Source organism: Symsagittifera roscoffensis, chromosome 7 (assembly GCF_963678635.1).
Source record: "Symsagittifera roscoffensis chromosome 7, txSymRosc1.1, whole genome shotgun sequence".
NCBI lineage: Eukaryota > Metazoa > Xenacoelomorpha > Acoela > Convolutidae > Symsagittifera > Symsagittifera roscoffensis.
The window spans coordinates 42,699,842-42,935,120 of NC_087068.1; the positions used below are offsets into that span (position 1 = coordinate 42,699,842).

The 235,279-nt window shown below is 37.8% G+C and overlaps 6 protein-coding genes across 8 annotated transcripts; 2 read left to right on the forward strand and 4 right to left on the reverse strand.

Moving 5' to 3' along the window:
* Positions 1-4,752: 4,752 nt before the first annotated feature.
* LOC134851262 (protein shuttle craft-like) lies at positions 4,753-22,098 on the reverse strand. Of its 2 annotated transcripts, none has more exons than XM_063867264.1 (17): positions 21,914-22,098; positions 21,457-21,561; positions 20,979-21,251; positions 20,480-20,733; positions 19,971-20,157; positions 19,064-19,234; positions 15,239-15,403; positions 14,820-15,033; positions 14,178-14,300; positions 12,329-12,529; positions 11,716-12,020; positions 9,900-10,105; positions 9,010-9,207; positions 8,280-8,498; positions 7,816-7,982; positions 5,279-5,723; positions 4,753-5,072 (listed from the first exon to the last, which is right to left on the reverse strand). In XM_063867264.1, exons 1-17 carry the CDS (start codon positions 22,082-22,084, stop codon positions 4,943-4,945), a joined length of 3,534 nt encoding a protein of 1,177 aa, XP_063723334.1. In that variant the 5' UTR covers positions 22,085-22,098; the 3' UTR covers positions 4,753-4,942. The 2 variants fall into 2 exon arrangements, with proteins under 2 accessions (XP_063723334.1, XP_063723333.1); XM_063867263.1 differs by having other exon boundaries at positions 21,457-21,564.
* Positions 22,099-30,692: 8,594 nt separating this feature from the next.
* LOC134851605 (uncharacterized) lies at positions 30,693-32,117 on the reverse strand. Its single transcript, XM_063867753.1, has 2 exons — positions 31,982-32,117; positions 30,693-31,702 (listed from the first exon to the last, which is right to left on the reverse strand). The coding sequence occupies exons 1-2, from the start codon at positions 32,104-32,106 to the stop codon at positions 31,045-31,047; spliced, it is 783 nt and encodes a 260-aa protein (XP_063723823.1). The 5' UTR covers positions 32,107-32,117; the 3' UTR covers positions 30,693-31,044.
* Positions 32,118-36,195: 4,078 nt separating this feature from the next.
* On the reverse strand, positions 36,196-38,334 carry LOC134851212 (DDB1- and CUL4-associated factor 13-like). The gene is made up of 3 exons (XM_063867196.1): positions 38,001-38,334; positions 37,394-37,621; positions 36,196-37,110 (listed from the first exon to the last, which is right to left on the reverse strand). Exons 1-3 carry the CDS (start codon positions 38,316-38,318, stop codon positions 36,268-36,270), a joined length of 1,389 nt encoding a protein of 462 aa, XP_063723266.1. The 5' UTR covers positions 38,319-38,334; the 3' UTR covers positions 36,196-36,267.
* An 8,902-nt stretch (positions 38,335-47,236) lies between these two features.
* On the reverse strand, positions 47,237-69,640 carry LOC134851379 (hornerin-like). The gene is made up of 6 exons (XM_063867436.1): positions 68,793-69,640; positions 51,786-58,844; positions 51,185-51,353; positions 50,596-50,799; positions 48,418-48,542; positions 47,237-48,069 (listed from the first exon to the last, which is right to left on the reverse strand). The coding sequence occupies exons 1-6, from the start codon at positions 69,568-69,570 to the stop codon at positions 47,294-47,296; spliced, it is 9,111 nt and encodes a 3,036-aa protein (XP_063723506.1). The 5' UTR covers positions 69,571-69,640; the 3' UTR covers positions 47,237-47,293.
* Positions 64,633-226,815, forward strand: LOC134851382 (histone deacetylase complex subunit SAP18-like). The gene is made up of 4 exons (XM_063867439.1): positions 64,633-64,645; positions 222,658-222,834; positions 226,035-226,208; positions 226,471-226,815. Exons 2-4 carry the CDS (start codon positions 222,675-222,677, stop codon positions 226,650-226,652), a joined length of 516 nt encoding a protein of 171 aa, XP_063723509.1. The 5' UTR covers positions 64,633-64,645; positions 222,658-222,674; the 3' UTR covers positions 226,653-226,815.
* On the forward strand, positions 202,082-222,154 carry LOC134851380 (uncharacterized). Of its 2 annotated transcripts, XM_063867437.1 has the most exons (8): positions 202,082-202,245; positions 202,472-202,486; positions 205,689-205,852; positions 212,344-213,820; positions 214,599-214,929; positions 215,358-215,819; positions 218,660-219,667; positions 221,723-222,154. In XM_063867437.1, the coding sequence occupies exons 1-8, from the start codon at positions 202,210-202,212 to the stop codon at positions 221,836-221,838; spliced, it is 3,609 nt and encodes a 1,202-aa protein (XP_063723507.1). In that variant the 5' UTR covers positions 202,082-202,209; the 3' UTR covers positions 221,839-222,154. The 2 variants fall into 2 exon arrangements, with proteins under 2 accessions (XP_063723507.1, XP_063723508.1); XM_063867438.1 differs by lacking the exon at positions 202,472-202,486.
* Positions 226,816-235,279: the final 8,464 nt, after the last annotated feature.

Here is a 235,279-nt window from a genome sequence, read left to right on the forward strand (position 1 = left end):
AAGCTAATAACAAATAATTTAAAAGATCAAATTGGAAACAAAAACATTTTTGGTCCTGAAATATTTGATATTATTTTTTCTCATGGTTTAATTTCTGGCAAAAAATCCAAGCGGAAAGGCAATTGAAAAGCATACGTTAACCTTTTTCTCCATTGACTGATAGTCCAGAAAACGAAAAATTATATGAATATAATCTGTATAAAATAAGTACACAAAATTGTTAAAAATCAATTTCTATCAATTTTTTGTTAGTAAAGTCCGTAGGAAATTGAAACCAAAAAAATTTACAAAAAAGGAATTAAAATCAATTTAGAATAAATTGAAATTGATTTTTAAGCTACATTTTTGTAGCAATCTAAATTGATTTTAAGTCTACTCAAATCATTTTTGTAGGTCTCTGCTATGTTATCTGTATAAGATCGATCGCAATCTATTTCTTGTCTGCACAGGAGGCCATTTTTTGAACCATTTCTCCATCTCTGATTTTATAGTAGAATGTGACTTTATCGAAACCACAGCGGAATGTTCGTGCTTAGGCCGTTTTTTTCAGTTAATTTTTGCTAAGCTTTTTAACATCTAAAAGATATTTGTCCGAAGCTCAAAAATAAAAAATATTTGACCTAAATTGTGGTATTTATTAACGCGCAAATTATATTGACCTAATAAAGCGTATATGGTTAAACAAATCATTCCAAATTTAATAGAGCCAAATAATTTGATCTTACTACTACGCTAATAGATGCAAACAAAACGCTAATACATACTAAGCTCATAAATTTTACGTTAATAGATGCTCGTATATCAGAACGAAGCCGTGAATGATCCAAAAGCACAGTTCAATTTGAAACTTATCCAGCCGCCACTTACGATTGTTATAAAAACGCAGCACATCACGCTTTAGTTCTCCTAAAATGGCCAGTCTTTATTGTAGGCCACTCTTTGGGCTGCAGAAAACAATGTTTTTAGATATCATAAAAAAAAACAATTTCAAAACGTTAAGTTAAAAAGTCGAAAATTAATGAATAAAAGAAATATGTCCGAACAACAAGACTACTCGTACATCAGAGCAAAGCATTTCAACGCCAATTCAAAAATTTTTTTTTAAAACACTGATAGAATTGCCAAAAAAAAAATTTAAAAATCCCTGCAAGCTATGTAAGTAGAAAGGGATGTTTTCAGCGCTTGACAATCTCAAAATATATACCAACTAACTGCCTTAATTCAATTTGGAACGATTAATCCGCCGTTTGCGCGTTTCACATCAACGCAAAATATCGCGCAAAAACTATTCGAAATTGCCCAAAACAGCCATTTTCGAACCCTTATAAGCTTAAAACAAATCTCACAGATAACTGTATTCGTATATGTAAACAATGACATTTTTTAGATGTATTAAAAAGGTTAAAAACGGTCGCGTAAAAAACCAAAAACTGACGGATTAAAAAACTCAAGCATAAAAATTCCTTTTTGCTCACTTTCCCTTTTTTCAGAACATCACTTTGTGCCTTATATATGTCGTCTGTGATGTCGTATTTTTGATCAAAGCCGTTTTTAGCTGCTCCTCCGTTTAGAAATCCTGTTCCTGTGCTAGAAATTGTTTTGAACTATTCGTGATAAACGGAAATAACCATTTGTTCGAATGTAGTGTTTATTCTTTTTTATTCTGCACCAAACTAGATACCACAACAAACAACAGATATGGTCAAATGATTACGTATAGTGTAAGTGTGTTGCTTAGTTTAACATTTCAATAAGCATGATTTGGTTTATTATGTTTCATTTGGCATCAATTACCATTTTTTTTACTATAATTTAGAATTATTTAGCATAAACCTCAATAAACCGATTAATTAGGCATTTTATAAACCTTTATTTGCAATTCAATTGATTATTTGAAACTGAAACAGTTCTGAAGAATTCGATAGAATCTTTCAATTTTTTACTTTTTAAATTGAAAATAGCATTTCAGGTGATTGAGAACCCTTAGAACCAAGAACGTGAAATTGAAATTTTTTAAACAAAACCTTTACCTCTCGACAGCATGCACTTACAGTTTTTAGTTTTCAAGTCAAACAAATCGGGATAAAACTATTAAAACTTGAAACTTGAAACGAATTGTTCTCAATTTGGGTTGGATTCAGACAAATGTTGGAGATTTTGTCTTGGGGGGTTTTTCAAAAAAAAAAATCGAAAACTTTTAATCTTTAAATTTTAGGTCAACTAAATTGATTTTCTTAGCTCTCCCAAATCAATATCAAGACCATATTTTGACCAAATTTTCTGCGCCCACTTCCACAAACTTAGTATGTTTTGATTTTTAGATATTTTTAGGGTCAGTCAGTTCAGATATCTTAGAATAATTTAAAGAGAGACCCACTGGGTCAGCAGGGGTCAAATCACTGAGAAAGAGCGTGCAACCCTCCCCCCCCCCCCTAAATCCGCTCCTGCTAAGAACAACCATAAAATTATTAAAATACTTTTTATTTTGGGAATTTCATGAACAAAATCTTACCCTAAAAACAATCAATTCTGTCCTTTTAAGATCAATCAAAAATTATACCAAACTACTGCACCGATTTAAGTCAAAAACACATCAAAAAGATCCACTTATGTAGCCGAACAAATTTTAGGAACACTATAATCGTCTAAGACTTGCAGAAATAAATTTATTTTAGTTTAATAGCAAAAAGAGTCCTTTTTATTATACGAGATACCATTTTGTAAAAACTAGCGCCAATTTCTGGAGAATGTAGCAATCTCATTTTGTTTGGCTCTATAAGAGTCTCATTTGGATACACTTTATCAGAAATTGATGCCCTAGTTTAGGTGTAAATTTTAATAGACTAAAAAGGACAAGAGTGATTGTTTTTGAGGTACACTTTTGGAACAGATTTTTGCGAAAAAATGCACCAAAATATTTCTGCTGTAATTCTGAGCAATTTTTCTCCTATTAAATGATATCTTTAACAACCAAATTTGAGAAAAACGTGTTTCAAATTTCAAAATTCATTAGTTTTTCGTTTTGTACGGATAATTTAAATCAGCATTATCAACTACTTTTTTTGATATTTTTTCTTTTTTCCAGCTGCACAAAACAATCAATTGCGACTGTAAAAAGTTTTTCTGTCTTGGAAAATTTCTCTTGTTTACACAAATTTTGCTGAGCTAACAAAGCTAAAACATGTATCAGTTGGTTATTTTTAGTTTCGACTGGTCTAAGCAAAAAACAAGAAGCAAATGATTCGATTAAATTATAACTTCATTTTCTGCAAACGGTTTAATTTTAGAGAAAAAAGAATTCAACATTTTGTTCGAAAAATGCCAGAGAAATTTCGATTGTTTTTCTTTGCAAAACTCGGCCTAAATCAACCTCAAAACTTGGTCAATTCGTTAGCCTTAATTTTACACAAAAACTACTCGACAATTCGTCTCTAAATTGAGCGCTTGCTTACCCAAACCAAGTCATGGTGGCTATAAAGCCTAAAACTCGTTTTTGAACTAAACGTCGCTCTTTTTCACAAATTTGAAATGAAGCAAAAATATTCAGTAAACGAGTTGACCCGAAACGACCCGTTTTAAGCTGACAATTTTGGTCCAACTTTGCAGAGTCGATTACCCGATAATTGCGGAGGCCCAAGTCTAAGCAAGCTTTATACTTATCCAGTTAGTTGTTTTTAGTTATGAAGGTATGTTTTATGAAACTCAGATTCAAATTTAATAATAGTAGACACCTTTAGCGCTATTTGTTTAAATTTAAAACAAAATTAAAAAAAAAACGTTTTCGAAACTTCCTAACCGTTCGTTTTATTCGAATAGTTCAAATCAACACTGCATATTGATTGCGGGTATGAAAATGTGAAATCAGAATTGTATATAGAGCGCTAATATGAACATACGGGTTGACAATTTTCAGATGTAATTTTTGAACAGAATCGAAGCTGCACTTCGCAGACACAAGCGAGAAAACGATGATAAGTAGCTCTAATCAGTGTTATGAGAAAAAGTATAAAAAGATAATATAGCTTTTGCTAAGTGTTGGATTCGATCATGCGATCTCGAAATTAAAAGTTTGACGCATCTGCGCTACTGTTCCTCCCTTGAAACTTCGTTAACACTAGCCAGCAATAAAGCAGCTACAAATTCTAATAATTTGCACTATGCAGCTAAAATTTCACAAATATAAACGAAACTACTTCTAAGTGAGGAACTGAACCTCCGACCAGTATATTAGGAATCTCACATCCTTGCCTCAGTGCCACGGTTGCTTGATAAACTACAAACACTAGCCAACAACAAAGCAGCGAACAGATTTCATGAAAATTCCAATAGAACAGTTCGTGATTGCAGCAAGCATGAAAACAAGGAGAGTCACACTAATACACTACGTTGGCAAATACTAGACACCGAAACAGACCTTTTGCACTACAGCACTACGACTGAGATCTGCTGATTTAAGAAATGTGTCAAAATTGTAACGAAGAAAAAATTAGCAAACATTTGAGTCATTTATAGTAAAGAAACGTATGCATTTTCCTGGTTTAAACTATTTCCTACTGTTTCTTTAAAAACTCAAGTATTAGACTTTAATTCTTGATTCAATGCATAAAAACCTCAAGAATACAGCTAATGTACAGTTGGAAAAGTGTTAATGAACTCAGGAAAACCGAAAAATTTAAATCGATTTGATTTCTAATTAATTGAAATGATATACCATAAAATACAAATTTGAACGAACGAACAAATCTGGGGAAAAAACATGACTTGAATGAGTTTAATTTAATACGTCCATTAACACTCAATTAAGTCGAACAAGTGAAAAATCAACAATATAATATAGCCAACTGACTGTGGACATTTTCTCACTTGAATATTTAAGTTACTCGCTTCGGAAAGCAATGTAATACAGATCAACTGCAGTCATTGAGTTTCAATCGAAGTCACATTAGTCTTCGAAATGATCACTCATTAAATTGTTCACGTGCTGGTTGTTCGCAGGAACTCTGCTGGATCTGGGCTGTGACCTCACTGTTCCCAGACTGACCAGACCTGGTTGGATTAACTCTTGGCTACTTCTAAAACCACACTAAATTCGAAGATTCCTTAGTGATCATAGGAGCCGCATTATCTCCACAGCTAAAATCGGACCACTATGATTTTGAAACTCACCTGAAAATAATGAAAAAAATTGTCGTCTTCTTTTTAAAAATTAAATAAAAAAACTTGGAATTGCCTTATTTGACAACTAAATACATCCTCGGGGAATTTTAAACATACAAACCTTGAGTCCATTTGTAGGTTTCCAAAGTCGAACGAGCTCGAAGGCGACATGGAAAAACTATTCACTGTTGCCGCCATACTCGACGGCTGTTGCCACGCAGGTTGTGGAGGTGCCACATTCTGAAAGCTAATTTGACCTCCATAATGGATATTTGGGTTCCACTGGTTCATATTTTGCTGTTGTTGCAAATTTGTGGCGTTCGAGAAGGACATACCAACTGCAGCGCTGTATTGCGAATACGGATTATTGGCCTGGTTAGCTTTTGAATCGTTTTGGTTCATTAGTGGAAAGTTAGAAGCCCAATTAGCATTTCCAAGGGATGTTGACTGCATCTGTGGGTTATTTGTATTTTGCTGAGTGCTTTGCTGTTGTTGACTACCAGGTGCTCGAATCATGCTCTGATGTTGTGCGCTTCCGACTACCGTCCAACCATCCGCATCAGGACCTGAAACAGCAGAAAATTGAAAAATGCTTTAACATAGCCAACAGACAGTTGGAAGTCTGAATGCACACAGGAAACAGGAAAAACAACAGACTATTACTTTTAAATGAATCATGGCCCACATTTGGAAGAAAAAAATGGCTCTTTGAATTTCAGAAAATTTTCTATGATTGACAATTATTTCATGAAAATATTGAATTAGAGAACACTGGGTCAATAGCTAATTTTTATTCCATTGAGAATTCTGAAAATTTTAAGTCCATTTTGGAAACTTTAATCAATTCTCATTTTTTGTGCCTTTTGCACATAACTGAAGAAATTATTTTTGCTTTTTCTTTTAGAGCAAATGAATTTGCATAAACCGTGAAAGGAAATCAAAAGTCGATCTAAATTGAGCATTAACAACTTTTAAAATAGTTCCATGAAAAAAATCAAGACCTAAAAAATAGATAAACCAAATCGTTGATTAACACTTCAACATGGCCAACCGACAGTCGGCAAAGTGTCAATGATCCCAAGGAAACCAAAAAAGGGAATTGAATTTTTGCTGAAAATACTCGTTATATGTTAACAGATCGCATAAGAACAAGGACAGCCTATTCCTGGCAATAAGACAGAGTATTCCGACTTAGACATTTATGTTCAAAAATTCAATGGAACGCAAACAATCAAAATCGAAACCTGTTCAAAAATTTCCTATTTTTTTAAATTCAAAGGGTCGATTGAATTAAGTAGGAGCTACAAGAAGAAGAAAAGACATTTATTCTAGCTAAATTAACCATAAGTAATGCAGTAGAATTAAATTGAGAGTTCAGTTGTATGTTATAAAATTTCAGCGGAAAATTCAGACCGATTTTTCTTAACGCTGACATCTTTTTCGATTTCTTTTGGACTGAAAATCACGACCAAAACTATTTCAATATGAAACCACAATTGAGATCTACAAGCATTCCTAGCCGTTTAGAGTTAAGAATTATTGCTTCGAGGTGCGGATTGAATTTTAAAGGTTTTTTAAAGACCGTGATCAACATTGGATATTTTTCGAAAAAAAACGACGTGGCCTAAATTTCACTTGAAAATTTTCTTCATAAATACTGAAAATCTTTTTTCTTATGCGGTGTCTTTTAAATATTGAACGACAAGGTTTCAATTTATATGAACTTTCATAATTCTCAAACTTCTAAAACCAGAACTATGAATCCGGATGTACAATAATACACAGAGTCGAAGCTGAGCTTCGCACCACTTGCGATACAAGAACTGTAGCATGAAGCACGATGACGGAATAATTGGAAAACAGAGTTTCTAGCGATGTCACAATTGAAGAAGGAAGTGGAAAAATTTTTAATTTTCGAAAAGGTCCTAGTGAGGTTGACTTTGAGCATACAAATATTGGTGCCAGAGTTTTTTCGATCTCAAAAAAGTACAACCGGTTCTTTTGAGGAAAAAAATTGGTTAAAAAAAGTCGACAGAATTAAACCCGATAGTCAATAAGCTGAACCTCAGTCGAACATTTTCGTCAAAAAAATTATTTTATACAAAATTACATGTAACTCCCACAAAGGATCCACGATAGCTATTTACAGAGTGTATGCAAAGTGGACTACAGAATTTGGAACCAAACCGACAGAATTTAAGTCAACAACCATGAAGGCGAAAAAATCATCAGCAAAACATTAATATCGAAACTCAATAATTTTACACGCAATGGTTGGCGTTCTAGAAATAGCATGTACCAGTAGCAACTGGTACACAGTAAATTTGAGATTTCATGAAATTCAGCATGTCAGCAGCATAGCAGCAAGTAATTCAACTAATTTTTTTAACTAGTTGTTAACCCGAAAAAAGTCTTTATTCCGATTTGATAGCCCTTGATTTGATCGCAAATAAAAATTAATCATCGTTTCCAAGTGAAATCATTACGCAAACAGAGTTGTACAAATGAAGAATTCTTTTACAAAAACATCATTTGTTACAAAAACATCACAAGACTAAATTAAGCTGGTTTTCAGGTGCCTCAGAATAGATACAGTAATGAACAAGAACTCTATCGAATGCAAAAATAAGTCCAGACAAAAAGTCATGAAACACTTACCTTGAAATTGGTTTCCTGGTAGTTCGGAAGGAGCTGGAAAACTGGTGACATTCGAAGCTTGTCGCGTGTTTAAAACTCCTGGCTGAGACTGTGCGTTAAAGGAAGCTTGTTTGAGACGCTTTGAAATTACAGAAGTTAAGCTGGTGTCCGGGATTTTCACCCGATTTCTGAAACAGCAAATTCTCCGGGTTGTAATTGTCTTCTGAATGAAATTAATTTGATTAAACCCGAGCATCTGAATTTCTTCAAAATACTAAATTTTCCCGTTTTCGCAAGACATAGACGGCGATTTAGATATCCCTTTTTATCGGTCCATGAACTTATAATAATTTTTACCTGTAATCAATTTAGCCACGGATTCATTTGTATCAAATGTTTCAGAATATTTTTTGTAAAATCTGAATGAAGTTTCTGAAAAAGCATGATTATTAAAAAGAGCATAAAAATAATTCGTATCTATGCACCTGTATCCGAACACGACTACATGTTTCATGGGTTCCTCGTCATACGACTGCGAGTCTAGTCCGTAGAAGTCTGCCAATTCATGCACTATACGTCTCTTGGTTGCATTCATGGGTTTGAAAGCGTACTGCTGTTTCATGCCTGTATCAACACAACTCTGCACTAGATGGAAGAAAGTCTTCTCTAGTTCGTAGATGAATTCACCATAGCCAGCAGTCGTTCTAAAAAAAATAAAACAAAATTTCAACAATTCCCCGTAAGTGGTATACTTTTAAGCACTTTCTAGCATGGCTCGGAAGAAATTGTATTATTGCATAAAAACATGTTTTGTCTTGTTTTAAAAATTCCCTATCACGTTTTTCGGTGTGACTCAACGAAAAATACGTTAAGCAACAGATTTCTCCCAATAACTGCTCAATAATGCTAGTTCTATATCTAAGAGAATTGGCTTTGCTGAAAATCTTCTCTAGGTAGTTGCCATTCTCAAACGAAAATGGTAACTACCTAAGATTAGTGATTGATCAAGGATTTTCCCGAGGGGCGGATCTTCACAAAAAAAATTGTCAAAGGTTGTCAAAAAAAATTGTTCGAAAGACTTTTTCGAAGGCACTTTTGAAATTATTTGACCTTCCTCAAACGCTCTTCCCACTTAAGTATACGATCAGGAAATGCGAACACATTATGTTATTCAAAAAGACGCCATGAATGGCGTGTCTTGTGGTAGTAACTGACCCCGTCTGGATGAGATTGTCCGTATAGGGGACCACCATGTTGTTCTCAATGGGTCCGAAAGCGTCGTCCAATTTGCGAAGCCACGCATCTCTCTTGCAGCTATCTTTGCACGGCAGTTGGTAGCAAATAGTAGAAGAGCTTGCGCGGTTTCCCTCTGAACTCACAGAGAGACCACTCATTGCACTTTGGAGCAGGTATCTGAAACATACAGCACCAGTATCAGTTCCGACCCCGGTTATATTTGAACAGAAAACAAGGCCAACTAAGGTCGAAAAAGTGTAAACTAACTTTAAAAAAAAACAAAAAAGGACTGCCTTTCAAAGAATAATTTCAGCAATTCAGTTAATTAAATACATCATGTTCATACTCTTTGAATATCCAGAAAAATTTAATGTTTCACAATTGAAACTAACCCAATTAGAGAAAACGGGTTCAATAGTAAGGTTTTCATTCTGCTGAGAAATCTAAAATTTAAGATCCACTTTTGAAGCCAAAAGTCATTCACATTTTTTCGCGTCATTTAAACTTTTGCCACTGTAAAAATAAGTTGTCTTCCTTTTAGCCTGTAGCGTGGCGAGATTCCAAAAAATAATAATTTTAAAATCCCTCAGTTTCGAAAAACCTAATCTGGATATTTCCGCTTTTAGGACTAAATTAGCGAGAGTGTACGTTTTTTAATTCTTTATCAATTTTTGTGATTAGAATAAATTACACTGAACGAATTCTACGACATTACATCTTCTACGACAAAGAATAAACTTAAAGCATGTAAACAAAGCATATTGAAAATAACCATAACTCATCACAGAAAATTTTTTTTAAACAGGTCCTAAGTTGGTATAACTTGATTATTCTTCGCTTTATGGCCCGAAGAAAGCAATACTACGTACCCTTGGCATCTCTGCTCATACTCGTGACAGGGCAACTGTCCCTTCACTCTACCACAAACACAGCTCACGGGCACCAGCTGTTTACAGGGCGTGTCTGGACAATCGCCCTGACCATAGTGACATCTCTCGTTGCATGCGTGACCACACCCAAATCTACGCATCTGACATTTCTGCTGACACGACTGACCATCTGACAAACAGGTTCCCTAGAACAGAAAAAACCATAGCAGTTTTTTATTGCCCCGGTCCTACTCAATGTAGTAGCAAGTGGGGGAGGCGTAGCCGGTCCCACCTTGAGGAGGCGGATGACACGGGGACTCCTCCAACCGTGGCCGGTGTGGGATTCGAACGCAATAATCTCATGTTAAGAGACACTTGCCTTAACCCACTCGGCCACGGCTGCTCGTTGCCGCTGATTGTCCTTTCTTTATTGTTACTCGAGGTTGTGCTCTTCCTGCTGCGGAATTATCGGAATCTATTAAGTTTCTTGGCTCTTCAGTTTTTCAGGCTCTTCACCGTAAGCTCGAATTGTTCCTAACTTTTACTAATAGTATGGGAAATCTCTGCTTCAAGAGGAGCTAGATTTTGATGGTTTGCGGTTCATTTATTATTCCGATGAACTTGACATAAACTGTAATTTCCTTTCGATTTGTTCGCATGGCAATCAGCAGTTATTTACACTCCAAAAAACATGAACGGAAGTGCCATGAACAGAAGTAACTATAAAAAAGACTAGTTTTTTGAAAAAAAAACTTCAACTTTCGAAAATTCAAAAAATATATATACGACCTCAAAGCTCTTTGAACTTCAAGAACAATTTATGATTGACACTTTTTTGAGTAAAAAAAACCCTATTTGGGTAAAATTTTTATTTTACTGGAAATCTAATAATTTCCGTGATAGTTTTTCGTGACCTTTACACATTATCTGTTGTTAAATAGTGGACATTGCCTTCCTTTTAACAAACAAATGAACTGAACTTAAAAAGAAATCAAAAGTCAAACTGCGAAGAATCAAAATTGGGTGCGAACAAAGACTTTTTCCTAAAAAACAACAAAAATCACCAAGACCTATATAAGAGTACTCACTACGTTCATGACTCTTAAAAGGCCAAAAACAATTACCAAAATGCAAACACTAGCAAGAACACGACAAAAAGCTGCTCTATAAAGTGCAATAAGAATAAGTAGAATAAGCCTCGAATTAGTAAAAACTCAGCTAGTCTCGGATTCGAACCTACACCCTCCTGCTTTTTAGATATTATGAGACTCGCGCACAAACAACTCAGCCATGGACGCTTATTCGAAGCCAAACACCTTAAGCAGAGAATAGAATAGACGCTATGCAATTTCCAATGCTACAGTGAAACTTCCATATAAGTGAACACTTTCAATAAACAATTTTATTTGTGAGTTAGGTTAGAAAAAAAAGAAGGTTCGTACTAATACACTAACGCTCGCAAGCTCGCGTTATTTAAAAACCGGGTTAACGATTACACCCAATAATTGACCAGAATGAAGTTTGAATACCGTCACATGATACATAAGCAATTTATTACGATCATGGACGCGAATCTATATTTATATATCTCGAATTAAAAAATTCGCTTTTAAAATCCAATGGCTAAAACAAAGCCTATGGGAAGGACGGTTGAGTTGCAACTCACTTTTCCTTTCTTCCTTTCAGAGCATGCCTTGACAAGCTGAACACCTTTTTTTGCATGTTCTTAGTGTTATAGAAAAAGTTAAAAGCAAATCAATCATAAACACTTATTATGTATGCCTATCACCTGAATGAATACAATCCAAATTCTTACCGAGTGACAAGTTTGTGTGCACAAATGATCACAATTCGGTAATCCCTTCCCACAAGGTCTTCCACAGCTCATCCTCTGAATATAACATGGCACACTGTTCATGATATGGTGCTCCCCCAGACATGAGGCTGCAATCAGCACCGGACAGGGGGGACACTTCTCGTCACTGTGGCAGGTGTGCTGGGGTGGGTGGCCACAGGGGTGTTGTCGCATGCAGAGATTGTCGCAGGTGGGAGGGGAGGTGCCACAGGGAACAGGTGCTGGGATCCGACTCTGACCACAATGACACGTCAAGTCCTCGAAGCCTGTAGAATAATACACAATCATGAATTAATTATAATGAGTAAGTTATTGAACTTACTGAACTTATTGTTGTTGTTGTAGCTACATCGATCTCTGCTTCGAATTTCTGATTGAATTGGAGATATCGATTAGGTTAGAGAGTTAGGGAATTTTCGTTTACATTTGGCGTTCGTCTTTCTTACTGTACTTCAAAAAAATTAACGTGCGTGAGGTTTTTAGGTAAATGAACAGATATTTATTCTAAAGTTGAGCTCGAGCCCGATAACTTACTTTTTAATTTTAAAAAATGGTGAGTAGATTGTGAACTTACTGAATTGCCAACACCTCTCGCAGTTACCCCTGTGACAGTTCTCTTGGCACTGGTGCACCCCACAGGACAATAGTCTATTACATGTGGCAGCACACACATGACCCTCTCCCACAGAATCCACACAGCACAGTTTGCGACACTGGTGTTTGTTGCAGTGCAGTTTACGCTTACACACTCGAGTGCACACAATCACTCCATCGTCTGAAAAGATACAGATGATAACAAGGATAGCCAGTTACTGTGCAAGTAGCACAAGATATTCCAACCATAGTCTTACAAAAATGTTTTTCAAATAAGTGTCGGTTTTTTCTGCGTGATGTGAGAAAAGGAACTGTGCGAAAAACTAGAAATTAATCATATTCGGCAGTCAAAGTACAATAGGCAAACTGGACAACACTTTTTTGACCATTTTGAGAAATGACTAGAAGAACAAACAACACTGCTCGTATCAGGAGGAAGCCCTGAATGTTCCGACTGCTTTTTAACGTCTATGGAGCAGTAAGATGAAAAAATGAAATGTAATAAAATAAAATGAAAATTTGTTTTTAAAATTTGAGATTTTTTGTGAAAATCATCCCCCCGCACGCCATATAAAATACAAAGTTATAGATTTCCCTTCTAGTAACAAATCAATTATGGCAAATAAGCTTCCTTCAACCAATTTGGAACGATGTCTAGGACGGATTAAGTCTCTGCTTAGCGTTAATAGCGCGATATATATCGCGCGTTAATTGTCCCAAATTGGCCAAAATGACAATCTTTAAACCTCCATAACTTTACGAAAAATGATCACAGGTACAATAACTTTTCAAATTTAGGCTCAGGACAACAACAAGAAGAAGAATTAATTTACCAAAGTTACAAAGTATATTTTCAAACATTTTTCCAAAAAGAATAACTGCGCTTAACTTTGAAAGGATAGGTAACGAGATCAGCTGATCTGCTTCAACCCTACCCTGACAACAATACCTTTTGAATGATTTTTAAAAAATTCCGTCAAAAATGGCTAGTTAGATATTCGAAATTTGTCTAAAGAAAAAAAGCATCCCGAGCACAAATATTCCGTTATTTTCGTTACGAGTCGGAACAAAAAAACTTTTGCTGGAGTAAAACTGAATTTACGTATTATTTCTGTATTAAAAAGCTGCTCGCTCGCTTTATTCGCTCGAAATTAGACCAAAAACCTAAAATTGAAAACGGTTTCGAATCTAAAAGTCAGGGTTCGAATCTTGACTGCAATGGCTTTAATATTATATATCACTCAATCCCTATTGACGCTTATTTATGGTACGTGATTTTGTGTGGAAAACAAAACAGAAGGCAAACTCGAAACCAAAGTTCCTCCCCACTTTCAAAGGATGGAAAAATAATTAAATATCGACACCAGAGCAAAATAAACCCCCGCCCCCTCCCAGGTTTCAGCAGTTTTACCATTGCTCGTTTCGCGACTGCTGGTTTGACTGGTTGTGACTATTAAAAACTGCGATTGATGGTAAACGTGTTGAGATACTGGTGCTTTTAACATGCGAACCGTGAATTCTGAACACGGTTCGCATGTTAAAAGCACCAGTATCTCAACTACTATTTGCGTGGGCCGTGGAACTTTAATCAGCCCAAAAACAACTCTTGAAATCGACAAAATGCGTACGCTAGGTGTCGTCGAGATTAATTGGTATCGTCGAGATAAATGACCAACACACGACTACCATAAGATTACACGGGCTGATAAGTTCTCTACTGCTTTTTAGCCCTTTGCCGCTTAAATAATGTATGCATGGTTTAGTTATTTTTCTGGACTGGGTACAAATTGTCAATCTGAATCGACGAGCATGAATTGTGGGATACTAACTGAATATCTCCTGACAGGGGACTGTGACTGTGTTGGCCCCACACCTGCATCTAGACTGTGTCTCGAGGGGACAGACGGGACAGGGGCCCAAGTGGCAGGGGAACTGACACCTGTGCTTCTTGTCTAAGCCAAACACACACACACTTGCTATAACAGTTGATTTATGATAAACGGTGTCTTTTCATTTAATACCCACACCAGTATAAAGCCTTTGCTTGAAGCTTCACTGGAAACAAATTTCACATGCATGCTCAATTCACTGCCTCAATACGGGTGGAGGACTAGAAGATGATAAAAGATGATTCGCGCATTTTTTTAAATTTCTTATTTTAATTCCAGCATTTTGAAACTCATACTGATTTCGAAGCTTATATTTGCAGTACAAATTACATTTATATTGCAATTTCAGTAGCGCTGATGTTTCAATGATCATCAGTTAAATCTAAAAAATATTGTTTTCAGATTTAAGTGATGATCACTGATACATCAGCGCTACTGCAATTGCAATATAAATGTAATTTGTACTGCAAATATATGATCTATATCTAAAAACAAAATATGGCAAAAATGTCTACAACTGAAGACAAATTACTAAACAAAATCTAACGACGAAGAGCAAGCAACGCCTATAATTTGTCTTACTGTGTGGTCCGCACTTGAGCACTTTGCCACATGGGTTATTACAGGTTGGCACTTTGTCCAGACACGACAGTCTGGCTCCGAAGACGGATACGTTGAACTTGCCACAGGGACATGTTTTGACGACGTCCAGAGACGTCTCGCACTGGCCACAGTCGCCCGAATGGCAGATCTTCTCGCACTTGTGATTGCCACAGTTAAGCGTCTTCCCACATGGCTATAAATAATCAACCTTCTTTCGAAAAAAATGTCTAACAGTTATGTAAAAGAAAACTGTCTTGAGAAAAACTCAGATATTATAAATGTTCAATTAAAAATCGGAACACAATGCAAAAAAATTAGCTAAATAAGGTTTTTCGCAGTGTTTCATGAGAGTTCCGGAAAATGAAATGACGAAATAAAAAATAACATCTTCTACTGACCTGCTTGCATGAGTAGTGCTCTATATTGTCGGTGCATACTTGGGTACACTTGTCCCTGGCACAGAAGCAGGCCACATCCACAGTCTCCGTGCAGTCCCCACAACTGCCCCTGTGACATGTCTTCTCACACTGGTGCTTCTTACAAGACAGATCACGCCCACACACCTACACAACAGACTCAACTCTTAACTTATTCACCGTATTTTCAATTTTGTTAAAGCGCATCTCTGAAAGCCTATTGTTCCAACTATACTTTGACGACGTACTTGGTTTAAAATCCATCTGATTGGAGCGTTTTTATTCGTCTTTTTGTTCCGACCACTCTCGAAGAGTGGAAAAGAACTATGGATTAGGGTCAAGTTTTTTAATTTTTTTTCAGCCAATTTAGACTACCCACGGGAGGCTCGTTCGGGGTCAAGCATGGTATCATATTAAAAACCTATTGGCAGTGATTCGTATTCTATAATTGTGTGTCGAAAAAACTGTCTCAGTCTCAGTGTCGAGAAAAACTGGTCTGAGTTATTTCGTTTTTTTTAGACTAAATTAGAAAAGAAATTAGACAGGAATTGAAGGCTGATCTCAAAATTTATTTCTACTAAAATTTTAACCCTTCATTATCTATTAATTAGCCAATTTTGTCCTATTTTAAAAATATTTTCTTGATTTCTGAATTTTTCTTCAATCATGTCGCAACATTCTGCTTATTGCACTGCAGCCGACAAAAGGACCGAAACATGATAACATGAATATGACATGATATGTATTGGAATGACCATAAATGACCCACTAAAGTGTTGAAAAAACCCACAAAACAAAAAAATGGCGTTTGAAAGGATATATCCGAGGAGAGCTTTCCAGTAGTGATTCTTTGCGAGACTCAAGCAAGTGCCACGAACCAATTAAATCAACTATAGTGGCTATTTTGCACCATGTACAACCTAAATGTTTACGAGATATTTTACAGTAAGTTAAGCTTTTCGATAAGCTAAAAGCGTATGAGTAATTCCAGATCGCTTGAATATCAGGAAATTATGATTAGAAAGGGCTTTCCTCGAATTTTCAGAGTTATTGGTGATATTATTAAACAAAAACAAAGGAAACCGATTCCTCGAAATCATTTCTAATATCATACCATTTGATTCAAGTACACAACTGTCGGATACTTTAACTTATGTAGTTCCGAACGACTCTGTCGTATGGCAAGACAAGTGCCCAATCTAGCATAGCCGGCGATGTTACGACTACCCACGCATGGGTCAACCTCATGCACCCTATCTTTAGCTAAAATATCATACCAATTCGGTTCTTATCAGCATAAAAACCGAATTGAAATCAAATTGAAAGACCGCGGAAAGTTAAACTGCTATGGACGTTGATATTTAGCCAACCGAAGTAGACAATCCAACTTCCGTATTAACCAGCCACAAACACCGAAGTTGGACTATAAGCGTGGGCCAAAAACTATGACACCTGACTTATCACCAAAACATATTTTGAACCAGAGGGGGGGGGGGGGGGGGGGTAGTGAACTGTTTTTCATTTTTCATCCAATTAAAAAACGCAACTTGTTTTAAGCTTAGAACGTAGTTTTTCACTTTCTTTCGGGTTCACTTTTTTAGCTGTTAACAACCAAAACGAAACAAAAAAGCGTTTATGTAAAAACAATTAAAGAAATTTTCCCCAATTTTACGATATCCAGTTTTAGATGAGTACACTTTTTCGTAGATTTTAATTGTTAATTAACTTTTCATTAAAAATATTTAGGGTCGAAAAAATAAACTGCTATTTGAACGAAGTAAGGTTCTAGTTTTGTTTTTTGGTTCCTCAAAAATGATGCGACTTCTAAAATCATTACAACTTACAAATGCCATGAATCAATCACATTTGTGACATTTACTAACAATGAATGACAGCAACTCTTTGGACGAGTTATTACGTTAAGTTAAGCAAGGCCTTTAGATTTCCGAAACCTGATTGCCAAGCTACGCATGTTAGCAAACAAAAAAATAGATACCAAACATGTAAACTTGTTTTTTAAAGGAGAATCTGCTTTGTAATATGCTTTACTTTGAGCGAATGAACTTGAAAACAAGTCAAAAGTCAAACCACCAAAAGAACAAATTTGCCGAGATCAATTCTTTTAGGCTTTCACTGAAAAAAAAATGAGAAAACATCATCATGATTTATTTAAACTTTCTTGCTAAGTTTACTAGAACTTAAAAAAACACAGCCGAGAGACATTTCAAAAAGTGTCAATAAACTCACGGAAACTCAAAAAAATGACTGACTTATTTAAAATAATTTTCAAATTTCGAATAAGTAAAATAGAATTTCGAAAATCCTTTATGATGAGCATTTATTAGAAAAAACTTTTTATTAGCGTGGAACAATAGATACTGTGGTAATATGTTGCAATAGGTGGTAATTTTGAGAGTAGTGCATGTATTAAATATGAAACTAAAATGCATAAAATAGTCAATTCATTTTCAATCAATTATACTACTACAAAGATATTTTTTGTAAATACATTACTCTGTCAAATGAATTGCTATTCACAAATTCAAAATTTACACTTCATTTGCCAAAAAATTTGGCTTCCGAAACAAACTATAAATAATATGCGAAGTATAACAAAAAGCGATACAGCTATTCAAGTTGAACCTACCACCTATTGTAATATATCACCGATACTTTTTCCGTTCCGTTAGGAAATTTAAACAATGCCAACAAAAAAACATTTAAGTGTCAATAAACTTAAGGAAACCAAAAGATTGTTAGACTTTTCGTTATTTTTCAATTTTCGAAGAAAAAACTATGCTTGCAGTTCACATCATCCTTCAGATGAAAATAAAAATTCTATTTCATTGAGGCGATTCAAAATTCAGATAAGATGAACGAAAAAAACCATAAAATTGTCAAAAAACGCTACGTTGCATCCTTTATCAACATCGTTTTTATTCACTTCAAAATTACGAGATTCTGCAAAGGGATTTCAACCCTGAGGGACGCTTTGGAAAACTATTATATATTTTGCGTTTAAAACTCATATCAACTGGAAGGAAAAAATGATTGTTGTTCCGGCCATTGAAAATGGGGAGGAACTTTGTATTCGGATGAGTTTTTAGGTTTTTTCAACTTTGTTTTCCACGCAAAATCAGGCACCACAAACAATCACCGGATTGGGTCGAGTGATATATCATATAAAAGCCCTTTAAGTCGCGATTCGAACGACATTAAAAAAATTTGCAAGTTTCCCCGGTGTCGAGAAAAACTGGTTTCAAATTTATGATTTTTTGTCTAACTTCGAGCGAGTGAGCAGGCTTAAATTAGCTTACTTAAGCTTAATTGAAGCCTTGAAAATTTAGTTTTACTCAAGTAAAGTTAGTTTATAGAATTTCTAACGCCATCTTAGGAATGAAAAATTTTTCGGGATTTTTTTTCGTTTTTTTTTTAATAGTAATTCTAGATTTTTGTTCAGATCCTTTTTATCACACCACACATAAAAACGACACTAATTTGAAAAAAAAAAAACCGTTTTTCATATTTTTTAAGACTATGGGCGGAACATTCTGTGTTGCTTCCATAACAGCCGTTTCGCTTTGTTATTTATTTGTAGATAGCTCAAACCTCTGTGCTCAGATCTCAGATGGTAGGTAGCAGGTGAAAAACCTCACGCTTGAATTGATCTAGCCCTGTGGTTAGGCATACACAAATATTGAGCATAAAAATTCTCTCTAGTTCCAATGAGTGGGAATGTATAGGGAGTTGTTAACAAAACTCTTGAAATCTGACCAGAAGTCAAGAGAAAAGACTCAGCTATGTTACCTTGTCACACTTGATGACAGCCTTGTCACACCTGACGGACATGGACTGTTTGCCACAGTCGCACTGTTTGGTCGTCATGGCCACACAGGGGGGACAGGGTCCGGGGTGGCAGAGGAGGGTGCAAGGGTGCTCACACGTGTCACTGCCACTCTTTCCTTTCTTGCCACACATCTAAGAACACAGAATTACAATAACAAGTTAACTTATGAGCAAGGTATAATCTTACATTTGTATTCGAACTGACAAAGCTATTCGAACATACTTAAGGAAAAGCAATGGGTGAAAAAGGAAAACGAAAACCCATAAGAAGTATCGCAATGACTGAAGAAGCTAATTGTAGAACCTGAAAACTAAAGCCATGAATGAAGAACCGAAGGAAGATAAGCCATGAATGAAGAATCAAATTGAAGAACTCAAGAAAATGAAGCAATCAATGAAGAACCTAAGGTAGTAAAGCAATGAACAAAGAATCAAAAAATACATTTCAGAAGAATAAAAAAAAAATTCTTAGAAATGGAGCTTTAACATGTAACCACAATCAATCTTTGGAATAGGCGAGTCTTGGTGAAATATTATTTCTCTTTTACCAATTGTGATTGAATCATAATCCTAGAAGTAGCCACATACTTCATATGTTCGGAATAATTATCAACCTGGCTGACCATATTTCCTAAGCTTGAAAGAAATCGTATCACGTCTGACTATGATCAAATTCTAAAAACTACTCAATCGATATTGCAGTGCCCAATAATAACGAAGCTACAATTGATATCATCTAAGGGCGAAACAATTCGTTTCAGAACAATTTGCGATGAAAATAATTCCAAATTAATTGATTGTGCATTGCACAACAACTCAGAGGCCTATGACTTATAGAAATTTTCTAATGACACGAACTATTTCCAACCTCTCCGCATGTATGTGGCACATCTCCCGGAGTGAATCCGGGATCGGATAGTTTACCACAGAAACAGCGGTATTGCTTTGGCACCCCTGACGTCACCATGAACTGACATCCGGGACACCTCCAGCCAGCTCCAGAGGGAATCATGCTGTTCAGGTTGTCATTCTCTAGAGCGTTCGAGTTTGAGCTCCTAAAGTAAAATGGCTTAAATTAAAATTTATGCTGATGTTGGCTCTGCATTAGAAGCCAAATTGCAATCAACGAATGAGTCTTCATGTCGACTTTTTTTCGGAATAACGAGAGTTAAAATCCAAGTAAATTATGGAGCACACAAGGTTGCATAATATAAATTTAACTTTCTGTTTTCACATATTTGGTCACAAACTCATAATATTCGTCTCGGCGATCGCAAAAACTACAAATCTGATCAGAAAGACTAGCGAGGTAGGATAAAATATTGTCTCCTTAACACGTCTCAACTATGTCACATGACAACTTTTACAAAATGTTACCTCAAGTAAGTTCCTACATCCCCACTGGACGCGTTCCATAATTCACTCTCTGTATCCTGACCATAGATGACAGAATTCCTCGACCTCATATACTGGAGCAGAAATACGTCCGAGATCATCATGTTACGACGACCACGCGATGATGAGGATCCAGACGTCGAGGCATCGCCACCAGCCTCCCTCATGAGCTCTGGAGGTGGCTGCAGGTTCTCTGTTACTCCATTAGGACTGGTCAGCACTGTTCGACTCCATTCCTTAAAATTTGGAATCCGATGAGAAAATACCTTTCATGTTTTCATGAATTAGCGTAGAGAGAAGGATTTACATGCAGGGCTTTTCAGAGTGCCTAGGTAAAAAAACACTTTTTAATTATTCTTAAATTAAAAATAAAAGTGTTTTGAGCCTTAAGGTTGAAAAATAACAAAGTTGGCATGGCTTTTAATTAACCATAGGGTCACTTTGATAAGTTTTTCAAAACATAATAGAACGCTCTTCAAACCTGGATGCAATGGAGATGAAACACATGATAACAATTAGTGCATGACCAGATTGACTCCTTGACCTTGACAGAGTCACAGCATATCATGCACTCGTAACTCTCATTGCTCAGTTGCGCAGTCAGCTTTTCGGCCATGTCAGCATTCGACCCAAAGTCTCTATCTGCTGAGCTCATACTGGGTTGAAGTTTATTCATGTTTTCTCCACTGGAAGTAGCTTCATTTCGCTTAGGCTTGTTGTTCGATCTTCCTGACTCATCCTGATTAGTGTTGTTCTGGAAAAAAAAATGGAACCACGCGTCCAAAAATTAACGTATCGTAGTTATTGGAAACATTTAAGTGGAAACGACTTAAAAATCCATATATCACCCGATGACGTAAAAAACGACCTTCAAAAACAACCCAAAAAACTCTGATTTGATCCGCAACTAAGATTAATCGAGGACAAATTCAGCAATGGATACAAGTAAAATAGCTTACCTCGTTCTGAGGTTCCGCTACTCCGCTAGTGTAGAAATAGGTCTGCAACGGCTGTGCTTCATAGTTAGCCCCGTACCGACTACCAGACCTCGAATTAGGATACCCCTGCTGCCAGTGACGGACTTTTAAAAAGGTTTATTTTTCATACTTGAGGCTATAATTTATGTTACTTCAGTTTTTATCGATACAATAATTCCAAGGAGACATCACTCGAAAGGCTGAAAATCCTATTTGTACTTCTCCCAATTTGGCGCTACCTACATGGATACTCGTTTACGAGTGACTTGTGTCTAGGTACCAAATTGAAAAAAAGTTTATTATTCTCATTTTTCTGATCCATTTCGATTGTTTCATCACAACAGAAATGGTCATTCAAACTAATTACTAAAAATTAAACTAAATTTTAAAATTTGGAGACTTTTTCAAACTTGATTTAAATTTAAAAGCTCATCAATGCCTGCTGCATGTAATTATCGTTCACGGGGAACCTCTGCCGTCCTCCGTAGTAATTTCCGTAGTATTGCTGGTGCCTCGGGGGACGATTTTGATGGGAGGCGAAATATCGCTGAGGTGGTCGATAGTTTCCATCTCTCGGGTAATATCTTCCACGACCTCTTTCACCGTACATTTCAATTCACTGAAATCAAATACATACGTAAGGACTCTTTTGCTGCACAATAAGCAGAACGCTCCGGACACATATTTTGTAAATGTTAAAAGAATAACTAAAATTTACAAAAACTGTTTGTTTACTGTATTTACTACAAGCGTGTTGTTATTCATACACTAAAGAAAATTTTTGTTTCAGAAACTAAGCGCCGAGAAAATTGCTCCAACTTTTTAAATTTTTGTCGACAGCAGCGTTTTCATTTCAGTTTCTTTGCTTGAGTTATGGTCAAGCATAGCTCAATATGGTTTCATCCATTCGTTATTCTATACTGGGATTTCTTAATTTTCAGCTGTAGCCGTGCACATAGCACTGAATGTGCCGACTACGCTTATCTTCGATATGAAATTTAAAAATTGGAAAACCAAAAGAAATATTTTTTTTTCTGTTCAGTCCAAATTGTTGGAAAACTCAGACTTCTTAAAAATTCATTAAGAATCGAAATCACGGTTGAACGAGCTTCAATACGACACTTAGCATGATCTATGTAAGCTTTCGTTGAGAAAGTCACAATCGCCAAGAAAAAATCATCCTAAGACGTAGATACATCCAACTCTTTCCACTGTTGTCAGGAAAAAAGTTTATTGGAAAACTAAAAACTACTTAATGTTTTTTTTTACTTTGATACCTAACTCAACCTTCACCTGCGTGAAAAGTGGATAAATTAGGGAACATTAACAGTCTCTGACGATAAAACTGTGATGCAAGAAACCAGTATCAAAAAGATTACTATTAACAAAATTCTGATCAAAGAAACTAGTATAAAAAAGTGAATATCAACAACAATCGGCAAAAAAATGAGTATAAAAAAAAACACTATCATCAACACTCTATTGAAAGAAATAGCTATCAAAAAGATTAACTAACAAAATTGTGATAAAAGAAACGAGTATCAAAAAGATTACTATCAACAACATTCTGATGCAATGAACGAATATCAAAAAAATTAGTATCAACAAGACGCTTATGATAGAAAGGAGTATCTAAAAGATTACTATCTACAACATACATATGACAAAAACGAGTTTCAAAAAGATAACTGTCAACAGCACTCTGATGATAGAAATGATTATCAAAAAGAATACTATCAAAAACACTCTGTTGACAGAAACGAGTATCAAAAAGAAAACTATGCACACAACGCTGATTATATTCTTAAAAATCTTAAAAATTCATTAAGAATCGAAATCACGGTTGAACGAGCTTCAATACGACACTTAGCATGATCTATGTAAGCTTTCGTTGAAAAAGTCACAATCGCCAAGAAAAAATCATCCTAAGACGTAGATACATCCAACTCTTTCCACTGTTGTCAGGAAAAAAGTTTATTGGAAAACTAAAAACTACTTAATGTTTTTTTTTTACTTTGATACCTAACTCAACCTTCACCTGCGTGAAAAGTGGATAAATTAGGGAACATTAACAGTCTCTGACAATAAAACTGTGATGCAAGAAACCAGTATCAAAAAGATTACTATTAACAAAATTCTGATCAAAGAAACTAGTATAAAAAAGTGAATATCAACAACAATCGGCAAAAAAATGAGTATAAAAAAAACACTATCATCAACACTCTATTGAAAGAAATAGCTATCAAAAAGATTAACTAACAAAATTGTGATAAAAGAAACGAGTATCAACAAGACGCTTATGATAGAAAGGAGTATCTAAAAGATTACTATCTACAACACACATATGACAAAAACGAGTTTCAAAAAGATAACTGTCAACAGCACTCTGATGATAGAAATGATTATCAAAAAGAATACTATCAAAAACACTCTGTTGACAGAAACGAGTATCAAAAAGAAAACTATGCACACAACGCTGATTATAGATTGAGTACCAGAAAAGATAGAATCAACAACATGTTGAGTGGGAAACTCAGTATCAAAGTCTTTTTAATCGAAAAAAAAGATCGAGAAACTTAAAAATTATCAGACTGAACACATATCTCATATTCGTTGCGAAAACAGGAAAAATTCATTTCCAGTTAAACAAAAAACCAAAATAAACAAACAGTCTGAATCAGTCGAAGAATTTTTGGTCAATTTTTCCATTCAAAAATTGCAGATGGTCCCATTTTCATCTGTATTTCTTGCGAAAGAACTTTATACTGCTGCAGTGTGAGTCGTTTTTATAAAGAAAATTACGATTCGGGCATCTCTACATTTGTTGGACTTTCATTGACTGACAACATATGTAATGCATTCCATCGGCAGTTATCTCAGAAAAGTGTTCTTCCCCCCTTAGCGTGTAGAACGGGCTATTGACAGAAGATTTCCCAAATAACATTGTTACAGCCTCTAGAGTCGCACCTGCTAGCCAAAAAAAAACTATTTGTAAAAATGTTTCGTATGCCTTCTGGTCAACAGAGAAAAATCTCTGTAGCCGTTCTGAAAATCCCAATATCTTTGAGGATAATAAGCGATGCGTTACCATTGCTTTTAAACCAAGAGATTGTTTACCTGTAGTACAAACGTAAGCTCAAATATAATTCAGTTGTTCAACAAGAGGTGATAAGACCTGCCATTGCGATCGAAGCACTTGAAGCCATGCAATTAGTCAATAAACTCTATTAACACGCGAAAATTAGTTTTTTTTGCCCAAATTTTACAAAACAAAAAAACTTTGCCAAATAACTGTAGCAGCTATGATAGCGATGAAAATTCAAATACAACAGTTTCAACTCAAATTTCCCATTATCTTGCAAAAACCGCAATTTGGCATGAATGCAAGAGGATGAGCAGACAAAACAAGATCCCCCTATGGTTGAAAATACTCCCAGTGAATCACAAACTCCATTAAATGTGCTACGAGATACTGACTGTAAGTATTGTCTCATATGGTATCATTTTTCAGCGTGAACGTCCCTTGACAGTAATACCATATTTCGACGCAAATTTATTGCAAAAATCTGGAAAATTTTGTTCAAGTCTGATTATGCTTTATGCGCAGTACATATGTGAACTGGCAAAAAAACAATCTTCAATTGCGATAAGCCTTTCAAAGTTCAAAGGAAAAGTGAGGGCTTCAGATAAACATGAAACACCGATATAGAGGATTTTTTCAGACTACTCTTATGATGCTGTCAAAAGTCCTCGGAGCTCCTTTTTGTTGAAAGGTTTTCATGTGCGAACTTTTATCAATGGTTAGACAGCTAGGGGCGCCTGATTTCTGGCACACTGTTACTGAATGGCCTGATTTGTTTTCAGTTCTATCCCGAGTATATGATAATCTCCCTGATGAGTATTCCGATCTAAGTTATATTGACAAATGTGAACTACTAAACCGTAACCCTTCATTAGTAGCACGTCACTTTCAGCATCGCCTTGAATCGCATCTAAAACATGCTCTCAAGTCGAAGCTTCATCCGCTTGGATCGCCAATACTAAATTATGCCGTCAAAATAAATTCAACTTAGAGTCATCTCCGCATGCTCATATGATGTTATGGACAATTTCCCTAATTCGACAACTAAAACAATCTCCTCTGTCTCTGTATGACGAAATTGCAAAAGTAACCATTCCGCAAGACGATGAAAAACTAGCTGCTTTAGTTGTTATATATCAAACTCATCGCCATTCACATACCTGCACCAAATCATCCGGAGCAATTCATTGCAAATTTGGTTTCCCCCAACTTCCGGCCGACCGCAACATTTTGTCATCACTATTGAACCCTGCCATGGATGAAAATGGAAAAAGAAGAAGTTTGCAAAAACGTTCAAAAATTTTGAAAACAGTTAAGTTGACATTGGAACAAACTGATCAGCTTAACCTCAACGAGTTTACTCTTGAGAGTGTCCTCAATCAGGCTAAAGTTTCATCAACGGAATACCATCATATGCTTGGATTATGAGAAGACTCTGCCATAAAAAATCATTTCAAACGAAACATGAACAAAATATATATTTAAAACTACAACCCTCTTCTGCACAGGTGCTTCAGAGCTAACATTGATATAACGCCGGTCAAGGATGCTTATTTCTGTAGAAAGTACTTGGTAAAGTATTTTTCGCAAGGTGAAACTGCACTTTGAAAGGCTTTGAGTTAAGTTCCAAAACAACAAGATTATCTCGATGCCAACTTTACCTCATCGATGCAAAAAGTAGGCAATGCAATTCTAACTGCCAGGGAAGTTTCTGCACAAGAATTTTTAAAGAGAAAACTTCACAGCAAAGGAAACTAATCAGCTTATTATGATGCATCAGCATCTGACTCTTTTGAATGCGATCATCAACTCCAAAACATTGAAGACGACTCTGAAGGGAGCAATCATAAAATGCCAAAGCGATTTACAACTAAGATTCGTAATGCAAACTTTATTTTACGGCGTGCTTCTCCGAAATCAGGTTCCCAAGGCGAGATAGTTCACACACAGAAAAAATTTACCAGTCACTGCTTTTTTTATATTTAACACGACAAAGCGGAAATGAACTACTTGCAGCTGAGGATTCCTACACTTCAAAGCTTTTCGGCAGATATTTCATGTATTGTGGAAAAAAAACGATTAATTTTCGAAAAAGCTGCTGAAAGTGTCGCCAAAGCATTAGATGAATATCAGCATTCATTAGACGACCTACCCGATATCACATGGGAGCCGAATTAGTCTGAAGAAGAAAACGTGGTAGAAGATTTTGGTTTGGTAAATGTATTTAATGAATAAAATCATGGTTTTCCTGAGACGATCTACCGCCAAGAAGAGAATTAAACAAAATGACCTTTCTTCTGCCAAATTTTTCAATATCTAAACTTCAAACAACAATTTTTTCAATTTCTATTTGAATTTTTTAGTTCAAGCGGGCAAGGATTATCAGAAACCGTTCCGTTGTTGTTTTTAGATGGTGAGCGGGTGTTGGTAAATCTCAGCTGATCAAAACTATCACCCGTGCCACTCAAACAATCAAGAACAAGGCAGGAGATGATTTTTAAAACCACGTGTAGCATTAGCTGCACTCACCGGAATTGCAGCCAGAAACACTTCTGGATTATTTATTGATTCAGCTGTTTCAATGCCTCGAAACCTCTTACCTAAACAAACCAGCATAGTTGAGAAAGAAATGATCTGAAGTTGTTACTATCATTGTCGATAAAGTAAGCACGTTGTCGCCAGGAAGACTAGTTGATTTACATCAAAGGATGCGAAATAAAAGGGTATAATTATCACCGCCACGGAAGCCCATTATTTGGAAATTGCTCTATTATTTAAGGTGGGGACCTGTATCAACTGACACCAGTTATGGTGAATCCTATTTATTTAAAACCAAAAACGAACAAATGCAAATTACTTATCTGTGGAGCCTATTCAATATATTTGCACTAACTGAGATAGTGGGCCAAGACAACAGCAGCTGGTTTGCAGAGCTTTTACCTCGGATAAGAATCGTGACCACACTACGGAAAATATTGAAAAATTGAAGCAGGCACAAGTTAAACTCAAAAGAGATGATCCTAGATGTCCTAGAAATTCGCTTCATCTTTTCACTGAACATGTTTATGCAGACAAATATAACCAGTACATGCTCTCTCGACTTCAAAGTTTCGCATACAAAAGCACACCTCGCTTGAAGTTAACAAACAACGCGTCAACATCTCTGAAAATTGGAGTAAAATCTTTAAAAAATATTTCCGATTTTCTAAAGAATCATTTCATTCTCAAAGTGGGAGCTCGTGTAATGTTCAATAAAATGTTCAATAAAAACGTATGGTCAAGCGTATGTTGCTCTCAGTCGCGTATGTTGTTTATGCAGATAAATATAACCAGTACATGATCTCTCTACTTCAAAGTGGGGCATACAAAAGCACACCATGCTTAAAACACCTCGCCTAACAAACAAGGCGGCAACGACTGTAAAAATCGGAGTAAAGTCTAAAAAATGTATATTTTCGATTTTCTAAAGAAATATTTCATTCTCAAAGTGGGAGCTCGTGTAATGTTCAATAGAAACGTTGATGTTTCAGACGGTTCAGCAAATGATTGTCTTGGAACAGTTTGAAAGATTGAACTCCATCAAAACTCTGATATCAAACATGTAAATGTTGAGTTTGATGACAAAACAATCGGTAATAACTTTGTGGCAAAAACCAGTGACACTTTTTCGAAACGAAAAGGATGTGTACCAATGTCCACAGTATCAAACAGTTTTCAACAAAATGCACCTTATGAGATAAATCAACTGCTTCTTATGCTTTCTTGGGCTGTCAGTATTCAAAAGTCTTACCAATAATTCATTCGTTATTGATTTCTGCACAAGCTCCAACAAATCACTCAAATATGGTCAAGCATACGTTGCTCTCAATTGCGTCACTTCGTTTGAAGGTTTGCAACTATTAAATTTTAATCCCAAGCATTTGCGCGCTGAATCACAAATTGTAAAAGAGCTACATAACTGTTCCAGACTTCAACCTGAAATCCAAGATATTTCTTTTAAACTCAAAAGACCAGAAGACTCAATCTTTCGAATTACATCCTTCAAAATCAGAGGTGCTTTTTCATCATTAACAGCTATTTCGTTCGATTCTAGATTGACTTCAAGTGACATCATAGCCCTACAAGAACACGCATTAATCCTCAGCCAATGAATCAGCTATCCACCTGAAATTTCAAATTTTAACTGCATGTGATAAAAATAAATTTAAATCCAGGCTGTTTCAAGTCCAGCCGGGTATTCAAGTCATCTTGAAATCCCATGATATTATCTGACAATTGGGTACATTTGCTACAAAGTCCTATCGGTTTAAAATAATAAATATTTCCCACTTACAAAGATTCCAGCCACATGTTGTAGTCGGAGACTTCAGCATGCCTAAAACCAGCAGTAGGTTTCTTCATTTTATCGAAGAGCTGAAAAATAGCAGTTACAAGCTGCCGAATTCACAACCAACTCATAGATTAGGGAACTGTATAGATTACTGCTTTATTCGAAGTGACACAACTTTTATTTACTGATTTTCGCTTTACTACACAGATTACGACTGCTTCATGATAGATATTTCCTTCTGATTTTTCAATTGACTTATTGCATAACTCTTTTTTATCAATAATGAAATTAATTTCTAAGCAATTTACATTCTCTGCCTTTTTTGCTGTTTTATATGTTTTTTATATACAACCAAAAGAATACAAGTAGGAACACCATTTTATAAAAATGTGTCAAAAAACTTCAAAAAATTAGGAACAATATCTTGAAGTGAGGTTGCTTTTGTATTACTTGGTTTCATAATTCTTTGCGAAAAGAAAACAGTATTCATTTAGAGCCGTTATTTATGTTTTCTATCTTCTTAACGTTCTCCCCGCCACGCTAATTTGACCTAATTTTCACCGAAAAGATAAACTTTTGAGAACCTGATCGGAACATTCTCTGCTACATACACAGCAACCGGCAATTCTTTTTCTAAATGGCATAGAAGGAATACCACACCAAAATCCAAACACGGCACCGAAAGGTACGGGATTCTAAAAACCGCTTTCAAAGAGCAAGCAAGTAAATTAGATTAAAGTCAAAAACGAAAAAAACCGAAGATCAAGATAGAAGTTGATTTAGCTTTCAAAAGCCTAGCAACATGAGTGTTAAACCAGGCAGCTAGTCTCGACCATGTGATGACATTTCTGCATGTTTTGACCTTTAATAGGTTAAATGTTTTCAGTAGCAGGTAGAAGTAGTCCTCAAGGAAGAACTTCTGCAATTTTTCGTACCATCAATGAGCTATCTGAACTACTATCAGAGTTCTAAAATTCTATTTCTGGAAAGGTTTGGTTCCCTAATGAATTACAAGGATACCAGAGTCGCTGAGATACAAGAGCTTTGTCGTGAAGCCAAGAAAAGCCTTAAGATGATTGACCTTCAAAAAGAGTAACAAAACAGCACTGACTGTCATCTTGAAAAATCAATTAGCCTTTGATTGAAAGTAGCAAGCCAAACGATCTTGTTTTATGGCTAATGAGAAAAAAGGTAAAAAGTTCATATGACTCAACACGTTCAATTCCTAGATTCAATTCCTTGTTGCTTTTCAAAGTTACAAAAAAAAGATTATTGATCAGGTAGCTCAAAAAGTTTTAATTTTTTTAGGTTTAAATGATTTTAAAATGACCAGTTACGGGTTTCGACCATTTTATACCCAGTTTCCTTTTACAATGTGCTGATCCTATTTTAGGAGCAGTTCAACAAGCATAAACTTCAGCTGTCTTGTTTAATTTAACGGGTTCAGTTACTGTTGTTCAATTATATCATATCGAGAATGGAGATCATTGCCTTCATTCTTTTATCGGCGGTTCGAATCGCGGCTAGGAAACTTTTTCTTTCGCAACTTTCAACGTCAAAACTTTGAAGTCACGTGTGGGGGGTTGTTTAACATGGCGCCCATACTAATTGAAAACAACTTGCAAGTTTTGAAAACTAAATCAACCAAAGCTGGCACCTTCAGACGCATGCACGCAATATACTGTACTTGGATCTGCAATTTCAAAGACAAAGGCAAAATGTGCTTGCTTGAACCTGTAGATATCTCAGTAGAAAACAGCAAACCCGTCTCAACTGTAAAAAAAAAAAAGATGGACTATCGAATTAAAAATGGGGTAGTAAAACTACAACAATTAAAAAGATTAACAACATGATTACCTTAAAAACTGCTAAGTTATTAAAACGGTAATTGAAATAGGAATCACTTTTACAGCACCAGTATAGGTTTTAAAGCACCTATGAATGATATTTGCAAAGTGTAAGGGAAAGTTAACAAAAAGAGAAATAGAGAAATTTAAAAAATGCCTCACAGCTGAAGCGTCACAACAACAAAAAACATTAGCTTTTAGAAAGAACTAAATCACAAGGAACAAAACAAAGCGTTCATTGTAAAGGGAAATCATCTAGAAACTCTTAATTAAGGTCATCTTCATCTTCCAAATATGCTTTTTGTCTTCAACTAGAGGATATTGCAGGCATTCACACTTGCTACAGGCGTGTCCACTTGAATACCGTCAGTGCCTATTTTACCCCCCAATCCTAGACAGTGTAGCTCCGCGTTACCAAACCTCACACCAATGCCAGTGTCGAAATTCAAACCCACCCTCGCTCCCACTGCGTTTCCGAGTGACACTTCGTTTTCTATGATTGTTATGTCCTTGAACCACCCGAAGCAGCGCTCGCGAGAAACAATCTGCGATTGGAATTCTAGGACTTTGCTGTGTATAGACAGAGGCCCAAAAGAGTACCTGAATTTATACGCACAATAGTTTCGAATGCTACTCAAGCCATCGGTGACTGTGAAATACTCCCACAAGCTATTTGAATGCTCAATTTCTCCCGCATCTAGCCTGTAGGGCATTACGTACTTGTCATCAGTGCACCAAACTAAAAGATCAAACACAAATTTCTGACAGTTGTCGCTCAACATATCGTAATTGTTGTTCTCTAGTAGCCAATTTGAGATCCACGAATCAATTTCTGCATCTGTTTTGACAGAGTATCCGGCAATTGAGCCACCGTAGACTCCTGCTCCGCTCTTTGCAAGGTCTCCGCGGCTCCTGATGATTTCATTCTTGCAATGAGCATCACTCAGAGACGCTCCTTTGATTTCATACCTATAAAGAGCACCAGAGTTTGGAGACCAGGGGCGCATATCATCAGGAATTCGACTTCTGGCGCGGTGGTACAATTTCATTACATCCATTCCTTTATTTTCAAAAGTTCGTCGATTACACAAAATTTTTAGGACAAATTATTTCTTTATGAAACTTGGTGGACATAAAAAAAGGTTGACAAATTATTCGCACTTGTATTTCAAGTTCCCTCTGCCCTAGAGAAAGTTCTAAGAGAAAACTATCAGAAAAATTTTGAATTAGAAAAATAGAAAAGTTTACCAGATGTTTCCAATCTTGATTGCCCAGTGCTTGGCGATGAAGAGGAAGAGGAGTTTTCTGCCGACGATGACGATCCGCTCTCCTGGTCCATAGACTTTGGCGACGTTTGAGTCAACTGCAGACATTATACAAAAACAACACTGAAAGATTTAGTTGATAACTTTAAACAGTAGCGGATTTAGTACCTTTGGTACCATTTTGAAACAGTGGCTTTGATATTATTTTAAGCTCTCCATTTTTGGCTTGCTGACCCTCTAAAGGCGCTAATATATACTATTTTTGAGGGGGAGCGAATTTAGTATGGTATTTTTTGGTTGAAACTGTCCAAAAAAAGTCAACTAGGCCTTTTAAGCCTGTTTTTTAAAATTTTGCCTGCGGCGCAACAAATTTGGCCGAACCATGGTCTTTTGAGTGATTTTAGAGAGCTCGGAAAATCAATTTGGTCGACCTAAAAAAAGGTCAACATTTTTGAGAATTTTTTGAAAATCCCCCCTCGAGAAGAGAAAATCCTAGATACGCCCCTGCCTTAAATTAAGTTCAAATATGTCGGAAAAATTCAAAGCTGAGACGAAAGACATATTCTTTCAGACAATAGCGGTATAAAAACATCAGAAGAAATACCTCGAAACTTTCAAGTGCCCAGCTTGTCATCTGATACAAACGAAACAATTGTTTCTTCAAATAAAACAGCAAATGAAGGCTAGCAAATTAGACGACTCCAATAAAATGGAATTTAAACGTTAAATTGTTTTTTGCAAAACTAGCACTTTGGACAAAAAGCAAAAGGCTAACAATACTTATTGCTTGAAACAAATGTTCAAAATTACAAAAAGAGCATATAATCCCTTTGCTTATCAAAATACTTATCATAAATGATTTATAAAACGCTAATCCGCAGATTATGATACGTTTTTGAAAAGCATAAATTATACAATTGTGAAATGTGAAAAAATGATTCGCTTTTAAGAAAGCTCCAACGAAAGTACATGGTAGTCAGCGAAAGATAATTGTATTCATTAAACAAATTCCACGCACGTTAAAAATATAATTACGTCTAATTTTCCATATTTGTAGTCGATGCATCGACGTCTAAAATCAGTGTTCTTGGTCACGTCGAATTTGTTTTTCGTCTAATTTCCTAGGCCTTCTCAAATTTAGCTGACAGTGAACAAAAACTGATCAAACAGAATTGCTTTGAATTCTGCCATAATTAGTAGGATGCGATTTATTATGGATCAGTTTAGCTGCTAGTCAATCAACAATTACGCTAAAATAGCAAAAAAAACTATTAAACTTTTGGGTACCGTACGAAAATTTATTATTAAGCACAGAGGCGATTCGGAGCCTGTCATCACTTGCGATACAACGCAAGCGCAGCATTGCAAGCTAGCAAAAAGTAATTAAATCAAAATACAATCGAAAAATAAAAAATGTGGGGAAAAATGTGACGACCATTGAGACGAAAACAAAAAATGCCATCAGAAATTGTTGTCATTAAAATTTTCTAACAGATAAATTTTAAAACTTTGAAATCTTGCAACACAAACTACTTTTATTTCTCAAACACAATCACTCAATTTTTGCTCCTCACGAGAAACAACCCCATTTAGTCCGAACAAAGTGTTCTAGCGAGGAAAAAAACGAAAAGGAAAATCAAGAAAAACATAACGTCAGGGCCTTTAATTTTAAGAATTACAAGAATAAATCTGAAATCAAAAATACTCGCATCTACGATGAAAACTGCTGATATAGCAATTAAGTGGACTCTAAAAACCAGACCTTATAGGGAAAAAGCAACCGCGTTACCTCTAGGCGAAAAGGGAAGCAGTCTCGGGGTTCACTAAAACATAAACTCCACATTTTCTGAAAAATGTGCAAGAAAAGTTGTTTACGACTTGTTTACTCGCAAGTGTAATTATATTCAATTATTGATTTTGGGCCCGAACTTCCAGAGAAAACTTGCCCCAAACTTGCTTTTGATAATTTTTATCTAAATTTATGATGCCAAACTTTTCCCTTGACTCAATCCAATTTGAAAAAAAAAACCGCGTTTAAAGTGTGGAATTTGGTTTAATTCGTCCGAAATTGGTTAGGATAGTCTGCATTAAAAATATCAGCATCGATTGTAATTTATTAAGTGTATTAGTTTAGTTTATATTAGTTTATTACATTTCGAGTTATTACCTGCAAATTTTGTGTTTTTGTACATTTTAAAGCTCTCAAATTTTTTAAATCTTTCTTGCCTGTGTAAATTGCATTATTCTGAAGTAGTTTTCAAGTTACTGCGGAAACTCGCTTTGTGGACAACTATACCTCTTCGAAATTTAACAACTATGCCTTCTAGATCTTTCACCTTACAAAACCAAGACTACAACTGAACTTAACACTTTTTTATCCATAGATAAAAAAAATTGGAGTATTAATGGATCTTTCAACTTTTTGGCCATGGGAAGATCCAGTAATACCCCATTTTTTTATAATCCAGGGACGTTTGATCCCAACAGGCTAATAGTTTCATCTGACCAAAACTGCGACGTTTCTGTGACTAAGTTTGAGCATGCTGGACGCGACATCTTTGGGCTAAGAACAACCAGAATAAAAACAACAACTAGGCTTTTCTATGTAGCAAAATCAATTGAATTATTTCTTTTTAATCTGCACACTAGTTTTTCAGGGAAAGACCGTCAAGTTTCTGTAATTTTGAGGAAATTGAAATACTAAAAATTCATGACCGTATTCTTGTTTCCATGACACTACAAAAATGAGCGACTTAAATAGAAAAGAACGAACTCATAATTCAATAAAAACATTTGCTTGTTTAAAAGGTTAAAGAAAAAAGGGCAAATTAAAGCAAAAATCCTAATCGGTCAGAATGTCACTTACTTGTAAAAACTTATGCACATAATGCAACAGGGTCGACAAAACAAAGCATCAATCGAGACACTTGGCAAAATTAGTGAAATCAGAAACTCATAATTCAGAATTTAATAGAGTTAAAACTGATACCAATTTCGAACTGACTCTGAAAAAGCAAAACCAAGCAATTAGAAAAACAAGAACACTAAGAAAATCATAGTATTTCAATATTCTCAAAAGTCACGGAAAATTCACGGTCTTTCTTCCAAAAACCATAAAGGCAGATAAACAGTATGATTTGATTGATTTTGCTACACAGAAAAACCTAGTTATTGTTATTCTGGCTGTTTTAAGCCCAAAAGGGTCGCGTCCAGAATGCTCAGAATGCGTCACATAAACGTCGCTATTTAGGTCAGATAAAACTGCAAGCCAGTTGGGATTAAAATGCTGGTACTCTGGGAACAGCTGATAAAGTAAAAGGTCCAGAAGTTTCTCATTTTACTAAAAACCAAGGATAAACAAGTTTTAAGTTCAGTTGTATCCTTGATTTGATAAGATGGTAAAAACCGTACTAATTCGAAGAGGTATTATTGTCCGCAAAGCTACTTTCCGCAGTATGTTTAAAACTACTTCAGAATAATTCGATTAACACAGAGGCGAAGCTGCAGCTCCACAAACAAGCGAGAAAGCGGCAAATGATTCGGTAACTTTAAAATGCACAAAAACACAAATTTCACAGGTAATAATTTGGAATGTAATAAACTAAAAGCAACCAAATTAACTCTGCGGGCAACAAATTAGAAAGAGAAAGACAAATTTGTATAAATTATGATTTTCAAAAAAAACTGCGAAGTAGACTAAGTTAGAAAATTTTTGAAACGGATTTGTTATTATTGGACTATTGTATGAAACAAAAAGCTTTTTTTTTCGCTTCAATGGATGAATTTAAAAAGTATCAAATGTGGTAACTCATTATGAATCAAATACTAACGCACACAACATGGTATAATAGTGCCAATGCAACCTCCTGATTCAATATTGCCACCAAATATAGCTTTTATATTTGCGACTTAGGTTGGAAAAAATCTGCATCGCATTATCACACTACGCTGCGCTTCGTGTAAGCAAATAACATCAATCAAATGGCTATGCTGTAGGGTTTTCCGCTATGAAAATTTCATGAAAGTATCAAAATAGCGAACCTGGTTAAACGGGTTTGCTAACAAATAAACGCTTTCGACTAATTATCTTTCATGTGCGACGAAGTTTCGTACTGAATAATAAAAAAAAATTCGATTTTACTTGCTTCGCTTCTCATAAAATTTTATAAAAAAAATCATAACAAAGATGATGAAAACTGGTTCAAACAAGAATCAAATTCAATATACAATGCAAATCAGGACCTAAGACAACTAATGAAGTTGAATAGTTTAGCTCTCCTCCAAAATATTTTTCTTCTTCATTGAAGTTCTCTCAACGGTGCCAGGTGCAGAATGAAGCATTCTGTTTTCTTCTTTCTTCTTATGAGAAGCATTGATCATTCTGAACTGATTCGCGTGGAACTTTACATACTTCGGAACGTGTCTGTGCCTCGAGATTCTTCTAATCTGCGGGTGATGTTGAAACTTCTGACGTAACTTCTCTTGATACTCGGTGCTGCTCCTCTGTTTGTGACGTAATATTGCGAGCCTTTCTGAAGCTCTGGCTTTCCACAATCTCAAATTCATTTCATCTGATCCTGATATTATGTATCTGTCATCTAAAGACCATTGCACACAATGTAACCTTTGCATTCTACGTGTATGATAAACTTCTCTACTTGAACTTTTTTCTTTATCATAAATTCTGATGATTTTGTCGAAGCCAGCAGATACAAATTCTTGTCCAGTAGGACTATAATCAACATCCATGACTGCTAAAACATGATCTCTGTGTACAAAAAGAGCACTGTCCATTTTTCTGAGATCAAACGTATAAAGATTGTAGTCTTCGTTTGCGACCGTGAAAATGTACGCTTCCATTGGATTCCAGGAGAGTGAATTGCAACTCATCCTCATCTTCATCTTCTTAATCGGATGATTCTTTCTGATATCATAGAGTAAAATATTATGGTCCCAATCTAGAGATGCGAGCAGGTTCGTTTCTGTGCTGTTGAACTTGACATGATGCTGCTGTGAGACTTCCCACTTAAACGTGTTCATCGGCTGGGCCCTGTTGACATCCCAGATCTCGACTAAGTGTCCAGATGCTGCTGCGAAGTAGCCCGCGTTGACCTATCGCAAAACACTTCAAGTATTTCACAATTTAATTGCATTTTTTATCATTTTAAACAGGTCCTAGAAAAGACGATGTTACGAACCGGTCCGTTTATAAATCGTTCAGACTCCCAGTATCACATTAACCATCATTCTGCCGTTACAGCAGATTATTACTTCGAATTTAAATTAATTTCAAATTGGAGGAAATGTCGAGGGAAGAAAAGTTTAGCTGGTAAAAAAAAACAGACATTCATTCATCATCGGAACATTCGGAGAATATTACAGCTTCAACACTCGCCTTAGTCTGCTGATGATGGACAGACGTGATTGGCATCTTGGTGGTGGCCATGAACAGTGGCTGTTCCCCTTCGTCCGCCCGTAGGTTCACCTCATTGGGGGTCTTGCCACTACAGTCCATGTCTGCATTGTACAGTTTCCAGTGTTTCAAAGTGCCGTCAGCTCCTGCTGTGGTCACTATCTGTCCATTCAGAGAACAACTCATCCCATTCACCATCCCATTGTGCGCCTGAATTAAGCAATCATCACCAGAGTATTGACATCAATTTTTAAAAACGGTTTTTACTTTCGCCGCTTTTTAAGAATCATTATTTCGTTTCCACATATTTTGCTTTCTTATAAGAAAAGGAAACGATTTTTTTTTTCATTTGTGAGCAATTTTTTTTGGGATTGCAAGCAATATCAAGAATACACGGGTGGGTACCGAAATGTTTTCTGTCTAGGATGGTGTATAAGTTTCAGGAAGGTGTTCTTTAGCATGTTTTTTCTTTCTGTGAGGCCAAAGCAGCCACTAGTTATCAGCACCAATGTGTTCACGTCACTAGATCCAATAGTAGCAATAGATTTGTTGCCCACTTCTTGTTGACCTGTTCACCGGATACACGTACCTGTATCATCCTTAATTTCTGCCTAGTTGCCAGATTCCAGAAAATGATCTCTCCGTCCCCTGACCCTGAAATGATTGTTGTCAAGGACGAGGGATGTTTGCACATTCTGTACACCCCATCACAGTGACCCGACAAGTTAGTTATAAATGGCTTCGCAAAAATCCGATCCAGTTTTGTCGCGTTCAGAGCACGAATGTATTCTCTCTCGGTTTGAAACGGATGTTCCGACGGGTTGTAGTTGCGGGGAATTTTGTGAACGTCGAACTTTGTTTCCCGCATGTAGTCGTCGGGGTTCCGAGATATCATTTTAATCTTCATTTTGATCTCTGAAAGACTACTTCTGAATAAAACTCGGATGTTATAAAAGATTTTCATGAGATATTCAAGTAATTATTAGAAATCAAGCTAACAAATATCTCAAACAATTTTGTCAAATTAGTTTTTTTCATGAAAACCAAATCTTCATTTCAATTTGATAATGCTTGCTTACCTAAAGTGTAATTAACTATCCATGCAATGAATATGATTTTTACGAGTGGCAAAATTTCCTAAGATAAAAAATCTGTCCGAAATACTTTGAGCCACAGCCCATTGCTTGAAAACCTGCGTTGAAAATCAATGCACTTATTGCGCACTTTTAGAAATCTGAGGCGCGCACTTTCATTTCAAAAAAATAAAGATTGTGCCAACGGCACATTTTGGTAGGCTATAAAAAGAACTTAAGTAGAGAACTTAGTGAAGTACATAAGTCTATATCTTTAAAGACAACCCCTCTCCCCAAAATCGCGAAGCTTGATCTTTACTTTCATTCTTTCATTATAAGCCATCTGAGAAAAATGCTGACAAGTATTCTTGATCAAAATCTAAGTCATGGACATAGTAGACCGTTTTGTAACACTTCTGATATATGGTGATTAAGACTTTCATGAAATCCATGCAGAAAGTTTTTATTCACTTCAGAAATTATACAGAAATTCGAAACACTGACATTTTAACATTACAAAATATTTTGAGGAGAAGAACCAGAGACTTGAATTTAATACGCTGACAAACTGGAAGCCAATGAAGTTCATGCAGCAGAATAGTCGGTAAGTTCTGCCGATTTGCCTGAAACACAAATCTGACGCATTTTGATTCTTTTGTAGTTTCTGGATCAATTCTTTCATTTTAAGCAATCTGAGAAAAAAGCTGATAAGTATTCTTAATCAAAATCTAAGTCATGGACATTGTAGACCGTTTTGTAACATTTCTATTCTTTTTATATTCCTGATCTATATGCAGACTGACTATTATCCATGAGACCCAAACTAGTTCCATGTTCTACTAGGTGCGCGCGTATAAGTTTTCAAATTATTTAGAAAGAAATACAAGGTTAGATACTGATCGGTACAATGAAAGAAGTTCAGGATCTGAATATTTCTTTTATTCTAGAGTCGGAATCATAACTGCTTCTTTAAGATCAACTGGAAAACTCCAATTTCAATTAACGTTAAAAAAAACTCAAAAAATTTGATATTCCTGAAAATTCCACATATTTTCGAAGATAACAGTTCAAATTAAATCATGATGAGCTATCGCATTTCACATTGATAAAACAGCCTGATAAAAATCTTTAAGTTTAATTTGGCTGAAACTAAATTCATATTTAGGCTGAGTTCAAATTAATTCAAAACTAGGGTTTCGGTACATATCAAAAATTTGTTAGTTAAACAACCATTAAAATCCTTGGAAATATAACTGCTTCAGTTTAGTTTCCGATTAGTTTATCAATAGCTTTATCTTTCTTTGAGTCTTTTTGAATGACTTTTTCTGAAGGAATTCTCTTTTCTTATCTACAAAGCAATTTCTCATTTTTCGATAAATTCTCTCCAACTAACGACGTTTCCGTTTCATTTCAATAAGGTCCGAATCAAAAGAATCACAGCTCCGAAAACACTTATTGCGCTTTATAAGAGGCGCAAGGAAATCCGTTATCGATTCGACAGTGAATGATTCGATGACGCGATAAAATCTGTGTCGACAATTATCGTGAATGAACTGGTCTCAATTTTTTTGCGGTCTCAACTTGCTCAAATATTGTAGATTATTTAACGCTGAGAAAAATTTTGTTTCAAGGCTAATTCATTTGTTAATTGGCTTCTGAATAATGTTTCTCATTCACTTAATTAGCTTGTTTCTCACGAAAATTCAAGACGAAAAACGCATGAAAGTTATAGTAGTGTTTTTTTATCGATTTTTGTCTCATTTTCTGTCTGTGGGCTCGCCATAAAACGTAGCATGGCGAGCCCACAGACAAAAAATGAGACAAAAATCGATTTTAAAAAACACTACCATAACTTTAATCTGTTTGTCGTCTTGATTTGCATAAGTTGATTTTGAGAAAATGAAGCCAATTAAGACAACTACTAGAATTGAAATAGCCCAGCTATCTCAGCGTTACGTAAGCTACCATATTTGAGTAGACACAAGATTACCGAAACAATTGAGACCAGTTCGCTCACGATAATTTTCAACAGATGCGAAGCGGAGCTTCGTACAACTTGCGATACATCACAAACATTAAAAAAAAACTTAGATGTTAAAAAACTAGGTAAACGAAAATTTTCCTGTCTCGATAAAAAACCAACTAGGGCCCAGCTACAGCTAGGGGTACGTGTTTGATATTGAATGAATTTGCTCTACTGATGCGGCACAAAAAAGTGTTTGCAAAATTTGTACTTTGCCTAAAACCTCTGTTGTTTCTCTACTAAAGAAAAAGAGAGGTAAAAAAATTTTGAGATAATCAATTTTCCCAAGAAGATGACATTTATTGTAAAAAACTGAAGAGACTCCACTTCTGCAGGATCAATAATCGCAACCAGTTGAATTGCACTTAGCAATTCAGATTTGATAGACTAAATTTTTAAAATTATGGTCGCTCAAGCAGAAAAGATTCCAAAAACCGGGTTTCGCGATTGAACACAACCTGAGGATTGCCGGGTAGTTTCGCGTGAAAACAATAAATTTGCAAACAACTGTCAAAACTTTTTTTTTCTTAAACTGGGCATAGCCAATTATAAAAGTGAACTTTCAACAACCTGTTCAGTCGATTCAACTTTTATAAATTTTTACTTTTCCGAGGGCCAAAACATTACTTGTCAAAAAATGTGGGCGTAGTCGCAGAAGCAAATGAGCTTTCCACAACCCCTTCTGAGAATTCAACCCAAAATATCAGATATGGCAGGGTAGTTTGACATTTAAAATCTGACATTTCCGAGGGCGAAATTTTTGGTGTAAAACTTCTGTGGGTGTTCGCTAATGAAGAGGCGTTTCCCACTACCCATTATCTCCATTGAACCCACAAAATCAGCTTTGAGTTTAGTTTTCGAGAAAAGTCGAAAAGCTTCACAAAACGGTCAAAAACCAAAAACTTGACTAACCCGAGGCCATAACCAAATATTTTAAAAACTGGGAATAGCCACTTATGCAGGAGAGCCTTTCAAAACAGTTATGCTCATTAGAATCATATACTCATATTTGAGAGGGCTTGAGTTCGAGAAAACGAAAAGAAAATCAAAATATGTGTCAAATAACCTTGAATGAAATTAAGTAATTTCGCCGAAAAAAAAGAGCAGGACAACCGAAATATTTAGTAAATCACATCATCACTAGACAATTTTACACAGAGGCAAAGCGATACACTTAATAAATTGCATTACAAGATATTGAATAGAAAGAAGGAAGTCCATATTCTAGTAGTTAAAAGTTAAGAAGAAAAAATAACTTCAGAGTCGAAAACTCATCTAAAAAAAATTAATACCCTCGTTAAGCCGAAAACGAAACTGTTGACATAAAATCATTTTAGAATTTTTCAAGAAAAAGCATTTACGACCCATCGCTGCTGAAACAAGCAAAATCATTCAAAATAATTCGTTCTTAAATCTGCGCAACATAAGCTGACTTGCGATTGTTTTTTTTTTAAATACTTCAAAAAGATGAAGCTGAAAAAATAACTAGAAAAAACTCCATCTAGAAAAAAAAAATTGCATACCTTTCTCTCGGAGGATGTTCATAAACAGTCTTAATAAGCATCGAGAATCCACGACCGAGCGCCAATTAAGGTGAAAAAAAATTGGGCGGAACCTCGTTTAGCCGGAAACGAAACTGTCGACATGAAAAAACTTCAAGCTAAAAGATGAAAACTTTAACGACCTATTTCTCCTGAAACAGACAAAAGTATTTTTTTTGAAAAAATCACCAGTGAAACTACGTAACATAAATTGACTAAGCTTATATATCATTAGCTGAATCCCTTTACTGAAAAAAAATTATTAAGTTTTTTAAAATCAGAAGTGGTAATTTAACAAACTACAAAGCAAATTTCAAGTACAGTAAAATCAGCTTGAATCAAAAACCAAAAAAAACCAGCTTTGAAAAAGAACCCTTTGATAAAAATACCAGACAATACGAATTGCATTTGAAAAAAAACTCGGACAACAGCCGACGACAGAAATTAGGACAAAACCACAAATCCGAAAAAATCAATTTTTTCAAATAACTATATTTAAAAATACTAACTAAAACCACACATGAACTGAAAATAAGTTTTATTTGAAATCTCTAGAAATTGAGCTTGTCAGCCTATGAGCATGTAAAAACTGAGCATTTCGACATAATTTGAAAGTTGTTTACGGGAAGAATCTGGTTCCCGATTACAAGCCACTTGCTCTCGCAAGTGAATTAAATAATGATGATTAACTAGTGCCAACGAAACTTTTTAAACTAAGAAGCAAAATAACTAGAAGCCTAAAAATAAAAACAAAATAATGATCGGGAAAAAGTAAAGCACACTGTAGGAATGGAACATCTGTCTTCTGCATACCAGATTTCTATTCTCAAACCAGTAATCAACTGCCGCTACCATTAAAACAACAAAATTGCCACGTGAATTAAATAATGATGATTAACTAGTGCAAACGAGACTTAAAAAAAAAGCAAAAAAATAGAGAAAACCTAGAAATAAAAACAAATTAATGATCGGGAAAAAGTAAAGCACACTGTAGGAATGGAACATCTGTCTTCTGCATACCAGATTTCTATTCTCAAACCGGTAATAAACTGCCGCTATCATTTAAGAAAACAAAATTGCCACGAGATCCAAGATGAATCGCAGTGGTAACATTTCCTACAAGAAACACGTATACAAGATTTCATTCAATAGCTTACAAACGCTCAATTTAAACCATCTATCATGTATATCAAATAAAAATGAAAATTTTTCCACCAAAAAGTTATCGCACCGGTCAAATTAGCATTGGAGGCAAATAAACCAAATTTCTGACCATTCATTGAAAAAAAATATTATTTTACAAACCAAAGTCCCTTTCTTTGTGAATGTTGTGATGAAAGAACTAATCAAACTGCAGATAGATTGTGAAATAGGCATAGTAAACAACAGTCAACTTGAAAAAAAAATACAAATAGCAATCAAATAAAAAAAGAAAAAAATTCTTTTACAGAACAGTTCTTTTTTAGGAAAACTTTTTATTGCGATAGAAGCTTAAATGTAGCTTTCAAAACTAGTTTTTCAGGAACACAATTAAGTTGTTTACTACTTTCTGGCTTCACTTGCTCAAAATTAGACTAACAATAACCAACGCGTTTTCCTTGACACCGAATTTTTTGAAAATTTTTCAACGTATTTCGAACCACAGCAGCAATGGCTTGAATAGTATATATCACTCGAACCACTCCGATGATTAGTTGCTATATCTAATTGTGGTTGAAAAACAAATTAAGCCTGCTCGTTCACTTCATTCACTCGAAATTAGATTTAAATACAAAAACTTTAATCGGTTTATCTCGAAGAATTTTTTGAACATTTCCAAATGTCTTTCAAATCACGATTGAAAGGGCTTTACGATGATATAGTATTGAACCCATTCCAATCATTGTTTCTGAAACTTGATTCTAGGTGGCAAACCTTAACGAAAAAACTAAAAAACGCGAAGATAAAGTTCCTCACATTTTTCTAGGTTCGAAAAATCGAATTAAAAACTGAGTAAACGGTATCTCTGCGGGTAGATAAAGAACTCGTACCACCCTTATTAACAGTTCCCAAAATATGCAGGTTTGATAATAAGACATACAAAATAGGCTTGACATTATTTTTGAATTAATTATCAATTGAATCAGCGTCTTAAAAACAATTTAGACGAAAAATTTATGACAAACAAATGGTTCTAAATGTTTAAAAGAATAAGGAAACTGAAAAAAGAATCACAACGACTTTTTCAACTATCGAAATTCGAAGAATTAGTAATAATTTATTAAATTGTTAGGAATTAGAATTGATTCGAGAAAATTGTTTTCGAATTCTTAATAATTTTTTTGTCCCATTTAGAGAAATAAATTGATAGGTAAATTTTTATAATGCTAGAAATTCACAACATTGAAGTCCATTTCCGAAACAAGAAATCATTTACGTTTTTCGTGACCACGATATTTAAACTCTTCCATAACGGAGCTGGCCTTCTTTAAATCAACTGAAGTAAAAAGACCGACAGCGTCAGACGAAGTGAAATTTTTATATTTGGATTTGCTTTAAAAGAATAGCACCCCAAACAAGAAAAAAATCGTGAGCATCGTCAATTGTTGAAACAACGCACAAAAACGGAATTAAATAGTTTTTTTTTGTTCCGCCGATAGTCTTACAAAAATTTAACGAAATATCATGAAAATAAGTATCGCCCACTGCTGTGGAAGTAGCAAAACATTTTCCGAACACTGTGAAATAAAATGATTGGAAATTCTTGAACATAGCTAATCGAAGATTGGAAAAGAGCAATAAACGCAAGTAAAAATTAAAAAACCACTGACTTTCTTGAAAAAAATCTCAACTTTCGAATTTCAAAAAAATAGATGCCCTTTAAGCTCTTTAAATTTCTAGAACAATTTATGACGAGAACAATTTTGATAACATGAACCCAACTAGAGAAAACTGCATCAATAGTTAAAGATTTTATTCCGCTGGAAATCTAAAAATTAAATTCTACCTTCGAAACTAGAAATCGTTCACGTTTTTTCACGCCATTTCCACGTTCGTATTTGAGAGTGCTATTTACGTCACTTTCAGCAGATGCATTGCAATTTAAGTCAAAAAGTGGATATATACCTAAATGCATTCATATATGCATCGATATGTATGAATGCACATCTGTAGTAATTAGAGACCTTTAGGACTTTTCCTAAATAAAAAACAAAAAAAAATCAGGAAGACCTATATAAGAGTCTTCACTACGTTCATTACCCTTAAAAAGGGAAAAACTCGATTGAGCTTAGTGTAAAAACTGAATTAAAACTACATTTGGCTCAAATTCAGTGTCGTCAAGTTGGTCTACAAATCAAAGAAATGCATTTTTTCTCGAATCAGAGAATTCTACGAAAAGATCCAGATACCTATATGGACTCAGTTTAACAATGCAAAAAAGGGGAACCAAAAAATAATGCAATAAATGGAAACCAAGTCGAAGGGTGACAGAGCTTTTCAAGTAGTAACTGGTTATGCTCACCCAGCAGTATAAAAAATTATTCCGCAAATAAGGAAAGAGCAAAGTCTAAACAAAAATAGCCCGATTCGGTTCAAACCCGGCGAAAACCCCAATAAATGTCCTAAATATGAACAATTACAACAATAGATATATCGGAAACTATCAAACAAATTATCTATTTTTACAGCTGGAATTCGTTCATTTAATTTTAATCTGTCAAGACTATTCATATGAAGTTTTTTTGACAGCTGTCTTTTGTCAAGGCACCATTTTGCTCTCACAACTCATTCCCGACCTTGATATGGTTAAACAGGAGATTTTTTAGGAACACTGTGAAAATCGCAAAGCCAGTTATATTTACTTCGCTTCTTGCTTTTGAATTTGACTAGTTTTTCCTTTGTACGTTTTTGCTGCGGACTTTCGGTTACTTCTGTTTTTGCTGACAATTCTATTTTTACTATCCTCCGACATTGCACTTGCCGATCTTTCTTTTACTGTCAGAGACTGCTTTGCTTCCCGACTTACTCGACATTATAACACTGCATTTATTCCCGGAAAGAGTTTATTCTCGGAAACATTGGAGCCCCGTGACATGCTGACGATTGCACTGACTGTCTCGGTCTTGATACAGATAACAGCCATTTTTACTGAGATCGATGAGTTGATCTTCTTTGTAGCATGGATCGAGCAGCTGAAGGCCTTCGACGCAGTTTAACAATGCGATAACTTCGACGCAGTTTAACAATGCGATAAATGAAAACCAAAAAAAAATAACTCCAATGCAGGATAGCAGACCTTTTCAAGTTGGAATGGGTTATGCTCACCCAACAGCATCAAAAAACATTCAGGGAATACGAAACCAGCAAAATCCAACTAATAATTTCTTGATTTGGTTCGAATCCGGAGAAAAGCCCTACAAATGTCCTAAATTCCTAAAAATAAGCAATTGCAACAACGGATATGAAAAAACTCTAAAAACTATCAAACAAATTATCTAATCAAGCAGCTGGAAACTATTCCAATCAACTTTGATCTGTAAAAAAAAACCTTTTATATATTTTTGCGGATTGCCTTCTGTCGCGGTATCAGTTCTTTTCCACTTTTTGGAGTGGTAGGAACAATAAATATAGCCAACTAACATTTGGCAAAGAGTAATGAACGCAAGGAATCTGAAAAAAAAACTGACTTGTTTTTTTAAAGCCTTCAATTTTTGAATTTCGAAAAAAATAGATGGTTTTAAAACTCTTTGAATTTGTAGAACAATTTATGACGGCCGCTTTTTTGTTTAAATTAACCCAATTTGAGAACACTGGATCAATAGGCAAACTTTTATTTCGCCTTTAGTCCGTTTTTGAAATAAGGAGTCGATCACGTTTTTCGTGACCTTTACATTTTTGCTGTTCGATAGTGGAGTTTGCCTTCCTCTTAACAATGCAAATGCACTGAACTAATGATCAAAATTACCAGTCAAACCGCAAAAAAAAACAAAATTGAGCGTGAAAAAATCAGCAAGACCTATATAAGAGTTTTCGCTACCTTCATTACTCTTAAAAACACTATAAAGTAGGTGCTATAAGATTTATATAGTTCGAAAATAACACAAACTCATTCCAAATATGGATATGATTAACCCAGAGATTTTACTACGAGCACTATGTGTAAATCGCAACGCATTTAAAACAGCTAGAGTACAACATTCTTCTTTAATCATGAAGATACACATTTTTTTGGTATAAAACTAGTACTTTCGTTACTAAAAATATTTCAATTTTTGTTACGAAGCGTTGTATTCACTGTGCTTCTTGTTTTTGAATTTTGACTAGTTCTTCCTTTGTCCGCTGTTGCTGTGGACTTTCGTGGGCTTCTGTTTCTGCTGACACTTCTATTCTTACTACCCGCCGACAGAGCACTCGCTGATCTTGCTTGACTGCCAGACATTGCTCTACTTCCAGAAAGGGCTTTACTTCCAGATACTGCTTTGCTTCCGGACCTACTTGACCTCATAATACTACTTTTATTCCCGGAAAGACTTCTATTCTCGGAAATATCGGAGCCCCGTGAGACGCTACGAGGCGACTGTGCAGACTGTCTCGGTCTTGATACAGATGACTGTCGTTTCTGCTGAAATTGCTGAGTTGATCTTCTTTGTTGCTTGGATCGAGCAGCTGAAGGTCTTGGAGGAGATTGTTGTGTTGACCTTCTTTGCACAGATTGAGAACCCGATTTTCTCGGTGATTCTGTTGACCTTTTCGCTGGTCTTGTGTCATCTTCAGTTTTGGTGGTTGACCTACGATAGTTTGCACTCGGTCTTAACATATTACGATTTTTAACATCTTCATCATCGTTATCATCTTGGATACTTTCTTTATTATCACCACCTCGTTCTTGTGGTTTAGAAGCGTGTCTTTTGTCCTCCATTTGTGCTTCGGCTTCTGGCTTCTCGTAACGTTTCAATTTTCCCCGGTGTGCTTCTAATTTGGGAGCCAAATAAGTGACCGCGGGATCCCCACCCCACAAAACTTGCTCCACTTTATCCATGACTTAAACAAAATCAATGTGAACATCACTTCTGATAAGAAACTTTTGAATGCCTTGAACGATTCATTTCAAATTAAAACAACTGATAGCTGAAATTTAATATTTCAATTAGGAACACAAAAACAATCTGACCCATCCGCCTTTACAGGAACAACGCTGACATTTCTCTTTAATTATATAAATATTAACATTATATAAAAAAAAAACATATAAAAACTATCGCTTAAATCCTTTCATCAACAATTTTATCGTGAGTAAATGAAGAAGAATAAACAGTATCATTATTTATTCCTGATTTTGTTTTAAGATTAACAAACAAGAGGTCAAGTTAATTAATAGTAGTAACTTACACCTGGACATTAAGTTGGGTCCATCGAGGGATATAGGAGACATGTCCTGAGAGGAGTCATAGTCCACTGCATCCCCTCCATAGCTCAGCACTCTTTTCACTTGGGAGATCGAATTGGACTTGGATCTAAAAACAAAGAAAATCAACCATGCAAAACGAGCATTGATTGCAGAACGGATTTTTAATAACAAAAAAAAACAATTGCATCCAGTCAACTTGCTGAAACTTCCTTCACATGGAAACAGAAGAGGAGTGGTTAGCAAATGTGCCTAAATTTCAGTCGGTTTCCAAAGCGATCGAACGCTAGATACGAGATTCAAAGCGAGATACTTTGGAGCTGTGCCAAAGACCATGGAAGAAATTGCAATTCTAAAGGAGCTTCAATACTAAAGGGGAGATTTTTTATCATGACAACGGGTCATGGATTATGACCGGCTTATTGTATTCACATCTGATTGAAATCTGTACATTCTTCAGCGATACACAACTTGGCATGCTGACTGTACATTTAAAAGATTCCCCTCATTTTTTTCGATTCAATGATGTAAGTCTAATGAATGAATGTATTTGTAATATTTCTCGAGGAGCGTACTCTTATGATAGGGTAAGAGGCTTTTTCTGTGCGGTATAATTTTTTTTTATTTTGATCAATAAGTTTATATGTAATATCAGTTGGTTTTTCAATAAGTTGGTAGGGTCCTTTTCGGAGTGGTTGCATTTTTTTCAATATTCCTATATGGATGAAGAAATTTCGTATTAATACATATCTTCCAATTTTTTAGTCTGATGCTGATGTGAAGCTGGTATCTCGCTTCACACCAGCTGCAGACTTAAAAACTGGAACATATGTACTCATACCAAATTTTTCAACCCAAATAGGAATATCGAAAAAAATGCAACCACTCCGAAAAAATCAACTGATGTTACATATAAACTTATTGATCAAAATAAAAAAGAAATTACACAACACTTCACTTACCCTATTATAAGAGTACGCTCGTCGAGAAATATTACAATTATATTCATTCACTGTACTTCATATCAATGAATCGCTACCAGCAACAAATAATACAGATCTTCCAACTAGAACAAAATAAAACCTTAACCACACAAAAGAAACAATTACAACATCCAAATACTAAACCCACTGAGGTACAAAAACCGTAAATTACAAGAAAATTTATTCCAAAAATAAAAGAAACATCCACACTTCTATTGCAGCCCATAACTCATCAACAAAAATACCAAAACAAAAATTGCAACAAGCATTTCGGGGTGTTATACCAACTTCTCCTATTATTAGATTCTACAATTTGCTATTAATTTCAGAAAAAACTGTAAATTTGGCTTTCAAATACAAATTTTCCACAGCGTTTGTAAAAAAAGTATTCATTTTGCGCAGGCCAATTGGCGAAAAATTCAGGAATTGTGATTGGCAGTTGATTTTAGAAAGGAAATAGTTACGAAAATGATCCTTTATTGCTGTGGCTTTTATTCCTGAGTGCGACTTGAAGATGTTAGTAAAAGGCTACTTGAATCTGCCAGTAGAGATTTTAGACGCCATCACAACTGAGAATAAGCCTCTCAAGACGTATCTCGATTATTGCGAGAAAAAAACGCGAGTGGTGGAATATATACGTGTAATAAATACGAGCTTTCAATTAGGAATGGGTTATGCTCACACCAGAGTATGAAACGTCATTCAGCAAATAAGGACGGAGCAAACTAACAGAAAATCGCCTGATTCGATTCAAATCCGGAGGAAAGAGCTATAAATGTTATAAATATGAACGACTGTAACAAAGGATATCAGAAAATCTTCTAAACAATCAAAACAATGATCTAATTTTGCAGCTGGAAGCTCTTTCATTCAACTTCGATATGTAAAACTCATTATATCAAAAACAAATTTGACATTTTATATTTTACCGCTTTTTCACATTTAGATTAAAGAAAAATATAATTTTCGTTGCAGTTTTAGCAAGTCTTTTTTTGCGAGTTGTTTGTTGCTGCGGCACCTGAGAAAAAAAAAACAATTGTGTACATATCAAAAAGAAAACCTTCCAAATTTTCCAAATTCTTTTATTTGCTTCTTAATTTTATTTTCAATTCTGCGGTCGGAGCATTCTGCGCTATTTGACTAATCTCGTTCATATTGGCAATAATTGACACTACCAACCTGGGACTGCAGTTATCCTTCTGTGGATAGTAGTCACGTGGCAAATTAGCCAGCAGTCTGTCTCTATTCTCCCTGCAGATTGAACAGGACTCTGCAAAATCACACATGGAACAGAAGGAGGAATATGAATCTCCCATTGAGTCGAAGGAGGCCGACTGGTTGTTATTTTTGTTGTCGCGAGCGGATGATCTGCACGTATCACACCTACAAAAGTCATCATAATGAAACAAAACATTTCCCTCGGGCTACCTTTATACTTACCTTTAAACTTCAACTCAAGGATGCCCATGCAAAAACAAAAAAAAGACTGTAGAAAGGAAACAGAAGTTCATTGATCCATTCTTTGAAAAAAAAAAAACATTCGAGGAAGAAAAAAAAACATTTTTCGTGCTGAGAGGAAACGAACTAGAGAAAGCTTAGAGCTTTGTGAATTATGCATAATCGACTAGTTGTCGTCAAAAATTTAAACGCTTCAAAACTTCTCATGTCGTGGGTTGCACCTTCGGATGAATTAAGCCAGCTTGCTCGCCATAGCGACTAACTAATATATTTTACCTTTCTTTCTCATTGAACATAAAGTTTCACTCACAGTTTGGTAAGTTGAGTCTGCTGGAACCTGTTTCTACAACTGTCACAGGTGTAGTCATTCATCCTCTGTCTGCAAGTGGGACACACTCCATCTTCCATGGCCGCAATGGACACCTTCTTCCGCATACCACACTTCAAAGAGGAGTCGGCACCACTAGCCCGAGGAGAAGCTAAAATGAGAAAAAGCTTCCAGTGCCACCGACAAAAAACAAGACATTTTCGCGTCAGGCATTTGTTTTCTAACCTTATGTATCAAGAACAAATGTGTATGTAATAAGAAAACATCATACACGCCAAACTTCATAATTATCGATCAATAAGACTTATTTTCACTTCATATTGTAAAATCGCAGGTGGCGAGAAAGCGTTAAGAAAGTCAGGAAAATTCACTCTTCACTCACACTTACTCTTATCTTAAATGAAGAGGCAGAAAAAAATTAATGCTATACGAATTGAACTTTTCACAAGGCCAATCGGCCATTTTTTCCTATTCTTAAATGAATTAACGACTATCAAGAAAAGAACTGCTGAATACTTTGAATGAAGTTATCATAGTCGTCAAAATCTATCAGTCAATTTTGAACAACTATTTGTTTTTTAACCTATTTCATCGAGTCGGGGCACTGACGGACGAGCTTCCGGTTGCTTTCCTAAATGTTTTGTCTTTTGCGCCGAGTTGACTCCTTGCGTCGGAACTCTACCAGCAGGATGACCCGGTGGTGGCTTGCCACCATCAGTTGTCCAACTTTTCCTGGCAGTCATGAAGTTATCATCTCCAGTATCAGCAGACAAATTTCCATCCCGGGCATTCAGATTCGATACATGATTCGGAGAATGATCATGGTTACGTTGAGGCATAAGTATTTGCTTCTCTCCTGTCCTTAAATCCTCGACTGATATACTCGGAGATAGTTTCTCTCGAAGTTGAGGAGATCGTCGTCTGAGCAAAGAAGCAGTGCTCCTACTTCTCCCGTGTCTTAGAGATGGCGAAGTTTGTGATTCTTTATGCAGTATCGAATCCCACTGTTGCTGACCCATCATCTCGGGGTTATCTGGCGTGTCTGGAAACATAGCTGGATCCGGAGTTCTCGGTGTCTTGTAGGGGGTTTGGACCGACTCCCTAGGAGTATGAGACTCATGCTCACAACCTTCAGGCGGAGGATCCTCGCCCAATAATGTAATTTCCTTTCTACGATTTGAGACGTAAGTTGGCCACTGATATCTTGGGATATTCTGATCATTCACTGAACTTCTGACAGATCTTACAATGTGGTCTGACTGGTCTGAAGCGCATCCATAATGAGGCTCCTGGTCTGTTAATCTGTTGGAAGGTTGCATGGGTCCCACTTCCCATGTCGGGTTTGATTCAACTGAATAGTTTGATGTCCTTGGAATGCCAGGCGAGTGCGGTCTTCTTTTCTGCTGAGGATAGGAATCGTAATTGTCAATAGGCGAGACTCCTGATTTTGTCATTGGAGTTCCTCCTGCATTCGGTGTCTGCGAGTACTGCCCATAACTCATCGGGGTACGTCCACTAGTTTGTCCTGGCGAAAATTGATTGGCTCCGCTATTCTGTGCAGGCGAATATTGATTATTCGACATAGGAGAATTTTGAGTCATTGACATTGGTGTCACTTGTCCAGACTGAGATGCTGGGGACGGCGGGGGAGCCTCGTGATCCACAATATAGTTCGTGACGTAGCGGTTGTTATACAAACTGGAGTCTGAAACAGTTGAAGGTGGTTTTTCGGGAGCTGGCAGCTCATACATATCATCAGTCATCATTTGCACTTCATCGCGAGGTGAGACTGCTGGAAGATATTCTGGTTTCGAATATATCGTTGTTTGAGACTTCACTACTCTAATATTTGGATCACTTTTTCCACTCTTGGGACTCAGCATATGATGCGATTCACCACATCGAGTTAAGCAAACCTCATTCGAATGTGTAACTCCCTGAGACGAAGTATTGAACGAGTAACTGGGACCACTGTACCCTTGCGTTGGTTGAGTATCCGAGGTATTTATTATCACTGGACCTGACCTAGGAGTTTGACTAGGCATTGTATTAAATGGTGTAGCACAGCAATCAAACGCTTTGTCGCAGCACTTCACCCGTTCTGTTGATAAACCTACGAACATTGCCGCATTACACTTTTTACCACATCGTTTTCCACCACCTGGAGACTTCGGAGGACTCCCATTTGAAGCATCTTCAGGTTTCAATCTCATCATTTTTGTTTTACCAGCTGCTCCTTTACCCTTTCCACGACCTCTTCCCGCGCCTTTATTTCCTTTCCGACCTCGGCCAGCTGGACTTCTGGGCTTGCGTATTGGGCTACCATCTTTCTTTTTTCCTTTCTCTGGACTTCGCGGGTTCATTGGATGCAGTTTATTATTCTTAGGGTCATTAATCTCATTACCACATTTTGCGCATAAGTCGTCTCCCTTTTGCTTGACTGGAGACGGCGGCGGAGGCGTCAACGGCTTCTTTGGGTATCCAAACACCGGATGCTTCACATGATGGAATCTATCTTGATCTGTGGGTGCTCTTGTTTCGTTGATTCCAAGACTTTCCAATGTATAATTGCTTCTAGACTGGCTGTCATCTTCATGCACGCGATACATCATTTGCACCGGAAGAAACGGTACGGCGTTCGAAGTTGCAACCGAATGTCCTTCAATTCTTTCCTCGTCATCAAACGGACACCTGGGCGGAGGCGTTGGAGGCGGTGTTTTGGCCTTACCTTGTGATGTCACCTGAGATTTCATCGCCGTCAGCTTCGATTTCTTGTTTGTCAGTTTACTTTTCTTGGCTGCCATTGGTCCAGTTTTGCTTGCTTTCGATTTTAATTTACTCGCTTTTGACTCTTTCTTAGCAAGTGCGCTCTTTTTCGGAGTCCCACTTCTAGAGCGTTCACCTGGTGTGATCGACTTTGCTCCGCTCTTTGACGTCTTTTGGGACGTCTTACCAGCAGTCTTCGACTTCTTCTTTGACATCTTGGAATCCCTGCCTTGCGACTCTTCGCTATCACTGAATCTAACTTTCGATTGTGCATCTTCTGGTCGTAACTGATTTGCACTTTTCTTTGATTTTGATCCTGCCGTTTTCTTCCGACTTTGCCGGGCTTCTTCCTCCTCTCCGCCAGTCGAGTCTCCTTCATCCAACGACGTCGACTTCGACAGAGACCTCTGTCCACTTCCTCTTAAATCGCTCCCGTTTCTATCGCCCTCTTGACCATCCATTTCTCTTTCATCATCAGTCCGCTCGCCCTCTTCGTCTGTTCTTTCTCCTTCCATTGACTTCGAAATATCTTCAGGGTTCACATTATCTTGATACGTTGCATCTTCCTCCGGGTTATCTTCTTCCTTCTTGTCTGACTCTGACGCTTTCCAATCATTCAAATCCGGATCAGTTTCTCCTTTGGCTGGTTCTTGCTCCCTCTTCTGACCATCATCATCGCTATCTTTATCCCACGAAGGAGTTCTCTTAGATCCTTTGTCATAAGACGACCCAGTCACACTTCTTCCGACTGATGTCTGATTGTCCATTGAAGCACTATTCGATTCTCCACCCTCCTCCAAATCTTCGGTTGGCTTGTCCTCGTCTATTCCAGTACTGGTTCTTTTTCCAGGGTCGGGACCTGCGGGAGAATCTGATTTTGAAGGAGCAGCACTTCCTCTCAATTGCGACTTTGACTGTTTTTGGCTTGTAGGGTTGTTTGACTGGACTATATCTTTAGAGCTAGTGGCAGATAACCGTTGCTGTTCGCCTGCGTTTTGCTGTAGACGTTCAGGTTGCGCATTTTGGTCTTTTGACTGCTGGCCTTCTTTGTTTGCATCATTTCCCAACTGGTTAGGGTCTGGCACCTCTGCCTGATTTGGATCCGGAAGTCCAGCTCGATCAGGGTTCTGCTGTCCAGCTTGATTTGGACCTTGCTGCCCGGCTTGATTTGGATCCCCTTGGCCTGATCGTTTGACACCCTCTTCCCCCATTTCATTCTGTTTATTCTCTTGATTCGGCCCTTTCTCTCCGTTTTGGTTCAGATCCTGCTGTTTGTCATTTGCTTGAGTCGGATCTTCCGGTTGCATATTTTCTTGATTCGGATGTTTTTGTTCTCCGTCTTGTTTTTCAACCTGTTGTTCCTCTTGATTTTGCTGCTCCTTATTGTTGACTTCATTTGGACCCTGCTGCGCATTTTGATCTTCATTTTTGGGCCTACCTTCATCCCAATCTCCCCCTTTGTCCTTATCCCAACTTGGAGTACTTTTAGACTTCTGGTAACTAGAAGGTGGTTTCGTTCTTCCTTTAGTTTCCGAGCTTTTATCTTTCGTCACTGAACTTGTTGCAGTTTCAGCTTGTTGTTCTGGCAATGGTTTCTTCTCGTATTTATTTGCAATTTGACCGATAGCTTTTATTGACCCTTCTGAAAACTGACCCTTTTCTTTGCCATCTTTTGGTCCCTTGGAGTTTGCATTTTCTTCTTCCTCTGCAATTCGACCAGCATTAGGTTCTTGACCTCTTTTTTTAGAACCACCTTCGTTTCCATCTTGATTGTTACCAGGCGCAGTGTTTGATTGCATTGATCTCTTGAACTTACTAGTGTCGTGTTTGTCTAGATCCGTATTTCCGTCACTTCCCATGAACTCGGATCTGAAGTCCGGAACATCGTTAGTTCCTCCCGATTTATAATTCTTCCCATTTGTTTCGTAATAAGTATCGCCATCTGGCAGGTTATCGGGAGGCGGTGGAGGAGTCACTGGAGGTGGGTTCCCACCGTCATCAAACCCAGACTTAGTTTCAGTATTATACGTTCTGGTTCCCTTGCCTTCGACATCTTGCGAATCCCTAGAGCCACCCTGATTTTTCAGTTCCCTCTCAGATCCTGGTTTCTTCCTACTACCGCTTCGGCCAGTTTTTGATCCCCTGGAACTTTTCGAATCTCCTGACTTAGCAGATTCACGAGAACTTTTGGATTTTCTCGAGGTTTTCGACTTTTCCAACGAACCTTTCTCGCGAGACCCTCTTTCCTTACTTTCTCTACTTGTTCGGCTTTTCTGAGCCGATCGCTTCTGATCTGATTTCGATCTCTTGCGATCATCATTGCTTTTAGAAGCTGTGTCTTTGGAAGTCGCTCCGGATGCTCCTGACATTGTTCTCATTAGATCATCGTCATAAGACTCAGACTGCAGTTGGCTATATTTTTGGTATTGATTCGAGTTGGAAACTTTATTCTTTGAGGCTGAACTAGCAGTATTGCCGCTCTTGGTAAAACTACCTGTTCCTTTGCTCGGTTTCTTATACGTTTCATCCCCGCTATGCGTTATTTCTGTCTCGTACGTATACTCAGATTCATCGTCATTACTATCCTTAACTAATGCCTTAGAATTCGTCGCAGTCTTCGACTTCTCATTAGTAACTCTTTTATCGACAGATTTTTCTTTTCCGCCCGCACTCTTATCATTTCGCTCCTCGTCAGCACTTCGTCCAGATTTGCTCAGGGATCCATTTTTGGAACCATCTTTAGCTTTTGATCCTTTGCTTTCGGAAGTCTTTTTGTCTTTACTTTTTGAATCAGCGGTTTTACTCACAGATCCTTGTTCCGAATACGTCTCAGAAGCATAATAATACTCCTCTTCATCATCGTCATCATCCCCTTTGGATTTTTGTCCACTTTTCGCATCGCTTTTGCTTCCACCTCCACTCTTGCCTTCATTCCCACTTTGATCTTTGCTCTTGTTCTTCGAAGCATCCTTACTTGCCGACCTTCCCGCACTTTTAGAACCACTCTTTGATGTGTCTGCACTGCGTGATTGAGACTTTGTTCCAGAAGTTCTTTCTGATGAACTCTTTGAGCCCGGACGCTTTGTCACTCTTGCTCTTTTACCATCAGTTCTATTCGGCGTATTCTCCGTATTCTTTTCACCTCTTGACTCTTTCGTTGTTCTTTCATTTGATTTTAAGTTAGAATCATCCTTTGATTCTTGTCCAGACCTCTCCGCTAACTTAGATTCTGATTCCTGGCCTGACCTTTCATTAGTTTTTGACCCGGTCTCTTTGCTGTTATCTTCATCTTGTGACCCTTTGAAGCTTCCATAGGTATAATAGTACGTGCCGTCATCTTCACTGCCGCCTTTGGATTTCGATACTTCGTTCGATCCAGCATCAGATTTGCTCTTTTCCTTATTCTTGCTGTTCTTGGAAACATCTTGACTTTCTTGGTCTTTACTTTCTTTGTCTTTGCTGGCTTTCGAAACTTCCTCGCTTTTTCCATCTTTCGTGCTTTTATCTTTCGAAGCAGTTGCTGTAACAAGTTCGTCTCCGCTGATTTCTGTGTATGTGTAAGTATCGTCATCTTCGTCGCCATTTTTCGCGCCTCCTGCATTCTCAGTTTTGCTTGCAGTTACACTAGCACTAGGTTTATTACTGTCTTGCTCGTCCACGTCTGCAGATTTGGAGGCGCTATCATTTTCATTTTTGGACGATTGTTTCTTCTCGTCGTCTTCCGACTTGCTTTTTGCATCTTCGTTTTCCGACTTGCTTTTTGCATCTTCGTTTTCCGACTTGCTTTTTGCATCTTCGTTTTCCGACTTGCTTTTTGCATCTTCGTTTTCCGACTTGCTTTTTGCATCTTCGTTTTCCGATTTGCTTTTTGCATCTTCGTTCTCCGATTTACTTTTCTGCTTTGAGTCATCGTCTGAACCAGTATAGGACTCGGTCACATAAGTATAGTCGCTTTCTTCCTCGTCTTTTGAACCTTCTTTCGACTTCGATCCTTCCTCTATATTCTCTGGTGTTTTAGCACCGGTTGCTGTAGTGTCTTTCTTTTCAGTTTTCGAAGCCGTGGCGGCGCTTTTGCTTTGATCTTTTGTTGTCCTAGTTTGACCTTCCTTAGATACTACTTTATCGTCGCTTTCAGACACCGGTGTACTACTTTCTTCTTTACTCTGACTTCGAGTTGTAGCTTCGTTAGTGGCACTTTTATTCTTTGAACTCGAATCCTTGGAGGAGCTCCATAGCGTACCTGAATTCTTTCCCAATGTATACTTTCCCTGAGACGTTTTCGATTTCTCATTTTTCTTAGCTGCCCTTGATTCTGCCAATGAGGAGGATCTCGCTTGTGAAGATGAGTTCGCCTTCAGATATTTCGAGTTCTTTTTCGAGCTCTTCGCTTCTTTTTTGGCTAGTTTTTCTTGCTTCTTTCTTTCTTTTTCCTTCTGCTTCAGTTCTTTTTTCTCCTGCTTTGTCAGCTTTTTATCTTTTTCCTTTTTCGACAGCCATGAATTCACGTATGGATTCGTAGCTCTTTTATCCTCCGGTTCGGGCTGAAACGCACTTCGCGAGTCATAACTTCCAGGTTCGTCATAGGTAGGACTTGATTTGTCGTTAGATGGTTTATCTTTCGCTTCCTGTTCGGCTAATAATCTATCTGAGGCAGCCGACGCTTTTTTAATACTAGCTTCAGTATCTCCGGTGTCCGATTCAGTTGCATATGTATACTCTGTCGACCCCTCTTCGTCATCCGAAAGACTTTTTGAAGAAGACTTTTTGGACTTTGGTTTGGACTTCCCTTTGGTTTTATTCTTGGACGTTGTTCCAGAGGAACTCGGGCTCGACAGTTGCAGTTCATCAGAGTCAGACACAGTTCCTGAAGATTTACCTAAAACGTCAGCTTAATGAGCGGCTCCAATTGCAGTCCAATCCCGTTCATATTAGAAATGTCTCTTTTGCTTTTGTTAACAAAGGCCAAATCAAAAAAATATGCACAATGGAAAACACTGGTTAAGCTATGAAACTTGTGTTGTGATTTTGCAGAAGCGTTACACCATTCAATTTCACAGATAATCTTACAACTAGGGGCCCAGCTGAAAGCTGGAGAGACCTGTTTGATTATTTTAATATTGATTATTTTAAAATTGTTTTAAAATTTCAGGTTTCTCAAGTCGATAGCGCCCTTCCTACGCAAAAAAAGTGAAAGAGAAGCTTATGCATTCATTGGTAACGCTTTTGTCCAAGCATTGCAAATATGACTATAATATGTTGACTATAACTGACATCACAAAAACGTTCTGGAACAAACCGACCTGATTAAAGAGAACTAGCGTAACTCGTGCAACTTCTCGTTGGACTTCTTCAAACCATACAAAAAACTCAACACAAAGCCAATAGCACCAAGCAAAAGCGAGAAAACGTAAGCATAGCGGATTCCATTCTAAAAAATATATTGTATATTGAATCTTTGTTCCAATGCCAAAAAACTTTTAAAAATTTTTTTCTAAGTGTACAGCTCTTCCCCGAGACAAATTAAGGACCAGCCGCTTGGGCAGGGGAGTTTCCTACAACCTGGTCTATCGATTAAACCCTTAATCCCATATCTGGATGGGTAGTTTTTGAAGAAATCGGAAAGATTTGAAAAAAGGCCAAAAAAGTCAAAAAAGTGACTTTTCCTAAGTCTATAGCTCTTCCCCTAGCCAAGTTAAGGACCAACCACTAGTGCGGGGGAGTTTCATACAACCTGGTCTATCGATTAAACCCTTAATTCCAAATCTGGATGGGTAGTTTGAGGAAATCGATAATTTCCGAAAAAATAGGCAAAAAAATCAAAAAAGTGACTTTTCCTAAGTCTATAGCTCTTCCCCTAAGCAAATTAGGGACCAGCCGCTTGTGCATGGGGGGTTCCTACAACCTGGTCTATCGATTAAACCCTTAATCCCAAATCTGGACGGGTAGTTTTTGAGGAAATCGGAAAGATTTGAAAAAAGGCCAAAAAAGTGATTTTTCCTAAGTCTATAGCTCTTCCCCTAGGCAAGTTAAGGACCAGCCGCTTGTGCGGGGGAGTTTCCTACAACCTCGTCTATCGATTAAACCCTTAATTCTAAATCTGGATGGGTAGTTTTTGAGGAAATCGATAATTTCCGAAAAAATAGGCAAAAAAATCAAAAAAGTGACTTTTCCTAAGTCTAAAGCTCTTCCCCTAAGCAAATTAGGGACCAGCCGTTTGTGCATGGGAGTTTCCTACAACCTGGTCTATCGATTAAACCCTTAATTCCAAATCTGGATGGGTAGTTTTTGAGGAAATCGATAATTTCCGAAAAAATAGGCAAAAAAATCAAAAAAGTGACTTTTTCTAAGTCTATAGCTCTTCCCCTAAGCAAATTAGGGACCAGCCGCTTGTGCATGGGGGGTTCCTACAACCTGGTCTATCGATTACACCCTTAATCTTAAATCTGGACGGGTAGTTTTTGAGGAAATCGAAAATTTCCGAAAAAATGGGCAAAAAGTGAAAAAAGTACCGAGTTGTGAAGCTTTTCTAAGACCGTAGGGGGTGGGGTAGGGTAAAAATTGCTCTAAATTTCGAGCAGGCAGGTAGGTGAAACGCTACTGAATCCATTGGTACCACTTTTATGAGAATCTGACGGCTAGTTTTTTGGAAAAGCGAATTTTTCGAAAAAGCGTCTCAAAAGAAAAATAAAAAAAAATAATAATAAAAAAAAAATAAAAAAAAAAAACCAGATCTCATCTAGAAAAAACAAAAAAACGTTTTTATAATACCTGTTTAATAAATCAAACAGGAATTCAAAGAAAACAAGACTGCTCGTATCAGTGCGAAGCCCTGAATATTCCGCATGCCTTTTAAGGTCTATCGAGCATTAATGACATGAAAAAATTAAACATAATAAAAAAATGATTTTTTTTAATTTGAGATTTTGTGTAAAAATGATCCCCCCACACTCTAAATAAAGTACAAAGCGATAGATTTCGCTCCTAGTAACAAATCAATTCTGGCAAATTAGCTTCGTTCAACCAATTTGGAACGATTTCTAAGAAGGATTAAATCTCCGCTTATGCGTTAATAGCGCCAAATATATCGCGCGTTAATTGTCCCTAATTGGCCAAAATAGCACCATAAATTTACCAAAAATAATCACAGGTGAAATAAATTTTCTAATTTCCGCTCAGGACAACAATACCTTTTAAATGATACCAAAAAAAAAAGTCCATCAAAAATGGCTAGTTAAAAAGTCGAAATTTGTCTGAAGATAAAAAAAGACCGACCCCGAGCACAAATATTCCGTTACTTTCGTTATGAAAGTCGTAACAATAAATCTCCATGAGCATTAAAAGCGCGAAATATATCGCGCGTTAGTTGTTACAAATTGGCCAAAATGGCAACCTTTAAACCCCCATAACTTTACGAAAAATGATCACAGGTAAAATATCTTCTCAAATTTAGGCTCGGGGTAACAATACCTTTTGAATGATATTTAAAAAAAAATGCGTCAAAAATGGCTAGTTAAAAAGTCGAAATTTGTCTGAAGATAAAAAAAGACCGACCCCGAGCACAAATATTCCGTTACTTTCGTTATGAAAGTCGTAACAATAAATCTCCATGAGCATTAAAAGCGCGAAATATATCGCGCGTTAGTTGTTACAAATTGGCCAAAATGGCAACCTTTAAACCCCCATAACTTTACGAAAAATGATCACAGGTAAAATATCTTCTCAAATTTAGGCTCGGGGTAACAATACCTTTTGAATGATATTTAAAAAAAAATCCGTCAAAAATGGCTAGTTAAAAAGTTGAAATTTGTCTGAAGAAACAAAACCCACTCTGAGCACAAATATTCCGTTATTTTTGTTACGAAAGTCGGAACAAAAATTCATTTCTTTCCCATATATCCACCAGCAAATTGTGGCTCTCAACGCAAATGAGAAGCGGAGTTTCGTATCACTTGCAATACCACAAAAAAAACGCCAAACTTCGATATGTTTGTTTCAAGTCAGTTCAATTCAAGGAAAACATGTCGAGACACAAAATTGTCGGTGCTAAATTTTTATTGAAATGAAACTTATTAAATCGTAACTTAGCAGACAATCCTAATAATCGTATACTTGCTTTGAAATTCTATGAGGCAATTAAACTGACGTATCATGGGATAACTATACCGACATAACAAAAGCCGAAGAAACATTTCCGAAGTGGAAAAAATACCAAGGACATACTTATTCACTTATTAATTAGCTTTCTTCAGCCTGAAGGGATTTCTGGGGCTATAGCTCTTCCCCTAGCCAAGTTGAGGACCAACCACTAGTGCGGGGGAGTTTCATACAACCTGGTCTATCGATTAAACCCTTAATTCCAAATCTGGATGGGTAGTTTGAGGAAATCGATAATTTCCGAAAAAATAGGCAAAAAAATCAAAAAAGTGACTTTTCCTAAGTCTATAGCTCTTCCCCTAAGCAAATTAGGGACCAGCCGCTTGTGCATGGGGGGTTCCTACAACCTGGTCTATCGATTAAACCCTTAATCCCAAATCTGGACGGGTAGTTTTTGAGGAAATCGGAAAGATTTGAAAAAAGGCCAAAAAAGTGATTTTTCCTAAGTCTATAGCTCTTCCCCTAGGCAAGTTAAGGACCAGCCGCTTGTGCGGGGGAGTTTCCTACAACCTCGTCTATCGATTAAACCCTTAATTCTAAATCTGGATGGGTAGTTTTTGAGGAAATCGATAATTTCCGAAAAAATAGGCAAAAAAATCAAAAAAGTGACTTTTCCTAAGTCTAAAGCTCTTCCCCTAAGCAAATTAGGGACCAGCCGCTTGTGCATGGGAGTTTCCTACAATCTGGTCTATCGATTAAACCCTTAATTCCAAATCTGGATGGGTAGTTTTTGAGGAAATCGATAATTTCCGAAAAAATAGGCAAAAAAATCAAAAAAGTGACTTTTTCTAAGTCTATAGCTCTTCCCCTAAGCAAATTAGGGACCAGCCGCTTGTGCATGGGGGGTTCCTACAACCTGGTCTATCGATTACACCCTTAATCTTAAATCTGGACGGGTAGTTTTTGAGGAAATCGAAAATTTCCGAAAAAATGGGCAAAAAGTGAAAAAAGTACCGAGTTGTGAAGCTTTTCTAAGACCGTAGGGGGTGGGGTAGGGTAAAAATTGCTCTAAATTTTATGCAGGCAGGTAGGTGAAACGCTACTGAATCCATTGGTACCACTTTTATGAGAATCTGACGGCTAGTTTTTTGGAAAAGCGAATTTTTCGAAAAAGCGTCTCAAAAAAAAAAAAATAAAAAAAAAATAATAAAAAAAAAATTAAAAAAAAAAAACCAGATCTCATCTGGAAAAAACAAAAAAACGTTTTCATAATACCTGTTTAATAAATCAAACAGGAATTCAAAGAAAACAAGACTGCTCGCATCAGTGCGAAGCCCTGAATATTCCGCATGCCTTCTAAGGTCTATCGAGCATTAATGACATGAAAAAATTAAATATAATAAAAAAATGATTTTTTTTTAATTTGAGATTTTGTGTAAAAATGATCCCCCCACACTCTAAATAAAGTACAAAGCGATAGATTTCGCTCCTAGTAACAAATCAATTCTGGCAAATTAGCTTCGTTCAACCAATTTGGAACGATTTCTAAGAAGGATTAAATCTCCGCTTATGCGTTAATAGCGCCAAATATATCGCGCGTTAATTGTCCCTAATTGGCCAAAATAGCACCATAAATTTACCAAAAATTATCACAGGTGAAATAAATTTTCTAATTTCCGCTCAGGACAACAATACCTTTTAAATGATACTAAAAAAAAGTCCATCAAAAATGGCTAGTTAAAAAGTCGAAATTTGTCTGAAGATAAAAAAAGACCGACCCCGAGCACAAATATTCCGTTACTTTCGTTATGAAAGTCGTAACAATAAATCTCCATGAGCATTAAAAGCGCGAAATATATCGCGCGTTAGTTGTTACAAATTGGCCAAAATGGCAACCTTTAAACCCCCATAACTTTACGAAAAATGATCACAGGTAAAATATCTTCTCAAATTTAGGCTCGGGGTAACAATACCTTTTGAATGATATTTAAAAAAAAATCCGTCAAAAATGGCTAGTTAAAAAGTCGAAATTTGTCTGAAGATAAAAAAAGACCGACCCCGAGCACAAATATTCCGTTACTTTCGTTATGAAAGTCGTAACAATAAATCTCCATGAGCATTAAAAGCGCGAAATATATCGCGCGTTAGTTGTTACAAATTGGCCAAAATGGCAACCTTTAAACCCCCATAACTTTACGAAAAATGATCACAGGTAAAATATCTTCTCAAATTTAGGCTCGGGGTAACAATACCTTTTGAATGATATTTAAAAAAAAATCCGTCAAAAATGGCTAGTTAAAAAGTTGAAATTTGTCTGAAGAAACAAAACCCACTCTGAGCACAAATATTCCGTTATTTTTGTTACGAAAGTCGGAACAAAAATTCATTTCTTTCCCATATATCCACCAGCAAATTGTGGCTCTCAACGCAAATGAGAAGCGGAGTTTCGTATCACTTGCAATACCACAAAAAAAAAACGCCAAACTTCGATATGTTTGTTTCAAGTCAGTTCAATTCAAGGAAAACATGTCGAGACACAAAATTGTCGGTGCTAAATTTTTATTGAAATGAAACTTATTAAATCGTAACTTAGCAGACAATCCTAATAATCGTATACTTGCTTTGAAATTCTATGAGGCAATTAAACTGACGTATCATGGGATAACTATACCGACATAACAAAAGCCGAAGAAACATTTCCGAAGTGGAAAAAATACCAAGGACATACTTATTCACTTATTAATTAGCTTTCTTCAGCCTGAATGGATTTCTGGGGCAGCCATCGTGGCCCTCTTACGAAATGAGGAGATATCAGTTACTCAAAACCTGAAGCAAACTAAATCTAATTCTTGTGGACTCCCAGGTCAAACTCCTCACATTCCCCAGCTGCAATACATTTTCACATTTTCAAAAATTTAAACCATGCAAGGATCAATCCATTCCGAAATCGTGGTTATATTCACAGGTGAGAGCGATCTTTAAGATGGTGTAAAACCATCCACACTTTTTCCACGAGACGTTGCGGACGAAATTTCTCATTTCTTGAATCAAGTTACAAAAATAGCTGAAAGTATTTGTGCTTGGAAAAACTCACCTAAAAGAACAAGATCGAAAGCCGGGTACGCATTCATCAGCAATAGATAATATCGAGCAACCTCAAAGTTGACATACAGCATTTAACAGCATTCTATTCTGCACACTCAAGAAAACAACATCAAGTGGACTTTTAGCGGTATCTTTCAGCGCATCTACTCAAAATTAACTTGAATCGAGACAATTTTCAGCAACAAAAAACTCGTTAAGCAGTATTGTGTCAATTCTGTAACTTATTGCGAAACAAGCATACCCCCGGAAAATCCTCAAAAGGGTTCGTTTCGAATGCGGTTCGTTTGTCAGTGCGGTTTGCTACAGGGCCCACGAGTGTTTTGCTCGAAGCTTTTCAGGGGAGTTACAGTCTCAGTCTACAGGACCCAACCGCTGCTTCAGCTCTATTCTCTTCGCTGGTACTTTCATCAGGTTCTATAGCTGAGTTTGTTTTTTACTACCCAATTTATCATTCAATAATTCGTTTATCCACGACAATCAGCCAGCTGTTACTTGACCAAGCTTAGATTCTGTTGATGAAACTATTCTTTCCCGAATGGAAAAATTTGAAGCAAAAAAACTGAACAATTTTCTTTGGAAAAAAAGGAAAAAAACGATGCTGCTTGAATCTTCCGAGAAAATAAAGCAAGATTTAGTTGAGATTTAAAAAAAGAAGACGATTCTGAGGTAGATATAAAAGTAACTGAATTGAAAAATGTGAAGCAGCCGAAGTCAAAAACGGCCAAGACAAAATACAGCGAAATGACGAACAGAAGACACAAGACAATACCAAAAGCTCAACAACACATGAGAAACAAGAGTAGTCAGTTGAGGAGCAAAATTGTCTTTATTATTTTTTTTTCAATTCAGTGTCGTTTTTTTGCGGGGTGTAATGAGAGAACTATACTTACGCGTAAACTCGTTGTGAAATAGTCATAATCGATAACAATTGTCTTCAAAAATTACACAAGCTAGCGAATAGAACAAGAGACAAAAATAACAAAATCAATTTATTGAGAAAAACGAAGCCAATTTAGGAAAAACAGTCGAAAAACGCAACCACCAGTTTTAAATAAGGATTAAGTATTAAACAAGCTGCCATTAAGCCGACAAAAATTCAGTGAACCAAAAACGACAAAAAGCCATAAGAAATAGTTCATAAAAAAAATTAAACTATGAAAAATCTTGCAGCATAAACTGCCTGAATTTTCTCTGGGTCATGGCTATCAATTTACAAATTACAGGAGAAAATCAAAAACACCTGCATCTACGATGACAATTACTGACAGCGCAAGTAAATTCCCCAATATGTCAACTAGGCCGACAAAATAAAAGCAGACAAACGAAAATTCAATTTTTCCGAGAAACAAAACTCAATTTCATACATACGGAAAAAACAAGGACAGCCGGTTACTGTGCAAGTAGCCCAGAATGTTCCGCCCACAGTCTTAAAAAAATACTAAAATATTTTCTCAAGTTGGTGTCGTTTTTTTCTGCATTATGTGAAAAGAAAAATTAGAACGAAAAATAAGAACTTAACATATTTGAGAGTCATAGTAAAATAAGTCACATGAAAAACAGTTTTTAAAGAAAAGTGACTATAAAAACAAAAAAAACTGAAATTGCTGAAAATTTTTGAATTTTTCAAGTTTTTGATTCCCAAAATTGCGGCAAAGAACTCCAAAAACTATCTTTACCTGAGTAAAATTAAGTTTTCACGACTTAAACTAAGCTTAAATAAGCTATTGTAAGCATACACGGCTCATTAGCTCGAAATTAGACCCAATTAATTAGCTCGAAATTAGACGAAAAATCAAAAGTTTCACCAGTTTTTCTCGAAACTGGGAAAAATTTTGGAATTCTCTTTATGTCGTTCGAATCACGACTGAAAGGGCTTTAATATGATATATCACTCATACCTGTCCAATGATTAATTGTGGTGACTGATTTTGCGTGGAAAACACACCCGAATACAAAGTTTCTCCCCATTTTCAATGGTCGGAACTACAAAGTCCGGCCGGGACTCGAACCCGGACCTGACGGTACAAAGGCAACCGCGTTACATTTAGGCCGAGTGAGAAGGATTCTCGATGTTGCTAAGGTTCACTATTCAGGCAACTTCACAATTTCTGACAGATTTGTAAAAAAAAAGTTGTTCACGGGAAATGGCCTCGCAAAAGTAAACACAGAGGTGAAGCTCAGCTTCGCACCACTTGCGATACAACATTTATACAAGGAAATTGAATGTGAATTTAGAATCGGAAGAAAAACTACAAAGCTGAAAATACCTTAGCAAAAACTCTTTAGTCCAAAAAAACAAGTCCCCCTCGCCCTCAACACATACAAACTAAAAATTTTTCATTGCTCATCAAATGAACCAATAAGCTAGAGGCCACTAAGCCGATATAATAAAGGCCGAAACCAATTAAGCCGAAAAAAGGAAAAAATAGCCGAAAATTTATTTAAACATTTGAAGATTTATTAAAAAAAACTATTTAGTCCACCTCAACCTCAAAACACACAGGCACCCACCATTTTTTCGCTGGTCGACAAACGCAATATCAGGCCATTCAGCCGATATAACATAGGCAGAAACCAATTAAGGCCAATAGGGAAACGAAAAAACAAGAACGCCGAAAAAACTGTCGCCATGAAAAACTTGAACTATAATTTTTGTTAAGATTTAAGCAAAATTTGCGAACCAGATGTGAGCATAAAAACTATGTTTCACTTGAAATGACTCAAAATTAGGCCGATACAATTTGAGAAAAAATACAAGAAAAAGGGAACATATGCAAGTCAAGAATCACCGCAAGGGTAATAACAATTAAAAGTTAAAACATTTTTTTTTGCAGAACCGTTTATAAATTTTTTTGAAAGCTTTTATTGCCAAGGAGGCGCTAAATGAAACTTCCGAGGCTAGTTTTCCTTGTAAAAAACATGTTTTCTTAGCTTAAACCATATAAAGATCGTTACTCGCTCGAAAGTAGACTAAACTTCTTCCAGTTTTTCAAGACACCGGTTTAACTTTTTGAAATTTATATGTCCTTCGAATCGCGACTGAATGGGCTACAATATAAAATATCACTCGACCCATTCCGATGTTTATTTGTGGTACCTGCTCTTGTGTTTAAAAATCTGGCTCTTTTCCAGTTTCCCCCCCCCCCCCCCCTTTCAAATTCAATTTTGAAAAGTCTATTTAACGTTTTCATAATGCAATGAAATTTGGCGTGGTGAACAAATCGACAATTCTGAACATATTTGTTCTTCATACTCTACAGCTTAACATCACGCGTTTAGCCGTAATAACACGTAAAACAAACATAAAACTCGGTATTCTGAAAGGGGGGAACTGGAAAAGAGCCAAAAATCTAAAACACACCCGAAGACAGAAGTCCCTCAAAGAAAAATAGCTTTGAATTTAGGCTCAGTGCATCACTAGCTTTCAGATGATGCTAAAAAATATTCAGTCAAAAATGGCTTGTTGAAGAATTTGTCTGCAGACAAAAAATCACCCTAGCACAAATATTCCGCTAGATCAACTGGGATTATAACTCCTGTATGTTTTCAAACAATACTTAGAGTTATTTCTTCAAATTTTTAACGTGATTGATATACGCAAATAAACAATAGATTTAATACTGACGGGTATCCTTCGCTGCCAAATTGGGAAAACTCTCAAGTGAGAATGTGTATCCCTGCATACTGTGCTCGGATCCCACTACCCCTCGGTCAACTTGTTCCCCCCTCATTGTCTCTGACTCCGAATTGGTTGCTGTTGTAGTCATGGTACTAGACGCTATTACAGCTTCACTGGACATCGTATTGCATTCATACTTGGCGTTTCTTCTTCTTTTCTTCAATGAGAAAATTCGTCTAATTGCACTGGTTCTTGCCTTCAATTTGCGATGGCTTCTTATCTTCGGCTTGCTTGGTTCAACTACCTTCAAAGGAGGTGGCTTGACAAGTGCACTAAACATACTTTCTGGTGCATTGACTAGACCTTGTTGCACAATTGATGAGCGTTTGTGGTCACCGCGGTCCGATCCACATTCCGCATAGCTACTGCGGTACTGTTGGTTTCGCTGCGCATAATCAAATATCATTCCCGAGTCGCCCGAATTATTCGGCGATTGGGGCGCCCAAGAAATTCTTCTGGCCTTTTCTTGCAGTACCTTCGCGCCTGCTTCCTCTGCTGTCGGTTGGACTAAGAAAGTACCCGGTAAGCTGTGTTTTCCCCATTGCCGCTTCAGCGTGAAGAACTCGTGATCATCCGTTTCTTCATGCGAGTCTGCGTGATAGCATGAGACTCTGTTTTCGACGTCAACCCACTTCATGGCTTTGCCATTTCCTACTGTGTCGCTGGCTTTTTGGTTCTTCTTCTCCAGGGCAGCATGTGTGAACCACGGGTAGCTTTCGATCATCCATGTTTGGTTTTTTATTGACTTAGCCTGAAAATCTTAATGCGATAAAACTTCCCTCATATTATCAATTCGCCAATCATCATTCAACTGAAAAATAATTTACAATTTCAATTAAATGTGCATGCTAATAACATACACTTCATTCTGAATTCAAAAACAAATCGGAAACAAGCAAACAAATAGTTGTGAGCAAAAAAATGCCAACAATTGAAACAAATTTTAGTCTTAACAAAGCAAGCTACCACGAAATTATGCTCGTTTCCACGGCCCCACATTTGAGTATCAATTTCCAAAAAACATTCTGCGCTGCCATAATGAGATGAATTTCGCAAGGCGAGCAAGTCATATATTTTGAACAAATTCGTTCTTATTGCCTCACTTCGAATTACCACTCATTTAGTGATTAAAACGTTTAAAAACTACTTTTGATAATAAAAAATTTACCCTCTCCCCTGCCCTGTAAAAATTATTAACTCCTTCTACTCTTAATTTTAAAAATTATTCATCATGCGAGGAAATTTTGCATGGCAATTAAATTTACTACAGTGAACGGAGTTGATTTTCATACCTTACATCGTAACTTTAAGCATTTAGTCGTTATGACACGTAAAACAACTACAATGACGGAGTATTTAAAAATGTGCATGGGGAAAGGGGTAGAAAAGAGCCACAACCCATACCATTACTCTTCTTTGCTCTACGTGAGCGTTTACGTCCGACCAGTCGGGACTTGAACTTCTGTCGTTGCCACGCGGATTCAGCGACTCTGACAGCTGATCGTCGTTTTCAGCCTCGGGGCAACAGACGAATAAAACTAAATCCCGAACAACGCCAACTGTTTTAAAGAACAAATTCATCAACGAGCAAACTCCACACGAATGGTCTCATAGTTGACCATTCATAAAGCACGTGCTTGAAGTAATTAATCTACAAGGTCACGTGGTATTTTAAGGCCTGGCGTGCAAAAAAATCCATATTAGAAACCCATCCCCCGCACGCACTACACACGCACACATACCCATCTACATACACAACCATTCAGGATGATAGCCACTTGATTGCTGATGGTTAATATATTCCTAAGTGCTCATAATCAAGGTTTTTCAAGGATTAATTGAGAAAATAATTTTTAAAGATTAGAAGGTCAAAATTTTGAAGGCAACACAAGTTACGTCGAGCGTCCACAATTAACTGAATTTTTTCTTTTAATTGATCAGAAGGTCAAAATTGTCATGGCAACACAAAATATATCGAGCGTCCGCAATTATCTTGTTGATTAAAAATAACTTTGAATTTAGCAGATTGAGGCTCGTTTTTCTACCCAACCAACTCACACGAGATTCAATTTTATGATGATTTAAGTAGTTTTACAAAGTTAGTTGTAAAAGTCAAATACGTTTGTCATGGCCTAATCAGTCCTTATGTCAATATTCATGACAATCGAAAAATGTCCGGAATCGATAAACTACAGAACTAAAATAAGCTTCGCGCTCCTCAGGAGCTCTATAGGCTCTTTGTAGTAGTTAGAACATAGTTAAAAGATGCCCGAGGGAAAAAGAGCCCGGCCTGAGGGCACGAAGTGCTCGAGTGCGGCTCTTTTGCCCGAGGCCATCTTCAACTATGTTTAAACTGTTGAAGAAGAAAAGAAGAAAAGTATTAAATTAACATCTGAAAATAACATCAGATATACTAAAAATAAGAAACTGTGATGGAATGATGAAGCCAAGCGAGTTCACCAGTGCCTTGGTCCTTCTGGCTTTGGCGGCATTATTTGGAAGAATCATTAGCGGCATTATTAAGAAAAAATATTTGGGCGGTCGCGGCATTATTCGGAAGAATCATTGGTATGTATGTATTTGGAGGAATCATCAGTATGTTTTTACTTTTCATAAGGGAAAGATGGCACAAAATTGTGAAAGAGCCCCGATAATTGCTTAAGAGCCCGGAAAAGTGTGCGAATAATATACAGATGATTTCTTTTTTCATTCATGCGTTCTAATATTTCATTTTTCATTCATGCCTTGTCGTGAAACAACATGTATGAAAGAGCAAAAACATACTCTCCTTCCTTCCCCCCATCTTACAGAAACATCGATTTCATGGTGTAACGAGTGGTCTTACAAGGTTGAGTATGAAGACCAAACATGATTGTCATGGCCTAATTAGTCAGTATGCCAAAATTTGTAATCCGACAATGCGAACAAAAAATTTACTCTAAAAAATATGCATGTGGGGGAAAAGAAAAAGATCCGCTCCATACTATGTATAAGGGGGTGGAGATCGCTAGCAAAAATCAATAAATCGACATTTCTATGAGCTCTATTGTAGAATAAGGACGGCTCAGATAATTAATATTACGACAATGCATTTAATGTGATGCTGATACATGACTTCATTGATTCAATTAAAAAGTTCGCTATGCTTTTTTATAACGCTGGTATGGCCAGCTTGTGCACTAACCGTAACTTAACGAAAAGAGGGTCAAATAAAATGGGCCCTACCGTAATGCGACGGTCCGTGCACAGTTTGGATAGGGCCATAACAATGCTACATAAATACATCGGCAAAATTTTAAGAATCAATCAAGTTGATTCTTAGGCATCCAGAGAATTGCAAATTAAAAACTACCCTCTTCGATTATAGGCAGATGGAATTAACTATGTTGGATGTAATTTAAAGTTTTTTGAACCCCCTGAGGCAGAGGATTGCACTCTTCAGTAATTCAAAACCAGTTTTGGTTCTATAACGTTTTTTGTGATAATTCGTTCCGTTTGTCGTTAAAACTCTCTGCTGCTTTCTGGACGGTTTTTGAAGAGCCTGGTGCTGCTCCTCCAACACGCAAAAAATAGTGGAACAAAACTGCTGTGTTCCACATCCAGAATTCTATGTTGATATTTTAATTTTTCGACACTCTAATATTTGTAGGCGCCAGATATAGTTTAAGGATAGGATTAAGCATGGGCGTTGAAAATTTTTAGATCGAAAAGTTTGTCTGAGTCGGCCTCCCCGGAGTCTTTTTGCCTTGTTGTCAAATCGAAAGTCATCTTCAATAGTGTTGTTTTGTTGTGAAAACTTTCGCCTTTCAGCGATTGAAGTTTCGGTTCTATTTCAACATCAGGGCATACTTCGTCGAGGAGTGTCGCAAAGGTATCATAAGTTCCAATGGTCTTAGGTGAGTGTATCGGCTTTTGGGACAGTGTAGAGAGTGAGCCAGTGTGAACGGTTTTCCTCGTAGTCATTTATGTTGTGTGTTTGGTGGTTCCTATCCATATCTCAGATGCAAACCTTCTTTAAATTTTTATTTGCTGTGGGAAAAATTGTAGTTTTTTAAAGTTAATGCTTAGCCAGTTCGATGCTCCTTTCTGTGACGCTGGGTTTTTTGTTCAGTTATTTTTCTGATGAGAAATTTTCCATAATTTTTTTTTGAGAGTGTGAAGTTCTGTCTCTCAGATTTGAAGTTTCTATTTATCAGAGTTTGTTCCGTTTCAGCCATTCATGGAGCACTGATTTCTATTGGATCACAAATGACTCGTATCCATTCGTAACCTCTGGAAAAGTCCGTGTTACTGAGGAGGTCTAATCCTCCCATTCTTAATGGTAGCGCAAAATGGCTGCGATCATCATCGGTTAAATGATTTTTACAAATAATACTAGGAAGTAGCTGCTGTCGTACAATTTTTTTCAATTTCACACATTTTTAAATGCTTGTGCCTTTCGACAAGAAGGCCGTCAGAAAATGATTCGAAAAAACGAATTTTATCTGGAGTAGTTCCACTGTACGAAAGAGCAGTTTCTGTGATTAATGGTCTTATTTGACAAAGAGAACAAATTGAGGAGGGTCACTTTTAGTTACCATGCTTTTTTTAAAGATTCTTTCGAAAAACAGCGAAAATCAACCCGTGTAAAAAACCGTGTTTTCGCTTCCAGAGCAAAATTGCGACAACATCAAGAGAGACAACTATCGAGAAAACAAGAAGCCTTCCGAAATGTAAAAGAGTTTGCTGATACAATCGTTACCGGAAGGGTTGAACCGATCGGAAAGGCCAAGAGTGAAAACGGCAACCCTTGCTGATCGCGAAGAAGATGTCTCTTCAAGAATATTGAAGAAATAAGAAGGGTCTGGAGACATGCTCCTGAACTCTAGTTTTTAATACCTTTAAGCTTCTGGAGCTTTCCTGAATTTAATTTATTACAAGTGTTTTCAGTTTAAGGCTATGAGAAGCTAAGGGTTAAGAAATGTCAATCTATCTCCGATTGATAGGGTGATTTTTCTCTACTGTACAAAAACAATGGTAATATGGTAACTCAATAATGATAAAGTTTCTACATGGTTTTTAGGAGTGACCTCTTGGTCTGGGGAAACTGAGACCCAGCCACGAACTCACTATCTTGTATCCAACTGAGCCGATGTTATAAGGACCATTTTGAACTGCCTTTAGTAGAGACGGTGAAAAGCATGTGACGCTCTATCTTGACGCTAGCCAGTTGTTATTGGATAGAGTTTTGCTTTTAGTCGTTGTGTTTTGCGGCCTTCGATTACCTCTATGGCGCTTTCCCGGTTTTCCTTTCCTATGAATTGACACTTGCAGTGCTTCACATTTTAGCCGGAAGCCTTTCCGTGCACATCCTGGTTTGCAGTGTTGCATGGAGACTCACAAGATCACTTACAGCGCTTCCGTCATCTGCGTACCATTTTTGTATGATATTTGGTTTTTGCAGCAGTTCGATCAGTGGGATTAACCTTATTCCGTACATAGTCATTGAGAGGGGGTCAACCTGCGTTGTGCCTTCGATAGATGTCAAACCCGTGTTATTGACATATACTTTTGAGGGTTGTTTTTATGATGTGAGTTGACCCGGGCATGTTGTAGTGCCGGACAAAAGATTTCTATTGAGCGAGATGAAGGCATTTTCTGCATCAATAAATAGTATGGCGTCAGTTTCCGGTTTCTCAATTTCGTTCAAGCCGGGGAAAGCGTTTTTGATTCCACATTTTTGGCCTGAGCAGAGTTGAAAAAATTTTCCGGGATTTTCAACGCCTGATTTTATACATTGGGTGATTCTTTTGCCAATTATTCGTCTCAGAACCTCGCCTATATCGATGGGGCTTGACCCTGGATTTTTGTCTAGAGTTAACAGACGACACGAGTTGTAAGGCGTTAAGTTTTCATGGAGGAGAACTTTACTTGCTTTTGTATAGGATGGCTTTGCAATTGTTTTGCAAAGCTCAATGGATGTCTGGTTGAATTGAGTTAATATTCTTCTCCATTCGCACGCATCTAAACCTGAGGGACCGTGGCTTCTGCGCGTTTTCAGGTTGATTTTTGAACTGTCTTGGCGTTTAATTGTTTGAATAGAGAAAGGGTGGTATGGCATTGTGTCTTCTTTTACTTCAGTTATATAGTTAGTGTTCGCTTGGGTTTTTTTCATGATTCTAAGGACTGTTTTTCCTCAAGGACTTCGTTTCGGAGGAGTATTTTTTTGTTTTCTTGTCTGAAAGGCAGCCAGTGGCAACAGCTCATTTATCTGCATTAGTTTTTGGAGTTCTGTTAACTTCTTCCTTTTTTCTCATTTCTTCTGTTCGGGATGTCTAATTTGGAGAGCTTTTGCTTCAGTGAAAAGTTCGTCTTGTAGCCCTTGCTTCCATAAAATTATGCGGCGGCTCAGAATTTTGTAGTTAAATCCGTTTGTTTCTGATTTAGTTTTGAGGAGCAGAAACTGTGGAAGAATCAATGCCTGTTTCATTGCGACGTAAGATTTTGGTGTTTCTAGTACGAATGACAACAGCTGCTGGCTATTAACTCTACGAATTGGATACCGAGCTTCTTCTTGCTTGGAAGTATGAAACGCGGTTTCCAGTTAACGACGTATATGACATTTATTTTAAATTCAAGTTCTTGGTTGATAAATTCCCAGGTGTCAGATGGGTTTATAGTGATTGATGGGACGATGGGTTAAATTGTGTTGCGCTGGGCAGTACTTTTGTTTCGGGTGTGGCCGGTGATGTTTTTTTTGAGTTGAGATAGCGGCTGTGCTTGGTGGTCTGTTCGGGCAGTTGTACCCTCATGCAAAATTCTCGTGGGTGCATGGTTTCCGGAAGAACCCATCGTAATAGAATTTGCTGCACTGTAGCCCGCTACATGATACATGGATGTATGTTTTGCTAATGACACACCATATGCCTCCTTTTTGGATGTGGCGTTTTGAATTATGGCAGCGCGTTTGATCGGCCATAATTTGTCAGCAAGGAAGGTAAGTTTATGGTGAATTTTTGCAAGTTAGCTGAGCGAGAACTAAAAAGAAAGTTTTTTTTACCATGGAAAGAAAAATGAAAACCATTTTTTCAAAACATTTTATCGTTTAAATGAATGTTTGGATTGAAGGAAACAATTCGGATTCTTGAGTGATAAAGTGTAATAATAAATCAAAACAAAGAATTATTTAGAACAACAAATTTTCTATTTATAAAGTGATTACTTGCTGAGAGGATGGTTTTTTGGGATCATAAGCACATTTGAATTAAGCTTATGAACTATCAAATTTTAAAAAAACCTCCAATCCTTAGCAAAGTCTGAAATCGAAGATTAGTTATCGTAAAAATTGGCTAGTATGGTAACACAGTTCAGTTTCAGCGCTGGGGAGCATGAGACAGTACCGGCAATGTCGGCTAGCTTTGCACCTCTGTAAGAGTGAACAGTGGCTCCGACATCTTTGGGGCGGGCTGCAGTACATACTCCTTGAGGTTCCTTTTTCTAGTTTCCTGCTTCACTTGGGTAGCCACTTCGGCCGGTACTTCGGCACTTACAAATGATAAAAAAAGGTTACACAGAGGCTAAACATGAGAAAGAATAGATTGTAAAATGAAATATAAAATAAGGATTTTAAAAACAAATAAGAAAGAAACTAAAGCGATTACAACTTGGTTTTTTGATGGTGGATGTTACGGCGGGGTGTCCGGCTAGAAGGGGACTATCGCGGCCTGACAAGCGTACCATTATCATCATATCGCATGAAACTATTTAACAAAATGGTCACAACAAAAACTTTGCCATTACTAATAAGTTTGTCATAACTAAACAAAAGGCCCCCTTTGAAAATTACAATTTTTTTAAACAATCGAAAAGAGTTAGCAAGGATTTTCAGATGATGACAAAAATTCCATTTTGGGAACATGCGAAGATAACATTGAATTGAATTGAACGATTTACAAATGCAAAAAGAACTTAGTTCGAAAATTTGCACATCATCAATAACAAATTGAGACTTTGTGAGAAAAACTATTGTTTTAGAATTCTACGAATAAAAAAATTAAAAAAAACTTTTTAGGAAAGGGTTAATGAGTGTTTATGATGCCGAGTACGCATGCGGCATTCCCAACAAACCTTGCAACGCATACTCTGATATAGAAAACGACCTGTCTCGGTGCTTGTGCTTAATCTAGCTGAAAAAAAATTCGGTGCTCCGTTTTAAACACCGGCTGCGTTTTAAACCGCAAAATCAACGGTATGAAAAATACAGCCATCGTCAATTAGGTCTCTACACTTGTCAATGATTTGATCTCCCGCATCGGGCGCCGGAATTCAGTGTTTACAAAACGAGCCGGTGTGTCATTCAAACAGATTGCCATAATTACATATTTTATGAATCGAGGAAACGAAAGTTTTTTCAGGGTAATTCGGTCGTACGTAAAAGCACTTTAGACCTTTAGCCTACCGTCCAATCAGTATTCTCTCCAAATTGTCGCTTATAATTGAAAGCGACAAGTTCAAGCGGCTTATAAGTTCAATCTTTTTCTATCCTAGAGAATTAAATTGATCAAGGAAGAAAAACACGGTTTCATGAAAATTCGCAGCACAGTTCTCAAATGATATCTTATCAAGTTTAGGATCAATTTTTGTTAATATCTGGATTGGAACCTTCCTTCTCTATCCATCTAATTCGACCTGCGGAAAACTTTCAATTCCGTCCCCCATCATCTACTTTTGTCTAAACTTGAATGATTTGGCTTCTGGCTTGGCTTTCTGAGAGTTTTAGATTCTTACCTTTTTAACAGATTTCGAATTGTTAAAACTGAAAAAATTGTCTCATCTTGGCTTCCAGTCTCCTTGGGTGTTCATCCTTGTTAGTATTGACATGACTGATGATGTTCAACACCGGTCTTAATTTTTTTTGCCGATGACCTGAAAATTTGTTTATGAATCTCATTTAGTTCAAGAAAAATTTCGATGCCGTTATTAGTTGGTCAATTTCAAACGGTCTCTCATTTCATCATCGAAATCCAAAGTTATTTCGTTCTCGCATACAAAACCAGACTAAAACCTACAACTTGGCTCAGAAGAAGTGATTTTTGTCAAAACTATCGAAGAACTTGGGCTTACGGTCTCGCACAACCTAGATTGGAAATATCATAATAACCAAAAAGGCTAAAAGAAGTTTTTAATTTTTTACGCCGAAACATTCGGTTATCTGTTTCAAATCAACGGAAGAAGTTTTTATACCATTCATAGTTTCTATTCTACTGTATAGATCTCCTGGTCGCCTTCGATGCCCTCTCTGAAGAAATTACAAAAGTTTCAAATGCGTCTTTAAATGGATTTGTTCTGATCATGATTACGTTTGACCCCTGAAGACCCACTCCTATCGACATCTGTGTTTTGGTTTAGCGGAAAGCAATCTAGTGCTCCTGTGGAAACTCCTAAACGGACGTTTGGATGTGCAGCTTCTTCTTGCAACCAATTTTTTGAAAACTAGGTCATCTTCCAAGGGTCTCTTTGACGTTCCAAATACGATCAAATTTAGTTTAAATTGTAACTGTTTTGTTGTATGTACTCAAACTGCAAATGCTCTAATTCACCTTAAAGTACTTGATTTTAATGGATCTTTTGAAACTTTCAAATTGAAGCTGCGAATTTAACTGTCGTCTGAAACCACTCATTTCAGCATCTATCACTCTTATTGTTTCTATATAAACTGTCACTGTAAATTTTGTCGCTCATAAGTTTTTTGTTTCATTTGTCATAGTAATTTTTTTCACCTTATCTTGTGCATGGACACCTTATCTTGTGCATTTGTACCTCAGTCAGTCGAAGCCAATTTGCGGTTCACTTTTGACATGGAACTTAAGATTTGATACAGCTTAAAGGCTACAACCAAATTAACCCTCTAGGTTGAAATTAGTAAGCCCCCATCGCTAGGTCTTTAATTACCTAAAACACGCAAACGTCGTTAAAACAGAGTCGTAACGTCACAAGAATACGATTTTTTTTTCATTGGACAGTGAAAAATTGATCCGTTTTAGATGAATCAAACTAGAACTAGCCTCATTGCAGCATACCTGTATAAACAGCCGATAAAAAAAAGATATATCACAGTAGATAACAATAATTAATTTTTAAATTTGACTGGTTCTCCATAATTCTCAATATGGGATCACACTCTAGCTCAAATTCTTCTTTCTTCAAGAAGTTTTTTGTCATCCTGGTCAATTCCTTTCAATCCTCCCATGATGTGTTGTATGCGGACACTTTCTGTACATTGATCTAATTCGATAATTCTATTTCGTCCTCCGAGCTGATCACAATCGCTTGCCAGGTTTTCAGTTGTTCTTTCTCCTGCATCAATTATTTCTGCTCTCGTAGTCTCCAGGCATGGTTCAACAGCATCTTCCATCTCATCTCTATTTCATCAAAACGACGTATGAAGACTCACACTCACTTTTTTACACAAATATTTTTCTAGGATTGATTCTCTCGTTTTCGCGTTGCCTCGTGGTACCTTGTCTGCCCTCTTCCAGCCCAATTTCACTAGGTTAGGATGGGTATACAGCGGTTTTTTGAAGGCTGTGGGCCAATATCCGCCTGGAACGGACGATATTCTTTCAAGTGTTTCTCAAGTTAATCTTGGCCAATATGTACAGCCAACATGTCAACGTTGCCCGGAACCATGTTAGAAAACTCATGCAACTCCACTTGCCTTTGACTTCCATGGGTATCACCAATGTTTTGCAGGCTGTCCCTGGCCTCCTGTTATAATTGGCCTCCCGCTATAATCGATTCCATGGATGGAATCTCTCGTGGGCGATTTTGACTCTTGGTATTTCACGATATTCTCTTCAACCCACAAAAGTGCCAACATGGAGCTCACAGCTTTCGTGAAATTCTGCTAATAATCTGGCAGTCCAAAAACCTTGATCTTCTGTGTGCCCGAAGCATAAATTATTGTTCTCAGGATAGCAGAACGTCTGAGCCGTGCAGTGGGAAGCCGTGCAGTGGGAAGCATAAAGTTGATGCTCCTTATGTTCCGCTCGCCAGAAGCTTCAAGTAACGGTTCAAACTTCATCATTTTTGTATGGACCGAGTCCGTTCTGACCACAGCGAGAGCATCCTTGAGCACCTTCCCACTGCTGCTCTGCCTCTCAAAGTTACTCGTGTTCTCTCTTTCGTAACTCAAGAGTTCTACTAACGAGAATTCTTTCAAGTCGTCTACCATTGTGGTGGACACTGCTCCCCATATCTTCGTCATAAAATAATCCAAAAGACGGAACTGAGAATGCCTTCTGAATCAGAATTCTCTGATTCTACACATCCACCACCATGTGCTTAGAATAACTGATCTCGCAGAATTGATCACACCAAAGATTTTGCCTTTTTTAGCAGACCTTATGCCTCACTCGTGCGGAATGCCATCCTGGATTCCAGGCCTACTTTCCATCTCTTGATGTGCTTCCTGCTTTTTTCAGGGCTCCTGGCAACGTTTCCACACTGAACGTAGTGACGAAAACCTCTACACTCAAACAGCTTGAGCAATACCAGACTGCTCGTTCGCGCAAAAAATCCGAGCGCAGTAGATAGTTTCACGGTTGTACTGGCGTAACAATCTGCGAGTATCTGTATATCTTGTCCTTCCCGTGACATTGCAACTAAGTCCTCCCTCTGAAATGACTGGATTTGTACACAAGAGTTTCCATCACACTCAAATCCTGCTCCATTTCTTTCGAGATCCAAGCATTTATCTGGCTCCGTTTTTTCCGTTTCTCTCTTGGTTTTCCCCTTTTTATTCGGATGTTGTTGGTTGTCTGATCATCAGCGCATGCAAAACATTCAAGTCTTTGTCTCATCCGGGTAACAGCATTATCTAAACCATATTTGCACTATTCATACTCGCTTCAGGGTAACGGCAACACGATGGCAGGAGCATTTTCCACAACACGCCAATGTTCTTGATCAGGACGTTTTTCTCGTCACTTGCTTCCATTCTTTTTTGTTACCAAAGTACGCTCATGCTCATGGACTCTTTCTCAGGAAGCAACCCCAGTTTGGGCTTCTTTTTCTCTAGAACGTCTATCTCAATCAAGTTGTCAGTCCAGAATTTCGGCACTTCGGCAGTTTTGAAATTTTTGCATGCAACACCTGTCTCGGCGTTCAAGAACGGACTGTATGAGATGCCCATGATGCCTGACACCTACTAATTCTTCCCTCTTTTTGATTGTTTTGAGTGTCCCTCGGCTCCCATAAGCGGACGATGAATATCATTCTGCTGTGAAATTTTTTATAAAACAATTTTTCGTGCTACTCAGTTACCACACTCTGGTACACGTCGAAGATGCTACTCTAGATTGGTATTACTGAGGCCCTTCCTTTCGTAGCGTTCCGATGACATCTCATAATTACAGGATTCGGAATCCCGGACACTATCTTATCCATCTCAAGAAACACATTGCATCTCTCCTCTAGGCAAGACTCAATCTGAAGTCAACGCGAGCCATATGCGGTTTTGTATTAATATATTCCAATGTTTCAGGCCCTTGTCTCCCAATTTCACTCTTTTATGGCATTTAAGGTCCTCTGGAGTCACTCTCACTATGCACCAAGCAAAAAACAATTGTCCTTCAATCCTGATGAGGGGATTTGCCATCATGAACTCAGCGGAGGAAGAGCTCCTCATTTCACTTTTGAAAATTTCTCGCCCTAGTTTCTCCTAAGTTCTGGCCAGCTGACTTCTCAGCTGTAGCTTGCTTATATCTGCCTTCTGTTGCGTTTCCTAGCTCCTCCTTTTCTTTAAGATGCCCTTGTCTAGGCGCTTCAGACAACGTTCTTTCATCCACCATGAACGGCTATCCACCATGAACGGGTTGTGTTTCTTTTCAGATTCTTCTCCTATAGATCTACTGTGATCTGTGTTTCAATCTGTTGATGCTGAATCTAGACCGACTCTGTGCTCAGGTCGACTTCCGACATTTGTTTACATGTGGAGCCCTTCTTTAACTTCACGCGCAGCGGTTTAAGATCTTGCTCGGTCACTGGCTGTAATTTTATGATCTCCGCTCTTCCAGGGTGACATCCTTCAGCTTTTTTGAAGTGGAGTTGTCGTTATATCCCGATTTCTTCCAACTAACCATTATCATTGGGGGAATTTCCGTCAAGTTATTCTTTGACACTGCTTCCTTAGACGGGCTGTTTTCTTCTGCCTTCCGTTTCATCATTCCGGACCTCGGCTTATTAGGCAAAGGCGTGACATCGACAACCACTGAGCGTGTCTCTTGCTCTAGATCTTCTCTCGAGAACTCTTTTGCACCCTCTTTTTCTGTCTCAAGCCCCCTTATTTCCTTTAACTTTAAGTATACACCTTTTTAACTATAATAGTGGTTTTACACTTATCAGTAAATTTATTCTTAATGTTTCAAATCTGTGCTCCATCTCTAGAGTAGAAATGTCTTTACAGGATCCAGTATTTGGTCTGATCCTTCGGATGAGAACCATCTTGTTCTAATGAGTCCCTCTCTTGTATCTCTGCCTAGCCCAAGCTACATCAAATGGACTCTCCAAATCCATCACTCTTTTCCACAGCTCCTGTTTGAACTCCTCGACATCCGCCTGCCCCTCCTCTTTCCGATTGAAAAGCAAAAACTTCTCCCATCTTTCTGATTTCAGAGTTCTTAGAAGCGCTGTCTCGTTTCGCTCAAAGGCAATGCCATCTTTGTTTTTGTCGCTCATGAGTAACGTATCCGTTGTCGCCTGCTGACTCCCCATTTGTAAACCTAGATTCATGTGGGGCGATCTAAGGGGTGGAATGGGAATGTTGTCACATTCTTCACATTCCTCATCGCTCAATCCCTTCAAGAGATATCTCGTGGCGACGGGGCTAAATTGCTCTAGCATTTGTGGCTACTTCGGTGTCCATCTCCTTTTCGTCATCTTTTAGTGGTTCCTCCATCTCTTCTCCCTCAGTAACTTCAGAACGTTCTATTTTTGGGCTGCTTCGAATATTTCTTCCACGGAGAAGGATTTCCTCTTGTCTCCAGGGATATCAATTAGGAGAGGCGAGAGTTTGAGTGGATTCAATCTCTTTTACTCAAAAAGGGAACGGATTGTGTCCTTCGTGCTCCAACTCTACCTCTTCCAATACGTAGGGCGCTAAGTACTTCCTGGTGCTGAACATCTAGGTTCGCTTCCTTTAATATGACTCGACCATCACTATACACGGGATCGTTGCTTTTGAAGCCAGCCTTCTCAAGCACACTCCTGACTTCGGTCACGTGTTATGGTGGTGGCAGGGACTCTCTCTTCACCTTTGCCTTGTCCTTCCAGCAAAAGAACATCTCAATCTTTTATGCCGCCCAGCTCTTCACTCACCAACTCACACGTTTCCGTCCCGGCCGCGATCTTCAGGACCTGACTGGTCTTCCTTTCCAAGAGATTCAAAATCCAGAACATTGGGTACCCTTTGAACGGCCCCTCTCGTTTGCCTCTCATTGTGCACTGCAGCTGACCCATGAGTCAGTTCTCGACCCTTCTTCTGGCCAAAGAGCGCCGTGTCGCTGAATTGCGTTCTCAATTACTCTTGCTCGCACCATTTCAACGCCTTCCCATCTTAAAAAGGGGGTATCAGAAGGTCGAAATGCTGCTATCAGAGAGAGGGACCAGGGAAGACCAAGGTCTCCGCTTGACCATAAATGCATTTCAGCCCCCGCCCCCCCAGTCCTCTGACCAGTCCAAGAGGATCTGATTTTATCACCAATCACAGATCAGTGAGCAAAGGCATGCATCCGTTCATCTCAAAGAGCTCCTCTCAGGGTTGGTTTCTTCCCCAGTATTTCGTCGAATCTGAAACAAAAGGTACTCCACCAGCAGCGTCTTCAATCCTGCGGTGCACTTGCTAGAGCTAGTCTCGATACCAGGATGTTTGAGCTATTTCTATCCTTTCCACTAACTTCATTGAACGTTGAAACACCGCATGATTTCCAAGTGTCAAGAGGCTCAATGTCAAGTAACAGTCAGTCCACAAGGTCACCAAGCCTCTGCTGAATAAGCAAGCTGGCCCCATGTTGAAGAGACTCCTGGGGAACACCAAGTTTAACACAAGAAACAGGTTGATCGACATGCACACGATATTCTCTACTAGTGTTTTCTTTGAGGAGAAGAATTTATCTAAATACTTCCTCTTTCAGCGTGGACTCCAGAATTTCAAGATCTCGTGTGCCTTCTGGGGTTTGTCATTGGCCAGCGACACGAATTTTCCCACCGTCATTCTTTTCTTTACCGCTTGATCTAAGTGGTCTTGCAAAATTTTTCATTTTTGAGCTATAAGAGTAGAAAATGATTGTTTGGTCTTGTCCACAATTTTGTCTGACCTTTGATCTTTTCTAGTCTTGAATAGGATAATATTACTCTAGTTTTCGATCCAGGACTGACCGCTACCATCTCTTGTGTTTTATCTATAGCAAAAAACAACGTCTGAATCGCCTTCCAAACTTTTTTGAGGATCGGTTTTTCTCCCTCAAAAGCTCTGGAAGTCCAGTCGCGTGCAAGTAATTATTCATCACTGCCAAAAACAACAGATCTGAACGGGGTTTCCGACTTCAGTGCCACCACCAAGGTCAACCTTTATTTGATTCAGCACCATGGAATACGTGTAGGAGAGATTCTGGCTGGCCAAAACAGTTGCTCAGAAATTCCAACGAACTCTAGATTACCATGACTCATGCCGCTCTGGGATCCGATCTGTCATAGACAGCTAGTGTCTTGGCTATTTTGGACGCAACAATTTCCATTTCATATTTCGCATCTTGTTCCAGTTCTGGACACGCGTAAGCAGTGTCAGGAGGCGCCATGACCCGTGGATCCTAGAGTTTATGCTGCTCTCAATTGGATAGGTACCGCTACTCTTATTTTACTATTTGTGTCTGGTGTTTGGGTGGTTCTGCAATCCTTTTCGGGATACTCAGTTCCTTCAGAAATCAATATGACGGATATGGCCTTTTTCCGCATCCCTGGCAGTTCTGCTATCTCAAGGGTCTATTTCCGGGGTCTAATCTCCAGGGAAAAAAATCGTCTCATTTGTTTTCAGCCAGTCCACGCAGTAAGAATTCCCCAGGTCCTCGGTTCTCCTTAGCTCCACTGCCTTCATGAGCTCTTGCTTGAACACCAACTCTTGAAAACTCAGTTTCTTGACCCTTTCCAGATACTTCGTCCTGCTCGACCCCTCATGAGGTCGTCCCGAGGTGCTTCTCTCGCTTCCAAGCTTCTCCATCATCGAAGCGAGTCCCACCACGGAGCTCTGTGGTGTCAGAGACCCTCTCGTCTCCTTCTCATAAGAAGTGGAGCCTTGGTGTCTGCTACCACTGCTTGCAGGACTGTCTCTAGAGTCCCTCTGATCTCCCAGCTTCTACTAACTTCAGTAATTCATCAAATACCGGTTATATTCAGCCTTCTTATACGTAGAAACCATCTTCCGAGTTTGCTTCCATCCTCTCTTGGTCAATGAACCTCGCTGTCTCGTTGCCATCATTTTTCTCCCTTTTTCCTCTTTTGCTTACTTTGCAAGCCGATTCTTCTACTATATCACCTACACCCTCATACTCCTGCGCCGAGATGTGTTGTCTAAGGTTTTCTCAATGAGCCACTCGTCAAGTACTTAATTCACAGAAGCTGACTTCTTGATAAACCTCGCAAGAAAATCCTGGCCGCATCGTAAATAGTTTCTTTGTCTCCTTTGGTGGGAAATGATTTTGGATAACTCTGACATATTTTCCCACCTCATACGGTTTTGCTCAGAGGATCTTTTTATCGTTATTCTTCCTTCCGTTGCCGCATTTGCGCTTGAGCAGTGTTCCTTCTTTACAAGTCATTCAATTCCTGCTGCCTCATGACGATTTTTCCTACGTACGTTTGTTTTGAGGCTCTCTGTGCTTGAGAAACTGGGTAAAATAGTTTAATGGCATTATTTTTTCTTTTCCCGTCAACATAAAGAATAGACTGATGCCAGTAGTCGCGTGTTGCGTGCTATTGAAAGCACCAACCACTTGAGGTAGGTGTTTTTTCCAATCCGTAATGTATCTAGATCATTTTACTTTTAGGATTATAGCCTTTCTACCAGTCCATTTGTCTGTGGATGATGCATGGTGGAAAGGGCTTGGGCGATGTGTGACCTTTTCATCAATTCTTTTGTCAAGTCTCCTACGAAGGCTTTGCCGTTATCAGACTGGAAGGTCATAGGAGATCCATACCTCGAGATTCAGTAAGTTATTAAGTGGTCACCGGTTTCTTCAGCCGTTGCTCTTTGGTAACGCACTGCTTCCGCCAGTTTCGTAAAGTGATCTGTGATCGCTAGCATCTGTTTATATCGAGAATCGGTCCTACAGTTCTTCTGGTGATTTATCTGTATAATCTCATTAAGTTCTGAGTTCTCGATTAACTTCAGGGGAGTTTTCGTTTTTCTGGGTTTCTTCACCAGTAGGCATACTAAGCTGCATTATTCCTTCTTTCACAGGACTTTCTCATTCCCGGCCAATCAAAGCAATGTAATGTTTTTTTTTACCCATGTCTTGACAACCTATTTTCTCGTGTGATCTCAACAATACAATACTTCTAACTGATACACTTGTGGTTTATAACTTTAAATTTGTGTTTTGTCTTTGTCTCTCCTTTTACAAGCTAGTATTCTATCTGACGTGAGGTAAAGTCAGTCCTTTCGTTCCTTTTAGAACTGACTCAAGATTTTGTGACTCTCTTCCACTAGATGTCCTTTCTCCCTCTCTCCAGCCGCCTCCAGTTGAAGAGGGTATTCGTCATCTTGTCGCTCTTCTGAGCTCTGATCAGATATGATGGTCTGTATCTCGTTTTCACATATTCCTTTAGTGCCATCAATTATCTTGTTAGGAGTCCTGGTTTATGTGCGTCGTCCTCCAGTTTTACAAAAACAATTCTGCTCAAGATGCCTGGGTGATGTTCAGGTTTCATGTTGATTATCGCATTCTGATTGTATAAGAGTTCGCGATAAGGCTTCCTGGAAACTGTTACCAATTCTAACTCTTTCCACCACTCTCCTCCTTATCGTCTTCCATAACGTTTGTCCCCGAAGAAGAGTCAATATGCAAGTCCCTATCTTGATCCCGCATCTCGGTCTCGGCCAGGTTTGTAAACAAGGTATCTGACCAATTATCACTCGTTAACGACCCCCCGTTCCGGGTCTGCTTCATCCAACTCCCAATTTTCTTGTTCATCTCGTTTTTTTGGCCTCATTCGCAATGCCCTCTTCGTTTTTGTCGCTCATGAGTAGCATATCCGTTGTCGCCTGCTGACTCCCCAATTGTAAACCTAAATTCGTGTGGGGCGATCTTAGTGGTCGAATGGGAATGTTGTCCAATTCTTCACATTCCTCATCGCTCAATCCCTTCAAGAGATATCTCGTGGCGCCGGGGCTAAATTGCTCTAGCATTTGTGGCTACTTCGGTGCCCGCCTCCTTTTCGTGAACACTGAGTTGATGCTCTTTATGTTCCACTCGCCAGAAGCTTCAAGTAACGGTTCAAACTTCATCATTTTTGTATGGACCGTTTTGACCACAGCGAGAGCATCCTTGAGCACCTTCCCACTGCTCTGCCTCTCAAAGTTACTCGTGCTCTCTCTTTGTAACTCAAGAGTTCCACTCCCGAGAATTCACTCAAGTCGTCTACCATTGTGGTGGACACTGCTCCCCATATCTTCGTCATAAATTAATCCAAAAGACGGAACTGAGAATGCTTTCTGAATCAGAATTCTCTGATTCTACACATCCACCACCATGTGCTTAGAATAATTGTTCTCGCAGAACTGATCATACCAAAGATTTTGCACTTTTTGGCAGACTATATGCCTCACTCATGCGGAATGCCATCCTGGCCTCCAAGGCCTACTTTCCATCTCTTGATGTGCTTCTTGCTCATTTTCAGGGCACCTTAGTAGCGCTGTCTCGTTTCCCTCGAAGGCATTGCCCTCTTTGTTTTTGTCGCTCATGAGTAGCGTATCCGTTGTTGCCTGCTAACTCCCCAATTGTAAATCTAGATTCGTGTGGGGTGATCTTAGGGGTGGCGTGGGCGTGTTGTCTCATTCTTCTCATTCCTCGATGATCAATCCCTTCAAGAGATATCTCGTGGCGCCGGGGCTAAATCGCTCTAGCATTTGTGGCTACTTCGGTGTCCATCTCCTTTTCGTCATCTTTTAGTGGTTCCTCCATCTTTTCTTTCTCAGTAACTTCAGAACGTTCTATTTTTGGGCTGCTTCGAATATTTCTTCCACGGAGAAGGGTTTCCTCTTGTCTCCAGGGATATCAATTAGGAGAGGCGAGAGTTTGAGTGGATTCAATCTCTTTTACTCAAAAAGGGAACGGATTGTGTCCTTCATGCTCCAACTCTACCTCTTCCAATACGTAGGGCGCTAAGTACTTCCTGGTGCTGAACATCTAGGTTTGCTTCCTTTAATATGACTCGACCATCACTATACACGGGATCGTTGCTTTTGAAGCCAGCCTTCTCAAGCACACTCCTGACTTCGGTCACGTGTTATGGTGGTGGCAGGGACTCTCTCTTCACCTTTGCCTTGTCCTTCCAGCAATTGCTCGATATCTTACTCGAGTTGAAGTACGCCCCCACTGAATACCCAATGAACAGCGGTTCTTCCATCCTTGAGTGAACACGCTCTGATGTTATTCCACTAGTTTTCTAGCTTACATAGACGTCACCAACAGAGGACTCGTCATACCCAAGGTCATCCTTCTGATGATCGGGAATTCCGGAAGTGTGGCGAGCAGAACATCTCAATCTTTTATGCCGCCCAGCTCTTCACTCACCAACTCACACGTTTCCGTCCCGGCCGCGATCTTCAGGACCTGACTGGTCTTCCTTTCCAAGAAATTCAAAATCCAGAACATTGGGTACCCTTTGATCGGCCCCTCTCGTTTGCCTCTCATTGTGCACTGCAGCTGACCCATGAGTCAGTTCTCGACCCTTCTTCTGGCCAAAGAGCGCCGTGTCGCTGAATTGCGTTCTCAATTACTCTTGCTCGCACCATTTCAACGCCTTCCCATCTTAAAAAGGGGGTATCAGAAGGTCGAAATGCTGCTATCAGAGAGAGGGACCAGGGAAGACCAAGGTCTCCGCTTGACCATAAATGCATTTCAGCCCCCGCCCCCCCAGTCCTCTGACCAGTCCAAGAGGATCTGATTTTATCACCAATCACAGATCAGTGAGCAAAGGCATGCATCCGTTCATCTCAAAGATCTCCTCTCAGGGTTGGTTTCTTCCTCAGTATTTCGTCGAATCTGAAACAAAAGGTACTCCACCAGCAGCGTCTTCAATCCTGCGGTGCACTTGCTAGAGCTAGTCTCGATACCAGGATGTTTGAGCTATTTCTATCCTTTCCACTAACTTCATTGAACGTTGAAACACCGCATGATTTCCAAGTGTCAAGAGGCTCAATGTCAAGTAACAGTCAGTCCACAAGGTCACCAAGCCTCTGCTGAATAAGCAAGCTGGCCCCATGTTGAAGAGACTCCTGGGGAACACCAAGTTTAACACAAGAAACAGGTTGATCGACATGCACACGATATTCTCTACTAGTGTTTTCTTTGAGGAGAAGAATTTATCTAAATACTTCCTCTTTCAGCGTGGACTCCAGAATTTCAAGATCTCGTGTGCCTTCTGGGGTTTGTCATTGGCCAGCGACACGAATTTTCCCACCGTCATTCTTTTCTTTACCGCTTGATCTAAGTGGTCTTGCAAAATTTTTCATTTTTGAGCTATAAGAGTAGAAAATGATTGTTTGGTCTTGTCCACAATTTTGTCTGACCTTTGATCTTTTCTAGTCTTGAATAGGATAATATTACTCTAGTTTTCGATCCAGGACTGACCGTTACCATCTCTTGTGTTTTATCTATAGCAAAAACAACGTCTGAATCGCCTTCCAAACTTTTTTGAGGATCGGTTTTTCTCCCTCAAAAGCTCTGGAAGTCCAGTCGCGTGCAAGTAATTATTCATCACTGCCAAAAACAACAGATCTGAACGGGGTTTCCGACTTCAGTGCCACCACCAAGGTCAACCTTTATTTGATTCAGCACCATGGAATACGTGTAGGAGAGGTTCTGGCTGGCCAAAACAGTTGCTCAGAAATTCCAACGAACTCTAGATTACCATGATTCATGCCGCTCTGGGATCCGATCTGTCATAGACAGCTAGTGTCTTGGCTATTTTGGACGCAACAATTTCCATTTCATATTTCGCATCTTGTTCCAGTTCTGGACACGCGTAAGCAGTGTCAGGAGGCGCCATGACCCGTGGATCCTAGAGTTTATGCTGCTCTCAATTGGATAGGTACCGCTACTCCCCAATTGTAAACCTAAATTCGTGTGGGGCGATCTTAGGGGTCGAATGGGAATGTTGTCCAATTCTTCACATTCCTCATCGCTCAATCCCTTCAAGAGATATCTCGTGGCGCCGGGGCTAAATTGCTCTAGCATTTGTGGCTACTTCGGTGCCCGCCTCCTTTTCGTGAACACTGAGTTGATGCTCTTTATGTTCCACTCGCCAGAAGCTTCAAGTAACGGTTCAAACTTCATCAATTTTGTATGGACCGTTTTGACCACAGCGAGAGCATCCTTGACCACCTTCCCGCTGCTCTGCCTCTCAAAGTTAGAGAGAGGGACCAAGGTCTCCGTTTGACCATAAATGCATTTCAGTTTTCCCCCAGTCCTCTGACCAGTCCAAGAGGATCTGATTTTATCACCAAGCACAGATCAGTGTGCAAAGGCATGCATCCGTTCATCACCAAGAGCTCCTCTCAGGGTTGGTTTCTTCCCAAGTATTTCGTCGTATCTGAATTAAAAGGTACTCCACCAGCAGCGTCTTCAATCCTGCGGCGCAATCGCTAGAGCTAGTCTCAATACCAGGATGTTTGAGCTATTTCCATTGGTTCCACTAACTTCATTGAACGTTGAAACACCGCATGATTTCCAAATGTCAAGAGGCTCAATGTCAAATAACAGTCAGTTCACAAGGTCACCACGCCTCTGCTGAATAAGAAAGCTGGCCCCATGTTGAAGAGACTCCTGGGGAACACCAAGTTCAACACAAGTAACAGGTTCATCGACATGCACACAATATTCTCTACTAGTGTTTTCTTTGAGGAAAGAATTTATCTAAATACTTCCTCTTTCAGCATGGACTCCAGAGTTTCAAGATCTTGTGTGCCTTCTGGGTTTTGTCATTGTCCAGCGACACGATTGTTTCCACCGTCATTCTTTTCTTTTCCGCTTGATCTAAGTGGTCTTGCAAAGTTTTTTTTTGAGCTATAAGAGTAGAAAATGTTTGTTTGGTCTTGTCCACAATTTTATCTGGTCTTTGATCTTTTCTAGTCTTGAATAGGTTAATATTACTCTAGTTTTCGATTAGGACTGACCACTATCATTTCTTGTGTTTTATCTATAGGAAAAAACAACGTCGGAATTGCCTTTCAAACTTTTTTGAGGGTCGGTTTTTCCCCCTCAATGGCTCTGGAAGTCCAGTCGCGTGCAAGTAATTATTAATCCCTGCCAAAAACAACAGTTCTGAACGGGGTTTCCGCCTTCAGTGCCACCATCAAGGTCAACATTTATTTGATTCAGCACCATGGAATACGTGTAGGAGAGATTCTGGCCAAAACAGTTTCTCAGAAACTCCAACGAACTCGCAATTACCATGACTCATGCCGCTCTGGGGTCCGATCTGTCATAGACAGCTAGTGTCATGGCTATTTCGGACGCACCAATTTCCACTTCATATTTCACATCTTGTTCCAGTTCCGGACACGGGTAAGCAGTGTCAGGAGGCGCCATGACCCGTGGATCCTAGAGTTTATGCTGCTCTCAATTGGATAGGTACCGCTACTCTTATTTTGCCAATTGTGCCTGGTGTTTGGGTGGTTCTGCAATCATTTTCGGGATACTCAGTTCCTTCAGAAATCAATATGACGGATATGGCCTTTTTCCGCATCCCTGGCAGTTCTGATATCTCAAGGGTCTATTTCCGGGGTCTAATCTCCAGGGAAAAAATCGCCTCATTTGTTTTCAGCCAGTCCACGCAGTAAGAATTCCCCAGCTCCTCGGTTCTCGTTAGCTCTAATGCCTTCATGAGCTCTTGCCTGAACGCCAACTCTTGAAAACTCAGTTTCTTGATCCTTTCCAGATACTTCGTCCTGCTCGACCCCTCAAGAGGTCGTCCCGAGGTGCTTCTCTCGCTTCCAAGCTCCACCATCATCGAAGCGAATCCCACCACGGAGCTCTGTGGTGTCAGAGACCCTCTCGTCTCCTTCTCATAAGAAGTGGAGCCTTGGTGTCTGATACCACTGCTTGCAGGACTGTCTCTAGAGTCCCTCTGATCTCCCAGCTTAGATTAGATGGGCTTGATCGGGAAAATGGGTGGGTTTAGTGTCGTTCCCGCTTCTCCTTCTCATTGTCAGGTGTTTGTCTCGTTCTACTGACTTCTTTAATTCATCAAATACCGGTTACATTTAGCCTTCTTATACGTAGAAAACATCTTCCGAGTTTGCTTCCATCCTATCGTGGTCAATGAACCTCGCTGTATCGTTGCCATCATTTTTCTTGCTTTTTCCTCTTTGCTCACTTCGCAAGCCGATTCTTCTACTAGATCACCTACACCGCCATTCTCCTGCGCCCAGATGTGTTGTCTAAGGTTTTCTCAATGAGCCACTCGTCAAGTACTCAAGCTACAGAAGCTGACTTCTTGATGTACCTCGCAAGAGAATCCTGGCCGCGTCTTAAATAGTTTCTTTGTCTCGTTTGGTGGGAAATGGTTTTTGGAAAACTCAGACATATTTTCCCACCTCATTCGGTTTTGCTCAGAGGATCTTTTTATCGTTATTCTTCCTTCCGTTGCCGCATTTGCGCTTGAGCAGTGTTCCTTCTTTACAGGTCATTCAATTCCTGATGACTATTTTTCCTACGTACATTTGTTTTGGGGCTGTCTCTGCTTGAGAAACTGGGTAAAATAGTTTAAGGGCATTATTTTTTCTTTTCCCGTCAACATAATGAATATACTGATAACAGTAGTCGCGTGTTGCGTGCTATTGAAAGCACCAACCACTTGAGGTAGATATTTTTCCCAATCCGTCATGCATCTAGATCATTTTACTTTTAGCATCATAACCTTTCTACCAGTCCATTTGTCTGTGGATGATGCATCGTGGAATGGGCTTGGGCGATGTGTGGCCTTTTCATCAATTCTTTGTCAGGTCTCCTACGAAGGCTTTGCCGTTATCAGACTGGAGGGTCATAGGAGATCCATACTTCGAGATCCACCAGTGAGTATCAAGTGACCACCGGTTTCTTCAGCCGTTGCTGTTTGGTAACGCACTGCTTCCGCCAGTTTCGTAAAAAGATCTGTGATCTTTAGTATCTGTTTAAATCGAGAATCGGTCATAGAGTTCTTCTGGTGATTTATCTGAATAATCTCATTAAGTTCTGAGTTCTCGACTAGTTTCAGGGGAGTTTTCGTTTTCCTGGGTTCCTTCACCAGTAGGCATACTAAGCTGCTTTATTCCTTCTTTCACAGGACTTTCTCATTACCGGCCAATCAAAGCAATGTGATATTTTTTTTACCCAAGTCTTGACAGCCTATTTTCTCGTGTGATCTGAAAAATGCAATACTTCTAACTAATACACTTGTGGTTTATTACGTTAAATTTGTGTTTTGTCTTTGTCTCTCCTTTTACAAGCTAGTATTCCATCTGACTTGAGGTAAAGTCAGTCCTTTCGTTTCTTTTAGAACTGACTCAAGATTTTGTGACTCTCTTCCAGTAGATCTCCTTTCTCCCTCTCTCCAGCCGCCTCCAGTTGCAGAGGGTATTCGTCATCTTGTCGCTCTTCTGAGCTCTAATCAGATATGATAGTCTGTATATCGTTTTCACATATTCCTTTAGTGCCATCAATTGTCCTGTTAGGAGTCCTGGTTTATGTGCGTCGTCCTCCAGTTTTACAAAAACAATTCTGCTCAAGATGCCTTGATGATGTTCAGGTTCAATGTTGATTCTCGCATTCTGATTGTATAAGAGTTCGCGAAAAGGCCTCCTGGAAACGGTTACCATTTCTAACTTTTTCCACCACTCTCTTCTTTATCGTCTTCCATAACGTTTGTCCCCGAAGAAGAGTCAATATGCAAGTCCCTATCTTGATCCTGCATCTTGGTCTCGGCCAGGATTGTAAACAAGGTATCTGACCAATTATCACCCGTTAACGACCCCCCGTTCCGTGTCTGTTTCGTCCAACTCTTAATTCTCTTGTTCATCTCGTTTTTTCAGCGGCTGCTGCTCTCCGGGCTCACTAATTTCTCCAATGATTTCTGTATTTTTTTCGAATGAAAACCTTTTTCTACAATTTCATAGCTGTTTTTTTAATGTTTCCACTGGGAGATGGTTTAAGTTTACCAAGTTCGCCCCTACTTCATTTTTGTGTCACTTAAGTCTTTGCTGCCATAAGCTGTTGGCCTCAAGACTGTTCTAACGTTCCACGTTTTTTCTTGATGAAAAATGCCTGAAATTGCTATTACCGATGCATTGGTCTTTATTATGTACATGTCGTTTTCTGTCGGCATTCCACGCAATTCTTTCTTCATTCTCTGGTATGCTGCTTCTGCGTTCTCGTTCCATGTGAGCTTTTTTCCTTTATGTCGCATCTGTTGTTGCATCGAAAATAACTTCTCGCCATAGCTCATGATGACTTCTCCATAGGTTTTTGTGAAGCCAAGCAAACTCATTAAGTGATGTAGTGTGCTCGGTGACTTCCATGTGAAGACTGTTTCTACTGCGTCCGGGTCCGGTCTTATGCCATATTTGTTCCCATCGTACCCGATTTTTTTTGTTGAAAATTTCAAGATCTCTCATTCGTATGAGTTTAACTTCAAACTCGTTCTTTTTACGCATGCAAACACCTCATCTGGGCGCTCGCTGTGATCTTGAAATAGGGCGTGGCAATGAGAAAGTCATCCATGTAACAAAAGAGTGAGTTTCTATCTTTCTTGGTTACTCTTGTCAATGCCTGAGCCATTAAACTCTGGAAAGAGTGTCACGTTGCATAGCCCAAACGACATTCATTTCCACCTGAAGAGACGATGCCTAGTTCATATGCAAATCCAGTCTGTTGCCTATTTTTATTCCTAGGTGGCACCTGCCAGAATATTGATCTCAGTTCAAGGGTAATGAAAAGTTTTTCCCAATTTCGAGAGGCTCTTGTCTACTCTTGGAATAGGATAGGCATCCTTCACCGTGACTGAGTTCAGATGTCGATAGTCACAATAGAACCTCAATTGATCCCTTTCTTTTTAGCCTTCGCTACTCCACGCGCCCACGCTGACTTGGTTGGTTCTTTCATGTCGCACTCTAGTAACGTTTCTATTTCTTTTCTACATGCATCTGATTTGCATGGTTTCAATCACTTCGCCCCCTCCCTCAGCGGTATGCAGGTTTCCTCTATTTCTAATTGTTGCTCGACGACCTTACAACACCGAATGTCGGCCCTATGTCTCGAGAAAAGGTCCTGGTTACGATGGAGTACGCTCTTAATGGCTTCGAGCTGCTCGTCCGTATTTTTTCTCTTAAATGTTCCACTTCAGGTGGTACAGGTAAGACAGGGGTGTCCATGTTTAATTGCTCGGGTGTGGACTTTTCTGGAAAGTTCGAACAGCTCGAGAGTCCATCATCTCTCTCTGACTTAAGACAATCAATTTTTCGCGGAAAAGTTTTTTATTTTTTCCTATCCGTTTACCATACAGTTTTTGTCTAACCGATGCATTGGACTTTATTATGTACATGTCGTTTTCTGTCGGCATTTTACGTAATTCTTTCTTCATTCTCTGGTATGCTGCTTCTGCGCTCTCGTTCCATGTCAGGTTCTTTCATGTCGCACTCTAGTAACGTTTCTATTTCTTTTCTACATGCATCTGATTTGCATGGTTTTTGCACAGTTGTTTTGCACAGTTGTTTACCAGAAATGATTCATCGTTACAACGCCCAATGTCGGCCTTATGTTTCGAGAAAAGGTCCTGGTTACGATGGAGTACGCTCTTAATGGCATCGAGCTGCTCGTCCGTATTTTTTCTCTTAAATGTTCCACTTCAGGTGGTACAGGTAAGACAGGGGTGTCCATGTTTAATTGCTCGGGTGTGGATTTTTCTGGAAAGTTCGAACAGCTCGAGAGTCCATCATCTCTCTCTGACTTAAGACAATCAATTTTTCGCGGAAAAGTTTTTTATTTTTTCCTATCTGTTTACCATACAGTTTTTGTCTAACCGATGCATTGGACTTTATTATGTGCAGGTCGTTTTCTGTCGGCAATCCACGCAATTCTTTCTTCATTCTCTGGTATGCTGCTTCTGCGCTCTCGTTCCATGTCAGGTTCTTTCATGTCGCACTCTAGTAACGTTTCTATTTCTTTTCTACATGCATCTGATTTGCATGGTTTTTGCACAGTTGTTTTGCACAGTTGTTTACCATAAATGATTCATCCTTACAACGCCCAATGTCGGCCTTATGTCTCGAGAAAAGGTCCTGGTTACGATGGAGTACGCTCTTAATGGCTTCGAGCTGCTCGTCCGTATTTTTTCTCTTAAATGTTCCACTTCAGGTGGTACAGGTAAGACAGGGGTGTCCATGTTTAATTGCTCGGGTGTGGATTTTTCTGGAAAGTTCGAACAGCTTGAGAGTCCATCATCTCTCTCTGACTTAAGACAATCAATTTTTCGCGGAAAAGTTTTTTTATTTTTTCCTATCTGTTTACCATACAGTTTTTGTCTAACCGATGCATTGGACTTTATTATGTACATGTCGTTTTCTGTCGGCATTCCACGCAATTCTTTCTTCATTCTCTGGTATGCTGCTTCTGCGCTCTCGTTCCATGTCAGGTTCTTTCATGTCGCACTCTAACAACGTTTCTATTTCTTTTCTACATGCATCTGATTTGCATGGTTTTTGCACAGTTGTTTTGCACAGTTGTTTACCATAAATGATTCATCCTTACAACGCCCAATGTCGGCCTTATGTCTCGAGAAAAGGTCCTGGTTACGATGGAGTATGCTCTTAATGGCTTCGAGCTGCTTGTCCGTATTTTTTCTCTTAAATGTTCCACTTCAGGTGGTACAGGTAAGACAGGGGTGTCCATGTTTAATTGCTCGGGTGTGGACTTTTCTGGAAAGTTCGAACAGCTTGAGAGTCCATCATCTCTCTCTGACTTAAGACAATCAATTTTTCGCGGAAAAGTTTTTTATTTTTTCCTATCTGTTCACCATACAGTTTTTGCCTAAATGATTTGGACAACCAAGAACCTCATATAAAGTGAAGTTTTCAAAAGTCTTGTATTTAGTTTTCACCTGCAATGCATATCCAAGTTTTCTCCATCTCTGGATTGTGATTGGTGAATCAAGAATTTTCAACAACACAATCACGGCAAGACCCCCTTGAAGGTAGTGAAGTACCTTCCTAAAATAGCAGCAGCTTCACTATTTGGATTAGAAGTTATTTGTTTTGACTTCGTTTTTTCATTCTCAGGCTTAATATTGCCACTTCATTGGCTTTTAACCCTACCCTCCTACTAAAAAAAGTCGTGATCAAGTTTATCGGTTTCGTTACGTACTTTCTCTCTGGGTTGCAAATCCTGAGCATCGCGTTGAAGAGGTTAATGGTTACGTCAAAGTTCCATATAAAGTCTTTTTGAAGGGCGAATTGGTGATTCATCCTAGATTCAACTAGATTCTCAACAAAAAACATGACGATTCATTTAGACTCTCGACAACCAAATAGCTCATCCAAAAGTTTTTGACCCCATCTCCAATTCCAGTGGGGACTTCTGCCAAGTAGTCTTAACACTCCTATGCTTGCAGCTGAAAAACGTATCCTCGAATCAATTACATCAAGTTTTTGTTGGTATCACGCTCAAGGCTGCTCCTGTGTCCAGTTATTCATTCAGTGACTTTTATCCCATTGACGTCTTATACATAGATCGAGACATCTGCCTTCTCCATTTTCAATAATGCTCTTATCGCATTTGACGGAGTGTGAGGATTAATCGATGGCAAGTAGTCCCATATACATCTATATGCATCAATAATTCGTCATTCGGTCACTCAAATTTCGCATCATTTCATGTCCTACTGCTAAAATGATTGACATAAATCTTGCTTCTATCTTTGAAATTCCGAACGGCCCACTGTGATCATTTTCATGGCATTGCTGTTGTTCTTCATCTTCAAATCATTACTCACTTCAGGTTCTTTTGTAAATTGCTCATCCGTGTTCTGCCTTAGTTTTTGCTTGATTTACCCTGCTGCTAGATCCTGGCTCATTATTATGATGGCATCCGTTACAACTTCCTCACAGTTAATGTCCAGTTTTTCAGCCTCAACACCCATTTTTTCGTTACCTTCATCCTCGGTTACTTCCTTTACCAGTTTCGATAACGTTTCCTCCTTAAACGTGTCCTAGTTTTGCAGGTCCTTGTTTTCTGCCTACCTGTTTCTTGTGTTTTCCACTGCTGCTAATGCTGTTTTGTTTTACGAACGATTTCGACTTTTCACTGTTTCCCCAAACGAAGAACAGTCTATCTGAAATTGACCCCATTGATTGCAAAAAAAAACATCTTGTCTCTATTTTGAGATTTCGATTTCATCCATCTGGCTTAGGTCATCTTCGTCAAGAGCAAAGCCCAGGCTTTTTGTGACTTTTCTGTACAAAGTATAATCTACGACACCGTTTTAATCTGATCCAATGTTCTCGCATGATCGATGTTTGTCTATTTTGTCTCTTGATTTGTACCATGATGTCTTTGGAGCTTGTTTTCGTGCCTGAAAATTGCGATCAGCTGCATATGAACACTTCTTTGGCTTCAATAACATGTACTCTCTTAATTTATGTCTCATCTCTTCTAGAGTTGTAGGGTTGACTTTCGAAAGCGTGTAGTATATCACTAGTGTTGATCTCAGTTCATCGCTTTTCACTCTGTCGATGAATTTTAATGCATGGCTGAGGTTCTTTCTTTTTGTGAATTTCTCTGGGTCGCTCTTTTGTCTCAACTTTTCAAGTTTTCGAGATTACTTGAAGAAATTCGGGAGCCTTCTCTTCCTCCCTTCTGGCTACTACAAATTTTTGGATAGTCTTTTTCCTTGTAAATTGCTAAAGGTTGTGCAAGGTTGCCTTTCTTCATTCATGTTATCCTGTTCAACATGAATTCATGACTTTTACCCAGTTGTGAATAAATTCATCCGAGTGTTCCAAGAAGTCCTTTGGTTTCTTCATGAATTTCTTAGATTTGCTGATCCCACCTATTTCATTACTATTTCCCCGAAGTTTTTTCGACAATTTATTTCAGTGTCCTGTTCATCATGTCCCATGTGATAGCCCATGTTGCTGCATCGACGCCGTGTGCGTTGTGTTGTCATGTGGCGTCGTGCCATTCCGTCCTTGGAATTTTTGATTCTCGTGGTGCTTTGTAGTCATGGCTGTTTTATTGGAAGCCGGCGTCCGAGTTGTTCGTTAAGTCTGATATGTGAAATCCACCCTCGCTCCTTCAAGTTTTGCTCTCTTGTCAGAGTGTCTTGTTGAAATTTTAATTTAGTTCCTCAAATGTGCGTCTGTATTCGACTATAGTTTCGACTGTATCCACACGAGCTCTCGGTCTGCTCTCTTCTCAAGTTCTCCATCCTTGATTCTCCCTCCTCGGCGTCTTCTCATTTGATCCATATCCTTCATGGGTCTTTTTTCTCTTCTTCGTCCGTTTCTTTCACCTTTTCAAGCAATTGGGCCAATTTTTTTTTGCTGTTGCTGTTCTTGTTACGACGTGACAGGTTTTTAGCCCTTCGTTTTTGTTTTCTCTTATTTCCCATTTTATATCTTCTCTATCTTCCTCGCCAAATTTGATTTGCTTTTCTATCTGATCTATGTTAATTATTAGGTCTGTCAGTTGTATATTTTCCTGGATCTCAGATAGTCAAGATAATGTCTAGTGAGCAGCATTTTGTCCTTTCACTTTGTTTGTGTTATCTTTTCGCGTTTCTGTATTATTTCTTGTTATAGTCGACACAGTTCCAAAATTTTTTACCTTTGTTCGTCTTTGCTGCACATTTTCCTTCCCCTTCGGTTTCATGCCGACCGTTGTCGTGAACCCTTTTTTGTGTTTCTCTTTGAAAGACGTTTTCTTGGTTTGAGAGTAATTTTTTTTTAGTTTACGGTGTTATGTTCTTCATCTGGTTGTCATCACCTATTGCTGATAGGTTCAAGGTTTTTTCTTTCTCCGTCGTTTCTGGCATCGGTATCGACTCTTTTACTTAATCAACGTCTTCGTTTTTGTTGTGGTCTCCTGTCTCGAGGTTGATCTCATGCATTGAGACCTCAATCATTTTCTTGGTCTTTCCATTATTCACCAATGTTCACTGAAAAGTTTTTCTTTCCTATTCTAAATGTCTGATATGACCATTTTTTATTTAAATTTTTGAGGCCGATTTTGTTTCTGAACTACTCTGCTTCTTTCGACTATTGAGACTCTAACCTTCTTCATTGTACGCAAACCTCAATTCCTCTTTGTTTTTTTTATATGAAATCCCCTATCAGATGATTGATGGTGTAGTAAAGATTCTGACGACGTTTTTTGTGCCTTCCCAAGACTCAAGTCCAAAACCGTTGGGCAATTGTTTGAGCTTCCCCAAACCACAAGTGTTGGGCAGTTGTCTGAGCTTCCCAAGAGCACAAGTGTTTGGCAGTCGTTTAAACTCCCAAGACTCAAGACTCAAAGCGTTGGGCATGTGTTTCAGGTTCCCCAATATCACAAGTGTTGAGCAGTTGTTTGAAATTCCAGAGACTACAAGTATTGGGAAGTTGTTTAAGCTTTCTAAGACTCAAATTCCAAAACCATTTGGCAGTTGTTCTAGCTTCCCGAGCCTTAAAACTGAAACAACTGGTTAAACGGAGACGGTAAAAAACTTATATAGTTAAGGTAATTGACGTCTAGAGGGACTTTTTCTATCCTCTGTGTAATTTCAGAGCAAATGTTACATAGACCTTTTAATGATACTCATAGGTGGACCTGTCTAAAGCAAAGACCATAACAAAAAGCAAAAAATTTATTGTCGAAGTCTCCGCTCCTGGCGTATGTCCAAGTTACAGGCCGTATCGTCCTGTATTGCACTAGACGGTCTGTTCGAACCCTCCGACTAGTTAAATTTTCCTTTTTAACCTAGTTAAGACCAAAATTTCCGGGAGCGAAAATTCCAAGTCATGAGCCCACTTCTCCCAAGGCTCTGTGACCACATTTCACTAGGAAAAATTGTAAAATCATACAATTATGGTGTATAATTAGGAAAAAACCAAAACCTTTTTACTTAAAACTGAAAAAGAAGAAATAACAGTGTAAAATCTAAAACAAAAACAGTGAAGAAAACATGGAATGACCATTTATATATTGTTTCCGGGCAAGACGTGATTCGACTTTCCTATTTGTTTTCACACCGGGTCGATTATTTTATTCCTGATTGATTATTAAGTGCTTTGTTGTTGGTAAGCTACCCTCCCTTGAGTGGTGTTTGAGTTTTAAGCACGTTAATGATAATTTAGCCGTTGACGGGAGGGTACAGCGGCAAGTTGAGTGAAGTGCTCCAGACACAACAAAGATAATCAGGATCAACATCAAAAGCCACTCTCGGGTATCGTAACAACAATTATAGTATCGTTCCGGTACTATTGCAAAAATAATTAGGTGGTCCAATTGTAGCCTCCTTGGAATGCGAACGTTGGAGTTAAGGGTTTTAGTTCGGATATTATAGTGTAAAGGAGGATTTAGTATTAAGAAATTGACTAATGATAGAATATAACCCTTGTAATAATTTTCATCTCTGCCGTATTAATCCCGGCAGTCAAAACTTTTCATAAGAAAAAACAATTTTCAACCACACAAACACCTTCAAATTTTTGGGTATCCGAGTTTTTCAAAAGAAAATAAGGTGTCTTTGCAGTAAAATAGTAAAATACTGCATATTTCAACTCCCTAAAAATGAACCGCAAGGCAAAAGACTTAAGAAGAGTTGGTAAAACAATTTTTTCGATCAAAATTTTCTTTCTTTTTTGAATTAATTCAATATGTTTTGATGATAGAACTTTTGAGTTTTTTGAGATTTTGTAAAAATTTTTTTGCTGTAAGAGATTGCTAACATAACGAGCTCAGTTACAATAAACATTTTGAAGCAACTCTTCCAATAGTTCTATAGCTGAAGATAGAGTCGTTAAAATTGAAAAAATAAGGAATTTGAGGATCCAAATCTAAAAGTTTTTTGACCTCTTTTTAAATCAAAATCAATTTTGTTACGATTGATAGCATTTTTCCAATATTGTACAGAGCTAATTCGCTAGTTTCAAAAAATTTCAAGAATTGAAAAAGCACTCTCTGAAAGCCCACATTAGTAGTGAAAAAGGCCAATTTTGCTGATTTTTGATCCAAAAACGGTTAACAGTGTAAAGTCTAAAAAACCAAAAACAATTGAAAAAAAAACATAAAATGACCATTTATATATTGTTTCCGGGCAAGATAAGAAACGAGATTCCTATTTGTTTTTACTTCGGATTGATTATATTATTCCTGATTGAACATTAAGTGCTTTGTTGTTGGTTAGCCACCCTCCCTTGAGTGGTGTTTGAGTATTTAAGCACGTTAATGATAACTTAGCCGTTGACCGAAAGCGGCAAATTGATTGAAGTGCTCCAGACACAACAAAGATCATCAGGATCAACATCAAAAACCACTCTCGTGTATCCTAACAACAATTAAAGTATCGTTCCGGTACTATTGCAAAAATAATTAGGTGGGGGCACACAGCTGGACCAGTCCAATTGTAGTCTCCTTGGAATGCGAATATTGGAGTTAAGGGTTTTAGTTCGGATATTATAGTGTAAAGGAGGATTTAATATTAAGAAATTGACTAATGATAGAATATAACCCTTGTAATAAATTTCATCTTTGCCGTATTAATCCCGGCAGTCAAAACTTTTCATAAGAAAAAACAATTTTCAACCACACAAACACCTTCAAATTTTTGGGTAACCCAAATTTTCAAAAGAAAATAAGGTGTCTTCGCAGTAAAATACTGCATATTTCAACTCCCTAAAAAATGAACCGCAAGGCGAAAGATTTAAGAAGAGTTGGTAAAACAATTTTTTCCATCAAAATTTTCTTTCTTTTTTGAAATAATTCAATATGTTTTGATGATAGAACTTTTGAGTTTTTTGAGATTTTGTAAAAATTGTTTGCTGTAAGAGATTGCTAACATAACGAGCTCAGTTACAATAAACATTTTGAAGCAACTCTTCCATTAGTTCTATGCTGAAGATAGAGTCGTTAAAATTGAAAAAATAAGGAATTTGAGGATCCAAATCTAAAAGTTTTTTGACCTCTTTTTAAATCAAAATCAATTTTGTTACGGTTGATAGCATTTTTCCAATATTGTACAGAGCTAATTCGCTAGTTTCAAAAAATTTCAAGAATTGAAAAAGCACTCTCTGAAAGCCCACATTAGTAGTGAAAAAGGCCAATTTTGCTGATTTTTGATCCAAAAACGGTTAACAGTGTAAAGTCTAAAAAACCAAAAACAATTAAAAAAAAACATAAAATGACCATTTATATATTGTTTCCGGGCAAGATAAGAAACGAGATTCCTATTTGTTTTTACTTCGGATTGATTATGTTATTCCTGACTGAACATTAAGTGCTTTGTTGTTGGTTAGCTACCCTCCCTTGAGCGGTGTTTGAGTATTCAAGCACGTTAATGATAACTTAGCCGTTGACCGGAGGGTACAGCGGCAAGTTGAGTGAAGTGCTCCAGACACAACTAAGATCATCAGGATCAACATCAAAAGCCACTCTCGGGTATCGTAACAACAATTATAGTATCGTTCCGGTACTATTGCAAAAATAATTAGGTGGGGGGCACACAGCTGGACCAGTCCAATTGTAGCCTCCTTGGAATGCGAATATTGGAGTTAAGGGTTTCAGTTCGGATATTATAGTGTAAAGGAGGATTTAGTATTAAGAAATTGACTAATGATAGAATATAACCCTTGTAATAAATTTCATCTTTGCCGTATTAATCCCGGCAGTCAAAATTTTTCATAAGAAAAAACAATTTTCAACCACACAAACACCTTCAAATTTTTGGGTAACCGAAATTTTCAAAAGAAAATAAGGTGTCTTCGCAGTTAAATAGTAAAATACTGCATATTTCAACTCCCTAAAAAATGAACCGCAAGGCGAAAGACTTAAGAAGAGTTGGTAAAACAATTTTTTCCATCAAAATTTTCTTTCTTTTTTGAATTAATTCAATATGTTTTGATGATAGAACTTTTGAGTTTTTTGAGATTTTGTAAAAATAGTTTGCTGTAAGAGATTGCTAACATAACGAGCTCAGTTACAATAAACATTTTGAAGCAACTCTTTCAATACTTCTATAGCTGAAGATAGAGTCGTTAAAATTGAAAAAATAAGGAATTTGAGGATCCAAATCTAAAAGTTTTTTGACCTCTTTTTAAATCAAAATCAATTTTGTTACGGTTGACAGAATTTTTCCAATATTGTACAGAGCTAATTCGCTAGTTTCAAAAAATTTCAAGAATTGAAAAAGCACTCTCTGAAAGCCCACATTAGTAGTGAAAAAGGCCAATTTTGCTGATTTTTGATCCAAAAACGGTTAACAGTGTAAAGTCTAAAAAACCAAAAACAATTAAAAAAAACATAAAATGACCATTTATATATTGTTTCCGGGCAAGATAAGAAACGAGATTCCTATTTGTTTTTACTTCGGATTGATTATGTTATTCCTGATTGAACATTAAGTGCTTTGTTGTTGGTTAGCTACCCTCCCTTGAGTGGTGTTTAAGTATTTAAGCACGTTAATGATAACTTAGCCGTTGACCGAAAGCGGCAAGTTGATTGAAGTGCTCCAGACACAACAAAGATCATCAGGATCAACATCAAAAACCACTCTCGGGTATCCTAACAACAATTAAAGTATCGTTCCGGTACTATTGCAAAAATAATTAGGTGGGGGCACACAGCTGGACCAGTCCAATTGTAGTCTCCTTGAATGCGAATATTGGAGTTAAGGGTTTTAGTTCGGATATTATAGTGTAAAGGAGGATTTAATATTAAGAAATTGACTAATGATAGAATATAACCCTTGTAATAAATTTCATCTTTGCCGTATTAATCCCGGCAGTCAAAACTTTTCATAAGAAAAAACAATTTTCAACCACACAAACACCTTCAAATTTTTGGGTAACCGAAATTTTCAAAAGAAAATAAGGTGTCTTCGCAGTAAAATACTGCATATTTCAACTCCCTAAAAAATGAACCGCAAGGCGAAAGATTTAAGAAGAGTTGGTAAAACAATTTTTTCCATCAAAATTTTCTTTCTTTTTTGAATTAATTCAATATGTTTTGATGATAGAACTTTTGAGTTTTTTGAGATTTTGTAAAAATTGTTTGCTGTAAGAGATTGCTAACATAACGAGCTCAGTTACAATAAACATTTTGAAGCAACTCTTCCAATAGTTCTATAGCTGAAGATAGAGTCGTTAAAATTGAAAAAATAAGGAATTTGAGGATCCAAATCTAAAAGTTTTTTGACCTCTTTTTAAATTAAAATCAATTTTGTTACGGTTGATAGCATTTTTCCAATATTGTACAGAGCTAATTCGCTAGTTTCAAAAAATTTCAAGAATTGAAAAAGCACTCTCTGAAAGCCCACATTAGTAGTGAAAAAGGCCAATTTTTCTGATTTTTGATCCAAAAACGGTTAACAGTGTAAAGTCTAAAAAACCAAAAACAATTAAAAAAAAACATAAAATGACCATTTATATATTGTTTCCGGGCAAGATAAGAAACGAGATTCCTATTTGTTTTTACTTCGGATTGATTATGTTATTCCTGATTGAACATTAAGTGCTTTGTTGTTGGTTAGCTACCCTCCCTTGAGCGGTGTTCGAGTATTCAAGCACGTTAATGATAACTTAGCCGTTGACCGGAGGGTACAGCGGCAAGTTGAGTGAAGTGCTCCAGACACAACAAAGATCATCAGGATCAACATCAAAAGCCACTCTCGGGTATCGTAACAACAATTATAGTATCGTTCCGGTACTATTGCAAAAATAATTAGGTGGGGGGCACACAGCTGGACCAGTCCAATTGTAGCCTCCTTGGAATGCGAATATTGGAGTTAAGGGTTTCAGTTCGGATATTATAGTGTAAAGGAGGATTTAGTATTAAGAAATTGACTAATGATAGAATATAACCCTTGTAATAAATTTCATCTTTGCCGTATTAATCCCGGCAGTCAAAACTTTTCATAAGAAAAAACAATTTTCAACCACACAAACACCTTCAAATTTTTGGGTAACCGAAATTTTCAAAAGAAAATAAGGTGTCTTCGCAGTGAAATAGTAAAATACTGCATATTTCAACTCCCTAAAAAATGAACCGCAAGGCGAAAGACTTAAGAAGAGTTGGTAAAACAATTTTTTCCATCAAAATTTTCCTTCTTTTTTAAATTAATTCAATATGTTTTGATGATAGAACTTTTGAGTTTTTTGAGATTTTGTAAAAATTGTTTGCTGTAAGAGATTGCTAACATAACGAGCTCAGTTACAATAAACATTTTGAAGCAACTCTTCCAATAGTTCTATAGCTGAAGATAGAGTCGTTAAAATTGAAAAAATAAGGAATTTGAGGATCCAAATCTAAAAGTTTTTTGACGTCTTTTTAAATCAAAATCAATTTTGTTACGGTTGATAGCATTTTTCCAATATTGTACAGAGCTAATTCGCTAGTTTCAAAAAATTTCAAGAATTGAAAAAGCACTCTCTGAAAGCCCACATTAGTAGTGAAAAAGGCCAATTTTGCTGATTTTTGATCCAAAAACGGTTAACAGTGTAAAGTCTAAAAAACCAAAAACAATTTAAAAAAAAACATAAAATGACCATTTATATATTGTTTCCGGGCAAAATAAGAAACGAGATTCCTATTTGTTTTTACTTCGGATTGATTATGTTATTCCTGATTGAACATTAAGTGCTTTGTTGTTGGTTAGCTACCCTCCCTTGAGTGGTGTTTGAGTATTTAAGCACGTTAATGATAACTTAGCCGTTGACCGGAGGGTACAGCGGCAAGTTGAGTGAAGTGCTCCAGACACATTAAAGATCATCAGGATCAACATCAAAAGCCACTCTCGGGTATCGTAACAACGATTATAGTATCGTTCCGGTACTATTGCAAAAATAATTAGGTGGGGGGCACACAGCTGGACCAGTCCAATTGTAGCCTCCTTGGAATGCGAATATTGGAGTTAAGGGTTTCAGTTCGGATATTATAGTGTAAAGGAGGATTTAGTATTAAGAAATTGACTAATGATAGAATATAACCCTTGTAATAAATTTCATCTTTACCGTATTAATCCCGGCAGTCAAAACTTTTCATAAGAAAAAACAATTTTCAACCACACAAACACCTTCAAATTTTTGGGTAACCGAAATTTTCAAAAGAAAATAAGGTGTCTTCGCAGTGAAATAGTAAAATACTGCATATTTCAACTCCCTAAAAAATGAACCGCAAGGCGAAAGACTTAAGAAGAGTTGGTAAAACAATTTTTTTGATCAAAATTTTCTTTCTTTTTTGAATTAATTCAATATGTTTTGATGATAGAACTTTTGAGTTTTTTGAGATTTTGTAAAAATTGTTTGCTGTAAGAGATTGCTATTATAACGAGCTCAGTTACAATAAACATTTTGAAGCAACTCTTCCAATAGTTCTACAGCTGAAGATAGAGTCGTTAAAATTGAAAAAATAAGGAATTTGAGGATCCAAATCTAAAAGTTTTTTGACCTCTTTTTAAATCAAAATCAATTTTGTTACGGTTGATAGCATTTTTCCAATATTGTACAGAGCTATTTCGCTAGTTTCAAAAAACTTCAAGAATTGCAAAAGCACTCTCTGAAAGCCCACATTAGTAGTGAAAAAGGCCAATTTTGCTGATTTTTGATCCAAAAACGGTTAACAGTGTAAAGTCTAAAAAACCAAAAACAATTTTAAAAAAACATAAAATGACCATTTATATATTGTTTCCGGGCAAGATAAGAAACGAATTTCCTATTTGTTTTTACTTCGGATTGATTATGTTTTTCCTGATTGAACATTAAGTGCTTTGTTGTTGGTTAGCTACCCTCCCTTGAGTGGTGTTTGAGTATTTAAGCACGTTAATGATAGCTTAGCCGTTGACCGGAGGGTACAGCGGCAAGTTGAGTGTGAAGTGCTCCAGACACAACAAAGATCATCAGGATCAACATCAAAAGCCACTCTCACTCTCGGGTATCGTAACAACAATTATAGTATCGTTCGGGTACTATTGTAAAAATAATTAGGTTGGGGGGAGGCACACAGCTGGACCAGTGCAATTGTAGCCTCCTTGGAATGCGAATATTAGAGTTAAGGGTTTTAATCGGATATTAAAGTGTAGAGGGGGATTTAGTATTAAGAAATTGACTAATAATAGAATATAACCCTTGTAATAAATTTCATCTTTGCCGTATTAATCCCGGCAGTCAAAACTTTTCATAAGAAAAAACAATTTTCAACCACACAAACACCTTCAAATTTTTGGGTAACCGAAATTTTCAAAAGAAAATAAGGTGTCTTCGCAGTGAAATAGTAAAATACTGCTTATTTCAACTCCCTAAAAAATGAACCGCAAGGCGAAAGACTTAAGAAGAGTTGGTAAAACAATTTTTTCCATCAAAATTTTCTTTCTTTTTTGAATTAATTCAATATGTTTTGATGATAGAACTTTTGAGTTTTTTGAGATTTTGTAAAATTGTTTGCTGTATGAGATTGCTAACATAACGAGCTCAGTTACAATAAACATTTTGAAGCAACTCTTCCAATAGTTCTATAGCTGAAGATAGAGTCGTTAAAATTGAAAAAATAAGGAATTTGAGGATCCAAATCTAAAAGTTTTTTGACCTCTTTTTAAATCAAAATCAAATTTGTTACGGTTGATAGCATTTTTCCAATATTGTACAGAGCTAATTCGCTAGTTTCAAAAAATTTCAAGAATTGAAAAAAGCACTCTCTGAAAGCCCACATTAGTAGTGAAAAAGGCCAATTTTGCAGATTTTTGATCCAAAAACGGTTAACAGTGTAAAGTCTAAAAAACCAAAAAACAATTAAAAAAAAACATAAAATGACCATTTATATATTGTTTCCGGGCAAGATAAGAAACGAGATTCCTATTTGTTTTTACTTCGGATTGATTATGTTATTCCTGATTGAACATTAAGTGCTTTGTTGTTGGTTAGCTACCCTCCCTTGAGCGGTGTTTGAGTATTCAAGCACGTTAATGATAACTTAGCCGTTGACAGGAGGGTACAGCTGCAAGTTGAGTGAAGTGCTCCAGACACAACAAAGATCATCAGGATCAACATCAAAAGCCACTCTCGGGTATCGTAACAACAATTATAGTATCGTTCCGGTACTATTGCAAAAATAATTAGGTGGGGGCACACAGCTGGACCAGTCCAATTGTAGCCTCCTTGGAATGCGAATATTGGAGTTAAGGGTTTTAGTTCGGATATTATAGTGTAAAGGAAGATTTAGTATTAAGAAATTGACTAATAATAGAATAAAACTCTTGTAATAAGTTTCATCTCTGCCGTATTAATTCCGGAAGTCAAAACGTTTTATAAGAAAAAGCAATTTTCAACCACACAAACACCTTCAAATTTTTGAATATCCGAATTTTTTTCCAAACGGACAAAAAGTTTAGGCGGATTGAAACACTCTGAGCAGCTCAAACCCCCTGGTAAAAAAAACGGCGCAGAGAAAACCTCAGGAAGCTTTGAGAAAATATTTTTTCGACCAAATTGTCCATAGTTTTTTGATTTTTTCAATTTTTTTTCTTTTTGAAGATCGACTTTTTGAGCTTTTTAGTTTTTCGATTTCAAACAATAAAACCTTTCGCATTTTGCACAAAGAGCTTATGAAAAAACAAGATCAGTTACAGAAAAAAAAATTTCAAAAAGAAAAAACATTTTTCAACCCAACAAACACCATCACATTTTTGGGCATCCGAGTTTTTCAAAAGAAAATAAGGTGTCTTCGCAATAAAACACTGCATTTTTCAACTCCATAAAAAATGAACCGCAAGGAGAAAGGCTTAAAAAGAGTTGGTAAAACAATTTTTTTGATCAAAATTTTCTTTCTTTTTTGAATTGTTTCAATATTTTTTGATGATAGAACTTTTTAGTTTTTTGAGATTTTGTATAAAACTTTTGCTGTAAGAGATTGCCAATATAACGAGCTCAGTTCCAATAAATAATTTGAAGCAACTCTTCCAATAGTTCGATAGCTGAAGATAGAGTCGTTAAAATTGAAAAACTAAGGAATTGGAGGATCCAAATCCAAAACTATTTTGACCACAATTTATATCAAAATCAATGTTGGTACGATTGATAGCATTTTTCCAATATTGTACAGTGCTAATTCGCTAGTTTCAAAAAATTTCAAGAATTGCGAAAACACTCTCTGAAAGCCGACATTAGTAGTAAAAAAGGCCAAATTAGCTAGCACTTTAGCTGATTTTTGATCCAAAAACGGTTAACAGTAAAAAGTCTAAAAAAAACCAAAAACAATTAAAAAAACATAAAATGACCATTTATATATTGTTTCCGGGCAAGATGTGATTCGACTTTCCTACTTGTTTTTATTTCGGATTGATTATGTTTTTCCTGATTGAACATTAAGTGCTTTGTTGTTCGTTAGCTACCCTACCTTGAGTGGTGTTTGAGTATTTAAGCACGTTAATGATAACTTAGCCGTTGACCGGAGGGTACAGCGGCAAGTTGAGTGAAGTGCTCCAGACACAACAAAGATTATCAGGATCAACATCAAAAGCCACTCTCGGGTATCGTAACAACAATTATAGTATCGTTCCGGTACTATTGCAAAAATAATTAGGTGGGGGCACACAGCTGGACCAGTCCAATGGTAGCCTCCTTGGAATGCGAATATTGGAGTTAAGGGTTTTAGTTCGGATATTATAGTGTAAAGGAAGATTTAGTATTAAGAAATTGACTAATATTAGAATACAACTCTTGTAATAAGTTTCATCTCTGCCGTATTAATCCCGGAAGTCAAAACGTTTTATAAGAAAAAGCAATTTTCAACCACACAAACACCTTCAAATTTTTGAATATCCGAATTTTTTTCCAAACGGACAAAAAGTTTAGGCGGATTGAAACACTCTGAGCAGCTCAAACCCCCTGGTAAAAAAAACGGCGCAGAGAAAACCTCAGGAAGCTTTGAGAAAATATTTTTTCGACCAAATTGTCCATAGTTTTTTGATTTTTTCAATTTTTTTTCTTTTTGAAGATCGACTTTTTGAGCTTTTTAGTTTTTCGATTTCAAACAATAAAACCTTTCGCATTTTGCACAAAGAGCTTATGAAAAAAACAAGATCAGTTACAGAAAAAAACTTTCAACAAGAAAAAACATTTTTCAACCCAACAAACACCTTCACATTTTTGGGCATCCGAGTTTTTCAAAAGAAAATAAGGTGTCTTTGCAATAAAACAATGCATTTTTCAACTCCATAAAAAATGAACCGCAAGGAGATAGACTTAAGAAGAGTTGGTAAAACAATTTTTTTGATCAAAATTTTCTTTCTTTTTTGAATTGTTTCAATATTTTTTGATGATAGAACTTTTTAGTTTTTTGAGATTTTGTATAAAACTTTTGCTGTAAGAGATTGCCAATATAACGAGCTCAGTTCCAATAAATAATTTGAAGCAACTCTTCCAATAGTTCGATAGCTGAAGATAGAGTCGTTAAAATTGAAAAAATAAGGAATTGGAGGATCCAAATCCAAAACTATTTTGACCACAATTTATATCAAAATCAATGTTGGTACGATTGATAGCATTTTTCCAATATTGTACAGTGCTAATTCGCTAGTTTCAAAAAACTTCAAGAATTGCGAAAACACTCTCTGAAAGCCGACATTAGTAGTAAAAAAGGCCAAATTAGCTAGCACTTTAGCTGATTTTTGATCCAAAAACGGTTAACAGTAAAAAGTCTAAAAAAAACCTAAAACAATTAAAAAAACATAAAATGACCATTTATATATTGTTTCCGGGCAAGATGTGATTCGACTATCCTACTTGTTTTTATTTCGGATTGATTATGTTTTTCCTGATTGAACATTAAGTGCTTTGTTGTTCGTTAGCTACCCTACCTTGAGTGGTGTTTGAGTATTTAAGCACGTTAATGATAACTTAGCCGTTGACCGGAGGGTACAGCGGCAAGTTGAGTGAAGTGCTCCAGACACAACAAAGATCATCAGGATCAACATCAAAAGCCACTCTCGGGTATCGTAACAACAATTATAGTATCGTTCCGGTACTATTGCAAAAATAATTAGGTGGGGGCACACAGCTGGACCAGTCCAATTGTAGCCTCCTTGGAATGCGAATATTGGAGTTAAGGGTTTTAGTTCGGATATTATAGTGTAAAGGAAGATTTAGTATTAAAAAATTGACTAATAATAGAATACAACTCTTGTAATAAGTTTCATCTCTGCCGTATTAATCCCGGAAGTCAAAACGTTTTATAAGAAAAAGCAATTTTCAACCACACAAACACCTTCAAATTTTTGAATATCCGAATTTTTTTCCAAACGGACAAAAAGTTCAGGCGGATTGAAACACTCTGAGCAGCTCAAACCCCCTGGTAAAAAAAACGGCGCAGAGAAAACCTCAGGAAGCTTTGAGAAAATATTTTTTCGACCAAATTGTCCATAGTTTTTTGATTTTTTCAATTTTTTTTCTTTTTGAAGATCGACTTTTTGAGCTTTTTAGTTTTTCGATTTCAAACAATAAAACCTTTCGCATTTTGCACAAAAAGCTTATGAAAAAAACAAGATCAGTTACAGAAAAAAACTTTCAACAAGAAAAAACATTTTTCAACCCAACAAACACCTTCACATTTTTGGGCATCCGAGTTTTTCAAAAGAAAATAAGGTGTCTTTGCAATAAAACAATGCATTTTTCAACTCCATAAAAAATGAACCGCAAGGAGAAAGACTTAAGAAGAGTTGGTAAAACAATTTTTTTGATCAAAATTTTCTTTCTTTTTTGAATTGTTTCAATATTTTTTGATGATAGAACTTTTTAGTTTTTTGAGATTTTGTATAAAACTTTTGCTGTAAGAGATTGCCAATATAACGAGCTCAGTTCCAATGAATAATTTGAAGCAACTCTTCCAATAGTTCTATAGCTGAAGATAGAGTCGTTAAAATTGAAAAAAATAAGGAATTGGAGGATCCAAATCCAAAACTATTTTGACCACAATTTATATTAAAATCAATGTTGGTACGATTGATAGCATTTTTCCAATATTGTACAGTGCTAATTCGCTAGTTTCAAAAAATTTCAAGAATTGCAAAAACATTCTCTGAAAGCCAACATTAGTAGTAAAAAAGGCCAACTTAGCTAGCGCTTTTGCTGATTTTTGATCCAAAAACGGTTAACAGTGTAAAGTCTAAAAAAAAACAAAAACAATTAAAAAAACATAAAATGACCATTTATATATTGTTTCCGGGCAAGATGTGATTCGATTTTCCTATTTGTTTTTATTTCGGATTGATTATGTTATTCCTGATTGAACATTAAGTGCTTTGTTGTTGGTTAGCTACCCTACCTTGAGTGGTGTTTGAGTATTTAAGCACGTTAATGATAATTTAGCCGTTGACCGGAAGGTACAGCGGCAAGCAGAGGGAAGTGCTCCAGACTCAGCAAAGGTAATCAGGATCAACATCAAAAGCGACTCTCGGTATTGCTACAACATTTTTAGTATCGTTCGGGTAGTAATGAAAAAATAATTAGGTCGGGGCACACAACTAGACCAGTCCGATTGTATCCTCCTTGGAATGCGATTATTGGAGTTAAGGATTTTAGTTCGGATATTATAGTGTAACGTAGGGTATAGTGATAATAAATAATGACTAATAGCAGAATATAACCAGTGTAATATATTTCATCTCTCCTGTATTAATCACGGAAGACCCAAAATTTTTCACAACAAAAAAGAATTTTCAACCCCACAAATAACTTCAAATTTTTGGGTATCCGAATTTTTTTCCATTCGGACAAAAAGTTTAGGCGCATTGAAACACTCTGAGCAGCTCAAACCCCCTGGTAAAAAAAACGGCGCGGAGAAAACCTCAGGAAGCGTTGAGAAAAAGTTTTTTCGACATAATTGTCCATAATTTTTTGAATTTTTCATTTTTTTTCTTTTTGAAGATCGAATTTTTGAGCTTTTTGGTTTTTTGATTTCAAGCAATAAAACCTTTCGCATTTTGCAAAAAGAGCTTATCAAAAAATCAAGATCAGTTACAAAAAAACTGAAGCAATTTTTCGAATAGCTCTGTAGCTAAAGATACAGAGGTTCACATCAGAAAAAATTTGGAGGGTCCAAATCCGATAGATTTTAACAATTGTTTCAATCAATTCCCAACTTGGTCCGGCTTATAGCAAAATGTCAAATTTTCAAAAATCTATTTCGCTCTTTTAAAAAATGTTGGAGCGCTTTCCACAAGATTTTTGAAAAACTCTGAAATCATCTACGGAAAGTGAAAAAAGGCCAATTTTTGGTAAAATCTCAAAGACTAGTAAGCCAGTAGGAATAGTTTTTATCACCCTTAGTCGAAGTAAGCCGGTCGGAATAGTTTTTATCACCCTTACTCGCTGATTTTGTGATCCATAACCCCTATGATGTGGCCAAAATCTACTAAGAAAATGTGTAAAATTATACAATTATGGTGTGTAATTAAGAAAAAGCCAAAAACTTTTTTACTTCAAACTGAAAAAAAAGAAATAACAGTGTAAAATCTAAACAAAAAACCTAAAAACAATAAAAAAAAACATAAAATGACCATTTATATATAGTTTCTGGGCAAGATGTGATTCGACTTTCCTATTTGTTTTTATTTTGGATTGATTATGTTATTCCTGGTTGAATATTAAGTGCTTTGTTGTTGGTTAGCTACCCTTCCTTGAGTGGTGTTTGAGTATTTAAGCACGTTAATGATAATTTAGCCGTTGACCGGAGGGTACAGCGGCAAGCAGAGGGAAGTTCTCCAGACACAGCAAAGTTCATCAGGATCAGCATCAAAAACGACTCTCGGGTAACGTTACAACAATTTTAGTGTCATTCGGGTACTAATGAAAAAATAATCAGGTCGGGGCACACAACTGGACCAGTCCGATTGTACCCTTCTTGGAATGCGATTATTGGAGTTAAGGGTTTTAGTTCGGATATATTAGTGTAACGTAGGGTATAGTAAAAATAAATAATGATTAATAATAGAACATAACCAGTGTTATATATTTCATCTCTCCCGTATTAATCCCGGAAGATCCAAAACTTTTCACAACAAGAAAGAATTTTGAACCCAACAAATACCTACAAGTTTTTGGGTATCCGAATTTTTTTCCAAACGGACAAAAGTTTAGGCGCAGTGAAACACTCTGAGCGGCTCAAAACCCCTGGTAAAAGAAACATAGCGGAGAAAACCTCAGCAAGCGTTGAGGAAATTTTTTTTGACCAAATTGTCCATAATTTTTTGAATTTTTCAATTTTTTTTTCTTTTTGAAGATCGAATTTTTGAGCTCTTTGGTTTGTTGATTTCAAATCATAAAACCTTTCGCATTTTGCACAAAAAACTTATCAAAAAAACAAGATCAGTTACAAAAAAACTGAAGCAATCTTTCGAATAGCTCTGAAGCTAAAGATACAGACGTTCACTTCAGAAAAAAATTGGAGGGTCCAAATCCGATAGATTTGAACAATTGTTTCAATCAATTCCCAATTTTGGTTCGGCTTATAGCAAACTGTCAAAATTTTCACAAAACTATTTTGCTCTTTTCAAAAACTTTGGAGCGCTTTCCACAAGATTTTTGAAAAACTCTGAAACCATCTATAAAAATTGAAAAAAGGCCATTTTTTGGTAAAATCTCAAAGACTAGTAAACCGGTCGGAATATTTTTAGTACCATAAGTCGAAATCTCGCTGATTGTTTGATCCATAACCCTATACTGTGACCACAATCAACTAAGAAAAAATGTAAATTTATACAATTATGGTGTGTAATTAGGAAGAGCCAAAAACAATTTTACTTCAAACTGAAAAAAAAAGAAATAACTGTGTAAAATCTAAAAAAACCAAAAACAATAAAAAAAAACATAAAAGGACCATTTATATATTGTTTCCGGGCACCATGTGATTCGACTTTCCTATTTTTTTCATTTCGGATTGATTATGTTATTCCTGATTAAATTTTAATGCTTTGTTGTTGGTTAGTTACCCTCTCTTGAGTGGTGTTTGAGTATTTAAGCACGTTAAGGATATTTTAGCCGTTGACCAGAGGGTACAGCGGCAAGCTGATGGAAGTGCTCCAGACACAGCAAAGGTCATCAAGATCAACATCAAAAGCGAATCTCGGTTAAAGTTACAACAGTTTTAGTATCGTTCGGGTACTAATGCAAAAATAATTAGGTGGGGGGTACACAACTGGACCAGTCCGATTGTACCCTCCTTGGAATGCGATTATTGGAGTTAAGGGTTTTAGTTCAGATATATTAGTGTAATGTAGGGTATAGTAAAAATAAATAATGATTAATAATAGAACATAACCAGTGTTATATATTTCATCTCTTCCGTATTAATCCCGGAAGATCCAAAACTTTTCACACAAAAAAGAATTTTGAACCCAACAAATACCTTCAAGTTTTTGGGTATCCAAATTTTTTTCCAAACGGAGAAAAAGTTTAGGCGCAGTGAAACTCTCTGAGCGGCTCAAACCCCCTGGTGAAAAAAACGGCGCGGAGAAAACCTCAGCAAGCGTTAAGGAATTTTTTTTTGACCAAATTGTCCATAATTTTTTGAATTTTCATTTTTTTTTCTTTTTGAAGATCGAATTTTTTAGCTTTTTCGTTTTTTGATTTCAAACAATAAATCTTTTCGCATTTTGCACAAATAGCTTATCAAAAAAACAAGATCAGTTACAAAAAACTGAAGCAATCTTTCGAATAGCTCCGAAGCTAAAGATACAGACGTTCACTTCAGAAAAAAGTTGGAGGGTCCAAATCCGATAGATTTGAACAATTGTTTCAATCAATTCCCAATTTTGGTTCGGCTTATAGCAAACTGTCAAAATTTTCACAAAACTATTTCGCTCTTTTCAAAAACTTTGGAGCGCTTTCCACAAGATTTTTGAAAAACTCTGAAACCATCTATAAAAATTGAAAAAAGGCCATTTTTTGGTAAAATCTCAAAGACTAGTAAACCGGTCGGAATATTTTTAGTACCATTAGTCGAAATCTCGCCGATTGTTTGATCCCTAACCCTATACTGTGACCACAATCAACTAAGAAAAAATGTAAATTTATACAATTATGGTGTGTAATTAGGAAGAGCCAAAAACAATTTTACTTCAAACTGAAAAAAAAAGAAATAACTGTGTAAAATCTAAAAAAAACCAAAAACAATAAAAAAAAACATAAAAGGACCATTTATATATTGTTTCCGGGCACCATGTGATTCGACTTTCCTATTTTTTTCATTTCGGATTGATTATGTTATTCCTGATTAAATTTTAATGCTTTGTTGTTGGTTAGTTACCCTCTCTTGAGTGGTGTTTGAGTATTTAAGCACGTTAAGGATATTTTAGCCGTTGACCAGAGGGTACAGCGGCAAGCTGATGGAAGTGCTCCAGACACAGCAAAGGTCATCAAGATCAACATCAAAAGCGAATCTCGGGTAACGTTACAACAGTTTTAGTATCGTTCGGGTACTAATGCAAAAATAATTAGGTGGGGGGTACACAACTGGACCAGTCCGATTGTACCCTCCTGGGAATGCGATTATTGGAGTTAAGGGTTTTAGTTCAGATATATTAGTGTAATGTAGGGTATAGTAAAAATAAATAATGATTAATAATAGAACATAACCAGTGTTATATATTTCATCTCTTCCGTATTAATCCCGGAAGATCCAAAACTTTTCACACAAACAAGAATTTTGAACCCAACAAATACCTTCAAGTTTTTGGGTATCCAAATTTTTTTCCAAACGGAGAAAAAGTTTAGGCGCAGTGAAGCTCTCTGAGCGGCTCAAACCCACTGGTAAAAAAAACGGCGCGGAGAAAACCTCAGCAAGCGTTAAGGAATTTTTTTTTGACCAAATTGTCCATAGTTTTTTGAATTTTCATTTTTTTTTCTTTTTGAAGATCGAATTTTTTAGCTTTTTTGTTTTTTGATTTCAAACAATAAATCCTTTCGCATTTTGCACAAATAGCTTATCAAAAAAACAAGATCAGTTACAAAAAACTGAAGCAATCTTTCGAATAGCTCCGAAGCTAAAGATACAGACGTTCACTTCAGAAAAAAGTTGGAGGGTCCAAATCCGATAGATTTGAACAATTGTTTCAATCAATTCCCAATTTTGGTTCGGCTTATAGCAAACTGTCAAAATTTTCACAAATCTATTTCGCTCTTTTCAAAAACTTTAGAGCGCTTTCCACAAGCTTTTTTAAAAACTCTGAAACCATCTATAAAAAGTGAAAAAAGGCCATTTTTTGGTAAAATCTCAAAGACTAGTAAACCGGTCGGAATAGTTTTAGTACCATTAGTCGAAGTCTCGCTGATTTTGTGATCCATAACCCTATACTGTGGCCAGAATCAACTAAGAAAAAGTGTAGCATTATACAATTATGGTGTGTAATTAGGAAGAGCCAAAAACAATTTTACTTCAAACTGAAAAAATAGAAGAAATAACTGTGTAAAATCTAAAAAAAACCAAAAACAATAAAAAAAACGTAAAAGGACCATTTAAATATTGTTTCCGGGCAACATGTGCTTCGACTTTCCTATTTTTTTTTTATTTCGGATTGATTATGTTATTCCTGATTGAATATTAAGGCTTTGTTGTTGGTTAGTTACCTTCCCTTGAGTGGTGTTTGAGTATTTAAGCACGTTAAGGATATTTTAGCCGTTGACCAGAGGGTACAGCGGCAAGCTGATGGAAGTGCTCCAGACACAGCAAAGGTCATCAAGATCAACATCAAAAGCGAATCTCGGGTAACGTTACAACAGTTTTAGTATCGTTCGGGTACTAATGCAAAAATAATTAGGTGGGGGGTACACAACTGGACCAGTCCGATTGTACCCTCCTTGGAATTCAATTATTGGAGTTAAGGGTTTTAGTTCAGATATATTAGTGTAACGTAGGGTATAGTAAAAATAAATAATGATTAAAAATAGAACATAACCAGTGTTATATATTTCATCTCTCCCGTATTAATCCCGGAAGATCCAAAACTTTTCACACAAAAAAGAATTTTGAACCCAACAAATACCTTCAAGTTTTTGGGTATCCAAATTTTTTTCCAAACGGACAAAAAGTTTAGGCGCAGTGAAACTCTCTGAGCGGCTCAAACCCCCTGGTAAAAGAAACGGCGCGGAGAAAACCTCAGCAAGCGTTAAGGAATTTTTTTTGACCAAATTGTCCATAATTTTTTGAATTTTCAAATTTTTTTTCTTTTTGAAGATAGAATTTTTGAGCTTTTTGATTTTGATTTCAAACAATAAATCCTTTCGCATTTTGCACAAAGAGATTATCAAAAAAACAAGATCAGTTACAAAAAACTGAAGCAATCTTTCGAATAGCTCTGAAGCTAAAGATACAGACGTTCACTTCAGAAAAACGTTGGAGGGTCCAAATCCGATAGATTTGAACAATTTTTTCAATCAATTCCCAATTTTGGTTCGGCTTATAGCAAACTGTCAAAATTTTTACAAATCTATTTCGCTCTTTTCAAAAACTTTAGAGCGCTTTCCACAAGTTTTTTTCAAAACTCTGAAACCATCTATAAAAAGTGAAAAAAGGCCATTTTTTGGTAAAATCTCAAAGACTAGTAAACCGGTCGGAATAATTTTAGTACCATTAGTCGAAGTCTCGCTGATTTTGTGATCCATAACCCTATACTGTGGCCAGAATCAACTAAGAAAAAGTGTAGAATTATACAATTATGGTGTGTAAATAAGAAAAAACCAAAAACAATTTTACTTCAAACTGAAAAAAAAAAGAAATAATAGTGTAAAATCTAAAAAAAAACAAAAACAAAAAAAAACATAAAATGACCATTTATATATTGTTTTCGGGCAATATGTGATTCGACTTTCCTATTTCTTTTTATTTCGGATTGATTATGTTATTCCTGATTCAATTTTAAGTGCTTTGTTGTTGGTTAGCTACCCTACCTTGAGTGGTGTTTGAGTGTTTAGGCATGTTAATGATAATTTAGCCGTTGACCGGAGGGTACAGCGGCAAGCAGAGGGAAGTTCTCCAGACACAGCAAAAGTCGTAAGGATCAACATCAAAAGCGACTCTCGGGTAACGTTACAACAGTTTTAGTATCGTTCGGGTACTAATGCAAAAATAATTAGGTGGGGGGTACACAACTGGACCAGTCCGATTGTACCCTCCTTGGAATTCAATTATTGGAGTTAAGGGTTTTAGTTCAGATATATTAGTGTAACGTAGGGTATAGTAAAAATAAATAATGATTAAAAATAGAACATAACCAGTGTTATATATTTCATCTCTCCCGTATTAATCCCGGAAGATCCAAAACTTTTCACAACAAAAAAGAATTTTGAACCCAACAAATACCTTCAAGTTTTTGGGTATCCAAAGTTTTTTCCAAACGGACAAAAAGTTTAGGCGCAGTGAAACACTCTGAGCGGCTCAAACCCCCTGGTCAAAAAAACGGCGCGGAGAAAACCTCAGCAAGCCTTGAGGAAATTTTTTTGACCAAATTATCCATAATTTTTTGAATTTTTCAATTATTTTTTTCTTTTTGAAGATCGAATTTTTGAGCTCTTTGGTTTTTTGATTTCAAATAATAAAACCTTTCGCATTTTGCACAAAGAGCTTATCAAAAATACAAGATCAGTTACAAAAAAACTGAAGCATTCTTTCGAATAGCTCTGAAGCTAAAGATACAGACGTTCACTTCAGAAAAAAGTTGGAGGGTCCAAATCTGATAGATTTGAACATTGTTTCAATCAATTCCTAAATTTGGTTCGGCTTATTGCAATCTGTCAAAATTTTCACAAAACTGTTTCGCTCTTTTCAAAAACTTTGGAGCGCTTTCCACAAGATTTTTCAAAAACTCTGAAACCATCTATAAAAAATGAAAAAAGGCCATTTTTTGGTTAAATTTTCAAAGACTAGTAAACGGGTCGGAATATTTTTAGTACCATTAGTCGAAATCTTGCTGATTGTTTGATCCATAGCCCTATACTGTGACCACAAAAAATTAAGAAAAAGTGTAAATTTATACAATTATGGCGTGTAATTAGGAAGAGCCAAAAACAATTTTACTTCAAACTGAAAAAAAAATAACAGTGTAAAATCTAAAAAAAAACCAAAAACAATAAAAAAACATAAAAGGACCATTTAAATATTGTTTCCGGGCAACATGTGCTTCGAATTTCCTATTTGTTTTTATTTTGGATTGATTATGTTATTCCTGGTTGAATATTAAGTGCTTTGTTGTTGGTTAGCTACCCTTCCTTGAGTGGTGTTTGAGTATTTAAGCACGTTAATGATAATTTAGCCGTTGACCGGAGGGTACAGCGGCAAGCAGAGGGAAGTTCTCCAGACACACCAAAGTTCATCAGGATCAGCATCAAAAACGACTCTCGGGTAACGTTACAACAATTTTAGTGTCATTCGGGTACTAATGAAAAAATAATCAGGTCGGGGCACACAACTGGACCAGTCCGATTGTACCCTTCTTGGAATGCGATTATTGGAGTTAAGGGTTTTAGTTCGGATATATTAGTGTAACGTAGGGTATAGTAAAAATAAATAATGATTAACAATAGAACATAACCAGTGTTATATATTTCATCTCTCCCGTATTAATCCCGGAAGATCCAAAACTTTTCACAACAAGAAAGAATTTTGAACCCAACAAATACCTACAAGTTTTTGGGTATCCGAATTTTTTTCCAAACGGACAAAAGTTTAGGCGCAGTGAAACACTCTGAGCGGCTCAAACCCCCTGGTAAAAGAAACATAGCGGAGAAAACCTCAGCAAGCGTTGAGGAAATTTTTTTTGACCAAATTGTCCATAATTTTTTGAATTTTTCAATTTTTTTTTTCTTTTTGAAGATCGAATTTTTGAGCTCTTTGGTTTGTTGATTTGAAATAAAAAAACTTTTCGCATTTTGCACAAAAAACTTATCAAAAAACAAGATCAGTTACAAAAAAACTGAAGCAATCTTTCGAATAGCTCTGAAGCTAAAGATACAGACGTTCACTTCAGAAAAAAATTGGAGGGTCCAAATCCGATAGATTTGAACAATTGTTTCAATCAATTCCCAATTTTGGTTCGGCTTATAGCAAACTGTCAAAATTTTCACAAAACTATTTCGCTCTTTTCAAAAACTTTGGAGCGCTTTCCACAAGATTTTTGAAAAACTCTGAAACCATCTATAAAAATTGAAAAAAGGCCATTTTTTGGTAAAATCTCAAAGACTAGTAAACCGGTCGGAATATTTTTAGAACCATTAGTCGAAATCTCGCTGATTGTTTGATCCATAACCCTATACTGTGACCACAATCAACTAAGAAAAAATGTAAATTTATACAATTATGGTGTGTAATTAGGAAGAGCCAAAAACAATTTTACTTCAAACTGAAAAAAAAAGAAATAACTGTGTAAAATCTAAAAAAAACCAATAACAATAAAAAAAAACATAAAAGGACCATTTATATATTGTTTCCGGGCAACATGTGATTCGACTTTCCTATTTTTTTCATTTCGGATTGATTATGTTATTCCTGATTAAATTTTAATGCTTTGTTGTTGGTTAGTTACCCTCTCTTGAGTGGTGTTTGAGTATTTAAGCACGTTAAGGATATTTTAGCCGTTGACCAGAGGGTACAGCGGCAAGCTGATGGAAGTGCTCCAGACACAGCAAAGGTCATCAAGATCAACATCAAAAGCGAATCTCGGGTAAAGTTACAACAGTTTTAGTATCGTTCGGGTACTAATGCAAAAATAATTAGGTGGGGGGTACACAACTGGACCAGTCCGATTGTACCCTCCTTGGAATGCGATTATTGGAGTTAAGGGTTTTAGTTCAGATATATTAGTGTAATGTAGGGTATAGTAAAAATAAATAATGATTAATAATAGAACATAACCAGTGTTATATATTTCATCTCTTCCGTATTAATCCCGGAAGATCCAAAACTTTTCACACAAAAAGGATTTTGAACCCAACAAATACCTTCAAGTTTTTGGGTATCCAAATTTTTTTCCAAACGGAGAAAAAGTTTAGGCGCAGTGAAACTATCTGAGCGGCTCAAACCCCCTGGTAAAAGAAACGGCGCGGAGAAAACCTCAGCAAGCGTTAAGGAATTTGTTTTTGACCAAATTGTCCATAATTTTTGAATTTTTCAATTTTTTTTTCTTTTTGAAGATCGAATTTTTTAGCTTTTTCGTTTTTTGATTTCAAACAACAAATCCTTTCGCATTTTGCACAAATAGCTTATCAAAAAAACAAGATCAGTTACAAAAAACTGAAGCAATCTTTCGAATAGCTCTGAAGCTAAAGATACAGACGTTCACTTCAGAAAAAAATTGGAGGGTCCAAATCCGATAGATTTGAACAATTGTTTCAATCAATTCCCAATTTTGGTTCGGCTTATAGCAAACTGTCAAAATTTTCACTAAACTATTTCGCTCTTTTCAAAAACTTTGGAGCGCTTTCCACAAGATTTTTGAAAAACTCTGAAACCATCTATAAAAATTGAAAAAAGGCCATTTTTTGGTAAAATCTCAAAGACTAGTAAACCGGTCGGAATATTTTTAGTACCATTAGTCGAAATCTCGCTGATTGTTTGATCCATAACCCTATACTGTGACCACAATCAACTAAGAAAAAATGTAAATTTATACAATTATGGTGTGTAATTAGGAAGAGCCAAAAACAATTTTACTTCAAACTGAAAAAAAAAGAAATAACTGTGTAAAATCTAAAAAAAACCAATAACAATAAAAAAAACATAAAAGGACCATTAATATATTGTTTCCGGGCAACATGTGATTCGACTTTCCTATTTTTTTCATTTCGGATTGATTATGTTATTCCTGATTAAATTTTAATGCTTTGTTGTTGGTTAGTTACCCTCTCTTGAGTGGTGTTTGAGTATTTAAGCACGTTAAGGATATTTTAGCCGTTGACCAGAGGGTACAGCGGCAAGCTGATGGAAGTGCTCCAGACACAGCAAAGGTCATCAAGATCAACATCAAAAGCGAATCTCGGGTAAAGTTACAACTGTTTTAGTATCGTTCGGGTACTAATGCAAAAATAATTAGGTGGGGGGTACACAACTCGACCAGTCCGATTGTACCCTCCTTGGAATGCGATTATTGGAGTTAAGGGTTTTAGTTCAGATATATTAGTGTAATGTAGGGTATAGTAAAAATAAATAATGATTAATAATAGAACATAACCAGTGTTATATATTTCATCTCTTCCGTATTAATCCCGGAAGATCCAAAACTTTTCACACAAAAAAGAATTTTGAACCCAACAAATACCTTCAAGTTTTTGGGTATCCAAATTTTTTTCCAAACGGAGAAAAAGTTTAGGCGCAGTGAAACTCTCTGAGCGGCTCAAACCCCCTGGTAAAAGAAACGGCGCGGAGAAAACCTCAGCAAGCGTTAAGGAATTTGTTTTTGACCAAATTGTCCATAATTTTTTGAATTTTCATTTTTTTTTCTTTTTGAAGATCGAATTTTTTAGCTTTTTCGTTTTTTGATTTCAAACAATAAATCCTTTCGCATTTTGCACAAATAGCTTATCAAAAAAACAAGATCAGTTACAAAAAACTGAAGCAATCTTTCGAATAGCTCTGAAGCTAAAGATACAGACGTTCACTTCAGAAAAAAGTTGGAGGGTCCAAATCCGATAGATTTGAACAATTGTTTCAATCAATTCCCAATTTTGGTTCGGCTTATAGCAAACTGTCAAAATTTTCACAAATCTATTTCGCTCTTTTCAAAAACTTTAGAGCGCTTTCCACAAGCTTTTTTAAAAACTCTGAAACCATCTATAAAAAGTGAAAAAAGGCCATTTTTTGGTAAAATCTCAAAGACTAGTAAACCGGTCGGAATAGTTTTAGTACCATTAGTCGAAGTCTCGCTGATTTTGTGATCCATAACCCTATACTGTGGCCAGAATCAACTAAGAAAAAGTGTAGAATTATACAATTATGGTGTGTAATTAGGAAGAGCCAAAAACAATTTTACTTCAAACTGAAAAAAAAGAAGAAATAACTGTGTAAAATCTAAAAAAAAACCAAAAACAATAAAAAAAAACATAAAAGGACCATTTAAATATTGTTTCCGGGCAACATGTGCTTCGACTTTCCTATTTTTTTTATTTCGGGTTGATTATGTTATTCCTGATTGAATATTAAGGCTTTGTTGTTGGTTAGTTACCTTCCCTTGAGTGGTGTTTGAGTATTTAAGCACGTTAAGGATATTTTAGCCGTTGACCAGAGGGTACAGCGGCAAGCTGATGGAAGTGCTCCAGACACAGCAAAGGTCATCAAGATCAACATCAAAAGCGAATCTCGGGTAACGTTACAACAGTTTTAGTATCGTTCGGGTACTAATGCAAAAATAATTAGGTGGGGGGTACACAACTGGACCAGTCCGATTGTACCCTCCTTGGAATGCGATTATTGGAGTTGAGGGTTTTAGTTCAGATATATTAGTGTAACGTAGGGTATAGTAAAAACAAATAATGATTAATAATAGAACATAACCAGTATTATATATTTCATCTCTTTCGTATTAATCCCGGAAGATCCAAAACTTTTCACACAAAAAAGAAATTTGAACCCAACAAATACCTTCAAGTTTTTGGGTATCCAAATTTTTTTCCAAACGGACAAAAAGTTTAGGCGCAGTGAAACTCTCTGAGCGGCTCAAACCCCCTGGTAAAAGAAACGGCGCGGAGAAAACCTCAGCAAGCGTTAAGGAATTTTTTTTGACCAAATTGTCCATAATTTTTTGAATTTTCAAATTTTTTTTCTTTTTGAAGATCGAATTTTTGAGCTTTTTGGTTTTTTGATTTCAAACAATAAATCCTTTCGCATTTTGCACAAAGAGATTATCAAAAAAACAAGATCAGTTACAAAAAACTGAAGCAATTTTTCGAATAGCTCTGAGGCTAAAGATACAGACGTTTACTTCAGAAAAACGTTGGAGGGTCCAAATCCGATAGATTTGAACAATTTTTTCAATCAATTCCCAATTTTGGTTCGGCTTATAGCAAACTGTCAAAATTTTTACAAATCTATTTCGCTCTTTTCAAAAACTTTAGAGCGCTTTCCACAAGCTTTTTTAAAAACTCTGAAACCATCTATAAAAAGTGAAAAAAAGGCCATTTTTTGGTAAAATCTCAAAGACTAGTAAACCGGTCGGAGTAGTTTTAGTACCATTAGTCGAAGTCTCGCTGACTTTGTGATCCATAACCCTATACTGTGACCAGAATCAACTAAGAAAAAGTGTAGAATTATACAATTATGGTGTGTAAATAAGAAAAAACCAAAAACAATTTTACTTCAAACTGAAAAAAAAAGAAATAATAGTGTAAAATCTAAAAAAAAAAAAATAAAAAAAAACATAAAATGACCATTTATATATTGTTTTCGGGCAATATGTGATTCGACTTTCCTATTTCTTTTTATTTCGGATTGATTATGTTATTCCTGATTGAATATTAAGTGCTTTGTTGTTGGTTAGCTACCCTACCATGAGTGGTGTTTGAGTGTTTAGGCATGTTAATGATAATTTAGCCGTTGACAGGAGGGTACAGCGGCAAGCAGAGGGAAGTTCTCCAGACACAGCAAAAGTCGTAAGGATCAACATCAAAAGCGACTCTCGGGTAACGTTACAACAGTTTTAGTATCGTTCGGGTACTAATGCAAAAATAATTAGGTGGGGGGTACACAACTCGACCAGTCCGATTGTACCCTCCTTGGAATGCGATTATTGGAGTTAAGGGTTTTAGTTCAGATATATTAGTGTAATGTAGGGTATAGTAAAAATAAATAATGATTAATAATAGAACATAACCAGTGTTATATATTTCATCTCTTCCGTATTAATCCCGGAAGATCCAAAACTTTTCACACAAAAAAGAATTTTGAACCCAACAAATACCTTCAAGTTTTTGGGTATCCAAATTTTTTTCCAAACGGAGAAAAAGTTTAGGCGCAGTGAAACTCTCTGAGCGGCTCAAACCCCCTGGTAAAAGAAACGGCGCGGAGAAAACCTCAGCAAGCGTTAAGGAATTTGTTTTTGACCAAATTGTCCATAATTTTTTGAATTTTTCAATTTTTTTTTCTTTTTGAAGATCGAATTTTTGAGCTCTTTGGTTTGTTGATTTCAAATAATAAAACCTTTTGCATTTTGCACAAAAAACTGATCAAAAAACAAGATCAGTTACAAAAAAACTGAAGCAATCTTTCGAATAGCTCTGAAGCTAAAGATACAGACGTTCACTTCAGAAAAAAGTTGGAGGGTCCAAATCCGATAGATTTGAACATTGTTTCAATCAATTCCTAATTTCGGTTCGGCTTATTGCAATCTGTCAAAATTTTCACAAAACTGTTTCGCTCTTTTCAAAAACTTTGGAGCGCTTTCCACAAGATTTTTCAAAAACTCTGAAACCATCTATAAAAAATGCAAAAAGGCCATTTTTTGGTAAAATCTCAAAGACTAGTAAACGGGTCGGAATATTTTTAGTACCATTAGTCGAAATCTTGCTGATTGTTTGATCCATAACCCTATACTGTGACCACAATAAATTAAGAAAAAGTGTAAATTTATACAATTATGGCGTGTAATTAGGAAGAGCCAAAAACAATTTTACTTCAAACTGAAAAAAAAATAACAGTGTAAAATCTAAAAAAAAACCAAAAACAATAAAAAAACATAAAAGGACCATTTATATATTGTTTCCGGGCAACATGTGCTTCGACTTTCCTATTTTTTTTATTTCGGATTGATTATGTTATTCCTGATTGAATATTAAGGCTTTGTTGTTGGTTAGTTACCTTCCCTTGAGTGGTGTTTGAGTACTTAAGCACGTTAAGGATATTTTAGCCGTTGACCAGAGGGTACAGCGGCAAGCTGATGGAAGTGCTCCAGACACAGCAAAGGTCATCAAGATCAACATCAAAAGCGACTCTCGGGTAACGTTACAACTGAAGCAATCTTTCGAATAGCTCTGAAGCTAAAGATATAGACGTTCATTCAGAAAAAAGTTGGAGGGTCCAAATCCGATAGATTTGAACAATTGTTTCAATCAATTCCCAATTTTGGTTCGGCTTATAGCAAACTGTCAAAATTTTCACAAATCTATTTCGCTCTTTTCAAAAAGTTTGGAGCGCTTTCCACAAGATTTTTTAAAAACTCTGAACCATCTATAAAAATTGAAAAAAGGCCATTTTTTGGTAAAATCTCAAAGAATAGTAAACCGGTCGGAATAGTTTTAGTACCATTAGTCAAAGTCTCGCTGATTTTGTGATCCATAACCCTATACTGTGGCCAGAATCAACTAAGAAAAAGTATAAAAATATACAATTATGATTTGTAATTAGGAAGAGCAAAAAACAATTTTAGTTCAAATTGAAAAAAAAAGAAATAACAGTGTAAAATCTAAAAAAAAACCAAAAACAAAAAAAACATAAAATGACCATTTATATATTGTTTCCGGGCAAGATGTGATTCGACTTTCCTTTTTTTTTTATTTCGGATTCATTATGTTATTCCTGATTGAATTTTAAGTGCTTTGTTGTTGGTTAGCTACCCTACCTTGAGTGGTGTTTGAGTGTTTAGGCATGTTAATGATAATTTAGCCGTTGACCGGAGGGTACAGCGGCAAGCAGAGGGAAGTTCTCCCGACACAGCAAAGGTCATAAGGATCAACATCAAAAGCGACTCTCGGGTAACGTTACAACAGTTTTAGTATCGTTCGGGTACTAATGCAAAAATAATTAGGTGGGGGGTACACAACTGGACCAGTCCGATTGTACCCTCCTTGGAATGCGATTATTGGAGTTAAGGGTTTTAGTTCAGGTATATTAGTTTAACGTAGGGCATAGTAAAAATAAATAATGATTAATAATAGAACATAACCAGTGTTATATATTTCATCTCTCCCGTATTAAATCCGGAAGATCCAAAACTTTTCACAACAAAAAAGAATTTTGAACCCAACAAATACCTTCAAGTTTTTGGGTATCCGAATTTTTTTCCAACTGGACAAAAAGTTTAGGCGCAGTGAAACACTCTGAGCGGCTCAAACCCCCTGGTGAAAGAAACGGCGCGGAGAAAACCTCAGCAAGCGTTGAGGAAATTTTTTTTTGACCAAATTGTCCATAATTTTTTTTTTGAATTTTTCATTTTTTTTTCTTTTTGAAGATCGATTTTTGAGCTCTTTGGTTGTTTGATTTCAAATTATAAAAGCTTTCGCATTTTGCACAAAGAGCTTATCAAAAAAACGAGATCAGTTACAAAAAAACTGAAGCATTCTTTCGAATAGCTCTGAAGCTAAAGATACAGACGTTCACTTCAGAAAACAGTTGGAGGGTCCAAATCATATAGATTTGAACAATTGTTTCAATCAATTCCCAATTTTGGTTCGGCTTGAAGCAAACTGTCAAAAACTTCACAAATCTATTTCGCTCTTTTCAAAAACTTTGGAGCGCTTTCCACAAGATTTTTGAAAAACTCTGAAACCATCTATAAAAAGTGAAAAAAGGCCACTTTTTGGTAAAATCTCAAAAACTAGTAAACCGGTCGGAATAGTTTTGGTACCATTAGTCGAAATCTCGCTGATTGTTTGAACCATAACCCTATACTGTGACCACAATCAACAAAGAAAAAGTGTAAATTTATACAATTATGGTGTGTAATTAGGAAGAGCCAAAAACGATTTTACTTCAAACTGAAAAAAAAAGAAATAACAGTTTAAAATCTAAAAAAACCAAAAACAATAAAAAAAACATAAAAGGACCATTTAAATATTGTTTCCGGGCAACATGTGATTCGATTCTCCTATTTTTTTTTATTTCGGATTGATTATGTTATTCCTGATTGAATATTAATGCTTTGTTGTTGGTTAGTTACCCTCCCTTGAGTGTTGTTTGAGTACTTAAGCACGTTAAGGACTTTTTAGCCGTTGACCAGAGGGTACAGCGGCAAGCTGATGGAAGTGCTCCAGACACAGCAAAGGTCATCAAGATCAAAATCAAAAGTGACTCTCGGTTAACGTTACAACAGTTTTAGTATCGTTCGGGTACTAATGCAAAAATAATTAGGTGGGGGGTACACAACTGGACCAGTCCGATTGTACCCTCCTTGGAATGCAATTATTGGAGTTAAGGGTTTTATTTCAGATATATTAGTGTAACGTAGGGTATAGTAAAAATAAATAATTATTAATATTAGAACATAACCAGTGTTATATATTTCATCTCTCCCGTATTAATCCCGGATGATCCAAAACTTTTTACAACAAAAAAGAATTTTGAACCCAACAAATACCTTCGAGTTTTTGGGTATCCGAACTTCTTTCCAAACGGACAAAAAGTTTAGGCGCAGTGAAACACTCTGAGCGGCTCAAACCCCCTGGTAAAAGAAACGGCGCGGAGAAAACCTCAGCAAGCCTTGAGGAAATTTTTTTTGACCAAATTGTCCATAATTTTTTGAATTTTTCATTTTTTTTTCTTTTTGAAGATCGAATTTTTGAGCTCTTTGGTTTTTTGATTTCAAATAATAAAACCTTTCGCATTTTGCACAAAGAGCTAATCAAAAAAACAAGATCAGTTACAAAAAAACTGAACCAATCTTTCAAATAGCTCTGAAGCTAAAGATACAGACGTTCACTTCAGAAAAAAATTGGAGGGTCCAAATCCGATAGATTTGAACAATTGTTTCAATCAATTCCCAATTATGGTTCGGCTTATAGCAAACTGTCAAAATTTTCACAAAACTATTTCGCTCTTTTCAAAAACTTTGGAGCGCTTTCCACAAGATTTTTGAAAAACTCTGAAACCATCTATAAAAATTGAAAAAAGGCCAATTTTTGGTAAAATCTCAAAGACTAGTAAACCGGTCGGAATATTTTTAGTACCATTAGTCGAAATCTCGCTGATTGTTTGATCCATAACCCTATACTGTGACCACAATCAACTAAGAAAAAGTGTAAATTTATACAATTATGTTGTGTAATTAGGAAGAGCCAAAAACAATTTTACTTCAAACTGAAAAAAAAAAGAAATAGCAGTGTAAAATCTAAAAAAAACCAAAAACAATAAAAAAACATAAAAGGACCATTTATATAATGTTTCCGGGCAAGATGTGATTCGACTTTCCCATTTGTTTTTACTTCGGATTGATTATGTTATTCCTGATTGAATATTAAGTGCTTTGTTGTTGGTTAGCTACCCTATCTTGAGTGGTGTTTGTGTATTTAAGCACGTTAATGATAATTTAGCCGTTGACCGGAGGGTACAGTGGCAAGCAGAGGGAAGTGCTCCAGACACAGCAAAGGTCATCAGGATCAACATCAAAAGCGACTCTCGAGTATCGTTACAACAATTTTAGTATCGTTCGGATACTAATGCAAAAATAATTAGGTGGGGGCACACAACTGGACCAGTCCGATTCTACCCGTTTTGGAACGCGATCATTGGAAATAAGGGTTTTAGTTCGGATATTATACTGTAACGTAGGGTATAGTAATATTAAATAATGACTAATAATAGAATAAAACCCGTGTAATATATTTCGTCTCTCCCATTTTAATCCCGGAAGACCCAAAACTTTTGACAACAAAAAAAAGAATTTTCAACCCAACCAATAACTTCAAATTTTTGGGTATCCGAGTTTTTCCAAACGGACAAAAAGTTTGGGCACAGTGAAACACTCTGAGCAGCTCAAACCCCCTGGTAAAAGAAACGGCGTGTTGAAAACCTCAGGAAGCGTTGAGAAAATTTTTTTTTTGACCAAATTGTCCATAACTTTTTCAATTTTTCAGTTTTTTTTGAAGATCAAATTTTTGAGTTTTTGGTTTTTTGATTTCAAGCAATAAAACCTTATGCATTTTGCACAAACAGCTTATCAAAAAAACAAGATCGGTTACAAAAAAACTGAAGCAATTTTTCGAATAGCTCTGTAGCTAAAGATACAGACGTTCACATCAGAAAAAATATGGAGGGTCCAAATCCGATAGATTTGAACAATTGTTTCAATCAATTCCCAATTTTGGTCCGGCTTATAGCAAACTGTCAAAAATTTCACAAACCTATTTGGCTCTTTTCGAAAACTTTGGAGCGTTTCCACAAGATTTTTGAAAAACTCTGAAATCATCTATAGAAAATGAAAAAAGCCAATTTTTGGTAAAATCTCAAAGACTAGTAAACCGGTCGGAATAGTTTTAGTACCATTAGTCGAAATCTCGCTGATTGTTTGATCCATAACCCTATACTGTGACCACAATCAACTAAGAAAAAGTGTAAATTTATACAATTATGTTGTGTAATTAGGAAGAGCCAAAAACAATTTTACTTCAAACTGAAAAAAAAAAGAAATAGCAGTGTAAAATCTAAAAAAAACCAAAAACAATAAAAAAACATAAAAGGACCATTTATATAATGTTTCCGGGCAAGATGTGATTCGACTTTCCTATTTGTTTTTACTTCGGATTGATTATGTTATTCCTGATTGAATATTAAGTGCTTTGTTGTTGGTTAGCTACCCTACCTTGAGTGGTGTTTGTGTATTTAAGCACGTTAATGATAATTTAGCCGTTGACCGGAGGGTACAGTGGCAAGCAGAGGGAAGTGCTCCAGACACAGCAAAGGTCATCAGGATCAACATCAAAAGCGACTCTCGGGTATCGTTACAACAATTTTAGTATCGTTCGGATACTAATGCAAAAATAATTAGGTGGGGGCACACAACTGGACCAGTCCGATTGTACCCGTTTTGGAACGCGATCATTGGAAATAAGGGTTTTAGTTCGGATATTATACTGTAACGTAGAGTATAGTAATATTAAATAATGACTAATAATAGAATAAAACCCGTGTAATATATTTCGTCTCTCCCATTTTAATCCCGGAAGACCCAAAACTTTTGACAACAAAAAAAGAATTTTCAACCCAACCAATAACTTCAAATTTTTGGGTATCCGAGTTTTTCCAACCGGACAAAAAGTTTGGGCACAGTGAAACACTCTGAGCAGCTCAAACCCCCTGGTAAAAGAAACGGCGCGTTGAAAACCTCAGGAAGCGTTGAGAAAATTTTTTTTTGACCAAATTGTCCATAACTTTTTCAATTTTTCAGTTTTTTTTGAAGATCAAATTTTTGAGTTTTTGGTTTTTCGATTTCAAGCAATAAAACCTTATGCATTTTGCACAAACAGCTTATCAAAAAAACAAGATCGGTTACAAAAAAACTGAAGCAATTTTTCGAATAGCTCTGTAGCTAAAGATACAGACGTTCACATCAGAAAAAATATGGAGGGTCCAAATCCGATAGATTTGAACAATTGTTTCAATCAATTCCCAATTTTGGTCCGGCTTATAGCAAACTGCCAAAAATTTCACAAACCTATTTCGCTCTTTTCGAAAACTTTGGAGCGTTTCCACAAGATTTTTGAAAAACTCTGAAATCATCTATAGAAAATGAAAAAAGCCAATTTTTGGTAAAATCTCAAAGACTAGTAAACCGGTCGGAATAGTTTTAGTACCATTAGTCGAAATCTCGCTGATGGTTTGATCCATAACCCTATACTGTGACCACAATCAACTAAAAAAAATTGTAAATTTATACAATTATGATTTGTAATTAAGAAGAGCCAAAAACAACTTTAATTCAAACTGAAAAAAAAAGAAATAACAGTGTAAAAACTAAAAAAAAAAAAAAAAAAAAAACATAAAATGAACATTTATATATTGTTTCCGGGCAAGATGTGATTCAATTTTCCTATTTGTTTTTACTTCGGATTGATTATGTTATTTCTGATTGAATTAAAAGTGCTTTGTTGTTGGTTAGTTACCCTCCCTTGAGTGGTGTTTCAAAATTTAAGCACGTTAATTGTAATTTAGCCATTGACCGGAGGGTAAAGCGGCAAGCTGAAGGAAGTGCTCCAGACGCAGCAAAGGTCATCAAGATCAACATCAAGAGCGACTCTCGGGTATCGTAACAACAATTTTTGTATCGTTCAAATACTAATGCAAAAATAATTAGGTCGGTGCACACAACAGGACCAGTCAGATTGTACCCTCCTTGGAATGCGAATATTGGAGTTAAGGGTTTTGGTTCGGATATAATAGCGTAAGCTAGGGTATAGTAAAATTAAATAATGACTAATAATAGAATATAACCCGTGTAACATATTTCATCTCTCCCGTATTAATCCTGGAAGACTCAAAACTTTTCACAACATAAAAGAAATTTCAGCCCAACAAATAACTTCAATTTTTTGGGTGTCTGAGTTTTTCTAAACGGACAAAAAGTTTAGGCGCAGTGAAACACTCTGCGCAGCTCAAACCCCCTGGTAAAAGAAACCGCGCGGAGAAAATCTCAGGAAGCGTTGAGAAAACTTTTTTTTCGACCAAGTTGTCGATAGTTTTTTTTTTAATTTTTCCATTTTTTTTTGAAGATCAAATTTTTGAATTTTTTGATTTTTTGATTTCAAGCAATAAAACCTTATGCATTTTGCACAAAGAGCTTATCACAAAAACAAGCTCAGTTACAAAACAATTTAGGCAATCTTTCGAATAGCTCTGTAGCTAAAGATAGAGACATTCTCATCAAAAAAAAATTGGAGAGTCCAAATCCGATAGATTTGAGCAACTGTTTCAATCAATTCCCAATTTTGGTCCGGCTTATAGCAAATTGCCAAAAGTTTCACAAATCTATTTTGCTCTTTTCGAAAACTTTGGAGCACTTTACACAAGATTTTTGAAAAACTCTGAAATCATCTATAGAAAATGAAAAAAGGCCAATTTTTGGTAAAATCTCAAAGACTATTTAACCAGTCGGAATAGTTTTAGTACTATTAGTCGAAATCTCGCAGATTTTTTGATTGATCTATAACCCTATACTCTGACCACAAACAACTAAGATAAAGTGTAAATTTATACAATTATGGTGTGTAATTATGAAGAGCCAAAAACAATTTTAATTCAAACTGAAAAAAAAAGAAATAACAGTGTAAAAGCTACAAAAAACAGTGGAAAAAATATGGATTGACCATTTATATTTTATTTCCGGGCAAGATTCGACTGTCCTATTTGTTTTCACTCCGGATCAATTTTTTTATTCCTGATTGAATATTAAGTACTTTGTTGCTGGTTAGCTACCCTCCCTTGAGTGGTGTTTGAGTATTCAAGCACGTTAATGATAATTTAGCCGTTGACGGTAGGGTAGAGCGGCAAATTGAGTGAAGTGCTCCAGACACAGCAAAGATCATCAGGATCAACATCAAAAGCGACTTTCGGGTATTGTAACAACAATTTTAGTATCGTTCGGGTACTAATGCAAAAATAGTTCGGTTAGGGGGGGCAACTCAGTCCAATTGTACTCACCTTGGAATGCGAATATTCGAGTTAAGTGTTTTAGTTCGGATATTATAGTGTAAGGGAGGGTATTTTCACAAAAAATAGTGACTAACAATAGAATATAACCCGTGTTAAATATTTCATCTCCCCCGTATTAATCCCGGAAGACCCAAAATTTTTCACAAAAAAATAATTTTCAACCCAACAAATAACTTAAAATTTTTGTGTATACGAGTTTACAAACAAAAATAAGGTTCTTCGCATTGAAGCACTGCATGTTGCAACCCGCTAAAAAATGAAACGCGTGGAGAAAGACTTAGGATGAGTTGGGAAAACAATTTTTTTGACCAAAATGTTTGTTCTTTTTTTGAATTTTGTCAATATGTTTTGGTGATACAACTTTTGAGTTTTTTTTAGTTTTTTGCAAAAAATATCTTCCTGTAAGAGATTGCCAACATAACAAGCTCAGTTCCACAAACATTTTTGAAGCACTTCTTGGATTAGTTCTATAGCTGAAGATACAGTCGTTAACATCGGAAAGGCAAAACCAATTCTGGTACAGATGATAGCATTTTTCCAATATAGTACAGAGCTATTTCGCTAGTTTCAAAATAATAAAGAATTGCAAAAGCGCTCTCTGAAAGCCCACATTGATAGTAAAAAAGGCCAATTTAGCAAATGCGTTTTTTGGTAGTTTCTCAAAAGCTACTGAACCAATTGGAGCTCATTTAGTACCTTTAGCTAACGCTTTTGCTGATTTTTGATCCAAAACCATTTACAGGTTAATAAATTTGGAAAAAAATTTTTTTAGAGAAATTGCCAGTTTGGATGGTTCAAATCCAAATTTTGATGAACCCTCCTAGAGGAAAAAATTGTCATATAAATTTCATTCTAAAAAGACGGTAATAAACTAATAGAATTAGGGTAATTGACGTCAATAGGGACTTTTTCTATCCTCTGTGTAGTTTCAGAATAAATGTTACATAGACATTTTAATGGTACTCATGTGTGGGCCTGTCTAAGGCAAAGACCATAACAAAAAGCAAACGATTTAGTGTCGAGGTCTCCGCTACGCGCGTATATTCAAGTTGGAGGCAGTATCGTTCTGTATTGCACTAGACGGTCGGTTCGAACCCTCCGACTAATTGAATTTTGATTTTCAAACTAGGTAAGACCGAAAGTTCCGGGAGCGAAAATTCCAAGTCATGAGCCCGTTTCTCCCAAGGCTCTGTGACCACAATCAACTAAAAAAAAGTGTGAAGTTATACAATTTTGGTGTATAAATAAGAAAAAGCCAAAAAACTATTTTATTCAAACTGAAAAAGAAGAAAATAATCGTGTAAAAAAAACATTGAAAAAAAAAACAGAAAATGACCATTTATATATTGTTTCCGGGCAAGATATATTGTTTCCGGGCAAGTTGAGGGAAGTGCTCCAGACACAGCAAAGATCATCAGGATCAACATCAAAAGCTACTCTCGATTATTGTAACAACAAACTCAGTATTGTTCGGGTGCTATTGCAAAAACAATTAGGTGGGGGGCACACAACTGGATCAGTCCAATTCAAGCCTCCTTGGAACGCGAATATTGGAGTAAAATGTTTTTGTTCAGATGTTATAGTGTAAGGGAGGTTAGTGTAATAATAAACAATGATTAATAATAGAATATAACCCCTTGTAATTTATTTCATCTTTCCCGTATTCATCCCGGAAGACCCAAAATCTATGAAAAAAAACAACATGCAACCCAAAAAATAACTTGAAGTTTTCGGGTATTTGAGTTTTTCAAACAAAAATAAGGTTCTTCGCAGTAAAACACAGCATATTTCATCCCGCTAAAAATTGAACCGCGTGTAGAAAGTTTTAGGAAGAGTTGGGAAAACAATTTTTTTGACCAAAATTTTTGTTCTTTTTTAAATTTTGTTCATAGGTTTTGATGATAGAACTTTTGAGTTTTTTGAGATTTTGCAGAAAATTTTTTGCTGTAAGAGATTGCCAACATAACGAGCTCAGTTCCAAAAACTATTTTGAAGCAATTCTTCGATTAGTTCTATAGCTGAAGATAGAGTCGTTAACATCGGAAAAGGAAGGACTTGGAGGATTCAAATCCAAAAGTCTTTTTGACCACACTTTTGTATGAAAATTCAAAATTCAGCATTTTTCCAATATTGTACAGAGCTAATTCGCTAGGTTCAAAAAATTTCAAGAATTGGAAAAAACACTCTCTGAAAGCCCACACTGGTAGTGGAAAAAGACAATTTAGCAAATGCGTTTTTGGTAATTTCTCAAAAAACCACTGAACCGATTGGAATACATTTAGTATCATAAGCTAACGCTTTTGCTGATTTTTTTTTCGATCCAGGAACGTTTACAGGTTAATAAATTTGGAAAAAAATTTTAATTTTTTTTTTGGAAATTGCCAGTTTGGATGGTTCAATTTCAAATTTTCATAAATCCTAGCGGAAAAAAATGGTCATATAAATTTAATTTTACCTGCTCATCAACTTTGACTGATTCAACTGACCTTGTTATAGTATTGGAGGCTTTTCGCGGACAAAATATAAAAATTCGGAGATTTTGGGTAAACCTCCGAAGTAACCCTCCAGACTGATTTAAGCCCCATACCAAGCCTACATAGTAAGGAATTTTTAAAAAGCCCTCCAAAGTAGTTAAAAAGAACTATCCGAAATATTTTCAACTTATTTCAAGCTGTTTATTGTCGAAGTTTTGCCTAGAAAAATTTGTTGTTTTCTACGCAACAATAAAAACCCAACTTTTTTGGTATCCGAGTTTCTCCAAATGGATAAAAATTGTAGGCGCAGTGAAACACTCTGCGCAGCTCAATCCCCCTGATTAAAAAACGGCGCGGAAAAAACCTCAGGAAGAGACGAGAAAACAATTTTTTTGACCAAAAGTTTCGTAAGTCTTGGAAATTTGTCATTTTTTTCCTTTTGAAGAACTAGTTTTTGAGGTTTTTGGTTTTTGAATTGAAGCAATAAACATTTTCGAATTTTGCACAAAGAGCTTATCAACAAAACGATCTCAGTTACAGAAAAACTGAAGCAATCTTTCAATTAAATCTATAGCTAAAGATACAGACATTCACATCAAAAAAAAGTTGGAGGGTCCAAATCCGATAGATTTCAATAATTGTTTCAATCAATTACCAATTTTTGTTCGGCTGATAGCAAATTGCCAAAATTTTATAAAGCTATTTCGCTCGTTTCAAAAAAAATTGGAGCGCTTTCCACAACATTTTCAAAAGTTTCTCTGAAACCAACTATAGGTAGTGAAAAAAGGCCAATTTTAGGTAAAATCTCAAAGGCTAGTAAACCGGTCGGAATAGTTTAGTTCGATAAGTCGAAGTCTCACTGATTGTTTGATCCATAACCCTATACAAGTTACAGGTTTTGAAAAAAAGTATTCAAAAATTGTCAGTATGGAGGGTTAAATTGGAGGATAACGTTCACAAATTGTCAGTATGGAGGGAAACGTTCACAAATTTTTAATTTTATTGCTCAAGGAATTTCGACTGATTCATTTAATCTTGTTTCCAGCAATTCATATTGTAAGCGAAGGCTTTTCGGATTTCGGAGATGTTGAGTATCACTCCGAAGCAGCCCTTGGGACTAATTTAAGTCCCATATCAACACTCCTTAGTACAAAATTTTCAAAGAACCCTCCTAAGTAGTTAACAATGACCCTCCGAAGTAAAAGAAACACGTTTCATTCTCTGTATTTATACCCAAAAAACCAAAGTATTGTCGAGAAACACCAATTTTCAACCCAACAGTTAATCCCAAAATTTTGGGTATCCGAGTTTTTTCCAAACAAAAAAAGGCGTATGTGCAGTCTAATAAAAGAAATCGCGCGAAAAAAAACTAAGGAAGAATTGAGAAAAAAAAATTTTTTAACGACCAAAATTTATGTGATTTTTTGAGTTTTGTCATTAAATTTTGAATTTAGAAGTTTTGAGTTTTTTGAAATAAAGCAATAAGAATTTTCGCACCAAGAAGTTGCTAACACAATAAACTCAGTTAAAATTTGTTTCAAAGCAACCCTTCAACTAGCTCTCTATAAAAAGACAGAGTCGTTAACATCGGAAATGAAAGGAGTTGGAGGGTCAAAAACCGAAATTTTTTTGACTAAAATTTTGTATCGAAATCAAATTTGGTACCGAGCTATTTCGCTATTTTCAAAAAAAATTCCAGAACTGCAAAAACACTCTTTGAAAACCCATATAGGTATTAAAAACGGACAATATATAAATTTTTTATATAACCCGCCGAATAATTAAAAAGAAACCTCCAAAGTATTAACTTATTACAAGTCGTTTTGACATGAGCCGGAGACCTCTTTGAGGCAAAATCTGAAATTTTTGAAATTGTAGGTAACCCTCCGAAGGGACCTTTCATGAGGAATTAAGCCCTTTAACATTCCTCTTTAATACATAATTGAGAAACTCTCCCAAGCAACTTAGGGCAAAAAGAACGTAGACGGTGATTAATGGCAAAACATCGGGTCGGGACAGCGCTTTGAGACATATGCAAGAGAAGCAGTCAAACAAAGAAAATGATGATGTCGAGCATATGTCCCAGGGAAGAAACATCAGGTTCTAATCCAAAAATTTTTCTAAGACGAAGTATGATAAACGCCTGGCTGCGGTACAGATTAGCGGATTCCCATTTGGATTTTTTCTTTGGGACCAACGCACTCAGAGGCTATGATGCCCTGAACGTATTTCTCTTAAGTCAATATCAACTGAGTATTTCACAGCATGAGTAGTTGAGGGAGAGGAAGAGATCAATCAATCTCTAATGGATCTAATATATAAATGTCATAAAAAAATCTAAGGTTATTGTTTTAAGCCCTGTTTTTACTAATAAACACTTTTTCTGGGGATCCGAAACCCAGCTTTGTGGTTATTTCCGAAAGTGAGTCAAAGTTGAGTAAAATTCGTTCGATAGCCTAAAACTGGTAGCACAATAACTAGTCCTTAAACAGACCGAAAATCAACTGAATAGATCGAGACGGTAACAAATGAAAAGAATTGAGATATTTGACGTCCGCCAGTAATTGACTCTAGAAAACCAACAATACTGTAGAATCCTAGTGCAGTTATTAGATTCACTTCGGTTCCTCGATGATAATCTGCTATTATTTCTGCTTATGTTTTCGTTTTCATTGTTGCATTCCCAAACAGTATCATCAAATGTTTATGCTGCTTCGCAAGCTTTTGTACTTCGTCAAGACCCCCACGGATGTGACCTTCCATCCCATAGACATGCGCCAGACAGCTGCCAGGTTTAACCCAGTCAGGCACTCCACATTCTTCTCTGGGCTGCTCATTGAGGCTGTACTCATGAAACTGTAGATGGTGCTGAGGTCGCGTGAATTGCAATCTGCATGCAGTTTGTTTGTCTTGCGTCGATCGCAATATCGAATCGGAATTTGGACTTGTACGCCATGATGGATTTTTTAGTTCCCACGGGACCATCGAACTTGACCTCAGTAACTATCTGAGATTTTTAATTTAATTTCTACTCTATCATCAGATTTCCATACAGAAGGTGCAGCCACCTTCTCTTCAAATACCTGTCCCAGCTTGATTTGTTGACTGGTAATATTTCTTATCGTCGATATTCTAGACACCCAGAATTTTAGCAAGACTTTTAGCCCATCCAACAATCGCTGATACAAAGTGGTACGACTTCATTCTGATCGGTCAACAGTATGCACTGGAATTCAGAAGAGTCCACGTCGAAACTTTCTTTCGCTCGAGTTTCTTGCTAGAAATTTTGGATTTCATCTATTTTTATCAAGGGTCTAGTTCTACTGGTTCTTTCATGTTCACTCTTAGTGGCTTGCTCTGATGAATGTCCAATAGTGCTTGTAATAACATCGGCTTTTCAGGCTCACTGCTTTTTCTCATTATCCTGATGTTCACCGACATTTGTTTCAATAAGTACCAGACGAAACAGATAGCGTCTCTCCGTTTCCTTCAAAAATCATCAGGTCTATTAGATGTGTCATCAACGTTACTTTTTCTTCCTTCGATCTTTTCCTCTCCTCGATTCGTACATCTTCAATCCCGCCAAGCACCAAGTAATTCTGAGTTGCAACTCAGACGTGACAAACGGTGAAGCTATCAGAGGGTGTACTGTCGGGATCTTTCTCATTTCTTCTTCAAAATGGCGGAACAACACTACCCTCAACGGTACACTCACATGTTGGTCCCATGTTTCCGTGTGCATTTCTGACGAGATCAGTGTTCCATAAGTTTTCTGGGTCATCGTCTTGTCTTTGCTAAAAAACACTCTACTAGATAACACTACTGATTTCTTGAGAATAACGCTCCATAGCACCTTTGTTTTCTAAAGTTATCAGATGGATTTATGCCGAATTTCTGTTAGAGGACCGGCGGACTCGCTTATCATGACTGTCTCCGATACCGTTAACCAATTCTGTTCAACTGGATTTAGCTGCTCTGCTCTGCTACGCTTCACTTTCCGTGGTTCGACCTCGAAGGTTTGAAGTCTCAGAATATGCTCTCACCACACTGGCTTAGTATCTTCGTTTCTAAAGTCGCTCCGGGAACATGGCGGTCACTTCTTTTGGTTTTGTAATTGGCTTATCTTAAATATTCCACGAGAATGGGTGACACCATTGCTACATTGGTCATCATCTTCGAATTGCTTTGCAATCTATCATCGCCTTGTCTCATATCAAAGAAATTCTTGACTTGTATTTTCTTGGCTGAATTGGCTTCATTCGCTGGTGGAGGTTCAGGACCCACCGTCAGTTATCCAGAATTCCTCAACATGACTTTGCTGCGCAGTTTCATCTTCATGTCGTTGATTTTCTCAATCCTTAATTTCCAGCGCACTGTCCCTTACTGCGTCTTGGACAGATACACAACTTCGCGGTTGCTCTCTTAACACGTCTTGATAGGAGAGTTAGTCTCACTCTCGCCAATAGCTGATTCAACGAGTAATTCACTTGTTCTTCCCTCACATTCATCGAACTTATCAACGATTTAATGCATCAGAGGTCTATTGCGTCCTGTTTTCAGCATGGATTGGGTCACGTAGCACTGGACTTATGTCCAGACATCTTTCATGAAAGCAACTTTGGTCATTCCACAGCAAGTCCTGTTTTCGTGGTCACGATGGTGAACTTCACACTCCTCTTCCGGTAGATTCCCCAGGAAAGGTACTCGGGCTGCATTCTCCATCTTCCTCCTGCGAGGTGACTCTGTTAGAAATTTCTTCGTTTTAATATTGCCAGTGAAATGCTCTCCGGCATTTTATTGATTGCATTCATAAAAGGCTGAGAGAGTCCAGTGGAGTCGTTTTCTCTGCCGGAAGATCATCTTGACCTTCATCTTCTCTAGCTTGTTCATAGCGATTATATGGCTCATATTTTGGATCCGTGGTGTTGTTCGAGGGCAGTCCGTCCAGGTCAGTCAACCTCAAGGCGGTTGTCGAGCTGAAGAAATTTCTTCTGCAATCAAACAATTCGCTCCCTCAATTGAGTACAATCCATTCACAAATAGCTTCGCACCATTTAACACTCTTATCTCATCCGCTGCAACGCTGGCCATCTGGAGATTCAAATTCTTGAAGTACTGCTTATAAACGTGCCAAGGGAAATTATAGGCTCTGACAACATCAAAAAAATGATCCGGAAGTTGCTCCTCTCTCGGCATAGTTGTCATTTCCGACCTAGAGGTTCCCGAGGTGGTTTCCATTTGGTTCACTGATCCCAATCTTCTTAGTGGATAAATTGTTCTCATTGCTGGTGCTTCACTCAATTGGTCCAATTCATCTGATTTCTGTTCCTGGTCAATCGAGCTCTGCAACACTTGTGGCACGACTGGGACTGATCTACAATGCGTCTCCAAACTATTTGGTACGAACGTAAAGATAGCTGAAAAGTTCGTCGCTTCCTCAGTTCGCAACACTCCTGTATCAATTAGCTCGAGCTCCAACTCGTCTAATCGCTCCTAGTTGACATTGTTAATCCAGGCTGGCCCTCCAAAACTGTTCATCAGTCAACTCAAGCTCTAAATCCTATTAACCGTCCAGAATTGTGACTTGTCAGATTACGTATTATATTGTTTCACTTGATCACTCCCTCATTGTGTATCCGAGCAGGAGCTTGTTCTGTCTTCGAATTCATGGGTTCTGTGCATACCGTCGATATCGCGCACTGAAACTTCTGCCACACCTCAGTAAATAGGCACACTATCAACACCTCACATCAACCATCCTCTGACTCTAAAGTACTGGGCGTATTGTTAGTGCCTACCATAATAGTCACATCCACGATTCTGCCCCGGTTCATAAATTCAACCATTCGATGTTGTAGCACCTGCAATTGCCATCACTGTAGTAATCCCTCAAGTCCTTAAATTCAGTACTCTCTCGAGGCTGTCGCTCAATATCAAGTGCGAGGGGCCGAGAGGTGGCTGTTAAATATTTAACGCTGAACTCCAAGTGGAGCCATCGAAGCATGCTCACGAATCCGTGTCCGGAACTCTCGTGAAGATGTTCTTTTGGTTGTTCTTCTGCACGTCCAGAACTCGTGATACTTACTTCATTGGCATTTTCCTTTTATGCCTGGTGGAGCCTTGTCTCAACTCCGTTGTCTTGGCAGCTCTTGTTCCCGTCCTCTCTGCCACTTCCAAGCAGAACTTTGCTCTGTCGGTGTCAACAATCATTCCACAGGGTGGAGCCAACCCGGAACCTTGCGCTTTTCCGTTGGCCACTATTCAACCAGCGGTTTCGACCAGCTGCCTCATTGTCCTTTCAACTACTCGGTCGCCCAGGATGTCGCTCGAGTCTAGGATTGTTACTCTTTCAGATCCTGTCGAGACTTACACTTCCGTTGTCTGGCTTACATCGCGAAGTGTCAGGAATTCATTGGCGATTACCTATGGGTAACGTTCTCTACGGGCAACGAGCGCTCCGCTTTCGCCACGCCCAGTCGCTCTGCTTGCTCTTCATACTCCTTCTCAAAGCGCTCTATCTCTTCTCCTTGCTTCTTGTTGTAGTCCTCAAACAATCTCCTCCGCATATCTTGATCTTCTTGAGCTCTGGTCAACGTTTTTCATACTCATTCTAACTCGTCTCTTGTCTCTGTCAGCCCTTCCATGGTCTAATTCGTTTGTACTTCTTCTTTTCTCGTTCTCTTGGATGGCACGACAGCTCTCAGCTGCGAGCTAGACGAGGCAGCCTCGCTACTCATTTCCTATGAAAGGCTTGATGTCTTCTCCGGGCCTAGGCCTGGCTGGGAGAGGCATCTCTCCAAGCTGTTACGATCTCGCAGTAACCAACCCAGTTTCGCGTGCCAAGTCGCTTGCAGAGAGTATTTCATTCATCCATCTCAAGGCATGCAGGCTTGGGCGGTCTAATACTCCTTGCTCATCTCAAGCTGCCATCAGCAAGACTTCCGTGGTATGGTCCCCACGGTGGTCATGCCCCAGGAAGTTCCTCACAGCAGCTGTCAACATGACAACCTCCGGGTCATTTTGGGCGTAGTTTTTTTCCAGAGCTCGCTTCTGACTGGTCCTACGTAGGCCTCGGCCGAATCCATCAACGCGTCAGGGTTGTCCAAGATTTTATTTTCGGATGTTTGATTTTGATATCTTCAGTTGCAAAAAGTTGGAATCAGAAAAAGAATTCGATCAATCAGGATCTAGAATAAAGGTCATGATTATCACGTTTGATTAAAACTGCCTCAATTTTTTATTGAAAATTTTGTGAAAAAAATTAGACGGATTAAAAAATTCAATCAATTCAATCTAACCTTGTTCAATTCAATCTAAAATCTAAAACTTGGAAGGCTCTGGAGCTTTTTTTGACTTTGTTGGTTAAGCATTCGTGGTCACTAATTTTTCCAATTCTATCTTTCTTAAAACTTAACACACAGATCTATGTTCAATAATTTTTCTTATGTGAACATACTCATATTTTAGTGTCCGAAAAGATTGCATGTATTAGCGCATACAGCTCCCGAGGATGCAGTCTTCCTCTATTTAAGTCGTACCCAAGGAGCGAGAATTCTTTTAATCTTTTCTTTACTAGAAAGTCTTTGAGTCTTGTCAGGGATACGGCCAAAGCTTCGGGGCCTACGAAGCTGCTAGTACCCCTACTCCTGATCTGCTCTTCCATAAAAACTCTATATTCTTGTACTCTCTCCTGAAGTCGGCTGCTAATGCTGATCTAAAACTCATGTCCGAGGTGATAGCCATCGCACATGTCGTATGCAAGAATATAAAGTTGCTAGCTGTTAGGGTCAACTATGTTAAATGCTTTTCCACTGGGTAAGTCGAAATTTGGCTTCACTACTCTCTTTTTGTTTGGCTTTTTGAGGCCTTCCTCTGTTTCTGCCTCTAAACCACTTGTTTTTCTTGCAATTTTTACTTTCTAAAGAAATTTTCAGTGTGGGTAGGCCCTACCCCTACTTCCCAGCTAAAAATATCTATCGACGTCCCCGTTGATCGCGTACCTAATATTATGTTAGGTTGACCGCAGGAATGAACTATAGCCCTTCCTGGGCTGCCTCGGAAGGATCATGTTTGTCATTTTTAACAAAACTCCATGATATCGCGGTCTACTTCTTGAGTCGTGACACTGTTTTTTTTTCATATCGTTCAACCACTCCAAGGCGCACATGTTCATTTAATCTTGCTCTGTTGACCCCTGTTAAATGTCCTCAAGCTCCACTTCTGGTTTTGACGATTGTTGAGCCACTTATTGTCTTGGTCATCAACAATGTGTACTTCCTGTGACACGGCTATCTTTTTTAAGCCCACTAGATTATCTGATATTCTCTTCGTATCTATCTCATTCACTACGAAGTCGTCTCAATCAGGGTTGTACTTTCTCGCGGGCCTTTCCCTGTCCTTTTGTCGCGTCTGCAATGAAAAAGTAAGATCGGTTTCCATGTTCTTGGGAATCTCTCTCTGTTTGTGGTCTCCCCAATCCTTTTCTGCATTGTACAACGTTTCTTCACCTACCTCTATTATTTCGATGGGACCCAGGTCCAACGGCGGGCTTGTTCCCTCTTCCAGTGCCTCATTCCCATCGTTCTTGTACCTGGTGCCGTTTTCACTGACTTCGCGAGTAGGGTCTATCATTAAAATATCACCTTGATTCATGTCTTCAGGTACTTACCAGTCCTCTAAGTATTGATTATTGGACTTGATGTAATCAATGTGCGCAGTTTGGCAAGTGCTGAGCCTGTAAAAAGTCCCTTCTGATGTACCTCCGTTATCATAAGCGGCTCTCTCCATTTCATCAGGAGTTTCATAGTATCTTTCGTTGGGATCACGTTCTGAAAAACCCATACGTAGTCTCCTACTGAGTAAGCTTCCGCACCAGCTACTTCTTGTCAATATTTTTCACTGCCTCGCATGAGTTTGTTGCTTGTTGCGTCTTTGCTATTCAATAAGCTCCTCTTGACGCATTATCACATTTCATACATACACCTGTGGCGATGTCTTCTTGCCTTCATACTCAGGTTAAAAGATTTTTAAGGGCATAGCTTCGTCTTGCCCTGTCCGCATCATGGATTAACTCCTGTATTTCTGTGTACTTTTGTAGGCTCCCATCACCTTCGGCAAATATTTATCCCAATCAGTCTTGTATCGGGAACAACCGACCCTCAAAATTGACACCAGAGTCCAATTTTGTCTCTCTGCTATGCCATTGGTGCGGAGTTGGTACACTGCAGGTTGAGCTTGGGCTACCTCAGAACGCCTCATAAGCTCCTTAGTAAGCTCACCTAAAAAGAAGGTCCATTATCTGTCTTGAACGTCATCAGGCCTAGGTATTCAAGTTTGATCAGATGATCGAAAGTCTTTCAGGTGAGGTCGTTATGCAAGGCACAGCTTCTGCATACTTTGTGAAGCGGTCGATCATCACTAGGAACTCATTGCATCCAATATATGTCTTAAGTATCATCCGATGATCAATCTTTGCCACTTCATTAAACTCGGACGACTCGGTTTTTCGCAATGGCAATTTTAATTTCTTCCACCTGTTGACATGACAGACATGTTTTCTAAAAACCAGATCTTTATTCACATGAATAGGACCGTCTTTTTTTCGACGCTTCTTAAGGTTTGGCATTTCTTCATAGTCAGTCCTCATTGGCAAAGCGTAACCAAGTTTCCTTTCACGCTGGATTGAAACCGGTGTGTCCAGTGTATTCAACAATACGTTCAAACACAAACCGTTGCGTGTGACAGAAAGCTCCGACCTATAATCACTGAAGTTTAATTGATGTGGTTCGACACCAGGCAAACTTGCTTACTATCGCGCAATGCGTTTCAGTTTTTTATCCTGAAAATCGCTACCACTGCCTGCCTAGGCTGTAATTTTACCTTTTTGTCCAAGAAATTGATATCTTAATTTCATCACTTATTATCCTATTTATTAAAGGCTAAAAATTCTTATCCTTACTAGTCCATTATTAAGGTCAATCGTTACGTCGAAATTACTGTCGAAGTCACGCCCTAAGATGAACTGATCCGAATCATCCAGGTTCTCAACCACGAGAAAACTCGTCCAGAGGTGCCGTCTTCCCATCTGGAGGACTGTTATTCGAGTTCTCCCTGCCACATAGATGGCTCTGCGATTGAGGGCTGTCAGTCTCAAATTCAGTGTTATCAGGTCCTCCCTGGTGAAACCCATCCTTTCCCATTTTTTTATCGGCATCACACTGACTACCGCTCCTATGTCTAGGAGTCCTGTGACTCCTATCTTCTTCCCGTCTACCCACATCTGCTTCGTAACCAATGTGTACCGCATCTTGTTCCACCATGGCAATGTGACCAATCCTGCGGACCTTCCACTTTTTTGACCTAAATATATCTGTCCTGTTTGGTCATTTTCTGTCTAATCTTAGATATTAGTATAATTGCACAGATCAAATTGATTGCCAAATCCCGTTGAACTCTGTTCAATGCATCTCTTTCCGCTGCTTTTTAATTAATTTTGAAATCCTGAGTCGTGGTCTCGGGTTTCGTTCCGCTCGTGACTTCCACTACTACCTGCATCTTCTTAGTGGCCAGTTCCTGAGGCTTCTCCGTCCTCCGAGCTTCCGCTTCGCTCATCAGACGTGCCCTGTTAGCCTTAACGCCTGACGAAGCCTTTTCATACCTTGAACGCTTGATGTCTGCCACAGCATGCCAAGATCGGGGACACTCCGACAAAAAATGACCCTCCAGGTTACAAAAGAAACACTTGAGCCAATTTTTGCGAACAATCTACTCATCTTATGTTCATGATCGATGTCCGACGCGTCCTCATTCTCAAGGCTAAAACACATTGCCATCATGCCTTGCTTATAGGATGGGACTTCTGATACATGATGGTCCGTGAAACTTCAGTTTGCAAAAGAGCGTCTCTCTTGTCCATGTAATCCCTGAGCTCGTATCAGCTGTTACCTTTGCAGATCAGTTATTAAAACCGTCATTTTCCACACCGTCGATGAATTTTGAGGCAACAGCCAAGTTCAATTTTTTGTTTTACTTTTCCGGATGGCTACGCCTTCACAGCGTCTCCAAGTTGTCCAAGAACTTGTCTATTGTCTCTTCTTCACGCTGCCTATGTTTTTCGAAGCGCACCATCGCTTGATGTCCCTGAACTCCCGAAACAGTTCAACGGGCCGAAGCGTTTCAACAGTATCTCGAAAACTGTTTAACAGTATCCCGTTGATATTGTTTTCTCGCCATCAAGCTATCCAGAGATTTAGAGCTTTACCTTTTAAGTTGCTCCTGGTGGGCGGAATGCATTCTTGTCCTTCAATTAAGTCTTCTTCCTCGAAACTCAGCTTCATGACTTCTTTCCACGTACTATACAACCGTGAGATTCATCCTTACGTCGGATTCATCCTATCTCGGTTTTTGCGCTCATTTGTTCTGTACAATCTTGTGAGAAAGTCTCCAAGGATCTGCTTAGAGGTTCAAACGCTAGTATTATTGCTGTCTTATTCCGACAAAATCCCGTCTGATTGTGACGGTTAGCCGTTTGATGCTCCTGCCGGAAACGCTTGGTCATCAGTCGAGGCTGGCAAGCTGCCAGTCAAGAACCTCTGTGGACGTTCGTCGGATTCCTCGGCCTGTGACTACCAGTGGCCGTTTTTGATGGCTTACCCCTTCCTCTAGTGGATCCATGTGTTCTTCCTCTTTTTGAGGGTTCCATGATGTACACTCTCGTCTCTCTAATCGCCTCTCTTGATTGTGCTCCTCTAATTCTTGATCTACTTCACTTCCTCATGACACCATCTAGTCTATCCATTATGACCTGAGTGCGTCTCTCCATCATTGCATCTATCCTGGTATAGAGAATCTTAAGAGTTTGCTGTTGTTGACTGTGAAGTTGCTCCACGCCATCTTTAAACGCAAGATTCTGTTTAAATGATCATTCGTTCTCTCTTTCAAGCGCTTCTCCTTTTGACTGGCTTCCTGTTTGTTCTGAAGTATCTCCTCTCAATATTCTTCTCTCTCTATGTGAACTGCTATCTCCATATCACTCATTTTGTCCATTATTGCATTTTATCATTATCCTTGTCAGGGTTTCTTCCATTGATACCTCATCATCGACCGACAGGCAGTTTGGTGACAGGCAGTTTGGTGCTAGTTGAAACTCGCGCCGCTTCTGTCTGTCCTACAGGTTTTTCGCACTCCGCCTCAAATTTTCTCATTGTAGTTCCTGACCTGGTGACCTGAACTGCTTCAGCGTGCGAGCGAGAATTGGCTACTGTCAGGAAATCACTACAATGTTGCATCCCATTCGAATCCGTGTTAATCGTTCTGACAGTACCAAACTGATCGGAGGAGCCGCCCACCATATTGACAGGCATCTTATTTTCATAGGATAAACTGTTGAAGCTCAATTGGGACCCAAAATAATCACTTTCCTAGTTATAGTCTTCCTCTTCCTGAGTTTCGATTTTGTCGCCAGTTCCGGCTCCCATGGTAAATGGGAAGAAAGTCCCCAGAGTATTTTTTCATTCGGTTCAAGAATGAAGAAGACCTGGCCGCCTTCCCTGATACCCCATGCATCATGGTATGGGCGGTAGGTGAGCCCTCCTCCGCTAGTTTTTCAATCATAATGTCGGACAGTTCCGACATTTCATCTCGATCAAGAGTCAAGATCAAAACATCAGAGTCATGTCCCTCTTCTACTGGAGTATATTCTCTTGCTAGTCGCCTCGTCCCATTCCCATTGGTTCCATGTTCCACCGGATCCTCGTCGTGAGCGGGATTACGGTTTATTTCTACCTCCAATGTCGTTCGTTTATCTTCCGAGACCTTTTGCCTCCTCGTTTTGACTATTTCGCCTGAAATTTTCTGCCTCTTCTTGTTCTTTTTTTGTTCTTTCCGTAGTTCTTTCCACGAAATGTTTTTTCATCGTATCCTTTCTTTCATTTGTATAAACTTCCTAGAAATATCACCCAGCTTGGGTATCCTAGAGTTTTCGATACTCATCTTAACCTATTACTTGTTGTTGCTCACTACTTAATTCGCTGGCTAAGGTTTTTGCTGTCTACAGCAAATTATGGGAACCCATCAAAAAATTATTCTAAAGTTGAAGCTAACATTTAAATATGAATTTCATTACTTTATGACAGTTCAACGTATCTTGAATTTCATGCACAGCAAGGAAATAGATTATCAGATAAAATGCTAGCTCAATCGGATGATGTCAAGAGATTTAAAATATAGTGAACTCACTATCCAAATGACAAATAGAAAAAGTATTTATTCTTTTTGAAAACAAAATTAATATATGTGCGTTGCGATTGGTTTGTCGCAACTTAATAGCCGAACTGGTTTCTAAAGAAAGAGCTCTTCCTGTTTAGTATTGCACTAAAAAGGCAAAGCGTGTAGACAATTATATACATCTCAAGTGGGCAACTATTGCACCCATTGAGTTGTGTGTTACCTATCTGCCTTAGGATTACTCAAGATTGACCTGCTCTAGAGCTCTCAAGGCAACCACATCGCAAAAAATCGGTCAATTTTCTATTTCGGATTCCAATCCGAATTTAAGAAAAAATGCTTGTTTCTGTTTTTGATTTGACCTAGAGTCGCGAATCTCTGGGTTTAGTTTTATGTCAGTCTTATTCTAATGTCTTTTTGTTTTCAATTAAAAGCAAGTCACTAGTGCAGTCACTGGCTTCTCAACATTTTCTGTTACCTGTTTGCCCTAATGTCCTAATATATATCCAGTTAATTTCCATTAGATGCTTTGCTTCCGTGAACGTGCGTACTAGGGTTCATCCGATTACGCTCGCAAATGTAGTATTTCTCCGGATCGGCGTTTAGTGACCCTTCCAGATTTGCAAGAACGACCCACCCGGATTGCTACCCTTCCCAGTTGGCAAAATTCCTGATTAGCAAAAATATGAAAGATACCTTTCCAGATACGGACTTAGAGCTCTATTATGCAAAATCAACTAAAAAGAAAGTGTTCATTATGACTTCGTACCTCTCCGGACTGAAGCTAAGCTGCTTATTTAACAGTTTTTCCATAACTGGGAGGGGTCTGTTAACCAGCCTTTTTTCGACTTGCTTGCTAATTTCAAGGTTCTCTAACACTCACTTATCCTCGAGAACAACGTATAATTGACTTATTGGACCATTAGGGGTATTAAATTTCTCCAAAAAAAATTCATGAACCGGGAAGGGTTTTTCTTCAGAATTGGTCTTTTTTGTAGGAACAGTCTGAAAAACTTTTATGAAAACTTTTTCCAAATAGAGGTTAGCTCAAGTTTAATCTTGTTTAATTGTCAATCTTACGGTACTAAAATAAGCTGGATTGGTTGGGCAGTTCTCACGTTATGAAGCAAAACGTCTTTTATCCAAACTGAAAATCTTTTCAAACGTGTAGTTTTTGCCTATTTTTTGCACAATTGTTGTCCTATTGACCTAATCAACAAAATCCTTTATCTAATTTACTTAAATTACGATGTAACTCACTAAATTAGCTTTTCGTTTGTTCCCAAAAATTTGAATATCTCAAAATTTGCGTTTTGTGACGAAATCAAATTATTGATACTTTGACCCTAAAATTTGGTCTAGCTGATTGGAAAACGGAATAGGAATCATTATTATTACTAGTAGTGGTAATAGTATTTTATCCCTCCGTGTCCGATCAATATCCGAATTAAGGTGCATACCTCGGAAATTGTAACTCGGTGGAGGGTCACTACAAGGCAGTCACTGTCGAGCCCCCCCTCTCCCACAGGTTGATATGGTACTTTCTGTACCTAAAAGGATACAAAACTCTTAACGATACCCAACAGTCGATTAGTGTTGTCCTTGTGACACTTCGTGCTGCCTTTTTCACTGCTGGATCGGTCTTCTACTGAAATATTTTGACCCTTCCGGATTGAGCACAAATTAGCATCAACGTGCTTAAATGATCAAACAACCCTACAGTACAGGTAGAAGAAAAAGGCTCCAGGTTGATCGTATTGATCTTGATTTGACATAAATGCCTTTAACAACAATATAGTTAACAACAGCAATCCAAAAATTTTGGCAGAACCTTGTCTGTGAAGATAATTTCTAGTGATTTTATTTTTTTTCACTGTTTTTCAATTTGTATTCGATTCTTTACCACTTTAAGTTTGATTTCCTCTATATTTTAAATCGTTTTTGATCATAAGCGTTCAGGGAACGACTGGATGTCCAGTTCTCCCACGCTTCACGATACCTGAATAATTGGTCTTATCTAAGTTTAATAAGTCAAATCGGGGAATCCGGAAGACTTTCGCGTTCCGAACAATCCTTCCAGCTCTTGATTGAGTGCCTTATTGCACCCTTTTAGTATATAGAGAGCATATAGTGCTCTCGTTAATGGTTTTGGCTATAATTTTGTTACAAACAACACCCAGGAACGCCTTAGAAACATTCGCCTAGCAAAACATATCGACGGAAAACAAAGCTAGGTTCTATAACGACTGGCTAGCTTCTAAACAGCACTTCACATGCTTTCGACGTTCTCAACAATAGCAAGCTCAAAGTGGTTTTTGTAAGGTCGGTTCAACGAAATCATTATATTTTAAAGGCTATCCATGGAACCGCTCTAATTAACTAAGTTTTATGCAAAGTACTGAGCTCATGGCTGGTCTCAGTTTCCCCAGACCACGAGGTCACCTCTAAAAACAGAATTTCTACATTATTAATATTTTTACTGTTGTATTTGTTCAGTAGATAAAATGATTATATCTCTCGGAATTGGATCGACCTTCTCGCTCAAGTTCTAGCTTCTCATTATCTGAAAAGGAGCTTGATGTTATTCAAACTCAACTCAGGACTTCCCAGGAAGCTAAAAATTGTTAAAAATTCAGTTTACACTAACTCCCCGAAACATTTCCGGTAACTTGAATCAGCGTGAAGACGCCCCCTCCTCACAATCGGGAAGGGTGACAACGGGATATGTTCAGTAACGATTGTTACTGTACAATCGTTAAAAATCGGAGCGTGTTCCTTCCTTGAACCGCAATAATCTCAGATTAGGCCGTTTTCAATCTCTATTGTGTGATCTCTAAACGCGAAACTTGTTGCTTTAACTTTTACGCTTTTTCAGTTATTGCGAAAAACAGAATTATTACGTATCATTCACGCTAAAATCGAAAACTTGAAAACAAGTACTTCGGTCCGAAACGACCCTTCTCAATTCGTTCTTTTTCACAATTAGAATCGTTAATCATCAAATTCGGCCTATCGTACTGTCAGCTTCCAATAAGATAAGTTTCGTTCCACCGAACCATAAATCTCGTTACGCCGGCATTCTGGTCGATTAGTACAACTGCTCGGTCCAAAAACACCCCATTCTCTGTTGCCGTAAACAACAAAAAAGGTATTATATCGATGTCCGGGAGTTTCTTCAGAAATTTAAGGCAAATTGGCTATTGTTAAATTCCAAAATAAATGATTGACTAATTCCCACCCGTCGAGATATTGGAAAAAAAATTAAAAAGTGTACAAATTTTATTGTTACAAAGATAAGAGTCTCCTGAGAAATGATTTCCAGTGTAAAAAATAGGATGTAAAATTTATAAGGGGACAAAAGAAAAGTAGCTGAATGCTGACTCAAGTCTTCCGATTTTTACGCTGATCAACTCCGACTATTTTACTAGCCTAGTAAGTGTATCTGACAGACCCATAGCTCAGGCTTTTTTTGAGTTTTTTTAACTCCAACTTTTCCGTTGCAGATGTTAGAGGAATTGATTTCTATCCATCTGACTCTTTTTACTTTTAAGAGATATTTGATGAAAAGTAAACTTCAACCGTTTTCGCAACTATGTGCAACGTCAGGACTTTTAGAACAAACTAATCTAAATGACGATAAAACATCAAAATACAAATGTTTACCATTGTTGTAAACCATCATGCTAGAAAAAAAGCAATTACAGTGGACTTCTAAAATTATTATTCGGATTAAAATACATTTAACCTTTAATATTAATTAAAATAAATTTATTTAATTTGTCTGGAATTTTCTGAGTTATAAATTCAATTAGGACATGTACGTTTTAAAAAAAATCAAAAGTATTTTGGGATTAAACTTTCAGCGTTAAATCCCTGCTTCTAAACCCATCGCGCGTGTTCAAACCTGGTTTTTCCGTTTTCCTGCTTTTTATTGCCTCTAGTGTTAACAGATTTTTTGGGTTGTTTGACCTATCTAGACTTTCCCAACTAACATTTGGGATTTTTCCTGAAGACTGCATTGCTGAAGCTTTAGGCCTACCGCTGAGTCTGCTTTTTTATGTTCCTCAATTCGGATTGTCCAATGTCGAACTGTTTATCTGACATAGGTGGAAGTGCTTCCACTACATGACAGTTTCTAAACCACTCTTGATTGGGGGTCGTTAGAAAAGGCTGTATCAGCGATGACAAACAAGATTCTGTTTTTTTTTTGTAGTGAAAACCACTTGAACGGTGGTTGAATTTCGTAACATGCTTGCAAAATGTTGGCTTTGGTTAACTCCATATGGCACCAGCAGCACTGGGGGCTTCACATCCTTTGGTGATGGATTTGAAGAACTCCTCTCATTATCATGGGCCTGACCTTACCCCCGATAATTTTCCACAGGGCGTCTACCTCCATCTTTGCGGACCAACTTTCAGGGCGCTGATTTTTCAGCTATTGCGCCCTAATAGTTTCCATAGCCTTATCAAATTGCTCCGAGTTTGATGTACTCCTAAAAACTCTGGTTACAGTTCTTTGGATGTCACTTTGCTTATACTGAGTTGGGCTGCAGCTTCTATAGTTCAGTATAGTTCCAGTATCTAAATGTTTTTCAAACCAATTGCAGGTTACACTCCTATCCTGTGATACATTTATGTTCAAATCAAGGAACGGCAAATTCCCCTCTGAGTTAATTTCTTCTAGAGTGAACTGCAGATTTGGACGAAGAGAATTGGCGGCATCGAGAACACAACTCAGCGCGCCTTTGACTGTTCTAACAATGTCGTACACATACCTGAGTAACATTTTTTTCCTTGATTTTAGCGCGGCAGCAGCTTTCAGTACCCGACTATCTCGGTTATTGATGCGTATACAATAGTTTCAATCATCGGATATTTTCACGCAATTTAGTCCCAAAGTATTTTTGGTATTTAATTTGAAACGTACATGTCTAAATCGAAAATATGACGCAGTAACTTCCAGACCAATAATTCAAAATTTTTTCTAATCAAATTTAGAGGTTAAAAGTATTTTAATCTAAATAGTAAGTTTAGAAGTCAATTGTGATTGGCTAAGTTTTTACGTGATAGTTTACAACCCAAATTGATGTGATTTATTGTAAATAACATTTGTAATTTGATGCTTTATCGTCAATTAGACTAGGTTGAAAAAATTCTGACTTGTAACATTCGCCCAAATACTACACAGCGACGGAGCGTAGAAAAAGTACCTATGAACGACTGGCAGGCGTCAGTTACCTAAATCCTACTCGTTTTTCATCGTCTCGACCTTGCCAGTTGATTTTCTGGTCTGTTTAGGGCTAAGTAAAAAGATACTATTTTTAGGCCATCAGTCAAACTACTTTTGATCAGCTTTCGTTTACATGCGAACACAACCACATAGCTGAGTCTCGGATCCTCAGACTACGTTATTGCTATTAAAAACAGGGCTCGAATACCCTATTTTAATATGTTTTTGTGTGACAGTTCTATATTAAATCCATTGTAGATGGATTGACCCTTTCCTCTCTCTAGCTACTCATATTCTAAAATATCAAATAATACCGGTGTTAATTCAAAGTTCTATGGCATCAGAGTAGCTAAAAAGTCAGTTTACTGCAGTCCTTCAACATATGACAGTCTCTGGGGGGCCAAGCCTCCGCTCCCGTGTTTTTCTCGAGATAACGTTGTTATCTCTCCCAATTTGTGGCACGGGAGGTTTCCGCGGAATATTCCTTCCCCACTGAAGCCTCCTTTCTCACTGTTTCTCTCTGCTTTCGGTCTTATCGTGTGTGATTGCCACGATAAGAGGCTTTGTTTTTCTCGTGCGACTGTTTTTTTCTATATCTGTCGTTGTTCTGTTTTTTTCGTTCTTTTTCGTCAAAATGGCCGTCTTTTTGTATTTCTGAGAAATACTTGCCCGTCAATCGAAATTTTAAAAATTTAAACTTCCGGAATAATTCGACCCTACTTCGCAGCACTTTTTTGTTACTAAGGCCTTTAGTCGTCTTTTTCTGTCCCGCCGGAAGGTTGCGCTGTGCCAATCTGGCAGAATGGCACAACGATGCACATAGTTGCGAAAACGTTTGAAATTTACCTTTGTGCCAGTCGGTCATATTTGGAAGTTTGACCTTGAGAGAAGCAAAAAACACTTGATTTTGGAGTGAAATTTAATTTTTCAAAATTTCGAATGGAACCTGTCATGCACGATTTTCTCGCGATAACTGAAAATCAAAAAATAGAAGTCAGAACGATCGAGTGACAATCGCGGGAAAGTTGCTAGAAAATCAGTGGGAAATTGCTAATCGCAATTTCAGTAGCGATAATAATCCAGAGTAGAGCTGTCCCATCTAGAAGAGAGACGAGCGCATTCCCACGAACTGGATTGTTGTGATTGGAGTATTATTCTAAACTGGACTAGAGTGAACCTTCGGTGGAAAGGTGGACAGCTAGAGTGTCCCAATGGTTCACGAGAACTTACAGTCTAGAGAAAAAACTTGTTCTTGTTATTAAAACTGACTAACATTAAACTCATTTTAGTTACTTTATTGATTCTTGAGTTGCTCACCGACTTATTTACTTCCTGGTTCTTGAGCGTGCTACAATGTGAGTACTAATTTAAATTTCTAGAGTGTGTTTTACAATTGTTATGTTGAGGTAAGGCGAGTTTTAGGTTGATCCATCTGAAATGGATCAAAGTTCCACTGTCTAATAAAAAGTAACTTAACGGATTGTTCCGACCCGGTTTTTAATGGCGTTCATGTATTTTGGGTATCTAGAGACCTAAGTATGGGGACGTTTCTAATTCTAGAGTGGGGGGATTTTTTAGTAGTAGCCTTTAAGCTGTAACGGGTCGTAGTCTCATGTCACAAGCGAACCGAATTGGCTCCGACTGATTTGAGGTACAAAAACACAAGAGATAGTGTCCCTGACTCTTGAGCCAATGGTTATAGGGCCTATTTTTCTTAAGCCTCATGTGTGACTGCAGTAGACGAATGTTACATAGTGTTTTTATGGCGCTCCTGGGTGTTTACGACATCAAGACTACGGAGTCGAACCCACTTGAGACAGCTTCGGGCTGAATGCCCATTCTAGAGTACCGGCGGTACGGTTCGACAGGAACGTGCAAACCTTCCGGTTGTACCGTGATAGCTTTTTAAGAAAACTCAAGAAAACTTCCTGGTACGCTCTCCGAACGAGGCTTAGCTAACCGAGTAAAGGGGGGCAACTAGGGGGACAAAAACACGAGCAAAAAGACAAAAAGCGAAACAAAAACCATAAACGAAAAAAGACAGTGACTTTGACACCAGATTAGTTGGATCAAACCTTTATATTAATTAAATAGTATACCCATACTGTTTTACAAGTTCGATCGTTTCGATCAACCTAGCAATTTAACCCAGTAACCTCAATAAAGTGCCCGAGTGTGGGGCGTTGTCAAGGGTTTTTAGATAGCTTGGAACTTAGCTGGACAACAAGGAGACTTGACTGGAAGAGGTGACCAGCCGAGTGGGAAAGTGGTTCAGGAGCACTTGAGCTGAACCAATAGGAGACTTGACTGGAAGAGGTGACCAGCCGAGTGGGAAAGTGGTTCAGGAACACTTGAGCTGAACCAATAGGAGACTTGACTGGAAGAGGTGACCAGCCGAGTGGGAAAGTGGTTCAGGAGCACTTGAGCTGAACCAATAGGAGACTGGACTGGAAGAGGTGACCAGTCGAGTGGGAAAGTAGCCAAGAAGGATTTGGCAGTTTTCGAGTTCTCAAGTTGGGCAGAACGGGTATCGTTAAAACTCATACTACATTATAGGAAATAAGTGTAAAATTGGATAAGCGATATCCCCCGGTTTTGAGAAACGTTTTTACTTGAGCAGGCCTGGAGACAGGTCTACGGTTTTCTCTTGAGAGGTTTAGCACCCGGCGCTTAAGGTGATTTTAGGCTTAAGAAGGGGGGCTAAAAAGGGGGGAGGTTAGAAGGGGGGCTGGTTAAGTTAGAGGTTGGCGGTTGTAAATTGTAAAAAGGGGAGAAATTAGAGTAACTAATTAGTCGACATCGTTGATTTAGTTACATTAGTCATTTACACGCGTTGGTCATAGGAAGCGGATATCCAAAATTGGAATTAGGTTAAGGTAGGTACCCTGGTCGGATCGGTAGGGGGGAACGGACATAGACAGTTTTTGTGATACCCCATAAGATTGCTAGCAGGGGGGAAGGAAACGCGTGGCAATTAGGTACCAGACATTTTTTTCGATAGAAGGTAGACATTTGTCACCTTTGAATTTTAGGTGGGGTTTTTTTTTACTTTTTCTAGCTTGGATTTTTGTTGCATTTTGGTGAGGATTTGTGTTTAGTTTTTATACGAACAGGTGATCACAAGATACCTGCACACAGGTTTTGGTCTCAAGTTGCTTGGAACATTGAAAGAGAGGTAATTAAAAAGAAATAAGAAAAAGGGGGTCAGCATTTGGCTTTTAAAAGAGGGTTTTTGGGAAAATTTTACTAGAGCTTGAGTGGTGGTACAAGGTACAGTGAATCAAGAAGTCCCCATAACGAAGAAGAAAGAGGTCCCATCGCTCAGACACTTGTCAACAGTCTTGGGACAGTGCCAAAGAAGTCCTGGGACAGTGTTGGACCAGAACAGTCTTGATACAGTCTTGGGACAGTGGTCTTGGGACAGTGGTCTTGGGACAGTGGTCTTGGGACAGTGGTCTTGGGACAGTGGTCTTGGGACAGTGGTCTTGGGACAGTGGTCTTGGGACAAGGGTCTTGGGACAGGGTCTTGGGACAAGGGTCTTGGGACAGTGGTCTTGGGACAGTGGTCTTGGGACAAGGGTCTTGGGACAGGGTCTTGGGACAGGGGTCTTGGGACAGTGGTCTTGGGACAGTAGTCTTGGGACACTAGCCTTGGGATAGTAGTCTTGGGACAGTAGTCTTGGGACAATAGCCTTGGGACAGTAGTCTTGGGACACTAGCCTTGGGACAGTAGTCTTGGGACACTAGCCTTGGGACACTAGCCTTGGGACAGTAGTCTTGGGACACTAGCCTTGGGACAGTAGTCTTGGGACACTGGTCTTGGGACACTAGCCTTGGGACAGTAGTCTTGGGACACTAGCCTTGGGACACTAGCCTTGGGACAGTAGTCTTGGGACACTAGCCTTGGGACAGTAGTCTTGGGACACTGGTCTTGGGACACTAGCCTTGGGACAGTAGCCTTGGGAGAGTACTCTCCGGACAAGGGTCTTGGGACACTGACGAAGTACTGGGACAATACCGAACAGTCTTGGGACAGTAGAAAGAAGCCTGGGACGGTACAAAGAAGAGTAGGGACGGTAACTGGAAGTCTTAGGACAGTATAAAAATTGAAGTAAAATTACAACAAATTGTTTTTATTAAGACAGAACAAGACTAATTGGAACCCGGTACGGTTGGGACCTCAAATAAAGAAAGTTACTCGAAGATTTTTGGAGAACTGGAACAAGGTTTTTATCACGCTGTATATTTTCTTCTAAGAATTTGTTTCCACAAAATTTTTTATTCTTAGAATAGAATTGTATATAAAATAATATTGTAAATAAGAGCAATTGTAAATAGAATAATGAGACGGAGTAGGGTACCGGTGCTTGAAAAAAGGTCAAGTGGATCAAACACGAAATATAACTCGTCGCTGCGTGGAACGACATCAAGGGGCCCAGGCAAAACAAAAAATAACTTTTCAGTTAGCATGGTCAGCACGAGAAGTGGCGCCGAGAGCAAGACGCGAGAAGATGCGAGGGAAAAAGAGGTGGAGCCTACAATCGAAATCGACCTAGAGACACCAGACCAGAGCGTAGATGAACTGGAGAAAAAGACGACGGAGTCAACTCCAATGCCCAATGCAGAAGCACCAAACCCGAAACCCATAGAGTTCTCACCAATAGACGATGTGGAAGATGCAATAGGCAACACCGAAGAAACGGTGAAAGAAGACCCTCAAGTAAAAAAGACATCTTTTACAGAAAGGTTGTCGATGATGGTCGGAATAAAAACGAAAGAGAACGTGACTGAAGAACCAAAAGCTGAAAGAGCACGAACATTTGTGACAGTGAGCACGAAGACGACAGAAGCCAATCCGAGAGAGGAACAAACTAAAGCAGAAGCAACGGCCGAAGAAAGACCAACGGCTGACCATGAAGAGGCTACTCTTGAGCTAGGTGACTTGATGGCAAAACTGAATCAGATCGACAAAAAGCTGAAGCACAGCGAAGAGGACAGAGAAGTGATAAGAAAAGAATTAAGATACAACAAACACGAGTATCTGGATAGTTATTTTAACCTGGCTAAGGCAACAGACGAGAGACTCAAGGAGATGACAGATAAGGTAGAAGCCACCAATAAAGAACGAGAAGGGAACATCAAAAAAGATTTGCAACAGTTGAAAAACCGATATGATGATGTCAACAGCCAAATAGGTAGCCTGGAAAAGAGGCTGGACACAATGAGCAAGAATCAGGCCGAAAGTTCAGGTGCAATACAGACGAAATTGGATGCAATCTTGAGAAATTCTACCTCACAAGAAAGACCGGCAGCGGATCGCACGCAAGGCACCAGAGTTGACTTTGTGGAACCACAAAGGGGCAAACGACAATCGACACCGTTGCCCTTAACCCGGAATACGGTGAGCATAGCACCAACGGCTGATAAAACAATCATGAAAAGTGGGAATTCAAACACAACGAGTGGTCCGGGGGACTCAACAGCCAGCAGCAACGCAGGTCCGGATGCCATGACATGGGCAAGCACTTGGGAGATGATGAACAGGACTCTAGAGGCCTTCGCCACGAGGAACACTAACTCGAGCGATAGGAGAGACGGAAAATCAAGGAAAACTTTCAAGAAGCCAAAAGAATTCAAAGACGACTCAGATGGATGCATTGACACGTGGGTGGAAGTGATGAGATTACATGAAAGATTAAATGATGAAATGATGAAAGGCAAGCATGCACAGCCATACTCAGTAACCTGGAAGGCACGGCATTGAAATGCGTGGTTGCAAAGAAAGAAGAAGAACGCGATACCGCGGACAAGATCTTCGAGATATTGCTGAATCGATTCGGGTCAGGCATGAAGGGTCACCAAGCGATGATGCGATTTGAAAAGAGAAGGCAGAGGGACGACGAGTCAATAGATCGGTTCCTAGATGATCTCGAGAGCTTGAGAAGAAGGAGTGACCCAGAGGAGTCGACAAACAGAAGAAACTTTAGCATTGCCTCGAAGTTTATTGATGGGGTAAAAAGTGACGACTTAAGGACAATGTTAGCAACATACTACACATTGTCGAAAGACAGCGCACCAACCCCAGAAGAAATGAGACAGAAATCAAGGGAATACATGCTGATGAAACCCAAGAAATACTCATATACAGAAAACAGGAACACGCAAGGGGGAAGTCAACCCCAGAGGTCGTCATGGTACAAGCCTAGAGATGACATGGACAAGCGCAGATCATGCGCGAACTGCGGGTCGGCGGATCACCACGTGGCTGACTGCACAACATACAAACAAGGCATGAAGAGTCTAGGATGAGGAGGACATGAGCCAGATGGAGGAACACGAGTACTATAGTGGCTTAATCATCAAGATAGGCGCAAGATGCTTCTTCTGTAACCAGGAGGGGCACTTCAGAATGGATTGTCCCTTGTTCTGGGAAGCGGTCAAGGACCAGAGTCACCCCAAACATAAGTTGGCATTAGCGGCAGTGCAGAATCAGCGGAATAGACAAAGTGAGTTTGAATCTAGGAACTTAGGAGCACCAAGTACGGAATTGCCGACGAAAACAGTGAAAGCTGTAACACATGTTAATGGTGCGATAGAGTCCGCGGCTGGGAACTCGCTAGAGATAAACTATGAGAAAGCGGCGACGGAAGCAATTGCCAAAGTAAAACAGGATCTGGCTGCGAAAGAAATAGAGCAACGACTAAAGCTGGAGATCGAAAGACAGAATTTCAACGAAGCATTGACCGGATCGAACCAAACACCAGAGGCGTTACCGGGCTCAACAAAGACGGGGAATTGTAACACTGTAAAAATGGTGACGGGAAAGCCATTCGGCATATCGAAAATTGGGGCTAGAATAATGTCGATAATCACAGTGGGCGGCCACGAGGTAACCAGAAACTTGAGCGAACCGAGCGACCAGACGATAATGCACATTGACGTGTACGCAGATTACCTGAGCTGTATAAGCCCACAAACGACCTCTAGAGCCTTGAGAGCACTACTCATGAGAGGGGGCAGCAAGTCGGTACGTGTTGATAGCAGATATACTGAAGCTTATGGTCCACACGAGGTGATGCTAAATATAGATGGGATTAACATCTATACAAAGACGATGATAACATGTGACGAAGACCTAATTGGACAAATCTACGTAGGGAAAGAAGAATTGAAAGTGAGATCGATTGGACACTGCGCCATGCTAGAAGAAGATGCAATGCACATCGGGACGGAGGCAGATGTGACAGGGCACGTGCTGGATATAAGTGGCAAAAAGACTCAGTTGCGTGGGTTGCTTGACACGGGAGCAGTCTTGAGCGTCATACCAATCGAAACTTGGGAGAGGATGGGCTTTGACAAAGGTGACTTGATAGACTCGAGAATACGGCTGTCGGCTGCAAACAAAGGGGCCCTTCGGGTGCTGGGCAGGACGCCGATAATAGCCCTCAATTTGGGGGAACGTAACCTGTGGATGAGCTTTATCGTGGTAGAAAACCTAGATGAATCTGACCAATTCATTTTGGGCAGAGACTTCATCAGGAATTTCGACGTAACGATTGATCTAAATAACGCAATGTTCAGGATACGGAACCCGGATAGGAGGTACGCAATCAAACCGGTAAATTTAATAATGGCAAATGAAAACAAAGCACCGGTATTCTTGAGTAGGAGGGTGAGGCTAAAAGCTAATGAAGCGGCAATCGTAAGTTTGAGGATGAAAAATTACAATGAACTAAGTGACAACAAGCAAGTGTGCATAGTTCCGAATCCTAATAGTCAAAGTGCTGCTGTTTTAGGAAGATCATTTTCGATAACGAAGAGCGGCCTCTGCGTCAGTGTCTTGTTGAATACCCTTGATATACCGATCACGATACAGAGAGGGAGGAAACTGGGATATGCTTTACCGGTTAAAACTCGATATGAAACAATTGAGAACTCAAAACAAAATGAAGTTGTTGATTGTCCCAATCACAGGGACAAAATTTGTATCTTGAGACGATTGCAGAAAATAAAAGATTCTTCAGGTCTTAGTAAATCACTTAAGTCAGAAACGGATGATGGTCTTTCGAGCTGTTCGAACTTTCCAGAACGACCCACACTAGATGAAATGCAAAATGAAAAACCGGTCCTGCCGGAGATTGAACATTTGAGGGGCAAACTGAAAGATGAACAGCTCGAAGCCATCAAGGACGTACTAGAGCGGAACGAGGAAGTTTTTTCGAGGCATAAGGCGGATATCGGGTGTTGTAATTTCGTTGAGCATGAAATAGAACTTGAGGAAAACCCGGTACCACACAGGGAGGGGGCGAGGCGCATGACCCCACACAAATCGGACGCGTGTAGAAAAGAGATCGAGACGTTACTAGAGTATGACATGATAGAACCATCCAAGTCACCGTGGGCGTGTGGAGTAGTGATGGCCAAAAAGAAAGGCGACCAGTTGAGGTTTTGTTGTGACTTTCGATACCTGAACTCCGTCACGGTGAAGGATGCCTATCCCATACCTAGGATTGATGAGAGCCTCTCGAAGTTAGGTGATGCAAAATTTTTTACGACTCTTGATTTAGGCTCGGCCTTTTGGCAAGTACCACTAAGGAAGCAGGACAGGGACAAGACAGGGTTTGCCTGCGAGTTGGGTCTGTTTCAATGGAAACGGATGCCATTTGGACTTTGCAATGCCACAGCCACGTTTCAGCGGTTGATGGCACACGCGCTGATAGGCGTAACGAAGAAGTATGGCAACCTGGTAATGTGCTACGTGGATGACGTGGTAATAGCGACGCCAACACTGGAAGACCACATTGAGAGACTAGACGAAGTGTTTGCATGCATGAAGAGGTCGGGGCTAAAGTGTAAACCATCAAAGTGCGAGATACTCAAGGACTCAATAAAATACTTGGGCAGGATAGTAGACAAGCACGGCATCAGACCTGATACGGACGCCGTGGAAGCAGTCCTGACCTGGAAATCACCGAAGACAGAGCACCAGTTGATGAGCTTCCTGGGTTTCGCTAACTATTATAGAGAGTTCATCAAAGGCTATGCAGACAAGGTATACCCGATGCAACAATTAATGAGACACAAGGGCAAGAAGTTCACGTGGAACAACGCAGCAGAAGAGTCATTCCAGAGGATAAAGAAAGAGCTATGTGAGGCACCAGTACTGGGTATGCCGACTGAGAAAGGGATGTACGTGCTGGACACGGATGCGTCGGTAGTCGCGATTTCTGGGATTCTCCACCAAGAACAAGAATGGAATGGGAAGACAGTCTTGAGACCAATAGCGTACGGGAGCAAAGTCCTGAGTGACACGGAAATGAAGTACGGAGCACCGAAAGCTGAGATGTTCGCGGTGGTTACCTTTGTCGAGAAATACAGGGCATACCTGGGCAGTGAGCCATTCAAGTTGCGAGTCGACAACAGAGCACTGAGCTGGCTGAAAACGTACTCAATGGACCAAAGTTACATTGGGAGGTGGATAGTTCGCCTGGACGGATACAACATGATAATTGAGCATAGAACGCGAGATAAACATCAGAATGCCGACAGCTTGAGTAAGAAGACGGAGTTCTATGAGAGACAAGAGCAAAGAGAAGCAGACAGACCTGAAATCAAAGATGGCTTCTCATTCATGGACAAGGAAACGTACGACAGTCTTCCACTCACGAGAGGGCTGGACAAGTCAGGCAAACCGATAGAAGATCATCCTGAATTGCCTAAAGAGCCTCCAGAGAAGACCATCTTGAGGAAGAGCAAGAGGATTCCGATTGAGATTATACTCAAGTCGAAGATCGTGAAGGAGACGCTCAAGGCAAAAGGCTATGATCTTAACCAGGTGGAAGCAGGAACTGCACAGATAGATGATGACTTAATGAGGTTGCTCGAGAAACTATCAGATGATAAGCCCGTGATCCAGGAGAAGGGTCAAGAGAAACCGGAATTCACTGTACTTCGGAGAAAAGAGACAGTGAACGATACTGACTCATCAAGAGGAAGCGTCACTGACAGCAAAGATGTCGTGCGGTCACTAGTTGACAAAATCCCCGAAGACATTCTGGAGCAGACCAAGGTTAGGAAAAAGAAAGTGACGTTCAAGGAAGATACTGAACACCTGGGACTAGGTCAAGAGTCCGGGGAGTGTTCCAGGTTCACGGAAGAAGGAACCGGAGAAGGAAAATTGTCCGGGGAGCGTGAAGTATGGGATGAAGACTCGGATGAGAGCAGCGAAAACCAAGACAGTCTGTGCATGATACTGGCGGAAGAGAAGACAAGGCACCACGACAGGGAGTTACAGACGGATCCATCTTCAGGAACATACAACATGGACATACAGGAGATGCGAGGTGGTGAGGAACTTGAGAAAATTGCGGTCGCAAGGAAACCATTCAGGGAACTATCATGCAACTCAAACATCAGAACGAATCTGGTGCCAGAAGATGATATGAAAATCGTGAAAAGGATGATATGCGTGAAACTGAGTGATGACATCCACAACCCTGGTGAGATGAATGGACAGATCATGGCGCTAAAGGAGCATGTCAAGGCAAGATATAGGCTGTCAGACCTAATAAGAGCCCAGAAGAATGACAAAATGACAAGTAACCTCTCCAAATGGATCCAGTCGGGGGTCAAGGAGAAGATCTTGAGCCAGTTCTACAAAGAAAAGAAAGACTTACTTTATCACACAGCTGATGGAGTGGTAGCGTGCAAGAGGAGAGATGAGGAAAAGATATTACACAAACACAACCTCATCATACTACCACAATTGTACCAGACAGAGGTGCTTTTCAGATCACACGACCAGATGGGTCACCAGGGGATAGACAAAGTACAACAAAGGATACTTCACAGATTTGATTGGCCAGGAATGAGAAAAGCTTGCGAGAGATGGGTGAATGCCTGCCTGGCATGTCTCCAGGTAAAAGACCCAAGGAAGATGAAGTTTCCCCTCAAGTCCGTTGAGAGCTCGGAGTTCAATGAAGTGGTGCAGATAGACCATCAAAAAATCTGCATGACAGAGTCGGGATACAACCAGATACTGGTTATAATAGATCACTTCACAAAGTTGGCGGAAGCGGTTCCGTGCCAGACAGCCTCGGCCGAAGAGACATGTGATCATCTGATAACGCATTGGATATCGCGGTATGGTTGTCCAATGACTTTCCAGTCGGACAACGGCAAAGCTTTTGTGGGGGACTTGACAAAAGAATTGATGAAGAGATCGCACATTGCTCAAGCACACTCAACGACCTATCATCCGCAGACCAATGGGTTGGTAGAGAGACAAAACAGGACACTGGTCAACATGTTAAGGGTGTACTGCTCAAGATACATGACGGACTGGGACAAATACCTGCCACAGGTAGTAGGAGCCTACAACAGTACACAGCACTCAACTACGGGCATCAGTCCTTTCATGATGTTGACGGTCAGGGAGAGAGCAATGCCTCTGACATTCTTTTACCCGGAATACGAGGGGAAAAGGACGTCGGCTCAGGCATACGTGAAAAAAGCGATCAAAAGACAACAGGAGTTGAACGAGCTATGCAGGAGGAACACGGCGCAAGCGCAAATGAGGCAACGCAGGAAATACGACGAAAAAATATTAAGAGCAAAGCCATATGAAGTGGGCCAATACGTGTGGGTCTTCCAAAATGTAATACCGCCCAATGGAACAAAGAAACTACTCAAGAAGTGGAGGGGACCATTCATGATAACGGAGGTTCATCAACAAGGACGGTTCTATCGCTTGAGTACTGGGCGAGCGGCACATTATGAAAATCTGAAGCCTCACGTCCCGTCCCCAGAGGATTGGTGCATACCGAAGGACATGGAGGGTCTTGAGTACCTGGTGGTAGAGCCAGCGTGTGAAGTGAATGAGAAAGGTACTCGAGAGAAAAATGATGGTAATGAGAACTTGAGTTTGGACGACAATGAAAAGATAGGAGTGGGGTCTGATGCAGGATCATTTGTAGAAGAAGACTGGAACGACCCGGAGCAAGACGAGGTGCCGAAGTGGATGGAGCCGGATCGACCAACACCACCGGAAACCAGGACTGGCAATCGTAAACGCACCGGCATGAGGTACAACACGTACGGGGATGACTTCTTGATCGATAAGATACAGCCAGACAATTTGGGCGAGGAATTACTGAAGGCAGGCGAACTGGAAGCCGGAAAGGAATGGCAGGTCATTGACGATGGTGGTCATTATCCGCAGGATGATTACTCGACGCCAGAAGTAGAAACGGATCTCGAACAGAGTGAGATAGAGAGGAGGGAGAACACGAACTTGAGGATTCTAGAGTGGATGCGTGATGTCAAAGACGAGAGCCGCGAAGGACAAAGCATTCAGCAAGTCGATGTATCAGCAGCAAATTACATGAAGACAGAGGACCCTCTCTTCGGATGGACGGTAACAGACAGGCCACTGGACATTCATCAGGACAATTCAGACCCGACAACATCGACGGGGACGTCGATAAATATTTTTGTCCGGGGAGTGGGGGTAGGACTTACCCATACCGAAAATTTGATGATAAAGAAGCTCAAGGAAGTGAGAGAAACGAGCGAATTGGAACTGGAGGAAGAAGAGCCAGAGCCTACTATAGGTCGGAATTTCAAAACGAAATTCGAAATACCCAATGAATACTCGGAGAACATCATGATAACGGATAGCGACTTCATCCTGTCAAACAGGACCAGCGCGATCTGCATCACGGCGGACATGAGTTTCAAATCAAGATTGGAAGCTGACTTCAAAAGAGAGTACCAGAATGTAGAGTTTCTGTTCAGACAGATACCAGGACTGGGAGGGATGGCAGCGCTTCCACCGTCAGTGGCACAAGTCCCGGGCAAATATCTGTGCTTCCTAGTAACGAGGGTCAATGACAGGAACACAATTGATCCCGAACACGTGATATTGGCACTAACAAGATTACGAGACTTCATGATTGAAAGAGGGATAACAGAGGTCTCAATGCCGGTGTATGACCCAAACAGGGGCAAACTGAGCCCAAGGGAATTGTACGCTATCCTACATGTGGTCTTTGCAGAAACTGAGATAATGGTGTATCTTCATAAGAAGTACTACTTGAGCATCGCCTGAGTCGGGTACATGGGGGTATCGAGTCGGGTGTGAGGGAGGAGTCTTGAGTTAGGTACTGGGGTGCGGCGCAGGTAAAAGGATCTTAAGATATGATTGGCATGACAATTGAATTTTAAAAAAGAGTTAACGGTGCTAAAACATAAAATGAATCTGCATGCTTTTAAGGAAATTCCAATTGAATTGTTTTAAGTGATATGAGAATGATAAGATTTTAACCATACTGGTGAAAAAGGGGGCCTCTAGGTTAGGAATATGACATGTGAGGTTTTAATATGCTTTCTGTTTTCAGATCAAGTTTGAAAAACAAAGTTGAAAATCCAACTATACTCGAAGCGAGAAACAGAAAGGGAAATCTTGATTGAACTCGCGATAATCCGCACCTACAGCAAGTATTTGCAAGGGAACGTTTCTAGAGAATTCTTGAGTTGGGTAATACTTAAGTCGGTTGGGTAATTCTTGAGCTGGTAAACACATACCTATATACATCCCGAAGTCACGAAGAATGGCAGACCGATTCTGGAAATCCATGCCCGCGGCCTTGAAGAAGCCTACTCTTGATGAGCTGTACAGACGCCTGAGGGACTTGGACTACACCCAAATAGACGAGAGAATGGCGGTGATGCTGAATGCCATCCTCCAGTTGGAGGACCAGGGTGAGTGCAGGGAGTCTGCAACGGAGGCTGTCTTGATGATCGGGTACACCACCGAGGGTATATCAAACCAAGAACAGACCAGATGGTTGTCTTGGAACGTGGATGGAGGAGTAAGGGGCTTTGACTTGGCAAGGAGTCCTGGCCTGAGTAACAACACTGAATATGGCGCAGGGGAGTTCCCACTACCGACTAGGCCAACAGCAAGATCTACAAGCCAGGGCTCGAGTAGGGTGCCGTCGATGACGCGAGCGCAACAGACGACCGAGGCATATCCGGATCTGGGTGTTCTAAAGAAAGAGCTCGAGAAGGCGCAGAAGGAAAGGAACAAGGCGAACCTCGATCGGGATCAGGCGAAGCTGGATCGGGAGAAGATTCAGCTGGAGAGAGACCAGGCAGTCAACGAGCGAGATCAGACTCTGAGGTTACTTGAGGTGCTAAAAGTTGAACATCAGCAGGAACTAAGGGTACGGGAGAGCGCCGCGAATCGTGATCAACTGAAGTCGGAGTTGGAGAGAATAGAACAGCGACAACGTGAGCTTGACGCACAGAAGGGAGCCAGGCCAAAGGAGCGAGTGGTGACCAGCTCGAGGCCAGAGTCGCGCATGGAGGTGGATGAAGCTCCCAGGGCAAGAGGACGGTTCAACCTTGACCGCGAGGCCAGAGAACACATGAGTGAAGGGTTGGAAGTTTGGATACCGAATGACGCGACGCCTTCCTTGCGTGGCCTAGAGACACAACCTGTACGTCCACTAATGGATGTGGTGCTGCCGGGATATACCCCAACCTCGACCTCGAGCGACAGTCAGGTGAGTGGCGGCTCATCGCGCCTGAAAGAGCTAGGCGAGAAATTACAACAGAAAAACCGTGAAAGATCGGCAAGACCGGAGCTTCCCCCAACTTGGAGGGAACAGCCGGTCAGGAGCGTCGTGATCTCGAGTTATAAGAAAAATACAGAGGGAAGGTACCACAGGCACAATCGACTGGATTGGAGTGCGGAACAGGGAGCCAGGAGGGACTGCTTCCATGATGCAGCCTGGGTGGAGTATCTCGCGCCACCTCGTGTGCCAGAGGGTGCAGTTCACCTAATCATAGGGGACAGCCTGGTGCGGGTGTTGACCCGGATCCAGTCGCATTGGCAGACAGGAATCTTGAGTTTCGCTGGAGCTGCCACGCCACAGATGTTGGCAACCCTGGACATGCTAGGGATGGCTAAAGTTTACACGGTGACCCTGATGATCGGGACAAACGATGTGTCAAGGGGAGAAGCGAGGAAAATAATGAGGCTGTACGACAAGATGAGCTGCCTTCTTGAGGAGCTGAGGATCCAGATGGACCCCATCCTGCTGACAGTATGTACGGTCCCCTACAACATGATGTTTGATCAGCACGCCTTGGAGATGAACGAGAAGGTGCGGAACCTAAACAAGGTGATCCGAGATATCCATCGCAAGAGTGTGCTCCCTGTCAGACTGTTGGACGTGGCAGAGCGCATGGAGAAAGAGGGATTCCCTGAAGACACCTCCAATGATGGAATCCATTTCGATAGACCACGGGGAGTAGAGTGGCTAAACGACGTCTTCCAGGAACACATAAACACGCTAGAGTCGGATCTGCTAGAGACAGCCCAATTTACCTTAGGACCACCTCCGAACCCACCATTCCTTGCCTCAAGGGCCTTGTCTGGTCGCTTGGGAACGAGAGTTGACGCTAGAGACGGTTCGAGGAGCATCCAGACCCGATTGCAGAGTGCCACGCCAATGGAATCTGAGGAGGTGATGTCATCAACACCTCCAGGCTCGGCGATGTCCTCAGTGGTAGTGGCAGAGAGCAAGCGGGAAAAGAGGTCTATGGAGACCGCTCACTTGAGATATCCTGAGAAGGTGAAAGAACTGGACCTAGAGAGTTTGGAATGCAGGCGAGAATTGGCGGAAACCCTGGGGATTGAACGAGTGTCGCACGAGGATTTGAATAGACATCATTGCATGGACTGGTTGAAAGCTCATGAGGCGCACTTCTCGAGAACGAAGTTGATGGAGACCACAGACCTGACTGGAATTCCCACAAAAGCGATCATGGGACCCATTAACTACCGACCTCTCAAGCTGCTGGGGAGTCCTGGACTTATAACAGAACCTCCCAAGCACCGAACGAGCATCGCCAGGATCAGGTTGGCGACCCCGGCACAGTTGAAAGTGGTGGACAAGCTACTCAATCCAGGATCGATGGAATTGCCGGATGCCGCTTACGAAGGCTCGAAATTGGCGGAAGATCCCAGGTACGGGAAGCCCTGTGGCAGCACCCAGCTGGCCAAAACCCTGGCAGTTTATGATAGAGCAGATCCAGCTGCTGCGAGAGTAGTCATTGTGGCGGGGTCGGACTTCGAAGGAACGTCTCCCAAGTTGTTCTGGCCGGAGACTCTGATATACTCTTTGCCAGGAGCTGAATTAAACCAGATGTTAACTCTGGTGGTGGCAATAAAGTCAGAGATGCCCTGCGAACCTGAGCTGCTATTGTTTGCAGGAATGAATGATCACCTGCACGCGGTGGGACTTCTTGAGCAACTGAAGGGCGATGAAAATCCGCCATCGAGGAAGATATGGGAAGCCATTCAGGTGTTATTTGCGGCGATGAATGAAGTACAAGAGAATGTTGTCTCGAGATTTGGGTCCAAGACGAAGGTGGTGTTTACCACATCCCCAGGATACGCGAATATGCCACCCGCCCTACAATTCGTGTACGCGGTCTTGATCCTAATAGCAGAAGGGAATGAATGGCGGATTCTAATGGCAGCCCCCAATTGGGAGTTGGAGCCATCGAACCTGAGGCTTCGCAAGTCAGAATTGGCGGCGGCATGGGCGGACATATCTCATGCACTGAGGGGCTTTTATGGACTAGCCGACATCCTGATCGTATTAGATGAGGTGCTCTTGCTAGAGATATCGAACTTTGCCAGGCAAATCAAGTTCAGCCCAGTCATCAGAGACGATCACCCGGCGATAAGCCAATTGACGGCCAGGTTGTGGTTTCGGAGTATGGACGTGAAGATCACAAACTCCACCAGCAAGTCTAGAGGTCCCAGTAACGAGAGAAGAAATGTGGCCGAGACGGAGAAGCAATTAGAATCGATGAAATATCGATTGACTCAAGAGAATGGCTGGTGGCCATTCTTGACACCAAGGCTGGAGAACGCCACGAACAAGACGAGGTAGGAAGCACCACCCCTCGTGAAACAAGTCTGGAGTTTTCTGGAGAAACAACTGGAGCTGGCCGAAACAAGAGACATGACGGTGGCTAGATTTGTCTCGGCCGCCAATGAAGTGACGATTGGAGGGTTCTGGAGAGAGCACGCCAAGGGTGAATTGAGGACTAGGAGGGATTATGAGGTTCTCAAGTTCTTGAGTCCTTGCTGGGAGAAGGAATTCATGGCAGAAATGTTCGGCACCACGGCGACTATCTTTGGAGCCTTCGTGCAGGAGATACTGGGCATGCCCATCAGTCTGCTCCTGGCTTTGTATTTGGTTTACCCCAGATACTTGTTCAATATGGGCCCAGCATACATGTTTAGTCGAGGAGTGGAGACACTTCGGGTCGATGGGTACCTGGCACTATTACTCTTAACCCATGGGGAATTGGTGTCGTTTCATCGATTAATGGAACATGGAGAGCCTCTGTCTATGGGGAGAGTCCACTCGAGCATTGAAACCAGCTCCTACAAGTGTGCCGCGGGGTTGAAGACGTTGTTGGTGCAATACCTCATGATGCAGAATCGGCACATGACGGGTGAAGATGAGAATCCAACCTCGAGAGAAGAATGGAAGAAGACGAATAGAGGGATGCCTCTGCTGACGGACCTGTGCCTGGCAATGAGGTCGGACCCAATGGGGATAATCCGGGGCCTAGAGGAGGTGGTGACCTGCATTTATGGTCCAGCAGTGACGTACGCGTTCCCAGACCCCCTGGTGACAACGTATCGTCACTCTGTAACGCACTTGAGTCTTATCAGTATACTGGATGGGACGGCGTTGAATTGGTGTCAGCAGGAGGTGCTCAGAGGGCGAATGAGCAACACGGTACTCTTTGGAAAGGTGAAAGATGCCGAGCTAATAGTGTACAACTTCAGGGGGCAAATGCAATATAGAATGGGAGGCAAGCGAGAGGGTCCCATCGAAATGTATCCCAAATTCTGGAACTTGAACCCATTGACAGCAGACGGACGAGAAAACTTGAGAATTCCTGCCTGGAAGGAGTGCTTCGCACTGGTGAAGAGGGAGCTGGAGACCATAATGGAGAAAGAAATCCTCCCAGCCACCATGCCTGAGTTCCCAATAGTCAGGAGGATGACCTTAGGAATGAACAGTCCCTTGGTAGTTCCCTCCATAATGGCGAGGATGACGACGGAGGAAATGCAGAAGGATTTCACTGATGGCTGGGACCCCCTGTTCATCGGCTACACGGCGGCGGTCTACTTCCATACTAGCGAGGCGAAGGTAAATTCGTGGACGACGCGAGCGAAAAAGATGAGAGGTTCGCAGCCCCTCGGATATGAGGTGCGAAAGGTCTTGAGAGCTCTTGAGCAGGAGGGACTTGAGAACATGCTACCCATATGGGACGATGGCAGGATGATCGTGATGGAGGGGCACGTCGCATTGGTGGACGACATGAAATTTGCAACGAGAAAATACAGGGCACCCTATGGCTTAGAACAGGTGGAGGTGAGACAGGAGGGAAAAGAACTAGATGCAGCAGGTCAACTGCACGTAGCCCTGACGGAGTACAAGAAATTGGACCCTACGACACCATCACCACTGTCAGTGGACACGCCTGGAGACAAGAGGAGCGGACCCGTCGAGGACCGATTTAAGAAAATTCTTGAGAGAAGGAGACATGAATCAGAAGAAGAGAGTATGGATGAAACTCTCAGTGAAGCCGGTGAAGACATGGAGGTGGGGAATACGCCTGAACCAGGGCCATCAGGGGAGGAGCTCACCACTCAAGAGCTGTTGAAAGACTTGAGCGAGGAGAATTGGGCAGATACTGCCACCCCACCTCTGAATCCGTCCCCCCGGAAGAATCTGGAATTGCCATTGGCAAATGAGACCTTCAATATGGGGATGATACTCTTGAGCTCGGAGGAAAGGGAAAGGAACACTTTCGAAGAGAACAGGGACATATTCCTGGGGTCTCTGAAGAACGATGCTTGGCAGGAGTTCTTGGAAGAATTCAATCAAGAAGTGGGCAGCGAGACGACGCTGGACAAGTTCAAGGAGGAACTGTGGGACACAGTCGTAAGATTTGGAGAACCGCTTCTGATAGGAACGGGCCTGGATGAGAAGGCGAGAAAAGAGCTGCTGAGCAAGCTGGTAGAGCTGAGAAATTCACGATCGAAGACTAGAGAAGAAAAATGTGAGGACAGCTCTACTCTGAAACAAAAAACTGTAGATAAAAGAGTTGATGATATAAAAAGGGATAAGGTTGGGACTAGTAATATAATTAAAAGTACTAATATCCTTAAGGCTCGAGCAGGGGGGAGGCAAGAGTTGGAAGGATTGGATAGAGAGGTCGAATCAGTGATGATAGCTACAACACCCTCAAGCAGAAATGTGAAGACTCGCAAGAGGAAGAGAGAAGTAGAAGGATTGGGTAGTCCTTCAGTGGATGCTGTTTCGGAAGGAAACTTGAGAGAGACGGCGCCCATGGTTTTGGCTCGATGCAAGACGGCGGCATACAAGAACAGCTCGGAGCTCAGAAGACCACTTGAAGTAGAAAGGGAAATAGAGACTTCCACCAGTTCGACATCGGAGGAAGACTTCAAGCCTCAGAAGATAAACGTAAAGAGAGGTTCAACGAACGGACAGACATGGGAAGTGGATATCGGCAAAGAATGGATCTCAAAGGCACATCAGGACATGGGCAAGCAAGTGACGAGTGATCCATTGGAGAAGAACAAGACGAGGAACACTTCCCGGAAGTGGTGGGTGGCCCTTGAAACATTGAAAGAAATGGAGGACTGCTGGAAGAAGTTGGACAGTGGAGTAGCTCGCAAGCGACGCAATTGGGCCACCCAGCAAAAGGCCGAGGTTAATAAAATAGAAATGGCAAATCATCTGAAGAGGTCCTGGCAGAGTTTGTTGAAGGATCATTTTGAAGAAGCAATGAGGACACCCTCGTCAGCACCACCATTAATGGCGAATCCCTTCGTTAGAACTGCAGGACAATTAATGTTCACCTCGAGTCTGGTGGGAATAGAGTTGGAAACACTGACCTCGTATGACAGGCTGAAGTTGGGAAGCAAGAAGCTAGATGTGTATCAGGCACTGATGCAACACGTAGCCAGGGACAATTCAGGCTTGAGCCTGGCTAGAAGAAAGGATGCCACGTGTTTCTTGAGATGGATAATGTCGATGATGTCTGATAGCACCATCCTGGCATGCCAACAGAGAGCAAGCGGAAGTAAAACCATGGAAAAAAGAGTCTCAACGATCATCTTGAACGTGTATCAGAGTACAGGAATAGAAAAGGAAGATGGTTCCAGACAATCCCTAGAGAACCACAGAAAGCTAGACGAGGTGCGGAGGTTTTATAATAAGAAGTTCGAAGAAGAACATGATGTTCACCGTAACCTGGCCTCGTCAGAGCAGTACTCGAGACTCAGCGAGAAGGGGGAATACCAATATGTGTCGGGAGTAATGGGAATAGCCTACAACCCCTTCTTAGACTCGGAAACTGGAGGCGCCCACAGAAACCATGAGGTAGCGGAGCTACTGAAGTTTTGGACAGAAAGAATAATGGAAATAGACGCGGTGGAAAAAGAGGGGCCGAGCTTGGGCCTGATTCTTGAGAAAACACCAGAGGTGGTAAGCATACCGCGCTCAAACAAGAGAGTTGAAGTGAACATGGGCGATGGAAATGGCTTGTTAACCACGAACTTGGGAGTGGTATGGAAGCTACTAAGACCCTCCTGGTGTCCACATCCCCACGCGAGTCTGATCGAGGAAACCACCGAGCGAGTGAGGTTAGCACCAACGGAAGATGAAGATCTGGCAAAGTTGAGTGTGCTGCATAAGCTAATCTCACCTCAGATGCAAGAGCCAAGCGAAAAGACGAACAATCCCGGTTCAGCGAAGAAATTGGAGCCGGGTAGCTGTCTGGATTCGACGTGTGGAAACGGAGAGCACACCTGCGATGGACGGTCATGCGTCAGAATACTGTCCTTTCAAAAAGAAGACCTGGTCACTTGGTTCGAAGACATCACAGAAAGGGAGAGAAGTGAAGTGCAAATAGTAGCGAAGTGTTACGCGAGAACCACGGTGAATATAGCGACAGCTCTCGGATTCTTCTCGAGAATGTGTAGTTTGCAGTCAGTGGAAAGACTAGAGTCTGAACACCATTGGGTGACGGCGTTGAGCGTAGAATCATGGCCTGGGGTGTTGCAGGTGACTCAAAAACACATCCGGAGCTGGAAAGTTGGTCTTGAGGCAGAAATGGGGTTTCCCATGAGCGAAGCTTATGGCCTGCCATTGAACGCAAAATCCCTGATAGGGTCAATGATGGCCAACTTGTGCGGAAGTCACTACCCACTGCACATGGCGATGGTGGAAGCATCCAGCCAGAGAGTACTGGTGGACAAGGCCTTCTCAGTGCCCAAGTGCGTGAGGTTGGCTAGGATATCGCATCACTCGCACAAGTTGTTGAGAAAAATCAGAGGGACAGTACCAAAAGAATTGAGAGATGACTTGAGTGAAATCTGGGGAGAAGAACTTTTGAAGTTGGAGAAGAGAGAACACAAGCGATCACGAGAGACAAAACGTGATCGGAAAACCTGTGGGAAGTGCTCCAAACCTGGAAGATAACGACACGATGCATGAGAAAATGATGGAGCTTGAGCCTCTCTTGGAAGCCTCGGGGGAGCGTAACCTCAGGAGCATTGAGATCACCCATGGAGAATGCCCATGCCACTGTTTGGCGCAAACGGTGTGGTATCCAGATCACAAGAACCTTTGCCTGGTATGGGATATGGAAGAAATCCGGTCGATCGGACTACCGGATCACCGACAGAAGGTGACGATCTTGGTAGTGAGTACGATGTTGGCTCTGAGATGGATAGAAGAGAATATAACGAAGTATCGGGAAGCGGGGACGCCAACGGCTGAGTCAATATACGCGATAGACTACAGTAGGAGACTCGAGTTGTTTGAGACTGCGTGCAAGGTATTCGCCATACCAATGGAAGTCAGACATGTCTGGAGCCGTTTGAGGTACTTCCCATGGTTTCGGGCGACGCTGACGTCCTGGTTGTACATGACAACGAAAGATCACATGAGAAAACATCAAAAGGAGTATCGACAGTTCCAGGCCGAGATTGGGCCGGAAGCTTTCAAGAGACCCCTGTTAACCCATCGTAATGCAATCACGACAGGATGGAAGAGAGTGGGTAAAATGTCTAGAGACAATACCAAAGCGAGGGAATCGATACTAGAGGAGGACCTGGCGAAGAACGTGAGCTTGAGCCTGCACAATTCCTTTTGTTTGAACCGGGAATCTAGGGTGAAGGCACTACCCAACCAAGCAAAGAGGTTGCAAGAGCAAAGAGAATGGATGCGATCCTACGAGCAGCTGAAGGCTTGGGAGGAGATTGTGATTAGCTCCGATGATGAAGAGGAACTGTTGAGACAGTTTGCCGTATCTAGTACTTCAGGGTGCAGTACCTCCAAGGCGAAGAGTGCGAGATGAGCAGGTGGCTCGAATGGATCTTGAGTCTTGAGAGGGAAAGGGGGGCTTGAGCGTGGATCCAGGTGAAACCTGGGTTCACGAAAAAGAAATTTTAACAAAACAAGATATTGTTATTAATATGCTATATCTATTATATAAACGAAAATGCTGCATGACAATTTCCTAATTGAATGGGACAAAAGAAATTTTTTATTGGCTTGAAAAGCGAGAATTCAAGGGTGCAGGTGTGTGCAGATTTTGATTGCTGTTTAGCGATAGTGTGAAAATTTTACATGGCTGTGAATTTTGGGGTGTAGATAAGCTTAAGTCTGCTGCAAACTTCTGTAAATGACCACTGGCACTGTATCTTGAGTAACACTCGGTTTTCTGGGACTCACTGGCAGAAGACAGCACGCGATGAGGACATCGATCTCGAGTCCGGGGAGTATGTGCCAGTCGGTCATATTTGGAAGTTTGACCTTGAGAGAAGCAAAAAACACTTGATTTTGGAGTGAAATTTAATTTTTCAAAATTTCGAATGGAACCTGTCATGCACGATTTTCTCGCGATAACTGAAAATCAAAAAAGAGAAGTCAGAACGATCGAGTGACAATCGCGGGAAAGTTGCTAGAAAATCAGTGGGAAATTGCTAATCGCAATTTCAGTAGCGATAATAATCCAGAGTAGAGCTGTCCCATCTAGAAGAGAGACGAGCGCATTCCCACGAACTGGATTGTTGTGATTGGAGTATTATTCTAAACTGGACTAGAGTGAACCTTCGGTGGAAAGGTGGACAGCTAGAGTGTCCCAATGGTTCACGAGAACTTACAGTCTAGAGAAAAAACTTGTTCTTGTTATTAAAACTGACTAACATTAAACTCATTTTAGTTACTTTATTGATTCTTGAGTTGCTCACCGACTTATTTACTTCCTGGTTCTTGAGCGTGCTACAATGTGAGTACTAATTTAAATTTCTAGAGTGTGTTTTACAATTGTTATGTTGAGGTAAGGCGAGTTTTAGGTTGATCCATCTGAAATGGATCAAAGTTCCACTGTCTAATAAAAAGTAACTTAACGGATTGTTCCGACCCGGTTTTTAATGGCGTTCATGTATTTTGGGTATCTAGAGACCTAAGTATGGGGACGTTTCTAATTCTAGAGTGGGGGGATATTTTAGTAGTAGCCTTTAAGCTGTAACGGGTCGTAGTCTCATGTCACAAGCGAACCGAATTGGCTCCGACTGATTTGAGGTACAAAAACACAAGAGATAGTGTCCCTGACTCTTGAGCCAATGGTTATAGGGCCTATTTTTCTTAAGCCTCATGTGTGACTGCAGTAGACGAATGTTACACTTATCAAAAATATCTTTACTTTTCTGCACATTTTACTTTCTTTCCTAATTTATGTAATTCCGATGGTATTTTGTTTGAGTGAAATGAAGAAGGACTTGTGTAGTAACCCCGGTTACCATGATTCATTCAGACTTTTTGATTTATTTGATTTTGGTACAAGGCTGTGAATCATTTGATTTTGCTGGATAGTCCTCTGAGAGAACCCTTTTTGTAGTTTCTATTTGAAAAGTTGATGTATTGTTCCTTATGTTTTCATTGGCTTAAAGATAGCATTGGCATGATTCGGGATGCAGAGGAAAGCAATGACGAAGACCCGGTAGCAAAAAGAAATAAGAAAAAGAAAAAGAAGTCTAGAAAAATCCATAAATCCAAAGATGCTTCGTCAAGTATGTGTTTTGAAATCAAAAACCTGAATTATATCGTTTTCATGAATGTTCCCAAACAATTCATTTTATATAGGCAAGAGTTTGGCAGATACTGACGAATTATGGAAGATTCTGAGCGTCCCATCGGTCCAGAGAGCGAGTGGTTCAAAGAAAAGGCACTCATCAGGTTTAGTCTCGCAATCTGCCAAAATAGCTATTAATAGCGTTCAGCAAAGTTATAATTGTTGTCGAAACTATTTATACCCAAAATTATTTGCAAACAGGAAAAGCTAGCATGTAAAACTTGCAGAATATAGAAACTTCAATCACGACTCACTTGTTTTTAAAATGTTATTTGATTCGACCCCATCTGATGGTTGTCCTTTTGGGAAAGAGATAAAACTTTGAATGAGACGGAAAATCTAGAGAGACTAAAACTTCGTGTTAACAGAAATCAGTAAAATATATCTAGAGAAAATATTCGCAATACAACACGTACGTGGTTTATTGCATGCGATTGTTGCAACTGCAGATACAAAGGAATATTTTTCGTGTCAATAGCGCAGTTCCCCTAGTACTGCTGGAAATCCGCAAGAAAATCAATAAGAGTTAAGAACTTGGTTTTTGCGCAGTTGCACAGACAGTTCGACGACATCCAAGAAAATATTAAATTTAAAAAGTATTTATATTTTTTAACTTTTCAATTTGTCGTTTGCTGTGTGTGCATTGATGAAAGGAACTAGACCAAAGCTCAGAACATGAATAATTTAGTATAGTTACTTAAGAAAAAAGAATCTTGAAACATATTAATTGTAAACAATTTTAAGCAGCGCTGAATGAAGCTTAACAAGTTTTCTGAAATAAGACTAAGTTTTTCACGGAAAACTTAGTTTTATTTCAGAAAACTTGTTAAGCTTCATTCAGCGCTGCTTAAAATTTTTAACTTTTCAATTTGTCGTTTGCTGTGTGTGCATTGATGAAAGGAACTAGACCAAAGCTCAGAACATGAATAATTTAGTATAGTTACTTAAGAAAAAAGAATCTTGAAACATATTAATTGTAAACAATTTTAAGCAGCGCTAAATGAAGCTTAACAATAGTTTTCTGAAATAAAACTAAGTTTTTCACGGCTTTAACAATTTTTTTCCTTTAATGACTCCTACTCGCTCGCGTTACGTGCTCTAAATTTGTCATGTAAGCAAAAAATTTGAAACCGGCTTCTCTCAACACTAAGATATAATTTTGGAAATTTAAAAATAAAGTTCGAATGACGATTCAGAGAGGGCTATCTCGCCATGTTTAAGCTTTTCAGCCTAATATTTTTGCATGTTTAATGGAACTTTTTTTTTCATCTTTAAGCTCTATCGTATGTTGCAATGCTTAAGAAATTGTTTTGTTGATTCAGTTTGAATTCAGTGTTTATTTCAAATTGTTATTAGTTAACGAAATATCATGATTTTTGTTTTTTTTTTCAAAAGTTTTCAGAAAATATAGATTTTAAAAAATCACAAAATTTGAAACTCCCAAACTTGTGGTTGGGTGCTTTCATGGTACTTTCAGGCGCTGCAAATTTTTCTCCAAATATGGCTGCTCAAATTCTTTTATTTTCCGAGGTACCACGTTTCATTTGATTTTTTCTTTTTCAGGAAATTTAGATAAAACATTTAGAATTTTTCAAAAAGAATGGATTTCCCAGCTCTTTAGTTGAGTACTCTCAGGTGTTGCGAATCTTGCTTTAAAATAACTGCTCGAAAGATTTAAGTTTTCAACATACGAGATTTTTTTGCGATTTCTAAAAAAATTTAAAAAAAAAGTTTCACAAAAGTTTACAGTGGCACTGAAATGTATAATAGCATGAATGCAGATTTGTTTATGGATTCTAGTTGCTGTTTTGGGTTCCGTTATTGTTTTCCGCAATTGCAATTTTGGCTAATTTGGTGCAATATTTAGCCATACAATGTGTTGATTTTTTCTCTATAGATTCCAAAACTGCAAAAATTAAAGAAAATTAGCCCTTGTGCCGATTCCCCGAAAGATTTATTTTCAACCTGTTGTGGAATCCGCTTACAATTCTCAAAATGTACATTTTGACCTTAAGTTGAATTATCTAAATTAAACTCTTCGGCCTTGAGTTCAATTCAAGTTTCTATCGAAAGCAAACGAAAGAGCAAAAAAAGGCTAAGAAAGCGAAAACAGAAAAAACTTACTTGAAAAAGCATATAATGATGAGAATTTTTACATGTTAACTATGTGTTAAGAAAGTATCTTGAAATTTTTGGTTTTCTGAGAAACTAACATTCTTCAATTTCTCGTAGATACAAAAATAAACCTGGCTGCTTTCCAAAACAAAATTTTTTTTTGTGGATAAGCCAGTTTCGTTTAGGGAAAGTTCGGTTCTTATCAACTACACTTCAAAATTTGAGTTCAGTTGAAAGAACATGTAGCATGCGTCTCCTATGAGTCCGATTGGAAGCCTAATTTTTTAAGTGCAGTCAATTTTTTTTAAGTTCCGTTACTTTTGCTTGCCCATTTGCTTCGCCTCAGTGCATTATCTCTAAAAAATATTAAACAGATTTCTCCAGCTTTAGCTGTACCCCTAGTTTTCATAATCATTCCTCATAGTCGAATCTTCTACGTTGAGCAAGGGTTGATATTTGCATAATTATTAGTCTCCAAAATCCGCCCATTTTAGCATAGCACCTTTATCCGTGTCGTAAGATACATTAATCTCAATATCAACTCTTCTTTTCGTCGCGATCACTGAAAACCAGCATCAATTGGCAGTGAGATCAAATAGATAAAATTTGGAATAGCGCAAAGAGAATTGTAACAACATGTCTATTCCAGTGGTTCTTTTTCGAGAAGAAAACCGAATTGCCGCTGAAAAAAAATTGATTGTAATAATTGCTACGGGTTTATAATTTGAATCTTGATTAGAAAAAACCATTGTGTAAACTTGATGTATTTAACAATTTTCTACTTTTTTTGGTTTGGTGTACAGTTTGACATGCATGTGGCATTTACTTTTGTGGAAAATCTTTGATTTCGAAGTTATTTGGAATTGGTCAACACAAAAATTTTAGAAGGGAGGTAGCCGTTGTAACTAAAAAATAGCTTGAATATTCAAAGCAAGTTTTTCGGTTTGAAAGTTTTTTTTGATTTTTCAAAGTTTTTTCAATAAGACTTGAACATTGCTAATATAAGATTTAAAAATTTTCGAAGAACTCGAAGTTTCCAACTGTTTACTTGAGTAATTTCAGGTGTTGCAAATTTTTCCTTCAAATAACTGCTCGAATGATAGTTTCCAAGATACGAGTTTCTTTGCGACTCTAAAAGTTCTTAAAAAACAGATTAAAAAGTTTCACTAAAGTTTTCAGTTTCACTGTAATGTATAATAGCTCGAATGCAGATTTGTTTATGGATTCTAGTTGCTGTTTTAGATTCCGCTATTGTTTTCCGCAATTTTGACTGATTTGCTGCAATTTTTAGCCATACAATGTGTTGATTTATTCTCAATAGAATCCAAAACTGCAAAAATTAAAGAAAATTAGCCGTTGTGCGGTTTCGTCGAAAGATTTATTCGGTTCAGAGAGTGAGTGGTTCAAAGAAAAGGCATTCATCAGGTTTAGTCTCGCAATCTGCCAAAATAGCTATTAATAGCGTTCAGCAAAGTTATAATTGTTGTCGAAACTCTTTATACCCAAAATTATTTGCAAACAGGAAAAGCTAGCATGTAAAACTTGCAGAATATATTCTTGAAACTTCAATCACGACTCACTTGTTTTCAAAATGTTATTTGATTCGACCCCATCTGATGGTTGTCCTTTTGGGAAAGAGATAAAACTTTGAATGAGACGGAAAATCTAGAGAGACTAAAACTTCGTGTTAACAGAAATCAGTAAAATATATCTAGAGAAAATATTCGCAATACAACACGTACGTGGTTTATTGCGTGCGATTGTTGCAACTGCAGATACAAAGGAATATTTTTCGTGTCAATAGCGCAGTTCCCCTAGTACTGCTGGAAATCCGCAAGAAAATCAATAAGAGTTAAGAACTTGGTTTTTGCGCAGTTGCACAGACAGTTCGACGACATCCAAGAAAATATTAAATTTAAAAAGTATTTATATTTTTTAACTTTTCAATTTGTCGTTTGCTGTGTGTGCATTGATGAAAGGAACTAGACCAAAGCTCAGAACATGAATAATTTAGTATAGTTACTTAAGAAAAAAGAATCTTGAAACATATTAATTGTAAACAATTTTAAGCAGCGCTGAATGAAGCTTAACAATAGTTTTCTGAAATAAAACTAAGTTTTTCACGGCTTTAACAAGTTTTTTCCTTTAATGACTCCTACTCGCTCGCGTTACGTGCTCTAAATTTGTCATGTAAGCAAAAAATTTGAAACCGGCTTCTCTCAACACAAAGATATAATTTTGGAAATTTAAAAATAAAGTTCGAATGACGATTCAGAGAGGGCTATCTCGCCATGTTTAAGCTTTTTCAGCCTAATATTTTTGTATGTTTAATGGAACTTTTTTTTCATCTTTAAGCTCTATCGTATGTTGCAATGGTTAAGAAATTGTTTTGTTGATTCAGTTTGAATTCAGTGTTTATTTCAAATTGTTATTAGTTAACGAAATATCATGATTTTTGTTTTTTTTTCAAAAGTTTTCAGAAAATATAGATTTTAAAAAATCACAAAATTTGAAACTCCCAAACTTGTGGTTGGGTGCTTTCATGGTACTTTCAGGCGCTGCAAATTTTTCTCCAAATATGGCTGCTCAAATTCTTTTATTTTCCGAGGTACCACGTTTCATATGATTTTTTCTTTTTCAGGAAATTTAGATAAAACATTTAGAATTTTTCAAAAGGAATGGATTTCCCAGCTCTTTAGTTGAGTACTCTCAGGTGTTGCGAATCTTGCTTTAAAATAACTGCTCGAAAGATTTAAGTTTTCAACATACGAGATTTTTTTGGCGATTTCTAAAAAAATTTTAAAAAAAAGTTTCACAAAAGTTTGCAGTGACACTGAAATGTATAATAGCATGAATGCAGATTTGTTTATGGATTCTAGTTGCTGTTTTGGGTTCCGTTATTGTTTTCCGCAATTGCAATTTTGGCTAATTTGGTGCAATATTTAGCCATACAATGTGTTGATTTTTTCTCTATAGATTCCAAAACTGCAAAAATTAAAGAAAATTAGCCCTTGTGCAGATTCCCCGAAAGATTTATTTTCAACCTGTTGTGGAATCCGCTTACAATTCTCAAAATGTACATTTTGACCTTAAATTGAATTATCTAAATTAAACTCTTCGGCATTGAGTTCAATTCAAGTTTCTATCGAAAGCAAACGAAAGAGCAAAAAAAGGCTAAGAAAGCGAAAACAGAAAAAACTTACTTGAAAAAGCATATAATGATGAGAATTTTTACATGCTAACTATGTGTTAAGAAAGTATCTTGAAATTTTTGGTTTTCTGAGAAACTAACATTCTTCAATTTCTCGTAGATACAAAAATAAACCTGGCTGCTTTCCTAAACAAAAATTTTTTTTGTGGATAAGCCAGTTTCGTTTAGGGAAAGTTCGGTTCTTATCAACTACACTTCAAAATTTGAGTTCAGTTGAAAGAACATGTAGCATGCGTCTCCACTGGGTCCGATTGGAAGCCTAATTTTTTGAGTGCAGTCCATTTTTTTTAAGTTCCGTTACTTTTGCTTGCCCATTTGCTTCGCCTCAGTGCATTATCTCTAAAAAATATTAAACAGATTTCTCCAGCTTTAGCTGTACCCCTAGTTTTCATAATCATTCCTCATAGTCGAATCTTCTACGTTGAGCAAGTGTTGATATTTGCATAATTATTAGTCTCCAAAATCCGCCCATTTTAGCATAGCACCTTTATCCGTGTCGTAAGATACATTATTCTCAATATCAACTCTTCTTTTCGTCGCGATCACTGAAAACCAGCATCAATTGGCAGTGAGATCAAATAGATAAAATTTGGAATAGCGCAAACAGAATTGTAACAACATGTCTATTCCAGTGGTTCTTTTTCGAGAAGAAAACCGAATTGCCGCTGAAAAAAAATTGATTGTAATAATTGCTACGGGTTTATAATTTGAATCTTGATTAGAAAAAACCATTGTGTAAACTTGATGTATTTAACAATTTTCTACTTTTTTTGGTTTGGTTTACAGTTTGACATGCATGTGGCATTTACTTTTGTGGAAAATCTTTGATTTCGAAGTTATTTGGAATTGGTCAACACAAAAATTTTAGAAGGGAGGTAGCCGTTGTAACTAAAAAATAGCTTGAATATTCAAAGCAAGTTTTTCGGTTTGAAAGTTTTTTTTGATTTTTCAAAGTTTTTTCAATAAGACTTGAACATTGCTAATATAAGATTTAAAAATTTTCGAAGAACTCGAAGTTTCCAACTGTTTACTTGAGTAATTTCAGGTGTTGCAAATTTTTCCTTCAAATAACTGCTCGAATGATAGTTTCCAAGATACGAGTTTCTTTGCGACTCTAAAAGTTCTTAAAAAACAGATTAAAAAGTTTCACTAAAGTTTTCAGTTTCACTGTAATGTATAATAGCTCGAATGCAGATTTGTTTATGGATTCTAGTTGCTGTTTTAGATTCCGCTATTGTTTTCCGCAATTTTGACTGATTTGCTGCAATTTTTAGCCATACAATGTGTTGATTTATTCTCAATAGATTCCAAAACTGCTAAAATTAAAGAAAATTAGTCGTTGTGCGGTTTCGTCGAAAGATTTATTCGGTTCAGAGAGCGAGTGGTTCAAAGAAAAGGCATTCATCAGGTTTAGTCTCGCAATCTGCCAAAATAGCTATTAATAGCGTTCAGCAAAGTTATAATTGTTGTCGAAACTCTTTATACCCAAAATTATTTGCAAACAGGAAAAGCTAGCATGTAAAACTTGCAGAATATATTCTTGAAACTTCAATCACGACTCACTTGTTTTCAAAATGTTATTTGATTCGACACCATCTGATGGTTGTCCTTTTGGGAAAGAGATAAAACTTTGAATGAGACGGAAAATCTAGAGAGACTAAAACTTCGCGTTAACAGAAATCAGTAAAATATATCTAGAGAAAATATTCGCAATACAACACGTACGTGGTTTATTGCATGAGATTGTTGCAACTACAGATACAAAGGAATATTTTTCGTGTCAATAGCGCAGTTCCCCTAGTACTGCTGGAAATCCGCAAGAAAATCAATAAGAGTTAAGAACTTGGTTTTTGCGCAGTTGCACAGACAGTTCGACGACATCCAAGAAAATATTAAATTTAAAAAGTATTTATATTTTTTAACTTTTCAATTTGTCGTTTGCTGTGTGTGCATTGATGAAAGGAACTAGACCAAAGCTCAGAACATGAATAATTTAGTATAGTTACTTAAGAAAAAAGAATCTTGAAACATATTAATTGTAAACAATTTTAAGCAGCGCTGAATGAAGCTTAACAAGTTTTCTGAAATAAAACTAAGTTTTTCACGGCTTTAACATTTTTTTTTCCTTTTATGACTCCTACTCGCTCGCGTTACGTGCTCTAAATTTGTCATTTAAGCAAAAAATTTGAAACCGGCTTCTCTCAACACTAAGAAATAATTTTGGAAATTTAAAAATAAAGTTCGAATTACGATTCAGAGGGCATTGTCATGTTTGAGAGGGCTATCTCGCCATTTTTAAGCTTTTTCAGCCTGAATAATTTCTAGAAATTTTAAAATAAAGTTCGAATGACGATTCAGAGGGCATTGTCATGTTTGAGAGGGCTATCTCGCCATGTTTAAGCTTTTTCAGCCTAATATTTTTGTATGTTTAATGGAACTTTTTTTTCATCTTTAAGCTCTATCGTATGTTGCAATGCTTAATAAATTGTTTTGTTGATTCAGTTTGAATTCAGTGTTTATTTCAAATTGTTATTAGTTAACAAAATATCACGATTTTTGTGTTTTTTCAAAAGTTTTCAGAAAATATAGATTTTAAAAAATCACAAAATTTGAAACTCATGGTACTTTCAGGCGCTGCATTTTTTTCTCCAAATATGGCTGCTTAAATTCTTTTATTTTCCGAGGTACCACGTTTCATATGATTTTTTCTTATTCAGGAAATTTAGATAAAACATTTAGAATTTTTCAAAAGGAATGGATTTCCCAGCTCTTTAGTTGGGTACTCTCAGGTGTTGCGAATCTTGCTTTAAAATAACTGCTCGAAAAATTTAAATTTTCATCATACGAGATTTTTTTGCAATTTTTAAAAAATTTAAAAAAAAAGTTTCACAAAAGTTTACAGTGACACTGAAATGTATAATAGCATGAATGCAGATTTGTTTATGGATTCTAGTTGCTGTTTTGGGTTCCGTTATTGTTTTCCGCAATTGCAATAATTAGCCATACAATGTGTTGATTTTTTGTCTATAGATTCCAAAACTGCAAAAATTAAAGAAAATTAGCCATTGTGCGGATTCCCCGAAAGATTTATTTTCAACCTGTTGTGGAATCCGCTAACAAATCTCAAAATGTACTTTTTGACCTTAAATTGAGTTATATGCATTTTAATTATTCGGCCTTGAGTTCAATTCAATCTTCTATCAATTCAAGGTATTATCGAAAGCAAACGAAAGAGCAAAGAAAGGCTAAGAAAGCGAAAACAGAAAAAACTTACTTGAAAAAGCATATAATGATGAGAATTTTTACATGTTAACTATGTGTTAAGAAAGTATCTTGAAATTTTTGGTTTTCTGAGAAACTAACATTCTTCAATTTCTCGTAGATACAAAAATAAACCTGGCTGCTTTCCTAAACAAAAATTTTTTTTGTGGATAAGCCAGTTTCGTTTAGGGAAAGTTCGGTTCTTATCAATTACACTTCAAAATTTGAGTTCAATTGAAAGAACATGTAGCATGCGTCTCCACTGGGTCCGATTGGAAGCCTAATTTTTGAGTGCCGTCCATTTTTTTAAGTTCCGTTATTTTTGCTTGACCATTTGCTTCGTCTCAGTGCTTTATCTCTAAAAATATTAAACAGATATCTCCAGCTTTAGCTATACCCCAGCACAAAGAACAAACTAACAAATTCTTCAATTTCTCGAAGATACAGAAATAAACCTGGCTGCTTTCCAAAACAAAATTTTTTTTTGTGGATAAGCCAGTTTGGTTGAGGGAAAGTTCGGTTCTTATCAACTACACTTCAAAATTTGAGTTCAGTTAAAAGAACATGTAGCATGCGTCTCCACTGGGTCCGATTGGAAGCCTAATTTTTGAGTGCCGTCCATTTTTTTAAGTTCCGTTACTTTTGCTTGACCATTTGCTTCGTCTCAGTGCTTTATCTCTATAAATATTAAACAGATATCTCCAGCTTTAGCTATACCCCTAGTTTTCATAATCGTTCCTCATAGTCGAATCTTCTACGTTGAGCAAGTGTTGATATTTGCATAATTATTAGTCTCCAAAATCCGCCCATTTTAGCATAGACCTTTATCCGTGTCGTAAGATACATTATTCTCAATATCAACTCTTCTTTTCGTCGCGATCACTGAAAACCAGCATCAATCGGCAGTGAGATCAAATAGATAAAGTTTGGAATAGCGCAAACAGAATTTTAACAACATGTCTATTCCAGTGGTTCTTTTTCGAAGAAAACCGAATTGCCGCTGAAAAAGAATTGATTGTAATAATTGCTACGGCTTTATAATTTGAATCTTGATTAGAAAAAACCATTGTGTAAACTTGATGTATTTAACAATTTTCTACTTTTTTTGGTTTTGGTTTACAATTTGACATGCATGTGGCATTTACTTTTGTGGAAAATCTTTGATTTCGAAGTAATTTGGAATTGGTCAACATAAAAATTTTAGAAGGGAGGTAGCCGTTGTAACTAAAAAATAGCTTGAATATTCAAAGCAAGTTTTTCGGTTTGAAAGTTTTTTTTGATTTTTCAAAGTTTTTTCAATAAGACTTGAACATTACTAATATAAGATTTAAAATTTTTCGAAGAACTCGAAGTTTCCAACTGTTAATTTGAGTAATTTCAGCTGTTGCAAATTTTTTCCTTCAAATAATTGCTCGAATGATAGTTTCCAAGATACGAGTTTCTTTGCGACTCTAAAAATTTAAAAAAAAAACAGAATAAAAAGTTTACAGTTTCACTGTAATGTATAATAGCATTAATGCAGTTTTGTTTATGGATTCTTGTTGCTGTTTTGGATTCCGCTATTGTTTTCCGCAATTTTGGCTGATTTCGTGCAATATTGAGTCATACAATGTGTTGATTTTGTCTCCATAAATTCCAAAACTGCAAAAAGTAATTGTGCGGATTACTCGAAAGATTTATTTTCAACTTGTTGTGGAATCCGCTAAAAAATCTCAATATGTACATTTTGACCATAAATTGAATTATCTGCAATTAAATTCTTCGGCCTTGAGTTGAATTCAATCTTCTATCAATTCAAGTTTCTATCGAAAGCAAACGAAAGAGCAAAAAAGATTAAGAAAGCGAAAACCGAAAAACTTAATTAAAAACATGTAATGATGAAAATATTTAATGTTGACTTTGTGTTAGGAAAGTAACTTGAAGTTTTTGGTTTTCTGAGAAACTAACAAATTCTTTAGTTTCTCGTAGCTCCAAAAATAAACCTGGCTGCTTTCCAAAACAAAAATTATTTTTTTGTAGATCAGCCAGTTTGGTTTAGGGAAATTTCCGTTCCCATCAACTACCCTTCAAATTTTGAGTTCAGTTGAGAGAACATGTAGCATGCGTCTTCACTGAAGCCCGATTGGAAGCCCAGTTTTCTGAGTGAAATCCGTTTGTTTAAGTTACGTTGTTTTTGCTTGTCCATTTTCTTCGTCTCAGTGCATTATCTCTAAAAATATCAAACAGATCTCTCCAACTTCAGCTGTACACCTAGTTTTCTTAAGCATTCCTCACAGTCGAATCTTTTACGTTGAGCAAGTGTTGATAGTTGCATAATTATTAGTCTCCGAAATCCGCCCAGTTTAGCATAGCACCGGTATCCGTGTCTAAGATACATTATTCTCAATATCAACTCTTCTTTTCATCGCGATCACTGAAAACCAGCTACAATCGTCAGTGAGATCAAATAGATAAAATTTCGAATAGCGCAAAAAGAAATTTAACAACATGACTATTCCAGTGGTTCTTTTTCGAGAAGAAAACCGAATTGCTGCTGAAAAAGAATTGATTGTAATAATTGCTACGGGTTTATAATTTGAATCTTGATTGGAAAAAACCATGGTGTTAACTTGATGTATTTAACAGTTTTCTACTTTTTTTGGTTTGGTTTATAACATAACATGCATGTGGCATTTACTATTGTGGAAAATCTTTGATTTCGAAGTAATTTGGAATTGGTCAACACAAAAATTTTAGAAGGGAGTTAGCCGTTGTAACTAAGAAATTGCATGAACATTAAAAGCAAGTTTTTCGATTTGAATGATTTTTGATTTTTCAAAGTTTTTTTTCACTGAGACTTGAACATTACTAATATAAGATTTAAAAATTTTCGAAGAACTCGAAGTTTTCAACTGTTTACTTGAGTAATTTCAGGTGTTGCAAATTTTTCCTTCAAATAACTGCTCGAATGATAGTTTCCAAGATACGAGTTTCTTTGCGACTCTAAAAGCGTTTAAAAAACAGATTAAAAACTTTCACTAAAGTTTTCAGTTTCACTAATGTATAATAGCTCGAATGCAGATTTGTTTTTCGATTCTAGTTGCTGTTTTAGATTCCGCTATTGTTTTCCGCAATTGCAATTTTGACTGATTTGCTGCAATATTTAGCCATACAATGTGTTGATTTTTTCTCTGTAGTTTCCAAAACTTCAAAAATTAAAGAAAATTAACCGTTGTGCGGTTTCGCCGAAAGATTTATTTTCAACCTGTTGTGGAATCCGCTAACAAATCTCAAAATATACTTTTTGACCTTAAATTGAGTTCTATGCATTTTAATTCTTCGGCCTCTTGTTAAATTCAATCTTCTATCAATTCAAGCTTCTATCGAAAGCAAACGAAAGAGCAAAAAAGATTAAGAAAGCGAAAACCGAAAAACTTAATTAAAAACATGTAATGATGAAAATATTTAATGTTGACTTTGTGTTAGGAAAGTATCTTGAAGTTTTTGGTTTTCTTAGAAACTAACAAATTCTTTAGTTTCTCGTAGCTCCAAAAAAAACCTGGCTGCTTTCCAAAACAAAAATTATTTTTTTTGTAGATAAGCCAGTTTGGTTTAGAGAAATTTCCGTTCTCATCAACTACTCTTCAAAATTTGAGTTCAGTTGAGAGAACATGTAGCATGCGTCTCCACTGAATCCCGATTGGAAGCCCAGTTTTTGAGTGAAATACGTTTATATAAGTTACGTTATTTTTGCTTGCCCATTTGCTTCGTCTCAGTGCACTATCTCTAAAAATATTAAACAGATCTCTCCAGCTTTAGCTGTACACCTAGTTTTCATAAGCATTCCTCAGAGTCGAATCTTCTACGTTGAGCAAGTGTTGATAATTCATAGTTGCATAATTATTAGTGTCCAAAATCAGCCCAGTTCAGCATAGCACCGGTATCCGTGTCTAAGATACATTATTCTCGATATCAACTCTTCTTTTCATCGCGATCACTGAAAACCAGCTACAATCGGCAGTGAGATCAAATAGATAAAGTTTCGAAAAGCGCAAACAATTTTTTCAACATGACTATTACAGTGGTTCTTTTTCGAGAAGGAAACCGAATTGCCGCTGAAAAAGAATTGAATGTATTAATTGCTACATGTTTATAATTTGAATCTTGATTGGAAAAAAAACATGGTGTTAACTTGATGTATTTAAGTTTTCTACTTTTTTTTGTTTTGGTTTACAATTTGACATGCATGTGGCATTTACTATTGTGGAAAATCTTTCATTTCGAAGTAATTTGGAATTTGTCAACACAAAGTTTTTAGAAAGGAGGTAGCCGGTGTAACATAAAATTGCATGAACATTAAAAGCAAGTTATTCGATTTGAAGGATTTTTGGTTTTTCAAAGTTTTTTTTGACTAAGACTTGAACAATAATTAGATAAGATTTAAAAATTTTCGAAGAACTCGAAGTTTCCAACTGTTTATTTGAGTAATTTCAGGTGTTGCAAATTTTTCCTTCAAAATAACTCCTCGAAAGATAGTTTTCCAAGATACGAGTTTCTTTGCGACTCCTAAAGATTTTTAAAAAACAGAATAAAAAGTTTCACAAAAGTTTGCAGTTTAACTAATGTATAATAGCTTGAATGCAGATTTGTTTATGGATTCCAGTTGCTGTTTTGGATTCCGCTATTGTTTTCCGCAATTGCATTTTTGGCTGATTTGGTGCAATATTGAGCATACAGTGTTGATTATTTCTGTATAGATTCCAAAACTGCAAAAATTAAAGAAAAATAGCTGTTGTGCGGATTCCGCGAAAGATTTATTTTCAATCTGTTGTAGATTTAGGTACCGCAAATAATCATCGGAATGTGTCCAGTGTTATCTCATGTTAAAGCCCTTTGATTCGTTATTCGAACTTCAGACAAAATTTAAAAAATTCTGTTCAAATCTGATTTTGAGTAAAGCGAGCAAGTAGGTCTTTAAATATTCTTATGAAAGGCTAGCTCTTATAATTTATAGTCAACCAATAAAAATGTATTTTTTTTTCAAATAAAAGGTTTCGAACTTTTTCAGCGCCTACTTCTATTTCTTTTATTTCTTTTAATTAATTTCTTTTAGTTTGCTTATGATTTTTACGCTTGCGACTAGCAAGCGTTATCAAATCGGATTATAGACTTTTTCGAGTTAACAATTTGTTAAATAGAATCACTTGTATCTTGATTCATAATCACGGTTGCGATTAGCAAGCGCTGTCAAACCAAAGTATAGCTTTTTTCGGGTTAACATAGACTTGTTCGGGTTAACAACTAGTTTAACAGAGTTAATTGAATAATTTTACCTTTGGTTCATATGAAATCAAAAATCAGATGTTAATTTGTGCATGTGGAGAAAAGATAACGCACCTGCCTATAAAGTCAATGGTTGGTTCGAATCTGGCCAGGACCTGTTTTTTTAGCGGAAAATTGTCAGCGAGTCAAAAAATCTTTGTCGGATTTCTGTTGGTCTGCTTTTTTGTCGGCTTAGTTGCCGCAGCCTCACATTTGCCTGAGTTTTTTTTTTACTCAAGTTAAAATACATTTCAGTGTATTCCGATTTTGGGAAAGTAATTGAGTTCCGAGAAGTTTTGCTAATTTTTGTTTGCTATTTTGATTTGTTTTTCATGCTGTTTTTTACCCTTGCGATAAGCAAGGGAATTACAATCGGGTGCCAGATGTTTTTTCCCGTAAACAACTGTGCCCACAGTATCTTCACTTCTAGAGGATCTTTCAAGTTTAAATAAAGTTACTATCACTTAAGTAGTAATCCAAGCCCGTTTCTGATTGTTTTTTTTTGGAGGTGTTCGTGATTTTCGTCCTAGCTTCTGTCGCTTCATTTACAGTTTTTTAAGAGTAGTGAAAGTAGTGAAGACTCTTATATAGGAAAATTGATGCACTTAGGTATATTGGTGCACTTAATATATATGCATTTTTTGAGTTCAATTGAAATTCGTCTGTTGAAAATAACGTAAATAGCACGCTCCAAATACGAACGTGGAAATGGCGCGAAAACAAGTGAACGATTTCTAGTTTCGAAAGTGGACTTTCTAAGATTTCCCAGCGGAATGAAAACTTTACTGTTGATCCAGTTTTCTCAAGTTGGGTTCGTGTTATCAAAAAAGTGACAATCATTAATTGTTCTAGAAATTCAAAGAGCGTAAAGGGCATCTATTTTTTCTTTGAATTTCGATAGTTAGATTTTTGAAGTGTTGGTTTTTTGAAGTGTTTTTTTTTGGACTTAGTGGTTTTCTTTTCCTGTCTGCTAGCTTCCACTGTTATTTTATGCTGTATCGCAAGTGGTGCGAAGCTCCGCTTCGCTTCTGTATTAACAATTCATTTTTTCTGGAAATTGTTGTCGTCTACACCAAATTTACTCCAAATATCGATTAAGACTATAGGCTTTTATTCAGATTTTTTCATCACACAACGAATAAAAACGGCACAATTTGAAAAAAAAAGAAATTGGTCATTGTTAGGAATTTTCTGTGCTATTTGCTCAGCAACTGGCTCTTCTTGTTCCAAAAGAGATTTTGTTCTGTGATGCATTGAAAAGTTGTCCTTTAGATGTTTCACCAATCAAAATTCAGATTTGTAAGCTATTTATCGGCACTTCTCAAAAATGCTCGCTCACAAAAATGCACCCAAATTTGTCTCTGAATTCACAATTGATTTCTGCAAATATTGTCATACATGGTTTGTGTTAGAGAAACTGCAATCAGTTAATTAAAATATTTTGAACGATTTGATTAACAACTGAGAAAAAGTTTAACTGATAAGTTCGTGAGCAGCCCGAATTAAAGGAGGAAGAACTATAAAAATCTTTCTTCAAGTCAACAATGACTCGTTTATAATAATAGTGGTCATAGAAATTAAATTTTTGAATGTGTCTTGTTGAATAAAATTTGTTTATAGGTAGTACGCCGAAAGTTGGAATCAACAGCCAGATCTCTCAAGGAACTTTGCTGGGTGAGTTGTCAGAAATCTACTACGAGATCAGCAAGAAACACTATCGCAATGCGAGACTCGCAGGTAATAGTGCTGGAAAAGAACACACTTTGGAGAAGGACATGTTCCTGGAAATACGTGCCAAGTTATGCGGATACAGCGAGAAAGGAACTCTGTCTCTAGAAGATATACGACTGTGTCTGGACCAGGAGAGGCTGAATTTCAACAGTACTCTGGACTGGCTGACGGAAAATGAGAGAAGTAGTAGTAACTGCAGTCCATTGTTAAGTGTTACAAGACAGCTGAGTCGACTGTCCAGTCCTTCGCTTTCCCAGCAGTCTTCAATTCAATTATTTTCAAATGGGTAAGAAAAGTAGTTGCACTTTGCAAGTGACATAGCTTGTATAATTTGTGTGAACCTATTGCTTTTTTACAACTGAAAAACATCTTCGATAACAAGATTTGAAATAGTGTGGAACCAGCCATGTATTTCTAATTTTTGTTGGTCTTTATAGCAGGTACCATGTTTTCTAAGTTTAAAATGCTGAATGTCAGTTTGCATGGTTGTACTATTGATGCATCATTTTTGTTGTTAAGTTAAATGATTTGGTTTGAACGAAACAGGAGAAAGATTCATTATGGCAAATTACTTCATGTTCTTGGCGCTGAACATGAGTTCGATTCAATTTTCAGGTTTGTATATGTAACATATCCGTGAACCTACATTGGTTTTGAAAGAGCGTTGAATGGTTGTGGTGTATCTTAAAAATACTTCATGATGTTCAAGTTTCGGTGATTTGATTCTTGTTGTGTTCATATGTGGTTTGCAACAGTAATTTTGACCATATCTGAAAACGTTTTCCTTAAGTGCGTACAAATGTTTTTCCTTCCCAGTTATTCAAAAATTTTCTGCGTGTCCTCACAGTGTTCAAAATGATGAACGTAGTGAGTGCTCTTATAAAGGTCATGCTGATTTTTTTTTTCAGGAAAAAGTCTAAAAATTGTTCACGCTCAATTTTGATTTTTCGCGGTTTGACTTGTGATTTCTTTTTAAGCTCAGTGCATTTCCATTGTTAAAAGGAAGGCAAACTCCACTATCGAACATCAAAATTGTAAAAGTCACGAAAAACGTGATCGACTTCTAATTTCGAAAATGGAAATTAATTGTCAGATTTCCAGCGAAATAAAAGTTTTACCTATTGATCCAGTTTTCTCAAATTAGATCAATTTTAACAAAAAGTGTCGGTCATAAATTGTTCTACAAATTCAAAGAGCTCTAAGGCAATCTATTTTTTCTTCGAAATTCAAAATTTGAAGGTTTTTGAAAAAACAAGTATTTTTTTTTTCAGTTTTCTTGCGTTCATTACTCTTTTCCAACTGTCAGTTTGCTATAATATCACGATTTGCTGGCCAAATGTGTGAATGTTACCATTTATATGGTTTAAAAAAGATAATTGAATTGTTTACTATGCAAAGTTTCAAAGCATGTGGATTACTTTTTTTGGTTTTCTCAAACTAAAGTTAAAATTTGGGGTGGGAGTGGAAAGGGTTTTTGTCTATGGAGGACTAAAATTAGCGTATCTGTTAAATTTCAGCTTGTATATTGCAGTTCGAACGAGAGCAGAATGAACGAAGTGCCATGTCCGAAGCTGCTCAGCTGTAAAATCGAGGAGATCAAGAAGGCTTACTTCGAAATCACTCATAAGTTGGACCACTTCTACCATGACTTGAGTAGATTGTACAGCAGCAGTATATCGTGGATGGATCTGAACTTCTTGCACAGAAGTGAGGAGGCGAGAACTATGTTAAACAGCAAAATATTCTACGATGGTATGCTCTTTAGTATCTGCATTAAAACAGTGCTTTTTCATAATGAAATTTGTGAAGCGAACAAGATGTACACAGAAAATTTTAAATGGCTTGGCCTAAAACCTTCAGGGTTGGTCAGCTATAGCACTTAAAGCAAATCTTTTTTATGAGTTTCGAGCAGAAAAAATTATTAAGTGGAGCCTTTTTCATAGTGTTCTTAATTATTTATCGAGAAGTTCGCTTTCAATTGATCTCTGAATCAGAAGTGCTTCTCTTTCAGGTTAATTACTAGCCGGAGTAAGATTCAGTCTTCGCTTAGATAAATTATATTCATAAATACTTTTAGGTAGTTGTTCCGAGGAGAGTTCCTTATCATTGGCTGTTAGTAGTGATATAAAACTGAAGAAAATCTTGGACAACTTGGAGTCGATCAATGCATGGTGCTATTTCACATTTGCTGCTCTGGAGAAGCTGCACACTTTAGGCAAATTGATCTCAGACAGCGAAACTAGTGCCTTCCAGATTGCAGACCTCAAAGATCAGGTAATCTGATGAATTTTTTTGGTTTCAGTAAGAGCTTTGGAAAAAAAATAATGTGAACTGCTAAAACTTTTTGAGCGTTTTTTTTCGAAATTTTATAAATTTTACCAAAAAATACGCTCTCGGATCTGAGATTTTGGGGTCATTCCAAAGAACGATCTGTGGGAAGCTCCTTTGCTCACGCGATTAAACCCGAATTTTTTTGAAACAAAATGTTATGGCCCTCGGATTTTTGATTTTTTGACCATTTTTTGAAACTTTTTGCCTGTTCTCGAGAATTACCCGCCAAATTATGATTTTTAGGTCCAATCGAAAATACAGGTTGCGTGAAATCCTACTGATTCTCGGAAATGACAAATCTGATATCTTCTGTTTAATCGACCCAACAGGTTTTTGGAAGCTTGCCCTTATAATTTGCTACGCCCAGTTTTTTTTTAGTAAAAATGTTATGACTTTCACACAAGTGAAAGGTTTGAAAATTGGACAGTTTATGGGAGTTTTTTTTACTTTACTCTTAAATTATTGTGGCAATTATTTAGGAATTTTCTTTACTTTAACTGCCAAGGCCTGCTTTTAGCAGAAAAAAAATACGGATTTCGGACCGTTTTTGAATTTTGACCGTTTTTTAGCAAATTTTTGAATTTTCTTAGAAACTACCCTATCAAATCTGACATGAAATTTTTATCGAAAGAAGCGGTTGCGCGAATTTTTCCGGCGGAACGGCTACTCCTTAATTTTTGTAAGAGAAAGGCTAGGTCTTTGGGCGAATTCCAAAATCTTTACTTTTACTAAGCAATGTGTTATAGTACGAACTTTCTTTTTTTGCAACCTAAGTCGCAAATGTTGTTGCGACGAAATGTGTTCATTTTGATCAATAACCAGCTTTTAAGTACAGCCAATGCTAAGGATATTAGCAGAGACTGTTATATTACAAATAGCACTTTATTTTCAAGGTATCACGGATCTGTAGCGTAGAGATAGGGAAGGAGACCCATGTCAAAATAAGAGGGTTCGAACCTCGGCAGGGTCGGATGTTTTGAAATTTTTTGAATAATAGTTAAAATGCCTCCGCTTTATAAATTGAGGCATATAAGTTGGTTTTTTTTCAAATTGACCGGTACTGATAGTGCCTCATAATTGGCGAGCGTCACTTAAGAAATTTTGTAGACTCCAAGTTTTACTCGTTCAGTTTTTCCCAGTAGCGTTATCGGTCATATTTGCTTGTGTATGCGAAGTGCAACTTTGTCTTCTATAAAGGCTTAATTACCTAATATTGCGATAGTTGAAAGATAAAGATATTAATCCTTTTGTGATTTCAGAGGGGAGGTTTCAGAATTTTATAGCTTGAAATTTTATTGTTAACAATTTTATTGTTAACAATTATTGTTAATATCCTTTCTGATAGTGCCTCATAATTGGCTTGCGTCACTTAGCAATTATGTAAGCTCATAACTGGCGAGCGTCACTTAGGAAAATTTGTAGACTCAAAGTTTTACCCGTTCAGTTTTTCCCAGTAGCGTTATCGGTCATATTTGCTTGTGTATGCGAAGTGCAACTTTGTCTTCTATAAAGGCTTAATTACCTAATATTGCGATAGTTGAAAGATAAAGATGTTAATCCTTTTGTGATTTCAGAGGGGAGGTTTCAGAATTTTATAGCTTGAAGTTTTATTGTTAACAATTCTCTTTGACCAATATTGTCCGCTAAGTTGCCAAAGTTGTCAGTTAGTTCGATAAGTTTTTCTCAATGCTCGTTCAATACTGGTGTCTGCGTTACTAGACATGTTTTCCTCAAATTGAAACTGATTTGAGTGAAACAAATCAAATTTTTGTAGATATAGTTTTTTTGGGCTTGCAATTTTTTTTATTGACTTATTGGCTTCCGTCTTATTATCTTACCGCCTGCTTACAATCCTATGTTTGTGGGGGTACTGAAAGGTGTGCGAAGCTCCGCTTCCACTTAGCATCTTTGTCAAATTATCTGTTTGTTACGTTCTATTTTTGTTGCTGCTCAGAATGCCAACTAAATTCTTTGAACAAAACAAAAAATGGAAGTTTAATCATTTCGGTTTTGTTTCAGAGACCTGCTCGGTCAATCATTAGCATGTCGGATTTTGTGTCGAGAAACGACGACTTTCGGTATATGGATATAGGTGAGTAAACAGTACACTTTCTACGAGTAATCAAGTATTTTTTTTCGTGTATAGCAAATCAATGATTAAAAGTGTTTTTCTGCCAGTAGAGTTTCTTGTTTTCATCAGTGGTAAGCAAGCGGTGTGGATTTTCTAGATTTTTCCGCAACCGTTTGCAAGCAAGTGATATAAGTCTGACAGTTGGGTCTAAAAACGGATTCAACTATTAAAGTGAAATGTTCCAAAAACGTTATTACTCTTTGTTACTTACCGTTCGCCGAACGCATTAAGGTCCATAAAAATGTCTTTAGTGACTCATGTTTAGATCAGTGACCCAACTATCATACTTTTACCGTCGTTATTGATTTATATTTAGACAGTCAACTGAAGACTTTCGCGGAGACGAATGCAGACTATGCTTCTATCTTGCCCTTCGACTTCAGAACAATTGACCGGAAAAAGACCAAAGAGGGTTTAAGTGACAGATACAGGTACAAGGGACCACTGATGCTGGTCAAGTCAAAGCTACACGAGCTCCTCTTGAAAATGAGAGAGGCGCTCATTTGTGAAATGCGTGCAGAAAACGACCTAGCCTCCAGGTAGAACTATAACTTAAAAAATAAATTTAATTTATAGATCAAGTGTAATTTGAAAATTAAATTTTTCCATTAGTTTTGATAGTTAAATGCTACATCTACCATAATATTCTAGCCTTGAATTTTAAGTTAGGTTAAATTGGCTGCGACTGCTGCACCACTACAGAAGTTGATTACCATTATAGAAGAATGCTAAACGAAGAATGTCGCAATATATTTGCGTCTGAAAAAATTGCCTGTTTTCCATTAAGGTTATATATCTAATTCACAGGTTCTACAACAGTGGAGAACAAAGCAGGGTTATAGTGCTTAACGACAAGAGCTTCTCGTTTTTTGACTTCACGGAGTTTGCTGACAATTCATCACAAAATTACGAGCTGCAGATATTCGACAACCAATATCTACAAGAAGTTTGCAATGGCTTACCTTCGAAATCAAAACAGGCGGCGCCTATCAACTACAATCCCCCTGTCGATTTGCCATCTCTGCTATACTTATACGTGTACCTTCTGCGGCTGGAACGAAGTATCTGTGCTATTCAGATTCACGACTTGAAGAGTAAACTTCGGCTCGACGACAGTCCGGCAGCAACGTGCGATCGGGTGGAGCCAGAGAGAACAAAGTGCGATGCCTGGTGAATATTATCTTGGTAGCAGTATCTGAGAAAGTGTACATATCGAAGCTCATTATGCCATTCATTGGAAACCTCGAGTTTGAGGCACAGGTAAGAGTTTTCTTGGTATTAATGGGTTTTTTATGTGTTTCCTTTTTTTGGTGTGAATGAAAGGTTTGCTTGCTGCGTCAGTAGTTTCTGAAACTTACTAAGTTTGAAGCATGAAATTTTTGCATTCGAATCTATCTTAAAAAGATGAGTCATACATGCGCATAGCTTTGACCTTTCTTCGCTAATTTTAAGTTGGCCTCTATCTGAATTGCCTGCATGTGTTTAGATGGAAAACGAACAGGTAAACATTCACTAACTTCTCTACTCATCATAGTTTTCTTCAGAACTTGACTTACCTGTTCGGTACTGGTTCTGTTCCACTATTGCTGTTTTGTGGCGTGAATCTCATTCTTGTTTTTCGTTGCTCAATATATCGATCTAATTCAAAACTTGGCTGTTTGTTCTCACGTTCATCAATCCAGGATCTTGAGTAGCTCATCTCTTCATATCATAATGAACCTTGCGATAAGCAAGGGCTTTGCAACCGGGTACTAGACGTTTTTTTTCCTGTAAACAAATTTGTCCACTGGACTCATCTCTACCTTGTTTCATAATGCATTCAAATTTCTCAGCCTTGGCGGCCAACTTAGCCTGGAGGAAACGAATATGCCTGGGCCGGCATAGGTCGTGCGGTCGAATCTAACCTATAATTGTTTTTTTTTTTCAAACGGGAAAGATTCCTTCAAATTAAATTGTCGGCCAATTATTTGTCGTCTTAGTTGTCACATCTTGAAATTGTTTTTTTTTTCTGAGCGCATTTCTTCAATATTGTGTTTTTGTGTTTGATTTAAGCCTACATATTGTAATTTTACTTACCTTAATTTCGAGTTTTCTTTTTTGAATTTTTTCGTTACATCGGCCTTATGACCTAATTTTTGGCCGTTTCAAGATAAACATAGTTTTAGCACTCCCCTCCGCATTTTTCAAGTTGGTTGTACGTTTACCAATTGGTTAGTTGAAATTTCTTTTCCGTTTTGGAAATTTTTTCATTTTGTGCAAAAATTTTAGTTTTCTCAGAAACTTCTCCTGATTTCAAAAAAGGGTATCAAGTGAAAGACCGCTTTGTGTGCGTTTGTAGTCCCCTAGAGTCTATTTATTTACTTGAACCCTCTGCCTTCGAGAAAGTGTGTCTGAATATTTAACTCATATTTTAGATTTATTTCATTTTTTCGAAAATTACCCCTCAAATATGAGTTTTTGGATTCAATGAATTGAGCCATTTTGAAAAGCTTCCCTGCTCCCTGCATAAGTGGCTACGAAAATTTTTTTTGCACAAAGATATGGGTCTTGGAATAGTCAAGTTTTTGATTTTGACAGTTTTGTGAATCTTTTCGACTTTTCTCACAAATTAAACCCTCAAATCCGATTTTGTGGGCTCAAGGAGATAACGGGTTGTAGAAAGCTCCTCTGCATTAGCGGACAATAACAAAAAGTGTCACTCAAGAAGTTATCGCCCTCTGAAAATTCAAAGTTTTGGTTTTTTGACCGTTTCTTCTTGAATATTCTTTCGAATATTCTCAAAAACTACCCTGCCATGCCTGAGATTTTGGCTTCAATTCTCACAACGGCTTTCGGGAAGCGCATTTCCGTATGCGAATACACCCAAATTTTTTTGACTCCAAAAGTTTTGGCCCTCGGAACAGTTAAAACTTTGATTTTGTGACTGATTTTTAAGAATGTTTTTGACTTTTCGCGAAAACTACCCTCCCGGATTCACAGGTTTCGTGAATCCCTTCTGCATAACGTTTCTAAATAATTTTTTTTCTCAAAAAATCCATGATTCTCGGAATTGTCAAGTTTTATTTGCTGACCGTTTTTTGGAATTTTCTCGCTAACTATCCCGCCAAATCTGATATTATAGTCTCAATCGAATGAATAGGTTGTTAAGGGCCTTTCTTGTTAAATGCCCAGTTTGTTTAAGAATAAATTTATGGCCTTCAATAAGTCAAAGTTTTGAATCTGAAATTTTTTTGCAAACTTATTGACTTTACGCAAAAACCACCGGTTCAATTCTCAGGTTGTATTCAATCGAGAAACCATGCATTGGAAATCTTCTCTGCTTAAGCGGCCATAACCTGCTGTTTGAAGAAAAATGTTATGGATTTTGGAAAGTCTGTTGAACGTTTTTTAGAACTTTCGACCGTTCTTTGGAAACTCTTTGAATTTTCCTATTTTGTACATAACAAATCTGAGATAAGAAATTCCATTGAAAGAACGGGGTGCGATAATTGTATCTGCAGAAGTGGCGATTCTTTAATTTTTTGTAAGAGAAATTCATCTCCTTGGGAAAAGTGATTATCTCTAAGTTTCTTACTCTTCTTTATTATTTTAGTAGAGAATCAACTAAGGATTTTGGCAAAGTCCAATTTTTTTCGTGCCGCATCAGTAGCAAATTCATTCAATTTCAAACACGTGCCTCCCGCTTTAGCTGGGCCAGTAGTTGTTTGTTATCGAGACATACGAAAACTATTGTTCACCAAGCTTTTTCAACATCAAAATTTTTTTCCAGTTTTTTTATCTTTCTTTTATGCTGCGCCTCTGTTATGAGTGATAACGTTGTGAGGGCTCTTATATAGGTCTTGGTGATTTTTTTTTGTTTGTTTTCAGAAAAAAGTTATAAAATTTGTTCACGCTCAGTTTTGATTTTTCGCGGTTCGACTTGTGATTTCTTTTTAAGTTAAGTGCATTTACATTGTTAAAACGAAGGCAAAATCCACTATCGAACATCAAAAATGTAAAGGTCACGAAAAACGTGATCGACCTCTTATTTCGAAAATGGAAATTAATTATCAGATATCCCAGTGAAATAAAAGTTTTGCCTATTGATCCAGTTTTCTCAAATTGGTTTGATTTTATTACAAAATTGTCCATCATAAATTGTTCTACAATTTCAAAGAGCTTTAAGGGCATCAATTTTTTTTCTCCGAAATTCAAAAGTTGAAGATTTTTGGGAAAAAAATTAGTCAGTTTTTGTTTCAGTTTCATTGCTTTCATTTGCCTTTGTTGTAAATGTTGATGTGTGCGTTAGAATTAGTGGCTATGTTTCTTTTCCCCCTTTACATCATATACAAACGTTTATATGGTGTTAATAACGGTTAAGTGTTATGCCAAGAGCACATATGTTTGCATTTAGGATCTCTGTAACTGTACCCCTACGTGCCAAGTGAAAAAATTCTTCCTGATAAAGGACTAAGTAGCGAAATATTGAAGTTTCCCTTGTAACGAAATACTAAGTTTCCCTAGTAGCAAAATATTAAAGTTTCCCTAGTAACGAAGGTTAAGGGGGGGGGGGGCGGAAACAGCAAGAGCTCAATTTACTAATGTTACTCCCATTGGTTCAAATATTAGACATTCAGTTGGATTCTGAGCATTTATTTATCCTCTTCTCGGGCGTTTTGTGTGCATCAAGTTTGTCTCCGTATGTGTTTTGTTGTGTGTTGCAGCGTCCTGACCTGTTTTCGGAGACATATCAGTATGAGATGCTGCTCAGAGAGGCCTTCTCAGACTACTCTAGCTACTTCTACAAGAACTTCACCAGCAGATCCTCATCCGCCTCCTCAGCCTCAGGATCCTTCGCCACATCGCCGACCAATGAAAATGTATCGAGGTAAACAGAAGTGCGAGTTCGCTGTACAGGCATTACATTTATTTCTCTAAATTGTTGCTTGACTAAGTGAGAAAGAACAAAGTTGAGGCAAAATAAGGTTAGAAAGAATAAGTTGTCAACTAATTGATCTCATATATCTCCCTTATCTAGGCGGCAATTAAAGCTAGGACGAGTTCTTCGCCGTTTCACTTTCTTTTTTCGGGTAGAACGGTGAGCAAAATTTCATCCAGCGTGGTGTTTCGTTTGAAGTACACTAGTATAAAATATGTCTTCAACGAGCGCATTGGTAAGATTTGTTCTTTTTACAATCAGTTCATGTTTATTTGCTATTTCCTGTTTTATACCTAGAGTAAAGCCTCCTGATAGTCTTCCTCTTCCGTTTTTTTTTTCGTTTTGCGCAAAAAAGCATTTTTCGCTTTGCGCAGAAAAACACGTCGGTTTTCAGAGATATATCAGAGGTGCTCTTCGTTTCTACTAACAGCAATATCTCAGGCTTTTTTTAATCAAGTTCTCGTGTACTTGCAATGTGGTCTTTATCCCTCCTGCTCCTTAAAAGGATTGATAGGTCTTGTTCTTAGTTGATACTGAATCTCTCATTCTTCTTCAGACATATCACGTTGAATGTAAACGACTTTACACTTGCGATCAGCTTAGTGTATTATCACGAATCTTCTCTTTTTTTCTAACCTAACTCGCAAAGAAAACGCTCATTAAAAGTGTTCCTTTATTTTGCAGTTTCACTGTAGCATTGGAAATTGCATAGCGTCTGTTCTCTGCTTTGTGATAGTTTTTGGTGTCTGTAAAGATTCTGTGGCTGAGTGGTGGCTAGTGTGTGAGACTCTTCATCTCTAGGTCGCTCTTTCGAATCTCAGAGGTAGCCGAACTTTTACTAATTCGAGGCTTATTTAGCCGCTTTTTATTGTGTTGTCGCAACTCTTTGCGAAGCGAAGCCTCGCCTTTGTGTTTACACTTGCGAAGCGAGTGTATTAGTACGAACCTTCTTTTTTTTCAACCTAAGTCGCAAATATTGGTGCCACTTTTGGGCACCTTTAAAGCTTTTTTATAGCATGTGCTTTGACATTTGAATAGTAATAAATTAACACAGTAGATGCATTGTTAGTTTATCAAAGAATCGAAAACAGTGATTTGATTCAAACAACATAATAATAATGAAAACTCGATTTCAGAGGTTTTCTAACTCAATATATCTTGCATTTTTTGAATTGCATAATTTATATATAATGCGGCTTTATGCTTTACGGTATTTTACATGCAAAGTTAGTGTGGATGTCTTTAGTTTAGTATATTTCAAATCATTACTTGCAAAATTGAGTCTTTTTGTATTTTGGTGTCATTTTTGCTGAATGGCATTGGCAATTTATTAGCATATGTAGCTGGTTTATTCATGACTACTTTTTGTCGCTTGTTCAGCTTTCGTGGCTGAGTGGATAGTGTGTGAGACTCAAAATCTTTGATTACAGTAGGTCTTAGATTCGAATCCTACACGGTTTTTGGTAATTCGAGGCTTATTTCTACTTTTTCTTATTTAACTTGATAGAGCTGCTTTTTGGTCGTGCTCTCGCATCTGTGTTTATTCTTGCTTTTCTTTTATTTCGCATTTCGAAGAATACTTTGTCTATTTTTGAATGACATCAGCAGGAGCTGCAGACCAGTGTTATTTACTGTGACTTTTCGTTTTTGATTTCAATATCTTTAACTTCAATGTTCTCAATATTTTCCTTGGCAAGCTCTGTGTCAGTTTTTTTTTCTGGATTGGTCCCTGATACTAACTTTTTCACTCCTTTTTCTTGATCTTTTTCTAACTTCTTAATGTTGGACTAAATTTCGAGATACGTAGGTTTTTGGGGATTTTCATGGTTCTATGTGGCCTATTTTTTCTTCAATTTTATCTACTTTTTCGAGTTTTTGTTCAATTTCTTCATTGCTTTCTGTGTTGTCTGTGCTAGTACTATCTTCATTTTTTTTTTCATTTCTATTTCTTGGTGTTGATATTTTTTTATAGAAACAGAATCCGCACAAAAAATGTTCGCGTTTTGTTACTTCTGATTTACCCTCTGGTACCAATACAGACGAAACAATGTAAGTATTAAGTAAATTGCCTGTTTTTGCTGAGGTCTTACATAATTTTCCTTTAGGCTGCTTCAACTCATTTTTTTTTATTTCTTAGAATTTTATGTCACTCCTACGTAATCTGGTCTTTCAAAAATTGGGCCTTATTGAGGTCTTATCTCTTAAACTGTCACTACTAGAACATGCTTGTTTCCTCGGCTTTTGTCGGTTTGGTTAATTCAAAACGCAAATGGGACCGTTTAAAATTTTTGGTACTCCTGGATCGATTGTTTATTTTGGTAAAAATGACCGTTGGAACAAAGGGACTTAACTGTTTTAATCGGTTGTTTTGCCGGTGTTTGCGAACTGCAGCTTGGCTTAAGGTAAAATACAACGGTTATTTTTTAGGTATTTATAAAGTAAACAAGGATGGCTGGTTGCTGTGCAAGTAGCACAGAATGTTCCGACCATTTTGTTAAAAAAATACGACAAAAATTTTCTTTTTTTTTTCAAAATGGTGTCATTTTTTTTATAAACCCCGGGCCAGCTCTCACCTTGGACCTTTTTTTAACCCGTGGGGGAGAGAGACCTCATCTATTTTCTGTTGTTTTTTTTGTGTGCGTGATAAAAGGATCAGTCGGAAGCCTAGGACTTAGATAAACTCGAGTCACAGTAACATAGGAAAATTTTGCGACGTTTTTTGTCAATTAAGGACCAGAAAAATTTTGTATAATTTAAAAAAATCATTATTTTTTTAATTTTCTTTTCTATTAGAAAATGTTTTGGATTCGAAGCTAAAAAAAACTTTCAAAAACGATGCTAAAAAACTTTCAAAAATTGTACTGCATTAAAACAAAAGTTTTGCGGCTTATCCTACTATAATAAAACTGCTCGCTCGCTTTTTCTCGAAATTGGGTCAATGTTTTGAAATTTGTTCATGCTGGAATCAGAGCTGGAAGGGCTTCAATATGATATATCACTGCACTCAATCTGATGTGTATCTGACCCGGTACTAGACTTTTTTCCCGTAAATGGTTTCAGAATGATAAATATTTAGAAAGAAGTTTGAAATGGTAAATTTACACATATGCACCTTATGCAGCCTACTTGTTTTGCCTGTATAAGGCTTGCATTGTAGAAGTTATATGCAAATCTTTTAATAATTTTTTAACTTAAAATATTTCGGCTGTTTTTCAGCTCATAAAGTGTTGTCTTTAATTCTGTCGGCTGATTGCCCTATGTGTTTTTTCATTTGCTTACAGTCATTTTTAAAATTTAATTAAAGTTTGATCAAGTCTTTTTGGAAGTGTGAAATGGCTTCTGCGACTTCTTCGAAAAACGTTGGAAAAAATCTTGAAAAAATTTTTCGAAATTTTTGTCGAGTTTTTTTTTGAAATTTTTTATCGTGTTTTTTTTCAATAACGCTGAGTTCGGATTTTTTCCTCGATACTTTTTGGTCGGTCTGCTGTTCTTATCATACTATTTTCGGCGAAGGTAGTTCAAGTCATTTGTTTGTTCGCAATTTTCTTAGTGTAACTTTCAATCAATTTTTTCCTCAATTGATTTTGTTTTGCTTTGAGTGCTTTGTAGCTTCTATATTTTTGTAGAACGATAAATTCTCTAATCAAGAGACTCGGTTTTAAGAGGCCTTTAGTGCTCTCAGATCACAAATTACCTTTAATTTGTTGTATTCATATTTCGCTCTTATTTTGCTCGATATTTGTTTCTTGTACACTTAATGCTTTTCTTCCTTCTGTAGAGTGTTTTTTTATTTACAATTCAAATTTAGGTAGGCTTATGTGATATAGGTGTTTCGTTTTTTTTACCTATCAAATTTTGATTAAAGCGACAAAAAATGAAATGAGCGACACGTTTTTTGGCTAGCCTTTTTATTTTGGATAGTTTTTTTGTCTTAAATTGTTTGGACTTAGTTCAGAGCAACTTTTCGTCCTAATTCCGCGTGATATTTTAAATTTTTTGCGTGCTAATCAATTTAAATTGATGGCACAACGAATTTTTGACAAATTCAAATGTTTCAACATTGTCTGCTTTTTATGCTTGCAATAAGCAAGCGTTATCAAACTGGAATATAGACTTTGTTATATATAGAATCAGTTGAATCACTTGCTGAGGAGGAGGAGGCTTCTTTTCTATGAAGCTGACTTCTTTTCACTTATGTTCTCTTCTGTTAACATTTCAGGTTACTTCCCCTTGGCCTGGTAGATCAATTGTCTTTGTATCCTTAAGTCTGGGGTTCGAGTCGTGGCCGGACCTTTTTTTTCAGTACCAAGGAAATTGAAAAAAAAATCCGAGAAAATTGAATTGCTGGTTTTCCGTTTGTTTGCTCAAATTTTGTCGGCTAAATTGACACAACGGATTTTGCTTGTGCTGTAGACGATTTTCATTATAGTTGCAAGTGCAAGTGTTGTTAATTTTAATTTCAAGGGGGACTAGAAAGATTTTAGAATAATTTTCATAAAATGTTTTTTTTCGAGGTTCAATTGGTGTCTGCTCAAAGGTTGTCGGCTTAGTTTTCACAAACCTGATTTTTTTTGCTCTAAGCAACCTTCATTGTAGTTGCAAGTGCAAGTGCTGTTCATTCTAGTTTCAAGGGGGACTTAGAGGTTTAAAAGAAAAATCTAATTATCGTTTTTTTTTTCGGTTCAGGTGTTTTCAGCTCAAAGATTGTTGGCTTTGTTGCCACATCACTGATTTATCTTGCGCAGTAATCAACTTTGATTATAGTTGCAAGTGTTGTCCATTGTTGTTTAAGGTTGGACTTTAATTTTTTCGATATAATCATAAGTTTTTTTTGGCTCAACTTGTGTCTGCTCAAAGATTGTCGGCTTGTTTCTTTCGTAAATTTTGTTCCATTGCTGCTGTTTTAAAACTCAAGTGTCTGGCTTGTCTGCCTGGAATGCAATTCTATCGAGACATATGATAGTTAATATGATCTAGTGTTTTTTCATGAATTTTCATTTTCTGGCTTTTTATGTTTGTGTTGTATCGCAAGTGGTGTGAAGCTCCGCTTCGCCTCTGTATTAAAAATCTGATGTTGGGATTTTTAGGGCAATTTATTGCGTTTTGTCTGCATCGGTAACGCGCTGGTTTTTTCAGGACCATTTATCCTGATTTTGTCCGCTCGGTAACTTTTTATGCTAATTCAATGCTGGTTGTTCTGTTCCGTCACAGGTTTTTATCAAATTGCGTTCCTTTGAGACAAACTTATACAAAGTCTGGGTGTTGTTTTTTGGCGTTTTTTTTCAATTTTTCACAATTTGGTGGCTTTATGTATCGCAAGTGGAGCGTTATTTGAGGTAACTGATTTGGCTGACAAAAAAACAACAAATTTAGACTTGCTCGCTCATTTTAATGGCTCGAAATTACACCAAAAATCTAAAATTTTAAATAGGTTTTTCTCGACAAAGAGGATTTTTTTTTTTGAAATGAGGAGTTTTTCTAATGTTGTTCGAATCATGATTGAAAGGGCTTTAATATGATATTTTACACGACCCATTCCAATTATTTTTTGTGATACCTGGTTTTGTTTGGAAAAAACAAAAAAACACCCGAATACAAAGTTCCTTTTCATTTTCAATGGTCGGAACAAAAAGGATTTTTGCTATAAGGGAATAAAAATGACAAGGGTTTTGTACAGAAAATAAGTATGGAAACATTAAAAGTTTTTTTCGCAGCTTTTTTGTTCCGACCATTGAAAATGGGGAGGAACTTCGTATTCGGGTGTTTTTTTTTTTGCTTTTTTTCCACGCAAAATCAGATACCGTAAATTATGATCGGACTGGATTGAGGGATATATCATATTAAAGCCCGTATCATATTTCAGTCGTGATTGAGTTTCCAAAAAGTTTTACGGGTTTGAAATTTTTGATTTTTTTTGTCTTCATTCGAGCGAATAAAGCAAGTGAGCAGGCTTATGCCTAATTTAAGACGTTTAAACTTATTTTTAAGCCAGTAAAAGTTTTTTTAGCCTCCTTTTTCAATTTTTTAATGTTTTTCTAGGCATTCTTCTGCCACAACTTTTGTCCAATTTCCCTATATTACTATGCCTGTCCAATATGCCTTTTATCACACCAAAAAACTACACTAATTTGGAAAAGCCGTAGTTTTCTAAAGACTATGGTCGGAACATTCTGTGCTACTTGCACAGTAACCGGCTATCCTTGTTTACTGTTGTTTTTTTATAATGTATAGCTTATTATCATACTCAACTACACTGTGATTTTTTCCACCTTTTTTAGGTTTGAGACTGCTTACTTGGCCACCAGCATAATTCAAACATCCTAAAAAGTTTTATATTGCATATTTTTGTTGATAATCCAGCTTAGTTACCAAATTCTTCCAGTGATTGGGACGATTGGGGAGGGAAATTAGAAAATTGATTCCAATTGAAATTCTTTCAGCTGTGACGATGATGCAGATGGGCTGCTTCTGTTCGACAAGTCTTTCGCAATCTACCATTGGAGATTCACATGTAAAGTGCTGCCCTATATAGCAGGAGGATGCCACGAAAGCGTCGATGCGTTCCGCAGAGCAATAAAGTTCTATCTAGACCAAATCTCCAGGCAGCTCATGTGCAGTAAAGAGAAATTTAATCTGACGGTTGAAATGGAAAGCTACAGGGAGGAATCGTGGAATGAAGTGATGAGACTGCATCGTCAGTTGAAATCGTACCAACTTTGCCTCAGAAACGTCACAAGTTTCACTCGACAAGTGCTGGAAGATCTGTCAATATGCACGTTGACTAAAGTGCAAAGTGTGGAAAAGTTTTTTTGTAGCATTAAATCAACTCATACTCTGATTGCAATTCATGACAAGTATTTGAATCCCTCGGAGTTTGAGACTCATGTGAACAATCAACCTGCGTGCTACCTGGTCAACAAGCGACTTCTCACCAATGAGCCGAATGTTCTAAAAGATCTGCTGTTGGCTATTGTGAATATCAAGCGAAAACATCGAGATCTTTCGGGTGATTGCACGATGAGTCGAGGGAGTAATTCGTCTAGTGAGAAAGCTGATTGCGTGCGAAACCGTTGTCAGCGTTTGAATTATGCTTTACCATCACTGACAACGACTCTGGACTCTCAACCGTTAATGTTTCTGGGTCAGAATGCTAAGTTGTGTTCTACTTTAAAGTCGACCCCGGATGTCGGAGGCTACTCGACCGTGGACACTCCTACTATAACCCCATTTGATACGGCCACAGGAACTGATAGTACGGATTCTAAATCAAGCTCTATGGAAAGAGTCTATTTTCAAAACTCAGATGCATACTTGTTAATTCTGAATCCGAACCACATCAGCAAATGGACAAGGTTGTTTGAAAACGATAAACCGCAAAATTGTGATCACAATTTAACAGTATTGCCTCCATTCTACTCTTTCCTTCCCGAACTGACTTCCCTGAAGTACGAAGAATCACCGACGCCGGAAGCGAATGCCGAAGAACGGCGCGAAAGCCGGCAAATATTTAATTTGGAAGAAGATGACGAATCTGCTCATGTGCGTGGAATCCCTCGAGCTGAACAGATAATGGAGGACGATGAAATGATTTTAGTTTCGTTTTCAAGCGCTGTGGCAGAATCTGTTCTGAATATCCCCGAGTTCAAAACAGTGGCAGTCAAAGCGTCACAAGTGCCGAGGTATAAGTCAACGAGAGCCGAGTTTGAGTCGTTGTATCACTCGCCAATCGTTGTCGAATCGGAAAGAGACAATGGAGAGTCGATTGCAGAAGAAGACGACGGCGAAGCGAGTAGTGTTGGAAGTGGGACGATGGAGAACCTATGTGACGATATGGGTTCCATGGTAGTTCTTGATCGACCGATTGTGCTGGGCTTGTTAGAGGAGATTGTGGATCATCTGGACAGTGCAGTTAAAGTGGTTAGTTGAACTCGGTAGCGGACTTAGAAGTAGAAGTATACGCCACCCCCTCCTTCACCACCCTCAGGCATTCCACCCCCTCCTTCACCACCCTCAGGCATTCCACCCCCTGACAACCCAAAGGTCTCCTTCGGTATTTTTTTAAAACTTCTATTTTTCGACGATCGACCGTAAATTTTTTCCAAAGGCGCTTCAGGCTCCAATATATACCTTTTTTGAGGAGGAGGGGGGGGGGAATATATTTGGTTAAAATAGGGTCTCTATACTGATTAAAAGGAGCTTACAATATCATTTTGCATGTCCTGTGGCTCAAGTTATCAGGTAGGTCAAAAGTGGCTCACATGATTAAAAAAAAAACATTTTCTTAATTTTTTAACAAGTCCAATTGAACTTGAATTATTTTTCCCATTGATTCAATTGACATCAGTATATTGTACTTCTGTCAAATATTGGCAGTGTGTTACAGGAGCTCTATTCTATGCAAACGCCTACAGACTTCAATTTGTGTTGAGATTGAAACGAAGAACTGAACCCTTTCAATTTATTTCAAAAAACAACGCCCGAGGAAGGCCTGGTTTATCTTTCAGTTGTTGAAATTCAATTCTCTTAGTTTTTTCTCTTGCAGTTACATGTTTTGCATGCATTGAAAATCAGCTGAGAGATAATTTTTTTTTACTACATTTGCTATGAGCTGTTAGATGTAAGATATTTTCTGATGCATTTTGCTTGCTTTTGTTGTTCGAAATGAAGCAAGTGATAATAAAGCGTTCTTTTTCAGGTGAACTTGTACATGGAAGGCTATGAAAATAGACACAAATCGCCACTAAACAAACACTCTAAACAGTCGGGAGACACTCTTTTCAGCCACTGTGCCAAGTACCTCAACATTCTAACGGTGATGGCGGTGCAGTATGCCAGAGACATCTCCTTCATCATTCCAGAAAGTGCAAATTCGGAACCAAGAAGGAAGTTTAGTAGTCTGTGCCTGAAGTTGGCTCATGTGTTGATGCATTATGTAATGAGTGTGCTAAATATGGGAGCGGGGCAGAGATCAAAGCAGAACTCAGTAGTGACTGCGTTCTTGAAACTGGTTGCTGGTGAATCGATATGTGAGTAATGGACATCTTTAATAATCACCCTTTTGCAAAAGAGGGGAGGGAGATTCGATACTGGGTACAAAATTCGCACATTCTCATAAAGCGTTGAACTTTTTTCATTGACCAAGTGGTTAAAAAGATCCGTGATTAAAATTTGATTGTTTTCAGGGTCTACGAAAAAACTGAAAATAGAAAGAAGGAGAGGAGTTATCACCATTTTCTGTTGTTGCGAAAAAAAAAGTTTATTTTTCTGTTAATACTCTGTTATTGAAAAATTGAGCATCTTAGTATCTGTTTTTAGAGCCCAAAGCTGAGTTGAGATGTTTGAATGTCGGAGTTGTGCATAGTAGCTGATCGCGCGCTTATCATTTCGAAATATGTCATAAATGTTTTTTTTTGCTATACCATAAATTAGCTTATTTTTGTATTTTGTGTTTCAGCTCAGTTCTTCACGAGTGACGAAAGAGATAACTTCAAAGAAGAGGCCAAGAAGATGTTCAACAGCATCTTCATCCAGCAGTCATCCCAACCATCCCAGACTCATTCCTCGTCCCGAGGAAGACTAACGCCTTCGAAGAGTAGCAGCATCGAGTTCAGTAACAAAAGGACTCGCAGGGACGCCCGAAAGTTGAAATCTGTGGCGAAGAGCGGGGTCCACTTCCACAATGGACACAATACACCAGATGAAAGCCTGTACGATGCAACGGACTCAGTTACGCCTCAGTCGATGTCCAATTTGCAATCGAAAAGCTGCCAGAATTTTGATTTGTTAGACAGTTTTAGTGCGATGACTTCATCGAATATGACAGTTGTCGAGGATAATAATAATGTGGTGAGTCAGCATGGCGACGCGCTGTCTAATGATGTAGAGGATGATTATTGGAGTTCATCTTCAGAAGAAGGTTAGCAAAATGTTTACTTTTTGTATCAATGAATGAAGTGATTTAAGTCCTAATTAGTGCATTCAAGTTTTAGTTTTTGTTTTACGGAACTCATTCTTAACAAATTTTAATCATGCGTTTTAAGAGTCGATGAGCGTTAGGAAGACTCTTATAAAGGTGTTTTTTTTTCAGGAAAAGTCTTAAATTTGTTCACGCTAAAATTTGATTTTTCGAAATCTGAAATTCAAAGAGCTTTAAAGCCCTATATTTTTTCTTTGAATTTCGATGGTTGAAGTTTTCCTAAAAACAAGCCAGTGAATTTTCCATTTTTCCAAAAAAAGACTATTTTTTCAAATATTTTTTCCGACTTAGTTATTTCCGTCTTTTTTCTATTCGCTAGCTTGCAATGCTACGCTTGCTTTGTATTGGAAGTGTTCCCAATTTGGTTAAATTTTAAGAAAAAAAGTTTCATTAATATGTTGAAATTTTAATAGAGCTTCAACGACATTTTTTTTCTTTGAAACTCAAATGTTGATCATTTTGTTTTCAAAAATGTCAATTTTTTTTCTCAATTTCTTGCGATCATTGACATGACACTCTTCCAACTGTCTGCTGGCTGTAATATTTTAGAAGTAATATTTTAGACGGAAAACAAAGGGCTAACAAAACTTTTTGCTTAAAACAAGTTTTTATAATTAGAAAAATAGTATTTAATCCCGTTGCATATCAAAATATTCATCACAATTGATTTATAAAAGGTTCATCTCAATATTATAAAACATTTTTGAAATGCATAAATTATACAATTGCGGCATGTAAAAATTGCGGGATGTGAAAATTGAGGCATGTGAAAAGTTGATTTGCATTCAAGAAAGCTCAAAAGAAAGTTAATTTTAGTCAGTAAACAAGATACAGACACGAAAAATACAGTTACGTCTAATTTCCCATATTTGTAATTTTGCATCGACGTCTAAATTCGTTTTTGTTGGTCACGTCTAATTAGCTTTTCGTCTAATTTCCGAGGCCCTATAGAATACGTCTACAAGCTAAGTTTTCGTACTGAGTTACTTAAACAACATGCCCTAGCTGGGGCCTAGGAAATTAGACGATAAGCAAAGTAGACGGATGCTAAAAAAAAACGAAATTAGACGGAAATTTTACTACAGATCCGGCATTTTAGACGTCAATGCTATGAAAAAGAAAGGGCCAACAAAATTTTTTCCTAAGAGTCAAGTTTCACAAATACAAAAAGAACATAAAATGACAATACATATCACAACAATTAATTTGAATGAACATAAAATGTCAAATCCGAATATTGCAGGAGAGTTTTGAATTGAATAAATTATGCATAATTGACATGTAAAATTTTTGGCCGCCGAAATTTAGCAGTTGTCTGCAAACAATTTTGTTTTTCTCGCGCAATTTGTCCGCAAACAATTTTAATCTCTCTTACTTTCGTCTATTTTCTCACAATTGCAGTATTGCTAAACGTCTAGTTTCCTTTTAGGTGCCTCCATCTAATTTGCTTATCGTCTAATTTCTCAACCCCCGCCCTTGCTATTATCTATATTTGTTTTAGTAACGCGCATTATTTGCGCCCTGACTTCTAAGAAAAAGTATGAGTGAAAGTAATATAATCTAAGACACAATGACGAAGACGCTAAGGCAAATTACTCATGGTTGGTAGGTGCAATTTTGAATAACGTTGTTTCAGAAGTTTTTGTATTTTGAAGTTGATTTTTACTTTAGGTTATAGTTTTGCCGTTTCTGTTGTCATTTTTAAGCGTAGCAAAACGAATTTATTATCACATATTGAAGCTTGGTGATTTTTTGTTTGTTTTTTTTTCTTCAGGAAAGAAAGTATCTTACATAGGGTTTTTTTCAGGAAGTCTTAAAGTTAGTTCACGTTCAATTTAGATTTCTCGCTATTTCTTTTTAAATTCACCTGATTTCCTTCGTTAAATGAAGGTAAACTCCACTATCGAACAGCAAATGTGAAAAACTCCCGAAAAGTGTGATTGCCTTGTGTTATTTTTTTTTCTAAATGGGATAACTTAAAGGAAAAAGTGCCAGTCATCAACACTATTTGAAATTCAAAGAACATCAACCTGATGTTTTTAAATTTGAATTTTCCAAAATTTTTAACAATTGTTTTTCGGTGTCTGTTGTTTGTTTGGGTGTCAATTTTGCCTAGTATTTGCTTCGCTTCTGTGTAATCAATTGCAATAGAGGGGTAAATAGTTGACAAGGTGCAAAATTCGTATATGCTTAACTGTTCAATTCTTTCTTTATAGGGGGCGGGGGGTATTCGTTACAAGGTACCATAAGAGGGGGGGGGGATAGTTAACTAAGATCCACTCAAAGTTTTTTCTTTACATTTGCCTTAATTTCAGTAATGCTTTGTAGCCCGTTGTCTTTGATTGTTTCGGCTATTAGATGTTTGAAGCAATGCGGCGCTAGTAAAAGTTTGATGTTTCAGTGCCTCTTCACGATGAGTTTGGCTTTTTCTTTCAAATTAGACTAAGAAAATATATTCATCACAAAATCGATTAAAGTTGCTTAGCTCTGTTGGTAAGCAAAGTAGTCGATTGAGGTTAGCTGAAAATTCAAATTAATATACGCCACAGTATTCTGACAGGATGTTACTTTGATCTGCATTTATTCCGTTTTTCGAAATGTTCTATATTCAGTTGTATGTTTTCACTGTTATTCAGCCAAATTACTGCTTTCATTCGGTTTTGTCGAAAAAGTTTTTTTTTTTGCGTGATATCCACAAGTTAATCGCGAAATGAAAATTTTCTTAGATTGTTCCTTTGATTCCGAGATATTTTTTCATATTTGTTAGTTTTTTTTTGTAGACCGGTCTGGAATTATTCGACCTGTAATGAGCAAAATGGCGAAGAATCGAGAGGAACGAAATGCGAACATTAAGATCAAAATCAACCAGTTGGAAGAGCAGCTTAAACTGAAATGTGCGGCAACCACTGGCCGAGAAGTGAATAAGCCGACGAAGAATCTATCTGCTAGAATATTAGGAATCTACGTTAACTTTGAGTTCAAAACAGGGCGTTATCTTCCCAAGAGTTTGAATAGAGTGAGCGAGGCTATCAAAAAAGGGAGCGATGTTTCAATGGCGGTGAAGGACGTTTGTTTCGATCGCACGAAAGAGGTAACAGAACCCATTGAAAAGAGAAAAGTAAAAGAGTACATTCAAGAGCTACCAACACATACGCAAACTGAGTTTGAAAATAGTATAACAGAAGTTGAGAATTTGATGAAGCTTAAAAGTTGCGAACATGTAGTAACTTTCTATGGTGTGGCCATTAGTCCAGGTCATGTTTATATTTGTATGGAGTTGTTTGAGCAGTCTCTGAAGACGCTTGCAAAAACAAGACACCACGAGAACACTTTTTCGCCGATGGATTTTAGAATTATTTTCAAACAAATTGTGCAAGCTTTAAAATATATTCATTCCAGAGACGTAATTCACATGGATATAAAAGCGGAAAACATTTTCCTGAAAGAAGTGATTGGGAATGAACATAATTATTACTTAGCGAAGCTTGGAGACTTCGGTCTGACTGTCAAAGATGGCCGTACGCCTGTCGGTTATGGAACACCTGGTTTCTTCGCACTTGAGCTCTTCGTAAATAGTAAAGAAGCCTCGACAAAATGTGACATTTGGAGCTTGGGTTGTACAGTGTTGCAAGTGTTTTGCAACGAATCGAACCCACTTCGCTTCCTGGCACTCGGTCGTGTTTTGTCTCCAGAAGAAGAAGCCGAAGAGTGGAATCTAGGTTGTGATGCGAGTACTATGTTCGCAATGCAACTGTACCAAACTAGAGAAGTTCGCCTGCCGCAACCTGGTAAGTTAAACTTTTCAATTTTTCTAACCGTTTTCCACAAGAAAATGCTGAATTTTGCAAACCGTCAAGAGTGGTCAATCGTGCCTTAACATTTTAAGCAGTGGAAGTTTTTAGAATCAAATGTCTAATTAATGCCCTTAACATAAACTCAATTCGCGATAAGAAATCATCGATACTTGCGAAATGATTAGTCGTTTTTAGCTTAGGAGTCAATTATAGTAGTGATACACTTGCTAAGCAAAGTGTATTAGTACGAACTTTCTCTTTTTGTTCAACCTAACTCGCAAATAAAATTGCTACTTTTGGTAGCACATTTGAATCGGTAGGCTGAGGTAGCAGTATACGAAAAACTGCAGCACTAGAACGGGTTCTACTCATTACTGTCAGAAAGGGGCGTTCGCGTTCTCAACGCCACATTTACGGTTTGACAAGAACAACATAAAAAGTGCCCTCGATGCGAAATGATCAGTCGTTTTTTTTTAACTGAAACGGATTACACTTGTGCCTTTACTAGACTATTTTTTATAGTAAAATTTGAATAGTCAATTTTTAATTCTTGCTTATTTTATGCTTTTTTTAAGAGTCAATGAACGTAGTGAAACTCTTATATCGGTCGTTTTTTAAATTATTTTGCAGGAAAATTCGTAAAAACTTATTCACGCTCAATTTGGCTTTTTCGCGATTTGACTTTTGATTAAAACTCGATGAACGTAATTCAGCCTCTTGTATAGGTCGCGATGATTTTTTGTTTCATTTTGCAGGAAAAGACTACACATTGGGTCAGATTCAAATTTACGTTTTCGTGGTTTGACATCTGGTTTCTTACCCTTCAGTTGATTTCTTTGTTAAAAGGAAGGCAAACTCCACCATCGAAAAGCAAAAGTTTAAAAGTCACAAAAAACGTAATCGATATCTAATTTTTAAAGTGGTTTTTAGTTTTTAGATTTCCCAGCAGAATAAAAGATTTATTTTGGTCCAGTTTTCTCAAATTGGGTTAATTTCATCAAAGAAGCGTCGACCAGAAATTGTTCCTGAAACTAAAAGAGCTTTAAGATCATATAAACGATCATAATAAGATCATATTAAGGTCACATTTGTTCTTTACGCTCGCGAATAGCAAGCGTTGTAAAATCGGAATGTAGAGTTTTTTTTCTAGTAAACAACTAGCTTAACATAATCAGTTGAGAATCACTTGACATGTTCAATGCTCTTCACCTGACATGTTAAATTTCATGAATTTTCAAATTTACTTACTGGTTGAGTACTAGTTACTACAGGGTAGTTTTAGGGGGACTTGAAACTTTTAAAAATCTTTTTATAAGTTTATTTTAAGTAGTGCGTTTTTTTTCCGGCTCTTCGAAAAGGTCTGCTGGGGAATATTTGACCGATATTTTGTTTTTTCGTTTTCTCAAATACTAACTTACCAAATCTGGTTTATTGCTTTCAATGATTAGAACGCATTTGAAAAGCCCCCAGATATAAATGGTTATGCCCAGTTTTTTTGCACATAACATTTTTAAAAATTGCATCCCAAATGCAAGTGTCAAATCTGAGATGAAATGTTCAATCGAAAGAAGCGGTTGCGCGAGTTTTTCCTGCAGAAGCGGCCACTCCTTACTTTTTGTAAGAGAAAGGCTAGGTCCAACATCTTTAAAGTTTTCACTCTTCCCACTTATTTTAGTTGAGAAACAAATAAGGTTTTGTGCAGTCTAATTTTTGAAGTTACGCATTTCTTCCGGTATCAGTCTAACAAATCCAAAAATATCAAATACTTTCCTCCAGCTTTAGCGGAGCCCTAAGTGTCCTTCATCGAGACATACGAAATTTTTGGTTCACCTATTTTTTTTTTTCATTTTTCTTTTTTTTTTACTAATGCTGTCTTATGATTGTGTTGTATGGCAAGTGATGCGAAGCTCGGCTTCGCCTCTGTGTTGAAGTTGGCATGTTGAAGAATCAAGTAAGTATTTTAAAGTCATGTCTGTTTTTTTCGTTCATTGACTCTTTTTCAAGGGTCTGTTGGCTATATTGGATGCTACTGTTTGTTTCTTTTTTCAGATCCTCGAAGAGGCATCACACATGACTGTGTTGATTTCATAGAGAAGTGTGTACAATGTGATCCGAAGAAAAGACCCTCCGCAACTCAATTATGCAGTCACGCGTTCGTGTGCTAACAAACATCACTACAGAGTTTACAATTGTATTTTTCTTGCTGCATATATGGTAGTTGGATCCCACCTATTGAAATGATATATTTGAATTCTTGAAGGAAACAGCACGTGGATATGTAAGCGTGTGTTCCTGAACGCTTTTGAAAGTAGTGGGATCCATTTTCCATTATTTTCTAGGAACCCAACTATCATACCTGTTCTTCTTTCGATCAGACTTTGCTGGAAAAACGTCAATAATGTCGAATGATTGAGTTCAATTTAACGGTTGCTAATAAAGCGGTTGCAATTTAACGGTTCAAATTTATTTGCATTTCCGTAAGTGGAGATCGTAATTTGTTTTTTATTTAGCAAATATTTTAAAAAGTGAATTACTTTTAGTTTCAGTAGAACTTCAATTTTCGGAATTTCCAGCGGAGAAGTAATTATTTTAGTGTTCTGGACTTTTTGATGTTCCAAGATTTTTTTTGGATAATTGTTTTTTACTTATAAACAAATTAAATTGTTCATTTTCTTTTCTTTAACACTAGAAGTTCAAACAATTCATTCGGTCTCTTTGAGATCATTGACGCTTTTCCAAATGTCTAAGGGTATGTTATAAATAGTTTTTGTTATGTTCTGCGTTGCTGAAGTAGGTTAAATGTTTAATTTGTTCTCAGCCAAAATTAGTGCTACAATAATTTGAATAGATTTAATTTCATTTCATGGACTCTTTCTGGGATGAATTCAAAGTTAATTGTATAGTTTCTCTGCCATTGAAAAAGTTTCTGGCATATTATTACTAGATAGTCAAGATGGGTAAGTGATTGTGTATATTTTCATTTCAGATATTATCAGTAGTTATGGCTTCTGCATTGGATACTAGTGGTGCAGGGGAGGACGGAGGGGTTGTTGCAGTGGGAAGCGGAGACAAGACAGTGGATAGAGAAAAGACGTGTCCCTTGTTGTTGCGAGTGTTCACTTCTTACCACAGACACAACAGACTAGACGAGTTCGAAAAAGGTCTATAAACAGCCAACATTTAAGAGCGACATTGATATTTCAAAAGCAAAGCGAAATAAATTAATGAGAAGGCGAAGTAAATTATCGAAGCCTTCAATTCTTATTTAATATAAACAGGTTTGATGAAAATTTTATGGGGTTTGATTGTGTTTTTTTACGCTTTGGAAATTTTAACCACTTTAGAGCAAAAATTACTCGGCCAATTTTCGAACAAGTGGTACTAATAGAATTATCGCTTACTCCCCTTGTGCCTGCATAATGTTTTGATCTCTTGTCACCTTACCCCCCTTGTGTACAGCCTTCGAAAATGTATATGTGGATATTGTTTGAGCAGGGTATTTTTCGGAAAAAAAAATACAAAAATATGGGTCCACATAGACGTTTTTTTCGAAAAATACCCTGCTCAATCTAAAGAACGGTTTGTAGGAGGCTCTTCTGCAATGGCAAAGACGTCCAATTGTTTTTAGAGAAAAAATTATGGTTCTCGGAAAAGTCAAGTTTTTTACCGTTCCTTGAAACTTTTTTTCCTCGAAAACTACCCTCACAAATCTAAGGTTATGGGGTTCAATAGAGATAACGAGTTGTGAGAAATTCCCTCGCATAAGCAACTACGCCCAAATTTGTTCAAAAAATATCAAACTGGTTCCTCAAGCGTTAGCTGGGCCGCTAATTATGGTCCTCGAAAATTTTTCACTGTTTTTGAATTTTCTCAAAAAACTGTGCCAAATATCAGTTTTCGAGTTAAATCGAAATAACAGGTTGTGAGGAGATCCCCTGCATAAGCGCCTACACCCCAAGTTTTTTGCAGCACTTTCGGATTTGTTGATTTCAGAAACCGACTGGGAATAGAAAAATGTGGGAAACTTGTGTTCTGCTTTCGAGTGCTGAATCAGTAATTTCACTTGAATTAATTGATTCTTGAAACAAAAGCGTTTTCAATAAAAATCAAGGAAAAACAATAAAAATTGGATTTAAATCAATTGAGAATATACACCAGATTTTTATGCTACCCTGAGATCAAGTTATGTCCCTCGAAAATCCAATGCTTCGACGTTTTTTTTTTTGAAAATTACTGAATATACAAAAACTACCCTCTCAATTCTGAGATTTTTGTCTCAATCGAAAGAATGGGTTTCGAGACGCTCACCTGCATGAGCGGATACGCCCAATGATTTTAGCACAAAAGATTATGGCCCACGAAAGTAAAAATTTTGTGACCGTTTTTTTTAACTCATTGACTTTTTTCGAAAACTAAAAGAGTAGCCTCTCAAATTTTAGATTTCGGGTTTTGCGTTAGTCAAAAAGTGAGTTGCTAGATTTTTCTCTGCATCAGCGTTTACTCCTTGAATTTTTTGAAGAAGGATATGGCCTTCAGAATAGTAAAGTTATCAAACTTTTCACTTTTTTAAATTTTTTTTCTCAAGACTACTTTGCTATTTCTCTGATAAATGATTCAATAAATCAGCTTTTGGGCTTCTTCGCTACATAATCCATTACAACCTTTGTAAGTTGTAGTCAAATTTGATTATTTTTGTTGGGTAAAATTCAATTTTGATTATCATTATCATTGTGATCATTTTTCTTCAAACTTTTGAATTTTCTCGAAAACTTTACCCCAAATCTGAGATTGAGAAGTTAACTTGTGCTAGCGGATATGCCCAACGATTTTTCTACCCTTTTTTTGAATCTTTTTGACTTCTCTCAAAAACTACTCGTTTAAATCTCAGTTTTTGGGTTCAATAGAAAGAAAGGGCTGTGTTTAACTCGCCCCCGCCTAAACGCTTTATCTCAAATTTCACGCAAAAACTTTTAGCCTTCGGAAGAGCCAAATTTTTGTAAATTTTTCTCGAAACTTCTTTGACTTTCCCCGAAAACTAACCTCCCAAATCTCAGATTTTGGGTTTAATAAAACTAAAAGGCTGTAGGAAGCTCTCCTTACTTAGCAGTTATCCCCTAATTTTGGTTCGAAAAAACTATGGCCTTCGGAATTGTCTTTTTGAACTTTTGACCGTTTTTGGCATTTTTTCTCGAAAACGATCCTTCCATTTCCCATATTTATTTTTCAATCACGAAAAGTGGTCTGGAGCTTCTTCGCTACATAATGTTTACGCCCTTAGAAAAATATTTAGTCAAATTTGGTCATTTTGTGGAGTAAAATTCAACTTTGATTATTGCCGTGATCGTTTTGGAAACTTGCGATCAAAAAGTACCCTCCCAAATCTCAGATTTTGGTTTCAATCAAACGGACGGATTTTGGGATGTTCACTCGCAGTAGCAGTTTTGCCCATTTTTTACACCAAAAGTAATGGCCTTTGGAAAATCTCAGTTTTTGGGTTCTCTAAAAATGTGTTGTGTTAAGCGCTCCTGGCCTACACACAAAGTTGTGGCCCTCAGAAAAGCCAAAATTGTGAAGTTATGGCTCAGAGTTGTCAAGTTTTCAGCCTTTGACCATGTTTCGGAGACTTTTCGAATTTTCTTGAAAACGACCATGCCAATTCTCAGATCAATCAAAACAACAGGTTTTGGGCTTCTTCGTTGCATAATGGGGCACGCACGCCTTTTTTCTAGAAAAAAAAAATATAGCCTTCGTAAAAGTCAAATTTGATTATTTTTGACTTTTTTTGTAATTTACGTACCAAATCTAAGCTGTAAGGATTCAATTGAAGGAACCGGTCGTGAAAATTTTTCCGGCAGAAACGGCGACTCCCTTATTTTTTTTGTCAGAAAATATGCTATGTCCTCGAAAAATTTCAATTTTTGAAGTTCATTTTTGCAAATTTCTTCTCTCTCGATAACGCTTGTGGCAAGTCTGAGATTTACAGCTCATTCGAAAAAAAAACAGGCTATGGGAATCTTAGATGCGCGATGAAATGTGTATTTTAAGATACATCAAACATGCATATCCGGCCTTAGCTGGGCTCCTAGTGCAGCGGGGTCTGTTTCCCAAAAAGTATACGATCTTGAGGACCAGAAAATGACGCTTATCGACATACTTTTGTTCCTAATCTCTTCTTAGGAAAAATCAAAACTAATCATACATGTTGAACGTTTTTACATCAGCACAGAATTATTTAAGTGTCTTTTTTTCATCATGTTTGTAACCAAATTTTGGCCCTTGATGTGGTTGTAAAATTTTGCACCGGTTCGAAACATCGACATTTGAATATTCTGAATATCAGCATAGTACATACAATTGACAGGAAACACACCTCCAGTGGAGCTGAAGATCTACACGTGGATGGACGCCACTCTGAAAGAGCTCTCTAGTTTGATCAAAGAAGTGAACCACGACGCCAGAAAGAGAGGCACCTTCTTCTCCTTCAGAGTAGTCTACCCGGACCAGAGAAAACCCATCTACAGAATGAAGGACCTAGGCATGTCATCTGTCATTTCAGTAGTTTATATTTTTACTAACTGTATAGGAAACTATATTTTGAGGAAAAAGAGGCTCTTTTACCGTCTCCGCACCACCAATAAAAAAGAATTTTCCACGCCTGCCATTGATGGAGGTTATATATGACCGCCACATGGCTTTGGAAACAGTAAAAGAGCCCAAAAACTGTAAATCCGTATCTTTTTGTTTATGTTTTTTTGTTTTGTTGAGCATGCAATACATTTAAATTGATTTTGTTTCAGGCACAACATGTACTGGAAAGAAAGGTCTAGATGACAATATATCTTTGGCAAGTGCGAAGTTCACAATTGGCGATTACATCGACGTGGCAATATCTATTCCCCCCGGTCCGGGAGGAGGTCCAAGGGGAGGGATGCATCATGGCCACGGAGGAGGAGGGGATAGGCGACCGAGGCCCTACTGATTATAAAGGGAGGCTTTGAGATTTGTATACTTTCACGAATCACTCACTTTGTCTTATAGTGATTATAGAAAACAATATAGTTCTTTTTATTTGATTTGATATTCTGTTTCTGTGCTTATGATTATTTCTTTTTGTTTCAAAGAAAATGAGAAATGAAGTTGAACTGTTTTGATTGAAAGATGATTCTCTTGAGGTTACGTACTTTGGTCGCGTGCTTTGTTTTTAACGGTTTTCTTCCTCAGTCAAAGCGATTTATGATATAAGAGAATTAATGAACAAGGTAATTTAGCTTTTTTTAAAAGCTGATACTGGCTTTAATGATGCTTAAATGTCGCTAGAGCTTATTTTCATTGATGGCATTATGTACAAAGGATCTTCTTTCAGACGTAAAATGAATATAATGCTTGTGCACTGCTAGCGTCATCCACAGTTTTATCCTCTCGCATATCAGGAAAAACTGAAATCATTTGTGTATAATGGAAAATGAAAACAATGCTTGTACTTTGCTAGCGTCATCCAAAGTTTAACAAGATGATCTGTCATGAACTCTCTAAAAATACATCTTTTACATGTTCAATTTTTTTCTATCTGTTTCGGAAATTTTTTAACCTGACTGGCTTAATTCTATTTCAGTTTTTTTACACAGGCGGGCCAGCGACCGTTGTCTTATATTTTTTTTCCTACGCAACTCGCAAATAAAAGTAATCATTTGTCGGGTTTTATGGTATATTTTTAAGCCCCGGTAATTTATTAGCATATTCGGGCTCAAAAAATGCCGGCCTATTATTTATCTGCTGATGTTTTGCAGGCTTAGTTGCCACATCTAAGAATATATTTTTTTTACTGTTATCAATTTTTACTGTAGTTGCTTTGAGTGTTAAAATCCGGCCGAATCGAAAGTTATTTTTAATGCTGGTTGTAATTTAACGAATTCGGTTTGTCATTTTTTTTGTCTTTTTATCGGGTTAATATTTTTCGGCTTAATTTATATCAATCTAGAGGCCCATTTCTACGTGGTTGTGGATCGGTAATTTTTTTTTTTTTTTTTAGTTCATAAAAAACTTAAATTAATCAACATGTACAAAAGCATATAAATATTCAATTGGAATCTTACACATCGCGTAATAACCAAACCAATAATTACATCAAGAGGCAATTTTGTAAAAGCAACTAATTTTTTTTGTGTGCACGCGTTTGCTCTTAGGGGAAAGGGACATATTTTTTTAAACGTTTTTTAGTTTAGAATTTTTTGATGTTTTTTTCGCATGAAACGTTTCTGCTCAGGTTTTTTCAGCTTTGTTACCGCTTGTTAATTATAAATTCAAATTCAATCAACCATCCGGCGCTTTTTTTTTGACAAAACGATTGTTTCAATTTTTTCGTTTGATTTTAATCATATTTGTATCGCAAGTGGTGTGAAGCTCAGCGTGAGGCTGAATAAATTCAAGCGACCGTGGCGCAAGCATAAAGGACGTTAGACTCCTAATCACGTGGTCAAAGGCTGGATTCAGGCTCTTATTTTTTCGACTTAAACTGTTTCGGCTTTTCTTCTATCGACTCAGTGGCCTTATATTGCTAGTTATGACCTTAAAAAGTTATGTCTGTTTTAATTAAGAGCTATGTTCTAAAAAAAATTTCGGCGTTATGGGTGTCTGCTCAAGTTTTGTCTTATTTATTACCGCTTGGTAAGATTTTTTCAGATGCTGACTCTATATTCAGTTTCAATTGTCTTGATAGTTTTTTAATCAAACGGTTCAATATTACCGAGACAAACATGAAAAGCTTTATTAAATTTCGAGTTTTCATTGAGCAGCTTCTGTCGGCTAGTTTGCCATGCTACGAGTGTGATGTATCGCAAGTGGTTCTAAGCTCAGCCTCGCCTCTGTGTACAAAGTGTTTTGTGGACATGTCTTTTTGTTTCGGTTTCCTTGTTCTTGCGACTGCTTCAACTGTTGGGTCTTTTCGGGATTGTTTTTTTTCTGCGAGTTGTTGCAACTTTTTTTGTATGTTTCTGCTTATACAAATAATTAAGCTTAAAAAGCTGCGGAAAAATTTTTTCTTTCTTTTTCCTCTAAGTAACAGAATAGGGAAGATTGGGGCCTTCTGTCTCAAAATTATATTAAAAAAAACTGTTTTGATAAAATCAGTATTTATACTCATGTTGTTTCTTTCAGCTCAAACTTGAATATGAAATGTTAATGAAGCCCTTGGCCCTTTTTTGAACTTTCATGGTTTTTTTGCTTTATTTTTTACATTTTATGGTCATTTTTTTACTGTTTGTTTTTAATTTTGGTTACTCCTCTTTACTGTCACTTAGCTTTTCTAGAGAAAGGAACTTTCTCTAATTCGAGCAATTCCTACTATTTTGGACTCCTTTTTTGTGTTCTTTTATCGGTACATTAATGCAATTTCTGAATTTTGCGGATAATTGAAGTTTTTATGCGAGTTTTTGGTGAAAATTTTAATTGTGAGAGAACGAAATAACTTTCACTTCTTTCAATATAGGTCTTGATGATTTTTTTTCCTCTAATTTGGTTAACTCTTAAATTTGATGTTCGCGGATTGGTTGATAATTTGTCATTAAGGCAAACTTCACCACCAAACAGCAGAAATCAACAGGCCACAAAAAAGTAAATGACTTCGAATTTCAAAAGATTTCAATTTCATGAATTCTGAGCGGAACCAAAAAACATTAATTGCGGTAATCACATAGAGCCTACTAAAAAAAAGAATTACGGGAATCACAGAAAGCCTACCAAAATAACTCAAAGTGTGTAAAAGAAGAACGTTTTTTAGTCAACCAGATTTAATAAATCAACACTTAGGAAGAAATATGTCTAAATTTATGATAAAATAATCTATATTTTTGTTGGGTAAAATTTGTGTATCAGCCTGCAAATCTGCCATAAGAATAGAACCCGCCAAATTCTGCTTTTCCTGGATTTAATGATTTCAGTGATAAAAAAGAATGGCATGTTGCTATAACGATATGATTTTGCTTGGAATGCAAACGAAAGATATCTGAAACCGACCCGAACAAAAAGTCCCTTAATACTTCTAATCGATAATTTGATCAATCGATTGTTTTGAAATTTCAAAAAAAAAACAGCGATATTAAGATTATTGTATTCTTTTCATTAGGTTCTGAGTGTTAATTCAATAAACGTAGTGAATACACTATAAAGGTTGTGTTGAATTTCTGTTTTCAACATCCAAATTTGATTCTTTTTGAGGTTTTGATTTGCTGTAAAGTTCAATTCAAACTGATTTGGTAAAATGAAGCCAAGTTCTGCTCTCCAAATTTTGCTGCTCTTGAATTTGATAAATTCAGTAACAACGAGCGAATGGCCGGTTGCTGTTTCGATCTGATTGTTTGGACGACTGCAAACTTAAAAAAAAACTAAAAACGACCTGAACAAAAAGTCCCTTCTTACTTTTAATCGATAGTTTGATCACTCGATTGTTTTAAAATTTCAAAAAAACAGCGATGTTAAGAATATTCTGTGCCTTCATTAATGTATGAAATTCAATTCTGTGAACGTAGTGAAGACATTATAGAATTTTTTAACAGCCCAATTTGATTTTTCTTGCCATTTTGATTTGCCCTAAAGTTGAATTGAAACTTTGGTGCAAGTAGTTACTGATAATTTCCGTGGTTAATTGCACGCATGAATGATGAGCATGTTTGATGATCAGTCGTTTTGAAGTTTCCTTTGATTAAAGATTAATAGGGCACTTGGTCACATCTGGCATAGGTTGATATCTCAGTCGACCTCGCGCACTGGTAGCATTTCATCTATGAATAGGGTGGTAATTTATATTTGTTGTCAAATACTTTATCCGTGGCTTGTCGTTTGATAGTATCTGGAAACTAGCGCGTTGAGACGGCTCGTGAAGTAGACATTCGGGTTTTGTCGAAGAATGTCCTTGAAACCGAGAATACAAGTCGGTACACGCAGTAGAGGAAGTCAGTCAGAAAACCTAGAAACATCAATGCCCGGATCTTTATTAGCAGTAGAACTATTTTTCTTTTTCATGTACCGTTGATAAGCAGCAATTCACCTGATCTGTAATTGAGATGACCTGTTGTGCAACTGAGACGTCTTGTTGTTGTTGTTGAGGCTAATGGCTTTCCGATGACACTGAAATTTTTTGATGTTGTAACCCTAGTTGTTCGACATTCTATTGTTCAATACCTCTTTTAGCGATCAGCTTGGTTTCTCTTGCCTGGTGCTTTTGTTGAAGTTTAGATAAGGAAAGTGTTTAATTACTTCTGTTAGAACAACGGGATTTTTGCTTTTATGGTACATTGGTCCATTCAAGTACTTTCGCACTATCTGTCACAAGTTATATTGAGTCTGAGTCATGTTTTTTCAGAAGTAAATCTTTTTCAGAAGTAAAGTGATCATCTTCGTTGCTTTTGCCTGGTGCGTCTTTTGATTTTAGATTCGATTAGTATTTCCTGACTTCTATAAAACAACGGGATTTTGGGCGCTCTGATGCCTTGATCCATGCAAGTACTGTCGTACTATCTGTACTGAAATGTGTTGATTTGATTTTGATTCAAGTTTCTTCGTTAGTAAATTTTTTAGTGATCAGCTTGTTTCCTTTTACTTGGTGCTTCTGTTGAGTTTTAGATAGGGACAGCATTTCATAATTTCTGCTAGAACAATTGAATTTATTTTTTGGTGCAGTGATCTATTCAAGTAGTGTCGCAATATCTGTCCCGAAATGATTTGAATTAATTTTGAGTCGAATTTTTCTGTTAGTATTTTGGCAGAGACTTTGCTTGCTATTGTCTATAAAGTCCGTGAGGTGCTAGTTGTTCAGCTCTTTCATAGACTTCATGTACCGAGTTTTCAGTGAAAGTAGTGAGCACCATGTGCCATTGATGATAATATCGAGACTTATGTTTTTCGGGTTCTCGTTGGCAATCGCAACGCATTGCTCAGTGAATGTAGCTAATTTAGAGTTGATTGTTCCATAGTGCACTTTAAAAATTCTCTTTCTGCGAAATGATAGAAAGCGTCGTCATCGAGTGAAATAAAAACCGAGTTGTCAAAGAGCATAAAACGGAATGTGTCGTATGTGATGATATCGAAATCATACGAATTTTTTAGGTTGTTCGACATCTATCGCATCGCAATAGTTTTTTTACTGAGAAGATTTGGATTTAAATTTATGATTGAATCCTAAGATTTAGAACTGAATGGTCGAAATTTTAAAAAAAGATTTGATGATACAGTTTATTTTCTGAGTGCATTTCAGATCATGGGAACAGCTAATGCAATTGTCATGAGTTGCCTAGCACCGAACTTCTTGCTTTGCTTTGAACAAAGTTATTGGCTCGAACTGGATTTGATGTTACGAGAACGATTGCTGTCTAATTGGTGTCCATGCTTATTTTCTTGGCTCTCTGAATATGTCGCCGCGTAGTATTGTCCTTGTTCTGTTGTAAACTTAGAATGATGTTTACCACCTCCGTTATCTATGATACAAAGTCATCTGGTAATACAATCAGTTGATCTATGGTTACCTAAGCAGTTGCACATAATTGCTTATCATTCGAGTTTTGCTTATCATGCTTACCAATAGTTTTTTGTTGCGGGGTTTGCTTTACAAAAAGTGGACGCTGTACAAATTTATTTGTTTTATGGGTATAGGCATCTCAGTTTTATATAGTCAGCTCATTCTCGATGCAGGTGTTTGTCGTTGATTTGGAAGATACGTATGGTTACGAATGATTTCTGCGGTTGGTCTTTTTTTTGAATTTTTGTTACCCGTAAATGAACACTTCTGATTTAAAAAAAGCTCTAGATAAGTTAAGAGCAAACGAGCCGTGTTAGGATACTCCAGTTTAGTCAAGTTAGTCTAACCTGCTGTTGATTTCGTGTTGGTCTTTAACTCCTGCTGCCCCTAGGTCGTGCTGCTCCTGAACTCATGCTGCTTCTTAATATTCTCAATCAACCATTACCCAACTGAAAATCAAATCGTACTTAATCCGCGATTTAATTCTTTATCAATAGTTTTTTATCAAACGTTTTTCTGGCGCTCTCCATTTCAATTTATGTATCAGATGTATGCAGGTTCGTATTAGATTAGATTGTGTACGTCCCTACCGACTACTTTTCTGGTTTTGGAAAACTTTCAGCTCCAAAATAAAGGCTGCAACACCGATTTAAGGGTTACCCCATCTACAATTTAGTTCTTTCTTTGTTGAAGTTTCGTGTGAAGAATGTGTACTGTATTTCTCAATTTTTTTTTGACAAAGACTGTATTTTCTACAGCATCTTTGGGGCTTTTTTGCAGTCTAAAAAACTCAAACCAATTATTCTATTTTGATGGGTTACTATTGAGCTTTGGCAGTTCAATATCAGGGAGCTCGAACTGTTTTGAAATGCCTTGTTGTTAGGCTACTGATCAGTTGTGACCGTAATTGGAGTAGCAGTTCTTGAAAGCTGTCGATCCGTTGGTACTGATCACTCCACAAGAGCTCTTGGCTGTTGATGGAGCCTCGCTGATCTTAGATCTCATGTTGTCGTCCTTCTGGTAGCATTGGAACCTGTATTTAGCGTTGTCGAATTCCCTATGGTAAGTTAGGTTCCCTGTGTGTGGACGCAGTGTGTTCGCTCTTAAAACGGGAAAAGGCTAGATGCTACCGTTGCTGTAGCAGTATCAAAGCAGGATGGCTGCAATGCAAATATTGTATTAGCTGTATTCGCCTGTAGTAGAAATTCGCACAAGATTAGCATTGCTGGCTGGGGGTGAAATGCGATGATCGTATTTGATTAATAGGATTGGAGAAGGGTATCCTGTATCCCGTTTTTGTACTTGTTGATCTGTCGCATTTGTTTCACTAACTTACTTTTACCCTTCTGCGTCCTCTTTTTCAGTAGATTTTTTTAAGATCGTATTTGTGAGTTCTTTCTGCAGCCATCGTTGGAATGTTGAATGATTTTATAAGAATTACACGCAAGTTTTGATTTTAAATGTTAGATACGAAAGATATAGATACAAAAGTTAGATACGTAAATTTAACATACCATTTAAGCTTTTATGAAACTATGAAGTCTCAAGTAATTTTTGTTATTGAGCGGTAAAATTTGGCCGATAAAACAGGTTGGCCTTTTGACTAAGGTTGGAAAGTTTTTTAGACCCCACACTTTAAGTTGGAGGTCTAAGTTTTTCTTTCAGGGAACATTACGCTTAGGGCGTGCTGATTTTTAACAAGTTCTGAGTAAACATTTTGAATGGTCAATAGCTTTCAGTTTTCCGTTCTATTGTTGAAAAACAATCCTGCTTTTTTTTGCTGTTAGCTTACCCAAGTTTGGGATTTTTTCAATGGAAAATTTTTGAACTAAAAAGCTATCAGTTCACGGCGAGTATTAAGAGTTTAGCTTTCAAATATTGCAAGCTATTGCACGATTAATCAATACGAGTTTGAGTTTTTGATGGCACTTGGAGTTCTAAAAAAAGTTTTGAAAAGTATCTGGCTTGGTTTTTGGGATTAATGTTTGGAACCATCAAGCAGTTGTGATGTTGATGAGTTAGGACTGGAGTGTATAACTCATAGAGTAATTTCGGATAGGGTACACCGTCTGCTCGTCACGCTATCTTATTTTCGGCCGGATAGATTCGTGCAACTTCTTAGTCTAATACCGATCCTAATCTTACTCTTATACTATCTAGTCTCAGGTTGTTTAACTAGTCTCTGCTAGGCTCAATAGATCTAGGGTATACTGGTTTATTGCGGCTGCTGAAGTGCTCGGGAGAGTCCAACTAATTTCTAAGTTAAATTCAAATCTCTCTGGTGCTGAAATTACAAGTAACTTCAGCACTTACAAATAAGTGGGTTGTTAGTTAGATGGATCATGATTGGTTAATATTAAATACTTTACATTGGTAAAATATCTAATTTATCCAATCATAAAATGTAGTTTAGATCAGGTTCCACCCATCCGGGTTTTACAGAGTTTTTTAGAATAGTTCTTCTGCAATTCGAAGGATGGATGATGGAAGTTGGTGTTTGGCGAACATCTTATTTCTTCTGTTTCCTTTTTGTTAAAGAAGTTCCAGGAAGCTGGAGTTAGAGACATAAGACGTTGTGTCTTCTAGTGACAACGACTAAGTCTTCGCAACAAACTCAAATCTGATTTCAGAATGGTTGGCTATGTCAGGTTTTTCTGTTCTGCGTGGAGAACTTCTTTTGTGTCTGATCTAGTTTGGGAATGGCGTGGAGATTGTGCGTGGAGGGGATGCCTGGTTACTCGGATCTGTACGTATACTTGAACATCGAGGTGGTCATTGGTCTAGTTCAATGAAGTCCTTTTCTGCGAAGTCAAGTCGTACTCTAAATCCTTTGAGTTGTGATTGTGAGTGGCATATCGATTGTGGTTGGTCATTCTCTCTCGAGTGTAGTGGGGTCGTTTTGTCTTTAGATGTTCGTCCTTGGTGTTGTATTCTGATCTATGTATTGCATAATGTAATTTACATTTTATAAAACATTTATTAGTTTAATATTTTTTAATTATGATTTTAGTTAGTTGTTTTCACAAAAGCTTTTTGTTTTAGTTTGGTTATTTTGAAGAGTTACTCACACTTGAGTAGCTCTTATTAAAAATAGAGGT

Excerpts from the sequence above, each read along its gene's own strand:
- LOC134851380 (XM_063867437.1), top strand. The coding sequence starts at position 202,210 with ATGCCATTCATTGGAAACCTCGAGTTTGAGGCACAG. Across the intron at positions 214,930-215,357 it reads GGTTGCTGGTGAATCGATAT|CTCAGTTCTTCACGAGTGAC; the intron begins GTGAGTAATGGA and ends TTTGTGTTTCAG. Across the intron at positions 215,820-218,659 it reads GAGTTCATCTTCAGAAGAAG|ACCGGTCTGGAATTATTCGA; the intron begins GTTAGCAAAATG and ends TTTTTTTTGTAG.
- LOC134851382 (XM_063867439.1), top strand. The coding sequence starts at position 222,675 with ATGGCTTCTGCATTGGATACTAGTGGTGCAGGGGAGGACGGAGGGGTT. Across the intron at positions 222,835-226,034 it reads ACTAGACGAGTTCGAAAAAG|GAAACACACCTCCAGTGGAG; the intron begins GTCTATAAACAG and ends TACAATTGACAG. Across the intron at positions 226,209-226,470 it reads CTACAGAATGAAGGACCTAG|GCACAACATGTACTGGAAAG; the intron begins GCATGTCATCTG and ends ATTTTGTTTCAG.
- LOC134851605 (XM_063867753.1), bottom strand. The coding sequence starts at position 32,106 with ATGTCTGCAGTTGACTCAAACGTCGCCAAAGTCTATGGACCAGGAGAG. Across the intron at positions 31,703-31,981 it reads ATCAAGATTGGAAACATCTG|GTATGAAATCAAAGGAGCGT; the intron begins GTAAACTTTTCT and ends TGCTCTTTATAG.
- LOC134851212 (XM_063867196.1), bottom strand. The coding sequence starts at position 38,318 with ATGAAGATTAAAATGATATCTCGGAACCCCGACGACTACATGCGGGAA. Across the intron at positions 37,622-38,000 it reads AGAAATTAAGGATGATACAG|GCGCACAATGGGATGGTGAA; the intron begins GTACGTGTATCC and ends TGCTTAATTCAG. Across the intron at positions 37,111-37,393 it reads TCCATCATCAGCAGACTAAG|GTCAACGCGGGCTACTTCGC; the intron begins GCGAGTGTTGAA and ends GTTTTGCGATAG.
- LOC134851379 (XM_063867436.1), bottom strand. The coding sequence starts at position 69,570 with ATGATCGAAAGCTACCCGTGGTTCACACATGCTGCCCTGGAGAAGAAG. Across the intron at positions 51,354-51,785 it reads GCCCCGACTCGATGAAATAG|CTTCTCCTCGGGCTAGTGGT; the intron begins GTTAAAAAACAA and ends TTCTCATTTTAG. Across the intron at positions 48,543-50,595 it reads AAGGATAACTGCAGTCCCAG|ATCCAAGTCCAATTCGATCT; the intron begins GTTGGTAGTGTC and ends CTTTGTTTTTAG.
- LOC134851262 (XM_063867263.1), bottom strand. The coding sequence starts at position 22,084 with ATGTACGGTGAAAGAGGTCGTGGAAGATATTACCCGAGAGATGGAAAC. Across the intron at positions 15,034-15,238 it reads AGCACTACTCATGCAAGCAG|CCATGTGGGAAGACGCTTAA; the intron begins GTCAGTAGAAGA and ends GATTATTTATAG. Across the intron at positions 5,073-5,278 it reads AACCTACAAATGGACTCAAG|AAGTAGCCAAGAGTTAATCC; the intron begins GTTTGTATGTTT and ends GTGTGGTTTTAG.